The 274,020-nt window shown below is 40.8% G+C and overlaps 4 protein-coding genes and 1 long non-coding RNA gene across 30 annotated transcripts; 1 reads left to right on the forward strand and 4 right to left on the reverse strand.

The window, feature by feature from the left end:
* Positions 1 to 15,164: 15,164 nt before the first annotated feature.
* On the reverse strand, positions 15,165 to 66,652 carry LOC103003078 (uncharacterized). Its single transcript, XR_450167.2, has 3 exons — positions 66,531 to 66,652; positions 27,969 to 28,058; positions 15,165 to 15,866 (listed from the first exon to the last, which is right to left on the reverse strand). It is a non-coding gene; the product is annotated as an uncharacterized LOC103003078 (long non-coding RNA).
* Positions 66,653 to 70,959: 4,307 nt separating this feature from the next.
* NOCT (nocturnin) lies at positions 70,960 to 96,362 on the forward strand. 2 transcript variants are annotated; one of them, XM_007172358.3, is made up of 4 exons: positions 71,472 to 71,518; positions 89,518 to 89,555; positions 93,008 to 93,280; positions 94,374 to 96,362. In XM_007172358.3, exons 3-4 carry the CDS (start codon positions 93,016 to 93,018, stop codon positions 95,195 to 95,197), a joined length of 1,089 nt encoding a protein of 362 aa, XP_007172420.1. In that variant the 5' UTR covers positions 71,472 to 71,518; positions 89,518 to 89,555; positions 93,008 to 93,015; the 3' UTR covers positions 95,198 to 96,362. The 2 variants fall into 2 exon arrangements, with proteins under 2 accessions (XP_007172422.2, XP_007172420.1); XM_007172360.3 differs by lacking the exon at positions 89,518 to 89,555 and having other exon boundaries at positions 70,960 to 71,518.
* Positions 96,363 to 105,483: 9,121 nt separating this feature from the next.
* Positions 105,484 to 195,781, reverse strand: ELF2 (E74 like ETS transcription factor 2). Of its 22 annotated transcripts, XM_057547229.1 has the most exons (12): positions 195,587 to 195,781; positions 173,766 to 173,853; positions 172,082 to 172,320; positions 159,362 to 159,527; positions 121,016 to 121,069; positions 117,717 to 117,830; positions 115,818 to 115,991; positions 113,578 to 113,616; positions 113,131 to 113,217; positions 109,669 to 109,861; positions 108,145 to 108,495; positions 105,484 to 107,700 (listed from the first exon to the last, which is right to left on the reverse strand). In XM_057547229.1, exons 3-12 carry the CDS (start codon positions 172,151 to 172,153, stop codon positions 107,073 to 107,075), a joined length of 1,878 nt encoding a protein of 625 aa, XP_057403212.1. In that variant the 5' UTR covers positions 172,154 to 172,320; positions 173,766 to 173,853; positions 195,587 to 195,781; the 3' UTR covers positions 105,484 to 107,072. The 22 variants fall into 22 exon arrangements, with proteins under 22 accessions (XP_057403212.1, XP_057403217.1, XP_057403214.1 ...); XM_057547234.1 differs by lacking the exon at positions 121,016 to 121,069 and having other exon boundaries at positions 115,818 to 115,955; positions 195,587 to 195,780; XM_057547231.1 differs by lacking the exon at positions 121,016 to 121,069 and having other exon boundaries at positions 195,587 to 195,780.
* A 53,703-nt stretch (positions 195,782 to 249,484) lies between these two features.
* MGARP (mitochondria localized glutamic acid rich protein) lies at positions 249,485 to 261,582 on the reverse strand. 4 transcript variants are annotated; one of them, XM_057546948.1, is made up of 4 exons: positions 261,424 to 261,582; positions 256,316 to 256,419; positions 251,673 to 251,766; positions 249,485 to 250,332 (listed from the first exon to the last, which is right to left on the reverse strand). In XM_057546948.1, exons 1-4 carry the CDS (start codon positions 261,503 to 261,505, stop codon positions 249,878 to 249,880), a joined length of 735 nt encoding a protein of 244 aa, XP_057402931.1. In that variant the 5' UTR covers positions 261,506 to 261,582; the 3' UTR covers positions 249,485 to 249,877. The 4 variants fall into 4 exon arrangements, with proteins under 4 accessions (XP_057402931.1, XP_057402930.1, XP_057402929.1 ...); XM_057546947.1 differs by lacking the exon at positions 261,424 to 261,582 and adding an exon at positions 261,280 to 261,417; XM_057546946.1 differs by lacking the exon at positions 261,424 to 261,582 and adding an exon at positions 260,248 to 260,463.
* A 4,019-nt stretch (positions 261,583 to 265,601) lies between these two features.
* Positions 265,602 to 271,877, reverse strand: NDUFC1 (NADH:ubiquinone oxidoreductase subunit C1). Its single transcript, XM_007172337.2, has 4 exons — positions 271,765 to 271,877; positions 271,124 to 271,227; positions 269,549 to 269,628; positions 265,602 to 268,570 (listed from the first exon to the last, which is right to left on the reverse strand). The coding sequence occupies exons 1-3, from the start codon at positions 271,829 to 271,831 to the stop codon at positions 269,569 to 269,571; spliced, it is 231 nt and encodes a 76-aa protein (XP_007172399.2). The 5' UTR covers positions 271,832 to 271,877; the 3' UTR covers positions 265,602 to 268,570; positions 269,549 to 269,568.
* Between the last annotated feature and the right edge of the window lie 2,143 nt (positions 271,878 to 274,020).

Genomic DNA, 274,020 nt, shown 5'->3' on the forward strand with positions numbered 1-274,020 from the left:
AATTTCTAAAAATCTTATATTTGTATTTGTATGGAAATATGTATGGAAATATGTTAATATAAATGTTTCAGACATTACAGGAAACGTCTAAAAATCTTATATGTTCTGGTATAATGTTATAAGTAATAATCCTAGTTATTACTTTAAAATGTATATCTCAGAAATAACTAATTTTCTTGTCAACTGCATTATTATGAACTTTCATCAAATCTTTAACCATGGTCATTTTTAAGTCTTTTGTCATTTACAGACAGTTCTGGGTGTACTCTGATGATTTTGCAAATATGTTCCTATAAAAGAGTTTCATCTTCAAGAAATTCATGGAAAAGACTCTGACAAGTACAGGTTTCTGGTAACTGACTGTACTGCTGAACTGAATGAATAAGCATTTTCAGAACTCTAATGAAAAACTGATGAACTCATAAAAGTGCTAACAAAAGATCAAGATGAAAAAAAAGAAATTAATTACATGGGACTGAGTGAACTGATGAGGATGAGTATAATTTTTGTGACTTTCTGTCTGAATTAAAAAAAAAAAAAAATTCCACAAGGACTCAGAGGAAAAGAATATACAAATCAATTTTCACTGGAAAGTAAAGGAGCTGTTACAGTGGAGGATTACTGGACTGAATGTCAATGTTATGACATAGTATAAGTGTGTTTCATGTTTGGTAATTGCAATCATTGTTGCTTTTGTTGTGGTCATCCATGTACAATGCTTGGTGTCAGTCTATCTATCTCTTGTAAAAATAAAATACAGTGTGTGTGTGTGGGAAAAAATAAAAATAAAAAAAAAAAAAATAAATAAATATTAATAAATTTTGTATTTATATGAGATGATCGATGTTGACTAAACTTATTGTGATAATCATTCCACGATGTATATAAATCAAATCATTATCCTGTACATCTTACACTTTTTTTTCTCTTCTTCCAGTTTTATTGAGATATAATTGACATACAGCATTGTATAAGTTTAAGGTGTACAGCATAGTGATTTGATTTACATACATCATGAAGTGATTATCACAAGTTTAGTGACCATCTGTCATCTCATATAGATATAAAATTAAAGAGATAGAAAAAATGTTTTTCTCATGATGCAAATTCTTAGGATTTACTCTCTTAAAAACTTTCGGATGTAACATACAGCAGTGTTAATTATATTTATCATGCTGTACACACCTTAAACTTATGCAGTGTGTTACGTCAATTATATCTCAATAAGACTGGAAGAAAAATAAATAAAGTCAACAGACTGTACACGTTAATTATATCTACAAAACGCCTTCATGGCAACACCTAGATTAGTGTTTGATTGAATAACTGGTACTATAGCCTAGCCAAGTTAACACCTAAAACTCACCATCACACATTTGTTGACTTCTACTAAATGTTAGAGAGTATACCAACAAGCAGACTGCAAAAATAGAAAACAACTATCTTTAACCCAGTTTGGGTTCATGGAAGCACAGAAAAGGTTAATTGGGGTGGGCTCAGGGGTGGGGAAACTTCATGCAACATATTGGTCAAGAGCTCAACTCTGGCGTTAACCTCCTAGGTTCAAATTCTGGCTGTGAAACTCACTTCCTAAGTGACTTCCTTTTTTCCCCTGGCTTGAGGGATCTTAGTTCCCCAACCAGGGACTGAACCCAAGCCACGGCAGTGAAAGTGCTGAGTCCTAACCACTGGACCGCAAGGGAAGTCCCCTAAGTGATTTCCTTATGCCCTTGTTTCTTCAATGGTAAAATGAGTATAATAAGAGTAACTATCTCATATCTGTTGTGAAAATTTAAAGAGATAAACCTTGTAAAGTTCTTAGAACAGTGCCAGGCATACTACAAGTGCTTAGTTATTAGCTGTCATCATTATTATTAGTTTCTATGAGACTTGAAGGATGAGTAAGATTAGTCCAGGACAGGAAGGGCATTCCACGCATCTGAAACAATAAGAGCAAAGGCACAGAGGCGTGAAAACACCTGTCACACCTGGAGGAGAGTAATTAATACAATGCAGCCAGGGCCTGGAGGATGGTGAGCAAAGATTAGATGTGAAGGGTTGGTTACAGTCAGCCTTGAGAAGGTGAGAGGCCTTGAATATTATGTTAAAGAGTTTGCACTTTATCCTGGCAGCAAGAGGAGACAGAAAGGTTTTTCTTATGCAAAATAACAATAATAACATAAGTCTGCGAATGGAATGCCAGGCTTCATTTGCCTAAGAGTATACATGAGGCCATATTTGAATAATTATCCCAGGTCTTAATACTCTTGAGTATTCACTGCTTGAGTAACAGGAAGTCCAGTCTTTTCCTAGGGTTCCTCTTCCTGTATATTTCCAAAAACCCTCCAGGGTTGCTTACATGAGTTTTTCAATCAATCCTGGAGGCAACTTACTACCACCATGACTGGTGGTGAAGGAGCCCACACATATCCTTCAAGGGAGGACTCCATGACCATTGAAGCTACCACCACCTCAGTCCTGGATGCTAGAACTAGGAAGTCCCCTTGGAAGAGAGAGAGAGAGCACAATGCAAGGTTGTCCAATGGCAAAATCATCCAGATCCCAAGTCATTATAACTCTACATATTCACATATACTCAGTATATCAGAGTTGTCTCCCAAAGTCCATTCTCTCCATCTGCCATAATTATGGAGTTATAGCTGGGCGTGTAGCCACCTAGCTAGGGATTACACTTCCCAGCCTCCCTTGTAGGTAGATGAGGCCGTATGACTTCTCACCAGTGGAACACGGGCATAAATGATACATGCCACTTCCAGGCCCAGGCCTTAGAATATTATACATGTGCTCCCTCCACTCAAACTAGAATATTGACTAATGGTGACTCAGTTCCAACCATGTAATTGGAACCCAGGATTTAGGAGATAGAAGAGAAAACTGGGTACCTGAGTCCCTGAATGAGTTCATGGAGCAGAGCTCACCTTGGGCTGTGGCTAACAAAGAAAGAAACTTCTGTCTTCTTTAAGCTGTGTGATTATTGTGAGTCTCTTTATTACAATGGTCTAGTTTTACCCTAAATAATACACTAGGGTCTTTCTCCCAGGACTCATACATGTAGTCAGGTAAAGCTTGCAGGTGGAACCATTATCCCCCACAAACGCTTAGTCCTTGATCTCAGGTTGGCTCACTGTACCAGATTTCCTATCATGAATTCCAAATCAGTGTGTGTGTGTGTGCATGTGTGTTCACATGCACTAGTACATTTCCTACAATCTGGTTTATGTCAGAACCTCCTGACAAGGATGGACAAGGTTCAGTTTTTTGTTTGGGTTTTTTTTTTTCTTGTGGGAATTTTTCCAGCCCTTGAGCAAAAAAATGAATATAAATGAATGCCTGGTTAGGGAAAACGTCTAATACGCACCTCTTCCCAGAAGCACCTCAGTCCTGCTCTGCTCAGCCGCAACTCCCAAGACCCAAGGCTCCTAAGATGCCTGAGAAACCGGCCAATCACTGTAAGGAGAGCAGGCTGGGATGACCAGGACAAGGCTAGATGCAGGGAGAATGCTGCAATTATCCAGACGAGAGACTGCGAGACCCCAGCCAGGAGAGCGCCAGTGTGGATGGAAAGGATCCAATTCAAGAGACATGGCAGAAAAAAGAACAACAGTAGGACTTGATGACACCACAGTAATCACATGCACACTTATGTACTTCTGGTGATAATGTTGATGATGATAATGGTGGTGATGATAGTGATACTGCAGAATGACTGGATTGACATACATCTGCTTGGTCCTGGACCATGTTGTGGGAAAACAATTTTTTTTAAAAAAACCCACAATGCGGGACTTCCCTGGTGGCGCAGTGGTTAAGAATCCTCCAGCAAGTGCAGGGGACTTGGGTTTGTTCCCTGGTCCAGGATGATCTTACATGCCGTGGACAAACTAAGCCCATGTGCCACAACTACTGAAGCCCGTGCACCTAAAGCCCATGCTCTGCAACAAGAGAAGCCACCTCAATGAGCAGCCCATGCACCACAACGAAGAGTAGCCCCCGCTCGCCGCAACTAGAGAAAGCCCGTGCACAGCAACAAAGACCCAACGCAGCCAAAAATTAATTAATTAATTAATTAATTTTTTTAAAAAACCCACAGTGCTACATAACAATTAGGTCTTGTAAGAGTTTCTTTTATGATTTAAAAAGGAAGGAGTGGTGAGAAATTCAAATGTAATAAAGTGATAGAAGGTAAATGACAGAGAAAAGCTTAGGGCATTCCAGAAGGAGATAAGAAATACAGGTTTTTAAGAAACTGTCAGGGGACTTCCCGGGGCGGTCCAGTGGTTAAGACTCCACCCTTCCACTGCAGGGGGCAAGGGTTCCATCTCTCGTCAGGGAACTAAGATCCCACTTGCCACCCCCCGGCCAAAAAAAAGAAAAAAAGAAACTGTCAGGCATTGCAAAATACCCCTTATTCTCTGCTAGAAAGCCCTGATCCACACAACTTTTTTTTTTTTTTTTTAAGGAAACCAGGTAGAATTTTAAAAAGGAAAAAAGTGACCTAGGACTCAGTTACATTAATTCCAGCTCTCTTATCTTAGGTTCCTTTTTTGTTTGCATTCTATATGGTTGAGGGTGCTTGGTTACAAACAACATAATCTACTTTACCTGATTTAAGCAGTGTTATGGGCTGAATGTTTGTGTCCCCTCAAAATTCATATGTTGAAGCCCTAACCCACCAGCATGGCTGTATTAGGAGAAGGGGCTTCTAAGGAAGTAATTAAGGGTAAATGAGGTCCTAAGGGTGGGGTCCTGATCCCATAGGATTAGTGTCCTTTGTAAAAAGAGACTGGATTTCCAGACTCCAGAACTATGAGAAATAAACTACTGTTATTTAGGCCACCCAGCCTATGGTATCTCATTATGGCAGCCCAAGCAGACCAAAACCCATGATATGATGTTTGTTTTCATTAAAGCTACGATGCCACCATTTGTAAGGCACACTATTATTATATAAACCACTAAGAAAGGTATAACACGAGGAATTAAACTACAATATGTCATTGATTGTAAGAAGCATCCCAATTTCGAAGACAAAAAAAGTGGGAATATGTGCATCTTGGAATTGATGAAATAGATAAAATATAGTAGGAACCTGACAGACTTCCCAGAAAGACCAGGGAAATGGGTTTAGATGCTACACAAGCAGAAACAAAGCATCCTGGGAAAATGTCCAACCACTCAACAGGGCTGACACAGCAGAAATAGCACTGCCACCACTGCCTGTCACTCAACACCTATAACACATCAGAAACTGCCACAGCTGCCCTGGAAAATTAATGCTTCTGCCCAGGGACTTGCCAAAACAGCCAATCAAAGCTACCCACCTCAAGCCAATCAGAGCCACCCACCTCAAGTCCTCAAGTCCCAGTGAGGACCATGAGAGTGAAGGGGGCACTCTATTTATTTATTTTTAATTTTTTGGTCATGCTGCATGGCATGTGGGATCTTAGTTCCCTGACCAAGGATCGAACCTGTGCCCCTTGCAGTGGAAGCACGGAGTCTTAACCACTGGACCACCAGGGAAGTCCCAGGGCGCACTTTTAATAATTATGCCATGACAATAGACATAACCCAGCTGCCCCAGGAAAACCAGCCATGTGGTTGTGCTTGGTGGAACCTAAAACCCCATTTACAAGCAAGTCTGGGAAATATTTTTAGCTTTCCTGCCTCTGTAGTAAAGGAAGACAGGATAGAAGGGGGTTGCAGCAGGTGCTGAGTAAATATTAGAGAGTTCATGGATAAATATGTTCCAAAAAGATTATCAAGTAAGTATTATAATAATTATGTTACAAGCCAAAAAGAGCCTCTGTGTAAACTGGAAATTGTTCTGAGCCGGCTTTGTTGCCGAGGCTCTTCTGTTTCTATACTACAGAGCGCAACCCCAGCAGGGAAAAATAAAAGCCTCAGGAAGACAGCATTCCATCAGGGGTGATTCTCATCCATTTTTGCCACTCTGAGCTCAAGAATCCTTTTTAAAATTATTTTAAATTATTTTTTTAATTGAGGTACAGCTGATGTACAATATCATGTAAGTTTCAGGTGTACAATATAGTGATTCACAATTTTTAAAGTTTATACTCCATATACAGTTATTATAAAATATCAGCTATAGTCCCTGTGCTGTACCATATAGCCTTGTAGCTTATTTATTTTATACGTAATACTCTGTACTCTTAATCCCCTGCCCCTATCTTGCCCCTCCCCTCTTCCCTCTCCCCACTGGTAACCTTCAAAATCTTGACGCTAACTTGTCCTGTCCAAGACGCTTTCTGTTACAATACCTGAATGTTTTCTTTAAGTTGGAATTTTATGAGGATGACAAATGGATTTGCACTATAATGAAAACTGGGTACATAGTTACACAACGATCTGTAAGGGTTACAGGGAAGTTTCTAGACTCAATCTCTAGTCCCTCCTCATGGAGGAGTTGGTTATGACCCTTGACCTCACTGGCTGAGAGAGAGATTCATTCTGCTTCATCCTATATCTTACTTTTTAGTATTTTCCATTGTTCCTGCCCCATACTTGTATCTTCTGGAAGATATCTTGCTCATGCTCCAGAGCCACTAATCACGGAGACTTTGAGTCCTTTGTTTTATAAGGAGGTAATATTTTGCAAATAGTATACCTCTACATGTAATTTCCTTCTTTAAATTATATGCTCTAGAAGCTTCCCAACCCCAGGAAACTTCACTGAGACTTAAGGCCCCAGAGAAAAGAGGGATTTGGCCTCTTCAGCAAGACTCTGAGCTTGAAAAACAAGTCTAGGCAATCCTTCTCCAGCTATCAATGGGTCACCAGTTGCATTTTAAGTGGGACAACGATTCGTCATCGTGGGGACTGTCACAGGCATTTCCCCACCTCGCTAAATGCCAATGGCACGCTGCAGGTAAGGTTGCAATTAAAAAATGCTCCTGGGACTTCCCTGGCGGCGCAGTGGTTAAGAATCTGCCTGCCAATGCAGGGGACACGGGTTCGAGCCCTGGTCCGGGAAGATCCCACATGCCGCGGAGCAACTAAGCCCGTGTGCCACAACTACTGAGCCCACGTGCCACAACTACTGAAGCCCCCGCACCTAGAGCCCATGCTCCACAACAAGAGAAGCCACCGCAATGAGAAGCCCACGCACTAAAACGAAGAGTAGCCCTGGCTCGCCGCAACCAGGGAAAGCCCACACGCAGCAACGAAGACCCAACGCAGCCATAAATAAATAAATAAATAAATAAATAAATAAAATGCTCCCAATCTTTTCCAAATGCCCCTTAGGGAGATGGGAATTCCCCTCCCTGAGACCTACCAAGCCAAAGAGATTTCTTCAATGTCTTTAGAAAACACAAACCCAAGTTCAATTCAACACATCACAGGGTTCCTCTCAATGTGTGTGGAATGAAAGCCCGGGGGCTTGAGAGAGCTAAGCCTAGGCTGACCACCTCATCCCAGTTTGCCCAGGACTGTTAAGGTTTTAGCAGCGAACCCCTGAATCCCAGGCAAGGGAGGAGTGTTCATCACCCTGATTCAGCCCTGGGGCCCACTGTCTTTCTGGAAAGGATGAGACATAAGAGAAATGTTTGCTTCTTCCACTCTGGAGGAACTGTGGGGGGAGAGGGGATGGAGAGAAAAAAGTACATCCAGGATTCTTGCTCCGCTCCTACCCCAGACACACTCCAAACCCCTCCTTGGGGCCCTGAAGGACTTAGAAACATCCAGATTGATGTGAGGCACTCCAGAGCAGAGCTTCTATTCTGCTTCCTCATTAGGACGCAATGCTCTGGTCAGTTACCCCAGCCCAGCCCCGGGGTGCATCCACATCTGGTACCATTACCTCATCTGTAAAATAAGGGAGGTGGAGAGTTCCTCTTAGGGCCTTATTTACTCTCACATAAAATAACTCCTTTAAGTTCTGTGCATTTAACTTTTCAGAACTTTTTTCAAACTCTGGGGAACTGACAACTTAAATTTTTCAAACCAGGAGTCACAGCCATCAAGATGGACCAAGTAAAGGAGCCATCGACAGTGGACAGAGCTTCTGTGACGAGCAGACCTGCTTCATTCCTCTTCTCTTCAGCCCTCTGCAGGGTGTTAGAAAAACCCACTGAACTGGTTTGCTAGGGCTGCCATAAAAGTACCACAGACGGGAGGCCAGAAGTCCAAGATCAAGGTGTCAGCAGGGATGGTTTCTTCTCAGGGCCTCTCTCCTTGGCTTGTCAATGGCCACCTTCTTCCTGTGTCTGCACATTGGCTTTCCTCCATACATGTCTGGGTCTCAATGTCTTCTTTTTACAAGGACACCAGTCACATTGGGTTCGGGCCCACCCTAATGACCTCCTCTTAATCATCTCTGTCATCTCCTAAGTCACCTATTTCCCAGGCAAGTGACATGGGTGAAGGGGGTCAAAAGGTACAAAACATATACCTTCCAGTTAGAAAATGTCATGGGGGTGTCAGATACAGCATGGTGACTACAGTTAACAGTACCTACTGAAACTTGCTAAGAGAGTCAATCTTAAGAATTCTGATCACAACAACCTAAATGGGAAAAGATTTTGAAAAAGAATAAATACATGTGTATGTATAATGGGATCACTCTGCTGTACACGTGAAACTAACACAACATTGTTAATCAACTCTACTCCAATATAAAATAAAAATGTTTTTAAAAAAGAGTTCTGAGGGACCTCCCCGGTGGCACAGTGGTTAAGACTCCACGCTCCCAATGCAGGGGGCCCAGGCTCGATCCCTGGTCAGGAAACTAGATCCCACATGCATGCCGCAACTAAGAGTTCGCATGCCACAGCTAAAGAGCACACAAGCCGCAACTAAGGAGCCCGCCTGCCACAACTAAGACCCAGCACAACCAAATAAATAAATTAAATAATTTTTTTTCAAAAAAGAGTTCTGATTACAAGAAAAAAAATTTTTCTAACTATGTGTGGTGACATGTTATTAGACTTACTGTGGTGATCACATCACAATACATACAAATATCAAATCATTAGGTTGTATACCTGAAACTAATATAATGTTATATGTCAATTATACCTCAATGTATTAAAAAAAATATATTGCCAAACCAAAACCTAAACAATTTCACTCATCTCCCAAAGGTCACACTTTGAGGTACTGAGGGTCAAAACACAACATATGAAGTTGGCAGGGACAGAACCCTCCTCTCTGGACTTGACATCCTTTCCTGTGCCCTCAGGTCCTTGGGTCCATCTTCCCTGAAGACTAGAGAGCCCAGAAGAGTCTTTAGGTAGCACCATCATAACTCATTGATTCAGTGACTATCTCCAGGGGCTACTCTGAGGTGCTGATGGGAGGTCGAGACAAGCTCTCTTTAAGGGAAATCTAGAACAGCAGTTCTCAAAGTTTTTAGAAAAGGTATGAACATATTAGTAGTATTGTGAAAATAATTTTGCCCTCATGACTCCCTGAAAGGGTCTGGGGGAATCCTGGGTGTCCCTGGACATTCTTAAACAACAATTGCCTGAAACCCCCTCTGTGGAGGATGGCTTCACCTTCTGGTTGTTCTTACCTGCTACTCCTCCCTGGCCAGTCCTGGCCTTCCCCATGAGGCCAGAGGGACTCCTTAGCCCACCCCAACCCCAACCCAGCACAGAAACACAGAGCAAGGCCCACTTTTTATGAGCTCTGCTCACAGGCCCTGGGTCTCAGGAGACAGTACAAGGCAGGAATAGACATGAATAGACATTAAACCAAGACCAGAATGCCTCCCGGCTCCATCCTCCACAGTGAGATCACTTCATCCTAGTATTTCCACAGGTGAGTCAACAACTCTGCACATTAGGTAAATGATAGTATACAAGCCTGTATCCATTAGGATTAAGCTTAGCTGAATACAAAACAAAAAAAACTTTTTTTTACATTGGCTTAAGACAGAAACGTATTGCTCTTTCACAGAAAAGAAATTTGGGGGTAGGCAGCCCAAGACCAGTATGGTGGCTCCACAAAATTGGCAGAGACCAGCATACTTTCTAGCTCACAGTCAGCTTTCTCTAAATTGAGGTGCTCATCCTCGAGGTACAAGGTGGCTGCTGAGTGCCAGCCCTAGCAATCATATTCCACCCAGGAGAAATGGAAAAGCAGCGCTTCTCAGGAGTTGTGTATACTTCTGTTTACATCTCACTGGCCAAAACTGAGCCACATATTTACATGGGAAATTAGGACTGTCTTCTTTTAGTTGGATGGCAATACATCTAACCGATGAAGAAGGGGAGAATGTGTATTGGGAGGCACTAAGCAGTGTTGACCACAAATCAACAGGCAGACAGTTGCTCTTCTTCAAGAGAGCCAAATTGAGATGCAGTCACCTAATAGCCACTATGTGACTCACAAGCCAGTTGACTCATTCCTACCCACCAACCTGTCAGCAAAATTGTGTTTCTACATGTCATGGATTGCTAAAATATTCACAACTCTGAATGTTAAATTCTAAAATGCAGAGTCGACTATTTGGCATATTCTCTAGATCTCCAAATTGCACATTTTTAGATACAAATTATTTTCTATATTAAACACTGAAGGAAAATATACTTAAACATTAACCTAAAAGTCTATACAGATTATTTCTGAGAAATAGAATTACAGGACATTTTTCTTTGGATTTTTTTTCCATTCTTTTCTGTAGATAAAAATGTTCTTCTAATGTATATACATTGCTTCTATAATTAAATAAAACAGTAATTTCTTTTCAAGAGCCCAGACTTCTAGCCCTGTCATTCGTTAGTTGAGGGATTTATTCATCTACAACCCAGAGTAGCTGAGACCAAGGATAATTTAGGAAATCGATTTTTGAGGTAGTGCTTTACCCCTGATGACTTAATAATCATTGGCTGGATATTTTCGGCCAAGCCCAGAACCTCGATATTCCACATTCCAGGGTCTACTAAGTCTTCTATTTTAGCTTCATTTCTTGCCATGTTCCTTGAGTTAAATATAAAAATTACATCATGACCTTTCTTATTATTTCAAACTAATTATTTCTCACTGCTTATGTCTTGTGGTTTAAATAGAACCCAAAAATAAGTGTAACCCACGAACAACTTTTTTTTTTTTTAATTTATTTATTTTTGGCTGTGTTGGATCTTCGTTGCTGCGCGCGGGCTTTCTCTAGTTGCGGTGAGCGGGGGCTACTCTTCGTTGCAGTGCGCGGGCTTCTCGTTGCGGTGGCTTCTCCCGTTGTGGAGCATGGGCTCTAGGCGTGCGGGCTTCAGCAGTTGTGGCTCGCGGGCTCTAGAGCGCAGGCTCAGTAGTTGTGGCGCACAGGCCCAGTTGCTCCGCAGCATGTGAGATCCTCCCGGGCCAGGGCTCGAACCCGTGTCCCCTGCATTGGAAAGCGGACGCCCAACCACTGCGCCACCAAGGAAGCCCCCAACATTTTTGAAGAACAGCCATTGAGTTCTGCTCTGCTATTACAATTAAACATGAGTCAGACGATGGGGAGGGTTCCACACTTCAGACTTTGTAAGGAAAAAGGGATGCGTTTTCTTCCCCAGAAACTCCCCCGGAGGAATTCCCCTTCTGCATTTTTGACTTTGTCATTTTCTAGGGAACTCTTTGCAACTGAAAGTGAATCCGGCAGATTTGGAAGCAGCTGACTCCCAGGTTGCTGATCTCTGCTGACCGTCACCGGGCCCCCCCCCACCCCCCGCCACCCCGCCACCGGGGGAATCCGGAGAGGAGGGTGGGCAGCGCTGGGCGGGGTAGCTGCAGCCCCCAAAGATGCGCAGGACAAGTCCCCGGCTTCCAGAGGGAGCCTGTTAATTACTGCACACCCACCCGGCACTGCTTTTTCTCCAGAAAAGGGATTAACTGAAAAACTAAAAGACCAAAGTAAAATTCTCGGTTTTTACATCTGTGTTTATTGTCCCTACCCTAGAGCCGAAAGGATGACAATGAACCAATTTAAACACACCAACCATGGGAATTCCCTGGCGGTCCAGTGGACTCAGCACTTTCACTGCCAGGGCCAGGGTTCAATCCCTGGTTGGGGAACTAAGATCCCCACAAGCTGCGTGGCAAGGCCACAGACAAACAAACAAAAAAAACACCAACCTTGCTAGGAAAAAACAACACCCAAAGGCACATGTATAAAAGCATTAACTTTACACACTCAGAGTAGCCCAGCTATATTTACTAAAGTCTTAGGCAGTGCATTGGGATACAGAGATAAAATGGGTCTACACTGGACAGAAAGCTCAATGTCTGTTTTCACAGCATTATATTTTTGTGTGTCAGAGACACTAATCCTGTTGTATACTATTAGAATTAAAATTAATAAACCTATATTGTAGACAAGATTTAAAAAAAAAGAGGACGCTGATTATTATATTGACTTGAATCTAATCCATATCTAGCCATTAATAAGCACAGGAAAGATGGTGGATCCTACAATCCACATTGTACTACGACATACAGTAAAACCTTCCCCAGAACAGCCCCAGCTGTCATTATGTGCAAAGCTCACAGGAACTTCAGAAAAAATATAGAATAAGCAGAAGCAGATTCTCATAGAAGCTAAGGAAGTTTAAGCTTCAGGAACCCTCACTTTCACAATCCCTTCCCGTTCTCATTCTAAATAAATAGTTGCTTTTCCACCTTATTTTCTATTTGTAATTTTTTTTCTATAAAAGGGGTCCCTAAATTCTGTCAGCTTCAGGCTCCACAAAATCTAGATTCTCCCCTATAGCAGATAAAACAATGGATCATATGCTCTTACATTTTTTAATCTTTTTTTGTTTTGTTTTGTTAGTGCCACACGGCTTGCAGGATCTCAGTTCTCTGACCAGGGATTGAACCCAGGCCCCAGCAGTAAAAGCACCAAGTCCTAACCACTGGACTGCCAGGGAATTCCCTTTTTAATCTTTTAAAATTTTTAATTATGGTAAAAAAAAATACATAACATAAAATTTACCATTTAAACCAATATTTAGTGTACAGTTCAGGGGTATTAAGTACATTCACACTGTTATGCAACCATGTCCAACATCCATCTCCAGAACTTTTTCACCTTGCAAAGCTGAAACTCTGTAAACTGTTAAACGAAGGCTCCCATTTTCCTCTGCCCCGCCTCCGGCCCCTGGCAACCACCATTCTGCTTTCTGTCTCTATGAGTTTGACTTCTCTAGGTAACTCATCTAAGTGGAATCATACAGTGTTTGTCTTTTTTGTGAAAGCCTCGTTTCACTTAGCACAGTGTCCTCAAGGTTCATCCATATTGTAGCACGTGACAGCAATTTCCGAATTAAGGCTGAGTAATATTTCACTGAATGTATATACCACGTTTTGTTTATTCATCTGTCAATGGACACTGGTAAATTTTTTATTTTCAGATAGATGCGTGTAACCATTTGGAATGCCATGCCCTTGCTTTAGAATTAGTTCGTTCTCTAGAGTGTGCAGTAGTGGTCCCTTGTCAAGATTTGGTGACTTTCACTGTCCGAGATCAATGAGAAATCATAAAAGGACAGTTATCTTTTCATTGCCAGCTTGTGAATAACCCCCTAACAAGCAACATAGCCTGCATTTCTGCCCGGGCATCCCATACTATTTCCTGTATCTCTTACCTATTCTGATACTCTTTAATCAACTAAAAAAAATGTATTGAGAGATATTATTTCATTTTATTTTCAGATATTATTTAGCACCTTCGATGTTCTGGGGTAACACTCCACTTTGGAAAGAAAAAAGAAAAAAAAAAATGAATAAAAGTAAGACTGACAGGGCTTCCCTAGTGGCGCAGTGTTTAAGAATCCACCTGCCAATGCAGGGGACACGGGTTCGATCCCTGGCCCAGGAAGACCGCACACGCCACAAAGCAACGAAGCCCCTGCGCCACAACTACTGAGCCTGGGCCCTGCAGCCCGTGAGCCACAACTACTGAAGCCCGCACACCTAGAGCCCGTGCTCCGCAACAAGAGAAGCCACCACAATGAGAAGCCCATGCACCGCAACAAAGAGTAGCCCCCGCTCGCCCCAAGTAGGGAAAGCCGACACTCAGCAACGAAGACCCGAGGCAGCCAAAAATAAAATAAATAAAATAAAAATAAATAAATTTATTAAAAAAAAAAAAAAAGTAAGACTGAAGAAGTTCCCATTCCAGAGGAGGGAACAGACTGACAAATTCTGATACAGTGTAATAAATGCAGTAATGGAGGTATATGTACAAGGTGCCAAGAGAGTACATTAAGGGAGGATTAGTTCAGCATGAATGAGTCAAGCAAAATTAAGCAGAGAAGGCAACATTTAAACTGGGTATTGCAAAGGATATTTGCTTGGTGATGAAAGTTGCAAAGGGTGCTCCAGAGGAAGCAGACTGAACCAAAGGCTTGAAAGCATTCCTTATACTCAGGAAAAAGTAAATACTCTGGTGTCTAGAGGGCAGAATGCATTAGTAAAAGCACTATAAGAGGTGAGATTCAAGGGAGATTGGGACTAGACTATGAAGGTCTTAAGAGGATTGCTAAGGAATTTAGGACTTTGTCTGGTGGGCAATGGGAGCCACTGAAGGTCTTAAACTGAGAGAGGTGGGGAGGGAGCACTGTGATAGAGTCTGTGTTTTTGTTTTGTTTGGCTGCTTAGCATGCATGCGGGATCTTAGTTCACCAACCAGGGATCAACCCCTGACCCCTGCGATGGAAGCACAGAGTCAACCACCGGACCAGGGAAGTCCCTGGAGTCTGTGTTTTGTAGAGACCATCCTTTCACCAATCCAGCCATGGGCAGAATCTGGAAGGATGGGCCAAGGGCAGGAGAAAAGGACGAGGAGATCCCTAAATTTGAGTGAATGTTTAACCAAAAGACAATATTTTTCCCTCCATCAGCAGAAGTGAGAGCTGACAGAGCAGGTCAGATTCAATCATTAAAAAATTACATTTCCACTCGCCTGAGTTTTAAAATTGCTACACCTGTGTATGTATGTGTATACAATGTTATACAAGAAAATGCAATTTTCCTGCTAGCTTTGGACAGGCGAATTAAGGGCAATTTTTATTTTCTTTATTTTCAAATGCTCTATTCTTAAATGTATTTCTTTTAACAAAAGGAAAACAATATTTTTTAAATTGAAGTATAGTTAATTTACCATGTTGTGTTAGTTTCAAGTGAACAGCAAAGTGATAGGAAAACGATATTTTTAAAAGGCTGTTTCATTTCTTGTCATCCCTATTGGAAGTTATCGTTTGATTGTGTGGGGAGTTGGGAAGGGGATCAGGGATCCTTCAAAACCCAGTTCCATTCATCCCTCACCCCCAAAATAAATGCACGTGAGTAGCAGGAAAGGGGAGAAGAATATACATACAAGAAAATGTGACACTTTCATCTTTGCGCACGCACTGTATATTCTGTGAAAAGTAAGTGAGGCAGACAATGAAGAGATGGGAGTCAAAGAAAGGAATCTTGAGGTGATTTGGGTGCTCAGTGAAGACGGTGGGATTTGTACTAGTTTATCTTCGAAGGAGAGAAAACGTGAAGGCTAGGAAAATCATACTCCAAGCTGGCAGAATGATATGAGCAAACAGCAACGCAGGGGAGGGTTTGGCAGAAGATGAGGAGACCTGGCAACTGGGAACAAAGGATTCATGCAGGACTCGAGGTTGGAAAGGTGGGTTTGAGACCGAGAATCCTTCTGGCAGTGGGGAATCACTGAGAGTTCTGAGTAATTGTTCTGACGCAGGAAACACGGGACTAGAGTAAGATCAGTTTGGGGGCGGTAGGCAGGAGACACTGCCAGGAAGGAAATGCGGTTCACATGTGGCTTCCCGATTGCCACGCAGATCTAAATGCCAATGCTGTCTTTCACTGATTCCTTCCAAACAGGCTGTTTCTTCCTTAAAAACAGAAAACAACTTTGTTGAGATACAATTCACAGACCATACAATGTACCCATTAGAAGCATGGAACTAAGTGTTTTTGAGTATAGTCACATGGTTGTAGAAACATCACCATGATTTAATTTGAGAACATTTTTGTGAAAGAAACCTCAAACCCATGAGCAGTCATTCCCCATTCGCCCCTAACCCTCTGGCCCTAAGCAATCACTGGTCTGCTTTCTCTCTCTATGGATTTGCCTGTTCTGGACATTTCATATAAATGGAATCAGACAATAGTGACATTTTGTCTGGCTTCTTCCACTTAACATAACGTGTACAAGGTTCATCCACACTGTAGCCTGCATCAGTACTTCACTCCTTTTTACTGCTGAATAATATTCATTGCGTGGATGACCACATTTTGCTTATCCAGTCCTCAGCTGACAAATATCTGGGTCATTTCCACTTTGGGGCTATTATCAGTAACGCTGCTACGAACATCTACGTACAAGTTTTGGTGTGGTTATAGGTTTTCACCTCTCATAGATATCTTCCTAGGAGTGGAATTGCTGGATTGTACAGTAACTAGACTCTCTGTTTCTGACCTATGTGTGCTCTCTGATGAATCTTACTGTTTATTTGTTTGTTTTTGAAGCTGGCTTCTGTCTCACCCAGTATAACTGAATTCTGACCAAGTAGAGTCCTTCTAACTTAACTCAGCCCTACTTGTGATTTTTCGAAGCCAAGAAGGAAGTAGGTGATGTGTCAGAGGTTTCTGCTCTGATCAAGAAAGCAGATCTGATCACAGAGCAAGTCACAACAGCCCACATTCGGGGAGCCCTTGTGCCTCTTACACTTTCATGGGAAAGGAAACCAAATGTCAATCTCTCTCTCTCTCTCTCTCTCTCTCTCTCTCTCTCTCTCTCTAAAGTTTGGGTACATCAGAAGCATCTTCTATGGAAACAGGATATTTCAGCCCAATCAAGGCTCATATTCTAGAACTCTCTTCCTTGTTTACTGAGACAAGGATTCCTTAAGGAGGAATCTCAGGATCTCAAAACTGATAACAGTTGGAGCAAATGTGGGAGCCCAATGCTTTAGAAATGTGTGTACAATTAGAAATACCAAGAGGGGACTTTCCTTGTGGCACAGTGGTTAAGAATCCACCTGCCAATGCAGGGTACATGGGTTCAAGCCCTGGCCTGGGGAGATCCCACATGCCGCAGAGCAACTAAGCCCGTGCACCACAACTACTGAGCCTGTGCTCTAGAGCCCGCGAGCCACAACTATTGAGCCCGCGTGCCACAACTACTGAAGCCCGCGTGCCTAGAGCCCGTGCTCCGCAACAAGAGAAGCCACCACAATGAGAAGCCCGCGCACCGCAACTAAGAGTAGCCCCCGCTCGCCGCAACTAGAGAAAGCCCACGCGCAGCAACGAAGACCCAACACAGCCAAAAATTAATTAATTAATTAATTAATTTTTTAAAAAGAAATATCAGGAGGTTTGGGGGTTTCTTAGTTTAAACAAGAACACCTGAGAAATAAATGGCAGTCAAAAATGAAAGAAAAAAGAAACACGTTGGACCCCTAGGTCACAGTGACATCATTTGAAATAAAACAAACAATTTTTTTTTTTTATGCAGTCACAGGTGAGATAAGAGGGAGTTTTGAAACACCTTGTAGTTTCAGATTCCAGAACACCGCCTCCCCTAGGAGCTGATGTAACAGTAACCAACATCACGTACAGTACTAAAAATGCTGGGGTGGCCAAAACCAGCTAATTGACCTACGATCGATACCAAAGGCCATCAATGTGCAGTTGAGCAGTAGCAAATGATTGACCTGTACTGAAGACCTGACAATGGAGGGAGGAAGATTTATACCTCAATAATGTTCTAACAATATTTCAACATCTCTGCCAGCCCTGTGGGATTATAAATAGATTCTGCTAAGAATAATAAACTGACTTCTGGAATCCTATATGGATGGGAAATAGGGTGCCCGGGGAGCAGACACACTGAGACAGCAGTGTTATAAAGCTTGAGTTAGGAAAGAGATTAATGTTCTAGTGCTATAGAACAAAACTGTCCAAGGAACACAAGATGATGGCCTGTCTCCCTGTTATTGGGAGCTTGTAACCTACAAAGAAACATAAGAAAGAACAAGAAACTCGACATTGGAAACTGTGAACCACCCGCCTTAAGAAAGTAAGGATTTCACTCTTGTACAAAAGTATGGTATAAACTGGCTTGCTGATAATCAGGAAAGTGTTCTGTCCTTTGGGAAGAGACAGATGTCCTCCTTTCGTGTTTCAGAACTCTCTAATTCTGACGAGCCAAAAGGCCTTCTGGAGAAATAATTCAAAATGTCTCTTTTCAAATATTCTCAGGAAAGAATCTTTCTGGGGAATCTGTAAGCATGGGGTTTCTGCAACTCCCCTGATTCGGGGTGTCATTTTGAACAGTCTCCTGTTGCCATATGCCAGCTCCACTTCACACCCCACTCTCTGAAGCTTAGCCTTTGATCATCTGGACACCCCCAGTGGACTCTTCCTTAGCCAGGTGCTTTCTCTGTGACCTAGTCCCAGATTCTTCTGTTTACCTCCTGGCTGGCTGACTTGAGATTGACTGAGGTTGGTACAGTGCGCCTAAGGGTACTTAGAAATTCAAGGATAGGCAGGACATTGTGAGACCAGCCTCTGACGGGTCCATGTCCATGTCATTGCATTACTTCAGTTTCCCTGCCCTTCTTTCCTGGCCTGCCCAAGGCCAGAAATATTGAAAAGAGGAAGAAAGGGAGGGAGGTAGGGAGGGAGGGAGGGAGGAGAAAAGACGGAAGGCAGGAGAGATTCAACCTCCGGTGCTGGAAATTTCACAATAGCCCATCATACTCAACAACAGACTTCAACCAACTAGCAAGGCCTTAAAAAGTTTTATTTTTAATACTTACTTTTCAATAAGAAAAACGTTGCATTTAATTGAGTTCTGCTTATACTCAAATTTCCTTTTCAGCAGCCAGGGTTGAAGGCAGCTTTTTCAAGTAAGTAGCAAATTTTGTTTTTGTTTTTGTTTTTTTTTAATTTTTATTTATTTATTTATTTATGGCTGTGTTGGGTCTTCGTTTCTGTGCGAGGGCTTTCTCCAGTTGTGGCAAGTGGGGGCCACTCGTCATCGCAGTGCGCGGGCCTCTCACTATCGCGGCCTCTCTTTCTGCAGAGCACAGGCTCCAGACGCGCAGGCTCAGTAGTTGTGGCTCACGGGCCCAGCTGCTCCGCGGCATGTGGGATCTTCCGGGACCGGGGCTCGAACCCGTGTCCCCTGCATTGGCAGGCGGATTCTCAACCACTGCGCCACCAGGGAAGCCCGCAAATTTTGTTAATTGACATTTAAGGAAAATAAATATGTTATCAGTGAGAAAACAACTCCCCTGCCTATGATGGAAAAAATATTTTTTTCAGCCTGAGGGATTAAAAAGTCCTAAATAATTTCATGTACCTTGGTTGCATCCTAATGTCTGCTTAAGAAAAACAACAGCAACAATCTCTACACTATAGAAACATTTCCCTCTTCTAGCAACTAATTTTTTACACTACAACTATGCATTTGCTGTTAAAAAAAATTCTGACATTACAAAGGTATAGAGAGTAAAAAGTCAAAATCTCTATTCATCTCTCCTTAAACCCCACAGGGGTGGGACTCACTACATCATACTTCCTCAGGTAGGGATGGGAAACTGTTGGCAGTATGTTCTTCCAGACTTTTTTCTATGCATATGTGTCTATTTACACACATAGGTGTTGTGAGTTTTATTTGTTTACACGTATTGGATTGTAGTAAACATATTGTTCTGGAACTTGCTTAATGTTGAGTCAGAAACTTCTTCCATGTCAGAACAGCTAGAGCTACCTCCCTCTCTTTCACAGATGAAGAGTTATCTGTGTACCATAAAGTATTCGACTATTTCCCAATTTGGCTGTTTAGGGTTTTCATTAATGCAAACAAGGCTGCAATAAATATTTACGTGCACTGTGCATATATTGCTGAATCAGAGTGTATGAGCATTACTGTTTTTTTTTTAAATTTTTTAAAATATTTATTTATTTTGGATGTGCTGGGTCTTAGTTGCAGCATGTGGGATCTTTAGTTGTGGCATGCGAACTCTTAGTTGTGGCATGTGGGATCTAGTTCCCTGACCAGGGATCGAACCCAGGCCCCTTGCATTGGGAGCATGGAGTCTTAACCACCAGGGAAGTCCCAGAGCATTACTGTTATTTTTTTTTAATTTTTAAAATATTTATTTATTTTGGCTATGCCGGGTCTTAGTTGCAGCACACGGGATCTTTAGTTGAGGCATGCAAACTCTTAGTTGCGGCATGTGGGATCTAGTTCCCTGACCAGGGATCGAACCCGAGCCCCCTGTATTGGGAGGGCAGAGTGTTAACCACTGGACTGCCAGGGAAGTCCCAGAGCATTACTGTTTTGATAGATGTTGCCAAATTGCTCTCCATAGAAGGTTATAAGATGAACATTCCCACCAATTGAACGTGAGAGTATACTTTCATTTATTTGGGGGGGAATTGGGGAAATGAAAATAACATATTATTGTTTTTATTTGTATTTCCCAGACTCTTTTTTGGGAGGTTAAATAACTTTTCACATGTTTCTTGGCCATTTATATTTCTTTATCTATAAATTACCTTGCGTTTGCCCATTTTTCTTTTCATTTACTTTTTCTTGTGATTTGAAGGAGCTCTTTATATATTATGGTTCTCCTGTAGTTCTGTGAAAACATTTCCTCTCTCTCTGCTGCTTCACATTTAGCTTCATTGATGCATCATTTACTAAATAGAAGTTTAAAAAGATATTTCTGACGACAGATCTGTCAATCTTTTATTTATGTCTTTTGAGGTTTGAGACTTATTTGGAAGGCCATGTTCAGCCCCAAGATTATTAAAAATAAAACAAAGCAAAACAAAACCTCCTATACTCTGCTCGTATTTTTATGGAAATTTTTTTTTTATAGTTGGATTTTCAATTCATTTGGAATATGCTTCTGAGTGTAGTTGGAGAGCAAAATCGAAAATAATATGATGGTGGAATTCCTATCCTGTTCCTATCTTTAATAAGCATCTCCTAATATCTATTATGATATTTTCAGTGATTTCTGCCTTTATCAAAGCTTATTAATAGCTTCTTTTAAAATAAGGAATGCATATTGAATTCTATCAAGTGTCTTTTCAGCATCTAATGAGGTCATCATTTGATTATTCTCCTTCAATTGATTAATATGTGAATTGCATGACTGGATTTCCTAATGTTGAAATTTCATTATCTTCCTGGGAATTCTATTTCTCAATTTTTCAATATGTCTCAGCTTCCTGATACAAAAAGAAATGATACTTTTATCCCACAGTATTTTAAAGGATTTTCAAATGAAAATCTAATTATTCTGCTTTTTCAAAATCCAAAGCCATGTTAGTTACACGGAAGAATATGTTTTTATTTTGTTTCTCTCTAAAAAACAAGTACTCAACTGGCTGTTGTAGCAGGTGGCCCCAACGTTAAATTTATCCCTTTGACACTTTTGTCTCCCTGCTGCTTTCATCTGCATTTACCGGAAGGTCACCTTGTAACGCAGCATTTCTTGAGCGGCTCCCCTGGGCCAGGTTCTGGGCTTGTTCTCGCAAGGGATTCAGAAGGCCTAAGAACTAGTCAGTCAGCCCTCAATCCACTGAAGTAACACAGAATCAATAGGATCTCACCTTTTATCTGTAAACTCAAAGAGCAGCCATGTTTATGCTACCTAATGCACGGAAGGCACAATGTCAAATGATTTACCAATAGCCACGATTTGCGTTTCTGTATATGCACTTCTCTGGGTACCAACTGTGCATATTATCATGCATACTTAGGTGACTAATAAATTCTTTTTAAATAAAGTTGATGATGATGATAGGGTTAAAGAATAATGAGAACTGGCAGAAGGTTACACAAGAAGCATTACACAAATCAAGGTACTACCATATATGTACATAAGGTCATTTAAACCATCTTTGTACTCTTACTAGTGACGTGGGAATGGTTTCGAAATATCCTCAATGACCTCTCAACATGATCTTAGTTCCTGTTTTACTCATCGGAATAGCATCAGGTTTTCTTTTCTGTCAAGTATTCAAATAACATTAACTGATCTGTCTTGACCTGTCAGTAATTGATGATGAAACTTCCTGTATTTGCCGAAAACATATCTTAATAATTCATATTAATACATACGTTATGAATCAAATATAATTTTCTCAGACCCAATCATTTGTGAAAACTTTTTTAACCTTTCAGTAAATATAAATCAAAAAGGAATGATCTCTTGCGAAGACTTTTCCATAAGCCTATTGGAAATTAATTGAATAATGACATTGGAATGATATTGAAGAAAATGAAATAAAGAAATTACATTTTTTAAAATAATTTCATTTCCTAGCTACATCACCTAGTTTTTTAATAAGTATTTGTTAGAATGGCAAGAAAAGTGGAAGAATCCTCATCTTTTAAAACCAGGATACACTGCTTTTTCAAAAGCAAATATTCACAGTAACAAAGATGTGATGCTGAGCTATGCAGTATTTGAGAAAACAGAATTTGCTGAAGAGAATTGTAGAAAAAAATAACTGAGGGATCATTACTACTATTATATCAAGGAGACTTGCAATCATTTAGAAATTTTTAACGAATATATTTCTTCCAGAACTTTTTAGATTGGGGTAATTTTGTCTAGAACAGTAAGGATATTTGCTTACATTGCAAAATCAGGTTTCAGCAGAAAAATAAAGCCTATTTTAAAGCAACATCAGCAACAACAAAAGCAAAAATTCCAAATACTTCTTCAGCAATTCTAATAAAAGGATGTATTTATTTCTTACATTTTTTTCTGTTATTTTCTTTCTCTAAAAAGGAAGACAGGGCTTCCCTGGTGGCGCAGTGGTTGAGAATCTTCCTGCCAATGCAGGGGACACGGGTTCGAGCCCTGGTCTGGGAAGATCCCACATGCCGCGGAGCAACTAGGCCCGTGAGCCACAACTACTGAGCCTGCGCGTCTGGAGCCTGTGCTCCACAACAAGAGAGGCCGCGATAGTGAGAGGCCCGCGCACCGCGATGAAGAGTGGCCCCCGCTCGCCGCAACTGGAGAAAGCTCTCGCACAGAAACGAAGACCCAACACAGCCAAAAATAAATAAATAAAAATAAATTAAAAAAAAAAAAAGGAAGACAATTAAAGAGACTTAGATACCTGAAGGAACTATTAGTGGGTTACAAAGAAATTACAATTAGAAGCAACAGTAAGAAGAAGAAAAAAGATTTCTGTTTTATATTTCTTTTCTCAAATTGTCTTTTGCAAATGATTACCTACTTTTTTTTTTTTTTTTTTTGGCTGTGCCGCATGGCTTGTGGGATCTTATTTCCCCAACCAGGGATCGAACCCGTGACCCCTGCAGTGGAAGTGCAGAGTCCTAACCACTGGACCACCAGGGAATTCCCATTACCTGCTTTTAAGATAGGTGCTTTTGGGTTTTGAATTGGTTCTTTTTCCTATTTATTTATTTATTTATTTATTCATTCACTCATTCATTTGGCTGTGCCAGGTCTTAGTTGCGGCACACGAGATCTTCGTTGCGGCATGTGGGATCTTCATTGCGGCATGTGGGATCTAGTTCCCTGACCAGGGATTGGACCTGGGCCCCCTGCATTGGGAGCACGGAGTCTTAGCCACTAGACCACCAGAGAAGTCCCTGAATTTGGTTCTTTAAAAACTAGGAAAAGTACATGCTTGTTGAAAAAATAATTTTTAATACAAATGTACACGTAGTAAAATGTGAACATCTCACCCCCTCATTCATTTTCATTCCCACTTCTCAGGACTTACCCTGCTTAACAATATTTGTGTGAGTCCTTCTAGATCTTTTTCTGAGCAGGTACATAGTTTTTCATATGAATATAAATATATGCTTATTTTACACATTGTTCTACCGCTTTTTTTTTTTTTTTTAATATGCCAAGTTCAGACAGCCGGAAAGACCTAGAACTGAGACGTGACTTCCAGTCTGTCTGACTCTAGAACATACTTTGTTTCCAACACACAATCGCCAAGAACACAGCACTAATTTAGGAAGACTGGTCCGGTAGTATTGTATAGCTATACGTATAGCTAAAAGAGATCAGTTGAATTCTAGATTGGGTCAAGATATTCTTGGTTAGTCTTAAAGATATCCAACAACCAGGAAGTAAATGGTGGTACATCAACTAAATCAACTGCGAAAAATTACAAAAGCTGTGTTGCAACATGGAAACGTGATTGTGGTGAAATCTTAAACAGAAAAAAAAAATGGTATCTTCTGGTGATTTTTAGCAAAACCAGAGAATTTTGCATCAAACCTAAACTGACATCTTTACTTCCTGTAACAAAACCACCACCTAGTTTTAATGGGAGTTTCTCCCTTTACAAAAAATCTTAAGTCCTATCTCCCTGGGCAGAGATAATAAAAGCCTTCTAGAAACTCTAAAGTCACTAGACAACTATTGATTATTATTTTCCTACAGACGATGGGAAATCGTTATGGGTTGAATTGTGTTCTTCAAAAAGATACGGACACCTAACCTGGGAATATGACCTTATTTGGAAACAGGGCCTTTGCTGATGCTGATGTTAAATTTAAATTTAACTTGCTGATGCAGTCAAGTTACAATGAGGTCATTAGGATGGGCCCTAATCCAGTATGACTGGTGTCCTCATAGAAGAGGGAAATTTGGACACAGAGAGAACATTGTGTCAAGACAGACACAGAGGGAAAACTGTGATGACATGGCATTATTCTTCCACAAGCCAAGGAACATCTGAGGTTCCCAGAAGGTACAAGAGGCAGGAAGGATTCTTCTCTAGAGGCTTCAGAGGGAGCATGGTCTTGCCAACACCTTGATCTTAGACTTCTGCCCTCTAGAACAGTGAGGATAAATTTCTGTTGTCTACCCGATTTGTGGTACTTTGTTATGGCAGTCCTAGGAAACTAATACAGAAATCATTAAAGATTGTTTAAAGGGGGGAGGGGAAGACTAGCATTTATTGACAACCTATGACATTGCTCCAGGTTCTGTGCTGGATGCTTTACATATTTTATTTAATTCCAACAACTGTGGGAAGAAGGCATTTGACAAATAAATTGAGGCTCAGAAGCTAAGTCAGTCATATGCTGAAGTTCCCTCAGCTGGAAAGGGCTGAGGCTAAGGTTCTGCTTCTAAAGCCCGCAATGCTTCCAATGCACCGTTGCCAAGGACACAGCATTGGCCTGAGAAGACTGATTCAGCAGAATTGCATACACGGGTGTTAAACCAGCAGTTACCATGCAACCTTTATCCAGGTGAACCAAACCTTCATGGGCTCCCTGGAAGATATGTCAACATCTCTTTTTTTTTTTTTTTAATTTATTTATTTTGGTTGCGCTGGGTCTTAGTTGCAGCTCGCGGGCTCCTTAGTTGCAGCATGCATGTGGGATCTAGTCCCCTGACCCAGGGATCAAACCCCATGTCCCCTTCATTGGAAGGAGGATTCTTTTTTTTTTTTAAACGTGAATTTTTTTTTTAAGATTTAATTTTATTTATTTTTGGCTGTGTTGGTTCTTCGTTGCTGCGCGTGGGCTTTCTCTAGTTGTGTCAAGCGGGGACTACTCTTTCTTCATTGCGGTGTGCGGGCTTCTCCTTGTGGTGGCTTCTCTTGTTGCGGAGCATGGGCTCTAGGCGCACAGGCTTCAGTAGTTGTGGCACGCAGGCTCAGTAGTTGTGGCTCACGGGCTTAGTTGCTCCGTGGCATGTTAGATCTTCCCGGACCAGGGATCGAACCCGTATCCCCTGCATTGGCAGGCGGATTCTTATCCACTGCACCACCAGGGAAGTCTGGAAGGTGGATTCTTAACCACTGCGCCACCAGGGAAGTCCCCAATATCTCTTGACTGCCAAATATTGTTGCTAATTGAACTGAAGCTTCATACTTTGCCAACTAGTAGTCAAATCCTTTTTTTAACAAAAAGTTAACTATAATGCTGAGATTGTGAATAAACAATCTTATCCGTTTACCATTAGACCTTCATATTGAATGGGAGAAGTAAAACATGGTATGGAGTACCAGGGCAAATGATTCTTTCTCCAGCAAATACTGATCACAGACAATATCCTAGTATCAAACTTAATTTTTGGTTTGAAACATTTTGCTTCAACCATCATATTCTCCCAGGGCTTCAATGACTGCTAGCTGCTAAACGATAAAGCTGGTTGCCAGGACATGAAAGCCCAGTACACTGTTAGTTTATAAAGTCAATATGGTGTGTAGTTAAGAATTCAGACTCTGAAGACTTCCCTGGTGGTCCATCGGTTAAGACTCCGCGCTCCCAATGCAGGGGGCCCGGGTTTGATCCCTGGTCGGGGAACTAGATCCCACGTGCCACAACTAAAGATCCCACACGCCACAACTAAGAGCTGGCACAGGCAAATAAATAAATAAATATCTTTTTTTAAAAAAAGAAGAAGAATTCAGACTCTGGAACCACTGGATTTCAGGCCCCCACTCACCCCTTCGGCTGGCATCCTCGTGCAGGGCACAACATGTACAACCGCACACAGCAGCCCTGCAGGTAGGTTTTCACCTACCCTGACGACGGGGGGTAGTGTTCTCACATCATACTAACCACCCCAGACATACGAGTAAAAAGGAAGCAAAACAATCTGTGAGTTCCAAACCATTCCGTATATTTGATACTCATGATATTGCTAATGAAATCATGAATCTCCCCCCAAAAAGGAAAGTAGAAACTGTAAGTATTGCTTCATCACCATAGCTTTCCTCAAGCGGGACCACTTTGGGAGAAAAGAAAGGACCACAGGAGGGGAGTATTGGGATTTAGTCAACTTAGCCCCTCATACACTCATCAGATTCCGCCCACGGAGCAGTAGTCAGAACATGACATCCTGGATGTAGTTCCTGATGTGTGTCTCTGGGAGCAATAATTAGCAGCTCATAGAGAAGAAGGCAATCTCCGGTGTCCCATTAATTACAGAGCTCCTGGCAATGCAGGCGAATGCCTCCTGCACAGAAAGGTCACCTCCTGGTGTCACTAGTCAGATCTGTGCAAGATCCTTTTGCTGTTCATGGTTATTTCCCTGATAATCACTCCCTGGGGGTCGCTCTGGCTACAACCTAGAATATTTGAGCTCAGTCATTTGCAAGATTTATGGAAAACAATTTTTCAGAAACGAGCTCTCCATTTTCATTGGGCAAATTCCTCTTTCTCTGATAAGTACTGAAGCATATGGAGCAGATAAATGTTTTCATGGGCAGCATAAAAGTAACATTTTTTTCTTCTGAAGTTGATGCTTTGCAGTTAGGGCTTCCATTCCCACTTTTTTACCAGAGCAAGTGTTCAGCGCAAATTAAAGGGAGAGGGGAAAACTCTACTCTTTCAACCCTGCTCTCTCCGCAGCTTAGCAATAAGTGCACCATTTCCCAGGCTCATAACACCCGCCCTGCTCCCATCCTCGGGGAGAAAACTGTTATTGAATTTCTCTACCCCAGCTGTTAGTCTCCTACCTGTCTCTTGTGCTACATACATTGAACTCATTTTTTTCCTAAGATATAACACAATACGATGAAAATGGCCAAAGGCGGTCTTTCTCGTCTCTGGGAAGAAAGATTAATGGTAGAAACGATCACTTAATGAAAAGTTGAGGAAAAAAATAAAGTGCAGGTAAATACCCATGTGAATGTGCAAAGCACCTGGTGGCGCTTTATAATCATAACAACTGCAACCGTTATTAAATTGTTTTTCTTTTATGACATGAAAGAGCAATAAAGGGGTCTTGGAATCAGCCATCGAACCATTTGAAGTTAGAATCACAGCAACACAATTCATTTGTTCAGCCACATCCATTTATAAGCACCCACTATGCTGCACACACCTAGTATTGATCTCCAGGTATAACCAACTACATTACTCTTCCATGTACATTAGGTGGCCTTCCTCTAATCTCCTTTAATACCTTCTCTGTATCTCTAGCAATGCACTTATCACTTTATGCTGCAATTACCTGATAACGTCTGTCCTCTGAGCCGACAGTGGACTGGGGTTAGCTGGTGGGGGTGATGACACATCCTATTCTTCCTTTGAAACTCAGCACCTAGACCAGGCGGTAAGTAATGAATGACAACGTGTGTTCAATAAAATAATGAAATCTTACATGATGGCAAAATAAACTCTACTCTCCTAAGGCCTATTCTGAGAGTCAAAGGGAAAGGTTGGACATTTATGAGGAATTATGAAGTGAATGGAACAAGCCCATTCTCTAAAAGTGCAATATCAGAGGGCTCTTGAAAAGCTACTATTAGATTTTTTTTTAAGCACCAGAAGGAATTGTAGAGATCATCAGGCAGATTCCACTCTTCTCTCTGCCCTCCTCCACATGTAGAAAAATGGAGGTTATGAAACCTGCTTAAAGTCATGCAATCTGTCGGTGACTGAGGCATAAATAGAGTCCAGGGTATTGGACGCCCCCGGTCCATATGCCCTGAAAGGCAAAGCCGACCAACTGTGCAAGACAGACCCTTCCAGCACTAACTCCTGCTTTCACAAATGCATCTCTGCATTTTAAAATGCAAATCAGAGAAGAAACATCCTGTGAGTCTTCTTCTCCTACCCCTCCCACAGTTTGTAATTTATTTGACTTGTTCTCAGGATCTTTGCACCTTCCCATCCCACCACCACCAAGGCAAACATCGCATCCCCAGGGAAGCCTTTCCTTATTATTCTCTCACCCCCAGGCCAGATCAGATTTCCCTTTATATACCAGCGGGGTCCCCTGTATTTCTCCTTCATGGGACTCGTCACAGTCTGAAGTTACAGATCTGTGTGACTGCTTAATTAACATCTGTGAGACTAGTTCCTCCATTAAATGAAGAGGTCATAAATTACGTCTCTAGAGGGAAGAGGCATTCTAAAACACACCCTAACCCATCTTTTCTCCATCATACCAACGCAGAAAGAGCATCAGTGTGATAGTCTCAAAACTATTTCTTTGGATCTACCCCACTTCCTGGTGTGGGTTCTTCAAACTCAATTCGAGACCACTCCCCAGTCCCTCACCCTCCGGGGTGTGACCCCCATGTGGTCACACTTGAGACCTCTCAGCTCTCCTTGGACACCTCAGCTGTCCTTAGACTTTCAGCAATGTGCTGCCGGGGCCTCTATGGATGGGCCTCAAATTCGCCTTTGTGTTACTGTGCATGATACATGGGTCCCCATCACAGAGAGTTTAATCAAACCATTCTTTCCATTTTTCCTCCCAGCCCCTGCTCCCTAGGGCTCAAGACTGGAGTCCTTCAGGGTTGGCCAAAAAAAAAAGATAATCATCCCTCCCCTCTGAAACGGAAGAAAAAGCTCCGTGTGCCTTGACTCCTGTCTTGCAAAGCATTTGTCAGAGCCTCCTTGGTGGCTCATATAAATAAACCCCAATGTGGCCCACCACATGGGCCCTCCAGTGACCACAGGCCTGTGTGCATTTAAGTTGAACAGAACTCAGTCGAAAGCTTGGATCCCTGCTAAATTCAGAGAAAGCAGCAGGACATCAGTGCTGTGGGCGGAGAGGAACAGCAAGAGGAGGCTTTATCCTGGCTCAGAGCCGCCGAGGAGAAGCTCCATTCAACACGCATTCACATTCGTTCAACCGCTGTACTGAGGCGCAAGGGTTTCCGCGAATAGCACCCCGCACAGGCACCGATAATTCCAGCCAAAGACACTTCATGACTCGTGAATCCTGGAAGTCACAGAGTCACGAGGGATACGGCCACGTGACTTCGGGAGCAGAGGCAGGGGTGGGGGAAGCCATCAGCTGAGGACTCTGGTGGGAGTTATTTGAACCTTGGCTCCGACACGTGCCAGATCTGTGATCTTGGGCAAGCTTCCGTGAACCACGGCTCCCTCATCAGACACTGGGACAATCTCTATCTCTCAGGAATGTCATGAAAATGAAACAAAACCAGGTGGGTAAATCATCCAATGCCGTGCTTGGGACATAGCAGATGCTCAATACATATTCATTCCCTTTCCTGTGCCTTTTTTTTTTTTTTTTTTTTTAATGTCTTTGTTTTTGGCCATGCCAGGTCTTAGTTGTGGCAGACGGGATCTTTTAGTTGCGGCGTGTGGGATCTTTAGTTGCAGCATGCGGGATCTAGCTCCCCAACCAGGGATCGAACCTGGGCCCCCTGCATTGGGAACATGGAGTCTTAACCACTGGACCACCAGGGAAATCCCTCCTGTGACTTTTAATCTGTTCTGATTTTTACAATCATTCCTTCTCCAGTGGCTTTGGTTTTAAATTTTTCCATAAAAATACATATTTCATTAAGTACTAGTTAAAAAATCCAACTGTGCTCCTAGAGTTAATATTGCATCATTAAATCCAAGAAATTACACTCATTATTAATCAGTTATTTCCTGGATTTATTCCTTCTGAAGTCGGGGTGTTAGGGGAACCACTGACTGAAACCACCCGCCCTGGCTAAGTACCATAGTAACCGCTTGCATGAGTTATCGTACAACAGGAGGTCCTGGTAAGGAATGCTGAACTAACAAGCTATCACCAACCAGAAGAATTCGGGAAAGGTCAAAAGGAGAGGGGAGATGCCAGTGCATATGTCCTACCAACCTCCCAGCATCCCCCTCGCTGGAATCCATCCTGGCTGAGTGATGGGTGCACCACCAGGAAGGACCCTGAGTCAGAGCGATTGGCCAGAGACAAGCGGGGAAACTCACCCCATCACCATAAAACCCGAGACTGCGAGCCACATGGCAGAGCATTCCTCCTGGGTTCCCTCACCTTCCTGCTCTCCACCCGGGCGCCCCTTCCCAAAAATGTCTCTTGCTTTGTTCAGTATGTGTGTCTCCGTGGACAATTCATTTCCGAGTGTTAGACAAGAGCCCACTCTCGGGCCCTGGAAGGGGTCCCCCTTCCTGCAACAGCGGGACACTATTTTCCTCTACTTAGTTTTTTCCTTTTTTTTTTTTTCCTTTTTTGGCCACACCACGTGGCATGTGGGATCTTAGTTCCCCGATCAGGGATGGAACCTGCGTCCCCTGCAGTGGAAGCACGGAGTCTCAACCACTGGACCGCCAGGGAAGTCCTATTTTCCCCTACTTTGAAAATGGCTTCCAATTCAACAAGCCTATCTTAGGTGAAACGATGGGAAACTAGTATTTATTTACTATCTATTATGTGCCAAGGTGGCAATAAAGCTTCCCAGCTAATTGCCTGGGCTTCGGAACCACATGCCTAGGTTTAAATCCAGACTCCATACCACAACTAGCTGTGCAATCTTTGGGCGGGTAACATAAATTCTTGGTGCCTGAGTTTTTAATCCACAAAAGGGCGGTGACTGCACCCACCTCACAGGGTGGTTGTAACAATTAAATGGGTTACTTGCAACAATGTGTAGCACATAATAAATGCTCAGTAAATATTAGTCATTATTACTTCCCCACATCATATACAGCTTCATTCTCACAGCAGCCCTTCAAGGTCTGTGTTTGGGTAGCACACAGCACCCTAGCCCTCCTGCCTAAGGTTTTCTTAACCCGAAGCTCTGACCTTTTCTCTACAGCCTGACACTTTCCAGGAGGCTGCAACTGGTTCTCTGGAAGGCTTAAAACAATAAACAAGACATCAATTATGAGATGGACATCACCTATGTCCTAAAAGCACAGTTGACATAAAACCTGTTCCCCTACATTTGCCTAACTCTAGGTTAAACAAGTGAGTTTCAGGGCTACTTTTGTTCCAGATTAAATTATGGCCACATTCCTGGTGACTGAACCGTACAACCACTTGGCAGCCAGAAGACAGAATTTCAGACCAAAAGCTACATAGCCATTTCAATAAACAAAAGGGGAGGGCTACCCTGATGGTGCAGTGGTTAAGAATGCGCCTGCCAAAGCAGGGGACACGGGTTCGAGCCCTGGTCCGGGAAGATCCCACAGGCCGGGGAGAAACTAAGCCCGTGCGCCACAACTACTGAGCCTGCGCTCTAGAGCCCGCGAGCCACAACTACTGAAGCCCACGCGCCACAACTGCTGAAGCCCGCGTGCCTAGAGCCCGTGCTCCACAACAAGAGAAGCCACCGCGATGAGAAGCTCGCGCACCGCAACAAAGAGTAGCCCCCGCTCGGCGCAACTAGAGAAAGCCCGCGTGCAGCAACGAAGACCCAACACAGCCAAAAAATTAATTACTTAATTAATTAATTTTTTTAAAGGGGGGAAAAGGAACTTCTATTTATTGAGTGCCAGTACATCGTGCCAAGCATTTTACATTTGCTATTTAATTCTCTCGGCAAAGGAGGTACTATTTCCCCCATTTTCTAGATGAGGAAATTAAAGCTCGGTCAGGTTAGGTAACTTCTCCAAAGGTCAGACAGCCAGCACGTGACAGAGGCAGCATGACACAGAGACACCTGGCTCCAACACCTTCGAAAGTAATCATCTCCATAAACACCTGGCATCTCTTTCTGGCATCCTCTCAAACTCCTTGTTTAAATACAAGTTAAAGCTTATCAGGTGTTTACTGTGTACCAGGCTCTGTTCTAAGCACACGGGCAATAATTCCTTCTCAAAGTCCAAAGAGGTTGGTACTATTAGGGGTTTTTTTGTTTTTGTTTTTGTTTTTTTAGCTGCACCACCGCGCAGCAGGTGGGATTTTAGTTCCCCAGTCAGGGATCGAACCCGCGCTCCCTGCAGTGGAAGCGTGGAGTCTTAACCACTGGACTGCCGGGGAAGTCCTGATACTATTTTTATTCCAGTCTACAGAGGAGGAAACGGGTCTTGAGGAGTTAGTAGTCTGTTTCATGTCACACATCCTGGAGGTGAAGCCAGATAATTTCAGAGGATGTGATCTTAAACACTAGGCTAGGCTTTTTCCCATTAAAAGAGGTAGGAGCATGGAAGGTAAACCCAGTATTCTTTCTATGGCAACGTGCTAACCTAGGAAGAGCACGGGACTGGAGACACTTGATCTGGGTTCTAATCCTGACTCTTTCACTGTGCAATGTTAAGCAAATTAACCACTCTAGGACTCAGTTTCCTTATCTGTGAACAAGGAAGGTTGAACTTGAGCTAATTCCAGTGCTAGAATTCTATGATTGACAGCATATCAGTATAAGTGACATAAGCAGATCAGCAGAGGACTTTCATTCGGCCATAGATACTCTTCCTCATCAAAGAGACCACTTAAGACTTTAAGGCACTTTATTAACATTTACCTGAGCTAGAAACCTGCTTTAAGACTCATATTTTGCCACCCTAGAGAATATAGTTAATATATCAATTTAGGATTAACATGCCATTCGTGTGGAAGTGACAGTTCAGCATATACAACATGTAGATTTTTACTGTCTGGGATAGATGGATGGTTGGATGGATAGATAGATAAAGATAAGATAGATAGATATAGATGGATAGATAGATAGACAGATAGGGCACTAGAGCCAGGTAGGGCACAGAGTCCAGAGCACTGGACCTGTGTTGTTATGCTGCCTCTGACATCTACCGGTTGTCTGACCTTTGAAGGAGTCATGTAACCTGTCCGAGCTTTAATTTCCTCATCCAGAAAATGGGGGAAATGTTACCTACCTTGCCGAGAGAATTAGATAACAAACGTAAAATGCTTAGCACAACATATTGGCACTCAATAAACGTGAGTTCCTTTTCCCCTTTTGCTTATGAAAACTGATGAGATAATTTTAAAAAAACAAACAACCCAATCAAAAAATGGGCAGAAGACCTAAATAGACATTCCTCCAAAGAAGACATACAGATGGCCAAGAAGCACATGAAAAGCTGCTCAACATCACTAATTATTAGAGAAATGCAAATCAAAACTACAATGAGGTATCACCTCACTCCTGTTAGAATGGGCATCATCAGAAAATCTACAAACAACAAATGCTGGAGAGGGTGTGGAGAAAAGGGAAACCTCTTGCACTGTTGGTGGGAATGTAAATTGATACAGCCACTGTGGAGAACAGTATGGAGGTTCCTTAAAAAACAGAATTACCATATGACCCAGCAATCCCACTACTGGGCATATACCCTGAGAAAACCATAATTCAAAAAGAGTCATGTACCACAGTGTTCACTGCAGCTCTATTTACAATAACCAGGACATGGAAGCAACCTAAGTGTCCATCGACAGATGAATGGATAAAGAAGATGTGGCACATATATACAATGGAATATTACTCAGCCATAAAAAGGAACGAAATTGGGTCATTTGTAGAGACGTGGATGGATCTAGAGACTGTCATACAGAGTGAAGTAAGTCAGAAAGAGAAAAACAAATATCATATACTAATGCATATATATGGAACCTAGAAAAATGGTACAGATGAACCGGTTTGTAGGGCAGAAATAGAGACACAGATGTAGAGAACAAACATATGGATACCAAGGGGGGACAGTGGTGGGGGGGGGGTGGGTGGTGGTGGGGTGAATTGGGAGATTGGGATTGACATGTATACACTAATATGTATAAAATGGATAACTAATAAGAAAAAAAATTATGTGTTTAATTAAACTGAAAAGAAAACCTGATGAGATAGAGATAGATATACATACACACATAATCCTTAACTTTAAAAATTCAAAGACTGATAGAAAAAGAAAAACAAAAGACAGGGCCTACAAAGAAACAATCCAAGAGCAAACTGAAAAGATGAATTTTGGGGGACAACCATCTAAACTCAGATGCATCCTCCAGTGGGGGCAGGGAAAGGGAGAAGATGAGAAAGTCACAGCAAGGCTGTAAAATGCTATCAGTCCCCTTAGAGCTGTTTGATCAACTTCTTCCCCACTCACTTCCTCCCAAGCTTTAGGGATCACAACAGAGCGCTCCAAACACTGATACTTCTCCTGTAGGGTTCTCCCATGAGAATTCATGTTGTAATTCACCAATGTCCCTGTTGCCAATTTTAACCACTGAAAATCACGGAAATCTGCTAAGGAAATGTTTGTGCTGCTTCCCATACGGACTGACAAACAGCAGGCCCCTTTGACATATTTGGAGGTGTCATTGGGAACGCTTTCTAGTGAACTGACACAGTTCCTGGGGCACAGGAAAAGAACAAGAACAAGGCTTCCCAACAGGTCAAGGCAAAGGCCAGGAAAGGGAGGCAGAGAACTGAGCAAGCAGATTGTGTCTTTTTTTTTAATTGAACTTTTTTTGTGAGAGCATTGTAAATTTACAGAGGGACCTCCCTGGTGGTCCAGCGGTTAAGACTCTGTGCTCCCAATGCAGGGGGCCTGGGTTCGATCCCTAGTCAAGGAACTAGATCCCACAGGCCGCAACTAAGAGCCTGCATGCCACAACTAAAAGATCTCACATGCCTCAAGTAAAGATTTCACGTGCGGCAACTAAGACCTGGCACAGCCAAATAAATAAATTAATACATAAATACTAAAAAATAAAGAAGGGAGGGAGGAAGGAAGGGAGGAAGGGAGGAAGGAAGGAAGGAAGGAAGAGGGAAAGAAATAATACAGAGAGATCCTGTGTAGCCTTTACCCAGTTTCCCCCAGTGATAACAACTTGGAAAACTACTACAGCATCACAACCAGGATATCGACAATGATACAGTCAGTCATCAATACCAGAACAGCTCCATCGCCACAAGGATCCCTCCTGGTGGCTTTTTTTTTTTTTTTTTAAAGAAATTCACGTTATTTATTTATTTATTTATTTATTTATGACTGTGTTGAGTCTTCGTTTCTGTGCGAGGGCTTTCTCTAGTTGCGGCAAGTGGGGACCACTCTTCATCGCGGTGCGCGGGCCTCTCACCATCGCGGCCTCTCTTGTTGCGGAGCACAGGCTCCAGACGCGCAGGCTCAGTAATTGTGGCTCACGGGCTTAGTTGCTCCGTGGCATGTGGGATCTTCCCAGACCAGGGCTCGAACCCGTGTCCCCTGCATTGGCAGGCAGATTCTCAACCACTGCGCCACCAGGGAAGCCCCCTCCTGGTGGCTTTTTATAGCCACATCTACTTCCCTCCCTCCTGGTAACCATTAATCTATTCTCCTTTTCTATAAGATTGTCATTACAGAATGTTATATAAATGGAATTATACAGTATGTAACTTTTTTGGATCTAATTATCTAGCGATTCATCCAGCATTTTACACTATCAATTGCTCTCTCTTTTTATTGCTAAGTAGTGCTCCATGGTATGGCTGTATCACTGTTTAATCATTTACCTGTCAGAGGACATCTGGGTTGTTTCCAGATTTTGGCTATTACTAATGCAGCTGCTATAAACATTCATGTACAGGTTTTTGTACATAAGTCTTCATTTCTCTGGGATAAATGCCCAGAAGTGCAAATGCTGGGTTGTATGGTAGTTGCATGTTTAGTTTGGTAAGAAACTGCCAAGCTATTTTCCAGAGTGGCTGTAACATTTTAAATTCCCACCAACAATGTATGAGAGATCCAGTTTCTCCCCATCCTAGCCAACATTTAGTGTTGCCACTATTTTTTTTTTTTTTTTAGCGACTCTGACAGGCATGTAATGATATTTCCTTGTGATTTTTTTTTTAAACTACTATTTCTTTTTTTTTTTAAGGAACATTTATTTATTTATTTATTTATTTATTTATTTATTTATTTATTGGCTGTGTTGGGTCTTCGTTGCTGCACATGGGCTTTCTCTAGTTGTGGTGAGCAGGGGCTACTCTTTGTTGTGGTGCGTGGGCTTCTCATTGCGGTGGCTTCTCTTGTTTCAGAGCACGAGCTCTAGGTGCACGGGCTTCAGTAGGTGTGGCACGCAGGCTCGGTAGCTGTGGCGCACGGGCTTAGTTGCTCCGCAGCATGTGGGATCTTCCCGGACCAGGGATCGAACCTGTGTCCCTTGCGTTGACAGGTGGATTCTTAATCACTGCGCCACCAAGGTAGTCCCTCTCCTTGTGATTTTAATTTGCATTTCCCTGACAGCTAATGCTCTGGAGCATCTTTTCATGTGCTTAGTTATGTATGTCTTCTTTGGTGAAATGTCTCTTCATATTTTTGCCCATGTTCTAATTGGATTGTTTGCTTTTTTACTATTGAATTTTGAGAGTTAAGTATTCTAGATATTAGTTCTTTGTAAGATACATGATTTGCAAATATTTTCTCCCACTCTGAGCTTGTCTTTTCATCCTCTTAACAGTCTTCTGTAGAGCAAAAGTTTTAATTTTGATGGAGTCCAGTGTATCAGTTTTTCCCCTTCAGGATTGTGCTTTTAGTGTCAAGTCTAAGAACCCTTTGCCTAGCCCTTGATTCTGAAGATTTTCTCCTATTTTTTTCTAAAATATTACAATTTTAAATTTTACACTTAAGTCTGATCTGAGTTGCTTTTTATGTACGGTATAAGATTTAGGTCAAGGTTCATTCTTTTGCCTATGAATGGCTAATTTCTCCAACACCATGTGCTAAAAAGGCTACCTTTCCTCCTTTGAATTGCTTTTGCATCTTCGTCAAGAAACAGTTAGGCATATTTATGTGTGTCTTATTTCTGGGTTCTCTACTCTGTTCCATTAATCAATTGTCTATCTTTCCACCAGTACTGCACAGTCTTGATTTGTATAAGTCTTGAAACTGGGTAGACTGATTCCTCCTACTTTATTCTTTTTCAAAAATGTTTTAGCTATTCTAGCTCCTTTGCCTTTTCTCATAAATTTTGGAATAATCTTGCCTATATCTACCAAAAAAACTCACTGATATTTTGACAGGAATTACATTAAACCTATATATGAATTTGAGGAAAATTGTCATCTTTGCTATGCTGTCTTCCAATCCATGAACAAAATATGCCTTTTCATTTATTTAGGTCTGCTTTGATTTCTTTCATCAGTTTTGTGTAGTTTTCAGCATACAAGTCCTATACATGTTTTGTTAGATATACAATTAGGTATTTCTTTTTTTTTGAGCAACTGTAAAGGGTATTGTATTTTTAATTTCAGTGTCTACATGCTCCTTGCTGGTATACAGAAATACAATTGAGTTTTGTATTTTTATCTTGTATCCTGTGACCTTGCTAAACTCACTTATTAGTTCTAGGAGTTTTTTTGTAGACTTCTTGGGATTTCCTAACTAGTAAATCACATTATCTGCAAATAGGGACAGTCTTATTTCTTCCTTTGAATCTGTATGCCATTTATTTCCCTTTCTTGCCCTACTGCCCTGGCTGTAACTTCTAGAATTATAATTGAATTAGAGTGATGAAAGTGGCTATCTTTGCCTTGTTCCTGATCTTAGGGGGTGTTATGGGCTGAAAATTCATATCTTGACATCCTACCCCCAATACCTCAGAATATGACTAGATAAAGTCTTTAAAGAGGTTAATAAGTTAAAGTGAGGTCATTAGGGTGGGCCCTAATCCAATATGGCTGGTGTCTTTATAAAAAGAGATTAGGACACAGATTTATAGAAAAAAGACCATGTGCAGACACCAGAACAAGACAGCCATCTGCAAGCCAAGGAGAGAGGCTCAGAAGAAATCACCCTGCTGACACCATGATCTTGCACTTCTAACCTCCAGAATTGGAAGAAAATAAATTTCTGTTTAAGTTACCCAGTCTGTGATGCTTTATTATGGCAGTCCTAGCAAACTAAAAGCTCATAGTTTTTCACCATTAAATATAACATTGGCTATAGGTTTTTTTGTAGATGCTCTTTATTAAGTTGAGAAAGTTCTCCTCTATTCCTATTTTTCTGAGAATTTTTATCATGAACAGGTGTTAAATTTTGCAATGCTCTTTTCTGCATCAACTAATATGATCATGTGATTCTTCTTCTTTAGCTTCTTAACATGGTAAATAATTTGACTGATTTTCAAATATTGAACCAGCCTTGCATCTCTGGGATAAATTCCATCTAGTCATGGTATATAAGGCTTGGTATATATTGCTGAATTCTATTTGCCAATATTTTGTGAAGGAATTTTTCATCAATATTCATGAGGGATATAGTCTGTAGTTTTCTTTTTTGTACTGCCTTTGTCTGGTTCTGGTGTAAGGTAATACTAGCTTCCTGAAAAGAATTGTGAAATGTTTCCTTCTCTTCTATTTTGTGAAAGAAATTGCATGGAGTTGGTATTAACTATTGTTCAAATGTTTGATAGCATTCACCAGTGAAACTATCTGGACGTGACGTTTTCTTTCTTGGGAATTCTTAAATTATAAATTCAACTTCCTTAATAGTTACAGGGGCAGTCATATTATCTATTTCGTATTGGGTAAGTTATGATTGTGTTTTTTGAGGAATGGTCCATTTCATCTAAGTTATCAATTTTATTTGTGTAGAACTATACCTATTTTTCTCTTTTTATCCTATCTATTTATTTATTTTTAAAATTTATTTATTTATTTATTTTTGGTTGCGTTGGGTCTTCGTTGCTGCGCGCGGGCTTTCTCTAGTTGTGGTGAGCAGGGGCTACTCTTCGTTGCGATGCGTGGGCTTCTCATTGCGGTGTCTTCTCTTGTTGCGGAGCACAGGCTCTAGTTGCACAGTCTTCAGTAGTTATGGCACATGGGCTTCAGGAGTTGTGGCTCATGGGCTCTAGAGCCGTCTCAGTAGTTGTGGCGCACGGACTTAGTTGCTCCACGGCATGTGAGATCTTCCTGGACCAAGTCTTGAACCTGTGTCCACTGCATTGGCAGGCGGATTCTTAACCACTGTGCCACCAGGGAAGTCCCAATCCTATTTATTTTTAAATATGCTGATCTATTTCATTTTTGTTCTAAAGTAGAAAATACCTTTATTGTTTTTCTTATAGTAAAAAGAAAAAAATTCTCATAGAAAAAAAATCACATAATAGAGATAGTACCCAAAAGGAAGTAAATCTAACCAAATACTGTTAACATTCTTCTGAAGATCCTTTCAGACATCTATCTAGCATTGTCTATCCACACGTGTGCGCGCACACACACACACACAAATATGCACTTTTATATAAATGAAATCATACTATGCATGCCATCAGTATCACCACCTCTTTCTTTTTTTTTTTTTTTTTTTTTTTTTTTTAGTAACCACCTCTTTCATTCAACAATATGTGATGTAAATCTTTCTGTGTCGGACTTCCCTGGTGGTCCAGTAGTTCAGACTCTGCGCTTCCACTACAGGGGGCGAGGGTTCAATCCCTGGTCAGGGAACTGAGATCCCACATGCTGGGCAATACTGCCACAAAAAAAAAAATCTTTCTGTATCAGTGTAGATCTGTGCTGTCATTTATAATTGACCATATAATTGACCACAAGGCATTCCATTGTGTGAATGTATCATAATATTCTTAACCCCATCTGATATTGACAAAAGATTAGGTTGTCTCTAGTGTTTCATTCGAATAAATAATACTGTGCTGAACATACTTATGCATAAAACTTAGCACATATGTGTGACTGACTCCTTAGAATTATTTCTGAAGAGAATTGCTGGTACGTTCATTTAAAATTCTGATACAGGGACTTCCCTGGTGGTCCAGTGGTTAAGACTCTGAGCTTCCACTGCAGGGGCACAGGTTCAGTCCCTGGTGGGGGAACTACGATCCTGCATGCTGTGCGGCACAGCCAAAAAAAGAAAAGAAAAAAAAAAAAAAAAAGACTAAGGCCTGGCCCCAAGTTAGGCTTGCTGGGGTTGGCCTTTTACACCCTTTGCACTGAAGGGCTCTCTGTAAGACCCACTTTTAAGGAGACACTTTAGCTCAGTGATTGTGAGATCAAATACGGGAGGCAGGGGACTTCCCAGGTGGTCCAGAGGTTAAGACTCTGTGCTCCCAATGCAGGGGGCACGGGTTCAACCCCTGTTCAGGAAACTAAGATGCCGTACCCCACGTGGCACGCACAGCCAAAAAAAAAAAAAAAAAAATACAGGAGCCAGACTACCTGAATTTGAATCCTAACCCTGCCATTTACCACCTAGGTATCCTGAACAAGTTAATTTACATAGCTTCTACACATGAATTTCCTTATACATGAAAAAATAAATAAAATTCTGATACATATGGTCAAACCACATTCTAAAAAAATACATTACCCCACCATCACTTTGCAAACACTGGGTATTATCTTTTTTTCCCCCTTTATCAATAAGATATGTGAGAAATAATCAGGGGGTTTTTTTGGTAGTAGTTGCTATTGTTTGCTTTTCTTTAACTACTGGTGGAGTTGATATGCTTTATTTTGTTTTGTCATTTGTATTTCTTCTTTAGGAGCTGCCCAGAAGATGTAGGTTTTAAATAAATGGTTTTATTAGACACTCTGGAGGTTTAAGTGAAGTACCTGGAAAATAAGATCCAACTTCAATGCCTGTCCCAAATGCAAAAGCAGTGGAAATAGTTTCATGTTTTCTAATTTGGGATAATGGATACAGATGTATGTATCTACATATATAGACACATACGTACAGATATAAGAATTTTTACTTCATTAGTTTATTTTTATTGATTGATTGATTGATTTGGCTGCATCGGGTCTTAGTTGCAGCCCGCGGGATCTTCATTGTGGCATGTGGGATCTTTTGTTGTGGCACACGGGCTTCTCTCTAGTTGCGGTGTGCGGGCTCAGTAGTTGCGGCATGCAGGCTTAGTTGCCCTGAGGCATGTGGGGTCTTAATTCCCCAACCAGGGATCAAACCCTCATCCCCTGCATTGGAAGGCGGATTCTTAACCACTGTGCCATCAGGGAAGTCCCCACTTCATCAGTTTATAACAAAAGGATTGACTCTCAATCTACTTTCCTTAAAAGGAAAAAAAAAAAGAGAGAGAATAAAGATAACATGGCTAAAAAAAAAAAAAAGAAAATATGGCTAACGTTCCACTTCTGTTTTCAATACTCTAAAAAACATGGGTTCCTTAAAAGATTAAATCCATCCTTGTTTGAGATTTATAAAATAGAAAGTCATGTCATGAATAAATTGGATAGAGAGTCATAGGCACATTAGAGAAACATGAATAAATCATATCCTCATCCTAAAGACTTTGCTTACACCGCTGCAAATTTACTTCAGAAAAGAAAGTTACTTTAAGTTCATTTATGTGTCAAACTATGTTTGAGAAAATAAAATAATCTATCAAGTTTTCTGGGATGACTGGGTTTTTTAATTCCCTTTATACTTTGCTAGTTCAAAAGCCTTAGAGAGCATCTTCCTGCTACTTGCTGATTTTTTTCTTTTTTTCTTTTTTTGGTAATTTCATCTGGTATTTTGCTCCTATTTCATTATTCACTGTCATTTTCATTATCATGAAGTAACATTTCTTCAGTTCCTGTTGGAGACTATATGGCTTGGTGACACAAGTCCTGTGGCCGGATGATTGAGTCATCACCCAAGCAGCTAGGACTTTCCTTTAGCCCAGGGAACCTCAAAGTCTGGGAAAGGAGCTCAGAGAAAAATTCACCCCACCTTTGGGGACCCAAAACGTAAGTTCTCCTGGGGTGCCTCAACTCTCTTCACACATACACGGGGCTTTTCCACAGTGCTGGGACGCAGAAAGAAAAGACGCCCATGGTTATGAGGAGTGGGATTGAAAGGGCACAGTTTCCCACTCCTGCTGTTTTGATGGGACCCATCTGTCTACAGCAAGGAGGTCATGGGGAGATAGTAGAACCTCCTTCTCCACCCAGCAGCTATTTTATGTTTTATATTCTATGTTTTTAAATGTATTTTATATTTAAGAACATAAGTCAGATGTTGTTTTTGGTTGCTTACCCTCCAATAGCTTTTCATTGTTCTTAGAATAAAATTGTAAACAAAGAAGAACACAGAGCTACAGTAGAAACACAACACTGTAAAGCAACTATACTCCAATAAAAATTAATTAAAAAAAAAAAACAAAACACAGAGCATTGCTCACCACCCAGTTCTACAAGGATTAAGTCCTAACCCACTGCAGTCACCAACAGACAGAAAGAGGAAATTCATGATAACATGATGATAACATGATAAGTTACCCTGTACTTTGGACAAGCAGGTCCTTTAGATAGTTAGAGATATACCTTAGGAACAATTTTTTTAATTAATTAATTAATTAATTTTTTTTTTGGCTGCGGTGGGTTTTCGTTGCTGCACTCAGGCTTTCTCTACTTGGGGCAAGTGGGACTACTCTTCGTTGTGGTGTGCAGGCTTCTCACTGCGGTGGCTTCTCTGCTGCAGAGCACGGGCTCTAGGCATGCAGGCTTCAGTAGTTGTGGCACTGGGCTCAGTACTTGTGGCACATGGGCTTAGTTGCTCCGTGGCATGTCGGATCTTCCCGGACCAGGGCTTGAACCTGTGTACCCTGCATTGGCAGGTGGATTCTTAACCTCTGCGCCACCAGGGAAGTCCCAGGAACAATTTTAATGAACCCAGACCCCTGCATCTTCTCATACATAGAAAAGTGCTAAAATCATTAACTGGAGAGAGCTGGTTTTTCTAAACAGTAATAATCTTTTACCAAGAGGTATGCTTGACTGCACATATTTCCCAGCCAAAAATCATGTATAAACTGACTCCTGCTCTACCTTTTCTGAGCAGCTTCCTCGGAGCTACTGAGTGACTGTCTCCCGGGCTATAGTCCTCAGTAAGACCTGGAATAAAACTTAAACTCACAACTTTTTTTTTTTTAAGGATTGAATATTTTTTTGAATTTTTGAATTTTACTTTATTCTTTTATACAGCAGGTTCTTATTAGTTAACTATTTTATACATATTACTGTAGACATGTTAATCCCAATATCCCAATTCATCCCACCACCACCACCCCACCACTTTCCGCCCTTGGTGTCCATACGTTTGTTCTCTACATTTGTGTCTCTATTTCTGCCCTGCAAACCAGTTCATCTGTACCATTTTTCTAGGTTCCATATATATGCATTAATATATGATATTTGTTTTTCTCTTTCTGACTTACTTCACTCTGTATGACAGTCTCTAGATCCATCCACGTCTCTACAACTGACCCAATTTTGTTCCTTTTTAAGGCTGAGTAATAGTCCATTGTATATATGTACCACATCTTCTTTATCCATTCATCTCTTGATGGACATTTAGGTTGATTCCATGACCTGGTTATTGTAAATAGTGCTGCAATGAACATTGTGGTACATGACTCTTTTTGAATTATGGTTTTCTCTGGGTATATGCCCAGTAGTGGGATTGCTGGGTCATATGGTAGTTCTAGTTTTAGTTTTTTAAGGAAACTCCACACTGTCCTCCATAGTGGTTGTATCAATTTACATTCCCACCAACAGTGTAGGAGGGTTCCCTTTTCACCACACCCTCTCCAGCATTTGTTGTTTGTAGATTTTCTGATGATGCCCATTCTAATTGGTGTGAGGTGATACCTAACTTTAGTTTTGATTTGCATTTCTCTAATAATTAGTGATGTTGAGCAGCTTTTCATGTGCTTCTTGGCCATCTGTATGTCTTCGTTGGAGAAATGTCTATTTAGGTCTTCTGCCCATTTTTGGATTGGGTTGTTTGTTTTTTTAATATTGAGCTGCATGAGCTGTTTATATATTTTGGAGATTAATCCTTTGTCCATTGATTCGTTTGCAAATATTTTCTCCCATTCTGAGGGTTGTCTTTTCATCTTGACTGTAGTTTCCTTTGCTTTGAAGTTTCATTAGGTCCCATTTGTTTATTTTTGTTTTTATTTCCATTACTCTAGGAAGTGGATCAAAAAAGATCTTACTGTGATTTATGTCAAAGAGTGTTCTTCCTATGCTTTCCTCTAAGAGTTTTATAGTGTCCAGTCTTACATTTCAGCCTCTAATCCATTTTGAGTTTATTTTTGTGTATGATGTTAGGGAGTGTTCTAATTTCATTCTTTTACATGCAGCTGTCCAGTTTTCCCAGCACCACTTATTGAAGAGGCTGTCTTTTTTCCATTGTATATCCTTGCCTCCTTTGTCATAGATTAGTTGACCATAGGTGCACGGGTTTATCTCTGGGCTTTCTATCCTGTTCCACTGATCTATATTTCTGTTTTTGTGCCAGTGCCATATTGTCTTGATTACTGTAGCTTTGTAGTATAGTCTGAAGTCAGGGAGTCTGATTCCTCCAGCTCCGTTTTTTTCCCTCAAGACTGCTTTGGCTATTCGGGGTCTTTTGTGTCTCCATACAAATTTTAAGATTTTTTTGTTCTAGTTCTGTAAAAAATGCCACTGGTAATTTGATAGGGATTGCATTGAATCTGTAGATTGCTTTCGGTAGTACAGTCATTTTCACAGTATTGATTCTTCCAGTCCAAGAACATGGTATATCTCTCCATCTGTTTGTGTCATCTTTGATTTCTTTCATCAGTGTCTTATAGTTTTCTGAGTACAGGTCTTTTACCACCTTAGGTAGGTTTATTCCTAGGTATTTTATTCTTTTTGTTGCAGTGGTAAATGGGACTGTTTTCTTAATTTCTCTTTCTGATCTTTTGTCGTTAGTGTATAGGACTGCAAGAGATTTCTGTGCATTAATTTTGTATCCTGCAACTTTACCAAATTCATTGATTAGCTCTAATAGTTTTGGTGGCATCTTTAGGATTCTCTATGTATAGTATCGTGTCATCTGCAAACAGTGACAGTTTTACTTCTTCTTTTCCAATTTGTATTCCTTTTATTTCTTTTTCTTTTCTGATTGCCGTGGCTAGGACTTCCAAAACTATGTGGAATAATAGTGGTGAGAGTGGACATCCTTGTCTTGTTCCTGATCTTAGAGGAAATGCTTTCAGTTTTTCACCATTGAGAATGATGTTTGCTGTGGGTTTGTTGTATGTGGCCTTTATTATGTTGAGGTCGGTTCCCTCTATGCCCACTTTCTGGAGAGTTTTTATCATAAATGGGTGTTGAATTTTGTCAAAAGCTTTTTCTGCATCTATTGAGATGATCATATGGTTTTTATTCTTCAGTTTATTAATATGGTGTATCACATTGATTGATTTGCGTATATTGAAGAATCCTTGCATCCCTGGGATAAATCTCACTTGATCGTGGTGTATGATCCTTTTAATGTGCTGTTGGATTCTGTTTGCTAGTATTTTGTTGAGGATTTTTGCATCTATATTCATCAGTGATATTGGTCTGTAATTTTCTTCTTTTGTAGTATCTCTGTCTGGTTTTGGTATCAGGGTGATGGTGGCCTCATAGAATGAGTTTGGGAGAGTTCCTTCCTCTGCAATTTTTTGTAAGAGTTTGAGGAGGATGGGTGTTAGCTCTTCTCTAAATGTTTGATGGAATTCACCTGTGAAGCCATCTGGTCCTGGACTTTTGCTTGTTGAAAGATTTTTAATCACAGTTTCAATTTCATTACTTGTGATTGGTCTGTTCATATTTTCTATTTCCTCCTGGTTCAGTCTTGGAAGGTTATACCTTTCTAAGAATTTGTCCATTTCTTCCAGGTTGTCCATTTTGTTGGCACAGAGTTGCTTGTAGGAGTCTCTTAGGATGCTTTGTATTTCTGCAGTGTCTGTTGTAACTTCTCCTTTTTCATTTCTAATTTTATTGATTTGAGTCCTCTTCCTCTTTTTCTTGATGAGTCTGGCTAAAGGTTTATCAATTTTGTTTCTCTTCTCAAAAAACCGGCTTTTAGTTTTATTGATCTTTGCTATTGTTTTCTTTGTTTCTATTTCATTTATTTCTGCTCTGATCTTTATGATTTCTTTCCTTCTACTAACCTTGGGTTTTGTTTGTTCTTTCTCTAGTTCCTTGAGGTGTAAGGTTAGATTGTTTATTTGAAACTCACAACTTTTTAAAATATTTTTTGGCCGTGCCACATGGTTTGTGGGGTCTCAGTTGCCCAACCAGAGAGTGGACCCGGGCCCTCAGCAGTCAAAGTGCGGAGTCCTTACCACTGGACCACCAGGGAACTCCCAAAACTCACAACTCTTACGTTGTGCATTTTTCTTTAAGTAAAAAACAACAACAACAAAAAACAAAAAAACAAATCTCTTTATATGACAGCTGTGATCTGACTCCTGTCACATTGGCTCCTTTTGTACCTGAACATCATCAAATGATTTTCCCACCTTAAGGCAATTACCCTGGCAGTTCCCTGCCCCAGCCCTTCCCACGGTGGGAGACTCAGCCTCATCCTTCAGTCTCAATTCAGATATTACTACTCTCTATCACATGGTTTTATTTACTTGTTCATAGCATTGATCACACTGTGTAATTATCCTATTTATTTTGCTGGCCTATTATCTGTCTTCTCTCTCAGCTAGAATGTAAGTTCCATAACGGTACCCTTGTCTGTCTCGTTCACTGTTGTATGCCTGTAAGTAGATAGGGTAGGGGGTCCTGAGAGAAAGAGCATAAGGTATGGTTTTCTTGACATAAGAGAAGCCATTTGTGGCCTAAGTCATTTTGTGATCTAAGCCTGGCCACAATGCTTGCCCTGGAACAGGTCTCAGTAATCAATGATCTTTTAATAATGATCTTAAGGGAACAAAAGAACAAACTGTTATCAGGCAAGAGAAGTAAGGATAGCAAAGATACCAAATCAGTTGTAAAGACTCCCAGTTCTGTTCCAGTTGTAAAGATTAGCCTGAAGCACTTTCTTGAGCTGTTTTGCAGAATTCAAACCCCCCTCAAGTGCTCAACCGCCAGATCAACTAGAACTTAAGGGATGGTGATGGTGACCTTTTCTGACCCTTCTGACTTCAATCAACTAAAGCTTGTACTCTGTTGACCTTTGCCCCAATTCTATGCTGGATTCTCCTCTGCTCAAGCCACTTCGTGAATATGCATGTATCCTTAGCTTAAAAATTCTCCAGTTTTGCTGTTCGGGAGACACTGCTTTGAGAAAGATCCACGGTGTTCTCCTTATTTGCTACAAATAATAAATCCTTCCTTCTCCTCATCTTTGGCTTGGTTGTATCTTTCGGCTCAACACCCACCAAGAGGCAAACCCAGTTTTTTGGGTAACATGCCCACCACCTACATCTATGCCTGGATTATGGAGGTGCTCAATATAAACTTTCATGGAATGGACAAGATTCCTCTAAAGAGTTAGTGGCCATGAAACTGAGCTCCCCAATATACACCATCTTGTGGGAAAAACAGCATCCTGCAATCCAAGAATTTATAGTTTAATGTTCACTCCTAAAGAGAAAGGCAAATACTCAATACTCAATGTGCTAAGAATTACAGTTAAGGTATCTCTGTCCCACCCCCAGAATCAAAAATAAAAAACCAGGATGAATTTACCATTTGAAAACAGAACACATAATGGCTTGTACCCACATCTTTCAAGTGCTACGGAAAAGACCAGGCGTTTGTTAAATCTCCACCTGGAGTGTATCCTCAGGAATCCAGGATATAACTGGAATGCAGAGATGCTAAGAAATTTAAACTGCTTTTGAGCTGTACCCAGAGAGCTGTGGTTAAACCCAGTCTAGAAATAATGAGTATCAGGAGGAATTCACCTATGTTTCTCAAACACTGTATACTCTAGGGGAAAGAATGTTTATAAATAACAGCGATAATAAACATGACTGTCCCCCAAAAGCAGGAAAGCAATCCTTTTATAGCTAGAAGCCTAGGGCTCGTCCCCTCTCAGGCACCTCCTCTCCCTTCTGTTCGGCCAGCCCAGGCGATGCAGCTCAAGGCTCCTTCCAAGGAAACTATTAGTAAGAGTTAGCTGGAAGGAATGTTACCCGAAAACTGGTTGTGCCTCTTGGTGGGTGTCGGGCCAATATATGAAACCAAGCCACAGATCGGGAGAAGGAAGCATTTATTATTACTTACAGCAAGTAAGGAGAACACCGGGGATCTTTCCCAAAGTAGCATCACCCTGAACAGCAAAACTGAGGAAGTTTTAAGCTAAGGGGTACACGCATATTCATGAGCTTGAGCAGAGGAGAATTCAGCATAGAATTGGGGCAAAGGTCAACAAGAGTCCAAGCTTGAGTTGATTGAAGTCAGGAGGGTCAGCCTAATCCTGCCACCCTCCACCTGGGTGGGGACCTTAGTTCCTGCTGAACTCAGAGATCTATTATTATGTATAATCCCTTGAGGAGGAACTAGGATTCTGCTTTATCACCACACTATTGTTTGGCTGCCTTTTCTCAGTTCCTTCATTCCTTTGTTCCCTTGAGATCATTGATTACTGAGACCTGTTCAAGGGCAAGCATTGTGGCCAGGCTTAGATCACAAAATGGCTTAGGCTGAAAATGGATTCTCTTCTGTCAAGAAAGTCATGCTTGGTTCTCTTTCTCTGGGGACCCACCCCCCAAACCTATCTGCTTACAGGAGGGGCTGAAAGTGAGGCTGGTCTTCCATTGTTTGAATGATTTAATGTCTTAAAGTGAGACTGTATTCATGTATTACTTATGATAAAAAGAGAAAACAATATTACTTTTAAAACAACAGTTAGCTTATCTTCTGTCAGGGAGGAAGAAATTTTCCTTTTCGCTTTTAGGTTCTTCTGGCTGGTCTAAAAATTAAATTGGAATGACACACATTAACAGTAGAAAATCAGACAAAAATTTAATAACATGGGAGAGACCCAGGAAAACTTGAGTCACTGGCCAAGATGGCTGAAGCCCTCACCTTAAATACCATTCTCACTAAAGACCACAGAGGATATTGACGATGGGGAGAGTCAGTTACGATGGGTTACAGGCAAAGGCACAGTAAACAAGGGTGAGGTTGTTATGCAGATTTAAGTCATTGCCTTCTCCATTCATGATAGTTTCTAGAGATTTGGTCAACCTCCTCTCCCAGGTATAGTGAGGGAACCGCCCTTACAATTGGAGATTTCCCTTACAAATGTAAATATTTCTTACAAAAGGGTAACTCCTACTTGATTTTCAGAGTTTTTCCCAGATCTGCTGTTTCTTAGAAATCAACCAGCTTAAAATATTCCAAAGAGACACATTTTGGGGCAGCAAATTCTGTTCCGCTACAGTCCCCCCTTTGAAACTTCCCAGGGAAGTTTCACCATCCAGAAGCTAAGTTGATACATGATTCCATATCTTGTTTGAAGCAGTTACTCAGTCCTGAGAATAGGTCAGTTCAGTGAAATGGCTGTGTCTCATTTCAGGAGGTGGTGATAGGGCTGGGCTCTCAAAGATAGTACTGTACTCTACGTGAAATCAGGTATTTAATAAGAGGCATTTCTACTGCGAAAGAAGAAAAACAAAGCTTAGTAGTTGGAACAAACTATAAACCCAGTGTCTGAGTCCTGAGAGCTGCCAGTTGAAGAGACATTTATTTATTTATTTATTTATCTATTTATTTTTGGCTGCGTTGGGTCTTCGTTCCTGTGCGCGGGCGTTCTCTAGTTGCAGCGAGCGGGGGCTACTCTTCGTTGCAGTGTGCAGGCTTCTCATTGCGGTGGCTTCTCTTGTTGCGGAGCACATGGTCTAGGCGTGCAGGCTTCAGTAGTTGTGGCACACGGGCTCACTAGTTGTGGCACGTGGGCTCTAGAGTACAGGCTCAGTAGTTGTGGTGCACAGGCTTAGTTGCTCCTCGGCATGTGGGATCTTCCCGGACCAGGGCTTGAAACCCTGTCCCCTGCATTGGAAGGCAGATTCTTAACCACTGTGCCACCAGGGAAGCCCCTTGAAGGATATTTAGATGTCGCAGTCAAAGCATCTTTCTGTGGTTTGAAATGTCTCTGATGATGTCATCAGTGTGCAGGTAAACTTTCTGAGTGGCTCACACAGCAATAGGCAGGGAGATTATCTAAACATGGGCTACTGTGATGATCTCTCTTAAATGTATATCAAGTATTCAGCTTCAGTTTGCAGGGCTTCAAGAAAAGGGCAGCTTTAGTTCTCAATGATTCCAAGCCAAAAGTGGGAGAAAAATTGGAAACGTTAGTTTGCAGAGTTATAGCCAAATAGTTGAGTAGAAAAATTCAGGATCCAGTCCAGTTTATAGGTGGATAAACAAAACCTCAAAGACAATTAATTACAATCTAATATTCATAGCTGAGTGTTATACTTCCTGCTGAAACTGAAACCAAGCAGCACCCTGTGGGGCTCCTGGGCCTGGAAGGCTTTCACAGAGTTGCTAATCAGGGAAGGGAGGGGGTGCAGAAACAAGGAAGGAGCAGCCCAGAAAGTGCAGCCTTGGGGCAGGGTCCTGGTTCTACTTCAAGGGATATACATTACAATATCTTTGAGCTCCTTACAGAACTAAAACCCCCAACAAGTGGAAGATGTTAGCATTCTTCATTCCAGATTAAAGGAACCAGAGAAGCTCTTCAAGAAACCACCTCAGGCCAGATTAAAGGAGTGTAGGCCCTGCACACACCCTAATCCTTATCAGCAACCCTGCCCTTGAACCATTGCTAGAAAACTGCTCAACAAATCCTCCCAGGTTGGAACACACAGTTATTGAGGGGCATGAGTTTCCTGTGTTCCCCCTTTGCCTGGCAAAGCAACAAAGCTATTCTTTTCTACTTCACCCCAAACTGTGTGTCTGAGATTCAATTCGGCACCTGTGCACAGAGGCCGAGCTTTCAGCACCAATTCCAAGTTGGCAAGGGCTCTGATTCACAGTCATTCAGGGATCCAGGCTAACTGAGTCTCCGCCATCGTTAGTACATTGCTTTTCAAGTCACTCTGGCCATCACTGCAAAGGCCCATTCAGCTCCTGAGAGGATGGAAGACGGAACATGAAGGAAAGCACATGGGATATTTTTTGGACAAGGTTTGGAAGTAGCACACATCCTTCCTGCTCATACTCTATTGGAAAACTTAGTCACTTGGCTCTATCTACCTCCTGGGGAGACTGAGAAATGCTATGAAGCTGGGAACCCAAATGGTAGTGAAACAGGAGGGAAGGGGGCAGGGCACAACCTTTAAAAGAATGACATAGCCTTAGGACACGACATAAATGGTTAGAACCAATTAGGCCCAAGATGGCAGATAAGACTTCCACTGGACCTTGAGCCTCAGTATACTCTCATGGTAGCACATCAGCACGCTAAATGACACACCCACAGGCGCCATGACAGTTCCAAGGCCGACCATAAAAGGTCAACAAGTGGGCAGTAGCCCAATTCTTGGAAATCCCCACCCCATCCCCAAAATAGCTGGAATATTCCTCCCACTCATTAGCCTATGAAATTACCCACCCCTATAAAAACTGACAACCCCATACCCTGGTGCCTCTCTTGCCTTCTGAGATGGCCCACACTCTGTCTGTGAAGTGTGTTTCTCTCTAAATAAATCCACTTCTTACCTATCACTTTGTGTCTCACTGAATTCTTTCTGTGATGAGACATCAAGAAAGTGAGTTTCATTAAGTCCTGAGACCAGGTGTGTCATCTCAGTTAAAAGAACGTGGGTTCCACATCTTCTTTATCCATTCATCTGTCGATGGACATTTAGGTTGCTTCCATGTTCTGGCTATTGTAAATAGAGCTGCAATGAACACTGGGGTGCATGTGTCTTTTTGAATTATGGTTTTCTCAGGGTATATGCCCAGTAGTGGGATTGCTGGGTCGTACGGTAGTTCTATTTTTAGTTTTTTAAGGAACCTCCATACTGTTCTCCATAGTGGCTGTATCAATTTACATTCCCACCAACAGTGCAGGAGGGTTCCCTTTTCACCACACCCTTTCCAGCATTTATTGTTTCTCGAGTTTTTGATAATGGCCATTCTGACTGGCTTGAGTAAAAACTGGTAGTTTTTACTTGCATTTCTCTAATAATTGGTGATGTTGAGCATCTTTTCATGTGCTTCTTGGCCAGCTATATGTCTTCCTTGGTGAAATGTCTATTTAAGTCTTCCACCCATTTTTTAATTGGATTGTTTGTTTTTTTGATGTAGACATAGGGAATGGACTTGAGGACATGGGGTGGGAGGGGGAAGCTGGAGTGAAGTGAGAGTAGCATCAACATATATACACTACTGAATGTAAAATAGTTAGCTAGTGGGAAGCAGCAGCATAGCACAGGGAGATCAGCTCGGTGCTTTTCGATGACCTAGAGGGGTGGGATAGGGAGGATGGGAGGGAGGCTCAAGAGGGAGGGGATATGGGGACATATGTATGCATATGGCTGATTCACTTTGGTGCACAACAGAAACTAACACAGTATTGTGAAGCAATTATACTCCAATAAAGATCTATTAAAAAAAAAAAAAAGAATCTGGGTTCAAGTCCCAATGTGAGTTGCAGGGTTTCAGTGCCATGCCTTGCCAAAACTCAGGGTGCTGTTGCTTAAGAAGAAGGGGAGAATGCATAGCCATTCTGAGACAGGCATTGTTAAAACCATTCTATAGTTGAGGAAACTGAAGCTCAGACTGGTTAAATAACCTGCCTGCCCAATCTCATGCAGTTTCTACATGTTAGAGCTGGAACTCCACCTCTGCTCTATCTCATTCCAAAGCCAGTGTACTTTCCAGCACCCATACTAACCTGGCTCACTCAGCACGCGAGTTTGATCCTCAGCTACGTGCCAGGAGATTCTTTGAAGCCACACAATAAATACAGCACATCTTTTATGTGCACACATTTCACTCCATGATTTAGGAATAAAACAAGTTTACTTAAGACAAACATTATGGTGTAGAGGGCCAAACTGCACTGATTTCTATGATAAAACAGGAGACTTGAAAGAAATTTTACATGTTAGTCCCTGTAGATGAAGCAAAGCTTGGGAAGCCCCTCATCGCCCTGCACTATCCCCATCACACTCTCCTGCTCCTTGTTATACGGTGACTGTACTCACTGCTGTTTTCTAGTCTTATCACCAATCACAGGGTTTAACTATACTTGGAACCTATAGCCTTCTAGACCCCAGCAGTACTCACTTTTTTTTTTCATGAATTTTTATTGGAGTATAGTTACTTTACAATGTTCTGTTAGCTTCTACCGCACAGCAAGATGAATCAGCCATACATAAGTACTCACTTCTTTAAATTTATTTGTTTATTTATTTTTGGCTGCACTGGGTCTTCGTTGTTGGGTCTTCGTTGCTGCGCGCAGGCTTTCTCTAGTTGCGGCGAGCAGGGGTTACTCTTCATTGCAGCGCGCGGGCTTCTCATTGCGGTGGCTTCTCTTCTTGTGGAGCACAGGCTCTGGATGTGCAGGGTTCAGTAGTTGTGGCACATGGGCTCAGTAGTTGCAGCTCGCAGGCTCTAGAGCACAGGCTCAGTAGTTGTGGGCTCAGTAGTTGTGGTGCACGGGCTTAGTTGGCATGTGGGATCTTCCCGGACCAGGGCTCAAACCCGTGTCCCCTGCATTGGCAGGCAGATTCTCAACCACTGCGCCACCAGGGAAGCCCCAGTACTCACTTCTTATAGCATAGTATCAATATCACAGGCTGCCAATTGATTTAAAAACAACAACAGCAACAAAAAAATACTTTGATTTTTAATAGAAATGTTCTGATACTTTTAAAAGTTTGAAAATGGCTGGTGATCCCATTTTGGATAGCGTCCCTATGTAATAATATTGTAGTTGCTGCTACAAAATATAATTTCCCAGTCAGTTCACACAGGTTTAAGGATATCTGCTGATTTGCAAGAAAAGGTCTCAGTTCTGATATAAATAATTCTATGTGGCCCTGAGGGCACACAGTCTTAACTCATGATGATGTTTATAGCCCAGCAGTTCCTTTGATGCTAAGCTTCCAGACAGTTTTCTGCAGACAGATCTTTCTTTTCATTGTGGATCGTCGTGTGGCTGGTAAGATCCTATTATGGTGTCTGCTGGAAGGCTGTGGTTCAATTTTAAATCAAGCTTTGGAAGAATTACCAGTTTTGGTGTGTGCCCCCTATAGTTATTATACCAGTTAATAAAAAGTTTAAGAATACAATTTGCTTATATGGACACCAAGGGGGGAAAGCAGGGGGCGGGGAGGATGAATTGGGAAATTGGGATTGACATGTATACACTAATACGTATAAAATAGATAACTAACAAGAACCTGCTGTATAAAAAATCAAATCAAATCAAATTCCAAAAAAAATAAAACAATTTAAAAAAAAAAAAAGGAATACAATTTGGAGGACTATCAAATTGGTTCCAGACGTCTGAGGGGTGGGTATGCAAATGAGTAGAAGATTTAGATACACACAAAAAAGATGTTTCCTTTTTTTTAAGGTGTAGATGCAGAAGGCCTTATCAAACTATACCACAGTTTGATCATGAGATAAATTGGTTATTATTTACACGGACAAGTAGCTCAGAGATTGACTCTCTAACGTGAACAAAAAATCAGGTTGTTTAGTTTGCCCAAGTGCTAACACACACCTTTGTTAGGTGACTGGATGGGGAAAAAGGAGAGGGAGTATCTGAAATATTAGAGGGGGAATTTCATTTTCTAATAGTTTGGTCTCTAATAAACAGATGATATTTAAGCCAAACAAAAAAGTAAGATTGGGGCCATCACATTTTCTACACTGAAGGACAGAATATTTAGACATTGGGGAAAAAACGTCTACGAACATCCTAAAAGTCAAAGAACTTGTATCCTTTGGGACCTGGGACTCAGATTCCATGAGGACCCTATGACTAACACAGTTCAGGCTAACTCAGCCAACCAGGATTTAGCAGAGGACAGGAAAATCATGAATTGCTTAGTACAGGTGAAGAAAAGCAGATCTCAAAAAAGGGGTTAAGAAAGGATCAGTTATAATTTACACATCTGATGATTGTAAATAGTGAATTTCATTGAATTTAAGAGACCATCTCCATTTCCAAGGTGTTAACATGTTAAGGGAAAAAAAAAATCAAACTTGTATCTTATATCTTAGAATTGATGACACATAGCTCTGTAGGTGAGGGCTGGACTGGGGAAACACATTTCCTTAACTGGGAAAGAAGCCAGAAAGAATTGTATGCAAAAACATAATGACAATTGTTTCAGGTTGGCAAAAATGTTGCTGGGACAAGTTTCAGAATTGGGTACGTGCTCAAGAACAAATTGGAGGCCACGTTCCTTAGGAGCTCTGAGTGGGAGAATTGCTATTAGACAAGAGTCCATTAAGAAGAGGATCTGTATCGTATCTCTGTTCTAATTAAACTCCAAATTTCATTTAAAAAAAGAAAAAGAAAAAGGAGAGGAGGATCTGTATCACTACCTGGGCCCTGTGAAGTCTTTAGGTTGTACTGAAATATTCACACCTACCTCTAAGCCCAGGGCATTAGTGTATCCAAGGGAAAACTTTTTAACTGGTTTCTTATTCCAAAAAAATATCTTCAGGGAAGTGTGGAATCCACGTGGTCATTAAACCAATTGGTATGTTGTAGGTTTTTTTGTTTGTTTGTTTTGTTTTGTTTTTGGCTGCGTTGGGTCTTCGTTGCTGCACACGGGCTTTCTCTAGTTGTGGTGAGCGGGGGCTACTTTTCTTTGCAGTGCACGGGCTTCTCATTGCGGTGGCTTCTCTTGTTGTGGAGCACGGGCTCTAGGCACATGGGCTTCAGTAGTTGTGGCACGCAGGCTTCAGTAGTTGTGGCACACGGGCTTAGTTGCTCCGGGCATGTGGGCATCTTCCCGGACCAGGGATCAAACCCGTGTCCCCTGCAATGGCAGGCGGATTCTTAACCACTGCACCACCAGGGAAGTCCCTGTTGTAGGTTTTTTAATTTTTATCTTATTTTATTGTTTATTGTTAAGGGTTTCACAGATGGACACTGGAGATTTAAATCAATTTTGGTTGCCATGGTAGGTTTTGGATTCTGTCAGCTGGAGACTGATAACTCTAGTCAAAAGGATTCTATTCGGGTTTCCCTGGTGGCGCAGTGGTTGAGAATCCGCCTGCCAATGCAGGGGACACGGGTTCGATCCCTGGTCTGGGAAGATCCCACATGTCGCGGAGCGACTAGGCCCGTGAGCCACGATTACTGAGCCTGCGCATCTGGAGCCTGTGCTCCGCAACAAGAGAGGCCGCGATAGTGAGAAGGCCCGCACACCGCGATGAAGAGTGAAGAGTGGCCCCCGCTCGCCGCAACTAGAGAAAGCCCTTGCACAGAAACGAAGACCCAACACAACCATAAATAAAATAAATAAATAAATAAATTTTAAAAAAGGATTCTATTCTATCATGTTTATATTAATAATTACAGTATAATTTTTTCTCTGATTATTTATTTACATTCTGAATGACTGGCTTTGGACTACTGGGTTTTTTTTTAATTGAATGAAATATTCTTTAAATTCTATAGTGCTTTAAAATTTTCAAAAGTTTCACACACATGATTTCATATAATCCCATAATAATGGACTATTTGTTTTAACATTTTACATTTTCAATCCTGTCAGTTACCTGTGTGACCAAGACAGTCTATATTTTGCTACTTCACTATCAATAAAGAGGAGCTCTGCTTAACAACAGAGCCATGCAACCTGAAGCCTGGAGGATAGAATGTTCTTGATTATACAGCTGCCTGCATTGTTGTGAGGGTAAAGGAATAGATACCTGTGACAGCAAGCCCAAGATGGCATCCCAACTCTCTCTGCCCTGCTATATAACATAGAATCTCTGGTCCAGGGCTTCCCTGGTGGTGCAGTGGTTAAGAATCCGCCTGCCAATTCAGGGGACACGGGTTCGAGCCTTGGTCCGGGAAGATCCTACATGCCATGGAGCAACTAAGCCCGTGCGCCACAACTACTGAGCCTGCGCTCTAGAGCCTGTGACCCACAAATACTGAGCCCACATGCTGCAACTACTGAAGCCTGCGCGCCTAGCCTGAGCTTTGCAACAAGAGAAGCCACCGCAATGAGAAGCCCGCGCACTGCAATGAAGAGTAGCCCCCGCTCGCCGCAACTAGAGAAAGCCCGCGAGCAGCAACGAAGACCCAACGCAGCCAAAAATAAATAAATAAAATAAATTTATTAAAAAAAAGAAAAAGAATCTCTCGTCCAATTTCTATAGAGAGAAGATGACCCTGAAGAGAATGTTGACTGGGTAGGGTAAGACCTGGAAATTTAAGGAAGTTTGGACTCTATAGACAAAGTAACAGGGTGAAACTGCGTGTTATTCAACAGAGTATAATATAATTAAAAAATAAATACATAAAATAAAATAAAAGGGGACCTCCCTGGTGGTCCAGTGGTTAAGACTCTGTGCTTCCACTGCAGGGGGTATGGGTTCGATCCCTGGTCAGGGAACTAAGATCCCCCATGCTGCACATGGCACGGCCAAAAAAGGAAAAAGTATAATATAATTGGAAATAGGATTTCAGGAAATTGGTCTGGCTGTCATGGTATAGAAAATGGACAAGAGTAAATAGGGAGCTTACTGTTTAAAAACAGGTCCACACAAAAACAAAACAGCAACATAGATCAATCAGAAAGTATACTATGAGATGATGTAATGCTAAAAGGAATTTTCCAAAAGGAATAATATTGCCTAACACCTACCATGTGGTAGACTCTATCGCTGAGTGTATTTCCAGTATCTCATCTAACCCTAACAATTGTCAACAATTGTAATTAGGTATGGCAGCTCCCATTATACAGATGAAAAAAGTAGTTTGGTGAGATTATGTAACTTTCCCATTGTCACTCAGTTTCTGAGTAGTAAAATTGGGATTCAAATCCAGATCTGACTAATTCCAAGGCCATTGTTCTTTCCAAAATACCAAACTGTCATACTCTAAAAACTACAAAATATTGTTGAAAGAAATTAAAGAATACCTAAATAAATGGAAAGATATCCCATGTTCATTGATCAGAAGACTTAATGTTGTTAAAAGGGCAATCCTACCCAAACTGATCTATAGATTCAACATGTTTCCTATCAAAATCCCAGCTGGCTCTTTGGCAGAAATTGATAAGTTGATCTTAAAATTCACATAGAAATTCAAGGGACTTAGAACACACTCTTTTTTTTCTTTTTTAAGCTCAACACTCACACCCCACCCCTCCCCACTGGGGTCAAGCGAGTGACCCCCACCCACTATATAGGCACATATCCAGGTCAAGACTGGCTAACTGATTTTACAGTAATGTCCTTGGGCACAAAGAAATTTCAGATATTTGCTGGTTTTGACTGACACCTTCTCTGGTTGGATGGAGACATTCCCCACCCAAACCAAGACTGCCTTGGAGTTCTCTAAGGCCCTGCTCAAAGAAATAATTCCTTGGTTTGGGGTCCCTAAGTCTATCCAGAGTCACAGTGGGTCCACGTTTGTTTCCCAAATTACTAAAGGAGTCTCTAGAGCCCCAGGAATTAAATGGGGTTTACACTCGGAGACCACAATCCTCAGAAAAAGTAAAACAAATCAAACTCTCAAAAGAAACTTAGCCAAACTATGTCAAGACACTCATCAACCCTGGATCGCCCTTCTCCCCATAGCACTTTTGAGAATGTGAATAGTCCTTAAAGGAAAGCTCAGGTTGAGTCCATATGAGCTCATGTATGGGAGGCCCATTCCTGAAGGACCCAGCTCGAAGACCAACCTTAGGAATATGGACCAACAGAAATATACCTTACAGAGAGGGGAAATAATCAAAGCTTTACACACCTACAGGGATCCGGAACTGCCTTCCCCTTCTGACATCACTTTACATCCTTTCTCCCCTGGGGATTGGGTTTATTAGAAAACCTGGAAGGCTGGAAATCCACACGTCCAGTTAGACCCCAAGTGGACAGGCCACTACCTAGTAATCTTGACCACTCATTCTGCCTGATAATTACAGGACTTAATTCCGTGGGCCACCATACCAGAGTGAAGGCGTGCCTGAGGAAGAAGTTACTGAGCCAGCCACGCCTTACACCTGTGAACCTGTCATAGACCTTAAATTACTTTTCAAAAGGACAAGCTTACCAATAGATACGTGATGTGGTGGACAGGCTTAGTAGTTGGCTTTGTCACCGCTCTTGCCTTACTTGGCTTCTGCTGTTCTGTGAAAGCCCCTCCTTCTGGCAAACATCTCTGTCCATGCTGGGTATGGGGGATATTAATACTGGAAGCAGGATGAGTGGCCATTATTGTCTATTCTTTCTTATCTTTTCTGCTCTCTTACAACCGTCCACGTGGAATGGGAATTCAATGCAATAGTAAATTTCTCAAGCATTAGAGCCCGTGGACAAAATCTATCCCAGTGCTACATCTGTCACCCCCGCTCACAAAGTGGCACCTATGGATTAAACATATTACACTTTACCCCTAAAAGTGACCACCTCACTCTCACTTTGGCTGACAGGTCTGCTAAAGCTACCCCTCTTGAAGTTCACATCCCGTCCCTAACACAGCTCCCCTGCTTGGACCTCACCCCTCACATTAACATCTCTAATGAATACAAAGCACTCACTCTGAAGTGCGCCCCTGTCAACAGTCCCTGCAAAGGGTAGGAACTTCTGATGCCGAAAGCTCAACCTCTTTGCCCCGTGCCGAATCGAATCCCGGAGACAGAGTTTTGGGTGAAGTAGAAAAGGAGAGCTTTATTGCTTTGAAAGGCAAAGGGGGACATGGCAGCCTCCTGCCTTGAAAAACTATGTGTCCCTGGAATACAATATTGAAAAGGAAGGACATATTTAAAGGACTCACACTTTCCAGTATCAAAACTTACCACAAAGCTACTGCAATCAAGACAGTCTGGCACTAGCAAAATGATAGACATATAAATCAAGGGAATACAACTGAGAGTCCAGAAATAAACCTGTACATTCATGGTCAAATGATTTTCAACAAGAGTACCAAGACAATTTAAAGTTGGACCCTTACCTAACACCATATACAAAAATTAACTCAAAATGTGTTATAGATCTAAATATAAGAGCTAAAACTACAAAGCTCTTAGAAGAAAATATAGGAGTAAATCTTTATGACCTTGAGTTTAGGCAATGGTTTCTTAGGTATGACACCAACCGCACAAGTGACAAAAAAATAAATACATTTGACTTCATGAAAATTTAAAACATTTGTGTTTTAAATAACACCATCTAGAAACTGAAAAGACAACCCACATAATAGGAGAAAACATGTGCAAATCATATATCTCAAAACCACTTTCTATTCAGAATATATGCAATACAACAATAAAAAGATAAATAATCCAATGTTTTTGTTCTTTTTTTTTTTTTTGGCTGCGCTACACACACTTGTAGGATCTCAGTTCCCAGGGATTAAACCCCGGGCCACAGGCAGTGAAAGCCCGGAATCCTAATCAATAGGCCAGGAAACTTCCCAATCCAATCTTTTTAAATGGGCAAAAAATCTGAATAGACATTTTTCCAAACATTATTAATCATTAGGTAAATGTAAATCAAAAGCACAATGAGATACCGCTTTGCACCTACTAGCTAGGATGGTTATAAACAAATAGATACTAACAACTGCTGGTGAGTATGGGTAGAACTGGGAACACTCCTACATTGCAGGTGGGAATATAAAATAGTGCAGTTGCTTTGGAAAACAGTCGGACAGTCCCTCAAAAGGTTAAACATAAAAGTTACCGTAGGACCTAGCAATTCCAGCCTTAAGTTTATACCCAAGAGAAATGAAACCATATGTCCACACAAAAACTTATACACAAATGTTCACAGCAGCATTATTCATAATAGCCAAAATGTGAAAACAACTCAAATATACCAACCGATTAATGGATAAGTAACTTGTGGTCATCCCTAAAATAGAATATTATTTGGTCATGAAGAGGAGTGAAATACTGATTCATGCTATAACATCAATGAATCTTGGAAACATTATACTATGCGAAAGAAAGCAGCCACAAAAGACCACACATTGGGCTTCCCTGGTGGGACAGTGGTTAAGAATCCGCCTGCCAATGCAGGGGACACAGGTTCGAACCCTGGTCTGGGAAGATCCCACATGCCGTGGAGCAACTAAGCCCGTGCGCCACAACTACTAAGCCTGCGCTCTAGAGTCTGTGTGCTGCAACTGCTGAGCCCACGTGCCACAACTACTGAAGCCCGCATGTCAAAAATACTGAGCCTGCGCTCTAGAGCCTGCGAGCCACAACTACTGATTCCATGTACCACAACCACTGAAGCCCACGCACCTAGAGCTTGTGCTCCGCAACAAGAGAAGCCACCGCAATGAGAAGCCCACGCACCACAACGAAGAGTAACCCCTGCTCGCCGCAACTAGAGAAAGCCCGCGTGCAGCAACAAAGACCAAACACAGCCAAAAATAAAATAAATAAACATATATAAAAAAAAAAACAGACCACATATTATGACTCTACTTATGGAAATGTCTGTAACAGGTAAATCTATAGAGACAGAGTAGGTGAGGAGAATTTGCCGCCCTAAAATATGTTTTTAGCATATTAATTGTGCTAAACTGGGTGTTTTCTGGGAAAAAGCAGGCCAGGGATGGGCTCTTCAAACCAAGTAGGGAGTTGCCTTCTGTAAGAAACACTTAACAGGGCTTCCCTGGTGGCGCAGTGGTTAAGAATCCGCCTGCCAATGCAGGGGACATGGGTTCGAGCCCTGGCCCGGGAAGAGTCCACATGCCGCGGAGCAACTAAGCCCGTGCACCACGACTAATGAGCCTGTGCTCTAGAGCCCGTGAGCCACAACTACTGAAGACCGCGCGCCACAACTACTGAAGTCCGTGCGCCTAGAGCCCGTGCTCCGCAACAACAGAAGCCACTGCAGTGAGAAGCCCGTGCACCGCAACGAAGAGTAGCCCCTGCTCACCGCAACCAGAGAAAGCCCGCACACAACAAAGACCCAATGCAGCCAAAAATAAAAATCAAAAATAAATAAATTTAAAAAAAAAAAAAAAAAAAAGAAACACTTAACATTTGTAAGGGAAACCTCCATTTGTAAGGGTGTCTCCCTCCCTGTACCTGAAAGAGGATTACCGAATCTCTACAAACTCTTATCAACTGTGCTTTTCCTAGTAACCTCCCATAACTGACTCTCCCTACCCTTAACATCATCTTTCGTCTTTAGCTGAGGATGGTATTTAGAATAAGGTCTTTGGCCCTTTTGGCAGGTTGCTGTTTTTTTCTGGGTCTCTCCCATGTATTATTAAGTTTGGTTTGATTTTCTCCTGTTAATCTGTCCCATGTCAATATAATTCTTAGACCAGCCAGAAGAACCTAAGACTACAGAGGAAATTTTCTTCCCCCCAACAACAGAAAGTAGATTCATAGTTGCCCAGGGATGGAGGATTTGCAGAGAAATGAGTGACTGCTAATATCTATGGCATTTCCCCTTAGGTTTATCAAAATGTTTTAAAATTGACTGTCCTGATGGTTGCACAATTCTGCAAATGTATTCAAAACCATTGAGGGCTTCCCTGGTGGCGCAGTGGTTAAGAATCCACCTGCCAATGCAGGGGACACGGGTTCGAGTCCTGGTCAGGGAAGATCCCACATGCCGCGGAGCAACAAAGCCCGTGTGCCACAACTACTGAGCCTGCACTCTAGAGCCCGCGAGCCACAACTACTGAGCCTGCGTGCCACAACTACTGAGCCTGTGTGCCACAACTACTGAGGCCCGTGCGCCTAGAGCCCGTGCTCCGCAACAAGAAAAGCCCGCGCACCGCAACGAAGAGTAGCCCCCAATTGCCGCAACTAGAGAAAGCCCGCGCGCAGCAACAAAGACCCAGCACAGCCAAAAATAAATAAATAAATATATTTTTTTAAAATACATTAGAATCAAGTAAATCAAGTGGTTGTGCTAACTTCTAATTTTTAACCAGTTTATAGATGACCAGTCAAGAAAATTAGAAAAATGTATCCAAATAGTTGGGGGGGCAGTGAAGGAGCCAACCTTCAAAGATAATCACTATTTTTTTTAAATTAATTAATTTATTTTTGGCTGTGTTGGGTCTTCGTTTCTGTGCAAGGGCTTTCTCTAGTTGCGGCGAGCGGGGGCCACTCTTCACCGCGGTGTGCGGGCCTCTCACTGTCGCGGCCTCTCTTGTTGCGGAGCACGGGCTCCAGACGCGCAGGCTCAGCAGCTGTGGCTCACGGGCCCAGTTGCTCCGCGGCATGTGGGATCTTCCCAGACCAGGGCTCGAACCCGTGTCCCCTGCATTGGCAGGCAGATTCTCAACCACTGCACCACCAGGGAAGCCCCAAAGATAATCACTATTAATATTTTGGAGTGTTTTCTTCCAATAATCGTGCATCATAGTTATTTCTTCACATAACACTATATTATAAGCCTATCTCCATGTCATCAGGTAGTTTGTTTGTTTGTTTGTTTGTTTTTGGATGCACCACGCAGCGGGTGGGATCTTAGTTCCCCGACCAGGGATTGCACCTGGCCCTCGGCAGTGAGAGCGTGGAGTCCTTACCACTGGACTGCCAGGGAGTTCCCCAGATAGTTTTTTGTAAACGTTATTTAATGCCCATGGAGGTGTCATGATGTATTTAACCATTACCCTATCACTGACTGGTTCCTGTTTTCCCCTATCTTAATGGGGAGAAAGGATTAATATCTTTATACAGAAAACATTTTGGTATTTAGGATTATTTCCTTGGATAGATTCTGATTCCTAAGAAGTAGAGTTAATGAAACAAAGGACATGACCATTTCATAGCATTTTTCCCAAAAGTTGTACCAGTTTATTTATACTGAGAAGTGATAAAGTTAATTTGTATACTGGGACCCACAGAATGGAGGCACTCCCAGTGACCCTACACATGTCACAAATCTAGACCTAAGTCAGCCTGCACTTACCCCAAATGCCTCACTGTCAAGGGAACCGAACAAACACCAAACACTGTCCTCCAAGTCAGCTTTAGCCAGCTCACCTTACCCGAGAAAACAGGACTTGCCAGCCTTGCAAGGAAATTCCCAACCTCCAGGCCAATCATGCCCTGTTTCTGCTTGCTCTTTCTAAAGCTCTGTACAAATCTTGCCCAAAATCCCTCCAGAAGAAGGCCCCACTGCTTGAGAAGCACTGTCCTCCCCCAAGCAATGGGTTATTTTCCCTTGAATAAAGGATCTCAAACGTATAAGTAAATGGTTTTAGTTTGGTCATTTGACAGTGTGCTACAAAGTGTGATTTAAGACCCGGAATTTATGTTACGTCTTCATCTCTGGAGTATTTATTTATTGCTCATTGTCTCTGTACTCCTGTTAGAATATAAGCTCCACAAGGGCAGGAATCTTGGTTTACTAGTATATCTCAAGCATCTAAACAGTGCCTGGCATATAGGAGACATTCAAATATTTGTTTCAAGAACAAATGAAATAGGAAGAAGTTTCTTTTTTAATCATGATTATGTAGTCCCAATGGCAAGATTTAACCGCAGGTTACAACAGAACTGTCAAGTGAATATGTCCCTATGCCCATCTCATTCTCTGGTATTATTTATCATGACACAATTTAAGCTTGAATCACTTATTGCATGTCTACTTCAGATATAAAAGTTGCATTCCTTAGTTCTTACGTATAAGAGAAACTGCTAGTTACCAATCTGATTTCAGGTTCTCTTGCTATCTTGAAGAGCATATACTCGACTAGAAGACCACATTTCTAATCTCCCTTGCAGACAGGTTGTGGTCAGATAATTATTAAGATATATATGGAAATTGTTGGAATTCCTTCTAGAAAAGATCTTTGAAATGGGAACAAATCGCTGATGCGGTCCCTTGTTTTCCTTCTTCTGCTTCCTGCCTAGAATGCAGACATGATAGTTCCAACAGCCCTGCCGTATACAATGAGGTAAATTTAAGGATGGAATCTCTGGGCTTCCCTGGTGGCGCAGTGGTTAAGAATCCGCCTGCCAAGGCAGGGGACACGGGTTTGAGCCCTGGTCCGGGAAGATCCCACATGCCGCAGACCAACTGAGCCCGTGCGCCACAACTACTGAAGCCCGCACGCCTGGAGCCCGTGCTCCGCAACAAGAGAAACCACTGCAATGAGAAGCCCGCGCACCGCAACGAAGAGTAGCCCCCGCCCGCCGCAACTAGAGAAAGCCCGTGTGCAACAAGGAAGACCCAACGCAGCCAAAAATAAATAATAAATAAATAAATAAATTTATTTAAAAAAAAACAAAACACTTCCTCAGTTTTGCTGTTCAGGGTGATGCTGCTTTGGGAAAGGTCCCCGGTGTTCTCCTTACTTGCTGTAAGTGATAATAAATGCTTCCTCCTCCCAATGTGCGGCTTGGTTGTGTCTACTGTCTCGACATCCACCGAGAGGAGAAACCAGTTTTGGGGTAACAGGACCATAGGTGGCAGCGCAATTATAAGAGTTTGGTGAGGCCGTGGGGAGTTCCCCAGCCAAGTTCACCCCTCACTCCCTGTCTCGCAGGAACGCACCTGCCTCACTGTTCCCATTGTGCTCAGCTGTGGGCTGGGCCCACTTTATGAGAAGCAAGGCCCCGGCTCCACAGCGGTGATGGGTGTCAGAGCAAAGCCGCGGAGGGCGTGGATCAATCATACCTTTGGGCTTCCCTGGTGGCGCTTTGGTTGAGAATCTGCCTGCCAATGCAGGGGACATGGGTTCGAGCCCTGGTCTGGGAAGATCCCACATGCCGACGAGCAACTAGTCACGTGAGCCACAACTACTGAGCCTGCGCGTCTGGAGCCTGTGCTCCGCAACAAGAGAGGCCGCCATAGTGAGAGGCCCGCTCACCACGATGAAGAGTGGCCCCCGCTTGCCGCAACTTGAGAAAGCCCTCACACAGAAACGAAGACCCAACACAGCCATAAATTAATTAATTAATTAATTAATTTTTAAAAAAAAGTAAATGCTTAATTTAAAAAAAAAAAAATCATACCTTTGCAGTCCCAGTGAGACGTCTGAGAGCCACATTCTCCTGGTTCAGGATACCCGATGATCCTCTGAAAAGACGCCTGGAACAGTGCTACCTTCTGAGAAAAAGGGATATAATGATATAATAAGTGAAAAAACTCCAACAGAGTGTAACATACATTTTTGAATGAATTTCTTTAATAAATATAAAAATACGCTCAAAGCAATTGGGATTTTTCTGCATTTTTAAATATGTTAAAGATGATATCACTTCAGTTAGAAGTGAAGAATCATTTATAGTGATAGAATTAGATACCTCATTACTTTGTTTTGTTTTGACTATTCATTGACTGATGTACTTCCGGTCTTTGACAGTGCTATGGACTGAAATGTGTCGCCCCACCCAATTCCTGTTTTGAATCCTAACCCCCAATATGACTATATTTGGAGATAAGGTTTTCAAGAAGGTAACTAAGGTTAAATGAGGTCATAAGGGTAGGGCCCTAATCCAGTAGGATAGGTGGCCTTAGAAGAAGAGGAAGAGAGAGAGATCTCCCTTCCCCTCATGCTCATATATGTGTATATCTATGTATGTGTGTATACATATATGTGTACACATGTGTATATAGCTTCACTTCAGACAGCTGAAGTTAGACGTTAACAAAGGAACTAGTGAAACTGCTGGGCAAACAGCAGTGCTAAGCAGAAAGTCTCAACAGGAGAAAAACTACAACCTCTATGTTTCTTAGCTCCTTCTCCTCAATTTCTATTTTGAGGTTGCTCCAATCTTCAGGGAAAAAAGACTCACCTGGCTCTTTATGCCATTGTTCTTTCATCTGTCTCCTGCCTTCCAGCCTCGCTGACCACTGCCACTTGCTTTCCACCACCACGGCCGACCTACAACTGTTCACGTAGAGTGGCCTTCCCGTTGTCAAATCCAAAGGATCCACTCGCTGCCTTGACCTCTTGGGAGCATTCGCCACTGTTCTACCCTCGTAGAAACCTTCGGTTCCCTTACTTCGAAGATACCAGTCTCCCCCTGTTCTCCTTCTTTGATTAGGTTTCAAGTCTCTTCCCCTCCCAGCCATCCTTCAAGCTATGTGTTTCACAGGAATTTCATCCTTTAACACTTTTCTTCTCTCACTCAGAGACTTTTTGTGAGTGAGCTCATTATCCATGGCTTCAACTACTGGACCCTCAAACATGTCTGGCGCTGACTCTGCTATGAGCTCCCAGTCCTTAGTTTTATTTGCCTACAAAGTGACTCCACCTGGGTGTTCCACGGGTGCATCTCAACGATATGTTCCCATCTTAACTCTCAGGGAGTGTCCTCCCTGAGAGGCATCTCCACCTGTTTTCCTTATTTGGTACCATCATCTACCAGTCACCCAGGTCGTCCCTAGACTCTGTCCTCTCCTCCCTCACCCCCTGGATTTAATTTGTCACTCAACCCTGTAGTTTCTTTCTCCTTCATAGTTCTTAAACCCATCTCTTTTCCATCACTGCCCCCAATTTACTTGTTTGGGAGGTAGTATTGAGGGAGTCACAGGAATGTGCATCAGAATCACCTGTGTGGTTTTCTTTTTAAATAAGTGTGCCTGTCCTGCCCCTCCTCCAGAGGTCCTGAACCGGCACGTCCTCTTCCTCGCCACGCTATTCTCATTGTCCCCTGGTCTCCCATCTGTCCTCCACACCGCTGGCAGATTATCTCTCCAAAAGGCAACCGTCAAAGTGCAACCTATCTGTCTTTTCAGAGGTTCCGCAGAACCTTCAGGATAAAGTCCAAACTCCTCGGAAAACCCTTGACACTTTGGTTCTTGCCCACAGCTTCCACCTCATCTCCTGCCACTCCCTTACAGGCACCCTGCACTCAAGACTTATCGAAGTGCGCTACTTGCTGTTCCTGGAACATTCCTCCTTTCCTTCCCTTGCTGTTCTCAGTGGATCTCCTCCGTCAGCCCTTTCCGCCTGGAAGTCATCTTGTTCAAAAAGCCTCTCCTGACTTCTCCAGGCAGTTAGGTACTTCCTCTTCTTTGTTTCCACAGGACCTTGTTCATATCATGATTCTATATTTATTATTGGATGATTATAAGTATTTGTGTTTATACAGTGTCTCACCCACTAAGCTATGAGCACACTTTGTTCAGTTCATTATCGTATGCCCTCATGTAGAGACCCACACATAATGTGTACTCAACGAATGCTTACTGAATGAATTTTTGAAGTGAATAAAGTTTTAATTTACACTTTTCTGATTGATTAAAGTATACAGTGTTTTTTTTCTTTTTCTTCTTTTTCTTTTTTTTTGGCCTCGCCGAGCGGCATGCTGGATCTTAGTTCCCTGACCAGGGATTGAACCCATGCCCCCTGCAATGGAAGCACGGAGTCTTAACCACTGGACCGCCAGGGAATTCCCATACAGTATTTAACATATAACAAAAATGAAACTACTGACCCACTTTCAGGACAGCATGCTCTTTGAATCCCTTTAATATTTATTTATTTGCCGCACCGTACTGTATGTGGGATCTTAGTTCCCCCGCCAGGGATCGAACCTGTGCCCCTTGCAGTGGAAGCACAGAGTCTTAACCACTGGACTGCCAGGGAAGTCCCTGAGTCCCTTTTAATAATGACAGTTTATATTCGAACAGTACTTCTGATTTTTCAAAGCACTTTTTTTAAAATAAATAATCTCACCACACTTTTTTTTTTTTTTTTTTTTTTTTTTGGCTGAGTTGGGTCTTTGTTCTGGTGCGCGGGCTTCTCACTGTGGTGGCTTCTCTTGTTGCGGAGCACAGGCTCTAGGCGTGCAGGCTTCAGTAGTTGTGGCACGTGGGCTCAGTAGTTGCGGCACGCAGGCTCTAGAGCGCAGCCTCACTAGTTGTGGCACACGGGCTTAGTTGCTCTGCGGCATGTGGGATCTTCCCCGACCAGGGATCGAACCTGTGATCCCTTACATTGGCAGTCCGATTCTTAACCACTGCGCCACCGGGCAAGTCCCTCAAAGCACTTTTCTTCCAACACTTTATTATGAATATTTCCAAACACATGGGAAAGAAAAAGAATTGTAAGTGAACTCCCATAGACCCTAGATTCTAATTCAACATTTTGCTGTATTTGCAAAACACTTTTTATAGGTTAGTTTTATCAGCACTTTTTATTTCACCTAGTGACTAAGGTATGATTCTGTTTTCATAGACTAAGACTAAGAGACTAAGAGATTTAATGATTTGCCAAGAAGCATATCTCCCAGGAGTTATGATCAACCTGTGCCAGCTGATGGCAACCACACCTTCCGGACGTCAGATATATAGCCCAGGCCTGAACATACGTTGAATATCCTCGGTAATGAAAAGCTTCCAGTTCCTCAAGACAGGAGAATCAACAGAACCATGGGAAATCCGGCAAGAAAACATTTCTAGGTCATAGATCATTCAGAGAGGAATCCAGTCTTGGGCCTCCCTCCCCCTCACCCCACTTCCCTTCCTGGTTAGTCATCGTTTCCTGCCCAAATCTAGCTGAGATATTTCTTCCATTCATTCTTTTCCAGTACTAGATGCAAGTCTAGAATAACTTTTTTATCAGCTGACCTACTTCTCCCTCTTGCCTTTTCACATGCCCGAGATACATGACCTCAAGGAAACCACGGCCCTAAATCATATCCTTGCGCAGCTCACAAAACCGCTCACTGTTTCCTACCAAATTACGTCTAATATAACGTCTGCCTCCCGCGGTATAACCTATCCAAGCATCTGTCTTCTTACTCCTTAGCGTCCATCCTACATAACTAAGAGTTGTTCCTGTAAATACACCCAGGGCTTTCTTTATTCCCCTTTTTCATGTGTAAATCACCACCACTCTCCCCCCTGCAAATTCCACAAGTGTAAAACCGAGACCTTCAAGTCTTTGCCCAACACAAATGCCAAGTCTTCTAATAAACCTTCTAAAAACCGCAGGCCTGTTATGACCTCTATCGCCAAACTTGGGAAAACTTGTGGCACTGATCTTAATCTACCTTGTAGAGCTTTATAGTCTGATTTCTCTTGCCACCTTCGGCCCCCTTTGCCTGAGGATAACATTCTTGACGAATGGGATGTTGTCTTCCTCAGCATCGCCCTCGCACACAGTGGGGGCTTTATCGTGCTTAATTTCGTTTAACGCAACATGGTCCGCCTACGGCGTCGGGGGCGGACACCCTTTGCCGGATTCACACGTACACTCGCACGTACACACGGACGCTGTCTTCCACTCGGACACCCACGTGTCTCCAGGGCCAGAGCCCTGGAGCTGTCTTGGGTCTCCCAGCCTGTGGGCGTTTCCACTGCAAACAGCGGAAGGGGAGGCTCATTCCTTTAAAACCGCCTCAAGGGATCCTTGTTACTTTGGACCGCCCACAGCCCCCACCTTATAAATAGCTTAAGATCTGCTTCCTCCTAAAGTAGTATCACTCCGGTTCGAGGAGTCCCTGCCGGGTCGTGCCGGGCTTCGGTCCCATGGATCCCCCCTCCCTGTCGCGCTTGGTAGCGCCCGCTTTGTCAGCGCTCTGCGCTCGCCGGTTACCCCGCAGCTCTCGCCGGCTGGCGGCAGACAGTGTCTTCGCGTCGCAGCATCAGCCGCTCAGTCTCGGGCTCGCCTGCCCAGCACCTTCCCCCGGGCCGCGGCGGGAAGAGAAGGAGCCCGGGAGCCTCCACTCGGACGCCCCAGACAGTCTGCTCGACTCGCCCGCGTCGGCGAGGCTCGCGGGTGGGTTGGGCGCGCCAGGGGCCGCGGCGGCGGCGGCGGCGGCGGCGGCGGGGGTGGCGGCGGCGGCGGCGGCGCCCGGCATGTATCAGAGCCCGCGGCGGCTCTGCTCCGCCCTGCTGCAGAGGGACGCGCCCGGCCTGCGCCGCCCGCCCGGCCCGCCGCCGCGCCGCCGCTCGCCCGCGCCCGCCGCCGCCCCGCGCCTCGCTTCCCCCCGGCTCCTGGCGGCGGCCTCGGCGGCCCGCGGCATCGCGAGGTCGTGCTCCCGAACAGGTGAGTGCGCGGCGGTTCCGGGCGGAGAACGCGGCGGCGGCCAACACGCGGCCGCCACCTGGAGACGGCGCGGAATGAATGGGAAGCCGGGGGCCGCCGGGCGGTGGGGTCGGACCGGGAAGCGGGTCCCCCTCTCCCTGAGCCGCTGTCTCCGCTCCCCGTTGCGGCTCTGCCCTCGCCTTCCCTTGCCTGGGGCTTGCACCGCGTCCGGTAAGAACCGGAACCCCGCGGGGGCTTCTAGTTTGATCCTTACCGTTCGATGTCGTGCTTTTTGTATTTCTCGCTCTTGACCTGTAAGTTTTCTCCTTCCGAGGCCGCAGGTTATTTGTGTTTTGTTTCTAATCGCACTAATGATGGAACATTTTATGCAAACAAACCAACAAAAAATCTAAACTTACATTTATCTGATCACGTGGCCTGCATGGCTTTTCGGTTCTGAATTTTGAAAAATGTCATGTGAACAGTGTGTTATAACATGCACTGACTCTTTGGACATACATTTGAAATGTTTCGGGAGCCTTCCCGTCTTAATATTTGCGTCATTCTGCGTCCTGTATTGGCTTAAGATCTTGCAAAAGTGATGCCGTCTTTGCCAAGAGCCAATTTTATACGTCATGTGCCCTGGATTTCCCCTTTCTGGCCACCGAGGTTTCTGCCTGAGGACCCATTACCGCGGCCACAATTTACATACAAAGTAGTCATACTTTTCAAAATGAGGAATAAAGCTTCTCTTTCAAAACTGGCAATTTTATCACATTAAAAAGTGTATTTTGGTTGTGCTCAAGTTTATTGCTGTTTAAGACGTATGAGCATCTTAGATTGTAAATAACTACATTTTGCTCCAAAAATTCTGGGTTAACGGGTTTTTTTGTTTTGTTTTTGTTTTTTGGCCCCGCTGCGTGGCTTGCGGGTTGCCCAGACCAGGGATTGAACCCAGGGCCAGGGCAGTAAAGGCCCTGAGCCCTAACCACTGGACCGCCAGGGAATTCCCAAGTTTGGGATTTACTTAAGGACAGATTGAACAGTAAAAAGAATATGTTCAGTGTGGCTTTCTTTACTGAAAGTGATCACCCAAAATGTGACTAGGGACTTCCCTGGCGGTCCAGTGGTTTAAGATTCGCTCGGCGCTTGCACCGCAGGGGACGCAGGTTCGATCCTGGCGGGGGAACTAAGATCCCACATGCCCTAAGGTGCCGCCAAAAATAAATGAATAAATAAAATAAAGTAAAATAAAATTAGGATGTTAAACTGGTTACCGGAGACTCTAAATTCTTTAGTGTTCTTAAAAAGGATGAACTTGGCATTCATTGAGATCTTCTTTCCAGTTCTATAGGAATTTGGCACAGTGAAATAACTGTTAGAATGGTTACCACCTAATATCTGTTAGTGTTTTTTCTTTTTTATAAAGTATTTTTTAGATAAATTTATTTATTTATTTACTTATTTATGGCTGCGTTGGGTCTTCGTTGCTGCGCACGGGCTTTCTCTGGTTGCGGCGAGCAGGGTCTACTCTTCGTTGCGGTGCGCGGGCTTCTCATTGCGGTGGCTTCTCTTGTTGCGGAGCACGGGCTCTAGGTACGCGGGCTCAGTAGTTGTACCACGTGGGCTCAGTAGTTGTGGCGCATGGGCTTAGTTGCTGCACAGCATGTGGGATCTTCCCAGACCAGGGCTCGAACCCGTGTCCCCTGCATTGGTAGGCGGATTCTTAACCACTGCACCACCAGGGAAGGTCAGTGTTTTTTCTTGCTGGAAATTTTCAAGAGGAACATTGTTAGGTTTGAGGTGGGAGAAGGGGTGAAAGAAAACCAGTTGGGGTCTTCCTAGCCGTCTCTCCTATCTTAACCTTTCACCTTAAATTTCCTCCAGGCCCCTCGGGGCAGTTAGTCTGTAGGCTCATCTTGGGAGCACAGATAGCTTGCGTAACACACATACAGAGAGCTGTGCTATTGGCTGAGGAAGAAAGGCCAGAACATTTGGAATCTTAGGCTTTGGACCCAGAAGGGTGTTTAATGAACTTTCCGGAAGTCCCCTGAAGTTTCAGAAGGAAATTGAAAGATTTTATGGTAGTTAAACTATTGTAAACTATTATAGACAGTTACTACTACAAGATCTAGGCAATTTTCTGGCTTCTGCGCAGTTTTCGCTTCAGCTGCTTGTTGGAAGACACTCATGAATGCATTCATCAGTTCATCGCTTGATCACTCATTCATTCAGAAACTTACAGTCTGTCTCACTCTGTAGGTGCTTTATTATGGGAGGTAAAAGAACGTGGGACTTAGCCTGCCTCTCAGGAGTTTAGTGCCCAGTAAGAGAGGTGAGTTTTGCACAAAGACATACATGACTGTTTAATGAAATCAGACACCTTTTATTCTTCGTCTGTTACAATTAAAGGTTTGCAAATGGCACAAGGGTACCAGAGAGCGCAAAGTCCCTTTTAGCAGTGGTGATCTTTCTCGGCTTCAAAACGTGGTTGGCATTTGAGCTGGGCCTTGAAGTGCAGTTTAGGATGGAAAGAGATTAAAACACTTTGCTTGGGAAAAGCCAGGAGCAAAGTGGAAGGCATGAAGCATGGATGTGGCAGGGTGAGAGAAGAGATGCCTTGCGAAATGTTTCCCAAAGAGCCTCAGAACCAGCATTATGTGCTTTTTAAATAAATGCAGATTCATAGATCCTACTGTAGACTTACTAAACAGAATCGTTACAGGTGGGCCCCAGATTCCACATTACTTAACAAAATAACAACAAGAATAAAAACCAGATTATTCTTACAGGCCCCGAGGTTTAGACATCTGGCTAGAGAAACCTTCAGGGAACTGAAGCTACTCTTCCCTCCAGCACCTTTTTGCGGGAGGATGGGTAATAAGGCCTCACACTTGACCCCGTTTGATAATCAGTTCCTTCCTAACTTACGCCCCTTGGCAATCAGAGGTCACTGGAAAGATGAGTGCAGCCCCTTTGCAGTCATCAAATGCTGGGTTATTAGAATTTAAAGGGGGACCTAGCAGTGTCTTGCTACCTTTTCTCGTGGAAGGACAGCAGCCCCCATAAAGAAGCAGCAGTTACCACAGTGACTCTACTGGTCCGGTGTCATCTGTGGGTTTATAAATGCCTTCCTCCTCAGCTAATGAAGAGTTGGCTGAATTACTGTTCTCCGTCACTGGAACATGTTGCTTTTTTTCTTGGTACAATTTTAAAAGCAAATACCGGCTCATTTGAGGAGGCAGCTTTATTTAGTATGTCCCTTAACGATGTGAGTAAGCTGCTTATGAGAGAGAAGAAATGCAAAAGCTTGTAATTATCAAGCTTCTACAGAAATAAATTGCTTTCTTTGTAGGAGAACCAAGGTATTGTTTTCCTGTAGCATTTAATGGTAAGAGCTTAAATACGGTGAGTTATTGGGGGCTTTTGAATTAGTAACCATAGCTCCAGACTCACATTCAACACACTTGTATGAACATTTGCAAATCATTTAACTTCACTTGCTGGACTTTGCCTAGGCGAAAAAAAATTAATAAGATAAATCGGTATCAATCGATCCACAAGTATTACTGAAACACAGTACACTTAAAAGGCCAAATATTTTATTGCTTCTCATGACTAATTGCAGCAGAGATTGAGAAGAAAGACATGAGTGTGGCTAGATTTGTTGGAAAAAAACTTTGCTTTGAATGCGAGAAAGGAGGGTGAGAGAAGACCATGTGCCGGAAGAAGGTGGCAGGTGTGGGAAGAGCGATGAACACCCTGGGACGAGGGGTACTTGAGAATCATCTGGGTCTTTCACCTGTTCTACTTGAATCAATTTTTCCTGAGGATCCTGGCTATGTTGTGTTTAACAAGTGCCGCAGGTGATTCTCTCTGGAAAGCCTGGGGAGTATTTTTATAAGCTCCACTCCTAGAGGTACTTATTCCTCCTGGAAAGTTTGGGAAACCCGGAGAGAATTCTGGAAGAATGTTATGAGCATTGAGCTTGGGGCCTAAGACAATTCAGGAGACGCCTGAGCAGGAATGTTTACCTGAGCAAAAGCGAGCTTCAAGAAAAGGAAAGAACTGGTGTATTTGTGAAAGTTCGGTGAGACAGAACTTGACACTGACATTGTAACGGGAGTGTACAATTTATAGAGTAGATAGGTGGATACATATGTACTCTGTAGGTTCCTGTGATGGGATGTTTGCTAAAAGAGGTGAGGCAGGTATAGTCAGGTTCTTGGAAGGAGGAGGGAGACTCAGCATATATATTTGTTGTTAGGAGTCACTCTAATCAGGATTCATAGGACCTTGATAACCACTTGAATGGTTATCACACTTGATGAATACTTAGCAATTCAAGGTTGATGTGCATCTCTCTTTTAGGTGGTTCATGCTGAATTTTATTTCGAAAATTTTCATGATAGTTTTCTTCTTTTTTGAATTTTTGAATTTTATTTATTTTTTTATACAGCAGGTTCTTATTAGTTGTCCATTTTATACATATTAGTGTATACATGTCAATCCCCATCTCCCAATTCATCCCACCACCACCCCGCCACTTTCCCCTTTGGTGTCCATTCGTTTGTTCTCTACATCTGTGTCTCTATTTCTGCCCCGCAAACCGGTTCATCTGTACCATTTTTCTAGGTTCCACATATATGCGTTAATATATGATATTTGTTTTTCTCTTTCTGACTTACTTCACTCTGTATGACAGTCCCTAGATCCATCCATGTCTCTACAAATGACCCAGTTTCGTTCCTTTTTATGGCTGAGTAATATTCCATTGTATATATGTACCACATCTTCTTTATCCATTCATCTGTCAATGGGCATTTAGGTTGCTTCCATGTCCTGGCTATTGTAAATAGAGCTGCAGTGAACATTGTGGTACATGACTCTTTTTGAATTATGGTTTTCTCAGGGTATATGCCCAGTAGTGGAATTGCTGGGTCCTGTGGTAGTTCTATTTTTAGTTTTTTAAGGAACCTCCATACTGTTCTCCACAGTGGCTGTATCAATTTACATTCGGACCAACAGTGCAAGAGGGTTCCCTTTTCTCCACACCCTCTCCAGCATTTGTTATTTGTAGACTTTTTAATGGTGGCCATTCTGACTGGTGTGAGGTGGTACCTCATTGTAGTTTTTTTTTTTTTTTTAATATATTTATTTATTTATTTTTGGCTGCACTGGGTCTTCGTTGCTGCGCACAGGCTTTCTCTAGTTGTGGGAATAGGAGGCTACTCTTCACTGTGGTGCGTGGGCTTCTCATTGCAGTGGCTTCTGTTGTTGCAGAGCACGGGCTCTAGGCGCACGGGCTTGAGTAGTTGTGGCACTCAGGCTCGGTATTTGTGGCTCACAGACTCTAAAGCACAGGCTCAGCAGTTGTGGCGCACAGGCTTAGCTGCTCCGCGGCATGTGGGATCTTCCCGGTCCAGGGCTCGAACCCGTGTCCCCTGCATTGGCAGGCGGATTCTCAACCACTGCGCCACCAGGGAAGCCCCTCATTGTAGTTTTGATTTGCATTTCTCTAATAATTAGTGATGCTGAGCAGCTTTTCATCATGATAGTTTTTAATTACACAAGTAACACATGCCCATTAATAAAAATATTTTCCCTGAGAACTTAAATGTCTTTGTCAGTACTGGTTATCTCCAGAAGTTTAGGATTGTTTGTCCTTGGTGTTCAAAAGTTCTGTCAGGATAAATGTCTCAGCGTCAGGTGAGCCCATTCAGTCTAAGGACATCCCATGCTTTAGCACAGGAAGATTTTCTATTATTTCTTGGGTTATTGTATCATATTCATCACTGTGTCATCCCCCCTTCTCATGTTGTTAAAAAGTCCCGTTGGACAGATTGTTGTCCATATGGACCCACCCTCTATGGCTCCTCTCATCTTTTCAAGTCTTTATTTCATGAGATTTTCTGAACGTGTCTATTTTGCAGTCGTTTACAATTTCTGGACATTTTCTAGTTCTCCGCTCCTTTTTTCACAGAAGCCTAGTCTTACATTGTGTCCTATGTAGTTGTGAATATATGTAGCTATGTGTGCACGTTTCTCCGGCAGGCCTTTCCTCCGGGGAGAGCAGTTTGCACGCCCTGTAGGTGGGGAGGTTGGGTGGGGGGGCAGTTTGCACGCCCTGTAGGTGGGGAGGTTAGGTGGGGGGCAGCCAGGCCTCCTGTAGAGCCCCTGAGCGGCCCGGCAGGCTCCCTTCTGTGTCCTCTGCTGCTTAGCTCGCCCGCTCCAGCCCGCACTTCACAATATCCCTGAGGTCCAGGGTTAGTGCCTGGTCTGCTCTGCTGCCCTTCACGTCCATCGCCCTTGGGAGCCCTTCCACGGCCTGTCCCCCTTTCCCTGAAGCCTCCTCTCCAGCTGGCAGAAGCAACCCTCTTCTGTCTGTGAGAGAGAGGGGAAGTGGCGGAACTAGCCGCTCTGTCAAGTGCCATTCCTGAAAGAGTGACCCTGACAATCTCCTCTCTGCCTCCCCTGTCCTTTGTCTTTGTGGACTCAACTGGGGGTTTCTTCAAAGCTCTCTTGGGAAGAGCCATATTTAATTTACCTTTGGTAGCTTGTGCTGCATTTTCCTCCACTCCGGGTTCTCTGTTCATTCAAACCTGTCTGTCTGTGCTTTCCTGGAATTTTTCCAAATTTTTGGCCCATTGGTGGCATCCTTTCTTGTTTTACCATGTTATTGTTTCAGTCTTTAACACATTTTTCCTACTTGTACCTTACTCCTGAAAGCTCTTAGGAAGGAGAGTAATTTATGTTCAGCCTCACGCCCGATGACCTATTCATTGTACACGACTTACCGATTCCCATTTTAAAAATGACTCGTTGGACTAGAGATTTTTTTTTTTTTTTTTAAGAGATTGGAGTTTATTCATTTATTTTTGGCTGTGTTGGGTCTTCGTTTTTCTGTGCGAGGGCTTTCTCTAGTTGCGGCAAGCGGGGGCCACTCTTCATCTCGGTGCGCGGGCCTCTCACTATCGAGGCCTCTCTTGTTGCGGAGCACAGGCTCCAGACGCGGAGGCTCAGCAGTTGTGGCTCACGGGCTTAGTCGCTCCGCGGCATGTGGGATCTTCCCAGACCAGGGATCGAGCCCGTGTCCCCTGCATTGGCAGGCAGATTCTCAACCACTGCGCCACCAGGGAAGCCCCGAGAGATTTTTATTTTTTAAATTTTTTTAAAAACATCTTTATTGGAGTATAATTGCTCTACAATAGTGTGTTAGTTTCTGCTTTATAACAAAGTGAATCAGCTATACATATACATATGTCCCCATATCCCCTTCCTCTTGCATCTCCCTCCCACCCTCCCTATCCCACCCCTCTAGGTGGTCACAAAGCACCGAGCTGATCTCCCTGTGCTATATGGCTGCTTCCCACTAGCTACCTATTTTACATTTGGTCGTGTATATAAGTCCATGCCATGCTCTCACTTTGTCCCAGCTTACCCTTCCCACTCTCCGTGTCCTCAATGGACTAGAGATTTTAAAACTACTGACAGTTTCACTTCAGATTTTAAAAGATGATTCTTTTCCTACATGTGTCGTAATTATTCAAGCAAGGCTATGGAAATTTATATGTGAATTGTTTTCCCCTGTTTTAAATGACTGCGTCTTTCATTGGTTTTGTGAAGTATGTACAAACTATATAATTCATTTCAATATAACCTAGAGCAGGGGTGTGCAAATTTTTTTATAGAGAGCCAGCTAGTAGATATTTTAGGATTTATAGACCAAATATCTGTTACCGCTGTTCAACTCTGCTGCTGTAGTGTGGAAGCAGCCACAGACAATATATAAACCTTATTTACGGACATTGAAGTTTGAATTTCATATGATTTTCACATCATGAAATACTATTAGTTTTTTTTTTCAACCATTTAAAAATGTAAAAGATCACAGGCAGCCCAAACACAGGGCACTGGCCAGATGTGGCTCACAGGCTATATAGTGTGTGGACCTCTGATCTAGAGGGAAAAATATCAGCCAAATAGTCCTCTTGGCTCCATACTCCATACTTCCATTCATAGCTGTAAACCTGGCCCGCTTCTTGAGTATCCCTGAGTATCCCGGGAATGTTAGTGATGGGCGTCAGGTAGTAACACAGACCTGATGTCTTAGTGGAGAGCTGCTGTCCCACCAGATTCTTTTCGTTTCTGCCTTTTCAGTTTCACTTCAGAGCATTATGCTAGAAAAGCCCGGCTTGTGGCAACACTTGGCCAGCCCACTAACAATCGAGCACCAATTTTAACAGGTTAACCTCAGCGTTCACTGTGGAGGGGTTCCTTTCTCCCTTAGCCATATTTCCTAGATGAATCGGGCATGACTGAAGGTACAGCTTAGCCTTGTCCGGAAGACACTTGGGCGTTCCTGTCTGTGACCGCTGCCTAGCAGAGGTCGTTGGGATTGTCACACTGTGTCTAGGATCTTGTATTTTTAGACGCGCTGGGTTGAGAGCCGTGACCTTCGCTTGATATCTCTAGGAATGCCATGTGGGTCATTACACCGCTTTGTACACTTCGTGCTGGTGCTGTGCCAGTGTGCGCACCGTGACGGCGGTGACGTCCCCGTGACGTCCTGGGCAGAGGGAGGAGGTGGAATTCGACCTCTTGATTCCTGATTCCGTGCTCCATCCCGTTGGCCTGACTCGGGACCAGCACTGTCAGGGATGCTGGTGAGCTGCAGTCCAAGGTGCAGGCAGCCTCCTCCGGGGCCGACCCTTTGCCAGTTGCGCAATCCTGAGAAAAACCAGGTGATCACTTAACCTCAGTCTCCGTGTTTACAAAAGTAGACAAACACAATACCTACCTTGCTGGATGGTTGGAAAGAGTAATGAAAATACGTGCAAGGGGTACGGCACATGCTGGGCTCGCAAATGGTAAAAGTAGCTTCTCTTTAAACCCAGAAAGTGAGCTTCACTAACAGTAACAAAATAGCTAACATTTAGCTCCCCTTTCGAAGGTGCTGGGTACAGCTAGTTTAATTCAGCGGCCGGTAAGCCAGTGAAGTAGGTCACAGTGATCCCCAGATGAAGAAAGTGAGCCACAGAGGTAAATACCTTGGTCACGATCTGATTAGTAAAGGAGGAACCGGGATTTGAAACGAGGCAGCCTAACCCGAGTCCATGTGTTTAAGACCGTTTTGCCTCGCTGAGAAAAGTGAAAGCTTTCGCCGTAAGGCTTTCCCACGCTTAGAATCTGGTCTCTAGGACCCAGGAAATGTAATGTACTCAAGTCCACACTGCGTCACAGAATTTGAAGGTGGTTGTGTGCATTTACCAGGTGGACCTGCCGGGGACGTGTTGCACTGTTTTGAGTTTCGGTGTTCTAGCTGATGGGTACATAAATACAAAGAGAGGGACCTGACTACAGTCTCACAAAATGCCAAAAAGATAGAGTACGTTTAATAGTGACTCAGGACAAGTCACTTCTGAGCCTCATCTATAAAAGAGCCAAGGGGTTCTTGAGAGGGTAACAGGTGTCTCACCAAGTACAAGAGCCTAGTGCACCATTAAGTGCTCTACCAACGTAAGGCGGTTCTTCTGCCAGGTAAGGCGGTTCTTCTGCCAGTGTTCGACAGGGGTCCTTAATTAACACTTTGCTGCCACTTGCCATCCTTTCTTTTATTAACGTTTTTAAAGCGCTAGGCCGGGTACCGGGTACCAGGGCAAGTGGTAATCAAGGCAGATGTAGTCCCTATTCCTCATAGAACTAATGAGTGAAGGACAGGGATTGTAGTTCAAATGTCAAGGGTGATTTAAGTAGGAGAAGAAGGCCACGTGTAAGAAAAAGGGAGCCACTGGGGCTTGCTCCATGAAGCTGGGAGGTGGGGGGCTGTGCATCTTTGACTTCTTCAGTAAATACGAACTATACCACATATCCAGCACCCAGGCTGTTTTAGGTCGATGGTTATCTTGTGACTGTTTTGAAGGTGGCCGCGTGTGTTCAGGAAGCTGCTCTAAGGAGCCCAGGAAAAGCTAGCTGCTGAGTTAGCCGTCTGAACTTTCCGAGGTGGTTCAGCACGCGGCCAGTAGGTGGCAGCACAGGCTCGCTGTTCAGCGATGCCTTCCCGTGACGTCTGTGCTTTACACTTCTGGGTACTTTACGCTCGGAGGTTTCCGAGGGCCCAAGGCTGGTCAGCTCCAGCAGCTTCTCAGGCGTGGACCCAGAGAATCCTGGCTTTTCTTCAGTTTTTGCTTTTTAACCAGCATTTTTGCCAAGCCATCGTATCAGGAGACTAAGCTCAGACTAGTTGTGAGAAATTATTAACAGACTGAACGGTTTGGGCAGACTCTAGAAGAAGCAGTTGCTGGGTAAGTAGAGAAACGTTACGTGGAGAGAGGTCTTTCTGCTGTGATTTCTGAGTGCTGTTAGGATTGCTTGGGGTGGTTGGCCCAGTCAGTTTAGGTCTCAACTGTTTGGGTTCTCATCCAGCCTTCTAGTTACTGATTGAAGGTGTTGTCATTAAACCCTGATCATTTCCCTCTGATGGCTGGCACTCTTAGGAACTTAAATGGTGGTCCGCCTGTTGCTTTAGAGTTGCTTTAGTAATCCGTAGTGTAAAGAGTAAATGTGTTCTGTATTTTAGTAATTAGCCCACTTTTGCTTTATTAGGAAAATAAAGGGATGACAAAATGGGGGACGTTTACATAACCACTGCTGTATTTCTGGAACCTAAATAATCTGAATTCTCTGGCAGACCTTTAAAGGCTATTATAAGGGTAAGAAGAGTTATTCCTATAAAGTAAAATAGCAGTGACGTATTTATTCATCGTCATCATATCGTCACGGAATGCAGGCATCCAGTTCTTGGTGTATATGGAAATATGCTTATAGGATTGGGAAATGGCAAGAGATGGGAGTGGTGCAGCTAAATGAGAAAGGCATGAGAAGTAAAGCTGTTGTCACCTGCCTTTTGCCTGTATAAATTACATCATGTGCATTACATTGAAATGATGGCTGATACTTTCTCTAGTAAAGTGGCTGGGAAAAAAATGAATTTGGGGCAAAAACCGAATATAATATGGGGTCAAATAAATAACACTCCACACACATGTAGAATTGGACCCAGAAGCCAGTATGAGTGCCACATAAAAGTTCAGTAGAGGTTTTGTCAAGATTTCATGCTTTCCAGTATCTTAGCAACCACCTGGATGAATTGTTTGTGCTGCCTTGCCTCAGGAAAGTGGCTTTCCATGTTGCTGTTCTGAACCTTTGACGATTGTTTTAAAGTCCTGAATGGCAACCCCTATTAAGGTATAAAACTTCAGCGGAAAGGCAAGCAATTTTGGAATTGGACTTGTATTTATGTGTGAAAAATTTTTTTAAATGGTCGATACTCTAAAAGAAAAAATGACTTTTTTAAAACAGGTGAGAGAATTGTTACTAAGTTATCCCTCCTTGTAAAAGGGGCATAATGAAAGTGGCTACCTCCTAGGAATGTAGTGAGAATTACTTAATTTGCCAGTGGTGCATAGTAAGCATTCAGCAGTCATTAGCTGTCATGGGCATCTTCCTCAGGATGGGGGAGGGACAGAAGGGTGTCGCATGCTCTTCAGCTTTCCTTTGTTCTCAAATTTAAATAACTTGCCTTACCACCTTGCAGTTCTTGGGTGGCTCTGAGCCTTGCTACGACGGTGTTACAAGTGCAAAAATAGCATGTGAAGTCTCCATGGTGTCCACTTTGAGTTATTAATTCCCTAGCACTTCCTTTGAACTGATGTCTGTATGTTACCAGAAAGTTTTAGGAAATAAAGCCTTGAAAAATAACCGAGTAAGCCCGTATGTTCTTAGGATAAAAGCCGGAAAGAATAACTGAAGACAGGGAGAAATGAATTGGGACTTCCCCAGATCCCTTCTGATTTGGTTCAGTAACTGACTTGATGAGAAGAATATTTTTGAGTTATGGAAAATCCAGGTTGGAGCTTAGAAATATGAGGACAGAGGTCAGGGAAGCTTGTCCGTGCTTTGGAGACAGTACTAGTCTCTGGAGTGCCCTGGAGACAGCCTAGCAGCAGTGACCTCTCCCACCTTTCGTGATCAGATGCTCTGTCAGTTTGAGAAAAATTCAGATGCGTGCTCTGTGTGAATGACAGACATGTCTACTTTCTGTTATTTCCTTTCACCTTTTTTAGTTATCATTTTCTCCCCGGGGATTGCTTTGCTCGTATCCCCTGGAACGGGATGTCTGCACTCAGGTGACGGTGGGTCTACAAGAGACAGTCTCACCTGTTGTTCTCTGGACCCCTTCGCATTCTTAAAAAATACGGAGGGTCCCACAGAATTTTGTTTATGTGGGTTAATATATAACATAATTAATATGACCTATGTTTATATATCATGTTAGAAAGTAAGACGAGAATTTTTAAATGTTTATCAAGTCATTTAATAGTAAAATCAGTGTTAACGTAAATAACACTTTTGAACTGTTTTCCAAGACAAAAAGAAAGTTAGTGAAAGAGTGGCGTTGCGTTGTTTGACATTTTTGGAAATCTCTTTAAAGTCTGGCTTAATAGGAGACAGCCATATTCTCGTATCTGCTTCTCCATTCAATCTGTTGTGATATATTTTGGTTAAAATATACAAAGAAAATTCAGTCTCTCACAGATAATATAATTGGAAAAAAGTATTTTAATAGCCTTATAAGATCATTGTGGATAGTCTTTTTTTGTGGTAGTCTTTATATTAATACGTAGTTATTTGCGACGTGGAATCTGATACCATATATATCAGTGAACTTTTGGTATTGGTTTTTTGGCAAATGTTGGTTAACTGGGTTATGCAGATCTTCCAAGTGTTACGCAATATAGAAATAACTGTAGCTACTGTCATCACCAATCTTGTCAGAAACGTTTTTTTAAGTATTGGGGACTTGTCAGGCTCCTGAAGGCAGATACGTTTTCCAGAACTGCCTCTGGGAAATCTTCCTAGTGGGCAAAAACGCTGTCAGTTGTTTTCCTTAAAGGGACAGGCTGACTTCTTCTTACATTTTAGTGGATAAGTGTCTGCCTAGTGTCCATATGTGATGAACTATAGTTTGTCGGTTCTTCGAGGTGAAATGGTGTTCCACGAAGACAGGGACGACAGGGACGAGTTCATTTTGCAGCTCAGACACTCACCCGCGCGCTTTTCCTTAAGGCAGCGTATTTTGTGTGCAGCATAAGTGTTTCTGTGGACTCTCCATTTTGTCACATATTAAAGATCTGTCATCGAGGCTCCACATTTAACAGGGATACTTACTACTGCCTCACTAAGGGACATTTTAAAGTAAAACAGGCACTTTTAAATGAAAACCCTGAGTGATGGGGAAGAGCACAGTGGCCACTAGTGGAGCCCAGGGCCGCTCGGTGCCTGAGATGTGCTGACCGGGCAGCGGTTTCACCACGGCCGTGCGGAGAACAGGCACCCAGACAGAGAATGTGAGGCACGTGCGGTCTCAGCGTCATGAAAACCTTGGACACCCCGGTGGCCCGTGAACCACGCCCCGAGCTGCTGCTGGAGCAGTGCCTCGTCAGTGGGTCGGAAACCAGATGTAGTCGGGTCACGGCCAGCATTTTTTTAAAAAGACATGGAATACACCAGAAAATGGCCCAGATGGCGTGCAGAAAAAAGCTGTTCTGTGAACCTCCTTTTAGATATCTCTGTATGCCGTGTGCGCGCGCTGAGTTGTGAGTGTAGAATGTGTCCGTTTCAATTTTTATACTTCTTAGCTAAATATAGCTGATGTTAGATGTAAATATATAAATACTCATGTGTATTTATTATATATGTTTACATAGCATCATGTAAAAATGACAGTTTTAACTGAAAGCGTTCATTGCCACAGAAGTACCTTACCTGCTGGGACGTGACAAGGCATCAGGACCTCCTAGGGTCCCACAAAAAAATCAAACAAAATTCCTTAAGAAGTAATGTTATATTTTACCAAAATGTTTTAGATTTATGTTTCTATCGTCACAATAACCCCGGACATATAAAGATGTAAAATAGACATTTGTAGCATGGGAAAAAAGCAGGTAGATGGTAGCATTAACTAAATAAATGATTAGCTCATGGCAGACAGCAAGTGGAAAAACAGCCGTCCACATCGCTAATTATCTCTGTATCTACACATCTATATGTATAGTAAGTGAAACATGAATTCAGGCTGATGTCTCTGACTCCAGCTCAGTATCATGGGATTCCTTCTTTTTTTTTTTTTTTAATTTATTTATTTTATTTATTTTATTTTTGGCTGCATTGGGTCTTCATAGCTGCACACGGGTTTTCTCTAGTTGTGGCGAGCAGGGGCTACTCTTCATTTTAGTGCGCGGGCTTCTCATTGTGGTGGCTTCTCTTGTTGCGGAGCACGGGCTCTAGGCACGTGGGCTTCAGTAGTTGTGGCACACGGGCTCAGAAGTTGTGGCTCGCGGGCTCTAGAGTGCAGGCTCAGTAGTTGTGGCACACAGGCTTCGTTGCTCCGCATCATGTGGGATCTTCCACATGCTAAGGACCAGGGCTCGAACCTGTGTCCCCTGCATTGGCAGGCGGATTCTTAACCACTGTGCCACGAGGCAAGTCCCTGCATACATATTCCTGAATGAACTTAAGTTCACTTAGGTAAATACCTAGGGGCATGAATTCTATGTGTATTTTAAAAACTGCCAAATTGTCTTCCAGAGTGGCTATACGTGGGAAGCAGTAAGTGGGAATTTGTGAAGGATTGCTACTTCTTATTTAAATATTTGATAGACTCACCAGCAAAGCCATCAGGGCCTGGGCCTTTCTTTTGGGCAGATTTTAACTTAATTTAGTACCTTTGTTGCCCTAGTTGAATACTTGCATGGAGCTGAGGGGGAGGGGTGGGACCAGTCCCAGCAGGACCGGGCACAGGCTAGCACTGTCCTTAACTGAAGTTCAATAGCTTTCGTGAATAAAAGCTTCTCAGTTCGTTGTATGCCTTTGGTCTGCATCCAGAGCACTGAAATGGCTGGGTTTGACACTCTCGTCCGGGTTGATAATCGCCCGGGCTTAGTTGCTCCACAGCATGTGGGATCTTCCGGACCAGGGCTCGAACCCATGTCCCCTGCATTGGCGGGTAGATTCTTAACCACTGCACCACCAGGGAAGTCCGATTGGAAACTTTTTTGACTACTGTTTCACAAGCCACATCTAAGTCATCAGCAAAACTTGTCGGCTTCGACTTTGGATGTATTCAGAATCCAAGCACTTTAACTGCTACCACTTCTCCTAGCTACCACTGTCTTGCCTGGATTATTGTAACTGTCCCCTAATGGGTTTCCTATGTCTGCCCTTCTTTCCCTACAGTGTGGTATATTTTTAATAATCAGCCAGTGAGATTTTTTTTTTAATATGAATCAGATTCTCTCTCCTGCTTTGAATTCTCCAGTGGCTTCCTATCTCGGATAAAGGCTCAAGTCCATAGAATGGCCTCCCAGGGCCTACACAGTCTGCTCCCCTGTCCTTACTGCCTCATGGACCTTATCTTCTGTTCATTCTCTAAGTCACTCTATAACCCTCTTGCTGTTCAGCAGCCTTGCCAAGCATGTTCCTTCCTCGGGGCTTTTGCATTCACCGTTCCCTCTGCCCAGAATGTTCCTGGATTTCTCTAAGACTGGTTTCCTTGTGACAGTTAGATTTCTGTACCCTTTAGTGAGACTTCTTGAGCATCCTGTATAAATTAGCAACTTCCCTTCCCTAGCATTCCCTGTCTCCCCTTTCTCCTTTTTATTTTGCTCCAAAGCACTTTTCACCATATGACAAAATGTCTATCGCCTTGTTTGTCTCTCCCCCGTACAAAATAAGCCCCATAGCCAATAAGGAGAGAGATTTTAGTCTGTTCAATGATGTATCTTCTGTGGACCAGAGTGGTGTCTGTGTGAGAGAGCGAGGCAGGGGATTATGGTGGCCACCTACCAAGGAAGTGGTGTAGTCAGGAATGAGAGCTGAATATCTTGAGTCCTTTTTTGAAGTGTTTGATTACTCTTACCCATCCTGATGGTTTTAGCCCTTACTGTACCCTAGCCCATTCCACATAGCATGCATTCACTTTTTCTCTTGTTAATTTATGTATATATTAATCTTTAACCAAACACTTCTTGAGAGAAAAGATGAGCTCATATTTTATAGGTATGGAGTGCTCTTCCCAAAGTTCAGAGAAATAAGAATGTAAAATCAGCATACTGCAGACACATGGTTCCTGGGGATTGCAGGGTTAGATTAGATTGTGGAGATTAGTTTTGCCAGTGCCCACTGGCCGAGAGAGTGATCTGCAGGGGTGGGCAGAATGCAGAGTGCCCAGCAGGAGCAGAGCCTTGCTGTCTAGGAGGAGGGTGGAACCATCTTCCAGGACCATGTGTCTCTGTCCTGACGCCTTGCTCTCTATGCAAGCAGCTGATTGGTTAATCAGCTTCCCAGGTACTTTGGTATCAGAAGACATGTCCTAGGCTGGCTTCGTTATTAAACAGGGTATTCAGGCTTGCATCTGTCCATCAAGGGGACCGTCTTAGGGTTTCCTGTAAGATCTAAGGAGGAGAGACAGGACTATAGTAAATATGCCCTGAAATTCCCCTCTGCCCAGTCTCTTAGTTGAAATTTTGCCCAATTCTCTTTCTTGGGTAAATGAATCTAGTGAAACAAGAGCAAAAGGTCTATGTCAGTAAAACTTTTGAAAAGACAACCTTTAATGCATTCCAGAGTAGTGTTATTACACCCGACAGAAATTGTCCATTTGGGGACTCAAATTTGAGGGGAATAAAAGTCATTCTGAATAACATACGCAAGTTTTCTTAATAGAGATGTGTGTGCCCTCTAGTAGAAATACTATTTTGAAATTGCTACCTGTTCTAACCTAGATGCATTTTCCAAATAATCTTAAAGAAATCATGGTCACTTAACAAGCCTTGCCAGCAGCTCTGGAGAGAGGCACAGCTGAATGGTGGTAGAGCTCGGACTGGAACTGATGCTTTGATACCCACGATGCAGTACATCCTTCCTCTTGCTGCAAAGCTTTGTCCTTTGATGGTAAATTTAATTTTTGAAAACCACCAAAAGTCACAAATAAGGTGAATGACAAGATTTAATAATCCACTATTGGTCCAAAATGAGCCAACTTTAACAAGAATGTTTTTTTAAGTTTTTATTTTGATAAAGTCCAAATTATCAATGTTTTGTGTTGTGGATTGTGTTTTTTGGAGTTGTTTTTTTGTTTGTTTGTTTTGGGTTTTTTTTTTTTGCCACACCATGCACGGCTTACGGGAATCTTATTAAGGTTCCCCAACCAGGGATCGAACCCATGCTCCCTGCAGTGGAAGAGCAGAGTCCTAACCACTGGACCGCCAGGGAATTCCCTAAGAACAATTAAACAATTTTTAATTGAATATGCTTGCTTCTTTCTGGTCCCTGCTTCCCTCCACCCCCATGCTTTTTTTGTGTGTACTAAATCTTCATTGGGTCATTATCAGATCACATAGCCATTGTATATTGTACTCTGTCTTTTAACGTCATTTAGACTTGATTTTCTAAGTAGCTATATGTTTAATATAGTACCACCAGTTCTTAAATCAGTGTCTCTGGTCATTTTGGTCTAAATCTTGTTCTCTAGTTCCAGGGGTGGCAAAGACCTTTCTGAAAAGGGCAGGATAGTAAACATTTAGGCTTTGAGGGCCAAAAAACAATCCTGTCACGTACTGTGTGTGTGTGTGTGTGTGTGTAACATCTCTTTAAAACCATTCTTTGCTTGAGGACTGTACTAAAATATATCTGGCTGCAGTTTGCCATCCCTTACTCTAGTAGTTTCTGGAAGAAGTGCTCCTGACATCAGTATGCCAGTTTTGCTGGATATAAAATCCTTGTATCCTCGTATACTGATGAGCCATATGTATAAAGTTTGACATATATTTCAAATGCGTAACTTCATTTTCTTCTGGTATAAAACATTGCAGTTGAAGTCCGCTGATACTCTAATTGTCCTTGGAAGTTACTTGCTGTTTTTGCTTAGAGCCCAAGGGATTTTTTCTTTTTCTTTACAGCCCAGTTGGTGTTGGTCATTCTGGGTTGATAGTCTCAGGTATGTGTGTCCATGATACATGTTTTTTTAACCTCATAATTTTTTCCTTTTAAACCATTCACTTTATTTTTTTCAAGCTTTATTGAGGTGTAATTAACAAATAAAAATTGTGTGTATTTAAGGTAAACCACACAATATTTTGATATTTGTAAACGTGAAATAATTACCTCAGTCAAGCTAATTAACATCTCACTCACGTAGTTACCCTGTGTGTTTGAGGGAGTGGGGACGTGAGTTCACTTTAGATCTCCTCTCTTAGAGGATTTCAAGTATGGAATACACTGTTGTTAACTGTAGTCACCATGCTGTACATTAAACCTCCAGAACTTAATTCATCCTGCATGATTGAAACTTTGTACTCCTAAAAGTTTTCTCGATTTATAGTTTTTAGTATTTGTTTCATTTCCTGGCATTGGTTTTCCTGCTACAAGAACCCCTGTTTATCCATATGTTGCATCTTCGCTTAAAATTAGTACATAATGTTTGCCACTGTCTCTTAAATGCTTTATCTCCTCATTTCTTTTTGTTATGTTTTTTGTTACTAATTCTTTGTGTTGCCTCACTTCTGAGTTTTCTAATTTAGGCTATTCTGTCACTGTCTTATCTTTTAGCTCATTTTGCAATAGGATATAATTTTGATTGGCTTTCTCGCCATATCTTTCTGGCACACTTTTATTGTCTGAACAGACGTTAACCTGTTCCTTAGTCACTTCATGTGAAGGTTTTTCTTAAGTTTTTAGAAAGAAGTGTGGCTCAGCATAGTTTTTCTGGCTTCACGTAACTCCTCAAACCTTCGACTCCTGTTGGACACTGTTACCCTCTTTTTCACATTCATTTTCACATGGTACTTGCTTTTTATCACAGCAGCTACCCCAGAACTCAGCTTGGCAAGGATATGATGTCATTAAAAGGATGTAGAGCAGTCCTGTTGAAAGTGAACTGCATCACGCTGGTCATTTGCCTAGAGCCTGACGAATGTCACATACTGGAGCCCCTGTGAATTTGCTGTGATGCCCTGTGACAGTTTGGTCAACCGTTAGGGTGGTGCTGACGCTGCTGATCTGGAAGCCACACTTAAGAAACCAGTAGGACTTTTTTTTTTAATTTATTTTATTTTTTGGCTGTGTTGGGTCTTCGTTGCTGCGCGCGGGCTTTCTCTAGTTGCGGCGAGCGGGGGCTACTCTTCATTGCGGTGGCTTCTCTTGCTGCAGAGCACGGGCTCTAGGCGTGCGGGCTTCAGTAGTTGCAGCACACGGGCTCAGTAGTTGCAGCACACGGGCTCAGTAGTTGTGGCTCACAGGCTCAGCAGTTGTGGCACACGGGCTCTAGAGCACAGGCTCAGCAGTTGTGGCGCACGGGCTTAGTTGCTCCGCAGCATGTGGGATCTTCCCAGACCAGGGCTCGGACCCATGTCCCCTGCATTGGCAGGTGGATTCTTAACCACTGTGCCACCAAGGAAGTCCCCCAGTAGGACTTTTTACTGCCTTTTATTTATTTATTTATTTATTTATTTATTTATTTAATTTTTTTTATTTGTGTGCGTTAGTTTCTGCTTTATAACAAAGTGGATCAGCTATACACATACATATATCCCCATATCCCCTCCCTCTTGCGTCTCCCTCCCACCCTCCCTACCTCACCCCTCTAGGTGGTCACAAATCACCAAGCTGATGTCCCAATCTCCCATAGCTGAGCTATGCAGCTGCTTCCCACTAGCTATCTGTTTTACATTTGGTAGTGTATACATATCCATGCCACTCTCTCACTTCATCCCAGCTTACCCTTCCCACTCCCCGTGTCCTCAAGTCCATTCTCTACATCTGCGTCTTTATTCCTGTCCTGCCCCTAGGTTCATCAGAATCTTTTCTTTTTCTTCTTTTTTTTACATTCCATATATATGTGTTAGCATACAGGATTTGTTTTTCTCTTTCTGACTTACTTCACTGTATGACAGACTCTAGGTCCATCCACCTCACTACAGATAACTCAATTTCGTTTCCTTTTATGGCTGAGTAATATTTTTACTGCCTTAAAAAAAACCCAAAAATCTAGAAGTACAGAAGAAAGATTTTCAGAGTTGTACTGCCAGCCAAGAAGAAAATTCCTCTGGACCCATGTACTCAGATAGGCAAACAAATTTATTAAAAGGAATTTAAAATATTCAAATCAAACAGTTTCAGAACAGGTGTGTGCGTGTGTCCATGCATGTGTGTTTGTGAGAAGAACAGGCTTGCTGGCAGTTGCACGTGCACAGAAATGTATGTTGGGAAAACTGGTGTGTTTCTTTGCCTTAATCTAGCTTTCTTGTTGTGGAACTACTTTGGAGTTGATGAAAAGGAACGATAGAAAGCATGCTTGCATGCTTGTTAACCCTTGGTGGTGAACACTTGAATCTGCTTTTGTGACCTGCTACAGCAAGTTCGATCAACTGCTAGTTTCAGGTGCAATCAGCTTGCCAAATAATACGTTTTATGAAGGAGACTTTGTGTCCTTCAAGAGGAGGCAAGGACTTGGACGGGGCAGGGAAATCCAGGTTCCTCCATTGCCCGGAACCGCGCACGGCATCAGGCGGTTCGAGGTAAAACCTGCCCCTAAGTCACACTGTAATGAAGAGGAAACAAGGCTGACCTTTAAAAGAGCAACCAGCTACTTACAAGTGAGGTGACGGCCACAGCTCTCCTCAGGCTGACTTGTTGAAGGTTGTGCTCTAGTCTCCTTAGTGAGTTATTGTCGAGTTAGATAAAAATAGGAAGCCCTAGGAAGTGCACTGACGGTGCTTCCTGCACCTCTCCTCGCCCTTTCTCCTCCCAGGATCCCAGAAAATGTGGGCAACTGCCTCTGCCCCCAGCCCCTTTTCTGATTTGTTAAAAATCTGGCAATCGATATTAGATTAGAGACCGTCCTGCTCAGTGGTGTTCAGTGTCCCACAGAAAGCCAGGTCCCTGGTGTACAGTTAACATGTACGGGAAGCGGGATATGGCTTGAATCCAGCCGCTTCTCGCCACAGCGGAGGGATCTGTACAGGTGACACGGCTAGGGCAACAGCCTGCGCTAACCGAACCTGTTCTCCAGGATTAACTGGGCTTTCTGATACCTGGCTCTGTACACACTGGTCTTCACGTCCTCACTTCAAATGCACCGAAAAAGGAATACGGATTTTGTTCAGCCATGCTTTCATAAGACTGTGTCTATAAATTACAAAGACAGATCCTAGGTTAGAAGAAGCCATAAAGATCGAGGTATCTCAACAGCGGTATTTTCAAGTACCCGCCCCTAAGAGAAAGCTAGAACCCGGAAACTCCTTTAATCCGCCCTGTAGAAGCGAACGTGGCGACGTCGCCCTAAACTGAGCTCCCGGCTTCTGTGGACAGTTAAGTGCCTTACCTTCCGGCTGAGCCGAGCGGGAGGAGGAGGAGGAGCCGGGCAAGTGACTGTGCTTTCCTTCCCCGCAGCGTGTCCCATGGGCAACGGCACGAGCAGGCTCTACAGCGCTCTCACCAAGACCCTCGACGGCAGCCCCGCCGCCCAGCACCCGGAGTATCTGGTGGCGCCCGACCCGGAACAGCTGGAGCCCATTGACCCTAAAGAGCTCCTTGAGGAGTGCAGGGCCGTCCTGCACACCCGGCCTCCCCGCTTCCAGAGGGGTTTCGTGGATCTGAGGGCCGACGGCCCCAGTAGTAGCCACGCGCCTATCCGGGTCATGCAGTGGAACATCCTCGCCCAAGGTACGCCCGCCTGCGCCGTGACCGCCTTCCCCGCCGCCTGCCCCGCCGCCTGTGCGCAGGGAGAGGGGCGGCCGGCCTGGGGAGCTCCCGCGCGGGGAGGTCAGGAAGGGGAGTCGCCTGGCTTTCACGGCCCAGTCCAGCAGCTCGGGAAGTACTCCTTACCTTCCACGTGCGCAGACTTTCCGTGTTCGGGGAAAGTGTCTGCTTCCCGGCACATGCTTCCTGTCTCTTGTCAGCCCATAAGCTTTCATCAGTTGTCTCCCGCTTTGAGTCCACAGCACTAAGATAGCACGTGGCAGGGGGAAACTGAGTCTACCCAACGGGTGACCCTGAGCCTTCTCCGGGGAGTGGGGGCTGTGTAGGGGTGGTGCTGAGTCGGGGTACTCCTGAGGCCGGGTTCTCATCCAGACGCCTCTTCGTAACTTGAGGCCAGAGATGTTGCTTCAGTTCTCTGTGCTTTAAGATGTTACTTTGAACGGTAGAAAGGACTCCTTTCCTGGGTCTGCTCAGTTAAAAAGCAGGTGTGTCAGTCAACTTTATTGCCGATCATGTCGCAGTTGAAATTTTAAGAAGAAACCAGGGTCACCATTTTTTCTGGAAAAGAAGGGCATACTCCGTGACTTTCCAGTCTTTGATTCATTTGTTTTTTCCAGGTGTAGGAAAAAGCTGCCCATTTTAAATGGGTGTCACTTATTCTAAGTGGTGTCTATAAAGCCCTGGTATGGCTTATTATTATAAGTCAGTGTTGAAATCACTCTATAGAGTTAAATGTATTTACTTCATCTGGCATAGTTTAGATCTCTTGGATGCCAGAGAACACTGTCTAAAGCTAAAACTTAAGAAGATCTTATGTCCTAGAATATAGTGACAAGAAATAGTTTTAATACGAAAGGATCAGTTAGTTGCTTGCTTCATCGGGATGGTAAGAGGTTACTCAGTTTGGTAGGTCGGTGCAGTAAGAGAAGAACCACCCAGAGCATCTGAAGCAGGGGAAGCACTCTGAAGGTCTTGGGTAGCGTCAGACCTAAGGAGACTCGCAGGTACTTAGTAGCGGTTCTTAGTAGCTGACCACTGACCACCTTTTTTCTTTCAGCTCTTGGAGAAGGCAAAGACAACTTTGTACAGTGCCCTCTTGAAGCACTCAAGTGGGAAGAGAGGAAATGTCTCATCCTGGAAGAAATCCTAGCCTACCAGCCCGACATACTATGCCTGCAAGAGGTGGACCACTACTTTGACACCTTCCGCCCCCTCCTCGGTAGACTGGGCTATCAGGGCACGTTTTTCCCCAAGCCCTGGTCACCTTGTCTGGATGTGGAACACAACAACGGACCAGATGGCTGTGCCTTGTTTTTTCTCCAAAACAGATTCAAGCTCGTCAACAGTGCCAACATCAGGCTGACGGCCATGACGTTGAAAACCAACCAGGTGGCCATTGCCCAGACCCTAGAGTGCAAGGAGTCCAGCCGGCAGTTCTGCATCGCCGTCACCCACCTGAAGGCTCGCACGGGCTGGGAGCGATTTCGATCAGCTCAAGGCTGTGACCTTCTCCAGAACCTGCAGAACATCACCCAGGGAGCCAAGATTCCCCTTATCGTTTGTGGGGACTTCAACGCAGAGCCGACAGAGGAGGTGTACAGACACTTCGCGTCCTCCAGCCTCAACCTGAACAGCGCCTACAAGCTGCTGAGCGCGGACGGGCAGTCGGAACCTCCGTACACGACCTGGAAGATCCGGACCTCGGGCGAGAGCCGGCACACTCTGGATTATATCTGGTATTCCAAGCATGCGCTCAGCGTGAGGTCAGCCCTGGCTCTGCTCACCGAGGAACAGATTGGACCCAACCGACTACCGTCCTTCAATTACCCTTCAGACCACCTGTCCCTAGTGTGTGACTTTAGCTTTAACGAGGAACCTTGATGGACATTTATAAATGCTTGTCTGTGTCTCTTTAGTCACAAGTCTTAACCAGGGACGTTTCAGGAAGCTGAAATAAGATAAGAGGTTGACTGAGGAAGGCTCACCAGTTCCTCTCACTTCACTTTCCATGTTTCCAGCATGCCCTTGGGGAAGGAACCCCATTTGCTCACAAACCTTTTCCATTAAAACCTACAGCGAAAAAGGTGTTTGCACTCCAGTTTCGGTTTGTATTGTTTTCTTTCCCTTAGCATTAATAATTACATTTTGATCATTTAAGGGCATTATACTTAGCTTTGTTTGGAAGCTTTTTTAGTTTGAGGATCCTGTATTAAAATAGACTTGCTCGAGTCCCCTGTAATTAACAAGTATGCAGGAACAATTTCTCTAGACAGCATTTCAAGTTATTTATTTGTGGTTTTTTAAAAATATCAGCAAGTTATGCATGGCAATATTTATTTTTTTTATATCTTCGTGTAAAATTAAGTAAATAAATTATGGCATTATGAACATTTAAAAACCATGCAAAACATAAGTTATAGAGTAATTTATAGTAATCTTCTTAAAGCATTAAAGATGTTCTTACTTGGGGTCTAATAAAATAGTAGTGTACAAAGGAACTGTTTAGGCTGGAGGGGTTTTTGTTTGCTATTTAAGTGGGAATATCAGTTCTCCTTGATACATTCTTCACAAATCCTTTCTGTGCCTCCGTGTCCCCCATTATTATGTTTCTTGAAGAAATTCCATTTCTGGTTTTCCATCGGAATGCTATCGGTGTACATTTGCGGTCACTCAAAAGTGTCATTATATGTATTGAATATGCTTTGCACAATAGGTTGTTTAGGAGCTGATATGTGGCAGTGGCTAAGTCAGTGGGACCTTCTTTTCAGAGATGGGAAACTACTTCTAGCCTGTTAATGAGGCTGTCGTTGAGATTTACTAAAATAGCCAGGTGACTGGTTTAAAACAACTAGAAAGCAGAATATAGAGTTAGAAAGATAACCTGGAATTCTCTTCCCTCAGAAATAAAAGTGGTAAAGATAACAGGTGAAACCCCTTCCTAACAAAAAATCCCCAAAAATAGCCCATTGGTAATAAATGGGTAGATATTTTAACCCCTGAGTTGTAAATATTTAAGATCAATAAATAAATGGTCTTTTAAAGCTAATGTTTTCATATCTTGTCTTTTCAATGCAAAGAGAATCTGAGAATAGACTGGATCTTTTAATCCTGTTAATGCGGTGCCCACACCGTCCTTTCCACTCACACCTTCATTTTTAAACCGGACAAAGGTGGATCTGTAGTTGCACGTTGAAGGCATCTGTGCTATGCTTATGAGGTATCGCTCGGTGACGGGGTTGGAGTCCCCAAAGTCGTTCCTCCAGACATTTCTGCATTGGAACCACTTTTGAGACAAATGAGGTTTCCAGTATATTGTATACACTAAATCGTGGGGCTACCTGGAGGGAATGGCGGTCGGGAAGAACATCTGTACCAATTGTCATCTGGTTCAGGTCTTAGCATGACTAATCCATATGTTGTTGAGAAGCAGAATACTGATTCGTACGGCAGGCATTGAATATTGTTTACCTACTGCAAAACACTCCAACCTGAAGAGAAATTATCATACCCATATCATAAGCAAATCTGGATGAGAATGAAAGCCAAAAGAGTGTTTGAGTTTCAAATGTTGTCCACCAGTATACAAGTTAACAGGCTGTGGTTTGGGGGTGGGACAGGGGGTGGGTGGGAATGCCACTGAGCAGTAGGGCTTCTGGAATGCCAACAAGTCATCCTTCAGCATGACCACGGCCTCAGGCCTAAGCACTTACCAGTATGCTTTTGTTGTTTGTATTTGTCTTCATTTAAAATGTAATCACGTGAGCATTTTATGTAAACAGGTTTTTAGTAGTATATAAATCTTGATAGGTGGCACTTTTATATTTTATTTTTACTTCCCCTCTAGTCTTTCTTTGCAGGCAGCTCTGCCTTGTGGACCATCAGGGTAACCTGAAGGCATACGAGTAAATAACAAATCTCTATTCTAAATTGTTTTAAGTGTGTTCCATTACTGAGTTTCTCTTGTTCCATCCCTATGTACCTTTTGATCCAGCTTTTCCTTTTATATCCCATAATATTTTGATTGTGGTTGTAATTAGAGTCTTAGAAATTGTGCAGATTCTTTTTTTTTTTAATTTATTTATTTTATTTATTTATTTTGGCTGTGTTGGGTCTTCGTTGCTGCGCGCGGGCTTACTCTAATTGCGGCAAGCGGGGGCTACTCTTCATTGCAGTGTGCGGACTTCTCATTGCGGTGGCTTCTCTTGCTGCAGAGCACGGGCTCTAGGCGCGTGGGCTTCAGTAGTTGCAGCATGTGGGCTCAGTAGTTGTGGCTCACGGGCTCTAGAGCGCAGGCTCAGTAGTTGTGGCGCATGGGCTTAGTTGCTCCGCGGCATGTGGGATCTTCCCGGACCAGGGCTCGAACCCGTGTTCCCTGCGTTGGCAGGCGGATTCTCAACCACTGCGCCACCAGGGAAGCCCCCAGATTCTTGATGACAGAGTGATAGTGGATTTTTTTTTTCTTCCTCCGTGCCATATTTCAGTAGATTCCATTCTACGAGGCGGTAGGAATGGCCGCCTCATTTACTTAAGTAAAACGTAATGGTGTATATCTGTATAACATTTGAGTTCCTTATCTTTGGTTCTGAGAGCTTTACATATGATATTAAAACTACTCTTAATTTAAAATGGGGCTTAAAAGGTCCAAATAATTTGACCAAAGTCTCAGCTAATAGACAGGATTCTATTCACCCTCAGGTCTGTCATGACCCCAAAGGGCTCACTTCCTTCCCCACCACCATGTGCCCTTGGCCTTGAGTGAGTACAAATGGGGAGAAAAGTAATATTCTGGGGGGAGGAAGAGATTTGTTGAATGCAAAATGGTCAAACACATAAGTCATACTTTTGTAGTACACATACAGTATAGAGTTAGAAGCAAGATACAGAGGCTGAATAGTGGCTGTAGAGCGGATTTCAGTTATTCTGGTATAATAGTAAAGCAGTACTGCCAAAATTAGAACATCTGATACCGTTTGCATAGTTTGATGGTGGCTTTTTTTAAAGGAAGCAGTAAGAGCTGTAGTAGTGTTTCAAACTAAAGGAGAAAATTGATGCAAATATTCTGTATTTGAATCATTCTTTTAAAACATGCAAAATTTTATAATGAAGGGAATGTTGCATCTAATTACACGCTGTGTCTTAGACTTGAGAGATTTCCAAGATTTAAATTCTAAAAAGAGAGAAAAACGCATGCTCATAATCATAATTGATTTCAATTTTTAAAAAGGAAAGGCATCCAAAAAAATGAACGTGTTTACATAAGGAGCTCTGATGAACTTCTTAAAATGACAGGTAGAAAAATGTGGCACAGGTAGGCCTTTATCTAGAGTGGATGGATACCGGAATGGCAGAGGTCTGGAGCTGGGCTTATAAACGCAAATCATGTACAAGGGCATGGGCTGTTAAGTAAAAAGACTTAGCTGTGACCACTGTGGTTCTATCTCTAGGGCCTCAGTTTTCTCATCCAGAGAGTATAGCATCATACCTGCCCTGTCAGCCTCATAGATTTGTGAGGTGTTTGTAAAACGATATTGTAAATTGTAATATAATATATATGTAAGTTGTTGAGTAAACAATGCTTAAGATTCAGAGCAAGAAAAGGAAGGGCACTGTTCCGGATGTCCTAACGTATTCATGGATGTCCTAACAAGCCACTCTTCAGATCATTCCAAGGGGAATAATCCTTCAATTTTAAAGGGCAGAACTAATAGTGTTAATAGAAAATTAAGGGACTTCCCTGGTGGCACAGTGGTTAAGAGTCCACCTGCCAATGCAGGGGACACGGGTTCGATCCCTGGTCCGGGAAGATCCCACATGCCGCAGAGCAATGAAGCCCGTGCACCACAACTACTGATCCTGCGCTCTAGAGCCCGCAAGCCACAACTACTGAGCCCGCGTGCTACAACTACTGAAGCCCGCACGCCTAGAGCCCGTGCTCCGCAACAAGAGAAGCCACCGCAATGAGAAGCCCGCGCACCACAACGAAGAGTAGTCTCCGCTCGCCGCAACTAGAGAAAGCCCACGCGCAGCAACAAAGACCCAACGCAGCCAAAAATAAATAAATAAAAATTTTTTTTTAAAAAAAGAAAATTAAAAAAAAAAAAAAAAGAAAGAAAATTAAGCCCCAAATAGGTGAGGGGCTGATAGAATGGCAAGATTTTTTTTCCCTAACTCTTCCTCCAGGAAGTTGTGAGGCTGTGGGTTGGCGATTCGGTTCTTTAATTTCAGGAGAGGATTTCAACCCTACTTTGATTTGTAAAATAGAAGTATCTGCCTTTGGGGCCCTAGCTCCCCAGATTTCTGTGGAAAGCTCACTTCTAAGAAAATATTTATTAGGCATGTAGATAGACCCATTCCTCTTGACAGAACTTTAGGAGGGAAAGCTTTGCTTCTTCTAAGCAGCTGGTAAACTGAGATATGAATCTTGGTACGTTGAATTCTTTTTTGCTTTGGCTGCCGAGACATTCAAAACCAAACCTTATAGCTGAATTTTAATTGCTGTGTAACATTCTATAGCATGTATTCTATTTTCTTTTGCCATCCTGCCTTTTTTTCCCTTGTGTCATTGTCTCGTACCTGCTTGTTTTTGTTAACTTTAATTTATTCTTACAGTATGTAAACTATCTGAAATTCTTTTGATAATAAAGCAGAGTATAAGTTAAATTACCACACTGAACAGATTCAGGCTTCTAGATGTAGACCACTTGCATATGTATTGAAATATGGTTACAGAGTCCTGAATCATAGGGAGGAAACACCAGTCAGGAGAGATGATGGGAAGCTGGACGTGGGACACCCCTGACATCTGCCTTACATTGGTAAACCTGAAGGGAACACCCAGTAAAATTCTGCAACATTTCACAATTTACTTTGTGAGAAAGTAAGATCATTGCATGGTGGGATAGACTTATTCAGATACTAACCTTGTTCTACCCCAAGCCCTACCTTTTTTTGTTGTTTGTTTGTTTATTTTTGGCTGTGTTGGATCTTCGTTGCTGCACTCTGGCTTTCTCTAGTTGCGGCGAGTGGGGGCTACTCTTTGTTGCAGTGCACAGGCTTCTCATTGCAGTGGCTTCTCTTGTTGCGGAGCATGGGCTCTAGGCGCGTGGGCTTCAGTAGTTGTGGCTCGTGGGCTCTAGAGCGCAGGCTCAGTAGTTGTGGCACATGGGCTTAGTAGCTCCGTGGCATGTGGGATCTTCCCGGACCAGGGCTCAAACCCGTGTCCCCTGCGTTGGCAGGCGGACTCTTAACCACTGTGCCACCAGGGAAGCCCCCCTGCCTTTTTTTGGATGGGAGGGAAAGGAGGTTGAGGCCAGAGAGAAGTTCTGTCTCTAGGTCTGCCACGGACAAGCTGAACTGAAACTGACGAGTCAAGTTTTTCTGAACCTTAGTTTATTTATAATACAGGGACTAGACCAGGAAATCTCTTAAAACTGGTTTACACTTCAAAACAATTTGAGTTACTGCTGCCACTACTCAAAAATGTTTTTGAAACTTTGGGGAACAGCTTCCCTATCCAGTTTTATGAAGGTTTCAAGAAAAAAAAAAAAGTGTGAACTTCAGAGCCACATTTCATTTTGAAACAGATATGGTAGTACCTAGCTTAATTCGTGTAAGTTTTCTTAACCTCAAGTGACTTGGCTATTTCTAAAACTAAAATCTTCCTCGGCAGGAAACCTGTCTCTATTAAGCATGTTTTAAAATTTTAGGTTCTGCTCCAAGAAGCAATTCAAAAGTATTTTTTGAATGATGGTAGCATTGGTGGCATTAATATATAGCTTCCCGAAAGTAAATTTTTTTTAAGGGACAAAGCACATTAACACAGTGTACTGTTTCATAAGACTTTAAAAGATTCATCCTAATTAAAGAGATAATAAATATGAGAAAAAGGCTTTAGAATCAATGAAATATACAGTATGTAGGTTTTTTAAAAGCTATGTGTAATAGTTAATAGGTATATCTCAAACTACCTTTTTCTGTTGAACATTTTAGAAAAGCTTAGATTAAGACAGATCTCTAAATGTAAAACTTTCCTTACTGTATCTGGATGGCAGCGGTTCCCAAACCTGGCTGCGTGGTGAAATCACACAGATATTTTTTTAAATACTGATGCCCGGCTCCCATTCCCACACGTTGTAATTGTATTTATTTATTTATTTTATTTATATTTATTTATTTATGGCTGCGTTGGGTCTTCGTTGCTGCGCGCGGGCTTTCTCTAGTTGTGGCGAGCGGGGCCTACTCTTCGTTGCGGTGCACGGGCTTCTCATTGCGGTGGCTTCTCTTGTTGCGGAGCATGGGCTCTAGGCGCACGGGCTTCAGTAGTTGTGGCTCCCGGGCTCTAGAGCGCAGACTCAGTAGTTGTGGCACACGGGCTTAGTTGCTCCACGGCATGTGGGATCTTCCCTGACCAGGGCTCGAACCCGTGTCCCCTGCACTGGCAGGCGGATTCTTAAGCACGGTGCCACCAGGGAAGTCCCACACATTGTAATTTAACTGGTATGGGATGTGACCTGCGCAACAGGATTTTAAAATCTTCCCAGGTGATCTAATGTGCAGCAAAGTTTCCACAGTATTTCAGTGATTTCATGTCCTACAATCCAAATAATTTGCAGATTCTGTAAAACAGTTTAGTATCCACCTTTTATGACAGTATCACGTATTAAAATCTTTCAGACAAAATTTTCTAAAAGTTAAACATACAATGGGATGGGAGGAAACGATATTCTGGGAGAAGGCAACTCTGCTCTTAGTTTACAGTCTATTTATAGTTTGGTTTTGACATGGAGTATTTTGCATTAAATACTCATGTTTTGTTTGTACGTTCTCACTTGGGAAGTTGTAATATATCATTTATAAGTCCTGAACCCACAGCATAACTGCTGAGGTGCAGTGTTAAAAAAGATAGTTATGGATGCATAAAAAGTGAAGTAGATTCGTGTCCAATCAAATACAGCATACCTCAGAGACACTGGGGGTTCAGCTCCAGACCACCAGAATGAGTATCGCAATAAAGAAAGACATGAATTTTTGGTGTCCCAGTGCATATAAAAGTGACGATACTATAGTCTACTAAGTGTGCGATAACATTATGTCCAAAAAAAAGCAGTGTATATACCGTAATTGAAAAATACTTTATTGCTAAAAAAAGTCTAGCCATCATCTGACCCTTCAGTAAGCCATAATCTTTTTTGGAGGGTTTGAAATACCGTGAGCGTTACCAAAGACACAAGACACGAAGTGAGCAAACGCTGCTGGAATAAGGGCGCCGATAGATTTGCTTGACAGCAGTGTTGCCGCAGACCTTCAGTTTGTATAAAACAAAGCATCTGCAGAGTGCAGCACAGTAAAAGGAAGTATGCCCATGAGTCTCCCTGCTGCACTTGTTTTTCAGAGGTTTCTTGGTGTGATGCAGGAGGCGAGTCAGTGCCCTTGCAAAGGGGGAAGAGTATCTTATTCTCATGAGGAATGGCGGCACAGTGCACCGAGTCCGCACAGAATAGGTTACAACTGCGGAGGACAACGATATAACCAAGGGGCTGAAGGACAGATGAACCACAGCCGCAAAGGACCTGCACTGTGAACTTGCTGTGTTGGCCGTGGAACTAAAAGTAGGGTTCCTCTTGCCTCCCAAAAATGTGCTCTGTAATGCCCTCCCATAAGATAGACCAGGAGGCTTAAAGGATCACGGGATGCTTTGTACGTAAAAGCCCAAATTTTGTTTTTGTTATCGTTAAACATGACTTATTCGTATACGGTGATCAGAGACGCTCTCTGAAGCATGCCAGGTGTCAGAGGTGAGTGGCTGGTAACGAACCAGGTGCCGTTGTCCCTTACATTCTGGTTTTACGGCCAACCCCCTACTGGAACTGCCCCTCTCTTGTCACTGTATCAATGTTGGTGGCTTCTTATTTGCTTGGCCCTTCCTAGTACACTTGATACTGTTGCCCACCGTTATCTTGACCTCAACTGTCCTGTTAACCATGAATGGTCCTTGATCTCCATTGCTGGGTTACTCTTCCTCTCCCCTAGCCCTTGTTGTCTTTATATACTTGATGCTTTTCAATCTTTTACTAAGAATTCACTCAGAGTTAAGACCACTCCCCACCCTGAATGGTTTCCAAGCCTATTTATTTCAGAAATATTTTGATGTCTGTCACCTCCAACTCAAATCTAGGTGAAGGAAGAAAGAGTGGTCCAGAGAGAAGCCATCAGTGGCATGGCCCAACGAGGTATGGGTGCCCAAAATATTTGGGAAAAATACATGTCAATATGTCTGTGGCCCGGAGATGCCCAAAACGGGGGTGGCCAGAGAGTAAGGCTTGGGAACGTAGGCAGGTGCTAGGTCAAAGGACTTTAGTAAGAGTTTTATGCTTTGGATATTTCTCTTTTTAGCAAGAGATGCCGTTGAAGAATTTAAAGCAGTCGCAAGGAAGTGATGGAAGTACACATTTTAGAAAGCTCTCATCTGGTAGCACGGGAGACGAACTAGAGGCAGGCTTGAGAAGACAAAGCAATAAGGTAGGGAGGATGGGAAAGGAAGCTGTTTAGAAGGTACCATCAACAGGACTTGGTAAAAGACTGGATATAGGAAGTAAAGGGTCTAGAATGGCCTTCACGCAGTGTCATTTGTTGAGCTAAGAGGAATAGATTTTCGAGAGAGGAGAGTTCCATTGGGCACTCAGGAGGAAACAGCCGGCGGGGAATTAAACCCATCTAAGACTTTCAGTCTAGCCTAGAACAATAGATTTGGTAGTAAAAACCACATGCGTGGATGAGGTTATGTAATGTTGAAGCAAAATCGTAACGGTAAATGTAACTACTCTACGAGGAAAAGAGCCCCATGGTAGGTACTACCTTTAAATGGGAAAGCTGAAGGAAAACAAAGTAGACTAAGAAAGTCGAGTTGGTCAGGCAGGAAGTAAACCAGAAACGGAGTGTCACGGGAAATCGAAGGGGAATTTTAAGAAGTAGGCTGATCACATGAAAAAATGAAGCATCGTTTGATGTGACTGTTGGGTTGCTGGAGACCCCAGGGGGAACTGTTTCTAAGCAGAACTGACTGCAAGCTTCTGAAGAATATGGGCTGTTGGAACAAGGCAACCAAGGAGGTGTGAAAGGGGAGAAGACGGTGAGTGCAGGAGGGAGGCACACCTGCCTCCTCCCCGAGACGGCTGTTTGTTTGTTAAGGATGGAGGCTGGAATACGTAGATGCTCTTGCAGCAAGGGATCCAGAAACGGAGTTCACAGCTCATGACCTCAGTGTGCTCTCTAAAGAGGTACACTGGCCATTTGGTAAGCAGGGTGGTGGCGGAAAGGCCGGGACTGCTGCTGGAAGACGACCCAAGGAATAAATGGGCCGACTGCTGATCACCGTTCAAAAGCCTGGCCAGACTGGAAAAGGTGGCCGTATCAAGTCATCGTTATGTGGTTCTTCCCTGATACACTGGACACAAAAAGCACATGTAAGTTATAGTGACTAACAGTTGGAAGGGTTGCGACTAAATGCCATACCGCTGCTAAGTCCAATCAGAAGAAACACTCTGATCGGTATATACTGTCAACATGTGTTTCTAAATCTAGACCTTAGGTGAACTTATGCTGAAAGAGACACACAAAAATGTTCAGGTTAGAGTGGAGGAGGTAAGCAAGTAGCCTTGGCTTAACCTAATTAAAGCCAATCAGTAGTACAGCACAGGCAGAAAGAGCTGCTCATTTAAAATGTTTCATTACTTACCCTCCATGTGATTTACATTCGTAGCAAATACATGATTACCAAAATCCATAACAGTCCAAGTGCCTAAAATATGCTCAGCATTTGGGGAGGCGTGTAGGCATGACACAAGTTACAACCTTTGCCCTAGAAGAGGATTATGGGAGACATAACTCAATGAAACTTCAGTGCAATAAAGACAATACAGTTAAGCGTCAAGGCATATGATACAGATTTTGAAAGCTGAAATATTTAGGAAATGTTTTTAAAGGAGGTAGAATTTGAGATTAACCCCCAGATGGGATAAGAATCAAGTGAGTTCTTCTCTGAGCTTTTATTAAAAGGTACCATCAAGTATGTTTATGGGAAAAGATAAAAGGTTACAAAGGGAGCTGTTATAAAAATCTCTGTCGACCTAAGTAGTGTCTGACCAAAAGCGCAATTAAAGGCCACAAAATATTAAGTATCAGTTTATTTAAATTTCTAAAAGATGTAAAAATAGACAACTTTTCTTTGTAGTAGAAAGAGCATTAAAGTGTGGAGTCCACAGGACCTAGTTTCATGTGAAATTATGTTCCTCTGGTCCCTCCACATCCTAATTTGTACAAGGGCTCGAGTATTATTCGTTCTTCCTCACCCTCAAAAGGTCTGAATGAGAAACAAATGGTCTGATCTGAAATATAAATTACTTAAGTGTGGCCAACATTAAAATAGTAAATTCATTATGGTAAGTAGAACATTATAATAATTACATGATTGATAGTAATTAGAAAGGAAGTGGAAACATGCAGATTACTTGCTAAATATTAATGTAATGGAACAAAACAAGTAGAATTTCTTCACGCAGTAGTTGGGAAGGAGAAATAGGACTTCTGTTACTTCTTAGCTAAAACAGTATGTTTATAGTAGCTTTTGAATATTGTTATAAATATCACCAGAGACAAGATAAATTTCACTTCTATATTTCAGAAAACCTACTTGAATACACTTTGAAACAAGAGTACAACAAAATAGAATATACTTCAAATGTTGAATATACAAACTATTATAGTTCAAATCTGAACACTGGTACTTTCCCCTTAAACTTCAACTAAAAAAAAAAAAAAAAAAAAGGCAGAAAGAAAACGCCAGGCATTAGAGCTACCTGACAAAAATTCATGCTGAGCCTTAACTTCCAAGTGACAGCAGAACTGAAACGGATTATGTCTGCGCAGATGCCAGGGCGAAGTGAGTGACACAGGCACGTTTACAGCAAAAGGAAGGCCAGAGCCAACTGTTAATTTGTCCACAATTAAGAAACTGACAGACTTAAACTACCATATAAAATGTTACATGTATATTCTATAACAATACTGTGCTAGGTACAAGATTTTTAAAATTTTTCTTTTAATAAAAAAGCTTTACACAAACAAGCCATTAGCTTATTTCAATAAAGAAAACCGAAAATTAGTCTAAGGCCTTTGTTTTCAGCTTAAGCTATATGATAAAAAAAAAAAAAAAAAATCGCACTAGATCTTTTTTGCTATCCTCTTTCTGAAGCTTTTGGATCCATTCTTCAATTCACATTCTAAAATACCTATATTAGCAGTCTTCACATAGCACCAGTTAAGTGAGTTCTGTGTGAACACAGTAATAATTGCTGGTATGCATATAAAATGCATCAAAAATTGCTATATGTAACAATGAGATCACCCATCCCAATCCCTCCCCACTGAAAACTATATAACCTCTTACAGAATGTTAGTGTTCCAAGTCTTAGTGTAACTTGATATTGTAGTGAGTTGCTTGGTCCCTTTCAATCCTTTTTCTTATTGACGGGTTCAGTTGTTTCCTACTGTAAGAGGCAGTTTTCTGTCAGCGTCTCAACATGTAGTTCATTTCCCACTGAAACATGGGATAGGTAATTTATTTCCAGTAAGTCTGATTGTTTTCTTATATGCATTAAAAATGTTTTAAAGTCTTTTGACTTCGCTTGATGCCACCCTTGCAAATGCTTCATGTCAGGACTATCACTAACATCCTTACGTCCGTGGGAGAGCTGCTCTTTTATTTCTCACACGTCACCAGTCCTTCCGTTTTCATAGCTACAGGAAGGGCAAGGGCTGAAGGCGCACTGACAACCACTACGTGGGTCACCGTCTTATTTCCATCTGCCGGTTTTTCTTCCTGTACCAGCTGCAAAGTTTTCACATCATGTTCCTGCTTTTTGGCCGCTGCTTCCGATTTAATCTCTGGCCCTTTTATGACGGCGCTGATAACTCGGGGAGGAGTCTGGCCAGAGGCCTGCTGAGGAGGCACTGCCAGCCTCATGACAGGCGCGCCGTGGGCTATTGAAACCGGGGTGAGCGCTCTCACCGCCAGGGGCGTTCCAACAATGTTAATGCTTCCTGATCCGGGCAGGTTTGATTTTGTCTGCAGCTGGCACTGGGCGAGCTGTGTGGCTGGGATGGTAATGATCTTGGCAGGCTGCACGGTGATTTTGTCTCCGTTTTCAGCGGAGGCTGGCATCACAGTAGGGATTGTCTGAATCACTACCTTCGGGGAGGCCGCCGTTGTTGGGCTGGTGCTGGTTATCAGCGGGGCGCCTGCGTTAACTGACTGAACGGCCACGGTGGAAATTTTCTGCCCCAGCGATGTCATTACAACAGGCACTTGCATTGCCACACGAACTGTCCTAGTAGAGGTAAAAAATACAGTTGATTATGTTTCATGGTAAACTATAAAATAGGTCTCTTGAGCAAAAAGATGAATGCAAATCCAAAACATATAAAACTTGTGCTCCCAAATTTTACAAATGTACCGAAAACCCCTTAAGTTTAGAGTATGAAATACCATGAGATGAATATATTTTAAAAACTAAAGCCTACGTTAAATTCCATCCGTAAGACCCTAAAAATCCATTCAGGTTAGAGGAGACATCTACTTTAACAACAACAACAAAAATACAACAACAACAAAACAAACAACAATAAAATACATTTAAAAATGTCAAGCACCTTTCAAAGTCCTGACAACAGTGAGTTCTTAGAATGCAAATATTAAAAAGGGAACATATCATTTCTGCCAAAGAGTTTTCTAAAAATTAAACCCGTTACAACTAATGGTTTCCCTCACTTACCTTGGAGCTGCTGTTGCTGATACAGATGCGGTAGTAGGAGGAGACCTGGACGAAGCATCGTGACCAGGGGGAGTGATGTTCACAACTCTAGCTACACCCTTCTCTGCTTTGGAGCAGTTTAGAGGAGATGAGTTTTTCCCACCACGCACAGAAGTTGCTGCTTTCAAGAGACTTTCTGCAGACAGTGACACTCGTTCTAATGATTTTTCATCAGCAGCTGCTGCTAAATCTTCATTACAGGTTTCACTTTTGTCATCATCTATGACCACTATGTTCTTGGGCATATCCTTGAACTGATATACAAGCCTCTGTCCTTCAACCTTTGCAAGAATACCCCTTTGGTAATAATATCTGTCAGGAAAAAGTACTAAATAAATCAAGTATATTACATTTGTTCTCCCCACCTCCCTACCCCCCCAACAAAAACACCATGTAGAAGAGATGCTACCAGAAACATTCACTGATTCTAGGAAGAGATAAGGAGGCACTCACGCTGCCCGGATTGTTCAAAAGGCTAAGAATTTGCAGCAGGAACGAAATGAGAACCTGGTGCCACCGGTCTTACGTAGCCTTGAGGCCTGTAAGGAAGCTAAAAGCTCGCTCTTAAAGGAAGTAATTTAACCTAAATACAGACTACATTGTTGTACAGCTGGCCCTCCACGTCCCTGGGTTCCTCATCCATGGATTTAACTAACCACAGATCGAAAATACTCGGGGAAAAAAGAAGTCCACAAAACAGCAGAACTTGAATTTGCCATGTGATAGCAACTATTTACACAGCATTTACCCTGTGTTAGGTATTACATGTAATCTAGAGATGATTTCAAGTATACAGGGGCTGGAGGTGGGTTATAGGCAAACACTACCCCACTTTATAGAAGGGATTTGAGCATCCATGGATTTTGGTATCTGCGGGGGGTCCTGGAACCAATCCCCCCTCAGATACTGAGGGACGACTGTATTTTACAGACACTGGTAAAAATTTAGTTCTGATTTACATAGGTTATAAAAACAATCTGATGTTAGGTGGAAAAATTACCTAAGCCATGCTTAGCAGAAGTGAATCTGTGGTATATATGAATACTGTCACTAAACTATGTTCATTTACAAAATACCCTTAATTAGAATAAGCCACATGCATTACAAAGTTATGTGGGTTCCTCCAACTGACAAAACTTACGAGAAAGTTTCATATCAAGATAAATCCATTATAATAAATTTGCAGGAACTAAAGAGCAAATTCACAATTTGGAAACTGTATTTTGTTTGGGTTTAATTTTCTGAAAGGTGCACATTTCCCACGAAAATGGATTTTCCAATGGTGTTGAAATTTTAGCCGTCTAGACCAAACTCCTCTCTCCCCACCTGCCTCCAAATACAAGAAAGAAGCTCCTCAAGAAAATCCCCCCCAAATTACAAGCTGTAACAAATAAGGGATTTTAACAGCTTCTCTTTAAATAGTTAATAGACAATATTAAGAGACATGTAAGTTTTGTTTGAAAACTCTTTCTTTTGGGTTCTTACCTCAGAGCTCGTCCCATAGTTTCATAGTTCATGTCTGGCTTGTTCTTATGCTTTCCCCAAAGCTTAGAGACAGCCTTTGAATCCACAAGCTTGAATATGCCTTTTTCTCTCTGAGTCCACTTAATATACCGGGGACAAGTATTTTTATCTTGAAGTAGATCTAAAAGAAACTCCCACAAATAGGTTGTGTTTCCTTTGAAAACAATCATAGACATTGATTAAAGATTCATTAACATAATTAAAAGCAAATATTTACTTATGCTGGATAAAAAATCAATTAATTTACCACTGGTGAAGCACAAATGTACTGAGAGTCTGTCATGAAATACTTGACTAGATCGGCAATCATTTGTACAGTGTCAAATTGTGTTGTCTAGTAAATAACAACAATTCAAGAAATAAACAATAGTTTGAAACAATATAAGCTATAACATAAGGCCAGGCACAATTATATTTCAAATGAATGATAGAAAATAATGTCTGAGATTTCAGGAGTGAAAATAAAGTGGATTGGTAAGACATTATCAAGTCCTGGAAGATGGCTAAGATTTGCATAGAAGGAAAGGAAGGACTCTGGGTAGGTAAAATAAGAAACTTAGTCCCAAAGGGAAGAGAGCATCACTCTTTTCTTTTCTTTTCTTTTCTTGGAAGGTTGGGGAAGAGTAGTGGGCAGTGGTTATGAGAAGACGAGAAGACTAAAAACAGGCTGCTGTTTTTCTTTTATTCCCTTTGTAAGCCTCTAGGTGCAGAGGTTCTTAAATTGATGAAAGAACAGAAGAGAGTCCCGAGAAGAAGATTAGAATACATATGCCACCAGTGAGCCACCAGGCCATCTCCAGGCTCCTACTCAATAACCCTTTACTATCCTTAAATCCAGATCCAAGTTACGGGCTACATGAGAAGAACCTTGAGGGTGGGAGGCTTCCACATCAAGCCACTGCTACTACTCAGTCGAGACGCTGATGTTTTTCCCCTCTAGCATTTCATTTTCATCCTGTATTTCCCTGAAAGTTCAGTCAATCCATTAACCCACAGTTGAGCCCCGTGTGCATCTCTTGACTTCAAAAAATTAACCTTCAACTTTACAATGTTATTTTTTTTTTTAAAGGGTCAGGTTTTTGTTTTTTTTTTTAAGGTTTATTTATTTATTTATTTTGGCTGTGTTGGGTCTTCGTTTCTGTGCGAGGGCTTTCTCTAGTTGTGGCAAGCGGGGGCCACTCTTCATCGCGGTGCGCGGGCCTCTCACTATCGCGGCCTCTCTTGTTGCGGAGCACAGGCTCCAGACGCGCAGGCTCAGTAGTTGTGGCTCACGGGCCTAGTTGCTCCGTGGCATGTGGTCTTCCCAGACCAGGTCTCGAACCCGTGTCCTCTGCATTAGCAGGCAGATTCTCAACCACTGCGCCACCAGGGAAGCCCTACAATGTTATTTGTATGTCTTCAACTTTACTATGTTACATTTGTACATCAGCAGCAACACCTAAGAACTCTTAGTATTAAACCGTGCATGACTTTCAACTACGTCACTCTCAACTGAATCAAGATATGTAGCTGGGGCGTTTTTATTTTATGACCTAGAGATTATAAGAACTTATTCTGGAAGAAATTTTTGTACAACAGACAATGCCTTGCACACAGTAGGGATTTGAATGCTTCTGTGTCTACTGAATTAATCAGACTCATCAACGTTCTTTAGGTTGTCTTTAAATGCTTCGCCCCAGTTCCCATCCCCAAGTTAAAATTAACAATTCTATTTCTGGTTTTAAGGAAAACAATTCAAAAGGGAAGCCTTCTTTATCAGACAAGGTAGTTCATTAAGTCTATGGAGACATTATCATCATAATTTTGCAGAAGAGGAAAAAGTGACTGGATTTTTAATCCAGGGGTGACTGTAATCACTTTAATCTTCACATTTCAACAGGTTGCCTCAAGTTTAATAATACAAAACTGAAATTTTAATGAAAGGTGATTTTGACTGGTAAAAATAGGTTATCACGAAATTTTTTTCCAGTTTTAAACATAAGGTCTTTGAATACAAGAGACACCACTGATGATGGGAATAATTTTTTAAAAAGTAATAACTGGGACTTCCCTGGTGGCGCAGTGGTTAAGAATCCACCTGCCAATGCAAGGGACACGGGTTCGAGCCCTGGTCCGGGAAGATCCCACACGCCGCGGAGCAGCTAAGCCTGTGCGCCACAACTACTGAGCCTGCACCCTAGAGCCCCCGAGCCACAACTACTGAGGTCCGCACACCTAGAGCCGGTGCTCCGCAACAAGAGAAGCCACGGCAATGAGAAGCCCGCGCGCCGCAATTAGAGAAAGCCCGCGCACAGCAACGAAGACCCAACGCAGCCAAAAATAAATAAAATAAATAATTTTTTTAAAGTAATAATTGTATATTTACAGTTCAACTTTGTAATACTACTATTATGTAAGTTTTAAAGTTTTCAATATAAATTAAAAGATAAAACCTAAGATACTAGTAATGTAAAACAACCAAAGACACAGAAGAAAATAAAAGTATCCTAAATCTGTCCCAAATTGAATAAACAGTTCCTAAATAAATAAGGGTTTACTGTAACTGGATTTTTTTTTTTTTTGTCTATATTTCTTGGCAGGCTTACTAGACTTCATTTTTTTTTTTTTACTAGAGATTTAATTTTAGCTTTAATTATTTAAAATGAGATATATCAGACTACCCGTTGAGGATGGAATAAATTTGAATATACGAATCCAAAATGTATCCAACTATTGAAAACATTCATGGAAGTGATAAAATTTTGGTTATCAGATTATCAGAACACACCTAAAACCCTTACTAAGATCACTTGCAATCAACTTACGCAACAAATTACGAAAGCAGAGAATGTAGAAGGCTTATTGCTATTTTTGTGCTTAATGAGAAAATACAAACTCTAAAGCAAACATGTTAAATTTTTGTTCCAAGATCCTTACTGACTTGACTGAAATCTGTTGGTTGGAAAACTAAATTCACCTTGCATTGAATCAGTTAAGAAAAGCTAAATTCACCTTGCTTCTATCAGTTAAGAGAGTATGGAGAAATGAAGTCTTAAGTTTTGTAAACCTTTTTCCATTCTAAGTGACCCTCCATGAGGACGCCTGCCGTTATGCATACACACATCCTCCAGAACAACAGCTCTTAATACAGCTGTGTATCAGATTGCACTTAGGGCCTTTTCCAAATTCAAACGCTTGCCCACCTCCACTCCCTGCAGTTTATCCAGGCCTCCACTCCCCTCCACCCCCCATCTCCTTGGGGTAAGGACCAGGCATAGATAGTCTGAAAAAGCTCCGCCTGTGACGCTCATACAGCCCTGATTAAGAACTGCTACCAAAGACAGTACTCTCACATGTGCATTTACTAGAAGTGATTTTCCTACAAATGTACTTGACTGAAAAAAAAACCATCTCGTCTACAAAACAGCCCTCCCCCAAAATTACCTTTTCCTTCTCTGGGTTTCTTCTTTATACCTAACTCAGGAGACCCATTGGAAATCGGCGATTGCTGGGTCTTTGGTTTACGGCCAACTGGAAATAAAAGATATTGAAACCACACGTTGAAAACAGGAAAAATAACAGAAGCATGATAGCAGGCTTTTTGATAACACATTATTCATGAAACTGGATACTAATCTATGGATTAATATATTCAGTGTATATAAAAGTTGCCTTTAAAAGAACATGAAAAGCACTTCTGCAATTTTAGATGACAGCAGTTAGTGGATAGTAATGTCAATGTACATGGCAAGTCAGGCACTATTAACCCGTTATTTACATGGTCAGAGCCTCAATTTGCTAACCTTTTCCAATAATGTAGCAATGGAAACAAATTCTAGTACAAACTTTTGTTTTCTGTTCTACAGAATTGTTAGAAAAAGCTTTACCTACCGATTGCAGAGGATCTGATAATCTGCGAAGCCCTTTGAGCTCAAATGAGGAAAAGTAAAAAATATTATTTTAAACACTCTCTACTGCTCTGAGCCAATCAATTCACCAGAATTTCAGCATAAATTTCCCCACCTCAATGTGCAGGTACATTTTAAGGGTAAAAAAATCTTCCAAGCGATTACTTCGTAGGTCTAGTAGATGTTTGCGCCCTTCCTTTTGTCTCCCCTCACTTCTGCCATAAGGCTCTCTGAGAGAGACTAGCATCCACAATGAACAGAAAAGCAAGAGCTATACTTCTCTACAGGAAAGAAAGCTTAAGCCTGAAATGTGTTGTATTCAACCCTCAGCCCTGATGGATGAATGCTGGCAGGTGAGGGGAAGCCTGAAGAAAGACACTGGGAATATTACATATACTATTACTGATTTGGTGATTTGTCCTAACATCTGGGATTTCTGATGTCTCTACTTTTCATTAGCAAGGATTATCTAGAGCTAAATTAAAGTGCCTTAATTTATATGTCAAAAAGCATAGTTATCATATTCTAGGATTTCATTAAGATGTATGCTTTGGCAAAAATTAAAACAGAAAGTTTACTGGTCTCCCTTGTTAAAACAGAGCTTAATTTCTCAATTTAAATAATATTTATACATACAAATCAGTCAGTAATAAGACTGACGTCTTCACTGTCTCCTAAATTCAATCACGAAAGCCCAACTTCCTTAATGGAAAGGTTAGCCCCAAAAGGCTTATTTTCTTATAAAGCAGCATTTCCCAAATCGTATTACGTGAGAAATAGGTTATTCATCAGTAGGAAAAACGGTTCTACAGTCAAATTAACTTTTAGAACTGCATGCTATCTTCTCTTGGAGATTTACAATGCACATTAGTATATTAAAGGCTCTGGAAATAAAAAGAAGCCTCTACTATTAAAAAATACCTACCTAACTTTGTATGTCCCAAAGGTACTTAACCACAAATGAATAATTAACGATGTTGCATGTAATTTTTAAATGGTCATTCATTAAGACCACCTATTTTCAAATACGTAATAAGATTAGTATTAAATTGGCAAATTAATTCCTGGTTTATACCACACCACCACATCGGCAGATCAACCTGCTCATCTAGAGGTCTTGGTTCCCTAAATGATCTCAGCTTTTCATAGTCTTTTCCCTCTTCATTTAAATCTAAAATTTTCTTAAGTATTTTGTAAGAGCTTCCATAAGATACAACCAGCGAAGGCTATAGAGGGCAGTGGGTAAACAGGGCTATTTATATGTATTCCTTTTGTTTTTAAACATTTACAGCAGGAAGTAATTCTTCCTTCTAAACTCTCTCATTCATGCCTTTCTCAAATACATATTATCTATATTGTAAGAGGGAAGGTGCTCTGTCTTATTCTCCACTGTGTACCTCACAGCAAATGAGGCACAGACCCGTGACCATCACAGCAATTTGAAACACTGCTACCTAATAAATCAGAGATAATACCATTATTTCTAAAACAAGTTTTCCCTTATTTTTGACTTTGATTTTTCCTTTCCCCCATTCTAAAATGTGAAGAAAGAGACAGGGAAGAAAGTGGAATTAGATGAGTAACCATTTATACAGAATTTCATTTCTTTCAAGTTTTACCTTTGATTCAAACAGAAAAAGAACCCACTCAGGATGCGGGAGATGGACTGGAGCCTCTGTGCCTCACCCACTGGGATCAGATGAGCACAGGTTTCAGCAGGAGTCAAATAACAAGTGGAAATGCTCTTTACCCAAAGGTGAGCTGACTCCCCGCAGAAGTCCCTACGGGCAATCTTGGGGTTTTAAGGCCAAAGACAAGGGGAAGAAAATTGGGCTTTTTACTTTAATGCCCACAAAAAGAGGAGGAAGATAAGATTATGAAAAATAGAGAAAGTCAAGAATAATTTTTTTTTTTTAAAGTAACCAAGTACCTAAAAGGATCAGAAAGTAGAAAAATGGGCAGTGAATCTCTGATCTTCCTTCTGTGTATCAAGCACCTATTATAATCTCATTCTGCAGGCAACTACTTTTAGGGCTCAAATACTAACTCCTTTAAACAGTATGAACATGTTAAAAGACAAAATCTTAATTTTTTGAGAATATCTAATTAAGATAACATCAATCATAAATCTACAGCATATATTTCCTATGTCCTGTGATGGGGGGAAAAAGATACCAGAAAAAATTTCACCCAATTTCCCAGAAATTTATAAATACACTCTACCTTTCTTCTTTTTCATTGGTTCATGGCTATCCGGTGATGTAGGAAGAGGAGAGGTATCCATTGGTTCAGATTCTTCAGTTGACACCTCCACTACAGTTTCTGTAATGACATCTGGCCTCATAGCAGCATGGATAAATTCTGGAGTTGATACACAAGGAGGGACAAACACTTCCACTATAAAAAAAAGTTGAAAAATTAAAATTTCCCACCCCCATTAATGCCTCTCAATACGGACAATTCAATATTTAGTAGAGGTGAGGTTATTAAGAATTCATCAAAGCAGGATAAAAACTTGAAGTTAATTTGTTGAATATACAATATGGTCTAACGTATGTAAGTAAATAAATGCAAAGAAAATCGACTTGAAGGAAATGTTAATCTTCTGGGTAAAGGGGGAGATCATAAGTAGTCAACCCCCGTGCTTCACACTTTTAGATACTTTCAAAAGTTCACTGTAGAAGACTCTGGATTATTTTGACAATTGGGAAAACATTTGAAAATAAAAGAGTATAAGAGTGAGTTAATAATTACTTTCCTTCCACTCACTCATCATTATTCTCTAACTAGGAAGAACATGCACCTGGTATAACATTAAAGTAATAAACGTACGTTTAGGGAAAAGTAAGCACAGTTCATTTCAAAATATGAAAAGAAAACCTGCTCGTTACAGCCAAATGAATATCGTCTTTCAATATTGAAAATTTTATTTACTGGAACAGTCCCTGATATTTTGGATCACTAAAATGGTCCATACAGATTTTCTATTACATACAATAATATTGCTCTGGCTTCCTTTCAATGTGCATGAATAACCGGGATATGACATTTCCATTTCAATTATTACATACTATCATGGATTAATATACTGACCAATATGCTGTAATCTTCTCCTATCCCTGAATAATACACAGGATTCCTACTCTAACTAAAAAGTACGGTTGATCTTAACATATGTTGTAAATCCCTAAAAGAAGGGCCAATCTTAACTATATTAAGTCAAATTAACATTTGGGCATTAAAATTAGGACAAAAAGACTCTCAAAGGCAGTCTTTAAAAAGGGGGCCAAAGGGCTTCCCTGGTGGCGCAGTGGTTGAGAATCTGCCTGCCAATGCAGGGGACACGGGTTCGAGCCAGGCCTGGTCTGGGAAGATCCCACATGCCGCGGAGCAACTGGGCCCGTGAGCCACAACTACTGAGCCTGCGCGTCTGGAGCCTGTGCTCCGCAACAAGAGAGGCCGCGATAGTGAGAGGCCCGCGCACCGCGATGAAGAGGGGCCCCCGCTTGCCGCAACTAGAGAAAAGCCCTCGCACAGCAACGAAGACCCAACACAGCCATAAATAAATAAAAATTTAAAAAAAAAATGTTGTGGAGAACTCTGTCTCTCTAATCTGCTCTGCTCCTTTAAAAAAAAGGGGGGGGGCAAAAAAAAAAAAAAAAAAGGAGAACTTGCAGCCTGAAGGGAGTGTGAGGAAACGCTGGAAGCTACCCCCGCTCTCCCTCAGGGAATGCTCCCTGGAGCTACTGCCCACTTATCACTGAATGAAGGATTGAACGTGGTCACAGGTGGCAAATGCTCCCATCTGCCATTCTCTTAAGGTTTATAATTTACCCAGAGTTAAGGAAATAAGACATGATGGTATAAACAGCAATGTAACAGCCATCTATCTGTCTATAGTGGGCGTTTCTGTTTCATTTATTTTTGAAAATTAAGTATTTAAAGTATTTAAGATTTGGGAACACTGACAGATAAAAATCAATTACTGCTGTCACAGGTATTTATGTATTATAGACTTTGAGAACACCAACAATCCCCTTGGATTACCAAAAACAAAAAGTTTCTTTCTAGATACATAACGTGATGTGATATGTTTAATATAAAAAAGAACAGTTCACATACCAGGACTTCTTGAATCTCTCAAGCAGGTAGGAGATTCCATATGAAGCAGGGCTTCAGCAGCTTCAATTGTCTTATCTGTACAGTGTGCATTACTGCTATGAACTGATGCTTCCACTGGGAGGAAAATAAGTTCTACTCAATTAAAATGCACTGAACACGTTATTAAATTAAACTCTCATGTTAATAATTCTAAATGAGTCATTAATACATATTAGCCCATATAAATTACTTACAGAAATAATTTTAAAACCAAAACAACCTAGTATCTATACTTTGTAAAATGAATGTTGATTATAAAGCAACTATTGAGATTGATTAGAAATTTCTGAATCTTATCCAAAGGAAAACAAAGACAGACCCTTGAAATTTGAACCCTGTATCAATTTTAGGCCAAAACTAACTTGCGGGGTAGGGGAGGGAGAATGGTTGTATATTAACAGTCCTATGAGGTCAATTGTAATTTTAATATACTGCTACTAAGTAAACACCTAGCAAAATCAGTCAGAAACTCGTATTTCTAAATTAGTTTAATCAATTAGTTCAATTCCTACAGACCCTCCTGGTCAGTGCACCAGAGAACTTGGGAATTTTCTTCACAGTAACTGCTTTCTTCTTCAAGATCTCTCTGGACTTTGCTGGGTTTTACCCAAGAAATTTAGAAAGAAAGAAAGAAAAAAAAAAAGAGAGAAAGAGAGAGCGCCTATGTTTTTTTTTTCCTCTCCATGAAGCCTTTTCTAGATCTACCACCTCTTGTAACTCTCTTCTAACACTTACTTTATGCTTTGCTGATTAAATTATTTGTGAAACAGTAAAGTGTACAGCAGTGGTTTGGTTTTCCAGGCCCGAAAGCTTGGGCTCTAGTCTCTGCCACTTACAATTTCTGTTACCTTAGGCCAGCAATTTAATTTCTTGTAAGGCTCAGTTTCCTCTTTCACCAAACAGGAATATTACTTACCTCATACATTTGTGAGAATTAAATGCAGTGACTCCCTTAAAAAACACGTACAATATCTCACATATAGATAAGAATTCAATAAATGGTGGTAATTTCTTATCACCATTTAAGCTCCGTGAGATCAGGGAGGGCTATCTTAATTCATCTTTACATCTGTTATGGTTCCTAACACAGACCTTTCATATAGGAGGCATGCAAGTATTTCTTTTATGTTTTGAAGTTAAGGACAACCCACAGACCTTACAGGAAAAATAGCAATTCAAGCACAAACTCATTATCCTAATGATATATAATTAATTTCACATCCTGACTTGAAATATTCTACTTGGTAAGAGGTTCTGAAACATGAATATGTTAACAGTCTCTGATAAATTTTTCTCAAGATGTCCTCTAAAGGACTAAAAGAAAATATTTATACAAATTTCATAAAACCATATTATAAATTCACAAGTTCTACAACACTAAAGATATGAATCTTTCAAAACTGTTCCCAGTAAACTTTTAATTAAAAACAACTTTTTCGCTTAGTCTCAAAATTCCCCGAGTGCTCCGGCCCCGGCCATACACACCAGTCATTTGGGGAGGAGCATTCATAAAAAATCCAGTGGCTGCTTCACCACCTGCTGCACGCCATCCACACTCTCAACCAAGGTACCCGGTCTCTCCAGTTGCTCTTTCCATTTATGGAAATCTGCTCAAAGCTAAACAGTTCCAGAGAGGCAGCCAAACCTCTAAGTAAATCTATCTTTAGGTGACCCTGCTTACTCTTATCTGCAGCTTCACTGAAGCACAGGATTCAATCAGTCCTTCTAGCTCAACTTTAAGAAATTTACTATTAGTAAGTATAAAATATATTACCATTCTCAAGTATTTTTTTCAAAGTACCTCCCCCTGCAGTACTCACGTGCACTAAAGAACCTTGGGAAGCAGATTCTCAGGTTTTTAAAAGTTTATTCTAGGAACTTCATTCTCTTTAAAGTCTGCTTGTGTTGCAATTTAGCTGTTGTCTTAGGTGCTATTAATAAACCATCCTGGGTAAACTAATTCCTTATGTAATTGTATTAAGGCACACCCTAAAAACTCTACCACATTAAAGTAAGAGCTTTGACTATTTGATAATAATACAGCAATAGAATTTTACCAGATATTTTAATGTTTTAAGTTATAAACAAAATGAAATTTGCCAACAGCTATATATTATGCTGCCCTGAGCTCTTATGCAGTTTGAGGTATGTTTTCAAAACCATGATTTCATGTTAGTTATGTCAGTGAAAATTTTTTTGCTATTATTTCCGACCTCAACCTCCCCTTTCTCCCTAAGTTCAAAATACTGTTTCCCTGAAATATTTTATATTCACAGAGTAAAACAAATAGAATCCACACAAATTTAAGCAGCAATTAACTCATTTATACTTTAAATTTAGGATGAGAATATAAAAAAAAATGCATAAATTCTCTATGAACTATCAATCAGATCTAATACTTATGTACAGTCAACAAAGGATTGTTAAGGGTTTTACCCTGTGCTATAAACCTGAGATACAAGTGTGAACAGATCTCTGGCCTCGTGAAGCTTATACGAATAGTTCAGAGTATCAAAAACATAAATGGAAGTAAAATATTTCAAAACAAAATAAAGATGCAAAATAATTTGACAGTTTCCAAGAATACTTAAACCAACTTGTTAAAAGTGAGCTCTATCTCTTTACTTTTCTTTTGTTGACATAAGTCAACAAGCAGTTTTTGGTAACAGAAATTTAAGAAATATTTTTCCTATTCAAGTTTCCATAATTTTTAAAAACTTTTCAACACTGTTTTATTCAGATCAATAATTCAAATACAATTTAAACTAAAATTCTGCACAATTCCTAAGGGTAAATATGAATATAACATTGTTGTGCCATTAAAGTAAGCACACTTACAAGTGAGGGCTGAAAACTCCGTATTTATCTCGTACTTAAAACTTGATTTTCTGGTGTCTTTCTAGGCCTGCGTATGAAATTTATGGGAGTTTAAAAAAATAACCAACTCATTTGAAAAATAGAAACAATGCAGCTAAAAGTAATCTGGCAGGTATCATCCTCTAGTTGCCCCTAGTCGGTGGCACTGCTGGTCAATATTCCTTGAAGAAATAAATATACCAAATAAATTTCCAAACTATTTTAATTTTAATCAGGGTCAAAAATTAAACTTGCTTATGCCCTCCTTTACCATTGGTTAAGAGTCTTATTGTTCCATTTCTAGCTTTCTAATCAACTGGTGTTTGTATGGAGACTATTCCAGACTCACTCGACAGCTGTTACTAAATACCAAACTTGGTAATTAAGTCTGACAAGAGACATACCTCTCAGCTTTGCAGAAGAGAACGCTGGCAACGCATCTAGCTCATAACAACGTTCTTAAAAGTCAAAAATAAAAATTAACAGCAATTTAATTTGAGAGCAATAGGGAAAAATTAGAAAACACTTCATTAGGTGATAGTGGTATTCCCCTACAAGCAAGACCATAAACTAATATTTACAAGGGCATCACTCAGCTACCACACCTGACTCACCACAGCTTATTCTCTAACATCCCAGGACTGTACCAGTAATAGGCGAGCGAAGAACACAAACGAACAGAAAGGTAAAGGTCTGGGGCACTCCATCTTTAATCGTTCCCCTTCGACTTTTCTAATCTTTACAGCTGCATTATAAGGTTAAAAAGGGAAAGAGAATAAAATCATTTTCTACAGTAGCGCTGTCTGATAAAAATATAACGAGAGCCACGTGTAATTTTTAAAGGTCCAGTAGCCACGTTAAGAAAATAAGCAGAAGGGGAAATTAATACCTTTCATTTAACCCAGTATATCCAAAACACTAACATTTCAACATGTAAAAGAGGTTTACATGTAAACAACATGTAAAGAAGTTTTCCACTGCTTCAGTTTTTATGTTTAAATTAAATTAAAAATTTGGTTAATCAGCCACATTTCAAATACTCAATCGCCACATGAGGCTAGTGGCTACGGTACTGAAAAGTATAGACTAAATAAAACTGTAATTCAGCTATTCTCAAACTTCTCTGGTCAAAGGACCCTTTTACACTCAGATTACTGAGGACCACAAAGAGATTTTGCTTATGTAAGTCCTATGTTTAGATACTTATCCTATTTGAAATTAAAGCTAAGAAAACTTTAATATGTTTATGAAAAATACCTTTTCTAAAACAAAGAAAAATTTAGAGAGTAGCTTTATTTTACATTTTTGCAAATCTTTTTAATACACGGTAGAAAACAGTTGGATTCTCATACTTGCTTCTTCATCCGATCTGTTCTATCAAGCCATGTAGCCTCTAGAAAACTTCTGTGAACACTTGTGAAAGTGAAAAGGCAAATAATGTCTTAGCGTTACCATGAAAACAATCTGACTTCACGGACCCCCTGAAAGAGTCTGGGCAACTCCCAGAATCCCCCATACCAGAGATTTTAGTATTAAAGAACTGCAGCTATAATTTATTATCAAATGTAATCAACAACACCCAAATTCCATCCTCATGTTTCTGTAAGTTTTAGCTTCTAAACATAAAATCAGTGTGTAGATGAACAATTATGATTCCTTTTCCATAAGTACAACAGTACTTTGTCGACTTACACATGAAGGATATTTTTTTTAAACTCTTCATAAATCAAAAACACTCTCCTGCCTGCCTCTCTACCAATTAAATCTGTCCCTAAAGGAAACTGATGTTGGATTACCCTGAATGACTATTTACACACTGTTACTCTGTAACTCAATTTCTGTATGAATTTTAGTACTAATGCTGCAATGAATTCTAAAGAGTAATTTCTTAAACACATTTTCAAATAAATTTTTAAAAAATTTATGCCATTCTTCCAATTTTATTTCAACATATGCTTCATCTTTTCATAGCCCGATACATTTTTTTTTCAAATTGATGTTCTTTTCAAGATTGATACTAGATATTCCAGTTTACAGTAAATTAGAAGATTTTCAAGTTCAAATTTCATGATGCATTTTGACAAACTAGACAGATTTGTTCTGTCCATAAAAATACTTAAGGCTGCATTTCCAGAAGAATTTCCCCCTTCCATTCAATAACCGTGTTAAAGTAGAACAATACTTCTTTCCTAAGAGCTACCCTATTTCTCAATTCTCAAATTCTCCACTTTCTCAATTTTCAGTTTCTCAAAAAAAGGAAGAAAAAAGTCAAGGAATGTACACCTGAGAATAAGAAGGCAGAATATTTTAAACTGAAAATCTTCCAGAAAATCAGACCACGTGTACACAATGCTTTCGCATAAGTATTAATAAAGTAACATTCATATTTTCCTAGAGACTAGAAATGAGCTTAATTTACTAAATAAACTATATCATAGTCTTATTCAACATACAGACATGGCCTCAAGCTCCAATTTGGTCCAAAGATTGGCAAAAGAAATTAACCCCTCCCCATTACATAACGACCTTACAGACAAATTCACTCATAGAGTGTAATGTAAAGAAATCCAAGCAAAAAGAGAACCTTCGCTTTCCATTAAATATTTCTGAGCCACCTATAGTTTCAGAGCTTTAAAAGTTATTAGGGATCACCTAGTCAACGCTGTTCTCTTACAGAAAACAAAGCCTTAAAGAGCTAGTTTAGTGACAGGTAGATGTAGATCGTTGTCTCCTGACTTCAGGGTCAAGGCTCTTTCTCGGACACCATGTTGCCAGTGAAAGTTTTATAAAGTATGTCAAGTCTTTACCACAAAAAATATTTTGTATGTGAAAATGAAAGTGATTTTTAGTAAATAAGCTTATGTGTTTCATTCTTTATTCAAATGCCTCTGACAGCATACATGTTGATAACTAAAGCGAAAGCTGATAGCTAAGGTTGATAGTTAAAAGTCTCTGAAGGGAGGAAAATAAAAGCAAAGCTATATATCCTCTAGCATCTTAACGTCTAACAGTAATGGTAATTCTAAGTGCTTTATACTTACTTAGAAACAACAGTTATGCTAACAAATTCAATTTAAAGCTTATCTCCTCTAGAAGTTTTCCTTAATAGCATTCTACACTTACCAGGAACCCATACAGCAATCCCTGTAGTTATATTAACATTTATATATTGTACAGATTTTCATCTGTCTCCTTAATTAGACTAAATCTTTGTGAGCAAGAATTACCTCTAACACTTGATGACTTCCCTCAAGGGAATGAAAAGATACTATTAAGTCCATATACAAATACAAACCTTACAAACATTACCCTCCCAACATCACTGGAAATTGGCAGCAATAAAAATTTAGATCCATGATTCTTCATTTTCTGGGCCACCTTTCCTCCTCCACTTTTAACTCACTGAATAAACCTTGGATAAATCAGCAAACCTGTCTCAAATTTCCTTCTAAAACAAGGTTTATAAAGGAACTTAAGATTACACGAATATGACTGAGAAAATAATTTGAAAACAATTATATGTAATATATATTCTTTACAGAACATTATAATCACAAAGGAAATTTCAACTGTAAGGTTTCTATGTACTAAGGAAATGCAGTAGAACTGGAAAACAACATTTAACTTAAAAAAAAAAACCCTGATCGAAAGAAGATAAAACTTTTCTATTTTTAAACTGTAGACTGTCTATATGTTAAACTGTGTATATGTATCCACTCCAAGCAAAGTATCTATAGGTAACGTTCAGTTGTGACGATAATTCCAAAAGCTCATGACAAAAACACCTTCTCTTGGCAAAATTAAGCCCTCTTACCCTTACCTTTACAAAATTCTAACTGCGTGGAGTATTCTAAGGTTCTCACAACCACTGGGAACATTTCCGGAAAGGTCCATATTCAGCACTACTGACCCAAACAATCCATTAAGTATTGTTAGTACCAATAATATAAAGCCAAAAATTCCATCCCTTAATTCATACAGTATTAATGGACTGAACGTACACAAAGAGACCAAGTTCTCATTGTGCTCTGCCTCCTTTTCCCTAATATTTAAGTTCTTGTTCTAATCAGAAAATAACTGTCAAATGCATTTTAATCACTACTCAGTAAACTGTGATTTTTTTCTTGGGAACGTGTAGCGTTCTATTTTACAGATTAAGTTCTGTTAAAGGTACATGTAAGTTTATGATTTCTCCCAAACGAACTGAATCACAAGAGTTTCACCAACAAAACGACTAACTCCCCAACCTAAAAACAGTGGATGTAAAACAGCCGGTAAGATCCTTTACAGCAATCCTCGTCGGTGACTCTTCCCCATCTTCCAATTCCCATCGATGGCGATATGAAAGAGAAGCCAGGGAAAGGAACACTGACGCTCACTGCAGTAGGTAAACCGTACTCAAGCTCCGCTACGCCGACTCAGGGCCCTCGCTGCGCTGTCTGCTATTAAGTAAAGCCGCTTTCCCTATGTAACTTAAGTCCGTGCCCTTCCGCTGCAGCAGTGGCGCCGCACATCCCCCACCGCCGCGGCCACTTCCGTGTTTACACTCCTCTTCCCTCCAATTCCATGCGTACATTGTCAGCTTCACTCCCGCCCAATCTTCATTGGCCCAGCGCGGGCCAGGAGTCCCGCCCCCAGAAACCAACGCTCTTATTCGGAACATCGCAGCGAGCGGATTGGAACCCGAGGCCTGTCAATCCCGGCCGTTCTGTCCTCTCCGAGGCGCTTCCGCTGTGGTGGGAGGCTTGGGGGGGAGGGGGAAAGGGGGCAATTCCGTGAGGAGACTTCCCTGGGGCCAAGACTCCCTCCCGCCCGCCCCGCTCCTCCACCTTCACCCGCTGTTTACAAAAATAAACGTTCTTCTCTGACGCCCCAGCGCTCCAGCGCAGGGGTACAAAACATACTCCGTGTCTTTGCCATCCTCCCCCCTGAAAAACCCACCCACGAGGCAAGGGGCATAAGCCTACTTCTCCACAGCCGCCCACTGAACCAGGAAAGGGAGGCGCGCCCCCGAGAGAAACACCCCTCCAAGCCGCTCCACGTTATTAAGGGACCCTCTCGAGAACCGTTACTCCCGAGCCCGCACAAGGTGGGGATGTGAGGAGGAGGGTCAGAACAATTTTTTGGCGGGTATCGGTCTACCGGACGTGGCCCGGCGCTGCCTCGTCCGCGCGGAAGTCCAGGACTTGCGGACCAAGTCTGAAAGGAGAACGGGGCGGGGGTGGCGAGCGTCCACCGGAGAAGCCCGCCGCCCCCGACCGCGGGCAGCAGCGGCCTCTGCGGCCAGACAGCGTGGCAGGCGCAGCCGGGAGACAACAGCCTCACTCACTTCCTGGTTCCTCGGCAACTGGGGTGAAGCGCACAACTCGTCCGCCCCCGAGTCCCCAACTTAACTGCGGCTCGGCTGCCCGGCAGCCGCTGCCAGCGCTCCGCCCGGCAGCCGCCGCCGCTGCTCCACAAACCCACCCTGAAGCGACAGCGCCGGATTCCAGGCAGGTTACTCTCCAAGGTGATCACTTCCTGATTCGTCGCCTCCATTACTTCATTCACAACCCCCCTTTCCCCCGGCCGCCCCGGTGACCGAAGGGGACACCGGACCCCCTGCACTGACCGCCACAGGGGAGCCACCCCGCCCCCTGTGCACCCCCTCTCCTGCTGCATCGATGCACGGGAGGAAAGTTCCCCTGTCCTTACCAGCCCGGATGAGCAGATCCAGCTGGTTCGTGGGTCCCTCATGCAGAGACGTCGCCATGTTTATCCCGGGGCTGGAGCTGCTGCTTCACATTGACTTACACCGTGAGCAGCGGCGGCAGGGGAGGAGGCGGAACCCGCGGCCGGAGACACACGCCGTGCGGCCGACACACACTCACGCACTCGCACACACTCCGACGCCCGGATCCTTGCGCGTCCTCCGACAGGAAGCCGAGGCCGGCCCGCCTCCCGCCGCCGGGCTGAGAAACCCCACCACCTAACGGCAGGGGCGGCGGCGGCGGCCGCCTCGGCTGGCAACGCGATCCTTCCGCCCCGCGCCCAGACAGGAAGTCCCGGACGCCCGCCCCGGAGAGCGGCCGCGGCCCGCGGCGCGGGGGACACCTGAGGCAGGGAGTCGTCCCGGGGGCCGCGGCTGGGACGAGGCCCCTCGGCAGGAAGACGCACGTTTCACGCTCTGCGGAAGAGAAGTCTGCAGTCGTCCCCACGCTAGAAGAGAGCCATTAATCAAATTTTCTTTCTGGAAGAGCTCTAATGCCCAGTCCCGCAGCTGGACGGAAAGGTGGCTAATTAATTAACTTGTTGGGCCGTGTCAAAGCGTAGGCTGCGTGTAAGCCGTACGCTTGAAAGCGCTGCGCTGAAAAACGGGCATACGAACCCCAAAAGTCATACCTACAAAATATTACCACGGCTTTCCTGGGACAAAGTTAGGGGCTTCCAGCCACTCTCAGGGACCGACGTCGCCCTCTTCCCTCTACAGAGGTACGGAAGAGCACACGAGACAGGTGTTTATTAGCAAACAGAACATGCCAACCTCTGAGACATTAGATTATCCTCCCCCAGTCGGCTAGCCATGAAATTTATGTACCCTCTTACATTTCTGTTTGGTTCGCTCGGAAGCAAACGAACGTATTCACTTATATCATCATCTACTTTTAAAGATCTTTTTGATAAAACTAACCTTATTACAAATAACGTACCTACTGAATACAGTAGACGCGGGAGCTAGATTGCCGTTTAGTGACTATAGACTTACTGACAACACAGGAAAACAAGCCTCTAAAATGACCCAGATGAAGCTTCATTAAAACAAACACAAAAAATGCTTCCCTGGGTTCAAAATTTCATAATATGAAAAAAACTGAAACAAAAGGTTGCCTATAGTTGTTTCTCCACAAAACATAAAACAGTGCCTCCTACAGAATGTGTTCAAAAAGTTATTTGCTGAATAAACACAAAAAAGATTTGGTCGTTACAAATTTTAAATAACAAGGTGTAATTTTTATGACTTAAATTGAATGAACTGTGACGATGACTAGAGAAAACAGTTTTTTCCGGTGGTAATATTAATACTATATCGTTTTACAAATGTTTGCCCAACAGGTGCAACCTCAGAGTTGATTCCACAGCCCATGACTTTGCTTTTTCCATTTCTTCTGAATACTCATTTATTCTTTTGGGCCTTTCCCCTAGCCCTACCACCGTGATCCCCACCTTCCCAAACAAGAACCCATGCGCCATTTCCAAAGTACAGCCCCCCTGAAACCAAACAGGGATCTCTTCCTTGTGTTAGGTAAACTTGCCACCTATTAGACAAAAGAAACTGTATGACTGGTAGCTTTTATTTTTTATCTCTAGTCAATTTAAAAGAAGGATCATCCATTGACCGGCAGCATCATAAACTGAGACAGTTTCCAGGTGCGAGGATGGTAAGGCACGCGAAGGGGCTAATTGCTAGCTTTAGGCAGAACACTGAAATTGACAGCAAATCTGAATTTCCACTCTTAGCAATCATAGATATTCGTGTATTTAGGAAGGAAGAGAGTAAGTAAGCCAAAGGTGTGTTTTTTCTGGAGGCGACAGCTTGACTTGGCTCAAAAAGAAATACTCTTCTCACTGTGGGAGTCAGTTTGCAGCCTGACACACAACTTTTACCTCACTCTTTGCTTCTTGAGGGTTAGCTTTTAAAGAAAGGTAACGGTGTGTGTCTGTGTATTTCACTCGCGGTACATCTTAATTATATGGACTCATATCAGCCTTATATTTTAAGTTCCAAGCGAACAGAAGCTGTATCTATTCCTGCATCATACTTCACAGTTAGTATATACACATATATAGGATTTATGCATATGTGTGTGTGTATATATATTAATAGAAATTAATGCAGAAACGCTGGAAAATATTCCTATATATTTAAAGCTCTTATAAAAACACAATTCCCTGGGGTTTAATGCAATTCTGTCTTGCTACTATAACTAGGCTTTCAAAAAAGCCACCAACACTTTTCAGAGACCAGTAATACTATACTAGGACTAGCAAGCAAGGTGAGGCCGCTGCTGGAAATATAAACTGGTACAAACTTTCAAGAAAGCAATGAGCATTATATATCAAGAGTCTTAAAGAGGTAAATATCAATATATACTGATCTAGGAATTTCATTTCCGGGGCCTAGCCTGGGGAAATAATCAAAAAATGCAGTGGATTGTTTTAATAAAAACATGTTTGAAGAATTTTTAACAACATGGTAAAATATTAAAAATATAAATGTGGCAGGATTAAAATATACAGTATGTCCCCTACATACAGATGAGTTCCGTTCCAAAAAAGCGCGTTTGTAAGTCCAATTTGTAAGTCCAACAAAGTTAGCCTAGGTACCCAACTAACACAATCAGAGGGCAAGCTGCAATTTCACTCACGTCTGACGCTGATGCAACGCATGTTCGCATTTTTGAAAGTTCGCAACTTAAAGGTTCATATGTAGGGGACTTACTGTGTATGCATTTCGTCCACACAATATGACTCAAGCCATGTAGTATATGTGAATATATGTGTACATAACATGTATATGTGTGTATATATACACACATTCACACACACACATCGACATTTCTCAAGTCTTCAAGGTTAAGCAGAATTTTCTCAAGTATTAATAAGCAGAATTTTAAAAATTGAATAAGACTAGGTAGGTTGGCCTGGTGGATACCTTAGAGCATATTCTGCTAATAACATTACAGAAAGGCAGACTCTACATCAAAGTTATTGCTGTGATCTAGTAGGTAAATAACAGCTAACTCTTAATGAAATAAAAGCCACCAAGATAAGTGCTTTACCTTCATTTTTTTCACTTATTCCTCTCTACATTCCTGTTAATAGATATTACTATTGTGCTCATTTTATAGATGAGGAATCTTGATGAAGGTCATAGTGTTCAGGAGAAGCAGAGCCAGGATTTGAACCCACGAACTCTAACTCTAGAGCCCTTCCTCTCAAACACTCCCCAAGCACCAAAGTAACAAGGCCTGTGTATCTGCTATGATGCATTTAGTACCTACTGATTTTCTTTTCTGAAAATTCTTTTATATTCCTCCCTTCAAGAGGCGGAATCTAATTCCCCTCTCTCCCTTTGAGTGTAAGCTGAACTTAATGACTCACTTCTAACAAAGAGAATAGAGCTGAAGTGATGGTGTGTGACTTCAGAAACTGCTTGATCTCTTGCTTTGGGTCACTCAGAGGAAGCCAACTGCCCATTAGGCAAGGAACAATGGCATCCTGCCAACAGTCATGCGACTGAACTCTCTAGGACACAAACCCTCCAGCCCTAATCAAGCCTTCAGATGATTCCAGCTTCATGAAAGATCCTGAGTTACGAACCATAGTAAGCCAATCCCCAATCCTTAATCTCAAAAACTATAATATTGATATAATGTTTATTGTCTTAAACTGCTAAATTTGAGACGATTTGTTAATCAGCAAAAGATAATTAATACAGAAGAAAGGAGCAGTTTAAACTCCCAACTTGTCACATTTCACAGCTTAGATAAAGAAAGAAGGGTAGAGTTTTAAAATGACCTCTTTCAACTACAAAGTCCTGAGCAGTTCTTTCCATGTCTTTCTTCATAGTCTGAGCATCAATTCTTTCATCCTCCAGCCTCTCCGTTTTAAAAATAAGTAAGTCTTCAAAATATAATCATTATCATTAAAAGTCTAATATAACCAAAAATAATTAGATACCCTTGGCTATTTGAATGATTTTATGGTCCTGTAGTAACCAAGATGGAAAAAAATTTTGAGAGATATGTAAATATCCAATTGTTTCCAACACCATATAGGTTTTAAATGTTTTGACTTATAGCTTGTTCTGGTTATTTCCTTCGTATTTTTCCTTTATCTAGTAAACAGAATCATAGAAGGTTACGGTTGAAGAGATGCCTCGAGACAAGGTCACCTAGAGGTTTTCATAAAATTAAGGAAGGACCTGAACATCATCATCTCTTTTCCTGACTACCATGAATGACATATATTAAACTTAAAAACCAAATATATAACTGTGTGCTCTATCAGATACAAGTACCAAGGTCAACAGGCTTCAAAGTTTTAAAAAAAATCACAGGTGGGGCTTCCCTGGTGGCGCAGTGGTTGAGAGTCTGCCTGCTAATGCAGGGGACATGGGTTCGAGCCCTGGTCTGGGAAGATCCCACATGCCGCGGAGCAACTGGGTCCGTGAGCCACAGTTACTGAGCCTGCACGTCTGGAGCCTGTGCTCCGCAACAAGAGAGGCCGCGATAGTGAAAGGCCCGCACACCGCGATGAAGAGTGGCCCCCGCTTGCCTCAACTAGAGAAAGCCCTCACACAGAAACGGAGACCCAACACAGCCAAAAATTAAATAAATAAATAATAAAATTAAAAAAAAAAAAAAAGCCATTGGAGGCTGTTGTTTAAAAAAAAAAAAATCACAGGTAGGAATCAAAGGGAGGAGACATTCTACCCATTTAATGTTATTTTCCTATAATTTGGGAGAAGGATGCCAATTTCCTATTTGAGTAATGACAACTCTTTAACCACCAATGGTAGAGTTATTTGAGAATCACCGATTTAATCCAATGCCCTAATTTTACACATCAGGAAACTGAGGCTCCAAGAAGTTAAATAATTTAACCAAAGTCACATGGTATATATCTCACTCTTTCAAGGTTAAAAATTCTACAAAACAATCTTCTATAAAACTTAGAAGTTACAAAATGGATGAAAAGTTAAATCCATTTTACTATTATTATATTTATATAAATTATAAAGTGGTTGATGTTTTGCTTTTTAATGTCAAAGCTAGAGCCATGGTCAAGAGTCTTTCTGAGAAATTAAGAAAAAAATGGAAAAAAAACTTTGAGCAGTGAATGGTAGGAGAACAATAAGAGGGGGTCTTAAACAGTCTGATGCAGCTGAACTAACAATGAAACTCAAAGCTGGGGTATGGTGTGTTGGGCATGTTTAGAAGAAAAAAAAGGTAGGAAAACTAAGGTCTAAGAAAAAATATGTCTATCAAGGACAACAAGCTGGAATCAAGAGATTTAGGACCATTAAGTAAAGCTTGGTTCATCAATACTGGAAGACAGACGACAGACACAGGAGTGCAAGTCTACAGCTTTACAAAGAGAAAAGATGGACTATTTCATATGTTTTATACTACTATATGTTTAATTCACTATTTTCAGTTTTTTATACTACTGATTCATTTTATTTAATAGTTAGGTTTTATAAAATATTATTAAAGTGAAGATGTTTGAATCCATGGTCACATATTCATTCATTTATTCCATAAATAATTACCCAGCACCTACTTTGAGCAAGTTTCTGTTGTAGGCACCTATTACTACACGTGGTGGCACTGAACTACGTAACAAAGGGAAAAAATTAAGCCTTCTCAATTCAGACAGAACCCACACCAAGTGTGAAATTCTTAGTATGATATACAGAATTGCTTATACATGAAATTAGAGTAGTAGTGGGTATGTGCTACATTTTGGACCACCACCCAGCAGAGTTAAATATTTACATGTATAAAAGCCTTCATAAGGCATGGATTTTAAATAGGGGGTTCACAAAGGCAAAATTTTGTTAGCAAAATGTGCATTTTTTCTGAGGAAGAGGATCACGATGATTTTCAGATTCTCAAAGAGCTCTATGACTTCCAAAAGTTATTTTATCATAAATTATCTAGCCATATGCATTTATCGACCATAAAAACCCTATGATGAGCAAGGATCCAGCATGTACCATTTCCAAAACTGATAGTTTGGATTAGCTTCCCATGTTTTCTGCATTTTACTTAACTTATCCCTGGGCCAAATTCTCCTTGAGCTTGTTGATTCTTCACTTTATGGTTTACACTAAGCAAAAGCAGCCACTCCTAGAAGACTATCTGTCAACTGAGTCTTGCAGCTAGTCTTTTCTAATGGATGTTAGACAAAAAATTGCTTTCAAAAAGCATTTATTAAGTACCATATGTTTATGACACCATACAAAGTGAATTAAAATGGTTAATGATCTATTTTAAATAACATTTAAAACAACTGATTTCAAGGGCTTGGGTTCTTTATTATCATTAGGGAATGTACAGTATCTTGAATATTCTGGAAATTTTTTTCAATTCCTGTGAAACTTTACAAGGTCTAATGCATGATTCTTATTTAGCATGTTTATGAAAAGATTTACAATGGAGTTCTTAACTAAAACATATTGCAACAGTAAGTCAAATTCTATTTTGATTGATTCTAAAAGGAATATTCAAATAACTAATTTCTTCCCCTCTTACAATATAGCTTCTGCACCTATCCACTGAAAAGTTCTTCAAAAAGGAATATTCAAATAACTAATTTCTTCCCCTCTTACAATATAGCTTCTGCACCTATCCACTGAAAAGTTCTTCAAAGGTCAACATCAGCTTTTAATTGCCAAGCCCAGCAATCTCTTCCTAGTTTTCACCTGACTCTACCTCTCCAAACAAATGAAATTACTGACCACCCCTTATTAAACTTCCCTTCATATGATTTTCATGACAATAAACTGTCTGGCTTTGTTTTTTTCCTATTTGTTTTTTTTCCGTTGACTTCGCCTACTTCGGCACAACCCTCAAATGTGACTGTTCTTCCAAAGCATGAGCCTTAGCCACTTTCTCTCTTCATTCTCCATTCTCTCAAGAATGGTAGTTAGTATCCATTCACCACCAGGGCTTTCAATATGATTTCTGAACTGACTCAAAAATCAGCATCTCTAAGCTTATTATTATTTTTTTTAGTGCTACGTTCTAATTTCCAATTGTACGGTAAACGTCTTTATTTGGATAACCCACTGGTACCTAAAGGTCTTTTATCTACAAATCTCCTTTGTTTCCTCTATCAATAACATCACCTTAATCCCAAGCTAGAAATCTTGAGTCATCTGTGTTTTGTTTAGGAAGTCATATCTTGTACAATTTTTGAGGAGGATTTTAAATGTATGTGAAATTACCAAAAAAAATAATAATAACAAACAGTCACGACCCCTGCATCCAGAACAAACAACTGTTATCATTTTGTCATCTATACTTGAAGATGCTGTTTTTCCCTAAGAAATAACACATTACATGTGGAGATAATAACATCTTTGAGAACTACCCCCAGTCCTCATTCACCATTCCATCTCTCCGAAGAAACCACTATCATGAGTTTTGTGTATATTCTTCCAGTCTATGTTTTACACTTTTATGTTTTCACATGTGTGTACATTTATGCATGTGTGTGTGTGTGTGCATGTATCCCAGAATGACATACAGTATTACTTTGCATAATGACATTATACTATATGTGCCATTCTAAAATTTATTTTTTTCATTCAAGATTCATATTCTATCCATGTTGGTATAAGTAAATATAGCTATGCTTTTTACTTCAAATTATCCCAGTGCATACATACACCCCATTTTGTTCAAAAACTTATCTACTGATAGGCAAATAAAGTTATCTATTTTTTCTTAAGCATGTATGCTAGAGTCTCTCCACAGTATACACCTACAGAGAGAATTTTTAGGTCATAGAATAAGTGCATTTTAAATTTATATGTTACTCTTTCCAAAGTGGCTATGTAGGTCTAAAATCCCACTAGTGACGTGTTAGTGCTTCCATTTTTCTTACATTCTTGTCAATACAAGATATAATCAAACTTTACAAATGTTTGCCATCTGTTGGACGGCAGGAAATTTTTCACTGTTGTACTAATTTGCATGTACTTAGAGTAAGTACTGAGGATAAACATTTTTTTCATATACTTATTGGCCATTAACATTTCCCCTATGAATTTCCTATTCATATCCTTTGTCATTTTTCTATGACACTTTTTTTGTCTTACTTATCTGTAGAATGTTAACATACACTAGACAATAATTCAGATATGTGTTCCAACTATCTTCTGTCAGCCTGCTGTTTGACTTTTACTTTGGTTTGTCTACGGTATCCTCTATCCTACAAAAATTTTAAGTTTTGATCCAGCCAAATTAATATGTGCTTTCCCTTACAGTGTATGTTAAATAGCCCATGGAATAAAAAGGAAATTATAAAGGAATTGAGAAATATTTAGAAATGGATTACAATAAAAATACAACATGTCAAACTATATGTGACACAGCTAAAACAGTACTCAGATGCCAGGAAATGAAAAGGTTTAAAAATATATAAGCTAAACATTCAGTTGATAAAGATGGAAAAATCAACAGAACAAACCCAAAGAAAAAAGAAGGAAGGAAATAATAAAGAGCAGGAAAAATGAAATAGCAATAATTTTTAAAAATAGAAAAGATTCACAAAACCAAAAGTTGATTTTGGAAAGATTAATAAAATAGACCTCTGCAAGGATAACCAAGAAAAGAAGGTACAAATGAGATACAGAACAAAAGGGGAGAAATAACCACAGATACAATACATATAAAAATAATAAATCAGTATTATGAACAATTATACACTAATAAAGTTGAAATCTGGATGAAATGTATAAAGAAGCTGTATAAACTATATAAAGAAAAACCTGAATAGAATAGTAAGTAGCAAAGAAATGAAAATGTAGCCCAAAAAAAAAAAAAAAATTACAGGCTTAAATGTCCTTTTAGGCAAATTCTAGCAAATTTTTAAATTAATTCTTATCTTACAGAAATTGTTACAGAAAATAGGAGAAAAAAAAAAGTGAAAAGCAACCTAGGTTATTTCATGAGCCTAGTGTAATCTTGATTCCAAGATTAGATAAGGACAATACAAGAAAAGAAATTATAGTTCCATATTACTTATAAAAGGTCCTTAACTTAAAGCAAAACAGAGCAAAATGATGAGTAACATGTATCCGCAAACGCAAGGAGAATTCAATGCCTGAGAATTCATTAATTAATTGATCACATTAATATATTCCAGAAGAAAAATCATGACTCATCAAAGAATGCTGAAAAAGCATCTGACAGGATTCCATGTATAACTAACACAAAAACAAAACCAAAGGACTACACGGAAATTCCTTAACCTGGTACATGTTATATACTAAAACCTACAACAAACATTAAACTTCAAGTTGAAACTTCAGATACACTCCCTTCAAGATTAGGAAAAAAACAGGACTGCCAATGGGAATGTAAATTGGTGCAGCCACTGTGGAAAATAGTATGGAGGTTCCTCAAAAAACTAAAAATAGAACTACCGTATGATCCAGCAATCCCACTCTTGGGTATATATTCAAAGAAAACAAAAACATTAATTAAAAAAGATATATACTCCCCAATGTTCATAGCAGCATGATTTACAACACCACCCAAGATACAGAAGCAGCCAAAGTGTCCATTAACAGATGAATGGATAAAGAAGATGTGGTGTGTTTATGCACACACACACACACACACACACACACATATATACAATGGAATACTACTCAGCCATAAAAAAAGAATGAAATTTTGCCATTTGCAACAACATGGATGGACTTGGAGGGTATTATACTTGGTGGAATAAGTCAGACAGAGAAAGAAAAATACTATATGCTATCACTTATATAAGGAATCTAAAAAAATTAAACTAGTGAATATAACAAAAAAGAAACAGACTCACAGATACAGAAAACATACCAGTGGGGAGTGGGAAGGGGGAGGGGCAAGACAGCAGTAGGGGATTAACAGGTACAAACTACTATGTATAAGATAAATAAGCTACAAGGATATATTATAAAGCATAGGAAATAAAGCCAATCATTTATAATGACTATAAGTAAGAGTATAACCTTTAATAACTGTGAATCACGGGACTTCCCTGGTGGCACCGTAGTTAAGAATCCACCTGCCAATGCAGGGGACGCGGGTTCAATCCCTAGTCTGGGAAGATCCCACATGCCACGGAGCAACTAAGCCCGTGTGCCACAACTACTGAGCTGGCAAGCCACAACTACTGAGCCCACGTGCCACAACTACTGAGCCCACATGCTGCAACTACTGAGCCCGTGGGCTGCAACTACTGAGCCCATGTGCTGCAACTACTTAAGCCCACGTGCCTAGAGCCCATGCTCCGCAACGAGAAGCCACCGCAATAAGAAGCCTGTGCACCACAACGAAGAGTAGCCCTCCTCACCGCAACTAAAGCCCAAGCACAGCAACGACGACCCAATGCAGCCAAAAAAAAAAAAAAAAAAAATTGTGAATCACTATGTTGTACACCTGAAACATATAATATTATAAATCAACTATACCTCATTAAAAAAATTTTCTGATTAAAAAAAAATTTTAAGAGAAAATCCACTACCAAAAAAAAAAATAACCAGGAATGCCAATTAATATAACTATTCCTAAACATACTAGAGTTCTTTTTTTTGTTTTTTTGTTTTTTTTGGAGTTCTTGATGAACATCATAAGGAATAAAAAAAGAAAGAAGATGACTGGAGACTGGAGAGAAGGAGGGCTGAGGTGCCTCAGATGAGGCCATCCTAGACCAGTAAGCTCCCAGCTGATCCACAGACAACCACAAACAGGAGAGTAAAATGTGGTGGATGTCAATCAGGGAGAATTATGCAGCAGTCAGAAGCAACAGATTATATACATACAAAGCAACATGCATGGATATTAAGAATAGTATTTACTAAAAAAAAGTAGGAAACAGAGTAAGATACATAGTACCATTACTATAAACTTTAAATTTATACAACATAATATATACACTTAATGCACTAAAAAAAAACCTATTAATCAAATTAAATTTGATGCTTATGAGGGAGGGAGACTGGATTTTTATATAAATAAAAAGGATAAAGAGAAATAAATAAATCAATTGAAAAAATAAATAAAAGAGGGTATGAACCAGGGCTCTAGCTTTACTTTTCTCTTTATAAAAAACTAGCTATCCTAATATAATCTACCAAATAGTCCTTCCTTTCTATAAATCCGTGTCTATTATATACTAGGCATAAATACATGCTTGCTCTTTCTGGGCTCTCTAGTCTATCCTACTCAACTATTCATCTGTGGGCCAATCACACATTTAAAAATACTGTATAGTTTTAGAATCATTCTTTATGAATAGGAGGGCAAGTACCACACACTTTGTTCTTTTGCAGAATTATCTAGACTATTTTTGGACCTCTACCTAAGAGTTTGTCAAATTCCACCAAAAAACAGCCCTCTTGGAATTTTGACTGGAACTGTATTGAATTTATAGATTAAAATGGGAAGAATTAACAGCTTTACCATGTCCAGTTTTCCACGTGTTTGTGGGTTAAAGAATAAAGTCAATGAAATGGTTTTGGTCTCTTTAGGTTTTCTATTTCCTCTTAAGGAAGTTGTGTATCTCTTCATTTATTTATGTCCCTCCATAAAGCAAAATTCTTATTTTTATAGGTATTGCATATTATTGTTAGATTTATTCCCAGATACCTAATTAAGTTTTAAAAACTATTATGAATGGGATCTTTTTCGTTTCATTTTCTGATTACTAGTCTTGTATACAGCAACACTGATGAATCTTCTAAGTAGTTTTGAAGTCTATACACTTTTAAATTTTGTGTGTAAACCTCGCAAATAACAGTGTTTCTGTTGTTTCTTCCTTTCTGATCTTTGTCTTTTTATTTTTCTTGCCTTATTTGCGTTTGCTAGGCCTGCCAGTATAACGCTAGTTAATAAACATGGTAAATGGAATCGTTTCCCCATTAATTATGAAATTTGCTATAGATATTTAATATATATCCCTTATCAAGTCCCAATCCAGATTGAGTCTTTTTTTTTTGGGGGGGCTGCCTTGGGTCTTCGTTGCTGTGTGCGGGCTTTCTCTAGTTGCAGAGATCGGGGGCTACTCTTTGTTGCGCTGTGCGGGCTTCTCATTGCGGTAGCTTCTCTTGCTGTGGAGCACAGACTCTAGGCGCGCGGGCTTCAGTAGTCGTGGCACGTGGGCTCAGTAGTTGTGGCTCGCGGGCTCTAGAGCGCAGGCTCAGTAGTCGTGGCGCACGGGCTTAGTTGCTCCGCGGCATGTGGGGTCTTCCTGGACCAGGGCTCGAACCCGTGTCCCCTGCACTGGCAGGTGGATTCTTAACCACTGAGCCACCAGGGAAGCTCAGATTAAGAGTCTTTATCTTCAGAAGATGATGAATTTTAGCAAATGCCTTTGCATCTACTGAGATGATAATATGGGCTTTCTCCTTTAATCTATTCATATGGTAAATTACATTAATAAGTTTTCTAATATTTAGCCTTCCTTGCCTTTCTAGTATGCACTTAGTCATTACGTATTTTTTGATGAGTGCTGGATTTGATTTGCTCTTTTTTTTTTAATGCTTTTCCATCCATGAAATAACTTACTTTATTTTTCTAATTTTTTAAAAATATGTTTATTTTTTGGCTGCATTGGGTCTTCGTTGCTGTGCGCAGGTTCTCTCTAGTTGCGGTGAGTGGGGGCTGCTCTTCGTTGCGGTGCACGGACTTCTCATTGTGGTGGCTTCTCTCGTTGCGGAGCACAGGCCCTAGGCACGCGGGCCTCACTAGCTGCGGCACGTGGGCTCAGTAGTTCTGGCTCACAGGCTCTAGAGCGCACGCTCAGTAGTTGTGGCACACAGGCTTAGCTGCTCCGTGGCATGTGGGATCTTCCCGGAACAGGGCTCGAACCCGTGTGCCCTGCATTGCCAGACGGATTCTTAACCACTGCGCCACCAGGGAAGTCCTAATTTGCTATTCTTAATTTAGAACATTTGTAGCTATGATCATACATAAATTCAGCAAGAAATTTTCTTTTTTTATACTAGATCAGTGTTAAGGTTAAGGTTATACTAGCTTCATAAAATGAGTTGAAAAGCTTTCCCTCTTTTACTGTTTTCTATGACAGCTTGTACATGATAGGGATTATGCATCCCTTGAAATTTTAGAAATAGAACTGGGTCTGATAAATTTTATTTGAATGAGGGGATGCATGTGTAAAATTAAAGACCTTAAATGGTTATTGATTTGCCTAGGTTTTCTATTTCCTCTTGAGTCAGCTGTAATTTATATATATATACATATATATATATTTTTTCTAGTTGCTCACTTTGTAGGTTTTCAAATTTTATGGCAATAGGTTGTTTATAGTATTTTCTTATGGTTTTTAAACTCTCTATTCTGTTGGTCATATTTTTGTTTTTAATAGTACTCATTTTTCCTTGATCTGTCTTTATAGAGATTCATCCATTTTTATTAATTTTACGGTATTAATAATCTATTCTGTTCTATTTTCTATTTAATTAATATAGACTTAGTATTTCTTCTACTCAATTTGGATTTATTCTGTTGTCCTTTATTAACATCTAGAGTTGAGCAGATGCTCATTTTATCAACCTTTCTTATTTTCCAATTAACCCACTTAGAGCTATTAAATTTCTCAGTGAGTTCTGCTTAAGTTCACATCTAAATTTTTGCATGCAGTGCTTTGTTATTTAGCTACAAATATTTCATAAATTTCATTTCCTCTTTCATTCATTAATTAGTGAGTTTTCATTATTTTATTTTATTTTAATTTTGGCCACACTGCACAGCTTGCGGGATCTTAGTTCCCTGACCAGGGATTGAACCCAGGCCCACGGCCCACGGCAGTGAAATCACCGAGTCCTAACCACTGGACCACCAGGGAATTTCCAATTTGTGAGTTTTTAGTTGCCAATATTATAAGTATTTTGGTTGTCTTTTCATTGTTGATTTCTAACTTTATTGCATTATGATGAAATAGTATATTTTGAATGACACTGATTTTCCAGACATTGTTGAGATTCTTCTATGACATAGTACACAGTTAAAAGCTGACCGGTATATAACTGGAAAAAGAAAATGTACGAAGTTGTATTTTATTCAGTTAACTACAATGTTCTATAGATCTCCAGCTTATAAAATTTGTTAATCCTGTGGTTTAATTCTTTGATGTCATTTTAAATTTTGTGTCTGCCTGATTTTTCAATTTTGACAGTTTTTCTGTTTTTTTTTTTGAGGCAAGGAATACTTTATTCAGAAAGCCAGCAGACCATGGAGATGGCAGACTAGCGTTTCCCGACAAAGGTGTTTTAAAGTCCCAGTTTTGTAGACATGTCCACCTCGCCTTGGAATTCTGAAAGTTTCTATTTATTTATTTATTTATTTACTTACTTACTTATTTTATTTATTTTGCCACACCACGTGGCTTACGGTATCTTAGTGGATCTTCCTGCAGTGGAAGCGCAGAGTCCTAACCACTGGACAGCCAGGGAATTCCTGAAAGTTTTTACTTTAAATGATATTTCAAGGCTATGTTGTTAGATACATATAAGTTTATGATGATTATATTTTCTGGACTGTTCCTTTTAGCAGTTTGAAAAGCCTCTCTTTGTCCCAATTAAAGATCTGCACCCTGAATTCTATTTTATTACAGCAGATTTATTTGGTATTTCTCTGATAAATGTATTTTTCCTTTCTTTAAATTTTGTTTTGTGTATCTGTTAAAAATAGCACAGACTCGTGTTAAGATCACAATTGGTAATTTTAATATAATTGATGTTTTGGACTATTTCTACAGTCTTGATTTTTTAAATAAATGTTTTATTTATTTATTTATTTGTTTGTTTATTTATGGCTGCATTGGGTCTTCACTGCTGCACGCGGGCTTTCTCTAGTTGCGGCGAGCGGGGGCTACTCTTTGTTGCGGTGCGCGGGCTTCTCATTGCGGTGGCTTCTCCTGTTGCAGAGCACGGGCTCTAGGTGCATGGGCTTCAGTAGTTGTGGCTCGCAGGCTCAGTAGTTGTGGCTCACGGGCTCCAGAGCACAGGCTCAGTAGTTGTGGCGCACGGGCTTAGTTGCTCCTCGGCATGTGGGATCTTCCCGGACCAGGGCTCGAACCCACGTCCCCTGCATTGGCAGGCGGATTCTTAACCACCGAGCCACCAGGGAAGTCCCTACTGTCTTGATTTATGATTTGTATTTCCATAGTTTTTTTCTGCTCTTTGTTGCCTTTCTGTTAGATGGGTTAAAAGTTTAGTTTACTCCCTAACCTACCCCCCAACTTAGTATTTTGCAAGCCAGACTTCCTATTTCTATTATTTTAGTATGCTCTAGCTGCTTAAAATAAATGTCCTTCTTTTCACTTCTCATCTTCTCCAGATCATGTTTCACACAGTTCCTATTTAATTCTAAGGCCACCAAAATCTGGTTCCACTCTATCTTTCTAGGCTCACTTTTCTCAACCATATGCCTCTACAAAGCCTAATCTGTAGTTAAACTACATTACTTGTCAGTTTCTAAATAAAATACAAAATTTCTGAAATCCTGCTCTGGTTCATGATGTTTTCTGATTCACTCAGTCACTCAACAAATACGTTATTCAAAACCTACTTGGTGCCTGGCTTTGACCAATACCAGTTAACACAGGGCATATGGTCTCTGGACTTATGAAGCATTGAGTGGAAAGACTAAACAATAAACACAAATAGAATAAAGTAAAACTTCATGAATACATGAATTCAGATAAATTTTAACTGGGAATTGGCTCCCATCTCCCACAGCAGTCACTGGACTACACAGCTACCAGCAGGTGGCACCAAACCACCGAAGTCTGACCTCAGACTGACTTGGATACCTTATTCTGAATCCTGGAACCCATTCCACACACGCACTTCCTCCTCCACAAAGACTGACTCGGGTCGTTTTATTAAACTCACAAGAATGCCATTTTTATGTGATTTGAATTTTTTAGAACTACTTACTACTTCATCATGGGAGTTTACTGTATCACAAGTTGTAGGTGCTAACCAAAAAAGAAAAGGGAATGCGAGTCTCTGACGAAAGCAGCAGAACAGCCCTAGTTGAGACTGAAGAGTATCAGCTAAAGCCCCTACCTCCCTCCGAGAGAGTGACTTTCAAACTGATATCCAAAAGATGACCAGGAACGAAAAGCTGAAAAATGAAAAGCAGTATGTTCCAGAAAGAAAACAGCATACAAGAGCACCCTGGGAAGGTAAAGTCTGGATTAATGGAAAGGCGAAAAGACAACAGTGTGTGTGTATGTCGGGGTGAGGGTATTGTGTAATTCATCAGAGTATAATGCTTAAGAGCTTGGGCTCTGGAGCCCTAGCTGACGTACTAGCTGACTTGAAGTCCTTGCTCCACCACTTAAATAGATGTCTAGCCTTAGAAAGGCTATTCAGCCTAGGGTTGCTGAAAGTATTAAATCTATTATTATATAAAGCTCTAAGAACTATTCCTGGCAATACAGTAAAGAAATATTAATGTTAGGGTTCTGTTTTTTGTTGCTATTATTGTTGTTACTGTTTCTAGATGGATGAGAGGAGGGCCCAATTATTCAGTGTCTTGAAAGCCATGTTAAAAATCCTGACTAGTATCCTGTGTGCAATTAGAACCACTAGAAGGTTTTATGGAAGGGAATATCATGATTCAATTTATAAATATTGGGTTGGTCAAAAAGTTCGTTCGGTTTTTTCCGTAAGACGGCTCTAGTAGCGCTTAGCTGTCTTTAACTTCATTCAAAACAATTCTGTTAGACTGTATTGTGACAGCTCTCATATCAGCATGCATTTAAAAAAAAATTATCAAAATTGGTGAATTTTTCTGTAGCGATTTTAATACTGAAGATGGAAGGAAAAAAAGCAACATTTTCGGCATATTATGCTTTATTATTTCAAGAAAGGTAAAAACGCAACTGAAACGCAAAAAAAAAAGATTTGTGCAGTGTATGGAGAAGGTGCCGTGATTGATGGAACGTGTCAAAAGTGGTTTGCAAAGTTTCGTGCTGGAGATTTCTCGCTGGACGATGCTCCATGGTCGGGTAGACCAGTTGAAGTTGATAGCAATCAAATCGAGACACTGAGAACAATCAACATTATACCACGCGGGAGATGGCTGACATACTCAAAATATCCAAATCAAGCGCTGAAAATCATTTGCACCAGCTTGCTTACGTTAATCGTTTTGATGTTTGGGTTCCACGTAAGTTAAGCGGAAAACACCTTCTTGACCATCTTGCCGCATGCGATAACGTAACGAAAACGTTCCATTTTTAAAACAAATTGTGATGGGCGATGAAAAGTGGATACTGTACAATAATGTGGAATGGAAGAGACTGTGGGGCAAGCGAAATGAACCGCCACCAACCACACCAAAGGCCAGTCTTCATCCAAAGAAGGTGATGTTGTGTATATGGTGGGATTGGAAGGGAGTCCTCTACTATGAGCTCCCTCTGCAAAACCAAACAGTTCATTCCAACAAGTACTGCTCCCAATTACACCAACTGAAAGCAGCACTCTACGAAAAGCGTCCAGAATTAGTCAACAGAAAACCCATAATCTTCCATCAGGATAATGCAAGACCGCATGTTTCTTTGATGACCAGGCAAAAACTGTTACAGCTTGGCTGGGAAGTCCTGATGCATCCGCCACAGTCACTAGACATTGCACTTACGGATTTCCATTTATTTCGGTCTTCAGAAAATTCTCTTAATGGAAAAAATTTTGATTCCCTGGAAGCCTGTAAAAGGCACCTGGAACAGTTCTTTGCTCAAAAAGATAAAAAGTTTTGGGAAGATGGAATTATGAAGTTACCTGGAAAATGGCAGAAGGTAGTGGAGGTGAACACGTTGTTCAATAAAGTTCTTGGTGAAAACGAAAAATGTCTTTTTACTTAAAAACCAAAGGAAATTTTTGGCCAACCCAATATATTTTTTCAATCACCTGGCCTACAATGTGAAGAATGGATTGCTTGGGGTTCTGGGGGTGGTGGGCAGGAATGAACACAAGACCTATTAGAAGGCCAAAGGCCAAAGCAGTAGCTCATATAAAAAATAACTACAGGTTGGACTAGGCTAGTAGCAATAAAGTTGGAAAGAAATTGGTAGACTTACGATACATTTGAAGGTAAAACTGACATGATTTGGTAATGAACTAGGAGGTAAGGGACGAAAGGGTGGAAATGACGACTTCTCACAATACCCGCGCCCCCCAACCTTGAATAAAGTCTTCCTTACTGTACTTTAATGACTGTCATTGAATTTTTTTTCTTTAACACTTCCCAAATGAAAGTTTATCTTTCCAGGCTCAGCTAAAATATGAACTTTCCATTACAGGAGCTAACAGCTCTCTCCTCCTCACTCTCACAACAGTCTTTAGGTTATAAAGAGTTGTTTTCTTATATAGTTTCCCCAATAGAGACAAGCTCCTTTACAGTCAAGGCTATATCTAATTTCTTGTTCGAGCCCACACAAAAAAAGTGCTACACGCACCAAGGGCAGCCTCGGATAACCTCGCAAATGGCCTCAAAGACAGGGCAACTCCTCAAGCTCTTTTCTTTCCTCGGAAGGAAATTCAGTCTGCTTTCTTCTCCTTTCAACTATTCTATCTCTGAGGATTCTGTTTCCCCTAAGATTAATTGTAGAATTAACTAGTCTTTCATTAGCCTCCCATTTCTTGCAGCCGCCAAAAACAAGTATATAGGGATTCTTTTTGTTAAAGTGCTTGCTACTAATTCTTTTTTTTTTTTTTTTTTTTTTTTTTACTGTATGATATCACTTATATGTGGAATCTAAAAAATACAACAAACTAGTGACTATAACAAAAAAGAAGCAGACTCACAGATATAGAGAACAAACCAGTGGTTACCAGTGGGGGGAGGGAAGGGACGGCAATATAGGGGTAGGGTATTAAGAGGTACAAACTGTTAGGTATGAAATAAGCTACAAGAATGTATTGTACAACACAGGGAATATAACGAATATTTTATAATAACTATAACTGGAGAACAACCTTTACAAATTGTGAATCCTATAGTGTACACTGGTAACATATAATATTGTACAGTAACTGTACTTCAATTAAAAAATGCAAAAAAAAACTCCCCCAAAGTTGGTAGCAATAATACCTCCAATTCCATATCAACAATGTGATCTTGATGCTTTTTCCATTGGGCGATGGGGGGTTCTAATCCCTTCCCCTGGAATATGGAAGGGATTGTGATTCATTTGTAACCAAAAGAATGTGGCAGAAGAGATGATGGAGCTTCCACCTGGTAAGCTGGAATTCTTGGGCTGGAGCCCTAAGACTTCATGTAAACAAACTAATTGCCCTGAGGCCACCACAGTCTGAGGAAACTCAAACTATCCCAGGTTGAGAAACCACATGGAGAAGCCCTAGGACTAAATGAAAATAGAGCAACATCCACCCAGCCCCCAGTACCTCCCCCCTCACTGCTCCAGCTTCACCTACCATCTGACCATAGCCCCATGAGAGACCTGAGCCAGAAACACCCAGCTGAGCCCTTCCTCAGTTCTTGACCCACATAAACCATTAGGTATTACAAAATGATGTTTTCCTTGATTTAGGCTACGAAGCTTGAAGTGATTTGTTATGTAGCCACAGAGTCCAAATAACCTTTCTTTAAGGCTTTTCTCTTGAATACATTTCACACTTATTAACTTTACTCCATTGTATTCAACTATTGCTGGGATCTTGACTACATCCTTTCCAACCTCTAGCCTCAAATCGGACACGTTGGACTGAATAATGCCTAAAGGAGGACAGGAAGAGTTTTAGGTAGCATCCTATTTTGCTCCTTCATTGGTTTGTGTGTGTATCTGCTTTATAACTAAGTTGAACATACACATCAAGCATCATGCTCTCACTAGACCCTCAACATAGTTTGCACATATGGGTGATTATAACTCCACTGTCTATTACTCACATAACAGCCAGAGTGATGTTTGAAATACAAAACCAGACTCATAATATCACCCTGCTCAAAACTCCCCAGTGGGCTTCCCTGGTGGCGCAGTGGTTGAGAATCTGCCTGCCAATGCAGGGGACACGGGCTCGAGCCCTGGTCTGGGAAGATTCCACATGCCGCAGAGCAACTGGGCCCGTGAAAGTGCTTGCTACTAATTCTAATGAAAAACTCCTGACTCCCTTTGTGAGTTGGTAAACTGAATGCACTGGCTTCTGCCCCTTACTTTTATTCCCATGGATGAGGTTCACCGAAAGTTCTTCCTTTTTTGTGTGTGGAGGCCTCTCTTCCCAGAACACAGCCTGCAGATGAAGCCTAGACATAATAATCGGTGTCTTCTTACCTCAAATAGATAACTGGCACTTCTGAGGGCCTCCTAAGCAGGCCTGTAATGTAGCAATGGAATTAAAAACAAATGTGATTCTGCCAGCCTTGTTTTTTCCAAACCAAACGGCTAAAGCTTACTGTTGTAAATCCAAGTAGTAATAGATGCTACCTGTTTGAGTTCTTTTCTCCTCTTGAACCAAATCCTTGATTCCCTCTTCAAAAGAATTTTTGCATTGTAAGTTATTATTCTAAATCTTTATTCTATGAGGATTAAGTTGCAGGGGGGAAAAAAGGTGATATATATATTAAAAAAAAACAAAACAAAAACAGGATTCAGATTCTCCTAAAAGTCTTGTCAAACACCATGCACACCAAGAAGTCCCATTTTGCTAACCAGTTTAGAGACATAACTCCTTTTTGATGTAAAACTTTCTAGGGTCATCTTTTGCAAGCTCATCTAGTGATAAGAAAATCTCTAAGTTCTAGCTAACAAATAATTCATATTGTTCAAATATATTCTTAAGTAAGTCCTGGAGGATAAGTACTTATTATCATGACTCAGTCTTATAGAAAACATATGAAAAGCATTTTTCATTAAATTTAAAGATTTAATTGTTCATTCCTTTTAAGTAATATATGTATTTTGGCTGATCTACAAAGTAAAAAGAAATCAAACATCCAGTTATGACCAAATGCTGAACGTAAACTTGGAGAATATGTGATATCTATTATAAAAACTGGTACTCTACACCTTAATAATGTCTAATGGAAAGAGAGGAAACCGGCTACATTCCTTCTTCCCTTGATATGCTCAATGGAAAAAAAATTACAGAAATGTAGAAAAATTCTTAAATAAAAATTAGTCCTACCTCGTCTCCTAATCCCACTCCCAAATTGTAACTAACCACTGCAAACACGGTTAGTTCTTAGCACTGTCCCCTTATTTTTTGTGAATGGGAAAGTCACTCATGTTTTTGATGGTACTGTACACACATTAAAAAAAAAAAAAAGGTGAGATTTAGGAATGCTTAATTCCATCTGACTTGCTTCTCTGTCCCTAAACCCCTCTGCCTTACCAGTCAACTGTGCCCTTATGATAAAATTTAAATATGACCCATTACAATAGCAATAATGCAATCTGGAACTTATAGACTAACTACTATACCTGGCAATTCTTTGTCTTTCCTCCCCTTTCCCCAACCCTATCTACTTCATACTATTATTTCCTCAAATACTTGTTTTTCTCAACTTAGTTGGTAACCTTCTTTGAGTCCAGCCGCCATGTTTTATTCAACTATGAATCACTTACTCCCTAGGAGCAGTACTGTGCATAGAATAGGTACTTTGTACATGATAAATATTAAGTTTACCATTATCTCAGCTGTACTTAAAGACTGACATATGGAGGAGGAGAAGGGAGAATTTATCTGCTGCTTCAACTGCTTGAAAAGAAATGATTCACGAATTTATTATTTTAACTTAATTGCTAATATTAACTCTAAACAACAATCTCAGGAGTTGTTAATTTATGTATTCTGATTTGTGACAAAGCAATTTTACACTATGGTGAATTTACACGTTTTCTTCACGAGAGTCTAAGTATTGCATGAATGCAGACATTGCCCCTCTTGTCTATTGCCCTAGTCCCATGCTCTAAATAGTGCCTGGTATATAGTAGATGCTCAATGAATGTTTACTGGTGAATTAATTAACAGCAGCAATGCATTACATCACCTCATATAAGCCTGAAAGAACTTTAGTATCTCTTCACCCGCAACAGCAATCTTTGTGATGCGTACACTATACACAGTAAGAAACTACAGGATTAACTGAGTTCTCATGATGGCAGAAGCTCTCTTTTGGTGCTATCATTCCCAACAGCCGAGGTAATGGTTCTCAAAGTATGATCCCTGGACCAGCAGTATCAACATCAGCATCACCTGGGGACTTGTTAAAAATGCAAATTCTCAGGACTTCCCTGGTGGCGCCGTGGTTAAGAATCCGCCTGCCAATGCAGGGGACACAGGTTCGAGCCCTGGTCCGGGAAGATCCCACATGCCGCGGAGCAACTAAGCCCGTGAGCCACAACTACTAAGACCACGTGCCACAACTACTGAAGCCCGCGCGCCTAGAGCCCGTGCTCCACAACAAGAGAAGCCACTGCAATGAGAAGCCCACGCACCGCAGCGAAGAGTAGCCCCTGCTCACTGCAACTAGAGAAAGCCCGTGTGCAGCAACAAAGACCCAACGCAGCCAAAAATAAATAAATAAATACATTTATATTTTAAAAAATGCAAATTCTTGAATTCCAGCTCACTAAGTCACAAATCCTGAAGGTGGGGCTAGCGATCTGTGTTTTAACAAGCACTCCAGATGATTCTGAAGTATGCTCAAGTCTGAGAGCCACTGGCCACAGAAATTTTTCTCATGGAAATAGAAGGGATCTCAAGCCAACAAAAAGGTCATAAAATACTAGATGAGGCTTTAAAGAAATGTACTTAATGTTCAAACATTAGAATGTTTTTAGAAGAAGTTAAATTAAGTCAATCCATTAAGTGACATGAAAAACTACCAGTATATAGTTGAGAGGGTTTTTTTCCTTATCAGAGATCATAAAACTGTATTCAGATCCCTACTATGCGTTATTAAGGAAAGAAAGCAGAAATAAGGCAGAATATGGAGGACAGGTAAAATAAGACGTGGATGAGATCTGGGAAAACTGTTTTTTAGATTCCAACTGAAATTTAGCACTTTAATTTTAAATAAAAGTACAAACCACAGTAGTTTTCCCAGTATCTGTGACTCACGACCAACAGAAATCATAAAATATTTTCATATCATATTATAGTTGTTACATATATCTCAAAATATACTTTACGGTCACTACTTTGAAATTACAGCAGTAAATTAGATCTGCCACTAGATCTCATTATTTAATGCATTATTAAAGAAACATATGTATTAATATGTCACAATTAAAAATAGTCTGAAAGCTACATTTCAATATATTTGGTTCCTTGGCAATCCTAGGTATTTCATATATTTAAAAACATTGTTCTGAGAGAAGGTCCACAGGCTTCACCATATGGCCAAAGAGGCCCACAATATAAAAAGATTTAAAAAACACACAAAAGTTAACAGTTAATAGCCGTGTTAAAAGTGTTCCTGACCTCCTCTAAGTTATGGTCCCCTTCACAAATCTGAGAAAACGCATAGACCCTTTTCCAAGTTTACAAAGGAGCATGGGGGATGCGTAAGGGACAATGATTCCTTCTCCTGAAACAGCATTATACCAAAGCACCCACCTTTTGATTCCAAAAAGAAACGCTAGTTGTGCAAATACCTTAATCTCTGTAACTTGTAGCTTAGTACGGGCAATGAGCATATCTATAGCCCACATCTGCAGAGGCAGGCAATTTAGTGGAAAGTGAGTAAGAATAGTCAACTAGCTTAAAACCAGGGAACTGTGAATGAGGAGCTACGGAGTTCAGTCTTTATTTTAGGTAATGCTTTGACTGTCTTCCTTCACTTTTCATTTCACAGTACTCAGTATTTTGGAAACAACTAAATTTGTATAAAAACATACTTTGTTTAAATCTCTTAAAAGGCTTCCCATTGCCCTTTAGATAAGGCCCAAAAAACAGGTACAAAGCTTTCAGAGTCCTCACCCGTTAAGATTTTACCTCTTTAGCCTCATTTTCATCCCCTTTCCTTCTCATAATCCATATTCTAGCCATGTTGAATTCCTTTCTGCAAATCAAATAGGCCATGCTCTCCTTCCTCCAGACTTTCAGACATGCTATTCTCTGCTTGGCTAATTGCTTCAGACCCTTCAAACCTGTTTAAACGTCACTTCCTCAGGGAGGCATTCTCTGACCTCCTAGCCGTTCCCCTACTGTATACTCTCTAAACCTTTCATTAATCCTATCACAACGTTAACTCATCGCATTTTATTGTAACAACGTGTTTAACTGTTCACCTTCTCCACAAAGCTGAAAGCCTGGTGGGGGCGAAGACAGGGTTCATTCGCCACAAGGTATTCAGCTGAGCCTGACATGCTGCTGGCCCTCAGTAAGAGCTGGCTGAGGAATGAATGCATGGATCTGCCTAGAGACATGTTTTAAAGCATTCCTGTGTGTATATCTAAGAAGTCTGAGCTATCCCGACTTGGCAACACCTATAACCTTGTGTACTACTCATTTAAAATTCCATATAATCTGTATTTAACCCTCTCCTCAGTCTGAATTAACAAAACTGTATTACTTAGACACATTGTTATATATAAAATTGGAAGTTAGTGTTTAAAAAAACAAGTCTGAGTGCAAAGGAATGAATGCTACTAGTTTCCCAAATTAAACAAATATCCTCTAATGATCGACTGTCTGGATATACTTATCTTTCCTTTTACATAAAATAGATGTTTCCTGAAAAGCATACAAATACCATTTAAAATCATTCCTTTTCATTTGTTTTATTAATTGACAGGGTTGTTCTTTGCTTTTGGCCACTCTCCTTCACATAATTAATAATCTGTAAAACTTCCATTCAAGGTGCACTAAAAATCAGTGGCTACTTTAAAGAGCCCTTGAAGGATCCTGTTTTAAAGTGATAGTTTAGAAAGCATAGAAGCTTCATTTCATTTTCTTTCTAGATCACAAAATCCAATTAAAAACTGACAATTATGATAAAACTCTACTTTTTTTTTTTTTTGGCCGTGCTGCTTGTGGGATCGTAGTTCCCTGACCAGGGCCCGAGAAAGCACCAAGTCCTAACCACTGGACCACCAGGGAATTCCCAAGCTCTACCTACTGATTAAGTAAAAGCATCTTATTAAAATACTTTTTCATCTTCTATACCCTCCGTAATTTATTACCTTATATGGTTACTTTGTATACTGTTAAACAGTATAGTTAAATGGTTTTTTAAATACCCTCTCTTAAATGACAGTAAAGAATTTAGAGATCATACTCAGCACATGCAGGGACTTCCACAACTGCAACTCACCTCCATTTTTCATGAACCTGATATTTTAATATCTAATTCCCAGATAATGGGAATTTCAGGACGATTCAGAATTGCATGATAACATATTTCATTAATTCTAAGACATACATTTTTTCACATTCTGACATCTCTGAAATCAGGATATATTTTACAATTGACGATATCCTAAAATTTGTAATTGCCGGCAGGTTTTTCTTTTAGTGGTCTAAAAATAACGTTTCTTACAATTGATGGCATCTTAAATGAAATACTGTTAATAAAATATTAAAAACTTCTCTCTAATAAGGCTTTCTAACTAATCTAAATAATAGTATAATTATAATTCACACAATTCTAGAATCAAAACTAAATAAACTTAAGATTCACATTTTACCTTTTTAGAAAACTAGTGACCAGGCTAAATTCAAGAAAATAGATAATTGAAAGAAAACACTTCTTAAAAAATTATTTTAGGAAAAAGTATAGATTAGAAGCAGAAATAACACACACACACACAAAAAAAAAAAAAAGACTTGAAGATGTTCAGTCAGTGGTAACTTCGAAGGAAGTGAAGGCAGGAGACAGACCTAGAGTTTTGTCTATAGAAGAAACAGATATTAGGGACACGGCAGGGAACTAACGTAGACAGCAGATTCCTTAGGGGGAAAAATACTATTATAATCTTTCTCCCTCCACAAGGAGGGATCGTTGTCACCCTTTAAACAAAAATACGGAAACATAGCTGAAATCATTGTAGTTAAATGTAAAATTGCAAACATTCTTAATAAATTAAAGACCAACCTACCAGCATTGTCTTCCTTCTGGCTCAATCTGTTTCACCTTCAGGTAATCCTAGGGTAGGGGCTCCTTTTCAGATCCCCAGTTTTTCATGTCGATCTTCTACCTCCCTGTGGCAACAATATTTTCTAATTAAAAGAGTCCTTTTGTGCCACAGGGAGGATTTCTGATGGTATAACACATACAAAAGTTATCAAGGCTCATCGTGAGGTCAACCTAGTCTTGAGAGTCTTCAAGAAAGAAATGTGGTTCCTTATCTTATTTTTCAATAGAAATCTGGTTTTATTTTTTAAAACTGCATTTCAAAAACCTGAACTTTCATTTATTAAAAAAAAGCACTACTTTCTTGTTGAAGTATATAAAAATTCTTATCATTCATCTATCTTTTCAACTAACCTCTAAACACAATTTTGTTGATCACAAAAAAAAAAAAAAGTTTTCTAAGTTCTCTTGATAATTAATTTAACTAATAAGACCAACCTTTTATGTTTTGATACTTGGTTAAAAACCAAAGTCCTGTTCCCAATGAGCAGAAGAGAGAAGTAGGAAGCTACCAGATCCCTCTGAGCCAATGTTTGTTAGTAAAGATTAATAAATAAGTCTACGTGTATTACATAACATGATGCTAAATATGCTTAAAACATACATAAAAAAGGCCAGCAAAAAAAAAAAAAAAGGCCAGCGGGAAATTTAGAAACGTGGTAGTTACTGCCCCCTCACTGGTAAGATTATGGGTGATTTTCACTGTTTATTCTTTGTAATACTTTCCAGTTTTTCCAATGAACACGTATTGCTTTTATTATTAAAAAAAAAAAAATCAAATTTAGGTGTAAGCAAGAATGACTAAAACTAACTGTGATTTTAAGATGAAGTTAATCTAAGTATGACAACATTATGGCTTTGATATATTCTGGATGACCATATTTATGTTTTTTGGATGACTATCTTTTTATATTTTAAATAACCCTACAGTATTCAATATTTAGCATATAAACAAAAAAGAAAACATATTTAAGATTTTACATAGATGGTTCTTCATTATACTGCAATTCTAAGTCAAAACTCAATTTGCTTCAGTCTGTATTTCTTAACAGCTATGTGTTAAACTCTGTATTATATGCTATATTCAACAAAATAAAAATATGGGCTCTGTACTCAGGGGCTTGTATGCTCACTTTGAAAACAAAAGGAGTATACACACAAGAACAGTGTAAGAAAGTCAATGATCATGTGTCTAAGTCCAGATGGTCTCACAAAAGATCAGGAAAGGGAGTGTTTAACGTAGGCCACAATTGCTGCGGACAGCTTCATGTGGTTGGGCCTGAAGGAATGGATAATACTTAAAGACATTCTTGATAGAAAACTATATTTGAGCAAAAGCTCAGAAGCATAAATAGCACAGCCATGAGAAGGGCAGAAAGGAAAACTGCTAGAATACAGTGTTTCTGTAGATAAGAAGGCCAGATTTAAAAGGCTCTACTTCTGGATGATTCCGTGAGTCAATGAATTTGGCAGAGGAGTGGACTTTGAAATCTGATAAACAAAGAGCTTCAGGAGAATGATAAATGTAGATGCCAGAGCACAGTAAGTTAAGGAAGGAATGAGAAGGAAAAAGTACAGACTTAAGGTATAAAACATTTGTCATTTTAAAAAGTCAAAGTGAACGGAAAGAGAAAACTACAACAGAGAAGTATTAAACAAAATGTTGTTTTAATGTATAAAAGACCTTCTCCATATCTGAAGGCACAAGGAAAGGTTTTAATGAAGTTAAGGAACGCTTACAGAGCACTTACATCACAAGCGCTGTGCTTTATAGGTTTATTTTATATAATCCTCACAACACTGAATTCCTATTTTACGACAGTGAGATAGACTCTGAAACAGTTAAATACTGCCAAGTAAGTGATAAAGTGGAAACCTGAAACCAGGACTAACTAACCCAATCAATATTCTTCCCTTTCTTACTAAAGAGAGCCACTTAAAAGGCTTAAAAGAAAAAAAAAAAAAATTTAAGCTCCGGATTAGTCACCCAGGATTTTTTATTATATTTGACTACTCTTTGGCTCTTCTTCTTGTCTTCAAAATGTAAACATTCCCTAAAGTTAATTTCTTAATTCTGTGTCCTTTGTTATCTATCACAGAGTGACAAATATAGATTTTAAAAATCTTCCCCTTGGGGAAATCTCTCAAATTCCTTTCCCCTTGGAGTTTTCATTTATTTCCATGGCTTCAGTGAGGATGATCCCAAGCTGGTCTCTGCTTGACCTTTCTGTACTAAGCTTCAGTTGTACTAGATAACCTTCCATTTGCCCCTACAGATCTGTACTCCACCCTTCACTCTGTCCCAGGAGGCTGACTTCCCTGGCACTGCCCTCAAGTCAGCTATGTCCTTTGATCAAAGGTCCCAGATTCTCTCAAGGTAACCCTCTCCCCAGGGCTCTCCTTCTGGGTTCCAGGAACCCTTCCCTCTGTTTTGGCCCTTGGGCCAAAGGACAGAAACAGCCCTGCTCCTGCTGGCTCTGGAGTACCACCCCATCACTTACGGTTACCCTACACTTGTCGACACACTTGTAACTAGCCATTTATTAAAACATTCCGTAAATTACCCTAATTTGAATATGCCCTCTCTTTTGTAATGGGACACTGACCATACATTTGCACATCTTTAAATACCTAATTATTTCCCCTTAGATGCTCTGCTTCAAATCAAAATCAACATGCTTATTATCAAACTTAACTGCTTCCCCAAACAGTCTTGCCTTCCTCAAAACTCTTTTTGATACTTTCGCCATTATTAGGGTCAAAAAACTGAGTAATACCTTACCTATCTATGTTTCTCCCCCTAATCTATCATGCCTAGTCTTATTAGATCTCACATAGTAGAAGTGCTTATATAAGCTGCTTCTGTTCCTATTGCTTCTACCTTGTTTTAATACTTCTCAAGCCATCCCTGAGTCATACATACTACAAGAGCTAGTCTTTCTGCCTCATCTTTTCCCTACAATCCATTCTCTATCTACTGAGATACTAATCACTTTGTACTTTCTACTCAAAACCTTCCAAATCTTTGTCTTTTATATGGCTGATTACTAACTCTTAGGTTCAAATCACAATCTAGCCACAGTTCTTAACGGAACCTCCTATTAATATCTTATTTACTCAGTATCTTCTAAACATACCTCAAATTTCTACACCCCACCCACTTGTTAACTGTATTTCCCTCAGTCTACGCGCCTTTCGCCTACCTGCTATCTGCCCAACCAAATCCTACCATTTGTCCTCCTCCTCTCTCTAAAACACTCCCTAATGCTGTAAATTGAACTTTCCTCTTCTGAAAATTTCTCTGAATTTGTAAATAGTGCTCAACGGATTCTACACTGCTTTATATTTTGATTATAATATATATATTTTATCTCCACAAAATATAAATTACTACCACCTTGAGGGAAAAAAACATGTTGAACACAGTGCCCCAGCACATAACAAAGTATTTATTGATATATTCTCATAAATTAAAGTGGAAGGCTATGAGGATAAATATAGTTTAAGTTAAGGTGCAAGATGAAGAAGCATATTCTCAACAGCTCAGTCTTTGCAGCCAAGTCTTAAAAGATTTCCAGCAAAACTTATCTATTATTGATTGCATTGGTATAAACTTGTTACTTTTTACATGGTAATCTGTAATAACCTATTAAAATTTATATATATATATAAAATATAAATATTATATATTTAAGGAGTGAACATAAAAACTGAATTTCCACATCTCAGTAGGGAATCCAAGAGACTCCTCTTCACCCCCGACTCACCACATCACTCTCCAGAGGCCTTCAGAAACTGCTGGACTCTGCAGCCACTGGCAGAGGTATTTCGGCCTGCCAGAGTCAAGACCACCCTTCATGCATACTTCGTTACTACTCCTCAAAGGCTCTTTATGATGACTAAACTTGTTATTATCAAAAAGCAATTTACAGGTTTAGATGAATATGTCTATTTTTAAAGTTTTAAAATATACTTGGTTTTTCCTATATAATTTAAGAGAGGATTACTATTACACACAAGCTCTGTGAGAGAAATATAGATGTTCAGTCTATGAAAAAGTGAAGCAAGATAGCCTATAATTACTACTAACAAAATAAGAAATCATTTTATACACAAAATAATGAAGACAGCTACATGTACATCATTATATGACTTTAGTACTCCTGCCTGGATGACAGACACCATGAATACTGTTTCTGGTATGGACACATATGCATGGGTATACAGGAATAAAAGAAAAAAAACTTCAGTGAGAACATGCCGAGAACTGATATAACAGATCAACAAATATAATTATGAACACTTTTTAGACTAATATAATCTAAATTATAATGTAGGAGCACTCCAGGAAGTATTTCCTAGACGTACAAAAGGAAATCTTATTCTCTACAGATCTCATTTCCACCAATTCACCAAACAGAAACTGCTGTAGCCATCTTATAAATATTCCTTTCCTTTACTTCCCAGTCATCTTCCTCTCCAAAACCTACATATATCTGGGATTTAAGTTAAAATTTATTATCACCACAAGAAATGAACCCAATCCTAATCCACTACCTAAAAGGAAGTATGCATTACATTAAGTCATAACAACCCTTCTTCATCTACATAGGTTCTAGATATCAGGAGAATGAAAATTTATTTAGATTTCAACTCATTTAAAAACGCATTTTAGTCTTTAAGTAGAAACAAAATTAAGCTCAGATTAACTGATTCTAAACTAAACTATGTATATTAACAATCTTACTAAGTTACTATGAGCCATGCTATTTTTAAATAAATTAGTATATTGTAGTCTCCAAGTTCTGCAGGCCTTCTGATGAATAAATGTGAGTGTATTAAACTGTTCTGATTACGGATGTACGAGCAAGCAGTTTTCAGTCTGAATTTGGCATTGCCTTTAAAAGAGCTGTATCTGAATTCTGCATTTTACAGTGTTCTTCTATGAAGAGAGCCAAGAATAACTACACTATACTAGTCTTATTTTTAGAAGTAATATGGATTTTAGAGGTAAAGTGGGTTTTAAAAAATCCATGAGCCAGAATGGAATTAAAAAGAAAATGTAAGATGAACTTCTCAGGTTACTTTTAGACTATTTTAGAATAAGGTAAGTTATTTACCAAAATTTCCTTTTAGTGTTGAAGAAAAATAAACCTAAAAAACATTATCAAGTATTCAAAAACTACTTTTAAAATACCACAAAAGTAATTGTTCTTTTATCCAGACTTTGTACATCCTCTTTTTCAATATTATAATCACTCACATCTTTGCCCTGCAAATGATATCATCACCTTCAGAGTTCAAGAAGATGAAGAAAATAAAATCCCTTAAATGGATTATATTCGCTTCCTATTTGGAATTGTTCTTACCAGATTAATTTAAATTAATGAACTGTTGACCATCAAGTGTACAACGAATAAGATTCGGTCAACATGCTCGGGTATTTTAACGTGAATTTAAATTTCTACTGACGTAAATTTGGCACTGTAGTTTTCATTTTCAAAGTTTCCAATTTGCTACCAAAATCAGTCTTCCTTTTTTTTTTTTTTGTTTGATCAAAACATTTTCCGGAAATTTCAATCAGTTCTACTTTTTTTCATTCAACTTAAGCTATCATACTTTTTTCTTGTCCCATTAGTTCTCTATTTAGTTATGCTCCTATAATAAAATCAGTTACAATATCTACTTCAAGATATCGTCCTGCATAATACTTTTCTAAGTTCTTCTTATTCTTTTTCTCAAGAAGAAAATTCATCTCTACCACTAACCTTCTAGCTTCGGACTGGAAAGCTCTCCAAACTCTCAAAAGAAAACCTACGTATCTTCCTGCCACTTGCACTGTAAATCGAGTACCACTCCAGACTACAGTCACGAGGACTTTATGAAGTGTTTAGCTACCTGTTTCGATAAGATGACTTGATCACCACTGCACGTGGGGTCTGCTGGCACTGTTCCCATCACTGCTCCAAAGAGCAAGGTAACTTCCAACCCCTCAGCTCAACCAAAAAAAAAAAAAAAAAAGAACTAGGGAGTGCTGCTGGGCCTCAACAAGCAGAAAGACGTCAAATACACAAAATTTTTAATCATGAGACTTTGCTACATTTAAAGAAATTTATCTAAAGTATTAAGAATTTTTGTTAGGATTGTAAACCAAATATAAGGATTCTTTTTCTCTATTAACTGATACAGATAAACTTAATGTTTATTATCATAAAATTGTCACTATAATCCTTCTGGTAAAAAACTCTTTTTTCTTTATGGTCAATGGCAAAAATGAAAAGGTTTCTCCAAGAATTATACATACTAATGCCCAATTAAACATACAGTTATCTCACCACAGACATACTGAAATACCAAAATTTCTAAGAAGACAAAAAGGGAAGAGGAAGCTGATAGACTACTACAAAGATGCTTCTGACCTAGGAAAAAAGAAATCATACTGCTCCAATATTGGTTAAAAGAAACTCTAATCTACTATGGAATGAGAATACTGTATTTATGTTTTAAATTTAAAAAAATCTAGTATACTAGTCTATTGACTTCTACAAATAAATAACAACTAGTCAATATTTCCACTCCCAGAAAAAAAAAATGACAAAAATAGTTTTATTATTATGGGTCTGTTATTTTGTCCTTAGGGTCCATGATATGAGACTCTGTTGGACTTCAAAGAATTATAATGTAGAACTTTATATATATCAATTCCCTTAAACAAGAGATATTTCACTTGTTTCCAAGCTATACTAAATAGCATTAAAAAGAGGTTTTTCGGTATATTATTCAATTGGCAATAGTAATGTTGACACTTACAAAATGAGAAAGTTATAAATAATGAACATTTAATGAGATGTCTACCTGTTTCCACATTCTCGGTCTCAACTTCTTGTTCTTCTGCCACATCTTGCATCATATAAGTCTCATCATCATAAACCAGAACCTGGGCTGCATAGCCCTGCTCTAATCTGGCACTTGGAACTGGCTCCACAATCACTGCTGGATATTCAGAAACCTTTCCACTTTCCTACAAGAGCAAATTTTAAAAACAATCAACCTCTTTATTCACAAATTCTGGATTCACTTATAAATCCTTGAGTTCATATAGTCTCAAGGAGTTCAAACGAGTGTCATGTATTATAAATATGAATGTAAAAACCAAAGTGAGAGATGAAAAGGGCTAATTTTAATAATCTTTTCATGTCTCAAGAGGTGAGACATATATCAAACATTTTAAATAATCAGGGCTTTAGGATTAAGATGGCAAATTAAAAACATGCATATAATTTCACTCTCTCATGAAAGCCCGCTAAAATGCTATAAAAGACTTTTTTAGACATAAACTCGTAAGAAGAGATAAGAGCAACAAAATCTTGAAAGACTGATAGTGGATGGATGAATATTATTAAGTGGTTTAGCAGACCCAGGAAAGCCAAATCATAGCCTGGCAGCAAAAAATAAATGAGACACAACACACTTTACACTGGAGAATCCACAGAAGGCAATACCAATTACTTCTGGAAATAGAGGAGCAGGAGGTGACGGACAAAGAAGAGGGGGGTTAAAACAAGGAAGATTCCATGAAAGTTGTTTGAAAAGCACTTTTATTCCTAGACCTGCTCCCTCCTCCATGATGCTAGGCAACAGGCCCTTCCCCACCTCAGCAGAAGATTGGAGAATTACTTTCTGGAGAGAGAAAAACAAGAGCATCTTTGAGGTATAAAGGCACATTTGCTAGTATCAGTGCTGTACCAAAAATAGAGTTCCCAATCAGCTTTTTCGTCCTCCACTTTTAATCATGAGCAGACAGCCAAGTATTACAGTCACCCAAGGAAACGCCTCTAACACAAAACATATCACTTACACACATATACATTTATATATTCATATTTTTCACAGAGATAAGAGAAGCTATATCCATAAAACAGGAACAGAATACAATTTAATAAAGAACATTAAAAAAATAAAGAGTTCTTAGAAATTAAAAACACAATAGCTGAAATGAAAAAAGAGGCATGGAGAATAAAACTGAGGCAAGTCTTCCAGGAACCAGAGAAAAAAAGATATAGGAGAGAAGCAGGGGGCTTCCCTGGCAGTCCGGTGGTTAAGAATCTGCCTTCCAGTGCCAGGGACGCAGGCTCGATCCCTGGTTGGGGAACTAAGATCCCACATGCCGCGGGGCAACTAAGCCCGCGCCGCAACTACTAAGCCCACGCACCACAAGGAGAGAGCCCGCACTCAGCAACTACTGAGCCCGTGTGCCACAACTAGAGAGAAGCCCACACGGCACGGTGAAGAGCTTGCACCCCACAGTGAAAGATCCCGCGTGCCTCAACTAAGACCTGACGCAGCCAAGAATAAATAAATAAATAAATACATTAAAAAAACAAAACAAAAACAACTGCTCTTCCAATGCAGGGGGTGTCGGTTCGATCCCTGGTCAGGGAACTAGGATCCCACATGCCTCAGGGCAAAAAACCCAAAAAGTCACAGGGAGAGAAACAGGAACACTATTAGAGGACCAGTCCAGGAGGACCAATATCTGAATAACAGGAGTTCCAGAGACGGGGGCAAGGGAGGTTGGAAGGAAATGAAAGAATTTCAGAAATTTTCCTAGAGCTGAAGGATATGAGCTGCCCATTTGAAAGGGCCTCCCAAGTGTTTAGCATAAACAAATAAAGAATGAGACCTACACTGAGGCACACCATTGTGAAATATCACAATCAGGGAACAAAAAGAAGATTCTATAAGATTCCTGAAAGAAAATACAGGTCACATACAAAGAATCAGGACTCAGACTTCAGTCTTCTCAACAGTCATATTGGAAGGAAGATGACAATGGAGACATTTCTTCAAAATTATAAAGGAAAATTATTTCCAACCTAGAATTCTTCACCCAAACCATCTTATGAAAGTAGCATAAAGATATTTTCTCAGACATAAAAGACCTCAAAATGTTTACCTTCCATGCATCTTTTCTCAAGAAGCAACTGGAGAGAGTATTCCACCAAAAAAGTAAATTTTTAGCAAAGACGATAACTTAGGATACAGAATAAAGAAGATCCAATGTGGGAGAGAGACAATAGTAATCTTTAGGAGGACTGGATTGTGAAGAGAAGTTCCAGGATGCCAGCTGTGCACTGGATTTAAAGGGCAACTAGTTCAGCTGTAGTGACGTGACTCCTGAAACTGTCATCACCAAGATAACCACTGACATTGTTCCTAAGGACAGGATGCCCAGATAGGCCTATTCCAGATTTTTATTTATATCTGGCTTGTCTTGATGTACCTACTCACTCCACCTTGCCTTGCTACCTGGATCAGCTGGGACCTCTCATTTTCACCTCCCAGATGAGGTAAAGATTCTGCTTTAATCTATTCCTAAGTGTTGGAAGACCACAAAGAGCTCAGAAACCAAAAATAAAGAACAGCACTCTTTCCATGTGACCATATACTTGCTGAACAAACCTGCAATACCTGGCCCATACTATAGCAATGACAGATACCTGACCAAGATGGTACCCTATGTTTCCAAAATTAACTCATTACACTGCTTAATGATTACCTGAGTAGAAACTCTTCAAGCTCAGTGAACCTGATGCCTGACTAGTCAGCTTGTTTCCTGGAAGCTTTCATCTAACTATGGTAATGCTGCCCGCCCCTTCCTAACTCAGTTAGCTTAGTACACTATTCATCTTTTCAAAGTAAACGATATGTTGCTTAGGAAATATCCACAGACAATAAAACTGTAAGGAAAAGTAAAGGCAGGTAAACACATTAAGTCAGGATAATGGCACCTCTGGGAACAGGGATGGGGATAGGAGGTGGGGCACACTTAGTATTCTAAAACACTAATAATTTCTACTTTTTAACCTGAGCAATAGGTAGTATGTCCTCTTTTTGTTATTCTTAAGTTGAAACATATATATTTTGTACACTCTTGCTTCGTATAAAACATTGCACAAAATTTTTAAATAAACTACAAAACAAAGATACAGTGACTTTTTAAAAAGACAGTACACACTGAATATTAACCTTGAATTTCCTACTCTGTATAAGGCAAAAGATGAGTCCAACTTGCTAACATTAGAAAAAAATTCTTTTTCACAAATGGGGTACACTGACAGTTGAATCTTCATTCATGCTCCTGGATCAGCTTTATAATCACAGCCCACACTCAGTACCACCCAGCTAAACAACAGCTATTAAAGACAAGCATGGGATAGGTCAAAACTGATGAGGTCTCCACTCATTAGAAACTCAGAAAGCAATATCATAAGCAGCATTTAAACTAATATTGACCCAAGCAATGAATATTTATCTATAGTCCAAGGGACTTATAACTTCTTTCATTCTTCTAAAATCTAATAGTATTTTTAATAGTAACATTAATCTCAGATTATCTTCTACTGTGAACTCCCCCACCCATACCCAACCGGTAGGAAATAAAATTTTCTAAACTGAAATACTTGAGGACTAGAATTCTGTACAGGCCAATCCCTCTATCTATACTCTCTTCCCCATCAACTAGGATTGTGGACCCACTCCTTAGTTGGGTTTTGTCTTGTTTCAATATTTCTATGGTTCCTTGCCTTTAACCATAAAAAAAGCAAAAATCTTTAAAAAGTTCAACTCTTCTCTCTTTTAAATGAACTCCAGATCTTTGCTTCTTATACCTGTACACACCTCTAAAAAAAATAGTCTAACTCCTTGACTCCTTATCTACATATACCTTGTATTCTAGATTCTACCACCTCATTGAAACTACTCTCTCAAAATGTCAGTAAGGACCAAATTCTATTTCAGTTTTCATCCTCCTTTACCTTTTGCTGCAGACTCTTATACACTGACCAGCTCCTCATTTTTTTAAAAATTAATTAATTTATTTATTTATTTTATTTGGGGCTGTGTTGGGTCTTCGTTGCTGCACGCGGGCTTTCTCTAGTTGCGGCGAGCGGGGGCTGCTCGTCCTTGCGGTACGCAGGCTTCTCATTGCGGTGGCTTCTCTTGTTGCGGAGCACGGGCTCTAGGCGCGTGGGCTTTAGTAGTTGTAGCACGTGGGCTCCGTAGTTGTGGATCGCGGGCTCTAGAGCGCAGGCTCAGTAGTTGTGGCGCACGGGTTTAGCTGCTCCGCGGCATGTGGGATCTTCCCGGACCAGGGCTCGAACCCGTGGTCCCCTGCATTGGCAGGCGGATTCTTAACCACCGTGCCACCAGGGAAGGTCCAACCAGCACCTCATTTTAAAAATTCTTTCTTGCATCGTTTTTGTTCTCTTTCTACCACGCTGCTTTTAAGCATCTCCTCTTGACTCTTCTTCCATTCCCAGTGACTCAACTGTAGCCACGTTACCAAGGTTCTGTCCTCAGCACCTCCTTTCTCTTTACTCTATACTACCTTCCCAGGCAAGTCCACCCGTTCTTACAGTTTCAAATAGCACATCTGTACTAACAATTACTAAATATCTGTCTTCTACTCTGGCCCATCTCCTGAACTCCAGAACCAAATTTTAAACTACCAACTTAACATCATTATAGGAATGTTCAGCCAATACTTCAAACTTAACACATCTAAATGGAACAAATTATCAACATCTCTCCCTGTTCCCCCACCCTGTGTTCTTCTCTAAACCTCAGTTTCTTCATATTTAAAAAAAGAGGTTACAGTAATAACTCATACCTCACGAAGTCCCCTGAAAATTAAATATCACAAAGTACTCAGCACAGTGTCTAGCACAAAGTAAGTACTCAATTAGTGATATCCATCATTACACTGTAACCATAGTAATAGTATTTAAACCTACTACTTGCTCTCAACTTTGGAGGGCATCTTTTCACATTACAATCAGAATTTTTTGTATTACTTCTTTATACAAAAAGTTTTCATGAATACCCTTTTGTCTAAAAGGAAAGTTGAACATACTAAACAACGGTTTTTAACATTCTGTGAAATATAACCCTCAACCTACCTGTTAAGGGTTGATCTGTGTCTCCTAAAAGATGCTGAAATCCTAACTCCCAAATACTGATTCACTGATTCAAATCAGTGAATCTGAACTGATTTGAAAATGGGGTCTTTCCAGATGATCCAGTTAAGTTGGGATCATTAGGATAAGCCCTAATCCAATATGACTGTGTCTTTATAACAAGGGGAAATTTGGACACAGAGAGATACATACAGAGGGGAGACAATGTCACAGGGAGAACATCATCTACAAACCAAGGAACACCTGGAGCTACCAAAAGCTAGGAGAGAGGCATGGAAGCGAGTCTCTCTCACAGCCCTCAGAAAGAACCAACTCTGCCAAACCTTGTTTTCAAACTTCTAGCCTCCAGAACTGCAAGACAGTGAATATCTACTGTTCCCCAAAGTGAAAGTGTCCATGATTTTTGCTGAAATTACCTCCCATTATCTGTCCAGCTCCTTTTCATCCACTCAGCACACAGTTCCAGGGGGTCTTCTACAATCCCCTAATCTGAATCAATTTTTCCATACCAAGTACTTCCATGACAAGTCGTTTACCTATTATTACCACTCTGCATTACCCTGTATTATAATTGCCTGTTTACATATCCAACTCCTTGACGAGATAATAAGATGATTGAGAGCAAGGGTCCATTTCTATATCAAATCCATTTTTTTTTTTTTTTTAAAGGATTTTCTTATTTATTTATTTATTTATTTATTTATTTATTTATTTATTATTTTTGGCTGTGTTGGGTCTTCGGTTCGTGCGAGGGCTTTCTCCAGTTGCGGCAAGCGGGGGCCACTCTTCATCGCGGTGCGGGGACCGCTCTTCATCGCGGTGCGGGGACCGCTCTTCATCGCGGTGCGCGGGCCTTTCTCTATCGCGGCCCCTCCCGTCGCGGGGCACAGGCTCCAGACGCGCAGGCTCAGCAATTGTGGCTCACGGGCCTAGCCGCTCCGCGGCATGTGGGATCTTCCCAGACCAGGGCTCGAACCCGTGTCCCCTGCGTTAGCAGGCAGATTCTCAACCACTGCGCCACCAGGGAAGCCCCTCAAATCCATTTTTATATCAATTTCTATATCCTCCTCAACGATACACACCTCATACAAACTAAACTGGCATTTAAGTATTTGTAGCTTGGTTCAAAGAAAGATAAAGCTCACTAAATTTTAATATTAACAGTTACTCGTAAATTCAACATTTGCTAATCTACGATGGCGAGTAACTTCATGAGCTTTTTTCTGCCAAATGATAGGGGCCAATGGCCAGTGCACAGAGATACGCAGGTAACTACTGCTTTGCACTGTAGGGCGGAGTTAGCTATTTTTACTGGGGAAGAAGGGTGGAAAAGAAACGAATCGGGGAGGTCTCTGTTTTACAGTAATATACTAAAAACTTACATATCCACCAGGTTATTTTATTTAGGGTCACCACACTCTTGCTCAAGTCACCAAAATATGCAATGATTAAAATGCGTGAACGCTGCTTCAGCAGGTGTTGGCTCAACTTACGTAGCTCTCCATAAGCTAAGACTGTCAGAATTAGCAAATACAGACACAAGACACCCAAATGTGAATTTCGGATAAACAAATAATACGTCAAGAATGCCCCATGCAATATTTGGAACATACTTAAAGTAAAAAGTTATTTGTTGTTTATCTGAAATTCAAATTTAACTGGACAGGCTATATTTTATCTGGCGATCCTACCAACTTACAGTGCTCAGAAACTTCCATTCAAGGAGAGAGATTCTTAGTGTAAAGAGGCAGGACAAGGGCAATATTGCAGTGTTCACTTAGGAAGTGCTTTTATAATGCACTCAAGTCATCACTCTCCAGGCATCGAAAGTTTCCAAAGACAAATATTCGTAAAATGGCTGAAGGCAGTGGTGGTGTAATCCTCTTATCACTCTCCTATGTTAGAGATACATCGAAAGACATGAAATTCAGGAGTATATTAAAAAATACACACATTTGTTTCACATTTTTTCTTCTGTGGTCACCTTCAAAGCCTTATCTAAAATGAAATATGCAGTGTGGCAGCTCTGGGGGACCGATCTCCTCCCCAGTGTTTAACCCCAGAAGCCATTTCAAATAAATATGTCACTAGAATAAAAAGTGTGCTTGCTAAGCAAACACAGTTTTAAGACAAGTCCCCCAACCAAGATGTTCATGATGCAAAAAAAGACAAGAAAGAGAAAGAAAGCACACTCATCAGAAGTGGACTGAGTAACTATTGCATGTCCACATACTGAGAGACTCTTGCACGTCAATTAAAAGGTTCAACAGATATCCACATATCATCATGGAAAAGTATCCATGATACAAATAAGTGGGGGGAAAATGGTTAACAGAGCAGTACTGCTGTATGATTCTATTTATATACATGTTTGTTTTACAAATGCATTAAAAAATCTGAACATATCTCAAACTACTAATAACCTAGTAAGAGAGGTGAGCAGATAAAAGAGGAATTTTCATTTTCTCAGTATGTCTGAGTTTATTGTTTTGTACTATATTCCTGTATAACTAAGAAGAAAAATCAAAATACTTTTTTTATTTAAAAATAACAATGACAAAAAAGAGAATAAATGAAAAAAAATAAAAATAATAATGACCAAAAAACAAAAAAAACCTTAAAGTCTATACGGGTAATTTAAAAAGAAATACCATTTACATAATATAAAATTTGCAGGATAGTCTATCTCAACTACTAAGTCATTTATTTTCAATCAACTTCACCTATTTTTTTTTAAATTAATTTATTTATTTATTTATGGCTGTGTTGGGTCTTCGTTTCTGTGCGAGGGCTTTCTCTAGTGGCGAGCAGGGGCCACTCTTCATCGCGGTGCGCGGGCCTCTCACTATCGCGGCCTCTCTTGTTGCAGAGCACAGGCTCCAGACGTGCAGGCTCAGTAGTTGTGGCTCAAGGGCCTAGTTGCTCCGCGGCATGTGGGATCCTCCCAGACCAGGGCTCGAACCCGTGTCCCCTGCATTGGCAGGCAGATTCTCAACCACTGCACCACCAGGGAAGCCAAGCTGTTTATTTATTTATTTTTTTTCAGTTTTTCTCTCTGTGCTTCATAAAGTAGTTTCTATTGCCCTCTTCAAATTCACTGGTCTTATACAGTACCAAATTTATTTTTAATCTTATACAGTGAATTTTTCTTTTCATATAGTATATATTTCATTTCTAGAAGTTTCATTTGGTTCTTTTATGTCATTTACACCTCTCCTCTGAGATTCATGTTTTCTTTACATTTCTTGAGTGTATTTATAATAGCTGTTTTGAAATCTTACCTGCTAATTTCATCATATCTACCATTTGTATTTCTGTTTTCATTGACAATTTTTTCTCCAAGTTATATTATTCCTGCTTCCTTGCATTTAACATGATTATTTCATATGTAAAATTTACATTGTTGGGTATAATTTACACATTGTTTTATTTTAATAACGTTTACTATGACAGATAGTTACATTACTTATGGATCAACTTTCAAGGCCTGTTTTTTAACCCTTTTTAGGGCAAGTCTGGACTCCCCTTTATTATTCTAGGGCTAGTTCAACTCTACTGTAAGGCATGACTCTTCCAGAGTCTCCAATGAATGCCCTGGGCAGTTAACGAGGACCCTCCACTCCAGCTGACTGGAACTCTAGGATCTCCCAGCCCTGAGTGAATTCTGTAGGCGTTTTCAGTAAATTACTGAGTTTACACCATTCTGATCATTCTTTGCCTGGCTTCACAGGGTTTCACACTCTACACCTGGGGGCTCATTCAGCTAAAGACTAGGGGAACCCAAGGCTGAGTTCCAACATTCTTCCTCTGGGCAGCTTCTTCCTCTCAGATACTCTGCCCCTGAAATTAGTTGCATTAGCCTCTCCGAATTCCAAATTTTGTTTCCTCAACTCAGCGACACCGTCACACTCTGCCTGGACTCCTCCTTCCCACGCTGTTATCCAGAAAGTGGCCCCAAGCCGTACGCAGCGCAGCCACTTCTCTCTTCTCAGGAGCAACAGCCTTGCACTGCCTGGCGTCCAGGTGTCTTAGTCCATTCGTGCTACGATAACAAAAGGCCGGACTAGGTGGCTGAAAAACAGCAGAAACTTATTGCTCACGGTTCTGGAAGCGGGGAGTCCGAGATCAGGGTAGCAGCGTGACCGGGTCGGGGCCTTCTTCCAGGTCGTAGACTTCTTGGTGTACCCTCACATGACAGAAGGGGCAAAAGATCTCTCTGGAGCCTTTTATAAAAGCTCTAACCCCATTCATAAGGGTTTCCCCCGTCATGACCTAATCACCTCCCTAAAGCCCTACTTCCGAATACCTTCCTAATAATAATCACCTTTGGAAGTTTGGATTCAACATATGAATTTCGTGGGGGTCACAAACATTCAGACCGTAGCACGAATGTCTCAGAACTGTGGTCTCATATGTTTTGTTCATTTTCCTAGTTGTTTATGGTGGGAGTACAAATCTGGTCTCAGTTATTCCATCACAGTGTGAAGTGGAAGAACTCCCAATCTTGTTTGTCTGGAAGCAGATACCCTCTAAAACTTGCACTCATTGTGTTTTTTACAATATACTTAAATCCTTTTGTATTTTTTCTGCATTAATTCCCCATTTCTATGAGCCCTACCTGCTATGTATTTCCTTTGCAAAAACTGCTCTGGCTACTCCTTTATGTTTGCTCTTCCATACGATCTTTAGGTCCATATGTCCAACTTCCCCCAAACTTGCCCTAGCATCTGATAGAGATGGAATTAAATATATAGATTAATTGGAGGAAATTGACATCCTGCCTAATATTGACCCTTCTCGTTTCTCTTACCCAAATAGGAAGTATATCTCTTTGTTTACTAAAGTCTACTTAAGTATCATTAATTAGTTTTCTTCAAACAAGTCCCATATATCTTTTACATTTATTCCTCAACATTTTACATTTTTTTGATTATTTTCTGAAAGGGATCTTACTTTCCATGATCTTTTCTAACTAATTACAGTTCTTACAAAAGAAAGCTAGATATTTTTATGTTAATTTTGTACCCACCAAACTACTAGACACTCTTATTAGTTCTAATGTGTTTTCGTGGATTCCCTTTGGTTTTCCCAGGTGGCAAATCATATTATCTGCAAATAATAATTTGGTCTCCTTTATAATATTTACATATTTTTTTCATTATCTTGTCTGATTACAGGAAAATATTAAATAATAGTAATGGTAGTGCACATACTGACTTTCTCTCCAATTTTAGAGAGAATACTCCAGTACTTCACCATTTAATAGGATTCTAGCTCTTGATTTTAAGTTTTTTTAATAATGTTAAGGAAATATACATCTATATTATTAAGAGTCTTTATCAGGATGAATACTGAATTTCATAAATTCCTATTTCATCAAGTATTTTATCCTAACATATCATATGTCATATTAGTAGGCGTATATATTATATTAATGGTTTTCTTAAAATTGAATTATCCCCATATATCTAAATCCTATTTGGTAATTGGATTTTTTAAAATATACTGCATTTTATAAATTTATTATGATTTTATTTATGATTTTTGTACCTATACTCATTAGTAAGATTATAGTTTACTTTCTTTTGCTATCCTTGTCAGAAACAGAATTATCCTAATTTAATAAAATGTATTACTTTTATAAACAGTAATAAAGTTATAAAAAATAAAGCCTAGAAATCACTAACAACTCTCCAAATGCCTACCACTTCTTTTTTAATTAAAAAAAAAAATTTTTTTTAATGGAGTATAGTTGATTTAAAATGTGTTGCCCACCACTTTTTAAACATTTATTTTTTCTTCAGATTCTGGAGCTATCGTAATAAAATCTTGACAGGTCATTTTTCCACCCCACCCTACACTTTAGAGTATAGATAGTATAGATATATATTATACATACATTCCTGAATAGCTGCTTATAAGACAAAATTCTATCTTTCAAATACCACTATCCCCAAAACTCACTTTGTAAAATCAGGAGACATTTTAGATACTAGTGGCTTTTCTTTCTTGCAGGAATTCTCTCCCCCAGGTGTTTCTACAGCCCAATCCCTTATGCTATTTAGGTCTAAACTAAAATGCCACCTCTTCAGAGAAGGCTTCCTTGTCCACCTAATTAAAATACCACTATGACAACCTTATAAGGCTACCGCATAAATCATTAATCAATAATGCCCTGGTAAAACTGTTTCATTTATCAGATTCTTTCTTTCATAATAATCAGTTCTTCAAGCCTTGAACACCTGGGGTTCCATGTAAATGAAGAAAAGCATAGAGTCTTCCAGAAACAAGCTTGTACTCTTTTTCTCATAATAGCAGTACCCAGTCAGCATATGGTAAATATATTCTGCCTACTGTTCTTAGCAGCTCCCCCCAATAGAATTAAATACCAACAGAGTAAAACTATGGGGCAAAGAGAAAGTACTTGAAGAAGCAATAATTAGTCTGGGTGATATAGGAGGGGATAGAAATCCCGAGTCCCTCATTTCTTTGGAGAATCATACCTGGAAGTGATCATACAGAAAGTGAATCTTTAAGAAAGAAGTAGAAATTGGTTACGAGAATAAAACATGTTCTCTCTGAACCAGTTTTAGATTCAAATACAACAGGAACATTTCAGTTACCAAGTCCTCTGAAAACAAACCCACTGAATTTGCCCATAGCTATCTTGGAAGACTGCACAGACACCAAGCAAGCTAGAAGAAAAATCCAGATTCCAGAACACACAGCCTGACATCCTAACTTGTTTCTCAGTCATGGTATTAAGTACCAGTAAGAGCAGTATCTTTCACAGAATACAGAAAAAACAGATTTTTTAAATACAGTAAACTCTCCATTTTCCCATCTTATCTCTGACCAAATATTTGTCCATTATTGTGACAGTATTGTGACAGCATTACTCCATTTTAATTTAGATACTTCCCAACAGTCTTTACTGAATGGTGGGAACAGAAGCCAGGCCCTGGAAGTCCATATATTTCTGGTACTGTTATTTTTCTACTCCCATCTCTTATTCTTTAATGTTATCAATAACAAAAAAAATAACCAAGTATGCCAAAGCTGCAAAATTCTTCAAGTATAAAATTTCAAAAACTGAATTTCCTTTCTGATTTACAAATTATCTAAATTCTTAAGTATAAATAACATATGATTAAAATATGATGGCTTCCCACACTGAATTAGATGTAATAACCAAAAGACAAAGGTAACAGCTAAAGGAGATACAAAATTCTAAATTAAGATGAATCTAACTTAGGTATTTAGGTACAGTATATGCCTATACACTCTCAAATCCAAAGCAATGGATTTTGTTAGCAATTTAAACCTCTCGACTAGTACTACAGTGTTCTTTCTTTCAATTTTTTCCTCCCAGTTCATTCCAATGTATGCAATGTTCCAACAACTCAGGCAACTCAGGCCCAGCAGTCCCTTCCTCAACCTTCTACTGCCTAATTACATGAGGACACATGACATACATATAGAGTCTCATGCATTGTACATTTCTACTCTCAAATACCTGTTCCCCATTAAATTCAAAATTAATTCATGCATTGATTTCTATGAACAAAACAGAAATGTAATACATTGGATGCCTAACCTCTTGATTTTCTACTCCACTGCTGGAAAGCTCCAAAACAGAACCTCCACTGTCAACTACTGCTGATGTCATTGTTTATTCCCTGAGGAAGCTTCAAACGCAATCAGTCGACGTAATTAAAGGTTGATGGATGATTGCCAGTGTTACAGGTTTGCACTATCATGTTTGAAAAGTCAACAGAGAAGGAGTGGAGTAGATATCCAGAAATCCAGTCTTCTAAAGATGAATAACCAGAGAGCCTAAAAAGAGGAAGAATTGAAAAATTATTAAAAATATACAAGATGGATATAAAGCACAACCTATTTTGCATCCAATTTTTTACATTTTTGTAAACTAAAAGGAGACAGGCTTATACAGCCCTGTGTCAAAAGAGGGCAGTAACGAGCGGTCTGCTTACAGCTGTCAAGTTCGTGAACAATCTGAAATAACGTTCTTACCAAGCTATTGCACATTGGTGACCTTAAGACATTTACATTCTAAGAGATAAAATGTTATAACTTTCTCCCCTTATGAAGATGTACTATTATTCCTGAAATATTTTGGTAAAAATTCCTGAAATTAAAAAAAAAATTTTACGCACTGAAAACATAAAATGTGCTGTACCGAGACAACTTCCAAAATTATTCACCTATTTAACAAATTAAAAGATTTATTGGTTTGTAAATATTTCTTTTTTTTGACCGCACCGCGCAGAATGTAGGATCTTAGTTCCCCGACCAGGGATCGAATCCGTGCCCCTCCCCACCCCCAGCCCCCCACCCCCAGCAGTGGAAGCACGGAGTCTGAACCACTGGACCACCAGGGAAGTCCCTGGTCTGTAAATGTTTCATTCTTCTTTGGCTCATTTGGTTTGTTTATATGAATAATTAATTAGAATTATCTTTTGCTTATGGTAGCAATCTCATTTTGTGTCCACATTTTGAATACTCTACAAGGTCTATAAAATAGATTAATTTGAGTAACTTATACTTTCAAAGTAGTTTGAAAATAAGGTAGTGAAATGACTTGGAATGACTTTAATATACTTTATCATTCTTTCCTCAATAATTTTTTTGCTATTGGTTCAAAATGCAGTATAGCAAAGGGTTTCAAGAAGACATAATTAAAGCTTTTTCCCCCTACTAGAGATGAATATCAGTATGTACATCATCTAGATTTATGCATTAGATTATTCTAATAATTCTAAAAAGTTACATTTTATTTGATTTTGTATATGTTAAATATTTCATAGAGAAATTACAGAGATTTCTTTCTGACAGGATTTTTTTTCCCATAAAAATATAAGAATGCAGAAAAATTAAGCATATTTAAAGAGAAAAGAATAACCGTTTCTAATTAATCATTCCATTAATATTGTGTCCTATATTAAATTTGAACACTGGTACCATACAGATACGGAAATAAAATATAAAAGAATTTCCATAAACTTCTACAATAAAAATACCTGAAAAAAAAGCAGAAATTTCACCTCACTACTTAAGACCCATTCAGTACTATTAGTCTCCTTTTTGATCTTATCAACAGAAAATGGGATAGAAAGTATTTGTATCTTAAGAATAAAAATTAAGAAAAATCCACAATCCCGTCGCACTAAAGCTTACTATTATCATACAAGGGAACAACTATTTTCAATTTCTCTTTTCTGATCATATAGATAGTAATAGCAGAAATAACTTTTACTTACAATTTGAATGTTAAGTAGTCTAAGCATCCTTCACTATTTTCACAACTCGGCAAGAGTTAAAATATAAACCAGCAGTTCTCTGGAACTACTAGTGGGGGGGGGGGGGAAAGACAGCATTAATATAATTCTACTAAAAAATATTTTGCCCAAAATAGGTGTGATTCTGCCAGTAGGTACTTATTACAACAAACCATCTCCAAAGCCTGATGGCGCACATTTTATAAGGAGCGTAAGAAAGAAATGACTCCTCGGCTATTGAGGAATCAAAAGTTTTTATCAAACTTAAAATTTTAAGTCACCACTAAATACCAAGTATCGAGTAACGACAGATTCCAACATACATAGCCTATACCCCACATTATGGGCTATATTTCAATCAACCAACAGGATTTTAACACACGGCCGCAGGTATAACCCCAGATCCCCAGGAGTATAAAATCAAGTTTAAGAAGACTGACCCAATCAACTATACTTCAGTAAAAAATAAATAAGTTAGTTAATTTTAAAAACCTGAAAAATTTTAAAAATTAGAAAAAAAAACTAACCCAGAAAACTACTGTTGAACGACGCTAATGATATATTATTGCCTGTTAACTTTCCTGCTATTCACTTTCTTGCTGTCTCACCCTCCAAACTTAGCACCCATACAAATCTAAACACCTCAAGCCTCCTCAAATAGCCTTCCTCCTCCTTTCTAAAGGTCATCTATGCACTGTATCTTAGGCCTTGTCCCATCAATTATTCCCTCTTTTTCCTTAACCTTCTCTTTCTGAACATTGGGTTCTTTCCCTCAACATCTAAACATTTATAAGACTCTCTCAACTTTTTTTTTTTTTTTTTTTTTAATTTCTTGCCCATGCTGCGTGCAGCACGAGGGATCCTAATTCCCGGACCAGGGATGGAACCCGTGCCTGCTGCAGTGGAAACGTGGAGTCTTAACCACTGGACCACCAGGGAAGCCCCAAGACTCTCTCATCTTAAACATGACTCCTCCATGACCCTGCATACCCCTCCAGCTACCACTCTAGTTCCTTCCTTTCTCAGATAAGGTTCTACCCAAAAAATCTTTTATACCCTGTCTCCACTTCCGGATTTCTCAGGTACTCCTTCTATGGAAGTTTGGCAGCCATCACCACCAAATGAAATTTTTTACTAAATTCTGGTTATCAAATCCAATGGATACATTTCTGTCTTCATAGGACTTAATGTCTCTGAAGCATTTGACACTATTGATCATTCCCTCCTTGGAACTCTATCTTGAATTTATCTTCTCCCTCTCTAGCTATTCCTTTTCAATTCCCTCTTGCAGGCCCACCCTTAGTTTTCAAGGAGCTTGAAGAGTACAAATGTAAGCCCATGTACCACATGCCTAAGTATTTTAAAGTTATAAATCAAACTAACAAGCTAGTAAATTTTATTCTACTCTGCTATCTTGACATATACACTTTTATAACAACCTACAAGGCTAAGTTCTGATTTGGCATTCTCAGACTCAACATCTATGGTGGCGGGGTGGGGCGGGATGGGAGGCCCGTACTCCCCCATCTCCCTGCAGCCTGCCCCTTTCTCTCATCCCACCTTTGGCTCCACTCCAGACTACGAGGCGCCTCGTATACATACATGTGGACATCCCCGACAACATGCCTAAGCTCTGGCCACATGCCTGCAGACAGCTGCCACTTGGCCATCCCTTAGGCCTAGGGAAGCCCATACGTGTGGTATAGTTAACAGAGGAGAGAATCAGGGAAGAGACCTGTGAAGGGTTACATGGGCAGGGAATTCTGGGATTCAAATACTCTTAGCTTGATCTAGAAATGGGTTCCAGATGGATTGGCCCCTCAAAATCCTCATCCTATCAGCAGGGGTTAGCTGCAGGAAGGCCGGAGGAGGACCTCTAAAGCACAAGACCCAGGGCAGGGTTCCCGCCTGGGTAACTCTAAGGACAGTGCAACTCTCTGGTCAATCCTGGTAGGTGTTTCCAGGATCCCATCCCCAGTCCTCTTCTGGTTCTTCACTCTCTCTAAACCATCTCATGCACTGCCACGGCTTCACTCAAATCTCTCTTCCAGTCTAAACCACTTTATGGGCTCCAGTTTGTCTGCTAGATACTTTCTTGCCTGTACTTCCTTGTGAAATTAAATAGGGTATAAATAAATAGCAAGCATCTATTCCAGGATATCCCAAGGACTCCATTAATTAATTCAGTCATTCAACAAACACTAATTGAGCACCTTTTATATATGAATAGTTTTCGGTCGCTAGAGGTACAGTGGTGAAAAAAGCAGAAGTCCTTGTTCTTATGTATCTTACATTCCAGTGGGGAAAGATGAAAAAAAGCAAAATATGTTTAGCACCCATGTAGACGGTGATAAAGGCTAAGGAGGCAAATGAACCAAAAGGAGAAAATATTCGGCAAGGAAGAGGGCTGCAATTTCAAACTGGGTAATCAGAGAAGAATTCACTGAAAAAGTGACATATGAGTGAAAACTCGGAAGTAGGAAGGAGTTGTGCCAGTGACGGGGGGCATGCGGAGAGCTCCCTCGTGAAAGGAAAGAGAACATTCAAGATCTTCAAGAGGGAATGAGCCTGAAAGTTCAAAGATCAGCAAGGAGGCCAATACGGCTGGAGGGAAGCGAGCAAGAGGAAGGAAGAGTAGATGATGACGACCAAGAGGTAAGGGAAGGGGTCATGTACGCCCTCTATGAGGACTCTGCCTTTGACCCAGGGAGAAGGAGGGTTTTACACAGAGATGACCTGATTATTCTGACGGTCATTCAGCTGTTGGGTTGAGAACAGACAAGGAGACAAGGCCAGAAGCAGGGAGATCAATTTGGAAGCTACTCTACTAACTAAGTGAGAAACGACAGTGGCTAGGACTGAGTGGTAGGTTCTGGAAAGAGCGAACAGTGGTCAACTTTTAGAAATTTTTGTAGGTAAAATGGACAAAATTTGATAGCAAACTGGATGCGGGGTGTGAATGAAAGAGAAGAGTCAAGACTGAATCCAGAGAAATCAGTCAGAACACCTGGACTAGCCATGAAACGGGATGAACGACGCTGGGAAACAAGTCCAGTACGTCCCAAACTCAACTTTTTCTCTGCTACCTCCCCCAAGGTATGAGCTCGCCTACTGTGCTTAATGAGCTCCATAAGCTACCCTGTCACCTACACCAGTTGCCTAAAACAACAGAGGCTGAAGTCATCTGTGACTCCTTTCCCCAGCAACACCATCATCCTCTCTCACTCCTGACTCTTGCTCTATAATCTCACATCCTCTGCCCTAGTTGAGGTCCTTGTTATCATTTTTCTATAGCTGTAAGAGCCTCAGATTTGGCCTCTTGGCCTCTAACCTTCCCTCCCTTCCAGCCCATCTAACTGCACTGTCAGGGTGATCCAAGATGGAATAACGTCGGGCCCCTCTCAAAATTCTTCAGCAGTCCATCATCACCTGCAAGATGAAATTTCAACCTCTTTGCAAGCATACTGATTTAGTAGAAATGAGCAAGGGGTCTAGGTCTCTTTTTCAGAAGTTATGAAATGTTCATTCTGATATGCTCCGGTATGGAAGTCACAAATCTAATCCATGCTCACTGGTCCAGCCTCATTTTCCTTTACTCCCTCCATCTTGGTTGTTTACACTACAGCTGTTTACAGTTCTCTACATTCTTCTCTCTCCTGTCTTGACACCCTTCCCCTGTTGGCCCATTTGGCCAATTCCTAGCTGTCTTCCAGGCCTCAGCTCTCAAGCAACCTCATCACTGAAGGGCTCAAGATCATTTTCTGTAATTCTCTTCCCCCAATTCACATTATATACCTCCCTCACAAGAACATCAGGGAAGTAACAGCTTCCAGTTGCCACCTCCCATCAACCACAGCAAGCCCAACACCTATGCCCTTCCTGAGTGCTCCCTAAAATCCTGCTTCTCTTCACCTTCTTAATATTCTTACCTTCTTACCACTTTCTCAAAGCACCACGTTTTAAACATCTGTGTATCCAGGTTTTAAACATCTGTGGTTGATACCACCTAAACCACTGCCTTTCATATAGCAGATAAACAGTAAAGATGTGATGAATACGAGGGTAAACAAACATGTTCCCATCAGACAAATGTCTTCACTGTTCACTGCACAGACCATGCTCATTCCCACCCCTATCCCTTTGCTGGTTCCCTTCTCTCATCAGGAGCCCTGGTCTCTTCTTTGATTATTCAGATTCTACCTGCCCCTCGTGGACAACTTTTCCCCTATAATAACATCACCTCTTTCCTCTCTCTTACTATACCAGTTTTTTCAGTAACATTTATTAAGCACTTAACTGTATACCATATACAGCACTACGCCAAGGACACAAAAACAAAGTTAGGACTCAGCCTGCAAACAGCTTAGAGTCTAGTAAGTAGGAGCACTCGAAGCAATTACCATAATGTAAACGCCATAAAGGAAACTACAATGTACAGTGGAAACATTAAAAAAGAGAACACCCAGTCGGCCCTGGTGGGGGTTGGGGAAGGGATGGGAAGATTCCAGAAGAGACTTCAGAAAGGAGCCACCACTTGGTCTGGGGTTACAAGAAGGGGTGGAAACTGGCATAACAATAAGAGAAACAATTCTGAATCTTGAGTACTAAGTGAACTGTCAGGACTGAAAAAAACTGTGAGAAATGATAGCAAACCTAAGTATCACTCAGAAGTAAATGCAGCTCAGACTATAATTTAGTTGCTTAGAATACAGATCACACTCTCATCAAAAACAGTTTATGTGTATGATTTTATTTACATAAGTACAAAAACAAGGAAAACTCAATCTATGATATTAGAAATATGATACTATATTACAAAAGGCTACTATCACTAATATATAAGGAATGCTTAAAATAGAGAATAAAGGACCAAAAAAAAAAAAAAGAGAAAAATATGAAAAACTGTGGTATAAGAAACAACTGTGGTATAAAAAATATGAAAATATGAAAAACACAAACACACAATTCACAAAACCAGATACAAAAATAGCCCTTAAACATAAGAAAAGATGTTCAAATTCACTCATAGGGAAAGGCAAGTTTTTAAAAATTGAAATACCATTTCTCTCATCTATCAGATTGGTGAAAATTAAAATGTATGTAACATTATATTCTGTTGGTAAAACTGTGTACATTTATACACTGCTGGTGGGAAGCAAGGTGACACAACACTTTGGGAGGAGAATTTGGCAATATCTAACAAAACTACATATGTACTTACCTCTTAAAACAGCTTTATTGAGATATAATTCACATATCACACAGTTCACCAACTTCAAGCATATAATTTAAAGGCTTTTAGTAAATGAATGAAGTGCCATCAGCGCCACAATCTAGTTGTAGAACATTCTCAGCACCCCCTCCCCCAAAAAACCCTCACGTCCATTAGCAGTCACTCCCCATCCTCCCCCAACCTCACGTCCTTGGCAATACTAATCTACTTCCTATCTCTAGAGATTTGCTTGTTCTGGCCATTTCATATAAATAGAATTTTAAATACGTGGACTTTTGTGACTGGTGTCTTTCACTTAGTACGTTTTCAGTATTCATCTATGTGCAACATGTATTAGTATTTCAATTCTTTTATTGCTGAATAATATTCCATTGCATAGATATATCACATTTTATTTATCCATTCATCAGTTGGTGCAAAGCTGTTTCCACTTTTTGCCTATTATAAAATGATGCTGCTATAAAAATTCATGTACAAGTTTTTGTGTAGACATATGTTTTCTTTTCTCTTAGTATATACCTAGGAATGGAACTGCTAGAACACACAGTAACTCTGTGCTTAATATTTTGAGAAAATGCCAAACTACATCATTTTACATTGTCATCAGCAGTGTATGAAGGTTCTAATTTCTCGACATCCCCATCAACCCATGTTGTAGGTAATCTGTAATGCAGCAATAGATAATTATTAACACATCATCTTGGTAGATGCAATAAAAATCACTTGATAAATTTTATAATTAAAAGAAAAAAGCAGCCAAGACTCAATGGCAAAATATTTAAAACTTTTCCCCAATACTGGGAACAGAACAAATATACCTACAATTGCCACTTCAATTCAAAACCACACTGGCAATCTTGACCAGCAGAGTTTGATAAGGAAAAATTAAAAAGCACAAGAAATGGAAAGGAAGAGGGACTTCCCTGGCAGCGCAGTGCTTAAGAATCCGCCTGCCAATGCAGGGGACAGGGGTTCGATCTCTGGTCCGGGAAGATTCCCACATGCCACGGAGCAACTAAGCCCGTGCACCACAACTACTGAGCCTGTGCTCTAGAGCCCGCGAGCCACAACTACTGAACCCACGCTCTGCAACTACTGAAGCCCACGCTCTCTAGGGCTCACATGCCACAACTACTGAGCCCACGAGCTGCAACTACTGAAGCCCACGCACCTAGAGCCCATGCTCTGCAACAAGAGAAGCCACCGCAGTGAGAAGCCCGAGCACCGCAACGAAGAGCAGCCCCTGCTCGCCGCAACTAGAGAAAGCCCACGCACAGCAACGAAGACCCAACGCAGCCAAAAAATAAATAAAATTTAAAAAGAAATGGAAAGGAAGAAATGAAGCTACCATTGTTTGTAGATAAGACTCTCTACGTAGAAAACCCAAAAGAACCTTCAGATATTAGAAGAAGAGGGTTTGCAAGATGTGTGGATACAGATCAATGCAGTAAGTCCCCTACATACGAAACTTCAAGCTGTGAACTTCCAAAGATGAGAACGTGCGTTCACATGTCCAATCACGTAAGTTAGTTCACATGTCTGGCGTACATTGTCCCGTGCGTGCATCCTGTACAAGTGGTTGTGCTTTTGTGTACTTTACTGTACAGTACTGTACAGAGTACAGTAGTACGGTATCTTTATTTCACGCCCAGGACCCAAATGTAGAATGGTACACAAAGGTTGCAGCAGCCGTTCAGAATGCAATCCAGTGCTACCGTGTCATCTATGACGAGAAAAAAAGAGCTACCACCCAGACATCACTGGATCATTTTTTCAAGAGGGTAGATAGAACTGAATCTAGCAATGAACCAGAACCTGGGCCATCAACATCAGGCGTGAGTGAAATTGCATCTTGCCCTCCGTCTCCTATTGCGGACAATCCTGATTCAGCTCTACCATCTCCCACCTCCTCTCCCTCCTCCAGTTAGGAACTCTCCTGGCCTGTTCAGTCGATGCCAGCCCCTGGATGCCAGCTACTGTACTGTACTACTGTACTTTTCAAGGTACTGTACTGTAGGATTAAAAATGTTTTATCGGGCTTCCCTGGTGGCGCAGTGGTTGAGAATCTGCCTGCTAATGCAGGGGACACAGGTTCAAGCCCTGGTCTGGGAAGATCCCACATGCCGCAGAGCAACTAGGCCCGTGAGCCACAACTACTGAGCCTACGCGTCTGGAGCCTGTGCTCCGCAACAAGAGAGGCCGCGATAGTGAGAGGCCCGCGCGCTGCGATGAAGAGCAGCTCCCACTTGCTGCAACTAGAGAAAGCCCTCGCACAGAAACGAAGACCCAACACAGCCAAAAATAAATTAATTAATTAATTTAAAAAAAAAGTTTTATCTTTTGTGCTTGTTTTTTAATGTATTATTTGTGTGAAAAGTATTATAAACCTATTACAGTACAGTACTATATAGCCAATTGTGTTAGTTGAGTTCCTAGGCTAACTTTGCTGGACTAACGAACAAACTGGACTTATGAACACGTGCTCGGAACGGAACTCGTTCATATGTAGGGGACTTACCATATATAAAAACCAACTGTTTGGGCTTCCCTGGTGGTGCAATGGTTGAGAATCCGCCTGCCAATGCAGGGGACACGGGTTCAAGCCCTGGTCTGGGAAGATCCCACATGCCGCGGAGCAACTAGGCCCGTGAGCCACAACTACTGAGCCTGCGCGTCTGGAGCTTGTGCTCCGCAACAAGAGAGGCCGCGACAGTGAGAGGCCTGCGCACCGTGATGAAGAGTGGCCCCCACTCGCCACAACTAGAGAAAGCCCTTGCACAGAAACGAAGACCCAATACAGCCAAAAATAAATAAATAAAGTTATTTTAAAAAAAAAAAAAAAAGATCCACTCTTAATTAAAAAAAAAAAAACAAAAAAAAAAAACCAACTGTTTCTCTATGTACCCGCAACAAACAGAAAATGTAATTTTTAAAAAGGATATCATTTACAATAACCACAAAAATATAAGACTCCTAAGACTTGGGAACTCCCCGGCAGTTAGGGAACTGCAGTGGTGAGGACTCAGCGCTTTCACTGCCGTGGCCTGGGTTCAATCCCTGGTCAGGGAACAAAAATCCCACAAGCCACGTGAAGATACCTAAGACTCAACCTAACAAAGACCTCTACAGAAAAAATAAATAAATGTATTGAAAGAAATTAAAGAAATCTTGGGAATTCCCTCGGAGTCTTGGATAGGAAAGCTCAATATCTTAAAGATGTCAATGATCAACAAATTCATCTAACAAATTCAATATATTTCCAGTCAAAAATCCCAAGACGGTTTTACAAAAACCTTGATAAAGATAGTTAAGAAAAATTTTAAAAAAGGGGGGGGATGTACAAGAACAAAGGGCAAAAGTGAGCCAAAACCCTCTGGAGAAGAACTGCCCTACCTAGTCTAGTCTATGGTAATTAGACAATAAGCAGTGGTGTAGACATAACCAAATATACCAATGGAACAGAATATAGAGGCCAGAAAAAGACCCATGCATATTGGAAACTTAATGTAGGAAGAGAAAGTGTTAAAATCAATGGGAAAAAAAGACTATTAAATGATGCTGAGACAAGTGATTATCCATACAAGACAAAAATTAAATCACCACCTCTCACCATTCACAAAATAAATTACAGGTGTACTAAAGACCTAAATACACAAACTTTTTTCAAAATTAGAAGGAAATATAGAATATCTTCATGAACTCACAGTTAAGGAAAAATTACTAAATACATGGAAAGCAAAAAACAAAGAATTACTAAACTTGACTACACCAATTTTTTTAAAAAATTCATAACAATGGAAACCAAAAACAAAACCAAAAGACAAGACACTAGGAAAAGTAATTCCCCTCCCTCCAAAAAAAGGGGAAAAAAAGAACTCCTACTAATTAATAAGAAATATACACAACCAAAATCTATTAAAGATTTTAAAATAAATTATATTAAGGCATGCATGGCTAAAAGTGATATAAATTCTTGTCAAGGTTCTAGTTCTCGGGAGTTCCCTGGTGGTCCAGTAGTTAGGACTCAGCGCTTTCACTGCCTGGGCCAGAGTTCAATCCCTGGTTAGGGAACTAAGATCCCTCCTGCAAGCCGAGAGGCGCAGCCAAAAAAAAACCAAAAATGCTCTAGTTCTCATGCTGAATAATGCACTCATGTGTGTTTATCATATTATTAAAAATAAACAAACAACAGCCATTACTGGGCAAATTATGTGTGTCATGAATCAAGGATTATGATTCATCTAATTTTGTACAACTGGGGTCCAAGGAGAGGTTGAAAACTGATTTTATTAGCTTCCCATCTAAAGTGTGAAATCCATTCACATGAATTGGTTCTTTTTAAATGTGTTGTGTAAATTGAATAATATTTACTAATCCTTTGACAAACTCTTATTTACAATTTTCCAACAGGTTGTGTTCATTTTTTCTGACTTAATTGCGTCTTAATGCAATTCTTAATTTGTAAGAAAGCTGTGTCAGCATAGGGGGGTCACAGTTACCTTACCTGCTATTGCAGCAAATATATCTAAACAACCTAATGGATCAGAAAGAGGAATGGCAATTCCATTTACAGGACATTTCAAGAAAAAGTAAAACTATAGGAACAGAAAACAGATCAGTGGGAAGACGTTATCTCAAAGGGCACAAGGAACTTTTGGGGGGTGACAGCAATGTTCTATATCTTGACCGTGGTGGTGACTGCATAATGATATGAATTTGTCAAAATCATGGAAATGTAAGGATGAATTTCACTACATGTAAACTAAACTTCAATAAACTTGACTTTAAAAGGAGAGGACAATGCTACAAATTAGAATTTAACCTATTAAAGAGATTCTTATTCAATATTAACATTATCATCATACTAAGAAGAACTGTAGCTTGTAATCTAAACTTATGTACAGTTTGACTCACAACTAGTACCTGCCTATGGAATCAGAAAATTCTCCCCCTAAAAAACCTTATTATTCTTAGCCACTTTATTGGTAAAATTAAACCTTTTAAATTTGGAACTCAATTCCTGAAATACTTCCGATTCATATTTTCATTGTTCTATTTTTTTAATTATCTACCAAGTCTGACAGGAATTATATATGTAGTTTATAATGCTAATATAATAATAGCCTCAATAGTCTCAACTATGTATTCTTCTATTTCTATGTTACTGAATCAAGCATTTTTATGCATTGTCCTTTCATCCTTACAATAACCCTGTGAAATAGGTATAATTATTCCCCTTATTACATGAGGACTATTTTAACAGTATGCTTTATATTTAAGAGCTAGTACGACTAACAGTTAAGAGCCTACTGACCACTGTATCCCCAGAATACAGTAGGTACTCAACAAATATTTGTTGAATGTTGGCATTACCTGTGACTACATAATCCTGGGCAGTTATTTATCTCTTTAAACTTCAATATCCTCATCCATAATAAGATAGTAAAACAACTCTGGGAAGTCGGTGTGTTTAGTTCTTTTAAGCCTTTACATAAAGTGCCTGGCACACTATGAGTACTGAATGAATGTAACTTTATTACTATTATGTCTTTGATAGCATCAATCAGAGCTGTATCATATTGCCAAAGCTTCATATTAAGAATAAAGCAGTAACAGATGATTATACCTAAAACCTAACTGCTCCTCATGCAAAACTGAGATGTTCATTCTTCTAACTTGTTAAAACAAAAATTAGTACATTTTAAAGGGATAAAAAGTAAACTAATGAATCTGTTAAAGAAAGAAGAATCCCCCTCTGAAAATGGAACTAAGTCTAAGCAGTATACAGTTGACAAATATTTGGGCCCACAAGTCAGGGCTGGAAATTATCTGGGCAGAAAGTGGTCATGTCATGGGACTTACTTTAGGGCAAGGTGATTGATCTAGATATTTTAAACTGCATGCTAGAAATTTACAGTATAAATTACATGAGATTACTGGAAGAGATCTTAGAGCTCATTTTATAGAAGAAATAGATTGAAGAGGCTAATTGGAAAATTAAGTAAAATATCGATAACTTGCCAACCATAAAACAATTCTGCATTTCAAGAGTCCCATACCATGGATAATAATATCTTAAAATCCTTATATACTCACGGCCCTGAGTTTTGACACACAAAGTCATAGAATAACACATAGATAAGAAATGAACTTAGATAATCTGTGATTTCATCTCAGTTCTGTTTAAGGTATTTTGATGCTTTTCTTGCCAGGCATGTTTTGGTTGTTTTCTTCATCATCCAAAGAACTACAATGGCCAGGTTCCTGGGCATAACCTAACAAATGGTGGTTTGTTCAATTTATTTTGTGATGCTGAAAATCTAAGAGGGAATTATCATCCTAAAATACTCTGAATAATCAAACATTAGAGTTATTTAAAGAACTGATGAGCAAAGAGATGGCAAGACAAAATCAACCTGACTGCGCTACCCACAATTACCACTGGAGCTAAAAATGATACTGCTGCCTAGCTATACTCCTTTAATATTTTTATCCTCCTAATCTCTGTTACCATTTCACATATGCTCAAATTGTAGGGCAGTAATAATAAAGGCCATAATAAGTATATGGAGGAAGAGATCACATTAAGCACATCTTAGAATCCAACCTATCTTGAGGATGAAGATAAGCAACAAAGGTCTGATTTTTTTTTTTTTTGGTCACACTGCACAGCATGCATCAAACCCGTGCCCCCTGTAGCGGAAGCAGAGCCTTAACTACTGGACCACCGGGGAAGTCCCCAAAGGTCTCATTATTAATCAGTAACCCTAAACTTATATGAATATTCATTTCTAGACTTATTCTATGAACTATCTGTAAGAAATACTAAATGGTGGAAATAAATGTTTAGCCATGTATATTCTGTGAATAAGCACACTTCCAAATCAAGTAGGAACCAGACAGCAGAATATATACTAGGAGGTTTGGTTAGGGAAAAAGTAGCAATCAAAGTCACCAGCTTATCCCCTGACCATTGCACAGACTTTTAAGAAGTCTCAAATATGGTCACAAAAGCCTCTTATACATCCAAAGAGAGACACATAAAAGACTTAAAAGACTTGTTTCAACTGGCGTAAGGTAGTCAAGCAACTGCTTTACAGGAAGCTGAAGCTAGAGGTGATCAGGGTATATGGCAGATTCCCAGTCATCAAGAAGCCTAAAATCTACTTAGGTTCTATTCAGCAAAGCAAACTGGGAAAAGTTTTCTTTTTGAAGGAGAGATAAATTGCCAATCCAGCAACTGCCATCCTCAAGACCCTAGTGCAGGACTTCCCTGGTGGCACAGTGGTTAAGAATCCGCTGGCCAATGCAGGGGACATGGGTTCGAGCCCTGGTCCGAGAAGATCCCACGTGTCACAGAGCAACTAAGCCCGTGTGCCACGACTACTGAGCCTGCGCACTAGAGCCCGCATGCTGCAACTACTAAAGCCTGCGCGCCTAGAGCCCATGCTCCACAACATGAGAAGCCACCACAATGAGAAGCCTGCACACCGCAACAAAGAGTAGCCCCCACTCACCACAACTAGAGAAAGCCCACACGCAGCAACGAAGACCCAACGCAGCCAAAAGTAAAAATAAAAAAAAGAATAAAATTATATACTGGGCTATAAATTAACTCTTTCGTCAAGAATGAAGGTCACTGAAATATTTTTCCACTGTTTTCCCACCACACTTAGAAAAAAATCTAAACTCTTTAACATGGTCTTTATAAAGATCAACCCAGGGGCAGCCCACCCCTCCTCTCTGATCTCATTCATCCCTCATTTCTCTCTCACTGGCTTGCTGAGCTCCAGCCACACTGGCCCTGTTCCTACAACACACCAAGCTTGTTCTGCACCTCCTGTTCTCTAGGCTACAAGGGTCTTCCAGATCATCCACAGACTGAATCCTCCTGACACATCATGCAGCTCTCACTTCAAATACCACCTCTTCAGAGAGACATTTGCTTCATGGCTCCCCTCCCCCAAATAATATCACATTTCCAGGTAGCTGCCCCATCATTCTCTATTTGAGATCGAATTACCCGATTTGTTCACTATATTTATCATTCTCTAAAATTATCTTGTTTATATGTTTAATGCATGTCTCCTCTAACAGAATATAAGGTTCCATGAGAACAAGTACTGCATTTATCTTATTTACTACAATCTCTCAAGGAGCTAAAATGAATAATACTATACTACTAAATGTACAGGCTCATATGAAGATTTTGATATCTTATAACCATTCTAACTCATTATATTGCTCTCTTAGTATTCTTCCATTTTTTCCTACCCATTAACACCTATCATGATAGAATTAAACAGAAAGAAATATGGACAAACAAGTAGACTTTATACTGTATGATCAGTTCAGGGAATGAACTAAGGTTTCAGAATTAATGGCATGTCTTTCAAATTGTACACTGATCCTACTTATCAATAAACACTAGTAATTATAAGTAAACTGTTAATTATGTTTGAAAAGAAACTATCAGATGAAATTTAGCATTTATGAGCAATATACTTTCATGCATATCATGAAATACAGATGAAAATATTGAATATAATTTAGAAATAAAACAAACTCCATTTTACGATTTAACACATAGTTTAGATATCATCTTCTATCTAAAATTTAATTTTATCTCCAAATAAACCACGTTTAAAGAATTAAAGGAAAGTATGACAACTGTAACTCATATAACTCATATCAATAAAGATACGGATATTATTTTACAAAAGAATAAAATGGAAATCCTGGAGTCAAAAAGTATAACAATTCTAGAGTTGAAAAGTATTAAGAACCAAAATTTTAAATTCATTAGCAGAGCTCAAAAAGCAGATTGGAGATGACAGAAGAAAGAGCCAATGCACTTGAAGATATATCAATAGAAATTACCAATTCTGAAGAACAGAAAAGAATTTTTTTTTTTAATCTTTTAATGAACAGAGCCTCAGAGACTTAGGAATACCATCAAGCATGCCAACATACATGTAATGAGAGAAAAGGAAAGAGAGAAAAGGATAGAAAAAATACTTGAAGAAACTATAGTTAAAACTTACCAAATGTTTAAAATATGGTAATCCCTACATTTAAGTTTACTGATTCCAAAGTAGGATTAACACATAGAGATCCACACCTAGACATACCACAGTAAAATTGTTGACTAAAGACAGGAAATCTTGAATGCACCAAAAGAAAAATAACTCATCAGAAACAATGAAGGCCAAAAAGCAGGAGATGACATATTCAAAATGCTAAAAGGAAACAAATGTAACAAAGAATTCTATATACAGCAAAACTATTCTTCAAAAATAAAGGCAAAATAAAAATCCCAAGAAACAAAAACTGAGATAATTCATTAATAACAGACTTTCCTTACAAGAAATCCAAAAGGAAGTCCACCAGACTGAAAGGAATAACCAGCCCATAACTCAAATACATAAAAAGAAATAAAGATCACATAAACGGTAAATACATGGTAAATATTAAAAAAAAAAAACTTTAAAAATACTTGTTCTTCCCTTAACTATCTTTAAAGACATACAGTTGCATTAATATATTATAAAACTGTATTGTTGGGCTTCTAGAACATAAAAATTTAGTATGTATGACAATACTAACACACAGGAGGGGGGAGAAAATGGAGCAAATTTTCTATATTTTACTACAATTAAATTAGTCAATTCTGAAGTAAACTGTAATAAATTAAGACACACACTGTAATCCCTAAAGCAACCTAAGAAAATAACTAAAAAATCCAGTTAAGAAACTAACAAAGGAATTAAAATGATACCCTGGAAAATATCTACTAACTCCAGAACAGGGAGTAGAAGGCAATCAAAGAAATAAAAAGGAAATGAGACGTATGGAAAGTAACTAGCAAAATTGCATAAATCTGAATATCAACTATTACATTAAATGTGAAGAGATTAAACTTTCCAATCAAAAGGCAGAAGTGGTCAAACTATTTTTTTTTAAATAGGCATTTTAACTATATACTGTAAGATACACTTTAGATTCAAAAACAAATAAGTTGAAAGTAAAATAAAAGAAAAAGATACAGAATGCAAACAGTAAGCACAATAGAGCTGGAGTAGCTACACTAACACCAGGCAAACTACTACTATAAGATGTATGTATGTGTATTATTGTATATGTATATCATACCTAACACCAGTGCCCCAAAAATATGAAGCAAAAATTGACAGAACTGGCCTTCCCTGGTGGTGCAGCGGTTGAGAATCCGCCTGCCAATGCAGGGGACACGGGTTCGAGCCCTGGTCTGGGAAGATCCCACATGCCACGGAGCAACTAAGCCCCACGCACTACAACTACTGAGCCTGCGCTCTAGAGCCCATGAGCCACAACTACTGAGCCTGCATGCTGCAACTACCGAAGCCCGCACGCCTAGAGCCCATGCTCCACAATAAGAGAAGCCATCGCAATGAGAAGCCCGCGCACTACAAGGAAGAGTAGCCCCCGCTCACCACAACTAGAGAAACCCCGCGCGCAGCAACGAAGACCCAATGCAGCCAAAAATAAATAAATAAAATAAATAACTTTATAAAAAAAAAATTTGACAGAACTGAAAGGAAAAACAGACACTTCAATAATAATAGAAATTTTAGAATCTCACTCTCAATAATTAATAGAATAGCTAGACAGAAAATAAGCACAAAGAACCAACTTGACCTGACACCTATAAAACATTCCACCCAACAAAACCTTTCTAGCACACATAGAACATTCTTTTTTTTTTTTCTTTTCATTTTATTTATTTATTTATTTTTTTGGCTGCGTCGGGTCTTAGTTGCAGCATGAGGGACCTTTTGTTGCCATGCACAGGCTTCTTTAGCTGTGGCGCGTGGGCTCCAGAGCACATGGGCTCCGTAGTTTGCGGCACACAGGCTCTCTTGTTGAGGCGCGGGGGCTTAGTTGCCCCGCGGGCTTAGTTGCCCCACGGCACGTGGGATCTTAGTTCCACGACCAGGGATTGAACCCGTATCCCCTGCATTGGAAGGTGGATTCTTTACCACTGGACTACCAGGGAAGTCCCAAACATTCTTCATAATAGATTATATACTAGGCCGTAAGAATGTCTCAATAAATTTAAAATGAGAAAAATACGAAGTATATTCTCTTACTACAGGGGAATTAAATTAGAAATTAGCAACAATGAAATTTAGGGAATCCCCAAATAATTGGAAATTAAACAATACGTTTCTAAATAACCCATGGGTCAAAGAAGAAATCACAGAGGAAATTAGGAAATATGAATGAAAATTTTAAAAAGCAGAACATATAAAAACATATGGCAGCTAACAATGTTTAGAAGGAAATGTAGGCCTATATCAGAAAAGAAGAAAGATCTCAAATCAAAACCTAATCTTCTACCTTAAGAAACCAGAAAGAGAAAAGCAAACAAAATCTAAAGCAAGCAGAAGGGAGGAAATTATAAAGAGTAAAATGGAAATCAGTCAAGTAGAAAACAGAAAAACAACTGGGAAAAAAACAATTACACCAAAACTTTTTACTTTGAAACGAGCAACAAAACTGACAAACCTTTAGCTTAAATGACCAAGTAAAAAAGAGAGAGGACACATGCTGCCAAAATTAGGAATGAAAGAGCAACAACACTACCTATGCTTGCAAAATTAAAAGCACATATAGGAATATTATAAAGTGTGTGCCAAACATATTAAATAGCTTAGATGAAATAGACAAATCCCTAGAAACACAATTACCAAAACTAATTGAAAACTTAGCAAAAAACCTGAATAGATCTATAACAAGAAACTGAATTAGTAGTTTAAAAATTTCCCAAAAAGAAAAATCTAGACCCAGATGCCTTACTGGCGACTTCTATCAAATATATTCAAGGAGGTAGCAATACCAATCCTTCACAAACTCTTATAGAAAATAGAAGAGGAAACATTTCCGAATTTATTCTGGGATTAATATGTATTACTATGTTACAAAATCCAAAGACATCACAAGAAAACTACAGACCAGTATCTTCCATAAATATAGACACAAAAATGTTCAATTAAACATTAGCAAACTAAATCCAGCAACATATAAGAATTATATACCATGACCAAGTGGGATTTATCCCAGGAATATAAGGCTGGTTTAGTTGCTAAAAATCAATTAATATTATACACTATATTAGTGGAATAAAGGACAGAAACCACATGATCATCTCAGACATTAAGGTGACCAACCATTCTGGTTTGTCTGGGACTGAAGGGTTTCCCAAAATGCAGGTCTTCCAGCACTAAAACCAGGACAGTCGTGAGCAAACCGCAACAGCTGGTCTTGCTAAGAGATGCAGAAAAAGCATCTGATAAAATCCAATACCCATTCATGATAAAAACTCTAAACAAAATAGAATTAAAAAGGAAACTTCTACCACATATAGAAATCTGCTATACAACAGTCTGTTTATAGTTAGCAACACTGTACTGTATTCTTAAAAAGTTAAGAGGGTAGATCTCATGTTAAGTTTTCTTACCATAATAACATTTTTTTTAATTTTTAAGTAAAAGATTTGTACACTGAAAATTTTAAAACATCACTTAGAAAAATTAAAGATCAATAAATTTAAAAAAATTTCATGTTCATGTATTAGAAAACTCAATATTGTAAGATGGTAATTCATCCCAAACTGATCTACAGATTCAACGCATTCCCCATCAAAATTCCAAAACTTTTTTCGCAGACACTGACAAGTCGATTTTAAAATTTTTATATATAACCCACAATAGCTACAATTTTCAAAAGTAAGAACAAAATTTAAGAGCTTACACTACCTGGTTTCATAAATTACCATAATGCACAGTAATCAAGACAGGGTGGTACTAGCCAAAGGACAGACATACAGATAATGAAACAGAATTGAAAGTCCAGAGTTAAATATTTACAATTACAATCAATGGAGAAATGACAGTCTTTTCAACAAACGGTGCTAAGACAACCCACATATAACAGGTGAATTTAGACCCTTATTTCACACCATACACAAAAATTAACTCAAAATAGATCACAAATCTACATATAACAGCAAAATCTATAAACATCTAGAAGAAAACAAAGGAGAAAATCCTCAAGATCTTGGATGAGGGAGAGTTCTTAAAACAACAAAAGCATGATCCATAAGAGAAAAATTGGGAAATTAAGCTCCATCAAAATTAAAACTTTTGTGCTTCAAAAGACTCCAGTAAAAATGAAGAAAAGAAAAAAGCCACAGACTGGGAGAAAATATTTGTAAATCATGTATCTAAGAAAGGACTTACATCCAGAATGTATAAAAAACTCTTATAACTCAATTATAATAAGACAACCGGCAAAAGATTTGAATAGGTATTTCACCCAAAAGGATATATGAATGAATATCATATGAAAAAATGCTTACTTAACACCTTACATCTTTAGGAAAAATGCAAATTAAAATCACAATGACTTAAACGCTTCACACCCAGTACAATGGCTAAAATAAAACAGACAGACAATAACAAGTGTTGACAAAGGTGTGAAAAAACTGTAACTCTCACACATCACTGTTAGGAATATAAAATGTAAGGCCACTTTCAAAAACAGTTTGGCAGCTTCTTAAAAAGTGAAACAGATGACCCGGCAATTCTATTCCTAGGCATCTACCCAAGAGAATGAAACCATATGTCCACATAAAGACTCACACTCAAACTTTCAAGCTTCATTATTTGCAACAGTCAAAAACTGGAAACAATCCAAATGCCCGTCAACTGGTCAACAGATAAACAAAATATGGTATAACCACACATTAAAATACTCTTCAGTAATACAAAGGAACAAAATACTGACACATGCTACAATATGGATGACTCTCCAAAACACTATGCTAAGTGAAAAGCCAGATGCAAAAAACTACATATTGTACGTTTCCGTTTACACGAAAGATAAAGGCAAATCTACAGAAACGAAACACAAATCAGTGGTTGCCTGGGGCCAAGAGTGAGAATAAGGGTTAACGGCAAACAGGCTAGAGAGAATTTTCAGAAGTGACAACACGTTCTAAAATTGGCTTGTGGTGATAATTTAAGAACTCAATATATTTATTAAAAAATCACTGAATTTTCACTCAGGATTAATTTTTGGTATTAAATGATAACTCAAAAAGCTAATTTTTTAAAAAAGTGTATATATCCAAGAGAAATGAAAACATATCCACACAAAAACTTGTACACAAGTGTGCGTAGCAGCATTACTTGTAATAGCTAAAAAGTAGAAACTCAAATGTCCATCAACTAATTAATGGATACATAATATGTGGTATATCCATACAATGGAATATTACTCAGCAGTAAAAAGAAATGAAATAATGACACGTTACAATGTGGATGAACTCTGAAAACATTATGCTAAATCAAAGAATGCAATTATGAAAGATCACACATTGTATGATTCCATTTATAGAAAATGTCCAGAGTAGGCAAATCTATAGAGACAGAAAGTAGTTAGCGGCTGCCTAGGGCTGGGGGTTCTGTGGGGAAATTGAGAGTGACAGCTAATGGGTATGAGGTTCCTTTTTGGGGGGTGATGAAAATGTTTTAAAATTGATGATGGTGATAGTTTCACAACTCTGTGAATATATTAAAAACCACTGAACTGTACACTTTAAGTTGGTGAATCAAATGGTAGGTGAATTATATCTCAATAAAGCTGTTACCAACAACAACAGCAATAAACCTCGGTGTACGATCTGTGAGCAGGTGAAGCCATCAGCGCTGGTAAGGCCCTACCACAGCTGCAGTTACCCACCTATCTACTTGGGACAGAAAAATCTCAAAGTTACAAATTCTTTCCAACCTACTGTGACTATTTAGTAAATGAGTTTATGTGTCTGAAATGAAAAGCAATGATTTATCAAAGCAATTAGTTCAGTCACTAAGCTTAAAAAACAGATTGATATTAAATTTTCAAATTTCAAATGCCCAAGATATATCAGTTTTCTACTTCGTGTGTTTACTAGGAGATACCTCAAAAATATTCATATGAGCTCACTGTGTAAACTGTATTACATCATATTTAAACTTTATTCCTAAACCCCTTAAATGTAATTCAATAGTTTCCAGTCTTATATAAAGTCATTCTACCTTTGGAAGAAAGGAAGAAACTCTGAAGCTCAAATATCCAAACCTATCTTAGTAAAGCATACATTCTTCTGTGCATTCTGTCACTATCCTGTGATTATGGCACTAGACAAAGTACATCATTTATCTCTCGATACAGACCCACAGATAAAAAGAAAAGGCAAATCTGATTACCAAACACCAGATTACTGTTCTATCGTCACCGGATTAAAATTTAAACCACACGGCTGAAATAAATGTTCATGAAGACAAAAAAGGGGGTGAAATTCAATTTTACAATAAAGTGTTCCCCTCTTACTCCTTTAGTGAAGTACTAAGAACGTAAAGAAAGGCTATTCTGCACCGTAGCCAGCTCCTAGAAAAAAGAGAGCCCGGGATGCTGGCACATGGGAAACACTAGAAACTATGCAATCTGGATTACTCCTGGGGTAGTGGAATATTTTCCTTTATTGACATGGAATAAAAATGCCCAAGTAGAGCAAGAGGGGACTCGGCTGCCCTGCTCGCAAAGCTCGCAAAGCCGCTCGGGCGGTCAGTACCAGCCCTGGCCGAGCCCTCACCGTCCTCCTCCCGCGTCCCCCCCCCCCCCACCGCCGCCCCGCCAACATCCAGGAGCAAGGTCCCTGAGGGCCAGCTTCGCGAAGAGAGGATCCAGAAGGCGGTCACTGGACGCGCGTGTTACAGAGCCCGTTTTTGTTTTGTTTAAAAAGCAGATTCCTATCAGAGCCCAGCCTCCCCACTCCCGGGGGGATAGGGGGAAGTGGCAGCAGGGGGCCGGCGTGCAGAGCGAGAATAAAAGAATGACCGCGTACAACCTGCCGTGCCAGCTAACAGCGGAGGGCAGGAAAGGTAAGAGGCGGCGATGAGGCCCGACGGGGAAGGAAACTGGTCTCCAGCCCTCCACGCCACCCCACGCGGCCGGAGCCTCCCAGGTCCCGCCCCGGGCTCGCCGCCCTGCCCCGGCGCCGGCCGCAGCCTCCCGCCCTCCCCGACCCTCCCAGGACGCGCTTCCTCCGGAGCCGGACCCCCGCCCTGGCCTCCTCGCGGGATAAGGCGGGTCAGTTCAGTCCGCTTCTCGGCAGAGGTGACTCGCGCGGCGGTGTAAACACTGCGAGACCAGCTGCGCGCGGCCCATCCCCCCGCCGGGGTCCGTAACCTCTTCGCGCAGCCCTGCCCGGCGCCCCGCGCTCTCCGCGGGCGGGCGCGCCGCCCGCCTTCCCCTTTCTCCAAGTCCCGCTCCCCGACCGCTGCCCGGGGGCACTCAGCCTCCTTCCCCAGCTCCCGGCCAGTGTCACCGCCACAGCCTCCGGAAAACCCTCCGCAAACCCCGGAGCCAACAACACAGGCGCGGGGCGGGGGCGCGGAGGGAGGCGGTGGCACTCGGGACGGCGAGGCTTTCTCGCCGCACCCTCCGCGCTCCCTCGCACCAGCCTCGGCGGCCCGCGCGCTCTTACCTGTTCTCCGCGTCGCCCGGGAAGACCGCCGCGTCGCCTTCCCTCCCGGCAGGGCCGCGGACTAGCCGCCGCCGCCGCCGCCGTTGGCCGGGCGTCCGGAGGGAGCCGGGGCCTCCCCGGCTGCCCGAGCCGCTCCACTGGGAGAGGAGGAGACAAAACAGCGGCGCGCCGCCCCGCGCAGAGCCCCCCGCCCGCGCCGCCCCGCCGACCACCCTCCCCAACCGCCGAGGCGACGGCGGCGACACTGAGCCCGGCGCGGGGAGCAATGGTGGCCCCCGCCCTCGCCCCGCTCCCGGCCCCCTCCCTCCACCCCCCGCCTCGGCTCCTCCCCCTCGGCCTCCAGCCGCCGCCAACAGGACAGTCGAGTCCGCCTCCCCAACCCCGCCCGCTCCGAGCGCTCCTCCCCTCCCCACGCGGCGAGGGGGGGCGGCACCGCCAGTCACCGCCGCGCCTGTCAAACCCCGGCCGGCTATTTATACCCCGCGGGGCCCCGCCGCCCTCGGCCCCCACCAGCCCGCCCACCAGGCCTCGATGGCTCTCTCGAATCTCGCCCGCCCTGTAACCCCCAACTTCTCCCAAGCCCGCCTTCTCAGGTAAAGACTCTCGCCACTTGTCCCGCTCCCTGCTCGGGGCTCCCCCATCCTGCTCCCGACTCCGGCCCCGGCCCGGGACTGGCGCGGGGGCTCCCGAGCGCGGGCAGGCGTGTAGGAGCGCGCGTGCACCTGCAGCGGCCGCCGGCCCGGAGCGCACGCACACACCCTCGCCACTCTCTGAGGTCCCCCGCGGGCGCCGGCTGTCACCCCATCCCCAGCTCCGGACTCCCGCCCTTCTGCTCAAGGGACGGCTCTGCACTCGGGCAGCCTGACAGTCACTGGGGGCCGGAGGTCGTTGAAACTCCTAGCCTGGGTCCCTCCGCTCTCGACTCCAAAGCCTGGGCTAAGTAGAGGGTGGGGCCGCGGGCGGGCCGGAGCGCGCCCCAGGCCCCGCCCCCGGCCCGTGACGCTCGTGGAGCCCCGCCCCGGCCGCCTCGCGCCCCTCCGCGCCGCCCGTTCCTCCTCCTCCTCCTCCTCCTCCTCCTCCTCCTCCTCCTCCTGCTCGCTTGCAAACGCCCGGCCTTGTACCCCCGCGGACCCCGCCCCATTCCCAGAAATTACCACCCGCCCAACGGCCGGGCCGCGCGGCGGTTGGTGCCCGCGTTTGCTGACGGGCGGACGGCGGGGCTCAGCGCGCAGCTGCGGAGCGCGGCGGGCGGTCCCTTGGCTCTGCCCCGAGAGCTGCGGGCGCCCGCCCCGGGCCATTGTCGCTGCTCGCTCGGTCGGCGACGGACGGAGAAGTACCTCAAGTACGAGAACCGTCGGTGCGAGAATGAGGGAGTGGGTGAGCGCGGGAGTATTTTGGTGCCTGCGAATTCGAAAATGAAAACCCAGCTGTAGCCGCACGCTTCTCGTTTCCCCACTTTCACACAAAGGGGAACCGCTGAGCAGGGCACTCACGCGCCTTCAAGTGCACAAAAGCCAATGACACGGTGCCCGGGGTTGTCCTGCATTTGGAGCGCCTCATTAATGATCTTTCTTACGCCCAGTTCTGCACACAAACGCCTCAATCTCTTCCCTCACCACTACACTTGGCCGCCGCCGCACTGGCTTGTATTTGTTTAACAAAGAGCAGTGACTGTCCCGGTGCGCGTGGGGACCGACTCTGGTCCCCTCTCGGGCTCCTGCAGCCGCCCTCCGGTGGACCTGGCGCAGTATTCGCCAGGTTCGTTTCCCGGCTCCAGACTCACTCTTTTTGCGGCTCCACAGCCTGTCCTGAGCGAAGAAGAAACCCTGAGGAATACAAGTGGTATCTGTTCTTGAAAGTGACGTGGGAACCATGGAGATAACCCTAGAGTAGGGCTCAGACGTCAAAGGCCCTACTGATTGAAGTCTCTGAAGAGCCGAAGAATTTAATGATCTTCTCTTTCTTTTTTAAAGCTAATAATGCCTGTTTATTTACCGGGGAGCGGAGGCGGGGGGGGGGGGATTCTTTCTTTCCTATCCTAAAAAGCAACTCTGGGTACTTCCTTTCGTAAGAGATTTTTCCTTTTAAACGTAGGGGAAATCTGGGTAGCAAATAGGGTTAGTCAGAGAGATCCCCTGAACTCTGATGAAGTTTTATGGATTCCTGAGTTGTAAAACATAGCGACTCTTGCCACTCTTTTGAACTAAAGAATTTATAAAGCCTTACAACATTGAAACCTTTTATGCACATTAAACAGGATACTATAAACAGCACCCTTTCTAGGGCAGTATTCCTAATCCCCTATTTCCTGTTAAAAAACAAAAAACAAACCAAAAAAACCCTATCACTTAAGGGAACCATTGTCCACTTTGATATTTGTAAGGACTTAATAATCAGTACTACTGCATCTCCATGACCCTAGCAGGGTGTATTAAGGAGCATGCAACAACATCGCCTGATTTCTATAGTTAGGAACAGATCTCACCTGCTGGGTCAAATCATTCCTGTTTGCAACTAACATGAGAAGAAATGTATCTCCTCTACCGTCAATTGGAAGTAAGCTGGAAAGTCCCAGAAGAAACAGTGGTAAATAACATTAGTGTTCCGATTTTTCACTGCTCCTTGCGCGCCCTTTGAAATGTGGCTTTGTAGTTCCTCTCATTAGAGACAGACTGTTTCTCCACTCCACAGACGTTGGGCTTAGATCGTTCCACTTGCTTTTGGCCAAAGGAATATGGGTGGTAGTGTGACAGTTCTGAGCGTGGCCTTAGGAGGTATTGCGTGTTGCTGCTTGCCTCTCTCACACCTGCCTTACACAATATGAAGAACATGCCTGGGAAGTCTGCTAGTACAAGAAGAATGAGAGACATGGGGCGGGTCTAGAACCATTCCCAGCTTGAAGCCAGTGACCTGCAAAAAAAAAAAAAAAAAAAAAAGACTGTTGTCTTAAGCACTGTGTTTTGGGGTGGTTTGCTACCCGGAATTAGTGTTGCTCTCATTGACTGGTGCAATAGGAAATGGAGCAATCTGCTTTTTTTTTTTAATTTATTTTTGGCTGCGTTGGGTCTTAGTTGCTGCGCGCAGGCTTTCTCTAGTTGCGGCGAGGGGGACTACTCTTTGTTGCGGTGCGCGGGCTTCTCATTGCAGTGGCTTCTCTTGTTGCAGAGCATGGGCTCCAGGTGCGGGCTCAGTACTTGTGGCTCGCGGGCTCTAGAGCACAGGCTCAGTAGTTGTGGCGCACGGGCTTAGTCGCTCTGCGGCATGTGGGATATTCCCGGACCAGAGCTCGAACCCATGTCCCCTGCATTAGCAGGAGGATTGTTAACGACTGCGCCACCAGGGAAGTCCCACAATCCGCTCTCTTGACCTTGAAGGTGCCAAACATGATGTCTCTGAGGTAGCTCTTTGACGGTGGGTCTTGGAAGACACATCCCTTGTGGAAGCCAGTGAAGAAAGAAACCCAGAAAGTTTGTAGCAAAGCATTCTAAAGAATTCAGGAGGAAAGGGCTGATGTGGCCAGTAGTCCTAGAATAATCACAGAATAGGAGAGCTCTATGTGGTAACTAGATTGCTTTTGCTTCTGTTTTTTTATATTACATAGTTCATTTTTTAATTATACAAGTGATTCATTGATACATTCCCATCATCAATTTTCAGATAATACAAAATAGACTTTAAAAAAAGCCAAGTCTCCTTTCCTTCTCTGCTTTTCTTTCCATGCCTTACCCTCCACACACACCCAGCCATCCCATACCTCCACTGTTCCACGGGTAACCATAAATGATAGTTTAGCATTTAAGCTTCCAGACTTTTTTCTATGCATTTATGTACATATACGTGCATATATATATATAGACCAAATATTAGTAAGATTATATAATATATGTACTAAGTAGAGTAATTTTGTATTTTTCTGTTTATTTCCCTTTTGTTTTCTCTAATTATCTAAGAAAGTCTCTTTTTAAGATCTTTCTTTCTAGGACTACTCAGCCTGTCTTCAGTATGATAGGCTAACCAAGGGAAGAGGTTGTCCCCACTTTTATATCAGAACGTTAAGTGGGAGAAGGACCCCTTAGCACCTGCCTTAAGGGTGGGAGTGATACGCAACATGAGGAATGAAGGAGAAGACTAAATTCTCTGAGTGGTAGCCAATAAATCATTTGTCCCTCCCAAATTGGAAATTCTCTTTCTGCAAATCCTTGAGCACTTTATAGCTGATAAAGTTATAGCTGATTAAATAAGGCTCTATTCCCTTATAACATTTCAAAGTGAGTAACCCAAGAGAACAAAGGAATGCCATGCTGTCTTTTCTGACCAGCCTCGGGAGTCATACACCACGACTTATGCCCTGTTCTATTGGTCATACAAACCAGTCCTAACTCAGCGTGGGAGGGCACTACACAAAGACATGAACACCAGAAGATGAGTATCAGTAGGGCCATGTTGGAAGCCGTGTGTCACAAGGCCCTGCCACAGCTGTGAATTTTGAGTGACTGACACAGTCTTTAAACTTGTTGGATTCCCTCATTGCAGGTGGGCAAATCGCAGATTACCAACAACCGTGTAGACTTTATAAGGACAGCCAGAAAAATCTCTTCTTTTGTCTCTCTTTAAAGAATAAGCGGTTCTGGGCAACTATCCACTTATATTATGGTGTTAACCTACCTTATTTATGAGCCACTGTATCCACACCTCTCACCGCCCCTTTCTGGGTGTCTCCAAAGATAATCACTCATAACTCTCCCATATTCTGGGTCTGCAAAAGAACCCAGTCTCCAAACTCACATTTTTGTTTTAGGTACCATCTTGCCTTTTATGAGTCAGAATCTCTTAAACACTGTATATTAAACAAGTTATAAGAGGCCTGCCTGAGAGAATGATGAAAACCAAAATAATTTTGGAGGAACATGTTAAGCTTCCAGAATCCAATGAAACAATTCTTGAGAATGACATTTGTACCGTCAAATGCAATCAGGTAAAACAAGCAGAAAGTATAAAGTTTTTTTTTTTTTTAAAGAATTTCACTTATTTATTTACTTATTTATTTTTGGCTGTGTTGGGTCTTCGTTTCTGTGCGAGGGCTTTTCTCTAGTTGCGGCAAGTGGGGGCCACTCTTCATCGCGGTGCGCGGGCCTCTCACTATCGCGGCCTCTCTTGTTGCGGGACACAGGCTCCAGATGCGCAGGCTCAGTAGTTGTGGCGCACGGACTTAGTTGCTCCGCGGCATGTGGGATCTTCCCAGACCAGGGCTCGAACCCGTGTCCCCTGCATTGGCAGGCAGACTCTCAACCACTACGCCACCAGGGAAGCCCCTAAAGTTTTTAATATAGAAAGGAAGCCAAATCATCATGAGTTGCAGGTGTAATTTTGCCATGTAATGTTTTCTAGTGAAATAAGTACTTAATGTCATTTCATAATTTAAGTTCTTGATATATTTAAAAAGCAGTCATCTCTTTAGAATAGTGCTTTAGTTGGAAGCATTGTATTAATTCCATCCACAAATAAATTACTTTTAAAGAACATTTTGGGACTGCCCTGGCGGTCCAGTGGTTAGGACACCGTACTTCGAATGCTGGGGGCGCAGTTTCCATCCCTGGTTGGGGAACTAGAATCCCACATGCCACACGGCGCAGCCAAAAATATTTGTTTTTAAAAAGAACATTTTATTGCTTTTTAAAAATATTTGAAGTGTTTAAGATGGATTACACTTTATTCTAGTTAGGATTTCTAATATTTTCCATGTTAGAACCAATTTTTGTAAGCAGATTTTGCCTCCATTGTTATAAAATTAAAAGTCCAAATGAAATGTACATGAAGACATTTTATTAGTGATTTAAGATTACATTAATCTTTAAAATTTCTGAATGAAATTGGTTTCTTAATAAAATTCAGGATAAATGCTATAGTAGTTAATTAAAACACAAAGATAAATATCTTCCATGGAGAAAGATCTGAAATAAATTTCCGTATCTGCAGGCTGACTAGTTTTCAAGGACATTGAGCTGTTTCTTCCATGCTGCTAAGTCAAAATGAGTTAATAGAAATTTTTCTTTCCATTCATTTCCTGGATCACCCTAAAGATCAGAAAAGCACACCAAAAGCCTTGCTTTTCCCATTATTTATTTGCTTTCCTCTCTGGGGATTTTTCCTACTGGTCAGCTAATCAGAGTGGGTAGCATTGTTTTAGTAGTAGTAAACAATAACAGCAATAATAACTATAATATTGGCCCCTATTAGTATACCACAAAGTATTTGTGTTCATTTATCTTATGAATTCTGGGACTTCCCTGGTGGCACAGTGGTTAAGACCCTGAGCTCCCAATGCAGGGGCCCCGGGTTCGATCCCTGGTCAGGGAACTAGATCCCACATGCATGCCGCACCTAAGAGTTCACGTGCCACAACTAAGGAGCCCACCTGCCACAACTAAGGAGCCTGCAAGCCGCAACTAAGAGCCGGCACAACCAAATAAATAAATGTTAAAAAAAAAATCTTATGAATTCTGTGTAAGTATCCCATCCTACAGTTCATGCTGAAGTTATGAGAAATTAAGCCACTTGTTCAAAGTTACACAGTAGACAGTGGAGTTGGAGATTGAATTCTCCAGAGCCCGTGCTCTTGACCACGTACATCTAAAATGCAGCCTTGTTTCAACTGTTCATGTCCAAACATCACGGATGAAAAGTATTGCCCTCTGATTCAGCCTTGACACCCGCTTCATGTCCCGTTTCCCCCCCAGATTCGTCGGGTACTGCTGCCACCTGGCAGCCCTATTCACCTCTGTTTGGCATCCCTGTTCTGCCTAACAGCAGGCACTGCTGCAGATGGTTGAGTGTTTCTGGCCGCATTCCCTATCTCCCTCTCCAGACACTCCCTTTTCCGCTGGTTGCCAACATATTCCCTCTCCTCCGCCCTGCGGCTCCTGTATCCTGTTCTTCCTGTCTGCCGCATTGTGTCTGAGTAGGCTTTCCATATCTGCTGATGACACTGACTGCTAAGCAAAAAGAAAGAGGGAAATTTAAGGCCAGGATAAGAAGCCAATCAATATGGAGGATAAAAGGTCACAGGAGAACCATAATTAAAATGTGAATCCCAGACAGAAAAGAATGGAATAAATGGGAAGAGGAATTGAGAGTTTTAAAATACTGCGAACCTATAGGAAAGACTGGAAACTCCCATAACATAAAGGAGAGAGGGAAATAAAAATAGTTCTGCGATTCAAATTAATATTCACGAGTCTATGAATAAGTACAGTCATTGATAATATCTGTCCTTACACATGATCAGAGTCCTAAATACCAACAAAATGCTTTGGAAATCTGGCAGCATCTTAATAGGTAGGGTTGATCAAACGTGTATTTTCTCTTAATCTTTTTTTTTTTTTAATCCTCATAACAACCCAATCAGGAAGGGATTATCATCATTTTGCAGATTATGAAACTGAGGCAACTGAAGGGGTAGAAGAACTTTTCCAAGACCACCAGCAAGTGAGTAGTGGAGCCTGGCAGGAAACCTAAGCGGGCTGGTTCCAGGCTCCCTGCTCCCAACACCCTGCTCGGCTTCCCCAGCCTGCCCGGATGAACTCACGTGAAACCCCCAGTCTGGGCCTTGCAGTAGGGACTGCTATCCGCCTTTCAAGGAGGAAAGCTGGCTTTCACAAATAGTACCTTCTCCTCCACGTCATCTCCAAGGCCGAAGGCGAGGTCGGGCTGGCTTCTCCCCAGTCTGTGCTCTCCTGTGATTCGAGGTCGGCAAAGGAGCACAGTTTACAATTCAACAAGCCCCAAAGTGGCTTATATTCTGCTAGAGAATTCCAGAGCCCACTTACAAAGTCTGCATTTTTATAGGGTTGCCTGAGTGGAGAAGGAAAATTAAAACATACTGTACTATTTTTAATTAATCAACTGCCTGACACGCCTCTAAAATAATTTTCTTACGTTCGTTGGCCACACACTCTCTCGTTTCTTCCTGTGATGATTTTGCAGTATTATTTTTACGGAGAGAATAGAAAGAATTAATTTTCTCCTCTAGCTTAGAATATTAAAATTTGGGTTTTATTACTGATACTTTAGAAGAGTTTCTATTAGCCTCATATCTTGTTATTGATAATGTCATATAAGTTTTAGGATAGTTTTCAATTCGCAGGAACTTCTATCACGTTTCTTTCATATAGAAGTAAGATTGCAGCTTATTCCAGTTTTCTTATGCAGTGACTAATCTTAGATAGTCTTTGACTTGAAAACACTCATAAATTAGTTGCTATTTGAAAACTAGTATATATAAGATGGATAAACAACAAAGTCCTACTGTATAGCACAGGGAACTATATTTCATATCCTTTGATAAACCATAATGGAAAAGAATATATATGTATAACTTAGTCACTTTGCTGTACAGCAGGCATTAACACAACATTGTAAATCAAATATACTTCAATAAAAATTTTTTAAAGGCCTCTTAGACCTCAAAAAAAAAATTAGTTGCTGTTTGATGTTCAGTGAGTAGTGATGATGAGTCTTATGTTTTCTCTACGGATGTCACTATTTAAGGTAATGCCAGCCATGTATTTACATATTTTGCCAATGTATTCCTATAATTCATTCCTCTCTGTCAACTCTGGTATAATCCAAAGCTTCCTCATTACTTATTTTCAAATTTATCTTTTCCTTTGAATGTTTGCTTTGGTATGATCTGAAATTATGATCTTGAATTTCTATTTTTGATGTAACCATCATCTTTATCACTTTTGTCTCATAGTCCTTTAATTTTTATCTAAATAAAAAATATATTTTCAAAAACAAATAGACAAATTCAATACATAAATTTTAAAATGATAAAAAGGTACCCTTCATATCTGTTCAACTCAGGAATCTAGTTCTTATTTGTTCTCTTGAAATGTTCCAAAATGTCTTTTCAAATTACAGTTAAAATGCACACTCAAACTTTATGAACCTTTTGAATAAATATTTTACAGCTTGTTTGTATATGAGTTTCTCTTCCGAATCTTCAAACAATATGTTTTATATCTTGTCATTGTACCCAGGCTGCAAGGCTTGAACAGTTTTACAGTGGACAGACTGTCTTGTTATACGGAGAGCCTAAAGAGAAATCCAAGTTGGCAGGTGTGTTTAAATGCTCCATCTAAGGATTAGAGATGGTTCATCTGACACAGGAGCCTAAAAAGGAAACATGTAACTGTTGCAAAACACTGAAGTAGTCCACAGCTTCAGGTAAGGTGAAGCAGCTTTCCCTGCCTCCAACCCTCTCCCAAGAGAAAAAAACAGCCAGCAGGGGCTGGTGCAGAATCCAGGCATGAGTGAGTAGAGAAGACAGTGATCTTAACCAACTGTGGTTGAAATGTCTTAACTTCAACAGATTTTACAAAACACTTGACCGTGTGAGTATGTTACTGGGGCCCATAGCAGTCAGTTTAAGTGAGAGGCCCTGAGCTTACGTTGTTAACCTGAGGCCCAGCTGCCCACCTGCCCCAAGGTTCTCTGAATCACTCAGTTCCTTTATAACATAGTCTCCTTTTCAGCTTAGGCTACATCAAGTTGGTTCCCATTTTTTGCAAACCAAAGTTATCTCCTACAAGTCTCTATTCCGTTTTTCCCAGATTACTGCGCTCGACCTGTAACTAGTCTGCTAAATGCTATTCCCAATTCCAGTTGGTTTCACACATCCCTGCCAGATTAATCTCCCTGTAGCAGAGCCCTGGTGTCATTGCTCAGAACCTCTGAGGACGGACTCGTCAACTTGGCATTGAAGGTGGTGGGGTTCAGGACACACTGCCCCAAAATACGGCACCAAAATATTCAATATGGTATTGAATATTGTAAGCCGAAGGAGTCTGCTTAAATAGCAGAAGCAAGATGGTCACTCTGACTCTCTCCCACCCCTTCTTTCCTGAAGCAGGCCATAAAACCCTCCTGTGAGAGGTACCCTCTCTGTGTCCCTCGGAAAGGAGCATCTTATCTCCAACGACAAAGGGACACCAAGAGGAATAATAACCAGAGGCCTTGCTAAGTTTCCCCTAGTTTCTTACAATTACCTTCCATTCCTTACCCAGTCATCCGGCTCCACAACTGTCCACTCCTCATCCCACGCAGCCTAAAAGCACTCGGGTCTGTTTCTTTGGGTCTTCATTTCTGTATGAAAGCTCTCGTGTACTGTAAAACTTGTATTAAATAAATGTGTATACTTTTCCCCTGTTAGTCTGTCTTTGTCAGTGTCCTTTTCAGACCCAGCCAGGGAGCCTAAGAGGGCAGAGGAAAACTTTTCCCTCCCCTACAGAAGCCTCTGTGCCAGGACCCACGGCGGCTCTCAGGCTTACTTCCCACCGCCTTCCTTGAGGGAGGCCTCACTCCAGCCACACGGGCTGCTCAGGATCACGCCCTGAACCTTCCCACCCCTCTGCCTTCGCTCAGGACGCTCCGCCTACACGAAACTGCTCTCTCGCTCTGGCTGTCAAAGCTACAGATCCTTCAGGGTCTGGCTCACATATCCTCTCCTCCAGGAAGTTTTTCCTGAGTTCCCAACAAACCTCCATCCCCCAAACAAAGTGCGATTTTTGCCCCGCTTCGACTCACCATAGCTTTTGGTTCTTACGTCCTCAGTGATGCTATGTTTGTCCTCAGTTTATCATCATTGTACACAGCAGCCTTACGTCTTACACAGGAGTTCGGCTCCAAAGTCAGCGAGCAAGGACAAAAAATGTTACAGTGCAAAAAATCTCTCGAAATTTCCTAAGAAGGTGCCAATTTAGAGAGCAATTACTGCTCTCCCTAGGTCAACGGCACTCTCCTTCAGCACTGCAAAGCTGAAGTCACCCGTGGCTTGGCGAAATGTCCAAGCTGTGAAAGGAACTGAGCAGGACAGTTCTTTTTTTTTTTGGCCGTGCCACGAGGCTTGTGGGATCTTAGTTCCCCAAGCCAGGCCCACAGCAGTGAAAGCGCTGAGTCTTAACCACTGGAGCGCCAGGGAATTCCCAGGGCAGCGCTTCGTCTCCCATAACACAATCCCTCCAAAGCGTGTGACAGCTGAGAAGCGTGTGACTCCCCATTTAAATTCTTCTCTGAGTCTCAGTGCATATGGTTGACTTCCTGTAAATTAAATGCACCGGTGATAGGATTTTGATTTCTGGTTCCACCACTTACTAGATAGGTAACCATGGCCAAGTTATTTAATCACTTACTTTCTCTACCCCTCAGTTTGCATCTGCAAAAAGGAACAGTAATAAGGCTCAATTAATAAGCTTGTTGTAAGGGTTAAATTACTGATAGTTAACCTGTAAAATAATACTATTTACCTTCTAGGTTTTCAATGAAAATTAGATGAGCTTACATATATAAAGCACTTAGAAAAGTGTCCGGGCATATGTTAGGGCTCAATAAATATTACCTATTTTTAAAATTAAAAATAAAATCTTATTGAAGTACAGTTGACTTACAATGTTGTGTTTAATTTCTGCTGTACAACAAAGTGACTCAGTTATACATATATATGTATTCTTTTTCATATTCTTTTCCATTATGGTTTATCACAGGATATTCCCTATAGTTCCCTGTGCTCTACAGTAGGACCTTGTTGTTTATCCATCCTCTATATACTAGTTTGTATCTGCTAACGCCAATCTCCTGGTCCTTCCTTCCCCCACCCTCCTCCCCTTTGGCAACCACAAGTCTGTTCTCTATAAATACTACCTGTTATTATTACTTATCTCTCTGTCTTACTTTCTTCTGCTGCTTGTAAAAGATTAGATGAGAAGCACTTACTATCGCAGAGCAAGTACTCTGTAAGGGTTAGGTATTATTATTATCATTATTATCATTTCACTACTGTGTCCTCCCTATTGCAAGTTTCTTGGGGGCAGGGACATTATCTTTCACAACTTTGTGTCCTTGCAGTGACTCAAAACAGTGCCTGGTGCATATGTCACTCAGAAGATAGTCGAAAATCAGATAACGTTTCTCCCCTCCAAATTATTGTTACATTGATTTAATTTTTACAAGTTCATAAAGAAATAAACGAAGTGTGTATTCATGAATACCTGAATGGCTCTCCTACCCTCTGAAACCCTCTTTACCATCTTGGGCACAACGCTTCATCGCAAGAACTCCCCCAGGGGGCGCTGAAGAACTTCCTGAATAAGGACTTATTCACGTACCAGAGTTGGAATGTGAATTACTTGGGGGTAAATGTTGACTTTGGGTTCTCTGAGTTTTACTGAGGACATTTGTACCATAAAAACTGATCTTTAAAGCTAGTAATTCATGATCTGTGGTTTGAAACCACCTTGGAAATGATTCCAGGACACCAAGAAATATATAATCCTAGATTCGTAACTGATCACAATTTTTTTTTCTATCTTAGGTCGCCTGTCTTTTAAATAAAGATAATAATACCAACTGACCTCAAAACCTTGGTGACGAATAACAAACATGATGCTTAGGAAATTAACGTGACGAGAGGACTAGAGTCTATTAGTTAAAAGACTCCATTGTCAATATGTGTTTATGTGTAGCCGATTCACTTTGCTGTACAGCAGAAACTAACACAACATTGTAAATCAACTATATTCCAGTAAAAATTAATTTAAAAATAAAAATAAAAGACTCCATTATCAGAGATAATTCTTTCCATATGTGTACTTATTAGGAAGGTTTTTCCCTTTTTGCAGCTCACATCTTTCAAAGGGACCACATGGAGCGAGAGAAAGGGCGACTCTCAGACAGCAGCTTCTCTGAAATAACCTTTCCAGTGAATGAGATGACAGAGGTGTCAGCCAGATAGAGCTCTGTTGACCCAGGTAGGTGTCAAATACTCCTCTGTCTTAGTTTAGCAAATGGGAAAACATTATTCTCCTAGCAACTGGTGTGATCTTTTCTCTTAGGAATGAGACCCACCTCTGTTGGGAAAATTCCATGGTGAGCCTGCTTGGAAGCTGAGACCTAAGTGTGAGGAAGCACTGTCCAGCCTAGAACAAGGAGAGGGATTTGTTGATTGCACTGGAGAGGGCTTTGGGGAGGTGGAGCTGTTGAGATGACAGAAAGCTGGCTGTGCCCTGTGAGATGCATCCGGCCAGCGACCTCACAAACCCTTGGCAAAGTGATTAACCTCACACAGTACTTGGCAGATAAGGAACTCAGTGGAAACAGTGGAAAGAGCGCTCCTGACGTCCATCTTTGCCGAAGGCAGCAGCACAGGGGGCCCTGAGGAAGCAAGCTTCCAGGGAGTCACAGAGATCTCAAAGCAGGCTCTGGACTCGCACAGTCCATAAATTACGTGGGTGCCAGCGCCCAGTTTTCCTAAGTCTCCGAAGGGTGGGAAGGCCCCAATCCCATCTGGTTTACATTAGTAGTAATAGTAAGATAAAGGTAGCTTATTTACAAAATTATGCATCTTTAAACAAAATGGAGGGAAAATAAGAAAAAAAACATTTTTAAGTCAAACAGTAGAGCATTTTGCCTACAAAGCCAGGCAGACCACTTTTACTATGAGAGCAGACATAAATGATAAGAAGGGAACTTCCTTGCTGTGTTAACAATTTTGAGCAAAGTGTGGGAAAATACTTTAAAACAGAGACTGTCTTACTTTATTGTAGCACCTATCCAGAAATCAAGGGTCCTCAAACAGATATTTGAATTTTATCCTTTCTTATCTGAAGATTTAGTTTTTTAGAATAAAGTTAGCTTTTTTCTTATTACAAAAATAACACATGGCTATTTTTAAAGTTTTAAAACACAAGAGGATAAATCCACACCTTTAAAAATTATTATTATTATTTTTTTAAAAACCCGAACTCCTGGGACTTCCCTGGTGATGCAGTGGTTAAGAATCCACCTGCCAAGGCAGGGGACACGGGTTTGATCCCTGGTCGGGGAAGATCCCACATGCCGTGGAGCAACTAAGCCCATGCGCCACAACTACTGAGCCTGCGCTCTAGAGCCCTCGAGCCACAACTACTGAGCCCACGTGCCACAACTACTGAAGCCCGTGCGCCTAGAGCCCGTGCTCCGCAACAAAGACAAGCCACCACAATGAGAAGCCCGTGCACCACAACGAAGAGTAGCCCCTGCGGGCCACAACTAGAGAAAGCTCGCGCACATCAACAAAGACCCAACGATGAAGACCCAACGCAGCCATAAATAAATAAATTTTATTAAAAAAAACACAAAAAAACCCCGAACTCCCTCATGGTTTTCAGGGAAGAGTTTTTATTTATTTGTTTATTATTTAGTTATTTGTTTGTTTGTTTTTGGCTGTGTTGGGTCTTCGTTGCTGCGCGCGGGCTTTCTCCATTCGCGGCGAGCGGGGGCTGCTCTTCATTGCGGTGCACTTCTCTTGTTGCGGAGCACGGGCTCTAGGTGCACGGGCTTCGGTAGTTGTGGCACACGGGCTCAGTAGTTGTGGCTCACGGGCTCTAGGTGCACGGGCTTCAGTAGCTGTGGCACACGGGCTTAGTTGCTCCGTGGCATGTGGGATCTTCCTAGACCAGGGCTCGAACCCGTGTCCCCTGCATTGGCAGACGGATTCTTAACCACTGCACCACCAGGGAAGTCCACACCTTTTTAAAATTATAAAGTAAATTGATCTCCAGCCTCCATGAAATGCAAAGATCATTCTCAGTATGGTAGGAATAGCGTATGCTGAGGGTGAGTTAGAGGTGAAGGTTATAGAACTGTCATTGTAGCTTCGGGAAAAAAGATAAAAGAAGAAAGAACTTTTCACTTTACACATTGAATTAGCTGGACTCCTGGTGGCACACGACAGAAGCTGACTTGAGCCAGCTTAGCCAAATACGGCAATAAGTTTATTGGCTCACATGTCGAACTGTAGGACAGGGAAGGACAACTGTATCAAAACCTCTTACTTTCAGGATGCCCTCTCTCCATCTTTCTTCTCTGCTTCTCTTGCCAGTTTCAGTTTATTCTCTCAAGCCAGCTGCTGCATGAGAGGTACTGTGGCCTTCAGGCTCACATCTTCTCGTGTGCATGGGCCTCATAGATAGAGAGTGGACCAATTCTTACCAATAACACGAGTGCTATTTCCAGAAGAATGGAAAAATATTGGAAGAAAAAACTTTTTCAGTATGTCCTTTGCTGCCTTCCCTACCACATACACTAATACACATACTCTTCTTCCCATACGTACAATTCCAAAAATGTCCTTGTCTAGCCACTATGTGGCCATGCATATCCTTGTCCCAGCTCCAGGATCTTTATGTTACGTCAATTCACCATCAGGATGGATGAGGGGGCCTCGTTTCCTTATCACTTACAAATAAACAATAAACCTAAATATCCTCAATGCACCTACATATACAATGGTGGGGGAAAAAATAAGATAAACCTTCTTTCAAAAGGAATGTTCAAGGGCTTCCCTGGTGGCGCAGTGGTTGAGAGTCTGCCTGCCAATGCAGGGGACACGGGTTCGAGCCCTGGTCTGGGAAGATCCCACATGCCGCGGAGCAACTGGGCCCGTGAGCCGCAATTACTGAGCCTGCGCGTCTGGAGCCTGTGCTCTGCAACAGGAGAGGCCGCGATAGTGAGAGGCCTGCGCACCGCGATGAAGAGTGGCCCCCGCTTGCCACAACTGGAGAAAGCCCTAGCACAGAAACGAAGACCCAACACAGCCATAAATAAATAAAAATTAAAAAAAAAAAAAAAAAAAAAAAAAGGAATGTTCAAAAGAGGGAAAACTGAGAAAGCAACGCTCAGAGCACAGACCACTTCTTCCTGGACAGGGATAGCCAGTCGGTAGACTTAAAGCATTGAACCCTGGAGGGTGCTTTGTAGAGGGTACTACTAAGGCTCTATGTGTCTACAAATATCCTAGTTGAATGGGCAGAATTGTAAGTTTATAGATAGGGTACAACTGCTGCTGTTTCCACGTGGTAACTTTCTGAGCCCAAAATTTTGCCAGGGCTGCTTGGACATTATTGAACTCAGTGGCATTTAAATTGAATGGAGAGTAGATAAAGAAAGATGCAATAAATACATATATCAAATCATTATGTAGTATACCTTAAGATTATACAATGTTATATGTCAATTATATTTCAATAAAGCTGGAAAAAATAAAATAAATTTTAAAAAAGGAAAGAAAGGAAAGGAAGGGAGGGAGGGAGGGAGGGAGCGGGGAAGGACCTGCAAGAAGAAAGAAGCACTTGCTATCTTTTACAATAGGCATTTACACCTTATTGTTTCACTGAATGCAGGCTTTTAGGCAGATCTGAGTAGAGGGTAAAGAAACTCCTAAAGGGAGAGTAGGATACCCTTCTCTTTACTGAGGGAAATCTTTAGCCAAAATTTTAAAAATCTTTATTTTTATGAAGTAACAAATATAAAAACTCACTGGTAAGTATAAATATTGACAAAGAGAGCAAATCCATGAAATGGCCAAAATCTAAAGATCATCTTAGAAAAAAAGGAGACATGGTAACTTGGCAGCAAAGACAAACAGATGCACAACCGTACAGGAAATTATTTGGTTCTAGACTGACTTTTCTGGTATTTAGGTGTAAGTTCAGTAGGTTATTTCAAGCCAGCTGAGATAACGGGAGAACATATTTAAACCAGCGATCCCGGCTGCGGAGTAACTAGGGCAGAAGAATCTGATGCGACCTGACTTCTAGGTGTGCCCAGAGTAAAGGACTGGGGTGAGAGCTGGGGAGCAACCACCAAAGTGTCCTCAGCAGACAAGCATGTTCAATAATTTCTTGTTTTGCTTCGCCATTCTGAGTTCAAAGAATCCATAAAAACCGTAGTCATCTGTACAGAGCAACATAAGGTAGCAAAAATTACAGAGAGAGTGTTCAAAAATACAAGCGTTTTAGGAAAGTTAAGTTCATACAACTCAGAAAATATAAAAGTTAAGTTTTTCCAATAAGGGTTAATACCACATTATTCATATACAATTCACTCCGTTCTGAACGTAAAATTGTAGATGAAATGAAAAATAGAATTTAAAAAAATGTGTTTACTGGATCGTTTGAGTTATACTATTATGAATATGCTAGGTCCATTTGTATTTAATTAAGAAGAATAGAGGAAACCATATCAGTGAAAGAAATGTTGACCTTCATGGAGAAATGTAGGATCCATAATAGCATCATCAATATAACTGAAATACAATTTCAACATTTACAAAACTAATATAAATTTTTTCCTTAACGTCTGTTTTTAGTCCAGAAAGCAGCTATTGTTCCTCACATACCAGTCTCTTAGACTTTTCCCTTAGTGGTTTTGAGTGTTGTGTCTATGAGATTCTTAGATAGTGGGGAAAATGACTCCCCAAATTTGTATTTCAAAAGTAGTTTAATAATTTTGTTGAAAATGAAAAAAATATTACTTTCACATTGAAACTTTCCTTTCTTGTTCTTATATGCACAGGAGGGGGAAAATTATGTAAACATTCTTTTTTTAAAAAAATATCTATTTATTTGCCTGCACGGGGTCTTAGTTGCAGAATGCGGGATCTTTTTTTTTTTTTTTTTTTTGGTTGCAGCACCCCAGGGGTCAAACCCCACGCCCCGCATGGGAAGCGCAGTCTTAACCCCTGAACCACCAGGAAAGCTCCCTATGTAAATGTTCTGAGTGAAAAGGATATTTGGTATTCTAGTAACTGTGCAACAAATTATTTTAAAAGTTGAGGTAGACTGTACATTTAAGAATAGTTAAATTTGGGCTTCCCTGGTGGCTCAGTGGTTGAGAATCTGCCTGCCAATGCAGAGGACACGGGTTCGAGCCCTGGTCTGGGAGGGTCCCACATGCCGCGGAGCGACTGGGCCCGTGAGCCACAATTACTGAGCCTGCGCGTCTGGAGCTTGTGCTCCGCAGGCAAGAGAGGCCGCGATAATGAGAGGCCTGCGCACCGCGATGAAGAGTGGCCCCCGCTTGCCGCAACTAGAGAAAGCCCTCGCACAGAAACGAAGACCCAACACAGCCATAAAAAAATAAATAAATAAATAAATAAAAATTAAAAAAAAAATAGTTAAATTTTACAGTATATTTTACCACAATAAAAACAATTGAAAAAAAATTAAGGTAGAATGAGACTGATAGATAGGCAGTGCGTTTTTTTTTAATATATAAAATTATTTATTTATTTATTTAGGCTGCGTTGGGTCTTCGTTCCTGCGCGCGGGCTTTCTCTAGTTGCGGCGAGCAGGGGCTACTCTTTGTTGCGGTGCGCGGGCTTCTCATTGCGGTGGCTTCTCTTGCTGTGGAGCACGGGCTCTAGGTGCGTGGGCTTCAGTAGTTGCGGCACGCAGGCTCAGTAGTTGTGGCTCGAGGGCTCTAGAGCGCAGGCTCAGTAGTTGTGGCGCACGGGCTTAGTTGCTCTGCGGCACGTGGTATCTTCCCGGACCAGGGATCAAACCTGTGTCCCGGATTCTTAACCACTGCACCCCCAGGGAATTCCTGGCAGTGCATCTTTTAGACACATTATTAAATTTGCCACTTCACTGATTGGTTGCTTATTTTTTCATGACCAAAAAATAATATGTTCCAGATCTGCACTATTCAATACAGTAGCCACTAGCCACATGCAGCTTTTGAGCACTTTCACTGTGGCTCGTCCAAACTGACATGCTCTGTAAGTGTAAAATACTCTGGATTTCAAAGACTTATACCAAAAAAGTAAAATAGCTCAGCAATAGGTTTTTTTACTGATGACATATTGACTTGATAACATTTTGGATATAATGAATTAAATAAAATATACTAAGACAATTAATTTCACCTGTTTCTTTTTACTTTTTTTTTAATGTGATGACTAAAACATTGAAAATTACACTCATAACTGGCACTATATTTTCGATGGTCAGTGCTGCTCTGGACAGACTTTCTTGAAGCAGGAAGAGCTTAGTTAACCCTTTTCTGCACATCCTGGGGAGAGGGTGGTAAAAGACAATGTGGGCAATTTTCCCAGGAAAGGAAAACCTCCAACCTAAAAATCAAGAAATTATTCTTATGATGGGATACTGGGATATTTGTCTTGAACTGTATGACTCCAAAATCTGTTCCAAAGCCATCATTTTATGAAGTTTTACTTCTTAGGTTTAACCAGAAAAGCTAAATCCTCTGACACTTCTCCCAATAATTTACCCAAAATATTTGAAAAGGAATGTTCCAATGTGGACAAAAACAGTATAGTATTTTTCCTTCTAGGATAGAATTTTACAAAATTTACAGAAACACTTCCATGTTAAAAATTTTTTTTAAATAGAGCTAAGCGGCAGTAAGACCAAAACTATGTGTTTCATCAGAGTCTGGCCTTTGTCCGTGTATACACAGTGAATACACAGACAGGATCTTTTCAATAACTTGTTTCCTTTGTTCACAGGTAGCATTTAGATTCAGCACGCTATCTACCTCTTTCAGTCCTCTCAAGCCACCCTCTTCTCTTCAGAGCACCACGCACAAAATCTCAAGCCCCAAGCCTTGCACCAAATCCCTGTTGCTTTCTAGCATGAAAGAGAAATCACATGAATATTCGCTTCCTTCCTGACTTGCAGTTGCAATTGGCTTTGATTAGGAATCCCCATCAATCAGATGTCCCTCCATCCTTCCACTTCGATTTTCTCCCTCTCCCTCCTCCACGTGCGCCCCTCCTTCCCTCTCCTCCTCCCTCTGGCTCTCTCACATTTCTGGTGAGCGTGGTGTTGGATGCTCTCTGACTTAGTGCCCTCTTCTGTTGAAAACTTTCAGTGCGCATCCAAACAATTTACCTCGTTCTCAAAGAAAACCAGCTCTGGAAGAGCTTGAAATTATTGGGAGCAAATCTAGTAGGTTTGTGTGCAGGTCGAAAATTTTGTAAACTGAAGCTTCTGAGAAATGCGGGGTCAACAGACAAATTCGAAAGGACTTTGTGAAAATTCGATTGGTCTCACTTTCCTTTTCCCAAACTATGTCTAATACCTTTTAAATTCCCAATATTTCTGATTTAGAGAACACCAACACTCTTTTAAAAGTCAACAAAACCAAGTTCGCTTGCTTTCTCATTAGACAGGGTATTATCTACGCTAATGTTGACATTTTTTAAGTTGCTTTAACAGATGGGAATGTTTGTTTAAATTTGTACCCTGTCCTTGACGACAGTTCCATTGCTTTCTTCTTTAGCTGCTGAAGGGGCAGAGAGGGACAGAGGATAACTTTCTCCATTCTAATCTGATTATAACTGGGTAGGAAGGGGAAAAATGCCAGTTCAGAAGCATTTGGGTGGACCTGGAGATTATACTAAGTGAAGTAAGTCAGACAAAGAAAGACAAATATCATATGATATCACTCATCTGTGGATTCTAATTGGAAAAAAAATGACAAACGAACTTATTTATAAAACAGAAACAGACTTACAGATATCGCAAACAAACTTACGGTTACCAAAGAGGAAACATCGGGGCGGGCAGTGGGGGAGGGATAAATCAGGAGCTTGGGAGGAACATACACACGCTACTATATATAAGATAGACAGCCAACAAGGACCTACTGTAGAGCACAGGGAACTCTGCTTGATATTCTCTGATAACCTATATGAGAAAAGAATCTGAAAAAGAATGAATATATATATGTATATGTATAACTGAGTCACTCTACAGTACACCTGAAACTAACACAACATTGTAAATCAACTATACTCCAATAAAATTTTTTTAAAAAAAGAAAAAAAAGCAGCATTTGGGACAGAGACACTCATAGAGTGGAGAATGAGGGTAGCATCAAGGCCACACTGTGAACGGCCACTCAGGGTTCTTTCCCAGCATGACCCTCAACTTCAGCCCTGTTCCCTGTGACCCAGACTCCCAGATCTGACCTTCTGTACTGTGAGAAGTGAGGGTAAGTTAGCCATCACTTCACAAAAGTTTGTTTGTAAAGTGTCCTTGACTTTGACCCCAATTAAATTATATTGCGACCAGTGGAACACAGGTGTCTTAGTTATTTCTCATGTTCCCCAAACTGACAAGTTCCAGAGATATGATTCTCATGGTGAAGAGATAAATTTGCTTCCTCATGAAATTGTGATCTTTACCAAAATATAAAGTTTAAGGACGCCAAAATGAATGTGAACCGGTACCTACTATGTTCATTACTTTCATAGCATAGAGCTCTGTCCCGGGAGTTTGGGGATCTAGGTTTCCATACTCAGATTTGCTAACTGGATTTGTGACTTATGACAAGCCACATATACTCTCTAAACCTTAGTTTTCTCATTTGTGAAATGAAAATAATAATATCTGCCTTATCTTCCCCAAGGTTTGTTGTTATGAGGATCGAATGAGGTAACATATAAAAATGGTTGTAAACTATAAAGCCAAAGGTGTTACTAACCAAATGTAAAATTAAACCATCCCCTTTGGATTTGAAAATGAAACCGTTTGGGAACCCAATTTCACGTTTGACATAGTAAAAAGGGTTCTGTTTGTTACAAAAGTTTAGCAGCAGTGTAACCACTATAACTGTCCCCAAGGGCTCAGAGACAGACACCTTATAAACCATCCTGATCGAGATGTAGTGAAATCAAATGGTCACCAGATCTGAACGGTCTATGTAAGATTTTTTTCTAACAATGTTTAAATTTTTAAATTGTGGTAATAAATACATAACAGAAAATCTACCATCTTAACTATTTTTAAGTGCACAGTTCAGTAGTGTTAAGTATTGATACATTCACATTGTTGTGCACAGACCTCCAGAACTTTTTCAACTAGCAAAACTGAAACTCTGTACCCATTCAACAACTTCCCCTCCCCACCAGTCCCTGACAACCGCCGTTCTGCTTTCTGTTTCTGTGCGTGTGACTACTTTATATCCCTCATGTAAGTGAAATCCTACAGTACTTGTCTTTTTGTGACTGGCTCGTCTCACTTGGTGTGATGTCCTCGTGGTTCATCCACGTTGTAGCCTGTGACAAGGTTTCCTTCCTTTTTAAGGCTGAATCATGTTCCACTCTATGTGTATACCACATTTGGTTTATCCTTTTCACCAGCTGATGGACATTCAGGTTGCTTCCACCTCGTCTATGTAAGATGTTTGTTATAACAGTAGGATGCTCCGAATTAGTTCGCTTGTTTAAGATCAAAGGAACCCACACACACATCACCTTCAACGAACGAGAAGACGTGGTGTAAGCATGTGTGGGAACTTGCGGGGACAAGAAAGGAGGGTCCCTCTGGATACTGCCTCACCCAGCTGCTTCTGCTTCAGGAGACTGGGTCAAAGGAACTACAGGAACCAGGGCTTGTGTTCACAGCAGCGACCTTAGCTAAAATGACTCACCTTCTTTTGGGGATGTCTAGCAATTATAGTTACCCAAAGAGAGATTTTATTTGAGCCAGTTTGTCACCGCTTACGGTGGAGTATGATCCTGGGACAGCATGCTGGCCACACGGCCGCAGAGGCAGGTCGCCCCCGCATGCCTTCGGTCACTGCCTTCAGCTTGTTCTCCAGCCCTGGATGTTGTCGGCTACGACTAGGAGAGCACACTTAGCTTCTCCTGAAGCTCACACCACGGGCAGAATAGCTCAGAGACGAGGCAACCGTTTAGTCTCTGACTTGGGGATGGAGCTGCCAGTGTTTGAGTCTATGCCTCATAGAGCACATACATACATCCAAACTTGAGTTCCATGTCTCCTCCATTCTTCCCCTTAGCACCTTTCATTCATTCATTTCTTCATTTCTTCATTTATTCATTCACTCATTTAATTGTACTGTCATTCAACAAAAATGCATCAAGTCCTTGGTGTCTAGTGCCTTCATCTGCCCCTCCCACCCCCCCTCTCAGAGGCCCTGAGGGTATCCTGTGCAGGCAGTATTCATGCTCTGGACCTATTAGGCTTCTTCTCCACATCAAAAATTGGAGGCTTAATGCTTCAATCCTTCAGATCTCTGCTGTCTTAATTAATTAATTAACATATTAATTAATGTGACAAAATGTGCGTTAACTGGTGTTAATATGGTATGCATTTCAGGTAAATTATTCACTCTTAAAATAAAGCCCTTCTGAGGCCAGCACTTTCACCCAAAGGAACAGGACTTGCTCCATAATTTGTGGGTCTCAGGGCAAAACGAAAATGCAGGGCACCTTGTTCAAAATTAAGAGTTTCAAGACAGGAACAGCAGAACATGAGACCAAGCACAGGGCCCTTCTAACTCTCAGGACCCTGCAGCTGCACGGGTTGCACTCCCATGAGGCCAGCTCGGCAAAGCAGTGATGTCAAGTTGGAACGTGAAGCACCACAGCAGGCCATTAGGGAAGATGGTGTGGATGGGTGGTTCTCTTGCCATCTTTCAAATTATGCCACGCAGGCCAGTCTCTGTTGAAACCACTTGTAAAGCTATATTTACTGGGGTAGAGAAAAGAGAAAAGCTCTCTGAAAGTCACTAGGATGTAGGAAGAAAAAAGAGTCAAACAATGATAGAGTAATAGGTTAAATAATGTGCCCAAGGTCATATATCCAGTAGTGTTTGAGCCAAGACTACAGAACCCTTGTTCACTCCTTTCTACCTTCCGCCTGCCTCTGGCACTACAGTGTTTACAAGGCTTGGAAACACAGGGAAAACAGCAGATTTATGTTAGTTTGTTCAGATTGACATTTCGACCCATTGCTTTAAATGTACCTGAAAAGGTGTCTGAAGGTTGAAAACAACGCATTGAGCATATTTTTTGAAATTGTAACTAACATACTGTTTAAGAATAAATGTATCTTCATGAATGCAGTTGCACAACATTGTGAATGTACTTAATGCCACTGACTTGTACCCCTAAAAATGGTTAAAATGGTAAATTTTATGTGTATCTAGCACAATAAAAAAATAAAATAAATTTATCCTAGACTTCCCAACTTTTCAGACACCCAGTATGTGTACTAACATTGAAAGGCACCCAATATAATTATTGAGTGAAGAATTATCCCATACTGTGGATAGGATGTATCATTTATATATAAGAATACTGAAATGCAGAGTAGAAAGGAGCCTGCAGGGGTTTTGCAGTGAGCATATATATACTTTTAAAATCATTTTTGTAAAAATATTTCTATGGGGGAAGGAAAAAAGAAGAAACAAATATATCAGAAACAGGCCTGACAGTCTGGAGTGGGAGAGAGAGCCTGAAGTTGCAGGTTTCAGGCTGCCGGACTGGTCATTGTTGAGCACTATGAGATGTGTTTCTTTATTATGTGCACAGACCCATCCCCTGGGTTCAGAGGCATGCTCTAAAAATAACGTGGGGGACTTCCCTGGTGGCGCAGTAGTTAAGACTCCAAGCTCCCAGAGCAGGGGGCCTGGGTTCGATCCCTGGTCCAGGAACTAGATCCCACATGCATGCCACAACTAAAGAGCCGGCATGCCACATCTAAGGAGCCCACATGCTGCAACAAAGACCCAACACAACCAAATAAATAAATAAATATTAAAAAATAAATTAATTGGGCTTCCCTGGTGGCGCAGTGGTTGAGAATCTGCCTGCCAATGCAGGGGACATGGGTTCGAGCCCTGGTCTGGGAAGATCCCACATGCCCTGGAGCAACTAGGCCCGTGAACCACAATTGCTGAGCCTGCACGTCTGGAGCCTGTGCTCCGCAACAAGAGAGGCCGCGATAATGAGAGGCCCGTGCACCGCGGTGAAGAGTGGCCCCCACTTGCTGCAACTAGAGAAAGCCCTCGCACAGAAACGAAGACTCAACACAGCCATAAATAAATAAATAAATAAATAAAACCCAAAAGTTAAAAGAAAACAAAAAAAAACTCTCCCTACAAAGTCCTGCTACTCTTCCCAGTTTCACTCTGTTAAGTTCCCAGTTCTACTGGGGGAAGTAAAGTCATTTCTACAGCCTCAGGTCAAGCCAAAATGAGTCTTCTCAAAAAAAAAAATTTTTTTTTTAATTTTTAGTTAATTAATTAAAAAAATAAAAATAACCTGGACCCCTGGGTGTAGAATGGACCTGACTGGTTACCTGGTCTAATTTCCCACCTGGATATACAACTTTCTACATCTCCTTTATCTCACCCCTTACTCAACCCCCGCCCATCCTGTTACCATAGACCAATGACTGTTAGAAAGTTTTCTTGTATTTAATATGAAAGCTACCTCCTTATAACCAATAGTGATTTATTCTAGTTCTTCTCTCAAGGGCATAATAGGAAACAAAATCAATTCCATCTTCCATATGCTAGCCCTCTATTTGCCAGCTGCCATGTCCAACCTTCCTCTTCTCTTTCTGGAACCCAGTAAGCATCCTCATTCAACCTCCGCGTGCTCCTACACTGTTTTAGTTGTTTTCCTATGGACTCAGTTTATCTGTTTTTAAATTGTGGCAGTCTTTTTAAATGTGGTAATACTCTAGGTGTGGACTAAACAAAGTATGATAAACCGTACTTCTATTGTGCAACCTAAGATTACATTAACTTTTTTAGCAGTCATATCGTACTGTTGGCTCTCGGTGAGTTTATCACCTGAAAGTTGAGGATTGCTACCCAAGTAGTTTGTTTCCCTTCAGAAAAATTACAGTTTTGACTCTAAATGCAACCTATTTTTTCAGCTTGATGTTTCAGTCTGTCAAGCTCATATCTGCAAGAATGTAATGAACTTTGTAGGCTTCTTTCTTATTCCAAAAATTATTAATACGTATTCACTGTGATTTTTTTTGAAAACCCATATATATAAACAAAAAGAAGAAACTAAAACTTGCTGGTTAATTTATCATCCTGACCTTATTATTCTTAATATTTTGGTACAAAAATAAATTTTTATATAAGTAAATCCACCTCCACTTCTTTCTATGCGTAACAATATTTCTTCCTAATAATTGGACTGTATTCACTATTTTATAACCTTGTTTTTTCACCTAATAATATGTTTATGACTCCTTTTCCATGTTAAATATCTTTCCACAGCATATTAAAAGACTGAGTTTCATCATTTATTTATTCAATCTACCTTTATTTATTCAATCACATGAACCTGGATATTTGTTTCTAATTTTTTTCATATTATAAATAGGACTGCAAAGACTCTCCTTGAACTTACATTTTTGTGTATATTCATGATGATTTCTTTAGAGTTTATTCCTAGATGTAGAATTGTGTAAAAGATTAAGCATTTTTTTAAAAGTTTTGGTACCTGTATTAGTTTGCTCAGGCTACCATAACAAAATACCACAGACTGGGTGGCTTAAGCAACAGAACATTCTGGAGGTCAGAGTTCCATCACCAAGGTGCCAGCAAATGTGGTTTCTGATGAGAGCTCTTCCTGGCTTTTAGATAGCTGCCTTCTCCCTGTGTCTTCACATGGCCTTTCCAGTTCTGTTGTCTCTTCCTCTTCTTATAAAGACACCAGCTTTATTGGATTGGACCCCACCCTTATGACCTCATTTAACCTTAATTACCTCCTTAATAGGCCGTCTCCAAATACAGACACACTTGGGGGGCGGGGGGGAAGGTTAGGGCTTCAACAGGAGACACAATGTACTCCATAGCAATGTTTTTGTCTTTCAGAAAGATTGTACAAATTTATACTCCCATTTGCAGTGCTTGAGAGTACCTACCCGGCACTCCCACCAGGAGTTTAACGTTTACAAATCTATATTATATTTTGAAAATGGATTTGCAAACCTCCAGAGTTGGATAAATGTTCATAACTGTACAAACAGGAGGCTCAACTAAGGCACTTAGGTCAGGACACACATTTTGATATTAAATGTTTTTTAGACTCTCAGATGCATTTCCTATAACACCTACAAACCTTGGTGCATCTTTGGGCCAAGAGGCACCCAGATCTCATAACTCAACAAATCTTACATGTGCATCTGCATACTTTGCTAAATCCTTGATAGAAGCAGTGCCTTAGTGCCAGGTTTAGAAAAGATGGGAACGAATTGCTGAGAAGGAACTAGAAAGTTTTCTGGTAGATGAATTAGGTGCAATATTGAAAGAATGTGAAGGGATGGGTCATCTTGAGTCATGGGATTGAGAAGAATTCTTTGATATTGAGTTCCATAGCCTTAGGGTACTTATTTGATCACAACTGCTTTTCCAATCTAGTGGCAGTGAGTCTTAAAGAGCCCTTTTTTCACTGGACCAGGGAAATGATGACCCCTTTCTCTGTGTGTATCTCCTAGCCAGACAGGAATAGGCCATATATTCCCAACTTTCAGATAAGAAGAATACATTACACATTTTTGTGTATGTTGAAGTCCTATTACAAACTGCAGACTCAACTGCTTACAAGAGAGGAGAAAGTGCAGCTGTGCTCTAGTCTCTGCTTTCTCTTCATTTCTAGGTACAGTGATTTCAGACGTCTTTGCCAACAGAGCCCAGGTGGAAATGGCAGAGCAAAAAGTACTTGGAATTTATTGTATCATTTACATTTAAGAAAAGCTTTACTGTTTTTATTTTTTATGCCCATTTTAACAAATTCAAATGCAGAAAAGTGTAAAGCACAAAGTGAAATCATCTAGTCACTTATTACTGAGACAGCCATTGTCATAATCATAGACGTATAAAAATGATTTTATGTAAACGAGCTTCTACATGTATTCTGTGACCTATTTTGCTCAGCCGTAAGCCTGAAATCTTTTCAAGTCAGTAAACGTGGGGGATCACCATCATTATTAATGATTGCACAGTATTACCCTGAATATATATATATCATAATTCACGTACCAGTTCTAAACTAGGTCGTTTCCAATTTGTGAAGCTACTATAAGCAGTGCTGAGATAAACGTCCTTGTGCATATCTTTCACTACTTTTAGAATATTTAAATGAGCCTAATGTCTTTGGGATTAACAACACATTAAAAATTATGAAGTCATACTTAGCAGAAATTGAAAATATGTACAGCTTCTTTATTCTCTATTTTCATCTATAGAAAGTAGTTGTCTCTTTTTAAGTCTTTTGTCATTTAGAGACAGTTCTGGGTGTACTCTGATGCTTTTGCAAAAATGTTCCTATAAAAGGGTTTCATCTTCAAGGAATTCATGGAAAAGACTCTGACACGTACAGGCTTCTGGTAACTGACTATACTGCTGAACTGAATGAATAAGCATTTTCAGAACTCTAATGGAAAACTGATGAATTCATAAAAGTGCTAACAAAAGATCAAGATGAAAAAAACATTAATTACATGGGACTGAGTGAACTGATGAGGATGATTATAATTTTTGTGACTTTCTGTATGAATAAAAAATAAATAAATAAATAAATAAAATAAAAATAAAAAGTCAAAGGCAAAGAGAAAATCTTGAAAGCAGCAAAAGAAAAACAAGTCATTATGTATATGGCGGTCCCAGTAAGAAATGAGCTGACTTATTATCAGAAACAAGAGATTCCAGGAAGTAGTGGGACAAAATATTCAAAGGGATGAAAGTAAAAAAATAGAACAGGGCTTCCCTGGTGGCGCAGTGGTTGAGAATCTGCCTGCCAATGCAGGGGACACGGGTTCGAGCCCTGGTCTGGGAAGATCCCACATGCCGCGGAGCAACTAGGCCCATGAGACACAACTACTGAGCCTGCGCATCTGGAGCCTGTGCTCCGCAACAAGAGAGGCCGCGATAGTGAGAGGCCCGCGCACCGCGATGAAGAGTGGCCCCCACTTGCCGCAACTAGAGAAAGCCCTCGCACAGAAACGAAGACCCAACACAGCCATAAATAAATAAATAAATAAATAAATAAATAAATAAACCCAAAAGTTTAAAAAAAAAAAAAGTCAGATAGGGAATTAACTTAAAAAAAAAAAGAACAAAAAACTGTCAAAAAAAATAAAATTAAATTAAAAAAATTAAAAGAAAGTAGTTGTCTCTACCCTTCTGTAGAACACAAGGACCTTGAAATGCTGTAATTTTGATCACCCACCCCCATCCTCTCCCCAATATCACCTGATATTGTGTTCAGAATTTGGGGCCTATCTTGTTATTTTTGTTATTGTTTTACTTTAATTATTTTTTGAAAAATTTCAAGCACACAGAAAAGTAAAAAAATAATTCAAAGAACATCCGTATACATCTCACCTAATTTGATCAATTTTTAATATATTCTCTCTCTACTTTCTGTCTCTCCCTCTCTCTCTTTCCCTTAGAGATATTTCTCAGCTATGCATTTAAAGCAATATTTATTCTATTTTATTCAAAATTTCTAGATATTACACGGCAAGAAGTTTTTCCAGTTATCTGGTTGTCTGAACTGCCAGAAATGGAAGTCCTGTATTTATCAGTTTGTATTTTGCTTTTTTCACAGAACACTACATAATTTTTTCATGGTTCCACAGAAATAATTGGCTGCAAATGTATTCTTCATAGTGATCTGAAAAATAATTTAAAATAATTGAAAATTATTCTTTTAAATCATTGTATTCAACTTCTTCTACACGTGACTTGAGTGGTAATACTGTCCTTCAATATTTTACATGTCTATTTATGCTCTCCCTATATATTTAATTTTATTTTTATAAAAAATGCTGCCCTCTGCCCTACATTTTGCTTAATTTTAAAAAGAAATCTAGAGTATGTTGAACAGGGAGAAAATAAACAAACGCCAGCTGCACCATGCTGTATTTCTCAGACATGGAAAGAATGCAAGAAGCATCCCAGACAGAGGAACTTGCATATGAAAAAGCCCTGTGAAAGAAAGAAGGCACATTTCCTAGGAGTAGAAAGATGGCTACTGTATTAGAGCATAACTAACGAATGAAGAGTATGAGATTAGGCTGAAGAGGTAGTTGCGAGTGACCCTCAGGACCTTGAAAATGATGCTAACAATTTAACTGTGTCTTTTACGAGAAATGCTAAGCTACTAGGGTTTTAACTACACTTGTATTTGAAAAGATGTCTCTGAATGTAGTGGAAAGAACAGTCTGGAAGGCACAAGAGTAGGTACGGGAAGACCAGTAGAGACTACTGCAATAGTCCTAGCAAGAAATAATGGCGTGGAGTGGAGTGCTGGCAGTAGTGATGGAAAGAAGTAAAAGAGAAAGTGAATAGTTAGGAAATGGATCTTGCTAAAGTGATGAGCAAAACATTTCTGAGGGTTCACTTGGTCTTCTAACTGATAGAAAGTCAGCTGACAGAAATTTCCCTGCTGTGGAAGCCAAGGAGATTCCATGTTTAGATCTCTTTTCAGGGAAGAACATCCTGTTTAGCTGCAAGGAATTATCCACCTCAGCTTTCTGGCTTATGCCACGGTCCTCCTGGGCAGCCCCATCCAATGACTGTGCACGGCAGGGGCAACTAAGTCTGATCATTTCTGCCCAAAGCTGAGCTCCTCTAACAGGCAATCTGCTCTGGATGGTTGGCTGACACTTTATCAGATCTGTGTTGGCCTGAGGCTCTCTCTGCCCCATCCTGCTTCCTCCTCCGTTTCCTTTTACAAGTGTCAGATCTGCATCATGATCTGAAGGCTCTCTCTGCCCAATCCTGTATCCTTTCCCTTTATCTTTCATAGGTTTTATTCACCAATAAATCTCCTAACTCTGTCTCATTATCTGCTTTCCTTAGGACCTATTGACGCACCTGACAAATAATGAGGTTAGGGATATCTGGTGAAGGATATCTGATCAACTCTGACATTATCTCCACAAAGGCCATAACTGCTAGGCGGTAATTCACTAAGTGTCTGCTAAAGTTTCTTAGAGTGTTAAGCAACCAGACTCGCCCATGCTTCCAAGGAGTCCTGCATTATTTTGGAGTAGCTGTTTGGAGATGCAGAATTCAAAGAAGAGTGCAGAAGAAATGTACAAGCCTAATCGTTTCTTCAGACAGAAGGAAAGACTCTAAAAAGAACTAACTTAGGGGCTTCCCTGGTGGTGCAGTGGTTAAGAATCCGCCTGCCAATGCAGGGGACGTGGGTTCCAGCCCTGGTCGGGGAAGATCCCACATGCCGCGGAGCAACTAAGCCCGTGCGCCACAGCTACTGAGCCTGCACTCTAGAGCCTGCGAGCCACAACTACTGAGAATGCATGCCACAGCTACTGAGAATGCATGCCGCAACTACTGAGCCCACATGCCACAACTACTGAAGCCCACGCGCCTAGAGCCCGTGCTCCGCAACAAGAGAAGCCACCGCAATGAAAAGCCCGCGCACCGCAACCAAGAGTAGCCCCCACTCGCTGCAACTAGAGAAAGCCCACGTGCAGCAACAAAGACCCAACGTGGCCAAAAATAAATAAATAAAATAAATAAGTTTAAAAAATAAATATAAATAAATAAATAAAAAGAACTAGGCTAGGCTTGATATAGTTCACTGTGAATTGTGTAATCAATTGGTTTACCACCCATGATATTGTTCAACACTACATATATAACCCAAGCTTTGGAAAATGTACTTTTGAACTGCACCTTAAGAACCATAGGGCCAGAATTCACACCTGTATAGGAGGGTGGATTTTTCTCTGACAAACTATGTTCCCACTATTGCTCAACTTGGGGAAAAGTTGGTTCAGGCGCAGAAGCAGCTGACGACTTACGAGAAGTGGGCTGTGGTGCAGAGGAGGGACGGTCTTCCTCTTCTCTCTGAGACTCAGCGGGGGCTGGCGGCTTGTGGTGTCTGGATTTCTGAGGCAGAGGTGCGAGATTGGAGTGATGAAGCAAGTCTTGGGGTGACAGAGCGAGCTGTCTGAGATCAATTACAGTAGCCAGGCAGGGAGCTCACCTGGCCAGAGACCCCAGGGCAGATCTGGCATTGAGCTGTAGTAGGGAGGTATTTTCTGTGTTGCACTCCTTCCCTGAGCCTCTGGTAAAACCATGACTTAAATTGTGTTATGGAGAATTAGTTAAAAGTTGGGCCCACGTTGGGGAATTCCCTGGTGGCCTAGTGGTTAGGATTCTAGGCTTTCACTGCCATGGCCCGGGTTCAATCCCTGGTCAGGGAACTGAGATCCCATAACCTGCCTGGCAAAAAAAAAAAAAAAAATTGAGGTCAACATTTGGGCAAATCTATGAAAGAAGCGCAATGCCCAGGCTGTGTGCCCCTGTGAACTTCATCCACCACGAGTGTCAGCACTGATGGGACCCAATGAATGATAGCTCTGTTTCCTGCCCAAATGTGGAACCGAGAGAGAAAGAGAGCAAGAGAGCAAAAATATCACCTCTGTTGCCATTATCTATAGATTAGGTATATTGGCCAAGTGGCTTACCTAATAGTTCACCCTTAAATTGAACTTACCTACCTCCTCATAGACAGTGCTGGACCACCACCTGGAAAGGCAGAGCAGACCGTGTGCACCCTGTGAGCAGGCAAAACTCAAAGAAAAGGAGGAAGAACTTGACCATGTTCAGCTTCTTCTCCCAAACTCTCCATTCAAATACCTCACTCCTCCCCTAGGGACCAGGCAGTGAACAGGGCTGAGAAAGGCCAGGAGTGTTAGACATGAAGTCAGAGCAAAGGAGGGTTCCCATTCCCCAAAACAGTATGAAACAGTGAATGTCAAGGCTAATCATTTTAAAAATCTTGATGATAACATCATAATTGGTGATTTGCTAAAATGAAGGCCAGAGAAATAAGTACATAAAAATATATGAATTATGATTGCCTTTATTTCATACTCATCGATAGAACACCCTGACACGCAGTGACAATTAAAATCATCTATCTTTAATATTTTGCCAATTTTTAGTCATAGTGAAAGACATAGCTTTAAATAGATTTACACATATTTCCATTTTATTACTCTGAAGGTGTATTTCTCAAGGTTAGAGGATGGAATAGATTTTATTACACAATTTTCCCACTTGATTGACAATCTATATTTTCTGTAGACATGTGGTATGTGGGCCTCCATTTGAATTCTTGTACTACTTTCCTGACTTAGCCTCAGTAACTTGCAGCCCCGTTGCAGCAAGAAATGGAGGGAGGGAGCCTGTCCTGGTGAGTTTACCATGTGGGAGTGCTTTGGGACTGACAGGGCTGTTAGAGGAGCAGACCTATTCCCAGCTTTTGTGGCAAAATAAACAACATGTGCGACATGGAACTTGGCCAGTCGCATGTGTCAGAACTGAGGGAGTATAAGCATCCCCACACCCTACGATATCCAAGGAGTTCTCATCTAGCGGGCGGGACATGTCAACAGGCATCTCCTAGTGAGGGATGTTATTCCGAGTGAGGTGAATGGCAGTGTTGGGTGGGTCTTCTAGCCTCCAGCAGGACCTCAGATAAGCTATGGGGGATGGAGGCCCAGTCTAATCGCTTGGAAAGAAAAATGGCAAAGCCTAAGCATCTTACAAGTATCCAAATCCAATGTTAGTAGTCAGGAAAGATTCTACTTCCGGCAGAGGGTTCTGGTGTCTAAAGCAGACACTGCAGGAAAAGTTTCGACACACACACCCTAGGCAAACATAGCAGGTGATTAGGAAGGGTGCAGCTTAGAGGGTAGTACTAGGGCCCCAGAGCTCACCCAGGAAGTGCAGAAGTGGCAGAAACGTAGGGCTGATAACAGTAGAATTAATCTCAGACACGATCTGTGCTTGAAAATGGACTCTAGATATATTGCCTGCCTTGGTCAGGACTGTCTCCAAAACTGAGAAGTCCATGGTTTTCTGGGTGCTGGACCCGGAAAAGCAAGGGCTGTCAAGCATCAGCAGTTGGCTATGGGGGAGCTATTTTTGACTACAAAGTCTTTGAGCATCCATCGCATACAACATGCCAATTACTCATTCCCTCAAAACATTAGTTCTGAGCAGAAACAAATAAATTCTGGTTAATATTTTTAATTTTTTAAAAAAATATTTGGCTGCATCAGGTCTTACTTGCGGCATGCGGGATTTTTTGTTGCGGTGCTCAGGCTTCTCTCTAGTTGTAGCACACAGACTCCAGAGCACGCGGGCTCAGTAGTTGCAGTGTGCAGGCTCTCAAGTTGTGGCGCACGGGCTCTAGGGGGCGTGGGCTTAGCTGCCCCACGGCATGTGGGATCTTAGCTCCCCGACCAGGGATCGAACCCTCGTCCCCCGCATTGAAAGGCTGATTCTTAACCACTGGACCACCAGGGAAGTCCCTTGGTTAATATTTTTTAAATACTCTGGTTGGAGGGATAGAAGTAGGGGACTGATTGGAAGACTTCAGCCATAGTCTTTGCCATGAACTGGAAAGGCAGTACTGGAGAAGGAAGGAAGTGGGATGACTTCCTTCCTTACGAGAAGGAAAAGATGAGGAGAGGAGAAAGATGAGAAAATCACCGAGGCAATATCATTGGGAGGAAGGGTGGGATAACAGCAGAGCACAGGGAAGGGCTGGCTTGGGCATTTATTGTGGTAGGAATGAAGGCAGAAAACATAGAACGGAGGATGCATAAGATTTATTCAACTCCTACTGTGTTCCAGGACGTTCTAAGGAGTTCCACGCATCTTAATTCATTCAGTCCTCACAACAACCCCATGAGGCAGGTATGATTATCATCCTTATCTTACAGAAGAAAAAGAAACTCAGCCACTGAGCGGGTAACTTGCCCCAGGTCCCATAACTAGGAAGCGGCAGACCTGAGATTTGAACTTGGGCAATTGGGCACCACAGCTTGAACTCTTAATACCATACTAAATCCCTCCACATGGGGAGGCTGGTAGATTTGATGGCAGGAAGAACTGAGGGGAATGATAAATTATGCCTCCCAGGAAATTTGCTTTATAAAAGGCCCTTAATAAACAAAAAGGAAATATCTCTCACATGAAATCCCCAAAGGTAATGCCTCTCATTTAGGAGCATTTGAAGAATCTGAGATGTGTTCTGACTAGCAACAAACACAATATCCTTTTTTCATTCTGGCCACTAGAGGGAAGAGTGGAATGTCAAAAAATTTAGATGTCTTGCAGGGGTTCTCAATGGCTGATAAATGCTGTTAGTTCTTGCCCTAACATTGGTAGTACATAAAACTTCTTTGTATTTTTTACTTGAGAGAGATCATTTTCAAATAAAACTCATTAAGTATTCATAAACATTTTTCTTCACTTTCCGAAAATAAAGGTATTATGCTAAGTGAAAGAAAGTAGACACAAGAGACCACATATTGTATGGTTCCATTTATATAAAATGTCCAGAAAAGGCAAAGCTCTAAACAGAGAGTAGATTAGTATATATTTCCCTGGGTTGGGGCTCAGAGGAACAGGGGTTGACAGTAAATGTGTGTGAACCATCTTACTGAGTGATGGAAACGTTTTAAAACGCATATATTGGGACTTCCCTGGTGGTCCACTGGTTAAGACTCTGTGCTTCCACTGCAGGGGGGGCGGGTTCGATCCCTGGTTGGGGAACTAAGATCCTGCGTGCCACGAGGTGTGGCCAAAAATTAAAAAACAAACAAACAAACAAACAAAAACCCCACGAAATGCATATATGGTGATAGTTGCACATGTAAAATAGTAAAATAATTGTATTAAAAATCATTGAATTGTACATTTGAGTGAATTATGTGATATGTAAAATATACTTCAACAAAGTGGTTGAAAAAAAAAGTAACATTTTGTAAATTAAACCCCCTCCAAAACCCTGTGCATTCAAAAAGACTGAAAATATAAGTTTACGTATGCATAGAAGTATCTAGGAGGATAGCCACTGTTTAGTGATTAACACTAAGAAATTCTGTAGTGAGAGAAAACTGGAAACGTTTTAATACTCTATGTTTTTCTGTATTTTGGGGGGAAATAATTGACTTTAAAATTATTTTAAAACATTTTTGAGAGATAAGAAGTTACAATGGGGCTTCCCTGGTGGCACAGTGGTTGGGAATCCGCCTGCCAATGCAGGGGACATGGGTTCGATCCCTGGTCCAGGAAGATCCCACATGCCACGGAGCAACTAAGCCTGTGCGCCACAACTACTGAGCCTGTGCTCTAGAGCCCACAAGCCACAACTCCTGAGCCTACGTGCCACAACTACTGAAGCCCGCATGCCTAGAGCCCCTGCTCCGCAACAAGGGAAGCCACCACAATGAGAAGCCCGTGCACCGCAAGGAAGAGCAGCCCCCGCTCGCCGCAACTAAAGAAAGCCCATGTGCAGCAACGAAGACCCAACGCAGCCAAAAAAAAATAATAATAATAAAAATTTTTTTTAAAAGTGAACATTAAAAAAAGAAAAAGAAAAAGAAGTTACAATGTATAAAATGTAATGGAATTATAAGTGCCGTTTCCTTTGGATACTGGATTATGGCTTATATTCTTGTCTTTCTATGTTTATTTTGTAATTAAAAGTGATTATATATTACTTTTACAATAAAAAACGGGAAGAGCTTAATTTAAAATAAAAAAACAGGAAATATTCAAATAGCTTTTTAAAAAGTCACCTTTAGTAAAATGTTTATTGTATTTCATATATAATAGGAGATTCTTTAGCTCAGCAAAGGCTGGTGCTTAGTTACTTAGGTTAAGAGAGGTAACATCTACTGGCATTTGAGCTTGGATGCTGTCTAGAGAAGCTGGAAGGTATTCCATTCTCATTTTTGTTTGCATCTACAAATTCATATAGGGATGGGAGGGGAAAAAATACCTTTGTGAGATTAGAGATTGGGATGTAGATCCTCCCTTTTAAGGTTCACATTTGTTAGCCCATATTTGATGGCAAAGATGGCTGTGGGGAGTCTGGTAGGAGTCAGACAGTTAAAATGACACTGGGAGGGGAAAATCCTTGGGAGGAAATTACTATAGGGAAGGGACAGTCTAGCTGATGGTCCAGACTCTTCTGCAGCATCTGAATCATCCGAGGTAGATGTTGACCTGCCGCACAATATGAGCTGAGGCAGAAACTTCTCCCTTACTAAATACTACGGAATGCCTTGGGGAAAAAAATGCATGTAATCAGTTAGAAGCACTGTACTGAGAAGGCCACTCCTAAGAGTGACAGTGGAGCAAAGTGCCTGGAAGAAACACTGAATCCCAGCCATACTGGCAGATACCTATACCAGTAGCCATGGAAACAGAAAGCAGGGCACCAGAGCTAATAGACATGTACCTTAGCACATTAAGTCTCTCGAAGACTAGGATTTTTGTCCGTTTTGGTGTCTGTTTAGAACAGTGCCTGACATGTAGGCACTCAATAACTGTCAATACTTATAGAAAGACGAATGATTGAAAGAATGAATGTATGAGTGGGCACCCAGCCAGACCCTTGGCTTGTGGTGCTGTCTGGGTTTCAGCACCACAACAGCTGTCCTGGGAGGGAGGCAAGGGCCCTGGAGGGCACGGCGAAGGGCAGGCGAGGGCTGGAAGTCAGCGATCTATGAGTCAAGGGTGATTTCACGTAACAGGAAAGCTTTTTACCAGCTCTTTCTAGAAAGTCAAGAGTGAGGGTGTCCTGTCATCCCACTGGTGCTGAGGAGTGATTTAACTCTCTCCCTGCTCGTGTGTGCCCTCGAAAATTGTGACTCCAGTCCAAGAGAGAGACCTTTCAGACAGGGTTCTAGACAGAGGTATACCAAATTTCAGAAACAGAAATGATCCTTTGCGTGGTCCAGAAACACAGCTGTAATCTTGCTTAGAGTTTTGGGGTTTTTTTTTTTAAAGCGGAGCGGGGAGAGATGGGAAGAATGTCAGGAAATGCCCTTTAAAATAATGATTTTAAAAAAAAACTATCTCTTAAATGGGTCATATTTAGAATTTAATGGTTAGGCTACAGATGTATGTATTATTCCTCCTGAAAAATGAAAATTTAAATTCAAAACATCTAATAAAATGCCTTATTATATATTCCTCTCTTCTGAACCAAGAAAATTCCCAAGAATGTCATAATTGTCATATGTTCTATTGCCTTAAAATAAAGGGAAACTTGTCATGATTGAAAAGTAGTACAATGCAGTCCAGATGGGTTAACTGAGACAAAGAGTAGTCAATAAAATAAATATTTCACTAATGGCAAAAAGAGTTGCCTCTAAGTACTGGTGTTCTGATTATATAACACCCACATTAAAATTTTTTATTTTTTATTTTTTTTATTTATTTATTTTTGGCTGTGTTGGGTCTTCGTTTCTGTGCGAGGGCTTTCTCTAGTTGCGGCGAGCAGGGGCCACTCTTCATCGCGGTGCGCGGGCCTCTCACCATCGCGGCCTCTCTTGTTGCGGAGCACAGGCTCCAGACGTGCAGGCTCAGTAGTTGTGGCTCACGGGCCTAGTTGCTCCGCGGCATGTGGGATCCTCCCAGACCGGGGCTCGAACCCATGTCCCCTGCGTTGGCAGGCAGATTCTCAACCACTGCGCCACCAGGGAAGCCCTAAATTTTTTTTTGAAGTTCATGTGAAAGCATGGAAATGCTTTAGGCATGAAGGCAGCATTAACTGTGTAAAAGGACCAGGAAGACAATGGTCCTGTCCAAACAGGTGCCCGCTCTGCGGTGATGAGGCTTATATTCCTCCACGTTAGCGTCCCCGGAAGCACTGAGACTCATCCAGCAATACACTGGCATCCACCCTAAATAGAACAGCAGCAGTGCCCCCTACAGGAATCAAACGCAGACCCCAAACATTTTAGACTGAACGGTCACCCTTCGCCTGGAATGCCCGCTGACCCAAGTCTCCACTGGTTCATCCGGCTAACCCTACTCATCCTTCAAAGCTCAGGCGAGAAATCACTTTCTCCAGGAAGCCTTCTGTGACCATGATTCACTTCCCCACCCCTCCTATAGGCTCCCAGAGCTACGTTCACATTTCTGTGTCACAACACATTTTAGAGCCCATTTTGTCTTTCTCCCCGACTAGAATGTAAACTTCTCAGTATCCACGCACCTAGTACGATGCCAGTACCATTGGCGGCAGTTCAATAAATGTCCATGAGTTAATGTTATTCAGAGTCTTGAAAAGCAGTGAATCGATTTGACCAAATAAACGAGGTTATACTTAGGAAACTCTATTAGCAGCAAGCCTTGATCCTGCAAAGTTTTCCACTGGTCATCAAAAGAAGAAAAACTTGACAAGCACTATTCAGTTTTCTTTCAGTTCCTTCTCTCCAAGACGACACTATGACTTCTCTATGGCTCTCTTCCTATGCTCAGAAAAATCTAAGAATGAGGATAATCACCTTTCTTTCCATTTTCAGTAAGGGTTTTTGCTATAGGATGGGGGAAATGACTGTCAAGAAATTATAACCAAGTATTGCTCTGGAGAATCTGGACCCTTTCTTTCTCTTCCAAGTTCAGGATGGCACATTCCCAATTCCCTGTTGACAACAAAAAATGAGAATCTAGCCTCAAATCTGCAACACCTATGGCGAAGGAGAAAAATTGCTCTTAAATTTCCATTTGGGGGCTTCCCTGGTGGCGCAGTGGTTGAGAGTCCGCCTGCCAATGCAGGGGACACGGGTTCGAGCCCTGGTCTGGGAGGATCCCACGTGCCGCGGAGCAACTGGGCCCGTGAGTCACAATTACTGAGCCTGCGCGTCTGGAGCCTGTGCTCCGCGACAAGAGAGGCCGCGATAGTGACAGGCCTGCGCACTGCGATGAAGAGTGGCCCCTGCTTGCCACAACTAGAGAGAGCCCTCGCACAGAAACGAAGACCCAACACAGCCATAAATGAATGAATGAATAAATAAATAAATTTAAAAAAAAAATTTCCATTTGACAGTGCAGAGGGGCATAACCACAGGTCTTTGATCAGTCAGCAAATCACAGAAACCTGTAACAGATCCCAGGAAAGACTCATAGGAAAGTATTCAGTCCTATAGCCTGGGCAACCTCAAAGTGAGTTTGGAAACATTTTCCGTATTAATTGTAGGACAATCAAGTGTCAGATTTTAAGGTTTTTTTTTTTTTCTTTTTCAGTCCAGTCCCTTTTAACCAATTATAAACAACGGCAAGCATGTACTTTTCTTGAGATATTTTAGATAGGGCCTTATATAAGCAGTATTTGTTCTAAAGTCTGGTAGATCTTTCTTTATCCCCATCCCTCATTTTACATTTTTAAAAAATAAAGCAGGAAATTACTTCAATAAAATGCCTGGAAGAAAATCAAAATAGTTTCAAACCATTCAGAGGAAAGGAATTTTCTTAAAATTAAAACTTGCCGAAGGGGGAAAGGAAGCAAGTAATATCTAATTCTTAAAATCCCAAAGATGGGGGAAAAAAACCCCAGCTAATATCCCTCTATCTGTGCCACCATAATGAGACACTCCTTTCATTCTGAGTTATTTATCATTTGTATCTGGACCTCCACCAGGACTCTCTCTCACCTCCTACATTACAGGAGTCCGAAGGAGGGGAAAAGGCAACTTCTTGTCCACTTTTTTTTTGGCTGTGGAGAACATTTTGGCTGTCACTTGCAGCTCTGCTTCCAAGCCTGAAGTGACTGGGGAAGTGCCTAGCTGGTTTTATCTTTTCTTAGTGTGGGGAATGCGATAGGGAAATGCCATTTATTCATGTTTTCTGGGTCTCCTGCAGGGAGGCAGAAAAGGATTCTCTCTGTGACTTTTACTAAGTCCTAAGATGCTGTAAGTGGGACTCAGTCTCATCATAATTGAATGAATTATCATCACTGTATTTCTTTTCCATGTTAAAGAAATATAATATTCATTCTCCTTTAAAATTACAACTGAAGTCAGTGTAGTGAGTGGTTAACTTTGAGTGGGAGGTTTAAAGTACTAGAAGAGTTTGTATTCAATAAACTTACTCATGAATCTGTAAGTATTGCCTCTTCTTTCTACCTGTTTTTACATTTCTCTATATTAATTCTCACAGAGTATGAATGGGATTTGTTGCAAGTTACTGTAAACACCTTTGAAGTCCAGGTAGGTAAATATTATAAGTAAATAACAAATATACAACTACATTTCCTTAATCGTCATGAACTAACTTTGAGTGAGTGTGTGTGCTGGCAGCGTTCTGTGTGCTGTGGAAGAAGGCTAATGAGATATTTTGTGTCCTCATGTAGACCGTAACCCAGAAACTCGGATAAGGAGTGATATCCTATGATATCACTTACGATAACCCACTGTAAGTCAGGCATTACCTTTGTAATGTTTACCCAGTAGTTTGTGCTGCACCAATCACCTTCTCCTAAGTGAACCTTTCTTTGACTAATGGCGTATATTTTCTTGAACTTTTACAGTTGGGAATCTAGGTTTTGTTCTTGAAGCGGAGCAGAGGTAACTAGAATACATGGGGTACTGATTCACAAGGCTAGCCTGATTTCCATCATTCTCTACCCAGTAATTACATCTACACAGAAAATGTAGAAGGGAGTCACATGCAGAGGGGAACATATTTTCCAGTTTCCTTTGTGACAACTGTATATCACTGTGTGACACTAGGCTTTAATGAATTGACAGAGATCAACTCAACAAATATACAATGCCATATATGATGATATATGATAAACATATAATGCAAGTTTATTTTCTTTGGGGGATAATACTGAAAGGAAGAACAGAAATAGATTAAAGGAAGAAAATAATTTGTTTTTAAATATACAGAATGTCCTCTGAAAAGGCCAAGAGACAGAAAGGGAATGGAAACTGTGGGAATGATTTTTTTTAAATAAGAGAACAAAAGTACCTGATGGAATCATAGACTGAATCAGCAAGAAATGATGAATAATGAAGGTCATTATCTAGTAGGCTAGAGCCTACTGGTGGAAAATGCTGGAGCTTGCAGTCAACACCTTTAACTTTATTTTGAAGGGCACTGTGGAATTTTTGAGGCCTAAGACAATAGATGTGGCATTTGAGAGAAGGATTTTTAAGATCAGTAAGAAAAGAGCCCACCTAGAATCAACTAGATTGGTAAATAAGGGTAACTGTTTATAGCAGAAAAGAGCTACAAGAAGTTCAGAGAAAGTAAATGAGCCTTTTCAGTAGGACTCGAGGACATTGCAGCATTGCAGAGTTTTGTTTTGTTTTGTTTTTTCCAAGCCAGACGAGGCTTGTGGGATCCTAGTTCCCCAACCAGGGATCGAACCCAGGCCCCGGGCAGTGAACGAGCGGAGTCCTAACCACTGGATCGCCAGGGGATTCCCACATTATAGAGTTTTTAGATCAGATGCAGGGTCTGCCTTTAAGACCAACAGGGGTTTTCAGTCTCCTGGCAGCCATTTATTTCAGAATAGGTCCTTAGGACAGCAAGGATTCTTTCTTCCATCTGGTCTCACAGGTACTGTGATAATCCCGAATTTTTAGTGTCAGAGGAAACTTAGAAGACATTCTAGTTCAATTTTCCCATTCATCGAGTGAGGTCTAGAGAGGATATATGATTTGTTCAAGGCCACACAGTTTAGTGCCAAAGAAGAGTAAAACCCAGGCTTCTAAGTTCACAACAGTGCTATATGCCAGATGCTCTTTCCGTTTCAGAAGGGCCAATTAGCTAATATTCTTCTAGCTTTGAAAAGAAGGATAGAGTGCAACGTTAAGCGTAAAACAGTGAGGTTTTTCTGCCTCTTACCTAACATTTTAATTTCAAGATATTTCAAACACACAGAAAAGGATGGAGAATAGTATAATAAATACATATCTACCCACCATCTCGCTTTGAAATATCATAACATTTTGCCATTTTTGCTTTACATCTTTTCTAAGAAATAAAGCCACAAAAATATAAAATTCCCCTATGTAGCTTTCCCCTACCTCATTCCTCTCTCTCCCTCCTCAGAGATAACCACTCTTCTGAAATATATATGCATATATTTATACTTTTATAATATACATAGGCATCTATAAACAATAGAATATTTTTCTTATTTTTAAGTATATGGTATCATACACTACAGACAACTTGCCTTTTCCACTCAACATTATATTTTTGAGATTTATCCACGTTGATACGTGTAGTTTTATTTCTTTCATTTTCACTGCTATATATCATTCACAATCTTTTCCCCCCACTGCTTTTCTGCTTATACAAATATAAATGTATAATCCTCCATTTTAAAAATTCATTATTGATTAGAAGAGAAGTTGAAATAATAGATCCTAAATTTTAATGGCATTTAGTAAAAAATATTAAGAAGCTACTGAAACAAGAGATTTTGAGAACTTCAAGCACCACATTAACAATTTATTCTTTCTTTGGAAAGAAATGTTAAGATTAATATTATATTTGCATACCAGTTACCAAAAATTTAAGTGAACTCTATATATTTTTGCTATCTTATCAACAGAAAATTGCTTTTCTAAGTTTGTTTACTAAAAATGGCAAAAAGAAAAAAAACCTTTAAAAGTTTACTTGAGTGAGTCATTATTACATTGGTTAAAATGTTTGCTGTAGAAAATTGTTTCTTTACTTTAAATTATACATTATGTTTGCATAGGAGGTTAATTTTGCTCAATAACTTTGTCATATTTAACCACAATCACCTGACTGATAATGTAAAACACTAAACTTTTTCTTTTTTTTTTCTGGTCACGCTGAGTGGCTTGTGGGATCTCAGTTCCCTGACCAGGGATTGAACCCAGGCCACAGCAGTGAAATCCTAACCGCTAGGCCACCAGGGAACTCCCTAAACTTTCTTATTAATGTGGAATATATAATTGATATATAAAGTATATATAATTGATATATAAAGTATATATAATAGATAAGGGTATCCCTCTTTATAACTAAGTTGTTTTCCTAGAAAAATAAATAAGGGACTCAAACAGATGAATATCCAAGCAGAATCTCAATTTTCCAGGATACAATTTTCCCAGCAAACCGTAAATTATTTTTCCATTTTCTATTGAGATTCATTTAGGTTACTTTCCTTTTTTTCACTATTAGTGTTTCTGTGACCATTCTGGTACATATCACCAAGAGCACATGTGAGGGTTTCCATTTCTAAAAGATATACCTAGAAATAGAATTGTTGGGTCACAGGGTATGAGTATATTCATCTTTACTAGCTATTGTCAAATTCCTTTTCGAATTGGATCTACCAATAAACATTGAATATACAAACACATCACTTGGTATTATTAGATTTTTGAAATTTTTGCTAATCTGATAGGTATGCATTTTTTGCATATTATTGTTTTTGTTTGCTTTTCATTGGTTACCAATAAAGCTGAGAATATTTTCATATATGTATTAGCTATTCAGCTTTTTTCATCTATGAATTCTTTTTTTTTAAATTTATTTATTTATTTATTTATTTTTGGCTGTGTTGGGTCTTTGTTGCTGCACGTGGTCTTTCTCTTAGTTGCGGTGTGCGGGCTTCTCACTGTGGTGGCTTCTCTTGTTGTGGAGCACAGGCTCTAGAGCACAGGCTCAGTAGTTGTGGCGCACGGGTTTAGTTGCTCCACGGCATGTGGGATCTTCCTAGACCAGGGCTCGAACCTGTGTCCCCTGCACTGGCAGGCGGATTCTTAACCACTGCGCCACCAGGGAAGCCCCCATCTATGAATTCTCATCCTTTGTGAATTTCTACTTAGGCTGTTTCTCTTTTTGTTATTTATTGGTAAAAATTCTTGAAATAGCCTGGATTCTTATACTCTGTCAGTTTTATATCTTGTGGTTTATCTTTTCACTTTCATCATGGTTATTTTTATTGTGCAGAGGTTTTATACTAATGTAATAAAATTTATTAATCTTTTTCTTCTGTTTTGTAATTTTGTGTCTTGAGGTATCCTTCCCTTTTCTGAAGTCAAATATTTCCTTCCAAAAATTTTAGACTTTTTCTTCTCACTTTTAAATTGTTAATCCATTTGGAATTTTTTGCATGTATATTGTGAGGTAAGGGGCTAATTTTATTTTCAATAAGGATACTCAGAAGTCCCTGTACCACTTACTAAAGAGTTCATCATTTCCTCACTGATTTCAAATCAGTCATAATACTCCTTTTCATATATGTGTGGGCTTATTTCTTAGCTGCCTATTCTTTTCCATTGCTATTTGTTTATCATTCAGCTATACCAACTACTCTTTTAATTGCTATAGCTTTATAAGTCTTTATATCTAGTATAGTAAGCCCCCCCCAGAAAACTACCTTCATTTTTTAACCATACATATTTAGCCATATATTTATATTACACTGAAAGCTATGGAAACTTGACTAGACAAAACTCAACCACACAAAGATATTCTACACAGTCCAGATGATGGCCAACTGTTTGTACTGACAAGAATATGAGAACTTCTGCTTCCAATTAATGCCAAGTTATGAGGAAATTGACTTTCAGGGAGAAGCAGAAAATATTACTGTAACCTAAATAGCCAATAGGTAAAAAAAAGAGTTAAGATGATACTGGGAACCCTGCTTCATTACTGCTGCTTTCACAGATAAATCTTTTGAAGTGAGTTACCGTTGGACAAGAAATGTCTTTGCAAGAACTTATATAAGCTCTCAGATCAACTTTATTATATTGACTTGATTTGAATGAGTTTTAAGGAATAATATGAAGATATTGGGTATTTCTGTTCAACTTTCCCCAGGAGAGAGACAGTCATTGTTTTATGAAGAGTCATGTTTAAATACTTGGGGAAAAAATCTCTTCAGGAACAGTGAAGCTAAAATAATGTGAAGCGACACATGTAATTGCACTGGAATCTGCCTGCAGCTACAGTTCTCATGTAAATTGATTAATGTGGTGATTGATGCTTGTTCTAGAGCTGAAAAGGCTTCCCAGAGCACTATTGAACCAAAACCCTATGCTTGCCCTCTCTAGACTGCTAACAAAGGTATGAAGGGAAAGGGTCTGGATAGAAAACAGAGCAAGATATCTATAAATGTAATGCTTTCTAAAACAAATTAAAAATAAAAATAAAATGCAAATGGGATGAAAATTCAATTCAGAATGACAAGTGGATCTGGTACTAAGAGAAGAAAATATAGGCTGATTTCTTTTTGAAAAAAAAACACATTTATATTTGGGAATTTCTTCAGTTGATTTTCCAAATAATCTGAGACAATTCTGTGTTTATATTAGAAATTATGTCTTTTTTTTTTTTTTGCCACAGCGCGTGGCATGTGGGACTTCCTCCACCAGGGATCAAACCCATGCCCCCTGCAATGGAAGTGCGGAGGCTTAACCACTGGAACACCAGGGAGGTCCAAAATTATAAGTATTTTAGTGACATTAGCAATCTGAACTTTTCTCAAGATTTACCTCTTGGAATATATTTAGGTTGAATTTTATAAAATTGCTGTTTTGGTAGGTCAAAAATGGCCAAATATCAGCAGTTTCGTAGAGGTCAACTCTATAGAACAGGCCATAACTCCCTGAGGATCATAATTTCCTTCAACAAACACCTATCGAGGGCCTTAATATGGTCTTTCTTCTCAGGCAACCCCCATTCTATTCAGAGATTCTAAAATATAAACAAATTATTGAAAAACAGAACGATAAATGCAATAACAGAGCAAGGTGTAGAATGACACAAAGGAAGGTGTGACAGCTTCAGCGCAGTCAGGTGAGGAAAAGCATTGCAGAGCGAATAATACTTGATCTGAGTAATTAGAAAGAAGTTGAGCCAGCTGAGGGGTTGGGAGTGTCTTTGCAGATGGAGTGAACTACACGTACAGGATCTTTGAGGCATAAAACAGGATGGCAAGTTCAAGTAACGATGCTGCCGAATCTCCGAGGCTGTCGGGTCACGGGAGGTGCCTGGAAGCCGCAGGAAAATAGGAGTGAGGACCAAAAAAAAAATAAGATTGAACACAGACTGGACAGTTGTGGTTTGTGGAGGGCCCTGAATGTGGTACCATAAAATAAGAATTTTGACTGTAAAGCAATAACAAATTCAAATGTCCTCAATCAGATATTGGTGGGCTACTGAAAAGTTTTAAACTGGGAGGTAACATAATCCACTAACCATTTTAGAAGGATAGCAGTGAATTGAATGGTAGGGAGACCTGCTAAGAGACTGCAGGTATGAGCAATTGAACTAAGGTAACAGTTTGGAGACAGTTTGGAGACGGAGAGGACCGGGAGGAGTGAGATGTGATGGTGGTAAATTCAAAAGCTCAGTTCCAGAATATTTTGCTACCATTTGAGTTCTTTTTAAAAATGTAGGGCTTCCCTGGTGGCGCAGTGGTTGAGAATCTGCCTGCCAATGCAGGGGACACGGGTTCGAGCCCTGGTCTGGGAAGATCCCACATGCCGTGGAGCAACTAGGCCCATGAGCCACAATTACTGAGCCTGCGCGTCTGGAGCCTGTGCTCCACAACAAGAGGCCCCGATAGTGAGAGGCCCGTGCACCGTGATGAAGAGTGGCCCCCACTTGCTGCAACTAGAGAAAGCCCTGGCACAGAAACGAAGACCCAACACAGCCATAAATAAATAAATAAACAAATAAATAATTTTAAAAAAAATGTATTATTTTCCTTATTGAAAGTTCTGTACAGGGTTTCCCTGGTGGCGCAGTGATTAAGAATCCGCCTGCCAATGCAGGGGACACGGGTTCGATCCCTGGTCCAGGAAGATCCCACATGCTGCGGAGCAACTAAGCACATGTGCCACAATTACTGAGCCCGCGCACCACAACTACCGAAGCCCGTGCTCCGCAACAAGAGAAGCCACCGCAATGAGAAGCTCGCGCACTGCAACAAAGAGTAGCCCCCGCTCGCCACAACTAGAGAAAGCCGCGCACAACAGCAAAGACCCAACGCAGCCAGAAAGAAAGAAAGGAAGGAAGAAAGAAAGTTCTGTATAAAAATCACTGCACGAGTATTTCAATCAGTTATCATCTAAAGATGAATTTTAAAAATCAGTTTAATTGGTCATTCTATTTGGTTTCTGATTGAGACATAATAGATATAATCACAGTCTACATAGAATCTTCCACTCCAAAAGAAGATTCTTTCCCTAGTTCTGAATGAAAGCATTTCTGACATGTGAGGAGGAATTCTCATTCTTAAAGGGGGTAAATAATGCCCACAATCTTCCCATCTTCATGTCACTTGATAAAGGAAAATACTAATTTTTTTTTTCTGTTTTTTGTGGCCACACTGCGAGCCTTGTGGGATCTTAGCTCCCCAACCAGGGATTGAACCTGCACCCTCGACACTGAAAGCACGGAGTCCTAACCACTGGACTGCCAGGGAATTCCCCCCAAATGCTAACTTTCTCTTTCTTCTCATCCCACACCCCAGAAATCAATATCCATATGAAATAATCTCAGAAAATAAAGGTTAAGTTTTTATATTAGTTTAATCATTGATTGGGGCAATGAATACTTAAAATTATATATCCATGTGAAAAATTCAAATAATAATGTTTAACTTTCTAAATTCCTCCAACTAATTCTCTAAAAACTTACCCCAAGAGTTAAATAAAATAAATACTTTTTTTTCTAGAAATTTCTTTGGAGGGTTTTTTAACTGAGGGAAAACATTATATGATGTGCTTTATTATAAAGGACAGTGTTGCTTCTGGTCAACAGATGCTATCTGACAGGACAAATACTTGGCACAGAAATGACTAACACATTCAGAAACTAATCTTCCCTGAATCCAGCTTCAACTCTCAAAAGCTGGCGGTGGAATACACTGTACTTTGTAACAGAAAATTCATATTTTGAAAAACAGGACAGAGTAGTTACCTCAGATCCCTTGTTCAAGACTGCTCCAAACCTTTCTTTCAACAGTTAAAGTAATATGTAAATTTCATGGCCATGTCATTGATTAGAATGTGTGTTGTTTCTCTAAACTTATTCTTCCTTTATATCCCTGTCTTCATCAAAGGGAAGTAACCTGCTTGTCTGATTCTGCTGCCAATTTTTATCTTTTGCAATGCGGTTCCCATTCTAGGCCTCACACTCTATTTCTCCCATTTTGACTTTTTTCCCCTAATATTTATTTATTTATTTATTTATTTATTTATTTATTTATTTATTTATTTATTTATTTTTGGCTGCGTCGGGTCTTAGTTGCAGCTCACAGGCTCCTCTCTAGTTGTGGCGTGCAGGCTCCAGAGTGTGTGGGCTCAGTAGTTGTGGCACACAGCCTCTCTAGTTGTGGCGCATGGGCTCAGTAGTTGCGGTGCACGGGCTTAGTTGCCCCACAGCATGTGGGATCTTAGCTCCCCGACCAGGGATTGAACCCACGTCCCCTACATTGGCAGGCGGATTCTTAACCACTGGACCACCAGGGAAGTCCCTTGACTTTTTTTAACATATTTTTTATTCTATTAAAATCAGTCAGCGGTCTGATAATTTCAATGCTGCTTATAGAATACTGTTGTTGAGCTTTCATTACACTGGTTGTTAAAGTCAAAAAAGGTTAATCAAATATAGGTTGCTTTTAGACTTGAAAAGGTTGTTTTCAATAAACATTGAATTTTAAAAGGAAAAAAAAATCCTCTGGGTACAGTCGCACTTGGCATTTAGTAGTTCTAAAAAATAAATTTCAGAAAAGGCAACAGTTGGTCAGGAGGTTAAGCCAGACAAATACTAGATCTGCTGGGCATAGCTAGTTCTTTTTTCATCCCAGTTAAGGAATGTGAAATGCAACACACGAAAGCTGGGTTGCACCAAATTCAAAGTTTTATTTCCTAACTATCTTAACTATACCTCTCTGCTTAAACTGCCCCAACTTCATGGCTTAATACAGAACCATCTTCTTTGCTCACAATTTTGAGGATCAGCAGTTTGGTCTGCGTTCAGCTGTGTGGTTCTTATCCGGTCTTGCCTGGGTCACTCTGACAATTGCAGCCATCAGGCATGCCTGGTCTAGGACGGCCTCACTCACAGATCTGGGGCTGGTGCCAGTGGTAGGTGGGGCCTCTCTCTCCACATGGTGTCTCATCTTCATGGACGAGCCCAAGCTTTTCCACTTGACGGTCCCAAGGTTCCAAGAGAGGGAGAACTCTCATGAAGTCACTTTCTCAGCATTCTACCAAGCAAAGTACAAGGCAAGCCTAAATTCAAGGAGGTGAGAAATAGTCCTCATCTCTTGATGGGAAGAGATACAAAGTCACACTTCACAGGAGTGTGCATACAGGGGAAGAATGTGTGGCTATTTTTTTCCCCAATCTGCTACACTAATAATGGCTCAAAATTCAGCAACAATACAGAAAAAGATTGATCAATTTGATTATATTAAAAACTAAAAATCTCTTATACTACAAAAACATTATAAGTAAATTAAGAAGATGAATGACAAACTTGGAAAAATGTTTATAACTTACAGACAAAACTTTACTATCTCAGGACTTCCCTTGTGGCGCAGTGGTTAAGAATCCGCCTGCCAATGCAGGGGACACGGGTTCGAGCCGTGGTCCGGGAAGATCCCACATGCCGCGGAGCAACTAAGCCCGTGTGCCACAACTACTGAGCCTGCGCTCTAGAGCCCGCGAGCCACAACTACTGAGCTTGAGTGCCACAACTACTGAAGCCCGCGCGCCTAGAGCCCGTGCTCCGCAACAAGAGAAGCCACCGCAATGAGAAGTCCGCGCACCACAACAAAGAATTGCCCCCGCTCGCCACAACAGAGAAAGCCCGCGCGGAAACGAAGACCCAACGCAGCCAAAAATAAATTAAAAAAAAAAAAAGTTTACTATCTCTATTATATAAAGAGCTTCTAAAAAATAAAAAAGGAAAGGATTGACAACACTATAGAAAATATACTAGAGATATGAACAGATAGTTTGCATAAAAAGAAATGTACATGGCCCTTAAACAAATGAAAAACTGTCCAACCTCACTCTTAATAAAGGAAATGTAAATTAAGAGTACACTGAGATATCATTTTTTTATCTATCACATTTGACAATATACTCTCACAGGAAACAGGTACTCACATATATTGCTGTTTTGGGAATGCAAAATGGCATGACTCTGTCTACTTAAAGGCCTAGATAACAGTGACCAACCCAGTAGCAATCGACATCCCTTAATCACCCAGACTATAGTTTAAATGCTTAAATCCTTAAATACTACAGTCACGTTAAAAAGCAGCAGGGCTCCTAAAAGAAATAGCTGATTCCAAGTTTGGGGTAGGCTATTTACATCTTATCATACCAGAAAGCAAGGAAGCTATCCAAGACTACTAGGTTTGAGGCAGAAAGACTCAGAAAGCACACTTGAAGACTCTCCCATTTGTCAATGATGGGAAATTTGAGCGTGAATAAGGATAATAACTGCAATTGATTAAAGCGTATAATTTATGTTTAAATCGCTGAGTTCATAATGATACTAAAAAATAATGCATTGGTCACTTATGGACCATGCTAGGGAGCCATCACATCGTTTTGAAACCTGGAAATAAAAAGAGAGACCCAAGTATTTACTCTATCTTTCCTATATGAGCTTTACCTCAGTGTAATCAAACAGTTGGTGGAAGAAGTTCCCCTTTATAGAAGTAGTCCCGCTAATAAATCATGATAAAATTACAATAGCACCATTTTACAACTCCTAGTGAAATAATGGATCGATGACTTCCAACATCACAAAGAGAAAAGCAATTAGTCATTGTGGGTCCCGATGCAAGTGTGAAGACCACCTATGAAGTATTCCTGTCCAAACAATAGGCCTAAATCTGATGGAACTCCTAGAGCTAAATGCCAACTTACAGGCAGTACAAGGGAGAGGAACATGTTAAAAACAAAACCAAAAAATACATGTGGTGGCAATAAGCAAAACCCAGACTGAAAGAAAGCTACAGATCAAATGACCCAGTTTATTAAAAAAAATAAATTGCAAGGAGAAACGAAAGGGAGATGAAGGGGAACCTATAGAAAAATAGACTTAAGGACATATTGACCAATTGCAATTTGCGGACTTCAATTCTGAGCCAAAAAACAAACTGAAGGGAGGAGAAAACCCTTTATGAGGCAGTGAAGGAAATTTGATTCCTGACTAGATAATTAGCAATACTAAAAATTATTACTGCTATTATTATTATTATTATTTTACGTACAGGCAGTAGTAGGAGTAGAAGATTAAGTGGGTGGGCTTACGAATACAGGATTTGCCAAGAGTTGATAATTGGTAAATCTGGGTGACGGCACACGAAGATTCCTTACACTGTCCTCTCTACTTCTGTTTGAAATTTTCCACAATATAACATTAAAAAGAAATATGTATACATATATTTGTTTTTTTTAAGATGAGGAAATTTGTGTTTTTGAATGACTTTGAGTGGACATTATTGTGGCTGAATAAAATAACTAGAATTATGGTGATTCATCCTGGGATTATGAGGAAAGTCTACCAAGGATAAAGCCAAAACATTCTTGATAGTATTGGGTTGGCCAAAAAGTTCCTTCGGTTAATGACCATGTTGTTCAATAAAGTTCTTGGTGAAAATGAAAAAAAGTGTCTTTTAGTTTTACTTAGAACGGAACGAACTTTTTGGCCAAGCCAATAGAACAGAATAATAGAAATAACCTGGTCCTTAACAACTGAGCCACAGAATAAACCAAACTGGCAGCTGCCTGACCTCTGGATAGCTGCTTAGATAATAACTATCTCTGTTGTTTAATCTATTTTGAGTTGGTTTCTGTTATTTGCAGCAGAAAGCATCCTGACTAAAACAGCGGAGAAGAATGCATTTTTGTGTGCGTGTTGAGGTCGCAGAGTGGTACTGGGTAGTGTTTCTGCTGCATCTTACAGAATGTTTAGTGAAACAGCATCCCTTAATTGCAATGATTGAGTCCTTGCAGTTATTATTTCTTGCCAGCTCTCAAATTCCAGAGGCATTAAACCAGCCAGTATATCATCTTCCACCTACATCCTACCCTAGTTTACCATGGGTGAAAATCTTAGCAACCGCACTGCTACAGAAGGCCAGGTAATAGCAGTCCGTCACCTACCACCACCAGTGATGGGGTCCTCATCGCCATCCAGCTGGAGAGTGATACAATTCCAGAACCCTATTCTTAGGGTCTGCTTCCTGGGACCACATCCAGTACAATTATCTTAGGTGGAGTTCCTAGAAACAGAGCTTGAAACAGGAATTTGGAGGCAGGTGATTTATTAAAGGAGTGCTCCCTGGGGAATAGGAAGGAGGCAAGCGGGATAGAACGGGGGAGAAAGCTAAGCAAGGATGTAATCTCAGCTGGAAACCAGCTTCGACTGGGAAACTGCGTTGTCCCTCAGTGTTGGTTCCACCTTTTGTACCACCACGGTAGTCGGTCATCAACTGTGAGCTGCCTGGGGTGAGGTTGGGGGCGGGGTGTGTGTGTGACACTCAGAGCAGCTAACATACTGGCCCAGTTAAAGGGATCTATTCAGAGCATCAGTAACACCCACTACCACTTCCCAACTTACCTGAGTAGCCAAAATCTTACTAGACCCTGCGTGATCTAGCCCACCCCTGCATAACCATTCTTTCTCTCTGAAATCATCTCCACTGCTCTCCCTCTTTTTCATTCCACTTTAGCCACACACTGGCCACCTTGCAATTCCTCAAATTCTCTAGCATTTTCATGCTTCAGATCCTTTACCCTTCTCGGCCCCCTCATCTGGGATGATTTTCCGCTGCTCTCCTACCAGCCCCGCCCTGCCATGTCCCCATGACTAGGTCCCTTATACATCCTTCACATTTATACTCACAAGACAGCTTCTTAGTAAGGTCTTCTCTGGCTGCCCTAACCAACATTTATAATCCCTTTACTTTCATTATTTTTCTTTTCAAATACTTATCAGTATCTAACATACTATATAGTTGTCTTATTTATCTTGTTTATTATTTATATTTGTTTAGAGTATTTATATATACCCTAGAACATGAGCTGGGAAGGGTAGGAATTTTTATCTTTTTTTTTTTTTTAATCTCAACACTTAAAACAGTGCCTGGTAAATTACAGGTGCTCAGTTAATATTTGTTGACTATGGAAATGAATGAATGAATGAATGAATGACCGCTGGCACAAAGTACCAGAATAAATGCTGCTTGAAGAGAACTAAACTGAAATGGAAAATACTGGCACAGCCCGCCGTGTAATATAGATGGGAGAACGGATACATATATTGCCATATGCAGAGTTTTCCCTAGATTATGTTTTCTTTGATAACATTGCAATGTTCATGTGATGTTATATGTGTGTATATTAGTATATACTATTTATATGTAGAAATATTAGTGAATAAAAATAGAAGCACTAAAGATTTTCCAAATTTATTTAAATGAGTTCAAATCAAAACTCAAGAATCTAGATTTACATACATTAAAGAAAGGTAAAATTATAGCAAAATTAAAGTGAATGCAGGTTGTATAGATAGCTCAATTCCTATGATATAAAATTTAAATCCACAGGTGAAACTCTTTAAGCTCTTTATATGTCATATTCTGATCCCAGAGAGTAGAAAACTATTCAGCATGCAAAATCTCAAATCTCTCGATCCTGAAATCTACCAGTAGATACCCAAAATCCTCAAGGCACATTAACATTTTCTAGAAAAGAAGCCTTTTTAAAATCTAAGGTTACTGAAACTACAAAAACACCTATGAGACCCTCTGTGGCATTTTTTGCCCAAGTGTCAATCAACATGAGATTAGCCTTGGGCTGAGGCGGCCTCAGAACAAACACTGGCTTCTTCCTGTAAATCAGCCCCAGCAGAGGATTCTGACTCAACTGGAGAACTTTCTTCTAGTTCAGCATATTCACCACAGCTTTCGTTCTCGGTTGTACCTTTATCACTATCGACGGCAACAGCTTCATCCCGAGCTGCGCTGGTAACCTCTGACGTGGATTCAGTGCTGACCTCTGCGGTTTCTCCCGTCCCCGCATCTGTCACCTCTGACCCAGTTTCAGCACCAGCGGCAGTGGTCTCCTCGGCAGCAGCCTCCACATTGTCTGGACACGGGGAAGCCTCTTTTATGACGGCAACTGTAGCACTGGGAAGCTCTGCGGCATCCGCCACCGGAGCTTCCACTAAAGGTACTTCGGGGGCTTCTGAACCGGCTTCCGAACCGGCTTCCTCGGCACCCACAAGGTTCTCTTTTTCACCTTTAAAATTTAGTCCATTAAGCAAAGTATTAATTTAAAGAGCATGGGAAGACGGTGAGACACTGTGCAGTCATTTTAAAAAATGAGACAGATCAATAAGTACTGATATGGAATGGTCTTCAAGGTAGTCTGTTCAGTGGAAAAAAAGCAAGGAAACGAGCAATGTATACAGTATGGTACTATTTGTGTTAGGACAAAAGGAGAGTAATATAGACCTAGAGAGTTATATTTGTAGAGACCCTCTCCTGGAGGACACTAAAAACTGGTGTTATTGGTTGCCTCTGGGGAGGTAAAATGAAGGGTCTGCTCTTCTGAAAACCCTTTTGAATCTGTTGAACTTAAAAAAATAATAATTTCATGTGTATTATTTATTCAAATACAAACCATGAAAATAAACAGGCAATGTGTCATGAAATAGCATGGAAAAGTAGCTAACTTACTAGCTGATGACTCTGAGAAGCCACTAGTCCTCCCTCAACCTCAGTTTTGTCATCTGTAAAATGGGGATATTAATAATATCTACCTCACAGAACTATTGGGAGGATTGACTACAATAATATGTATGAAGAGGGGTTTAAAACCAAGGAAGTGCTATGGAAATGCTGTATTTTATCATTTTTACAATCAGCCATCTCATGATTATATTCAATAATGTTTATTAATGATATTCTGTTTCTTATTGTTCTCATGACTAAAAGGTTAAAACTGGTCCATGAGCAGCTGTTTTCTTTGTCCCTAAATAGTGATCATGGTATTTGATAATAATGGCCTTATAGCTGAGATGGAAAAAAGTATGGTTTAAAGCAAGCAGTTTAAGGCAAGAAATATACATTAGGGTGAAAATGTCAAATTTCTGTTGTTACAAGTTGCCATTTTATCAATCAGATCAACTGAGGGACTCAGTAGACATGACTGAATCTACTAATGTCACTGCACACAGGTGGTCTTAGCCAAAACTGAAACAAAATTAGTTTCATGTCTTAAAAAAAAATTAACGAGAGAAATGAAAGGTCAAGCTGCTGAGAGAGACAGATACTAAAATTATGCCTGCATGAATGGAAACCTGAGTAGGGGAAAAGTAATATTACCACACAAAGAAGTCAAAGCTGCTGGTCAGCAGTTTAAATGTACAATGTTTTCATTTACCAAATGCCCTCATCCAAAACCTCTAACAATATTCTTTAGGCTTTGGCTGGACTTTTCCTTTCTGAATGAACTCCTACCCAGAGTCATTTTGGATTAAGTTAGTAAAGAAGCCAAAAACAAATAGTGTCCATTGCTAGACTAAGATAATGAAAATCAGTGCCTCAAGGAAAAAGAAAATAGTAAATACACTTTACCTGGAAGTGGATGTAACTCTGCTTTGGTTTTTTCTTTCAAATTCGTTACATGATTGCTGTGTTTGGCTTTCTCTGATGTGATTCTCTTGTAAGTCTGAAAGTAAATGTGTGCTTAAGTTTATTTCTTGAGCTCTAAGATTCATCATGCCAAGTTTAAAGCCATCCACAGTTCAAACAGGAGAAACCAATACACACCATCTACTCTTTTATTTCCCCTCTGGAAATCTTTGTCAATAAGTAGAATGCTTTAAAAAAGGAAAGAAACAAATGTTCTAACAGAGGTCAAAGATAACTGAAAACACACAAGGTGGATAGATAAAGACCAAGAAGAAAAACAAATTATGCTAGAATCAAAATATTCTGACAGGCATTTGCAAATATCCTCTGGCATTTATCTCAGAGTAATGGAAATTTATGTGCACACAAAAACCTGTACACAAATGTTCATGGTAGCTTTATTTGTAATAGCCAAAAACTGGAACCAGTCCAAATGTCCTACAACTGGTGAATGGTTACACAGACTGTGGTACATCCATGACATAGGACACTACTCAGCCATAAAAGGGATTAACTATAGATACAGGAAACAATTTGGATGAATCTCCAGGTAAATTATGCTGAGTGAAAAAAGCCAATCTCAAAAGGTTACACACCTTAGGATTCCATTTATGTAACATTACTATTATTATTATTAATTTTGTTTTTGGTAACGTTCTTGAAAGGATAAGAAATACAGAAATAGAGAACAGATTAGTAGTTGTCAGGAAGTGGGAGGAAGGGAGGGGGAGAGCAGGCGGGAAGTGAGTACAGTTACAAAAGAACAACACAAGGGACCCTTGTGGTGATGGGACAGTCTTGTCTCTTGACTGTGGTGGTGAATACACGAATCTACACATGTGATAAAATTGCTTAGGACTAAATACATGCACTTGAGCGTACACACACACACACACACATGCACAAGTGCATGTAAAGCTGGTGGAATCTGAATAAGGTCTATGGATCGTATCCATGTCAGTTTCCCGGCTGTGATACTGTTTTATAGTTAGCAAAGATGTTGTCACTGGGGGAAATGAGGCAAAAGGTATATGAGCTCTCTCTGTACTAGTTCTTATAACTGCAGGTGAAACTCAATTCTCCCACAATGAAAAGTTTTCCAAAAGTCTTCCAAAATGACCCATTTGTAGACCCCAGTGAAGATTCCTTAAGTCAGCTAGGTTTAGTCATTAAAAGCAGTAATATGACTGGCCCACAGGTCACTTGAGAAACAAAATTGGGAATAAAGCTATCTTAATCTTAGATACAATGTGCAGGCCTCCTTTCATTTCAAAATCAAGTAGTAATCTCTGGCCTGTATTCATATTAGACAATGATATTTTAAAAATGAAAATCTCACTAGATAATATTGTTTATATTATCTCAGCTTAAAAAAATATTGGTAGATATTTCTTAGTGGCAGGTAGGATGACAGATTTTTTAAATTTGCATATTTATATGTAGTATTTTCTAAATTTTTAAGCATCATAAACCATTAACCTCATTAAAAGTTATCCTATGCAAATTACAAACCATTTTATAGTATGTTAAAATTAGACTGTGAAAATGGAAAACTCCATAAGCTCGGGGGTGGAAATGTTGCAAAAGTGGCCCTTGAACAAACCCCCAGGGTTTGGTGAATTCTGACTTGAATCATCTGGCTTTGAAACACACAGAGCAAACAGGGTCACCAGGAATGACAGTCAACATTTTTGTATAAAAGCAGGGAATATTTTCCTAGTGGGGTGGGAGCTCCTGACTAGTACACTGAGTCAGCACCCTCAGTTCTCCGTACAGTAAAGCTGAACCTGTGCCCAAGTTCATGTCCCTGAAATGGCCATCCCAGCAGCAACATCCCTAGGACATTAATCTTATTGTTCAAGGGGCTAAAACACAATTTAGCTGCTAAAGCAAAATCAAAGAGATATAAGAATAATTCACTCATGTGTAACCCAGAGGATCTAGCTTTTTCAAATCAAACAGAGTCAAGTACAGAGTAGAAGAAAGGTCTATTAGAAGAGAGAGTCTCAAAATTAGACTTTGAAGTTATTTCCAAATGATATTTTGTATTTATTAAACGTAAGCATCTAAAATCTACCACAACTTTTAGAAACCAGTCTGGCATTTTGTTTTTCCAAGATACCCAGACCCTCAAAAAATGGAAGTGACCTGGGCCTTTCTCAGATTTTCAGAGGCTCTCGTAGTAGATTTTACTTGGAAATGAAAAAGTGCTCTTGCCTAGGGAGTATCTGTGGATTCAATTCAGATAAATCTAATATAGAATTTATTTTAGTGCAGGACAAGGAAGGGAAGGCAAGGACTAGAATATGGGTTTCTGAGTGCCTCACGTTCTGTATTTCCTCCTGAAAGTAGCCTAAGATTCTTGGGAATTAAGGCTTCCAACATTCAAGATTAAAACTACATAATCTTAGAGGTGGAAAGGGACTTAGAGATCATCACCTTGTCCAATTTCCACTCCCACTGTGACAGAACAAGGCCAGAAAGAGCTCTCAGGAGTAGCCAGTCTCTAACCATCCAGTTTAAGATTGCTTTTGCAAAGATTTAACAGACTGCAGAGGTTCATGTCTGGCACTGGTAAACATAATTAGGGGTGTAGTGATGTCCAGATGAAATTCAGTCTTCCAGCTTCCTACACAATCACATGGCCTAGTTTAATCTGTTTTCCAGTGGCCTATATCCAACTATAGTAGCCCTGGGCAGTGAATTCAATATTAAGCAGTAGAAAGATGGTAAAAGCAAAGGAATCTGGGTATGAGTGAAAGCGGGTAGATTAGTGGAAGACAATAATATAAGTGACATGTTTGAACTTTCCTGGCTTCTTGAGGCTTTCAAATTTCTGAAGAGTAGACTATGTATTTTGGTTTCATTATCTACATAGTCCTACAAACTGCTCCTAGTTATGACTAAAAATCTCTTCATGCATATTTCTGTAAGGTCAAACCAAAATATAGTGATTGTAGTGATTGTGTAGCCTTATGGTTCCTGAAGAATATATACTTATTCTACTTTTATTCATAATAAAGATTAGATTTCAGTTTAGAAAGTTTATGACAAAATGAGGAATGATTCAAATCAATAGGATTATTTATTTATTTATTTTTGGCCACACAGTGTGGCTTATAGGATCTTAGTTCCCCAGCCAGGGATTGAACTGGGCCCACAGCAGTGAAAGCACTGAGTCCTAACCCCTGGACCTCCAGGGAATTCCTAGAATTATCTTATTAACTCACAAATGTTTCTTTTTTTTTTTTTTTTAAGCTCCAAAATCATACTATTAAAAGCTTTGTTTTACAGTGATTACTTGTGCGGAGTGGATAAGGAAGACCAGGGAGGAAAACATTCTTTTGATTTTATATATGTCTATTTTGAATTTTAAAAAAATATATAGATAAATATTACTTTTAAAAAATAAAAGTAAAGATATAAAGCTAATAAAAAAACTATGGGGCTTCCCTGGTGGCGCAGTGGTTGAGAATCTGCCTGCCAATTCAGGGCACACGGGTTCGAGCCCTGGTCTGGGAAGATCCCACATGCCGCAGAGCAGCTGGGCCCGTGAGCCACGGCTACTGAGCCTGCGCGTCTGGAGCCTGTGCTCCGCAACAAGAGAGGCCGCAATAGTGAGGCCCGCGCACCGCGATGAAGAGTGGCCCCTGCTTGCCGCAACTGGACAAAGCCCTCGCACAGAAACGAAGACCCAACACAGCCAAAAATAAATAAATAAATAAATAAATAATTATTAAAAAAACAAAAAAACAAAAAAAAACTATGGAGACAGTAAAAAGACTAGGGGGAGAGAGGGAAGAATGAATGGTTGTAGCACAGGGGATCTTTAGGGCAATGAAACTATTCTGTGTGCTACTGTAATGGTGGATACATGTCAGTATATATTTGTCAAGACCCATATAATGTACAACACCGAGGGAACCTTCATGTAAACTACAGCCTTTGGTTAATAATAATGTATCAGTATTGACCCATCAGTTGTAACAAATGTATCTCACTAAAGCAAGGTTGTTGATTTGGGAAAGGGGGGCAGAGGGGTGAGAGGAAGTATATGGGAATTCTCTGTACTTTCTGCTTATTTTTCTGTAAACCTAAAACTGCTCCAAAAAATAAAGTCTATTAATTTGTTTTTGGCCGTGTTGTGCAGCATGGGGAATCTCTGTTCCCTGACCAGGGATGGAACTCGCACCCCCTGCAGTGGAAGCGTGGAGTCTTAACCACTGGACCACCAGGGATGTCCCATAAAGTCTATTAATTTTTAAAAAGTTTCACTCTCAAAACAGTTCTTGTCAAATGTTAATAATAGTACCTACCTTAAAGAATTGTTGTAATAATTAAATGAGCCAGGAGTCTGTCACGTGGTAAACACTCGCATGTCAGCCATTAGTACTGTTAGTATTTATAATAACACTGTTTTTAATGAAAGTCACCCATAGTTAGTGGTATTAAGTATTTTATACTTAACATTTTTTTTCATAATCTTATACATTAATCCCATGTCTTGATCTCGACATTGCTTTGAGTTTTACCACAGGTTGTAAAATATATGAATTCCTGAGCACCAAGGTTATTAAAACACTTACATAATATCCACCAGCACTGACTGTGACACCTACAACCAGATAATAGATCATATTTGATCCAGATGATCCGGGGAATTTGTTGGATGACATCCAGCGAAGAGATGCTAGGAAAACAAGTTTAAACACGGTTAGCTCCACCACGGGCAAAACTATTTTAAATGATTACATCCAAAAGAATTTTTTTACCCCTCAGTGAACCTAGAATCTATTAACATCAACTGATTTTAGCTTAAAGGAATACAGTATTAGAAGGTAGGGTAATAATTCCACTTGACATTTTCTTAATCTAATTTGATAATTACTTATGAAAGCTGTCACCCTGATGCTTCGCATCATGCTTTTCTTGGAAGGAATGCAGACGTGGGTAAGGAGAAATGACAAAGCATTAAACAATTTTAACAGTCAAACGAGATGCATGTGAGCAAAAGAAATCCATTTATTGTATATTCTACACCACAGGATTCAATGGAAAAGATTATTTTTACAAAAAATGAATTAAATACATTTGTGCTTAAAATTTATATGTTAAATAAAACATTTATGTTGAAATCCAACACATTTCTATAAATCTATAATACAAATGTAGACATAGAAAGAAACTTTAATTCTTCTAATATAAAACCTTTAAAGATGGGCAGATAGAAGCTTTTTTTTTAAATTTTTGATTTATTTTTTAACATCTTTATTGGAGTATAATTGCTTTACAATGGTGGGTTAGTTTCTGCTTTATAACAAAGTGATTCAGCTATACATATACGTATATCCCCATATCTCCTCCCTCTTACCCTCCCTATCCCACCCCTCTAGGTGGTCACAAAGCACCGAGCTGATCTCCCTATCCTATGTGGCTGCTTCCCACTAGCTATCTGTTTTACATTCGATAGTGTATATATGTCCATGCCACTCTCTCACTTCGTCCCAGCTTACCCTTCCCCCTCCCCGTGTCCTCAAGTCCATTCTCTACATCTGCGTCTTTATTCCTGTCCTGCCCCTAGATTCTTCAGAACCTTTTTTTTTTTTTTAGATTCCATATATATGTATTAACATACGGTATTTGTTTTTCTCTTTCTGACTTACTTCACTCTGTATGACAGTCTCCAGGTCCATCCACCTCACTACAAATAACTCAATTTCGTTTCTTTTTATGGCTGAGTAATATTCCATTGTATACATGTGCCACATCTTCTTTATCCATTCATCTGTTGATGGACACTTAGGTTGCTTCCACGTCCTGGCTATTGTAAATAGAGCTGCAGTGAACATTGTGGTACATGACTCTTTTTGAATTATGGTTTTCTCAGGGTATATGCCCAGTAGTGGGATTGCTGGGTCGTATGGTAGTTCTATTTTTAGTGTTTTAAGGAACCTCCATACTGTTCTCCATAGTGGCTGTATCAATTTACATTCCCACCAGATAGAAGCTCTTTTTTTTTTTTTTTTAAGAAGCTCTTTTAAGACAAATGTTGCCATAAGGTCATATCTAAAATAGAAGGGCAATTTTGTACAAACTAATAGAAATAGATTAAGGTACTGTACTATTCTATTTAAATATATTTACTCTATAGTGCTAGAATTTGTATATACCATATGCTATGGAATTGAAATTTTGATAATAGACTCAAAGCTAGAAGAAGCTTAAAGTTCATAGAGCTCAAATTCTCTATTTTAAAGATAAAGAGGGACTTCCCTGGTGGCGCAGTGGTTAAGAGTCCACCTGCCAATGCAGGGGACACAGGTTTGATCTCTGCTCCGGGAAGATCCCACATGCCTAGGAGCAACTAAGCCCGTGCGCCACAACTACTGAGCCTGCGCTCTAGAGCCCGTGAGCCACAACTACTGAACCTGCATGCCACAACTACTGAAGCCGTGCACCTAGAGCCTGTGTCCGCAACAAGAGAAGCCACTGCAATGAGAAGCCCGTGCACCACAACGAAGAGTAGCCCCCACTCACCGCAACTAGAGAAAGCCCGTGCGCAGCAATGAAGACCGAACGCAGCCAAACATAAATAATAAATAAATAAATAAATTTATATTAAAAAATAGATTATAACTGTAGGGACTTCCCTCACGGTCCAGTGGTTAAGACTCTGCGCTTCCAATGCAGGGGGGGCAGGTTAGGTCCCTGGCTGGGGAACTAGGATCCCATATGCCGGAGGTGCAGCCAAAAAATAAAAAAAAATAAAGCAAAATAATCTTAAAAAAAAGAGTATAACTGTAAACGCAACACATAAGGTCCCTAGCCTCAAAAAAGAGGGAAAAGATGTACAGGCGAAAAACTGTAGACAAATAACTGCAATGCAGTATGACAAATGCTGTAATAGATGAAAGCAGAAGCAACAATAGTCTGAAAACGCAGTGAAAGAACTCAGCTAGGGGGCTCAAGGTAACTGCCACAATTGAAAAGACGGGACCTGAGCTTTGAAGGAAAGTAGGAGTTTGTCAGATAAACAAGGGGAGGGAAAATTGCATTGGAGGAATAAGGCAGAGCGTGTGCAAAAGCATGAGACTTGTGTGACTAGGAAAACTCAACGTATTTTGATGTGGCCTGACACAGAGAATAAGGGTGTAGGGACCAGCAAGAAGTTATGATTTGCAGAAAGCAAATCTCAAGACATTTGCACAAACTACAAATCTCCATAGTAGCAAAATTGGGAAGATTTTGTATATATGTTCTTAGTTTGGATATAAATGATCATCTCTTAGAAAAAACCAATTTTTCACTACAAATGTGCCCAGAGAGGCTATGGTAAGAGGTTATGTCTTTGACTTCTAGTGGAGCTTTTGTTGGTTTAAAAATACAGCTGTTATTAAATAGGGAATATATAGCTTTCATAGTTGGCAACCAGGTATAAATTTCAAAAAGTTTTTTTAAATAGGAAAAAATAGAGAAAATTACAGAGGTTTAAGTAAAGACAAATACAATTATGGCAGAGTTATTTACAAGAGCAATGAAATGGGAAATAAATATTTGGTAAAAATTAGACAAATTTTAGCATATTCATAAATACGAAACAGATATTTTAATTTTTGCAGAAGACTGTCTACACGAGAAAATATTTACAATATATTAAGTGAAAAGTTATAGCAAAATAATCTTTACAGGACTATCCCAGATTACGTGCATTGTGGAAGCAATGTACATAAGAAAAAAAAAATGCAGGAAGGGGGAAAAAAGGTCTGGAACACCACGTACACTAAAATGTAGATAAACAGTGGTATTCACTAAGTGGTAGGATTACAGGTGACTTCTATTTTGCCTTTTTGAGTTTTTCCGGTAATCTACTGTAAACCTAATTTATTTATTCATTAAAATTTTACATTTTTAAAAGCAAAAACCAGAGAACAAAATTTGATGAGGCACGGTTAAAATTTTATCCTTCAATAAACTGAAACAATTTCATTTTTCATCCAAGTTGGAAGTACCAATACAAGGTTAATGTTCATGACCGAAGCCAAATTTCCAGTCAATAACAGTTCTGAAAATACTGAATAAATGAATCAATAGTACAAAAAAGTAATTAGATGAAAATGAGGAAAAGACCAGTACTGCTACAACCAGTATTGCTAACTACCTGTTTAGAATTTTCAAACTCCTTTTCTTTTGCCCCAAATTGGGGAGGAAATTATTTGAAATATGTGCAGCTACCAAAAAACGATGTGTATGCTTGTCCGTGAGGACGGTGAGGGTTGCGTTCAGAGAGCTCGAAAGGCCACGGTCAGGGCCTTTTTCATCTCCCCACCCCCAATCACAACAGCCCCGTTATCTTCTGAACTTTCAAAGGAATGGCTTCCCCTTATTTCACCAGCTAAAAGTGTGCTCCATCTTACTCGGGCATAAAGATCAAGGAAAACGAAGACTCCTTATTTCTGTTACTGGAGGCAACTTCTTCTCAGTAGCATTTTAAGAGAAAAATAAAGCGAGTTACACATACCTTCCTTCCCTCCCTCCATCACCATCACCACCGCAGGCCTAATCAAAGCGGAAACAAATTGGCCATGGAATTTTCCGCAGGAGTCGTTCTCTTTCTCCCCGACTCCAATGCAAGCCTTAGCAAGTGGGGCAAAGTGAAGGGAGAACTAAGAACTTTCCACGAGGTTGTCTAAGAGCCGGCGCCCCAGTCAGGGACGGAAAAGAGAAGGAAGATGCGCGACGACTAGGAAAGAGCCGGCGGGGGCGGAACTGCCCGCGAGCGCAAACCTGGGCGCAGGGCCGCCGGCGGCTGGCAGGGAAAATGCACTCCTGCTCACACTTCAGCACCTACGATGGCCCAGGCCCTAGGCTAGGCGCTTTCGTGCGTATCAATTTTTATTTAATAAGCTTCCAGCTCGCATTGCCACTTCCCCTTCAGGAAATCCGCTCCCTTTCCCTGTGCTTTAGAAAATCTACAGGTGATGGATACAGGGGGGACGCAGCCCAACAGCTGGAGAGCTCCAGATCTCTCTGCAGCCCCTAAGGAAAACGTTTCGAAGCCCCTTCCTCACCGGGGATGCCACGGCCCAGGCTCGTGGCTGCCGAGTCCTGGCCAGGTCTTGAGTCTATTTACTCAAGAGCATTTCCTCAACTTCTACGGGGTTGGCACTGCCTTCCGCGCACCCTGCCTGGCCCGCAGACCAGGGTCCATCTTCCCACCCATCCCTCTGCTTCCTCGTGAAGTTGGAGAGCGCTTTGGGCCCTGTATTAAGATAAGGGGTAAGCTTTGCCGACTTTCGCCAGGCACTTTTCTAAGCGCTGTTAACTACATATTAACTCATTAAAACTCATTAGTGTCCCCATTTTGCAGATGAGGAAACTGAAGTGAAATCACTTGCCCAAGATCAAGATTCGAACCCAGGAAATCTAGTCCGGATCCAGAAGCCGCGCTGGAAAGGCACCCTATTTCCAAAGTCTCCAAGAATTTCGAGGCGATTTCCCGGCCACCCTCCCCTCTTCCCCGCCCCCCACCATCCCCATCCCTATCCCCAACCTCAGGCTTCTGCTGCCGGGGTTGGCTTTGGCCCACGAAGGGCAGGCGGGAACCGGGGCGCCCGCGCGATCTGTGCGCGAGGCACCTGTGCTCCTCAGGCTTGGACGCCGGGAGAGGCCCCTCGGGCCAGCGCCTGCGACTCACCGTCCTTCCGGAGCGGCGCGGGGCCTGGGGGCGCCCGCAGAGGCAGCGCCAGGGTCTTGGAGACCGCCCTGCGGAGGTACATCGCGCCCGGCTCCCTGCACGCCGCTGCCGCTGTAGCCCCGCGGTGCTGCGGGGCGCGGCGAGCCCCGGCGAGCCCCGCCCCGGGGAGGGGCGCTGACCCCTGCCCGCCCCGCCCCGGCGGCCCCGTGCGGGACGTGCGCAGGGGTTGGTCGTGCGCACCTTCCTCCCTCAACCTGATCTGCAGGCTCTGTCGCCTTCGCCTGGGCCCGAGAAGCTGATGGTGGCATCTCAGAAAAGGGATGGGGAACCGAGAAGTCGCCGTCATCTGCCTGCCCCGTACTGTTGCAGTCAGTGGAACTCCTCCGAGTAGGCTGGAAATGTCTCGGGACTCGCCTCCGGAATAAGACACAGACAGGATTTACCATGCCGTATGCAAGCTGAACCCACTTTCTCTCATGCTCTCCGCCAGCTTTCCTAGGAGTGGAAAGGGTAGCTGGAAGTTCCCTGGAGACGAATGGAGGAGACGGGTAGCCTCAGCCTCCCATTAGTGCTCTGGGTGATGTTCAGAACCCTAAGAAAATTCCCGGCTAATGGCTGAACTTCTAGGCAATTCACGATTACAATGACTTTTAAATATAAGCTCCAAAAATGCTGCCTATTCCTCTATGGGATGTGAAGCTAGTATTTCCAAATCAACTAAAAACACTAAATTATTAGTTTCTCCCTCCAGATTTCAATCACTTGCCTCATTGTGGCGACAAGAATCTGTCATGGTTTGAATATGGAAACCAATAATTTATGCTTACAACATTTTCGAAGTGATTAATCTTTGGAAGGCACCATTTCCTACTATAATAACCCCTTAAGTATGTTTGGCACCTGACAGTATATAAAGCACTTTCACATAATTTTCTCCTTTAATTTTTATTTCATCCCTCTGAGGAAGGTGGCAATTATTCGGTTTAGCAAACGACCAGGTGGTGGGGAGGAATTTTCAGGGACCGATGGTCATGATTTTTTTTTTTTTTTTTAAGGACATGAACATAGTCCTAGTTCCAAGTTCTCTTGGCATGTTACAGGCAAACTATTTGCTCATTTGCTAGGTGAATAACGAAACACTCCTCAGAGGTTCTCGTTCTGAACCCAATTCTAATAATATTTAATATATTCTCATTTAAGGAGTACAAGCCAATGATGAGAACCAGTTTTTTGAGGCTCAGAGTCACTAGCTATTCCTAGTGATTAAACCTTAAGAGCAAATAGGTAATCTGTGTTAATGCGAGGTCAGATTTAGACTTCCAAGCCCCAAAGAAGGGGTTAGACCCAGACCCTCCACCAAGAAGTCAGGTAGTCCTGAAAGTAACAAAATGCAGATTAGTACACTTGCTACCTTTGCCCAGCATCAAGTACACATCCTAGAATGAACTGCTGGCAGCTAGGACAGACTGACAAATCAAATCAAAGCTGTGGGGAGAGCTCCTAACCATTTCCAATTCGGTGCAGCCCAATTTAAAATTAAAAGAGAAAACAAATCTGTTTACCACTACAGCTCATTCTTTCTTTGGTCTACTTTGGGCTGAATTTTGACTTAGTTGCCAGGGAGAGGAAATAGTCAAAGGCAGTAAATGCATTTAAATGAATTAATGCGGGAGACCTCCCTGGTGGTCCAGTGGGTAAGACTCCGCGCTCCCAATGCAAGGGGGCCCCGGGTTCGATCCCTGGTCGGGAAACTAGTTCCTGCATGCATCCCGCAACTAAGAGTTCGCAAGCCACAAGGAGGATCCCACGTGCTGCAACTAAGAACCAGCGGAGCCTAAATAAATAGTTTAAAAAAACAAAGGTCCATTAATGTGGAGAAGAAAGAAAGAAAAAATAATAAATGAATTAATGCTGGAATTCCCTGACGGTCCAGTGGTTAGGACTCTGAGCTTTCACTGCCGTGGGCCCCGGTTCAATCCCTGGTCAGGGAACTAAGATCTCACAAGCTGTGCAGCAGGGCCAAAAAAGAAAAAAGAATTAATGCATGTACTATACTGTTATTTAATGTACTGGCAGCTCCCTTAAAAAGGATTCTTTCTGAGTAAACACTTGTAAATGATAATGGCTCCCAGGACACTGTTCTAGACCCCTCTTCAGAATTCCGATGTAGACTCAGGGTCTGGATATAGTCTGAGCTCTTCTGGATCATTCCCAGGTTCCATAGCAGCCACCTACTCTCAGTCAAACTGTCTGTAAGTATCTGTCAAAATGCCTAGGGATTGTGCTAGATGCTGAAGATTGGTTATAATTTATTTCACAGATATTTACCAACTATCTTATTAGTGTTCCAGGGCATTCTTCAATAACAAGTTATGATTCCTGCTACCACTCACAGAGGTTATAGTTTCAGGTTAAACAGACATGGAACCAACATCTTTTCTCAGGAGTGGCTGCCAAGCCTACCATCAATGGGGTCAGTGATCACAAAGAAATCTCTGACCAGATATCACTAATAAATGTAATCTAAGGGCTGCGGTTAAAGCCAAACTGGTTTAAACGCAAACCGCCTAATTTAAACAATGCAAAAATAACACACATGCGTATAGGGCTTCAAAAACTCTTCCCAAAGTGTTGTCACATCTGTCTTTCTACTTCATCCTCTAACACTGTGGTTAAGAGCCTGAGCTGGGGAATCAGAAACCTGTTCAGATTTACTGGTCTGAGTAAAATGTGGATAACTCCTTTATTCATTGGGTTGTTGTCAGCTGTAAAGCACGTTAGGTATAAAACATGCTCAGCTGGTTGGAGAAGGCAGTGCTAGACTCTGACTTCCAGCCTAAGCCGAAGCTCCCGGCTCCCTTACAACGTTCTGATGCCTCTCAGTGCGCACATGACAGGATCCATTATAGTCCACCATCTCATCACATGGCAAGGTCCAGCGGGGAGCTTATCATGTCCTCTAGGTTGGATGTGGCCATCCCAGCTGGGAGAGGCAAGAACTGTGAGATAAATAGTGCCACTTCTCCAGATCCCTTTTCATCTTAGCTAAAAGCTCGTGCCTCTTGGATCAAAGGGAATTTGCAACCTACTCTACGGCTCCTGTAGGATATGTGGCTTTACACTTTGATGTCAGACTCTTCCCACATTTTGATGAAACACATCCCAAGAAAGGACATGCCTGTGGGGTGTCAAATTCACTCTGTAGCAAGCTGTTTCTCCAGAACCCTGAGAGAATTTTAACAGTAGGTCTTCGCTATACAAGACTCTGTAAGGCTGACACAGTAGTTTCCCAGCTGTTAGTCACATTGTTTATAATGCTGCCCTTGAGCACATCCTTGACATTTTTCTTGGTCTTGTTGGGAAAACAAGAACTTAGGGTTAGAGTTAACTTGGTTTATCTAAGATGATCTCCACCTAATTGTGATTGTTGACAAAGACAATATTAGTTTTGAAAACATATTGTAAGAGAGGGAGCTCACGAAGCTTCCTAACCACTGGCAATATTAATCATACTTACTCAAGGCTTAAGTTCCATATAATTAAAGACAATTTTCAAAGACTGAGTGATTTCCTAGGCTCCACAGAAAGCTAGAAACAGCTTTGTTTTTTTTAATACTAAATCCCTAAGCTATAACCTGTACTTTCAACAGATCAATGCAGATATAAAGTGAAACAATTTAGAAGAGTATCTAGGAAGACAAATTGGAAAGCTATTTGAGAAAGTCCTGATAAGCACGCTTTTTTTTTTTTTAACTTCTTTATTGGAGTATAATTGCTTTACAATGGTGTGTTAGTTTCTGCTGTATAACAAAGTGAATCAGCTATATGTATACATATATCCCCATATCTCCTCCCTCTTGCATCTCCCTCCCACCCTCCCTATCCCACCCCTCTAGGTGGTCACAAAGCACTGAGCTGATCTCCCTGTGCTATGTGGCTGCTTCCCACTAGCTAGCTCTTTTACATTTGGTAAGCACGCTTTTGATGGCCTAAAATATTTCGATAAAATGAAGGAGAAAGGGTAATCAATATGGTAAATTCTTAAACTATTCTTGGAGGTTCCTCGGTACTCTTCCCATCTATTCACTTTCTCTTCTGTAGTAAAATAAACATGACATTCCCTACCCCTTCCATATTATTTTCCTAAGGCTACCGTAACAAATTACTACAGACTTGGATGGCTTAAAACAACAAACTTTATTCTCTCACAGTTCTGGAGGTTAGAAGTCTGAAGTCAAGGTGGGAAACATGTAGGCGAGAACCCTTCCAGCTTCTGATGTTTACTGGTAATCCTTGCTTTCCACATGGATCACTCCAGTCCTTGCCTCCATCATTCCTGTCTTCTCCCTGTGTGTCTGTGTCTTTTCTCCTTAGAAACATACCATTCACATTGGGCTAAGGGCCCACTCTACTCCAGTATACTCATTTTAACTAATTATATCTGCAAATACCCTATTTCCAAATAAGGTTACATTCTGAGATAATGGGGGCTGGGACTTCAACATATCTTTTTGGGGACCAAAATTTAACCCATAACAACTTCTTATACTTAAAACTGAGCTCCTAGAGCTTGTTTTTTTTTTTCCTATGGCAACTTAAGAAAATAATTTAATGATTATCTCCGATACTAAATCTGAAAAAAAAGGTCTGATTTTGATCTAATAAAAAACTTGACAGCATTGGACATATGATTTTGTCTGTATCTTCTTTTTTATGGGAATTCTTTTACATTATTGCTAAAGGAACCATCATTTGACCAAGTTCCTCACAGGAACTGTGTATCAGAACGATTCTTGTTCAGTCCAGCTAAAACATCTCAGTTTAAGAGACTACTGACTGCAGCCTTCTCTTTACAATGTGGGCTGGGGAAGAGACGGTCTGTGTGCAAAGGAAGTAAAGCACATACACAGAAAGCAGAGCCAAGAGCAAAAGTCTGGATAACATTTGAATTCCAGGCCCCAATTATTCCTGGGCTCAGGTGCATGCCTGTTATGGCAGTCTGTGAATCACTCTGTATGCTGATAACCTTTTCTTAGTTTAATATAATTTGAGTTAGGTTTCAATACTTAGTTTAGAAAGCACCTTTCACCAGTGCCCCTACGTGGCACAACTCCAGGAGGTGTCACTCAGAGTAATCTGCATCTGTACTGTCCAATACGGCAGCCACCAGCCCCATGTGGCTATTTAACGAAAAGGAAATAAAACTAAAAAAAATGCAGTCACGTTAATCACATTCCAAATGCTCAAGAGCCACATGGGAGTAGTGGCTACTACGTTGGCTGGCACAGGCAGAACATTTCCATCATTGCAGAAAGTTCTTTTGGACAGCCCTAGTCTTCATGAATGTCTCCCCCTGGAGTTACAGAGGCACGATCAAGATGAAAGTCCACACAGGGCAGCTTTATTTTCAAGGCCTGACATACAGTAAATCTTGCTTGTTAAAGCTGTATTTTATTTCCAGCTAAGGTTATCAGTTTCCAGAATTTCAAGTGTCTTAGAGTTTTCTGTTCCCTTTAGGGATGTGAATTTTAAGTGTCTCTTTTAGGGTAAAGTTCCTTGAATTGGGAGTTGATACCTGACTTCTTGGTCCATTACCATGTGACAGTATTGGTTTCCTACTGCTGCTATAACAAACTTAGTGGTTTAAAACAACACAAATTTATTATCTTACATTTTTGTAGGTGAGAAATCCAACATGGGTCTCACTGGGCTAAAGTTAAGGTGTCAGCAAGGCTGTGTTCCTTTCTGGAGGCTCCAGGGTAGAATTTCTTTGACTTCTCCGTCCCTTGGCTCTTGGCCCTCTTTCATCTTCAAAGCTAGCAACGGCCGGCTGAATCTTTCTCATATCACACCACTCTGACACACACTGGTGCCTCCCTCTTCCACTTCTAAGGACCCTTGTGATTACATCAGGCCCAACCAGATAATCCAGGATAATCTCTCCATCTCAATGTCAGTTGATTAGCAAATTTAATTCCATCTGCAACCTTAATTCCCCTTTGCCTAACCTAACCTAACATATATACAAATTCTGGGGAATAGGACATGGTCATCTTTAAGAGTCCATCATTCTACTTTCCAGTGATATTGGGCAAATGACTCTTTACCTCTGGTTTTTGCATTTGTAAAATTATGGAATTGGTCTATATGACCCCCTAAGGTCCTTTCCAGTTCTACTAGCTAGGACTCCAAATTGACAAAAGTTAATAGTTACTGTTTTATCTGGTCTTTCACTGAATTTGGATTAAATACTTATTCTGAGATAATGTAACTCTGAATTTATGTTCAGAAGTGACTTCCAAAGGTATTGGGCCATGAATCTCCCAGAGTAAGTGTTGGCCAGAGCCCAAAACACAAAGCCATTTATAAGGCAATGAAACTTTCTATTTAACATCAGAATGCAGATACAAATAATACACTTTTAAATGTATAGTATTAATACATTAAGTGTTTAAATTACATGTTAATGAAGTGGCATATAAATAGGTGTTAACTGATTCACAAGAAAGGGTTTTGATGAGGGATAAGTGAAGTGTTTTTTCATTTGTCTCTATTAGCTCTCACCAACTCCTTTTTTTGAATAGTTTGTTATTCATTGGATGAAAGTCATATTAGCAAAAAGAGCCAACTGTTGCCATACCGGTGTAAAAACAGTCACCCAAATGAAAATCATTCAAACTCAAGGAAATGGAGTCAGAAGAAACTCTGGTAAGAAGAAACTCTGGTAAGAAGAAAATAGTATTTGGGTTCTTTTGTATTTTAAGTAATAGACTAGGAGTAGTTCTATCAACCTGATCACTAAATAAGTGCTCTCATTAGAAATTAGAAGTTGACAGAAGGAGTAAATCCTCAGCAGTGATTTTTTTAAAAATCTATATCCGTAAAAAGTTTTCTTACCAATGTGTCCTTAATTACCACTGACCCTATTATCAGATGGTACTTTCCACATTAAAATACTTCTAGTAATTTTTGTTAGAATTGACATTTTATACATTGTCACAATGTACATAATCTGAAGAATACAGAAGTATTTTTAAATTTAATTATGTGAAACACAAATGCTGACTTGACGTTCACATGTAACTCTTTCACATTTACAGCTCAACAGATTGGTGAATCCAGAGGAACTGCTATAAACACTATATACCTATAATGGAAAAAAAAGAAAACTGTAGCATTAACAAGCAGAAGTAATAAAAAAATTAGACCATTCTGAACAATGCACCTTAGAGCACCAGGGGAAGTCTAAAAAAACAAATCCACAAAGAATATCAACTCCTCATTTTATCTAAGTTTTAGCAAAAAAAAATTTTTTTTAAATTCTGAACTACAGGAGTAGCAAAAGCATCTGGTTTTGATTTAAAAACCTATTTCATTTTAATCTCTTGATTGACTGAAGTAGTGAAATGGGCAAGGTGATAATAAGAGAACAAAATGTACATTTGTGATTACTATTTTATTCTCCAGCACATATAAGTTATCTACTTTAATCAACCTAATCCAAGAAAGCTGAGATTTATAAGGATGATTTCTCATTTTACAAAAGGATTAATATAGGATTTCTTTAAAAAGATTTTCAGAAATATGGCACAAATATACATATAAAATAAACTCACTCTCTTTTAAATCACAGACCGTGCAGTGTATTCTATCTTATTCACAGCTAGGTTTTATCAGGAATTGTCCAACTGGGTGTTAGTTGTAATGACAATCATAATAAAATCGTCATGCAGTAAAAAATTTAACAATTGAATGCCCTGTTCTCATGGAATTTTACACTCAAGTGTGGTATATGACAAACAGGTATTAAGAAATACATACACAAACAACGATAACTTGTTCTAAGTGCTATGAAGGCACTGTGTACAGCACTATTAGATTTAAGAAAATATGATTTTGGTTTCATTCTTAAGCACAACTTCCTTTGAACACAAAGTGTAATGATTAAAAATGATTATGCTAAGAGATCCTTGAGCCAAGATATTAAAAATTCATAAATTTGTCACAGACAGGAATATAGGTGCTAAAAAGTATAAACCTAATGAAAAAAGTCAAAACACATTATTTAAAAAGAGGTCAAATTAACTTGCATAGTCTATTCAATCGTAGAAAATCACATACTTACTGTATCGGTATTTCAAAAGTTTATTCCAACCGATTTCTTCTTTTATACTCTAAAACATCTTCATTATGTTGTTTGATGAGCTAGAAGTAGATAACAGTTAAAATGAGAAATGTAATCTTCCTGGCAACTTAAAGAGGAGAAGGAGGAGATCAAGTAATGATATTTATATTTTGCAAGAGAAATAAGGATAGATTAAAAGAATTACAACTATTCTAGTTAGAAATAAAAGGCTAAGGGATACAAAAGTCCAAAAGCTATGAATGATATGTACTTGTTCACCACAATCTGACAGACTAAATTTGAGAAGGCAACCCTTAAAAGTTTAAATCCAACTTCTGCAAATAAATTACTTCACTCAGTGGGTAATTAATGGAATGGAGAGCCTTACCACAGAGGGGCTAAAGCAACAGGACAGAGCAGAACCTGGTTATTAGATGGGGTTGGTGGATGTGTACTATACTTCTAACCTCAGAAGTATGGTACTGTGAGCGAATGACCAACCCACATCCCCCAACTATATATGTATTAATTAGATGTCATGGAGGACAGCCACTTTCTCAGAACCACTGTCTGACAGAATATGCAACTAGAACAATGGCTGATATAGGGTGACATGTGTTGCAAAGATCCAGTAACAATCAGAGCTCTCAGCAACAAGTTTCTTTTTAGGAAAACTTTAAGAATGTATAAAGTTACATTATAACAAACGTTATTTTGAAAGGATTAGTTACTAAGTTGTAAGTAACTTTCAACATCTCTTCCTCCTTTCCATGTCAAAGAGCTGAACCACTTTAATGAAAAAAATCTCAAATAAGAGATCTGAGAGTTGGAGGTGGGCGGCAGTGGAGGAAATTCCAAAACAAAAAATTTAAATACTAATGTAGCACAGATACTTTAAAAAAATTTATCTATGGAGAGGCAGTATTTCACAGTGGTCTACAGTGTAGCTCTTAAGTCAGGGAGAACTGGCTTTGGCAAATTAATTTCTCCAGTAAAAGGTCAACAATAATAGTACTACCACATAGTGTTGTTGAAAAAATTAAACAAGTTTTTACAGGTAAAGCATTTGGCATACTGTAAACAAAGACAAAAAAAAAAAGAAAGAAAGAAAAAGGCTGCTACACATAGGTACAATTTCCAACAATGTATTTACACAAACATTGTTAAAATCTTATATCTTGTAAGTCCAATGGGATTTAATTTGTATAGCTTGTTCACTTACGATCTCTCCCTATGGCATCTGAAAAAAGTGCCTTCATAAAACCCCAACGTGCCTCCATCTTCATTAAGAAATCAACTAAAGGATAATTAATATGCAGTAAAACTGCCATTTCACGACAAAACCAGGCGAAGGAACAATGACAGAAATTTCAGCCTCATTATATACTTTCTCGATGCCTCTGAAACCTTAATATTTTTCAGTCCTTGGGATTTCCCTCCTGGAGAAATAGATTATTAGCAGTTACATAAATAACCTATGGTACGGGAGATTTGCTGCGCAACATTCAACCTCACACCGATACTTGTCCTCTCCAGCGTGCTGGAGTAGCACGATTTAAGGGAGTATATACTTACACACATCCACAAGAAAACGGAGGTGCCCAAGGTCAGTCCAACCTTCAGCCAGTCAGGTCTGCCATGTGGCGGTTCCCGAATGTAGAACTTTGACCGCGCTGAAGCTGAAAGGGGACAGAAAGGGTCTCTAAATCTATAACTCACCCCCCTGTAGGAATAAACCTGACATTTACATGCGTATTGTCGCTTTTAGTTCCCCCTTCTACTTCCTCATTTAAACAGCCACAGAAAGGTTCAGAGAGGCCTAGTAACTCGCCCTGGGCCACCAGCAGGGCCAGACCGGTGGCGCCTTCAAAGCCTCGTACACGGGCTTTGGCGGCCCCTCCGAAGTGTCGGGGGTGGGCGGATAGAAGCGCCCCCGGGAGGGTCTCCCTCTCCCGCGTCTGCAGGAGGAGGGACTCAAAGTCCATTCGCCGAGACCCCGAGGGGTCGGATGGCACTGGGAGAGGAGGGTGGGCGGCGGCTGACGGAGAGCCGAGAGTCGCGGGAGGAGGCAGGCGTGGGCTCCGGGAGGCGGGCCGGCGAAGGTCACTGCGGGAAAAGCCCGGGGCGCAGCCGCCTCCTGCCCCCGCGGGGCTGGGTTCTCCCTGGGAGCCGCAGGCTGGAAGGTCGGGGTGGCCTGCTCGAGGAGGGACACTTACAGCCGCTCGGGAGCCTGGCCGGGGCCAGCAGCTTGGAGAAAGAGCGCAACAAGGCGGACGGCGCCATCTTACCAGGCTGGGCTCCGCCTCCTCCAGCCCCGCCGCTCCCGGGGGTCGGCGTCCGACCGAGCGCCCCCTGGCGGGCGGAGGCGCGGAACTGCGGGCTCTGCGGCCGCGCCGCGTGCGGGCGTTCACCCCAAGAATTGGAGTTACCGCCTGGTACTCTAGCTCTTCTGGTCTCAGCCCCCAATCTGCACAGTGGGATTACGAAGGAGATGATTACAAGGGGGAAAATAAAAGGTAGTTTAGCCGCGTCTCTGTCCTCGGAGAGTTTATTTTAGACTCCCACCCCAGGGACACTAACAGAGAGAGTTACCAAAATCTTCCTACGTAAGCCGGGAAACTGCAAGTGAAGGGTGTTGAATAGTAGCATTTTGATCGAATTCGGTGTTTCAGGCACTGTGCCTTAATGCACCATTTGATTTACATGCACTATCTCATTTCACCTTCACAACGGCCGCAGGACACGCCGTGATTATTATTCTCAATTTATAGATGAAGCTCAAAAGACAAGCTCTTCCTCCAAGGTGACGCATTATATATACCTCATATTTGAAACGACCTCTTACAGTTCCCAAAGTCTGTTTATACGCACTAGCATAGTAAAGCCTCACAACCCTGTGAGGAAAAGAGAATCCTAGTATTTCAGAAGTGCCCCGACCAGTTCAAGACCACACAGCTGGGGAAGTTGGGACTCGGACTTAGCCCACCCAACAGGTTTAGACAGTCCCCTGAGACCATAAGCTGCGGGGCAGGCTCAAAGTGCCAAGTTCAAAGCGCCATTCTTGCTCACCTCTTTTTAGCTATATGATTTTTAGGCAAATTACTTAACCTCTCCATGCCTCAGTTTGATATCTGGAACAGAACACCTACGCTATAGGGTCGTTGGGAAGCTTAGAGCGTGTCTGGTAGTTGTAAACAAATTGCTTTTGCCTATCTCTTTGATACCTCTTGTACTGACCAATAGGTTTTATCTTTCACATTTGAACCAGATTTTTTGTGCATTTAATTCTCGATTCAAACTGATGTCTAAAGGCCATGTAAAAATATGTATATTTTTACATATTTTAATTAGGTTTAATCTTTTAAGCCTAATGTCATTTGGGTTCATTTTAAGAGCAAAATAAATGTTAGCAAATCTCTTTTTCTTTCTATACTTTCCTTAGCAATGTTATTGAAAAAAAAATTTTAACCAAAAAAGTAAAATAATCGTTCTATGTTTTCTGGCTCATTTTTACATGCAACTGATGGCTACATAGATTGCTAAACTGTGAGTCACTTTATAGTTTGTAACGTAGTTTGAGCCTCCTGGACTCATGCTCAAGTAAACAAACCACCCAACTAACATGCTGAGTCAGATGTTGGTTCTCAATTTCTTGGCATCTTGTTCACTCAGCAACCTGTCAGTAGTATATCCTTTCTACCCCATCCCTTGGAAGCTTGTCCTGACACAGCTTTTGCTAGAATCCAACAAGTTGGAACAGAAGCCACATTTAGTCAGAGCATACGAAACCATTAGGCAAATTACCAAATTTCACTACTGCTATTGGAAAAGGCTGTTTTGTTCTTTTGACCCCTGTATCCTTTTACCAGTGTATATTTTGGGAAAGTGATGAAGTATAAGCACATTTCTCTCAGCATGTTAGAGCTGATGGAACCCTACACTTGGAGTAGGCAGCTGTAGGTGAAACTCCATCTTGAAAAGAATCCTGATGAAGCAATTTCAGCCAGGAGCTAATAGCTGTGATATTTTGGTAGAAGTTGCTATGTGACATTCATTTAAGCATCCCCAGAAACTGAATGCTAACACCTTACTTATGACCCAGGCAAAGGGTTCCCCCTTTCTAGTTAGCAGCTAGAAAATCAAATTTTTATTTATTTATTTATATTTTTTATTTTTTTACAAATTTTTATTTTTTAATTTTTATTTTATATTTACATATACATGTATCTATTCTTTTTCAAATTCTTTTCTCATTTAGGTTGTTACAGAATATTTAGATGAGTTCCCTGTGCTATACAGCAGGTCCTTGTTGGTTATCTATTTTAAATACAGCAGTGTGTACATGTCAATCCCAAATTTCCAGTCTATCCCTCCCCCCTACCCTTCCTCCCTGGTAACCGTAGTTAAGTTTGTTCTCTAAATCTGTGAGTCTGTTTCTGTTTTGTAAATAAGTTCATTTGTATCATTTTTAA

The sequence above is a fragment of the Balaenoptera acutorostrata genome, chromosome 5 (assembly GCF_949987535.1).
Source record: "Balaenoptera acutorostrata chromosome 5, mBalAcu1.1, whole genome shotgun sequence".
Lineage (NCBI taxonomy): Eukaryota > Metazoa > Chordata > Mammalia > Artiodactyla > Balaenopteridae > Balaenoptera > Balaenoptera acutorostrata.

Bases quoted from the DNA above. Each gene is read 5' to 3' on its own strand.
- MGARP (XM_057546948.1), bottom strand. From the start codon at position 261,505: ATGTACCTCCGCAGGGCGGTCTCCAAGACCCTGGCGCTGCCTCTGCGG. The intron at 256,420-261,423 runs GTGAGTCGCAGG...TTGTTTTCCTAG, and splicing joins CGCGCCGCTCCGGAAGGACG to CATCTCTTCGCTGGATGTCA. The intron at 251,767-256,315 runs GTAAGTGTTTTA...ATTTACTTTCAG, and splicing joins TCAGTGCTGGTGGATATTAT to ACTTACAAGAGAATCACATC.
- NOCT (XM_007172360.3), top strand. From the start codon at position 70,999: ATGGATCCCCCCTCCCTGTCGCGCTTGGTAGCGCCCGCTTTGTCAGCG. The intron at 71,519-93,007 runs GTGAGTGCGCGG...CCTTCCCCGCAG, and splicing joins GAGGTCGTGCTCCCGAACAG to CGTGTCCCATGGGCAACGGC. The intron at 93,281-94,373 runs GTACGCCCGCCT...TTTTTCTTTCAG, and splicing joins GTGGAACATCCTCGCCCAAG to CTCTTGGAGAAGGCAAAGAC.
- NDUFC1 (XM_007172337.2), bottom strand. From the start codon at position 271,831: ATGGCGCCGTCCGCCTTGTTGCGCTCTTTCTCCAAGCTGCTGGCCCCG. The intron at 271,228-271,764 runs GTAAGTGTCCCT...GTCCCCTTTCAG, and splicing joins GGCCAGGCTCCCGAGCGGCT to CTTCAGCGCGGTCAAAGTTC. The intron at 269,629-271,123 runs GTAAGTATATAC...ATCTACTTCTAG, and splicing joins CCGTTTTCTTGTGGATGTGT to CTCATCAAACAACATAATGA.
- ELF2 (XM_057547229.1), bottom strand. From the start codon at position 172,153: ATGACATCAGCAGTAGTTGACAGTGGAGGTTCTGTTTTGGAGCTTTCC. The intron at 117,831-121,015 runs GTATGTCTCTTG...TTTTCCTCCCAG, and splicing joins CTCTTCTGCAAAGCTGAGAG to TGGAAGCATCAGTTCATAGC. The intron at 115,992-117,716 runs GTATGTGAACTG...TTTTTTTTATAG, and splicing joins GAGAGATTCAAGAAGTCCTG to TGGAAGTGTTTGTCCCTCCT.